The 225,493-nt window shown below is 42.5% G+C and overlaps 1 protein-coding gene across 1 annotated transcript; it reads left to right on the forward strand.

Moving 5' to 3' along the window:
- The first annotated feature begins 19,294 nt into the window (after positions 1-19,294).
- Positions 19,295-205,885, forward strand: LOC134047615 (multiple epidermal growth factor-like domains protein 6). Its single transcript, XM_062498891.1, has 38 exons — positions 19,295-19,371; positions 31,425-31,559; positions 32,190-32,299; positions 33,736-33,840; positions 121,485-121,607; positions 140,770-140,892; positions 146,797-146,922; positions 151,181-151,303; positions 153,933-154,055; positions 156,591-156,728; positions 159,012-159,134; positions 160,011-160,133; positions 161,101-161,253; positions 163,489-163,620; positions 166,177-166,305; positions 167,064-167,192; positions 168,312-168,446; positions 169,418-169,552; positions 170,059-170,184; positions 170,505-170,636; positions 171,489-171,617; positions 173,412-173,543; positions 176,483-176,611; positions 182,399-182,527; positions 187,632-187,760; positions 189,392-189,520; positions 190,025-190,150; positions 191,106-191,234; positions 191,428-191,556; positions 192,653-192,784; positions 197,718-197,846; positions 198,705-198,830; positions 199,253-199,381; positions 201,494-201,622; positions 201,900-202,028; positions 202,688-202,813; positions 205,292-205,420; positions 205,806-205,885. The coding sequence occupies exons 1-38, from the start codon at positions 19,295-19,297 to the stop codon at positions 205,883-205,885; spliced, it is 4,770 nt and encodes a 1,589-aa protein (XP_062354875.1).
- Positions 205,886-225,493: the final 19,608 nt, after the last annotated feature.

Consider the following 225,493-nt stretch of genomic DNA (forward strand, 5'->3'; position numbering starts at 1 on the left):
TTTGCCACATTTTAGGATTCTGATTCCTATTCATCAGCAAGAAGCTTATCCAAGCTTTTTTAGGAACCTCCATGTGGATTGAGGGCTGTGTGACCTTTAACTTAATTTTTCTATGACAATAAGTACCACAAAAGTAAATGGCTGGAGTACATTTGTGACAGTATTTGCACAAACAAATCCAGCAAATCCTTCTGGGGTTCTTAGTAACCTCTCAAATGCTGAATAATAAATAAGCCCTTTGAAGTGAGTACATAATCCTTTTAGGGGGTTTTTCAATGAAATATGACTTCATGTTTTAGACGTGGCAGGGAAGCCTCTGTATGCGAATCACCTTGTGCTGATGAGGTTTTACTTTTTAATGAGGGGAGAAATGCTGACTGAAGTGCAGCCATGTTCTACATTAAAAAGGAGCGGTATATTTGTTAGCCAAATTTAACACCTTGTAACAAGAACATCCAGTGACAGAAATATTTCTTGCAAGTGCAGCCTGGTGGGAAAATGCTGAGGTGTTCTGGCTCTCAATGTGCACAGCACAGTTCTACTTTCTGTGGGTATGGGCGCTGCCAGGATGGGTCCTAAAACTATTCAGGTGTGGTCCCAATGTTCATTTTACATTATTTTAATCCATTGCAGTCTAGGAATGGCACTGGCACCTGAACTTCTCAGAGGCTGGAGCCAAGTGGGAGTTGGTCTCCCTTCCTGCCTTGAGTTGCATGAGAGGAGGTTTAAGCTCAGTATAAGGGAAAATTTCTTCATGGAAAGGGTTGCCAGGCAGTGGAGCAGGATGCCCAGAGCAGTGATGGAGCCAGCATCCCTGGAAATGTTTGAAAACTGTGTGGATGTGGCACTCAGGACAGGGTTTAGTGGTGAACACGGTGCTGGTGCTGGGTTAGCACTGGACTTGATGACCTCAGAGGTCTCTTCCAACCTTAAAGAGTCCATGGCTTTATGATCCCTGGCTGGAAGAAACTTCTCCAGTCCATCTGGTGCTTCTCTCTGACACAAGGGGTTTTTTACACAGGTGATCTCTCTCTACTATTCAGGCAGAGTCAGTTTGAGATTTTTTCCTTCCTCTTCTTTCTTCTCTCCTTGTTCGATGATCTTTAGTCACAAATTATTTAAATTTCTCTTCTATTTACACTCCAATATGCCTCAGCAGCATCAGCCTGTGTTGGGTAACCCTGAGAACTTTGGTTTATGTGCCCGTTCAGTGACATTTCGGACTTAATGCAGGGCCAGGACCCTGGATGTTATTCCTGCGGGGAACAGGAGCTTCACAGACGCCCTTCAGTCACATATTCCAGTTCCAGAGGAGAAGGGAAGGTGGGACCAGGCGCTTTCCTGGGATCCCCCTCTCCCGGTGCCTTTTCGGGATGCGACCGCCAGGTGACACCAGATCCCTGATGCTGGGGACATCCCGGCAATTCCCGCTTTTCCAGGACATTCGCACTTTTCCGGCGATTCCCTCATGTCCCGAGCATCCCTGCTTTTCGGGGCATTCCCACATCACTCGACCTTCTCGCACCTCCCAGCCATTCCCACACCTCGCATTCCCGTATCTCTCGGCCATTCCCGCTTTTCCGAGCATCCCCGCACCTCCCGGGCATTCCCATATCACCCGATATTCCCGCACCTCCCGGCCATCCCCGCATCACCCGACTATTCCCGCACTTCCCGACTATTCCCGCACCTCCCGAGTATTCCAGCTTTTCTTGGGCATTCCAGCTTTTCCAAGCATCCCGCACCTCCCGTGCATTTCCACGTCTCATGGCCATTCCCTCACCTCCCGGGCATTCCCACATATCCCGAGCATCCCTGCACCTCCCGGGCATTCCCGCATCTCTCGACTATTCCCGCACCTCCCGGGCATTCCCGCATATCCCAGACAAGGCAGACTGGGAGAGCTGGGTTTGGCCAGAGAGGGAACGCTGGGCTGAGCACGGAGAGCTTTGGCTACACTTTTGTCTCCTTTTTGTCTGGACAAACGAAGCCCTGGGAAGGTAAAACCACTTCGGTTTCTATTTCAGACTTAATAAAATGAATATTCCCCCAGAAGGTGACTACAGAGATTGAGCTAAACTCCAAATATTAAACTTGCTGAAAAAACCCCCAAAACCCTCAAATCGTGGTTAGAGTTCCATAAGCCAGCACATTTGTTTTGTGGAGGTCCCTGGAAGTGCTGGCTCCTGAAAATCTCCTGGTCTGAAGGATCTGTGTGAGGGGAGCTTTGTGAGAGCTTCTTTCAACCCTTCTGCCCTTCATATTCCAGGACACCTTTGTGGAAAGCCTTTTGTTCCCATCCTCCTATCCCTGGCTTCCTTGTTTATTTGTTCCACAGAATTCCTTCAGAAATCCGTGCAGCTGGGATGGATTCTGCTCCTCAGGTGTTTCTATCTGCCCTGAGCTGTTGTTGGTTTCCTGCTCCTCTCTCCACACACCTCCTGCTCCTGTGCCATTCCAGGTGTTTGAGGAACATCTGGAATTTTGCAGGGCCTACAGGACTTGGCTACTGAAAGAAACGGTGTTTCCTCCTCCACAAAGCAGTAAATACTACACTGACATTCTTCTTCAACTCTTCTGCTCCCTTCAGTGAGAGTAGAATCTGTTCAAGGAAAAGTTACCTGTCACGCTTTATTTCAAAGGGGTCTTTTTTTTTTTTTTTATTCACCAGTTTTATCTCAGAGCCAAAAAAGAAATGGAAAATAGAAAATAGGAAAATAAAGGACCCTTGCCCAGTTTGCGGCAATTTCCTCACTGAGCTCAGAGATGTTCATTATATCACAAAACATAAAACTGTGTTTGATAATGTTCAACAAAGCTTCCCATGATCTGATGCATTGGCGTGGCCCTCAGGATAACTGCTCTGAGCATCCCATCTCTGCTTCACTTTGGACATGTCACAAGTTGCCTTTTCCTCCCCTGGGAATGAGGGATGATGGTTTTCTTCTCCCAACGTGTGGTTTATTTAAACTATAGAAATGTAATCTTTCACTGTGTATTTTTAACAACTGATTTTATTTCAGTGGACATCCCTTGACATTAATAGAATGGAAAAATATTTGCTGTGACTTTTTAATTTTTTTTTTTTTATGCCTATGAATTGTTGATAATATTCAGGAAAACTTTTCCAGAATTTTTAGGCATCCTTTGCTGGAGGTTTGTAAAATGTTTTGAGATCTGCAGGATGAACACTCAAAAGTGCCAAGTGAGATGATTAACAGCGGATGTTTCTTACCTTGAAAATATTCAGAGTTTCATTGGAAACAAGAATAAAGTGTTTGTACCCAGCTGATGGAAACTGGGGGCTTAAAAAAAGAGAAAATTTAATTTCCTTCTTCCCTTCTCTGCAGCTCTCATCCTTCTTTTCCTTGACCTGCTGTTCTCAGGGTGCTGATGAGTTGCTTATTTTCAGTGCAAATTTCATTCACACAGCCCAAAGCCTGCACTGGAAGTGAAGCACTTTGGCTCAGGTAGCCTCATTATTTTTCTCCTGGCACAAGGGGGGATTTGAAAAGCTTAAATGAAACCAACAGGTACCTGTCTCACCTGCACTTGTTAGAAATGCTTACTTGGTACTGAGTTTGTGTACTTGGGCTTGTACAAAAATATTGATGGCAAATTGGTTTCAAACTTTTTGCAACAGGGTTCCTGTGGCATCATAGGATTATTTATGTCTCAGAATTTTGCCCCTTAATGTCCAGGCTTTATTTCACAACTAAAAATGCATCTGTTATCTCTGCTAAATGGGCTTTTTACCACTGCACAGCTCCACAATCACTGGGAACTGCTCAAACTGGAGGCCTCAGTCAGGGCCCTAAAAGGAGAGGAAAGTGGAAATTTGTGTAAATGGAATTCTTCAGGGCAGCTCCAAATGGGGCTTGGGGTCACTCGCTTTTCTCAGGAACAGCTTTTATAGGAGATGCTTGTGGAGGGAAAATCCTGGCAATCTTAAAAGAATTGGAAACGTGTTTTTCTTTTCAATGGACATCTGTTGTGCTAAAGACAAAACAGGATTAGAAAATAGTGATGGCTCTGTGGCTCCAGATTATCTTCACTGCTTGTCCATCCCCAGAACAAACGAGATTTGTCCAAAGTCTTGCTGAGCATTAGTTAAGTGTTGATGTAAGTACAACAGTCTGAAGTGTTCTTGGAGAAATCCCATCACAACTCAGGGAAACGTGAGCCAAAGGCAGAGCATCCCCAGCATCCTGGAGTTTACTCTGCTAGAGGGGAGCTCCAAATTCTTAGGAGAAATTATAAATGCTCCTGGAATGCAACTTCTGCAGCTTTAGTTTGTCATCTCTGAGCACATGGGCTCTGGTTGATTGGCAATGAAAAGCGAGTCCAATGTGTTGGACAAGGTCAAAGCATTTTAAGGCAGCAATTTCTTTCCTTGGAAACATGAGGCAGAGATGTTTCACCAGCAAAGTGGAGGTCGGGATGATTCAGGGTCAGACTTTAAAGTGTCAGCCTTGAAAGAGTGATAAACAGAGAATTTTCCACTGTTCAACTGGTTTTACAGCTGATTACTCCGCAGTGAGCACAGGTAGTCAGTCATAAAAAACCCTGCTACTTTTACACCTGAGGGGAGGGGAACGTGCTGGAAGTTTCTTTGAACACCCAATTTTTTTGGTATGCTGTAAACATGTCAGGAAAGCTCTTTGCAGGGTGAGATTTTCCCTCTGGGTTCTACGAGTTGAAAACTGGCTGGGCTAGGTAGTGACAGTCTTCTTAGAGCTTCAGCACAAGTTGGACATGATCCTTATTCCAGATTAGAAGATAAGATTGTGTGCATTTTGTTTGTTAGAAGCAGGACATTCACGGAGTGAGAATAATTCATATTTCCTAAGCATACCACATTTCTTTAATGTGCCTTTTCTACAGGCAAAATGTGTCTGTGTCCTGTCCGTCATCTGTCCAAGAAATGGGAAAATGAGTGACAGAAACTATTTGTTAAAAATGGTTTAAATTGTTCCACAAATGCTACAGGAAAGAAACATTCTTTATGTAGTTACACTGTGAACTATGCTAGAAGTGAAATATACTGGGGGAGAAAATGTGGTCAGTGGGCTTAAACGTGTTAAAGGGCTTTTATTTACATGGATGATTCACTTTGCCAGCTCTGATTTATAGATCTGTGGATTCTGGCTAAATAGCCATTTGAATAGCATTTTCCCCTCATAACCACATACTAGAGCTGGAGTTTGCTCAGCAGAACTGTCACCCCCTAGCTCCAAAGACCAGATCTTTCTCAGCATCCTGATCTGTCTAGGGCTTAATGGGAAGAAATTTGTTTTACATATCTGGGGATAATAAAACAAAATCACTGCAGAAGGGAACAGGTGGAAACATTCATGTTCTCTGATGTTTAGACTTGTATATCACAACAGCTAGTGATTTCTAGAGACTGATGGTTTATTATTGGTTTATTTCTCATAATTAGGCTGTCTGTGTGCTCACACGGACTTTGTGAGTCACATCTCAGCTCATTATCTTGGGAAACAGACCTATTATTTTTGAAAGCCATCCAGTCAATAAATTAGCTTGGAAGAAATGATAGTCCAAAACACCTTTTCAATAGATTGCTGTCATGCTTGGTTCCTATCAAAGAGAAGGCTGGATTTTTTGTCATGACATATGGATTAACTGAGCCTTTCCTGCTGTGAGAAAACAAAAGGCAATTGGTGATGCATGGAGCAAAAAAGATCTTAAAACAGAGACATCAACAAAGAAACACGACAGCATGAAAAGACAGAGTACAGTCTGCTGTCCACATTTACAAAGTCATCCTGCCTGTAGCTGCAACATGCAGCTTTTGCCTGGTTTTGCCTCAAACAAGGTGACAGTGTTCCTTCACTCCAGCATCTCAAACCCTGCACCCCAGACAGGAGGGGGGAGATGTTAACCAGAGTTTTTTGGCCATGATGGTGCTTTCATGCTTACTGTCAAGCCACAAGAAGCTCACCCAGAGTGAGCAAGGAATAATTCTCCAGGCACAACTCCTTTCTTTTCTCTGGCTTCCATTTGCTCTTCCAAACTGGGGCCATATGGAAATTTCAGTGGGATACAACAGAACGTACTGACTGCCGTATTTCCCCCACATTATTTATGCATGAATATGGCTTTTACCTGATATAATTGTTTTCCTTGTGTTTTATGCAGTTCTGATGTATTTAAATAGCTCATTACATAATGTTTAATGGGACTTTGTAATTGCCAATTACATCTTGATGCTGGATGTAGATACAGTGCAGAGATTTAACACAGCTGGTTCTCATCTGCTGTGAGACAAAGGCTCTGTGCTGGATCAGCTCACATCCTCACCAGATCATAAAATCACAGAATATCCTGAGTTGGAAGGGACTCACCAGGATCATCCAGTCCAATTCCTGGCCCTGCACAGGCACCCCAACAATCCCACCCTGTGCATCCCTGAGAACAGTGTCCAAAAACTGGAGCTCCCAGGGGCTGTGCTGACTCCCTGGGGAGCCTGGTCAGTGTCCCACCACCCTCTGGGAGAAGAAACTTTTCCTAAAACCCAACCTAAACCTACCCTGGCACAGCCTCATGCCAGATCCTGAGGCTCAGGGGTTGTTATACTGTGGGTGAGGGAAAGCCCTTGTTTGACAGGAGGATTTTCTTCCTGAGTGCAGCTTCAGGAATTTTGTACTTCCTGATGTGATATTTAAAATTGAATCAAGTGAATCTTGATTATTATCTTGTCTTCTTGCTCAGGTGTTCTGAACTGATATTTGGTTTTTACCCCTTAAGGATCTGAGCATTTCTGTTTCAGTGTCTTTAGTAATAAATGCTTAGAATTTTCTTGGTTTTCAGAGAGGCGGGTATTTTATCTACTATCTCTTTAAAAGTGTGTCACTTCTCTGAAATTCGGGCTATTTGTGTGAAAAATTAATTCATCTATTGTGCAGTTGCTGTCTTTTTGACTATTGCTTTTAAGTGTGATTGATTCTTAAAGAACAGCTAATAGAGCTCTTTGCCCACTATCCTCTTGTCATTGCTGGAGATAGAAAGAACCCTTTCAGTGAGAGAAACTATTGATTTTATTACACCTTGTACAGACTGCCATCAAAACAGAACCAGGGAGCTTGATCCTTCCCTTTCTAATCCCTGCTTTACATTGGTAATTCCTCTGGCTCGTTTCTGTGAGAAATGAGAGAGGCTCACACGACCTCTGCAGATGGAAGGCTTGGAGCTGCCATCCCTTAAAACATTGTCCCTTAACATTACTCAGAAAAAAAGCATAAGGACTGTGGGGCTTGCACAGAAACCCTCAGAAGGCAGAAGAAAATGGTCACGTCTCTACTTTACCCACAGAGCCTTTAATTATTGATGAGCTCTACCTGCTTACATAACTCCCATAATATAAACAGACCTGCACATCACACGGATTAATGGGTTTGTCCTTAGGCTACCTTGGCAAGGCAGGGAGAACTTAAAGGGAAATTTGAAATTAAGGCACAACCCCCCCTGTGCCTGAAGACATGGAGGTGAAATACAAGTGCTTTAATGCTGGCAGTGCAGTGAGAATTGCCAGCCCAAAGCTCACAATGGCCATGATTTTGATCGTGATGTTTCCCTGATGCTTTAACAATCTGTTCCAGCTTGTGTTCAGAACTGTCTCTGTCAGAGCAGGGCTTTGCCTGCCCCTTGCTGACACCCCTCTGTGCAGCCTGAGATAACCTCTCCAGAAGTCATGGAGCCAGTATTTATCCTCAACAGGAATTATGCTGGAGGACACAGGTCTCTATACTTGCCCAACAGTTCAAAAGAAAATAGCTTCCTTCAGTGTTTCCTGTACTTCTGCCAGCCTTCACCTTTGGAGGCACCTGAGAAAGGTGAAATTAGGATGAGGAATTGCTTATTTCAGGAAAAATGCTGAGAGGAAGAGGAAGTCTAGACAGGGATGGAGATGGGTGAAGGTGCTTAGAGAAGGAGCAGAAGAAGGCACTGAGCTGAAAAAGAGATAACTTGGCCTTGACCCCTCATCTAAAGATTGCTAAATTATCAGTGATCACTCAACATAAAGATCAGGTCAAGCCCAGACTGCAGAACGTAAACAGACAGGAATTTGTTCATAGTCAGGATTTAAGGCTAGAGGAAAGTGAGATTTAGGACACACCTTTGTCCCTTATGTTTTCCTATGGGATAATTTACATGGCTTCCTTGTGGTGATGCTGTGGATCCATTTCTCCTCTGCTCCACGTTTAGAAACTGCAGCTCTACTTTAGGGGCTAAACAGCCTGAAGTTATCTTTCTTCACAATTTGACAACTCTTCTCATGACTCATTTCAGGTCACCTATGAGCTTTGGGAGCAAGAAAACAAACCTAATTCCTATGAACTTTTAATTCCTAAGCTGTCAAATTCGGGTTCCCATGCTGTGTTTGCTGACCTTTCAGTAAGTAAAACCAAGCCTTAAGAAGGACAGAATGGTTTATCAGTAAATAATGTCTATCTGAATGATACCACTGCTGTGCTCAACACTTAAACAGACAAAATACAAAAAACACCTTCATTTTAAAGATTTTGTCTGCAACAGCCAAAATATATCCCAGCAGTTGGGAAGCAAATCCCATTTTCACTGAATATAATGTACACAATAAGAGAAACTGCTTTCAACCCGGGTTTCAGTACATGGATGCAATTCCCAATAACAGGAGCAGTGATCTCTGGGGCTGCTGCTTAGCTCAACACACACGGAGTGCTGTGGCAGGGGAGGAGCACCTCAGCTACAGAGGCATCCCCCTTCATCCACGGGGCATTCCCTTTATCCATATCATGCCCACACCAAGCTCTGCCTGTCAATTTTTATATTGCCCTGGCCCAAATTATCAGCTATAACACTAATTGATGTTAAGTGAATGTTGTCTACCACACCAGCTTTATGAAATTAAATGTTTCTGTCAAATATTCCTCTCACGAGTTCAGTACCAAAGTGGGGGAAATGCTGTTGCACAAAATGTTCTGCAGTTGTTTAGATCCGCAAAATCAGTTTTGTAATTGCTGATCTATCCCCATCCACAGCTTTTTTTTTTTTTTCCCTGCATGCATTATTGCTGGGGATAAATAAAATTTAGGAAGCAACTTGCTGATGTGATAAAGATGTGATAGAAGCCTCTGACAGGCCTGCAATGATAACCTTGAGCAGTAAATATGTGGTTAAAAAGGTGTTTCTACGCTGAAAATAAAGTTGGCATGTATTATTTTCTAATTCTAATTAAATTATGAAAACTGATAAATTCCCAATGTTAGGAACACTGCAAACAAGCTCAGCCAGCAGGTTTGGACTGCCTTGGCACCTCTGCAGTCACCCATGCTATCACGATATGGGTGCATGCAAATTTACCTTTGCAAGTTGCAGCTGGGTTTTGCATCTATTCAGCCTCTGAGTGTTCTTCTGTGATCTAAAAGACAAACACATTTCTCTGCTTAGAGAAAACATAATGGCATGCTCTAATGTTAGGGTTAGTTGTCTATTTTTTGGTTATTATTTAGATTAGCATAAGGCTGAGCATCCCCAAGCAAGGTGCAGGATTCTCTTGCGCTCAGACAAAAACCAAAAGGATTATTCCCATTTCAAGGAGAAAAAGTCTTAATTCTTGGTGGCCACTGAAAGTTAGTTAAATTTGCCTCCTCCAAAGCTATTTCCTACAGCTACTTGAGGCATAGCCCTGTTTTGAGCACAGGAGTTACTCAAAGAAGATCAATGTTGTTCTGGTACCTGAGGCTGTAGCACACTTTGGTTATGTTGATAGTTTCAAAATTAAACAGCTGAAACCCAGCAAGGTGTGAAGGCTTGAAAGACACTGCCTGGTGACCAAATCCAGTTCTCTGTTATCACATAAAAACATATTTTAGAATTCTTTTAATGAATTTGCAAATTTCCTCCACACTATGTCCTGATTTTACTGCTATTGCTGGCACTGGGTTGTGGCATAGACACTCACTGCTCAAACACCTGTGTGGCTGCTTTGGGCAGGCTTGTTCTCATGCCAGCCTTGTTTTTTACTGCCAACATGCCTGGGAGTCCCTGAAATTTATGCTGTCCCCCCCCCCCCTTTCCACAGTGTGCTTTAAGAGAGCACTCCCATAGCAATCCCTCTTTCCTCCCTCACCTTCATCCTGCTAGTTTAAACAAGCCTTAGTTTTCCTCTAAACTGATCAAATTCCTTCTCTTTTCCCGGCTGTTTGGCTCATCCGAATAGTCCTGATCCATGTCTGCATTGTGCTGAATTCTCTTCTCCAGCTCCTGAATAGTCAAAAGTGGATGAGGTAGCTCAAAACCCCCCCCAGTAGGAGGAATTATTCTTAGTCCCGAGGTGTGTCATCCTCCTTTTCATGGCTTTAGATTCCATCCATGTTGTCCATAGACATCAACCTCAAAGGAATCTTGTATTTCAAGCAGGAGATTCTCATCCTCATCAGCAAACTCCACAAAGCTGGGCCTATCTCTTATGCCAAGGGCAAAGATATTGCTATTTTTTATCTTGAGACTCATCACTGGAAGTTCATGAATGACATTCCCACAACTGAACAATTCCCCTTTTTACACAACTCACCATTATATCCTCCTTAGCTTTTCCTGCACAGAGAACTGCTTGAGGTTAAACAAGCAATTTTCCACATCTAAGAAATGCTTTGCTGAAGTCTGTATAGATCAGAATTTGCATCTAAAAAGTCAATAATAGAAGAAAAATGTTGTGTTAGTTTGGCAAGGTTTAGCTTCATAAACTTTTCAGAATTTTACAGCATTTCTATTAATCTTTAATCACAGGTAACTTCAGAAATATTTTTGATTTTTGCACAAATTAGGAGGTCAAGTCTAAAAAGCCTGTAACTGCTGACATTGCCTTTTCCCCCTGTATATCTAGGTGCTTAATTTATTATTGTCTTGATACTTGAATTAATAAAACATGCTCGGTTTGCAGTACTCAGCCCAGCCAATGCTGATTTTCTTGGAGGGCAGGCTGCTTTTTGGACTGCTGTATTTGTTTTTCGCATAATTCTTTACAGCAACTTGGGTTTCTCAGACGCTTCCTGTGTAAGCCTTTGTAGGAAATGTGTTTCTCCACGAGTTAATCACAGAATTATGAGTTGGGGATTCCATCCCAACACCATTAATTGTTGCTGGATGTGGCCATGGTGCTGTAGATAAAAGAGCCACGCAGGCATGTGTGAAATATTTAATTGCCACTTGCTTGCTGCAGCCCTGTGCTCGCTGCTTCCTGGAGCATGGGCAGCACAATTCCCACATGCACCATGATTTTATTTGCATTTAGCAACAAATACTGCTGATGCTAATATCTGCCTCCCTGAAGAATTTTAAGAGAAAGCTTATTAAACCATTTTCGGTTCATCAGCTCCCTGTGGACAGCAGTGTTTAAATCCTGCTGTAGAATATGTAAATATCCATCTCTGTGTGTATGGCAGTATGGGGTTAACTCTGTGGATTAAAAGAGCTGTTCCAGGGCATGTAGAATTCCTTGAGAATAAAGGAAATTAAATACCTTTTCATGTATCACAGTTATTACAGTGACAAGAATATTCTATGCTTCTTAGATACCCAGGATGAGGAAAACAGGATCTATGTACTGCTAACTTTTTAAAAGTTCATTTATTCTTTTAGGAAAACTTGGTCATTAGAATGTGACTATTTCTTTTTCTTTTACATCATGGACCCTGATGAGTACTTTTGGAATACATCTTTTAGCAAGGGGCATTCCAGAGAAGCTGTGGCTGCCCCATCTCTAGAAGTGCTCAAGGCCAGGTTGGATGGGGTTTGGAGCAACCTGGAATAGTGGAAAGTGTGGAATTGGGTGATCTTTAAGGTCCCTTTCAACCCAAACTATTCTGTCATTACCTCTTCTCACATGCTTGGTCTCAGACTAAAGCCAAACTAACTGGTGGTGTTTAAACCATATGTGCAGGCACCTGAGCTTGACCCATTTTGGTTAGGAATTAATCTGGATAAATTTTGGGGGTTGCAGATCACACTGGTCATTCTTGTCTATGGGAAACAGACCCAGCAGGAAGGAAAGAAAAACATCCCTTCTTTTCCTATAAAATATAACAAAGTTATCTTAATATTAAAACATCTGTTTAATCTAAAAGCATCTGAAAATCTGGGTCAGGTCTTGCAATTGCTGTTCACTCCAAATACATTGCAGTCTGTGAGTGTCAATAGGGGAAAAAGAAACAAACACAAAATTTTAGATTTCTTTTCTTCTTAGATTTCAGTATCACCATTCCCATGAAATTCTCCAGTTTTCTGTTAATAGTTGAGAAATAGATTTATAGTAGGTGAACTGACAGGAGGGAAAAGTGCAGACAAATGCTCCTTTATGCTATGGATAAAGCACCTTTCAAAGGCAATAAAAACATCAAGAATAAGGGGAAAAAAATCTCCTTTTTCATTTCATCCTTCCCTCCAAGCCGCTACATTAATTAGCTCTCTGACCGATTACTCAGTCAAGGACTTAAAAGATCAATGGTGACAGTAGCCAGGCAGGTAATTTGGAAGAAAAACCAGTAAAGTAATGCTCTAATGTCTTCGGGAGAATGAAGTGTGGTCTAGTTGTGTCAGCAGAACAGACAGAGAGGGAAGCTCCACACAGGAGCACACTATTGAGTTTCAGTTCTGTGACAAATCACCTGGAAGTGTATTCCTGGGATTTCATTAGCTCCTAATTGGAAGCAAACAAACAAAGCATTTGTTCCTTTGAATTTTAATATTTTAAGTCCCAGTGATGTGCTCTGTATTAGACAAAGGAGGAAGCTCAGGCAGCTCAAATCTGAGATCCACGAGCAATTCCAAAGGGACAGGGGAACCCTGAGGAGAATCCAACTTCTGAGCCCTTTTTTTCTTTGATTTATTTTGTGACTGCATTTTCAGTGATGTAGATGAGAGTTACCAGCTTGAACATCTAAAACCCAAATTTTGAGGGGGCTGCCTACCCCGGAGGATAAATTAGAATGATTGAAGTATCAGTGCTGGTTGAGGCTGGAGTTGTGCAGGCTGAGGTTGCTGGAGTGTTGTTACTGCCTGGTTTGTGTGATTGACTTCATCCCTTTCGTGCTGCCCTGGCTCTCACTGAGCCGTGCTGTGAACCAACTGAAAAATTCATCAGGGGCAGCAAACCTTTTTTATCACATATTTTAATGGGGTTTTTTGTTGTTTTGTTGGTTTTCTTCATTAATTTGTTTCAATTCTCTTAGAAATTTCTTGGAAATTTCCTGTCCTCTGGATGGATCAGGAATTTTTATAAATCAGATTGTGTTGCTTACCTCTGATTGGCCAAGTCTCCAAGGGCTCTCGTATGTCCTCACTTGATGAGCCTTTAAACACTCCTATCATAAATATCCCAAATTTCATTTCTCTGAATGCACAAACATGAAGATACTCTGATAAATTTTTGAATGAGTTGCTTGTTCAGCTGCTTGCAGGTGGTTCTTTTTGTGGCCAAAAGAAGATGACTGTGAAAAATAAAATTAAAAACCAAATAAAACAGTTCCTCCTAGAAATTATTTAGTAATGCTGCGCTCTGTCAAAAAAAAAAAATTGGATTGCTTTAAAGTTTCTAAACCCTAATTCTTTCCTTTGTGTTGAGATGAGGCTGGAATAGCTGCATTAAATTTAGAGTTACATCTGGCTCTCACCTGTGTAGGTCAGAGAAGATGTGACTTGCCCCCTAATGTGTGATTTTAATTTGAATGTACACAAGCACACCAGATTAGCCACTCATTGGAGTGTCGTTATCCCAAATCCAGAAATAGATGAAAGCACTCCCAGTTGGTATTGCCTGCCAACATAAAACTTATTTTAGGATTATATTGTCAAGAGCCTGCTCTTACCAGAGTTTTGGTTAACTAATGCTAAAGAGAAAAGCTCAGGAATGAGATCAGTGGTCTTTATAGAAGTAATTGTGGATGTGGGTAAAGTTTTATTTTCCCAATCAGATGTAATAGGTCCCTACAGAAATATCCTCCTGACTTGAATATCAATGGGCTTCTCCTAATCATGTCAAAAAGAAATACTTTGTTTGAACATTTCTGCTGTTTGGAGAGACTGAGTGGAGTGAGTGGACACATTATTGTCCCCCAAACCTACCTGAAGGGAGGTCCTAGTGAGCTGGGGGTCAGGCGTGTCCCAGTGACAGGACAAGAGGAAAAGGTCTTATGTTTTGCCAGGGGAGGTTTAGAGTTGATATTAGGGAAAATTTCTTCATGGAAAGGGTTGTAAGCATTGGAAGGAACTTCCCAGGGCAGTGGTGGGGTCATTGTCCCTGGAAGTGTTCAAAAAGCATGAGGATGGGGCACTTGAGGACATGGTTTAGTGGTGAATGGAGTGGTGGTTCACAGTTGATTTTGATGATCTTAAAGGACTTTTCCAACCTTACCAACTCAGTGATTCTATGATTCTACTGCTCTGGAGCTGACTTGTTCAGACCTCCCTTCCAACTCCTCTAGCCCTGTCCTCTTAAGGAACACGAACCAAAACCTAAATTCCTGTTACACTGGGAGAGTGCAGCTGGTGATTTGGGTTGGCAAGGAGGAGGAGGAGGCTGGGGAAGGAGCAGGGTGCTGACGGGAAATTGCCACAGAATGCAAACCTGTTGAACAAACATCCCCTGCCCCTCACCATCCCCTGCCCCTCACCATCCCCTGTGGTGGCACTGCTGAGCAGTGTCCCAGTCCCCAGTCCCCAGTCCCCAGCAGTTTGCTCAGACCCAGTGAGTTTCTCCTTACTCTTGGTGTCTGTGGATGGATCTGCTGCTCCCAAGTAATGGGAGACAGGGTCAGAGGGCAGAAATGCTCAGAAAGATAGAAATGAAGCAGGAATTTCAATTCAAAGCTAATGGATGGGGTTCGCAGGCTGCTATTAGCAGAAATTATCACTGTGTTAATGTACTCCAGGCAGCATTTTTTACAGTTGAATATGGTGTTATTTTCCTAGTTATCCATTCCCTGACAAGTGGTTATAATCAAAGCTGTCTGAGAGCACTATTATCAGAAACTTACTATTATGTGCTGGAGGAAAAAAAATAACAGGACGCTGCAGTGCCAGAAAACTATTGTAGGTTTGAAAGATCTACAGCAACACCAAGTATTTATTTATGTACTGCTTTTACCTCCTGTGGAAGAAAATAATTTTAACTTAATTTTCTTGTCTTCCCCAACTACTTCAGAAAATGCACCTCCCAAAATAAGTCCATAATTCCGATTAACAACACGGGCTAGATCCTCAGTTGCTGTAAATTAGCATTCCCTCATTCCTTGCAGTGGAGCAAAGCCAATTCCTTGCAACAGAGAAAGCTTCCTGTGCCCTTGGCATGCTGCTTTACATCTTTAAGGGTATTAACAAACCTTCTTTAATGTTGCATTGTAAAGAATTTGCTCTGGCCAGAACAAACTTAAAAAAAAAAAAAAGGATAAATCTGGCATCATGGTCCTCAAAGTCTTCAAAATTATCTTGTAAACAAAATGAATCCTTTCAATATATTCTGTTGATGAATTAAATCAATGAAACTGCTACTGCTCTGTCATGTGATCTGGCTTCAGAGAACTTTATTTTCTTCTCAATTTTCAGGTTGGCCATATACTTAATAAGATTGCTGCAATTCTGGCACAGCTCTGAGAAGAAGAACCTCCAGTGAGACAGCGCAGAAAGGAAGCAATTAACAACAAATGTTTATATCTATATAGTTGACTACAAAACACAAGGAAAAAAATCCCCTACCATTGAGGTTTATGGATATGAACAGGCAATGAAAATTTCTGCACTTTTAATTTAATAAATCCTCAATAATGATCAGATGAATTTGAGCATCTGAGTAATCATTTCTGAAAACATTCTCTGTTTTAGGCTGCTCTGCCATGCTTGGTGCTGATGAAAATGATGGTCCAAGGCTAGGTTTAGTGAAGAAAAATGCAGAATTCCCGAGGATACACTGATAGACACTTTACATCTGAAACAGGTACTATCCCTTCAACTTGTTCCTCCCAGATGTCCCCTCCTCAGCTTCCCCTCTTTTTCATCTTACACCTGGGAATTGAACAGAGTCAAAAAAGGGTCTTGGAACAATCCTAAATCAGGGATACTGCGAAGACAAATGGTAAATGTCTGTTACCCCAGCTGCTAAGTTAATTACTGTAATGGGAAACATCTTGACAGAAGCATTGCATATGGTTATTAGCAATTAACCCACCACTCCAAAAATCACAATTCTGCTAATAACAGAACAGAGCTCAGCCTTCCTAATTACAATCTCTGCACGAAAATTTCTTTATATCAGAAGGGACTGTTAAATCCTGTAACTAGCTACAATTTAAAAAGACTGGCATTGGGGATACTAAGAATTAGACAGAAAAATGAAAATAGAACAGGATGGTGTGACACTGACTCAAAGTTTTGGGCAACACTCGTTTATGCTTGGGGATACACAACAACTGTCACAGCCTGTTTGTAGGAAATCACACATCAAAATCAAAATGCTAATGAGGGGGGAAATATTCTTTAGAGTGGAGAGGATAGGATGGAACATTGTGAGAGATACCAAATCTTTTACAGAATTCATGATCTGGACAGTGTTGTAAATAATGCGCTGAATTTGGATTGCACTGGAATCTGACAGAACAATTTTTCTGACCAAGAGAGGAGAATAATGCAATTTCCAACCCTTAGAAGGTCCTTCAGAACTATATGGAGGGCACAAGCTGGTTTTCTTTCCCTAACCACTTGTACTCTAGGCAATTGTATCCCATTATAACTGCACAAAGCCACCAAGGGGAACCGGCACTTTACCTGCTCAGTTCAAAAGCTGGTTTAGCTGAGCAAGACGCAATTTAATTTACTCCTTTTTCCAGTCAGGAAGGGAGCTCTGGTCAACTTGTCCAGTGACTGCTTTGGTAGTGGGCAGGGTGTTGTTTTTAGATGCTGAGGTCAAAGATGCAGAACTTATAGCAAATGAATTTAAGGACAGCAGGAATGTGCCTGGATTCGTTATAGCAAGGATGTGGAATATAAAGAACTCACTAATGCTGTTTCCAGTGCCTTTTTTACCAGAGCCCAGTGTAAGAGCTGGAATAGATGAGTCAGCTTCTACCTCTGTGTCAGGTCTGCAGGTTTAACTGACTTGGGATCCCGGCAGGTCAATTATCTCAGGAGGCTTTGAAACTCCTTCCACCAATGCTGCAACTCTACCCATGGGAATCGTCCCATTAAGATCAACAGCTCTGCAGGATATTCTCAATTAAAACACAGCCAAGGAGAAAACATTAGATAATATTTGTAAGAAGAACACGTTGCACTGACTGGGTTGGCTTTGGAGTTCAGGACCATGTCAAGGACACAGCAGCTAAAGCCTCCTGCCCAGAAAGAAGGGATTTTTTTTACTCCAGTTTGGCTGCAGCTGCATTTTGCTGTGTGGTCCCCAGGCAAAGGTCTCATCTATGAAGTGGCCTTCACTCTGCATTTCTGTACCTCCCAATTTGCATGTTGCTGGTCCATTACTCTTAACAAGTGGGTATGATAAATGTTGTATATGGTTTGTAATGATCACATGCAGCTTTGAAGAACAATGTTGAATAGTTTAAGTTCCTTAAGATGGAAAAAACTAGAGTGTTTTTTAAGACTAATTTACCTCTCCTGTGGTAACGACTGACGAATGAGATCCTTTCTATTTTGCCGTGATGTGATCCTGAAAATAATCCAGGCTGGAATGACATCACAAGACATAATGAACACTCAGCCTTGACATAATGAATGTCTATTATTTTATGAAGAAAGATTTTCTGGGGTTTAAGAAATAAAATGATTAAAAACCATGTGCTCTGTCGGAGGTAATGAGATTAGCTCAACACAAGGTCCTGTGGAGCTAAAACTACTCCAGACACAAGACTCAGCCATTCATTGGAAATTTCAGGGTACAATTATTCCGTTCTAGGGCCAGATAAGGGCTGTGTGCTTTCTTCCCCATGAAAAAGAAACAAGTTGATAAAATCTCAAAGGGATCATGTCCATTCAAGCTTCAAAGCAATGAACAATATAAAATCAGTTTTCTTGCTATGAATGGTAAATGTTTACCTACTCAGCAAAGGCCTTGGAAAATAAAAACCATACAGGAAACCACTTGTAAAGTGTGTGTAAAATGAGAAGCGACTGTATCGTGTTACAGGGCTGAAAGGGAGATGAATTAATGCTCTGTAAAACAGAGGCTGACTCCTGACTGGTGAGGATGCTGGTGTAGCCATCCAGTTGTGTCTGTCACAAATTTGTGCAGGAGAATACTTTAGAGCAAGTGGAGACCATGGCCATGCAATGGGAGTGGAAGAGAATCACTGTTTTAGCACTGGCTGGCTCAGGGCCCATTTGCTACTGACAGCCCGGTGCCTGGCTAGTCACAGCTCTCTGGAGAGAGGGAAACCGTGGTGTAATGGACACGGAGACCTGCATTAGATCATAAAACGCTTAAGGTGTGTTTTTGTCTTTTTTTTTTTTTTTTTTTTTTGTTTGCTACTATGCACAGTTCCCTTTCCAGGTCAGTTGTTCTCCCTTCTCTCAGCTGTAAAGTGGAAAGAGTTGTGTTTTGACAGCAGTAAAGGTCTGGAGAGATCATAAAGATGAGAGGATGGTCTAGAGGACGGCAGGAAGCTCTGGGATTTAAAAAGCACTCCTCAGTTCCCAGTTTTATGTTCTTGCTGTCACTAACTCTCAGCAGTAGCGGTGTTACCCCTCCCTCAAGATGTTAAAGGCGTTTATTTTCACGGTTACCTCTCGGAAGCACTCAGCTATGATTGCAGTGGGCATCCTGCACAGAACAAAGAAGGACCAGAGGAAATAAAGAGCAGCCAAGATACGTCTCTATCAGCGCAGCAGAACGCGTTTGGCATCCCGGCAGCGAAGGGAGAACAGAGCGGCTGGGGCTGGAGGATGAACATCCCTGCGTACGGACACGGCAAACAACCCCCCGCCCATCTCCTCCGCTTATCTCCCCCTGCAGCCGATCCCAGCGGGGATGCGAGCAGGAGCAGCTCCCTCAGCAGGCGGGAATACAGCGACATTCCCGAGGGGAGCTCCCGGGACCCGGCAGCGCGGTGCGCTCCCCGCTGCGGGCGGGGCGGGCGCGGCTCTGCCCGGCGGGGCGGGGACGGGGACGGGGACGGGGCCGGGCAGCGAGGCCGTGCCGCCGCTTTAAATGATTTGGGGACGGCCACCTTCGCAGCTGTTGTTGCTGCTGCTTCAGCCGGCGCTCCGTCCTCCGTCCCCCGGCAGCGCCATGCGAGCCGGCCCGGCGCTGCTCTCCGTGCTGCTGGGCTGCGCTCTGGCCGCGGAGCCGCGGCTGCAGCGGGGCATGTGAGTGCTCGGGGCTCGGCGGGGACGGCGCGGCCGGGACGCGCCGCCCGTGGCCCTGCAGGGAGGGTCCCGCGCCCCCTCGGGCCCCCCGGGGGCGGCAGGCAAAGTTTGGGTGGGTGCGCTGTGACTCCGCGCGTCCCGCGGCCGCAGAGCTGTCCTGGATGGAGCTCCCGGCCGGGACGGAGCGCTCCGCTTGGCTTCGCCGCGGGAGGCGAAAGCAGCTCCGGGGCTGCTCTGCCTTCGCCTTCAGCCGGCGGAGCCTGGGGAGCTGACTTCGAGCGGGGCAAAGATGGGGGTAGCAGCTGGGAATCCGTGCGGAAGGGAAGGGAAGGGCAGGGCGGGGAGCGCGGAGCATCCTCCCGGCCGGGAGTGCGCACAAAGAGCGGGGCCGCACGCGTGCGGCTGCTGCGCTGCCGGGGAACTTTGTGCGAGGGGCTCTGCGCGGCACGAACAACAAATGCCTTTTGTTGGGAATGCGGTGGAACGCTTGGGTCCGGAGGTTGTTCTCTGGTCGCGCTCTAAAGCGGAGCAGCCGGCCGCTTGCGTACAATCTGTGGTTAAAGTTTTCGCGTGTTGAAATGGAATGTTGCTGGAAACTGTTTCGTGCCTTGTGTACCTTTCTCGTCTTGTGTTTTAAGCAGTGTTGTGCCCCCCCGGCTCCCCTCTCTCGAAGCAAGCTGACAATAGCCTTTTCAAATGTCTGCGTATACCCTAATTTCTAACCTCTCTTATCTTCCTGGGGTTTATCTTCATCAACTTCATCCCACTCTTTCATAATTAATGTCTTGTATTTGCTTTCAGTTGAGTTCTTTCTTCTGTCTGAAAATTGAAATTTCTAAGCCTATTGCTCACTGGCTTTCTGTGCAATACATATTTACACGATATTTACCAGAAGTGCTTTTAAGGTGGTTTATATTACTCCATTTTGCTGGAGCACGAAGTATCCATCACAGTGCTTAGAGAAGTTAAGCTCGTTCTGTGGCAAGCATTTTCCCTTGTTAAAAGTGCTCTGTGTTTCTTTCAGGCATGCTTTGTGCTCTCTTTCTGAGCAATTACTCTATCAGGAGGAGGACTAGCACTGGCCTACATTAATCTGTTTGCGTTTGACATCAGCAATAACTGTGATTCTGCACTTTTGAAGCTGGAGGTGCTGTTAACTGTGAATTGCTTCCAAACAGTTTTTGGTTGCTTTTACTTTTTAAAGATTGCACCACTGAAAGAATCGAGGAAACATTCCCTTCTGGAAATGATGCTGTGTGAGGATGTTGCTGCTGGGCTGGAGTCACTGAGAACAGCAGTGCACTGTCAGCCAGCAGCAATCAGGAACAGCCACCCAAACCCCCAGACCTGTGTCAGAGCCTTGCGAGCTTTTCCCAAGAGTCATATTCCTGAAATTTCTGCCGTTCTTCCTGCTTTTCCCAAGCTTGGCCAAGTATTAATCCAAACTTTCTTGCTATTTAGGGACTTTACCTTTGGTGGAAGCAGAAATGCAAGATGTCACCACCCTTTAGGTGTAAATCTGCCAGCTTTCACCAAGAAACAGTGAAATGTCCAGCAGGGTTCTTCTTGTGAATCACCTTTTTGTAACAATTCTGGTTTGTTCTTTAGACGTTGGTCATCTGCACTCAATGAAAGCAGAACAGCAAATGTATCTCTCGGAACATACCATGCTGAGTGTGTTCCTTGCTGTTGTTTTGATTGAGATCTTATGTGGCTGAGGCTGTACAGGATATTCTTCATAATTGTTTTCGTTCTGTTGCTAACTTGAGCGTTTGCTCCTAGCTAGAAATGCGAGGGGTCTGTGTGGATGTTGGTGTTCTGCTTCCAAGCCCCCTGAGGAGATTTAATGTAGAACAGATTACAGGATGATGAGATACTTCTATCAACTGCTTTTCCATACAATTAGCCCTTGATGATCCTCTAATAGAACTTCAGAGAGCTCTGGAATGACCAGAGAACAGATAGGCCGTTTTCACTGTAAAGCATATTTGGGCCTCTAAATGAGGAATTAACCACATCTCATGATAAAAAGCACATTTTTAACACTTTGTAGTGAGCTGTCTAGCCCAAGACTGGGGTGTGTAACACAGTGCAAGTGTGATGTGTGGTTATCTAGCTTTGTGTTCGTGTTCAGCACTGGGCTTCACAGAAATCCAGAGGCAGTCGTGGGACAGTGCAGAAATGGGAACTAAGAAGAGGATTTGATTTGCTGACAGAGGTGGTAAATGCTCTCCTAGAGAACCATTCCCCTGGGAGTTTGAGCAGTGCAGATGTCTGCTCGTAGTTAGTGATGTAGGAAGAGCAGAGGCAGGAGTGGTTTTGAGGTATGTGCTGGGAGCCCCCTTTGTGCAATAGGTATCACCTTTCAGAGTCAGGACTGGGACAGGGCTCGAGAATGGATTCTTCTGTTCCCAGGTGAGATGAGTGAGGACTTCTTTGAAAGAGACAGGAGAAGAGTTTTGTTCCTGTCAGCATTAAGCCCCTTGACTTACTCAGTGGATTTGCAGGTCCAGGATGACATCTAAAGGGCCTGGCTTGCTTTTAGAGGATCCAGTCTCAATCTTGCAATAAAACTGTTTTGCTTAGGGTTTTTCTTCACTGCTCACATGTTGTATCTGCATATTTTCACTTTATCCATAAGCAATCTGGCCTCATTCCAAGAACACCTGGATGCCGAGCTGGATTCCTGGCTCAGTTACTGTTTTCCAGCTTCTTCAATTCTATGGGGCACTATCAGTTTTCTTGTGCTCCTCCTGATAAATCACATTCCCAAAAGTGAAATCTAGCATCCACATGTCATCTGTAATTGCAAACCTGGAGTAAACTTGGCCCTTCAGCTGTACCAGCTGTTGGGTACAGTGACACAGGTCTGGTTTTGCACCACTGCAAACAGATGTGGCTGTGGACATTATTTGCAAGTGACATAAATAAAAACTCTTTAAGGTTTAATTAAAAAAAGGAAAAGTCCACTTTTTTTTTTTTGATGGAATGCATTTCAAGAATTAACTGCTGTTGTGCAAAGCATTTCCACATGAGGAGATGCCTCCAAGTTGTGATTGTTACAGCAGAACAAATTGCATGTCAGTTTGAATATATTTGGAATGCAATGCAGAAAATAAAATGAGAAATGCTTCTAGAAAATATATGGAGATACAACTTAAACTTGGAGCCTGGAATTTTGTTATAATACTGTCCAAATGATGTGAAAAGTAGATTGTGTAATCATTTCTTGGTGAGAAATTGTCTCAATGTATTGGCTGTTTAGCCAATGTACTTTATTTTCACCTCCAGTGATGTCAATTTGCAGGTGTGAGGAAAGCTTGTCTTCCTAGCATTAAATAAGGTCTTAAAGTGCGTTCACTTTTTTGAGCTGAACTGAATAATGTAGTGGAATCTACTTCCATTTCCTTGGATGGGTTATCTTACACTTGGGGGTTTTCTAGTTAAAAAAATTTGCAGGTTTTCCTGGTGAAAATAAGGACCTGGTTTGCTAGTGGTGCATTTAAATTCGTACCATATTTTAATTTGTATTACATTTGTACATCAAATGAGATTAAATATCTCTCCTTAAACCTTGGTTGATGTGATGCAGGCAACTGAGAGAGTCATTGACAAATTTTGATTTAGGCTGCTGAATTTCGCCTAACTTGTTTTCAGCTGAAACCTCGAGCCCTTCTTCCCATTCCTGTCTGCTCAAAATCCATAGGCTTGCAGTAAACCCTCACTGCTCCTGAACTGCAGCTACTCCGGCCTTTGAGGCTTGGATAATGTGATTTTATTTAAGTTTATGGTGGTTTCACCCCCTCATTTCTCCATCCCTGTCTCCCCAGTCCTTTAATTTGCAGTTGAAGGCTGAGGTGTTTCTCATCTTTGTGAATGTGAACGTCACTTTCACAAAAATTGTCTTTTTAGCCTGTGCACTACAGGATGTTGCCACCAGATAGAGCTCATGCTGGTCAGCATTACAGCACAGAATCCCATTTTTCAAGACTTTGCACTTAAAGCTTCTGTTTCACAGTTCCTAGAGGAATATTAATTTTGAATTTGGTCTTTTAACAGATGGAAAAGTGCTCTTTTCCTCTTTCTGCCCCAGTATATTCACTGTCAGGATGCTTAAAGATAATGAATGAGTGTAATGGTGGTACTGTACTTTTCCTGATTTATGACATTTTCTTGGTCTTCAGGAGAAAAATGAGATCAAGATCAAGACTTTCTCCTAAACTCTGACATAGCTATAAGATGGGATAATAAAATCTGATTGCCTGAAGTGGTTGTATTTATCAAAGATGAACTGTAAATATTTTCCAGTTTTAGAAATTCCTGGGTTTATATCAGAGACCTCATAAAATGGTTCTAAATCTCACAAGAGGTTTAGAAATTTCCTGCTCATAATCACAGTAGCTTACACATACTGCATGATTGTTAAATATGCACATTTAAGGTAAGAAAGTGAAGGGGAACACCCTTCCACTTTTAATGGGATTTGTCTTCTCACATTACTCTCCAAAAATACACTCTAGGAGGAAAAAATGTGTCAGGTTTCTTTAGGTGTAATTGTTATGGAATGCTTCTATAGTTTATTTATTTATGCAATGGTTTAATACGTGCTTGAAATGTGTTTTTGCAGTTTCTTGGGAAAATTGCCTGGTTTTTGCTTCGACTTTTCTTCTGCATTGTTTATATCCAGCATTGCCTGTTTTTCCTAGTTCCAGGAATGCCGTGATCTAGGTATGACAGGCTGTGGAGTATTTTTAATAAATTTGAAGAAACCCCCTGGTGAGGAGGGATGAGATGATCCGTGGTGGCAGACCTGGTCTGGAGGTGATTTTTCAGCAGAACTTTGATGGAAGTGATGCTTTGGCTCACAGAGGGTTAACAGCCCACATTGCAGACTTGTGTTATTCACCAATTAAATACCTTCTCTCTTTGAACACAGTTAATAGATTTCCTTCCTGTGAAATTCAAGCCTGTTATTGCTTACGTTCCCTCTCAAATCTATTGCTTTTAATTTATTTCTGAGGAGAAAGAAATTTCCTTTCATTACTGCGAAATCAAAGCATTCTAAAATGATGTACTGAACATGTGTAGTTTGTGCTTTGGATTCCAGACTAGCCTTGGTTTAAAACTAATCATTAATTGTTCTGGAGGGAAACTTGATATTCCTGCCTTTGGTGTGAGATGATGTGGGCTTTAATGTGTACACTGAGCTCCATTTCTGTGCCTTTGACCTGCAGATGAATATTTGTGTGTGGAGAGGGGAATGTTGTTTAAGTCAGAGTGCTGACACTTGTTTTTGTGTTCTTTAGTAGAAGCACCTTGCTGTCTTCCCTTTAAGTCAGAGCCAAACTTGGCACAGAATCTTCTTCAGAAGAGAATGCCATGCCCAGACCATGTTTTTATGCATACAACCCAATTGAATATTGAAAATTTAGCATAATATCTGAGGATGTGCCTGTGAAGAGGCTTTATAGGGTGCTCTGTAGTGTTTTTTAACAAAGAAATCCCCATAAATTATGAAACAATTGGGTGTTTTGGGCCTGGTCTTTCTCAGGTTGGAATATTCTTCCATAGGAAATGAGTTTTTAAACACCTGTACCTCCAGGAGACTCTTCAGTGGTTCCCTTCTGTTTTATTGTAGGGAATGGCTGGTGCTCTCCCTGTCTGACCAGTTCATCAATGGTGAAAACCACAGCTGTATAAGCATAATATCTCTCCTCTTTCTATTGCTTCCATCTTATGATTGAGTCAAAGTCTGTCCATCTCTTCTGTAGAATAATACTGGGAGCTGTGGGTTGTTTAGAACCTCAGCATAAGTTTTTAATCCAAAATATATAAATTGAGATTTTTCCCCTTTCTAGTTTGCCACTGCTGAACACTAATCCACTAATGCATGCATGTTAGTTTTTCTGTGGTTAAAAATCAATTAAATATTTAGCTTAACCAAGTTTTCTTAATGTTCAAGCAAACAAATGAAAACCCCAAACCAAACAAAAGCCCTCAAAAAACAGACACTGGTATCACTGGTATCAAGCTAAGGATTTGTAGGGGAATAAAAGACTTGGAATAATTTAACACTTAAATGTTGGCATGTAGGGATTTTTTTTTACATATATTGCATACATTAGATACAATCCTGTTTGTTTCAGTTTGACTGGAAGTTATATATTACATGTTAATTAAAAAGTAAGCTGTAAAAAAAAAAAGTTCTGCTTTGAAACTGTTAAAATCTGGCAACCACCAAAAAAGCAACCAACAATTGCTAGATATGGTTGCTGAAATAGAACTGAGGATTTAAATACCTTCTAACTCATTTAATTGTCAAACAGCGTGGCACTTGCTGTAAACCAGAGTGAGCTTTCTCTCCATATGACAAAGTGGTGTGACACTTGGAATGATTTCTATGTTAATATTTTAAGATCAGGTCCCTTTGTGCCTTCCTGCCAAAAGAAGCTCAGGTGTGTGCACCTGGCAGATTTACTGGGGGGACCTGAGTGACACACTCCTCTGCAGGGGACTGGAAATGGCAGTGGGTGTAGTTAATGTGAAATTACACCTAGAGGTGCCTGCTGCTACTCGGGGCTTTCCTCTCTGGTTTCACACCTTTACATCCTCAGTTTAGTCTGGATTTTGGACCCTTATCTGCTTGTCTTAACAATGAGTGCATGCCAACTATTTCTTAGCCTCCTTTATGTGATATCCCATATGATTTTCTAATTGAGAGAGAGATCCTCGGGACACTGGTCCTTAAGTGTGTAACGCTGAGTGTTGGTCCTGCTTGGGGCTTTGCAGACCTGGTCACTAGGAGTGATGCTGGTGCTCTCCTGGATGTAGTAGACGAAATTATAAAACTGCATGTTTCTGCAGATTGAACCTACATGACACCAAAAGAAAAATATAAATCACTCCTTGATTTTTAAAATGGGGGGAAAAAAAGTGGCTCTACCAGTCATGGTTAAATGATCTGGATGTGCATGTTTATCTTCTGCTTTTCTTGCCAACTGAAATAGATTGTTCTGTCCTGGGAGAGGGAGGAGGTTGGTTAAGTAGAAGGTAAACGACAGGCGCTGCACTTTGATAGCAGCAAGAACTAAAAATCTTATTGTTTTTATAATAGCTGAGTGTGTAATTAATCATCTCCTATTGATTTGCTCTTCATCTGGATGCAGGGCACAAAGGCTGAAGGAACTCTCGTGTTATTTAGCTGCCCCATCTAATCAAAGAGAGGATGTGAGTACGACACAGCAGTGCATTAGTAACCTGTGGGACGAGGGGAGCCTGTGGTGGACCTTCATCCGCAGAGCCAGGGAGCAGCAGCGATAATGAGACCTAATCTAAATGAGCTTGGTGCTTACAATCCATGTCCCAGAGGGGCTATAAACATCACAAATATTGATACAGGATCAGGAGAGAGCAGGGATTGATTAGTGGTCAAGGGAGCAGGATGTCCTAATTGTCTCTGGTAGTGCTGATTAATTTTATCAGGGAAATGAGCCTTAAAATAGATTAAGGGTAGAAAGGGGAGCTTGGCAGCTGAAAAAAATAAAAGCCTTTTCTGTCATCGTGGCCCTTGTGAATTACTAAGCAATATGTATTGAGAGACAAAATTTATGTATATAAGCAAATATATGTAACTTGTTCTTTGGACCTTTTGTTTCTGTGGCCTATTTCCTGATTTGACTTTTCTTTTTCTGTGTTCAAATGACATTTTTTTCTCCTTTCCAATTGAGATAGTATGGATTAAAAACTTTTAATCAACATCTCTTTTGCAAACAACATCATGCTGCTGGCTGTCTCTCCTCTACAGTTTCTTCAGGGTGCCACCTTGTATTTCCAGAGGTCTTTTTTTATAGGACAATGGTGATGTTTTGCTGGGATGTTGGAGGTGTGAGGGGATTCAGACATTAATCTGAAAAGTTTCTAACCAAATCCTTTGTAGCAATGTACAGCTATTTTCAGATCAACATCAGTGTATCTCTAATGCAAAAACAGTTATCATCACAGCAGTGGAGAGTTCAGCCCTGACTGTAGTCTTGGTTCCCTTAAGAAAACTTGTGTTTGATCTTTTCAAACTAAAACTGAATAAGCAGACTGTGGTTTTCTAAACTTTTAGTTACAGCATAAGGGGAAGGAACATCAACCAATTAGTGTTTTGAAAATACAGAATTCCAGCAAGTCACTCCTTGTGACAGGTTTCATCTATTGACTGATTTATGGGAAGATCAATAGTGTTCAGGCTGCAAATTCGTCAGCTGAGGCAAAGCAGGCTGCAACATCTCATTTTCAGGGAGTTGTTAACAACCATCTGACTTAGTGTAGAAGGTGGTGTCATTCACAGAGTCTCTGTGGAAAGACCTGAAATCCAACAGCCAAATTCATATTTGTTAATGTTTTGATTTAAAGTTTGTGCTGTTGAAAGAAATCTTTAGGGATGTCTTGATGTGTGTTTGCTCTCTTGCTACTGTTAAATCTACCTACCTTTGGCTTCTTGTGTTGAGCTGGGAAAAAGTAGATGGGTGGAATGAGAGATTTACTTTAGCATTCCAGGTGTTGGGCAAAAAATAAAAACAAAAAAACAAAACCCTATCACAGAGATATGATGGGCCTTTACAAGTGGAAGTGTCCAGGGCCAGGTTGGACAGGGCTTGGAGAACCTGGGATAGTGGAAGGTGTCCCTGCCCATGGTGGGGGTTTGGAACTGATCTTTAAGGTCCTTTCCAACTCAGACCGTTCTGTGACTTTGTGGTAGATGTATTCCTTTTCTCTTTAAAATTCCAAACGCAGGAATGAGCTACATCCTGCCTGGAGATGCTTTTAATTTTCTCTGAACGTTTTCCATTGTGCTGTGGTTCACAGGCACCACAGCCATATGATTAGCCCAGGCTGCTCTTGCTCCGTGTTGGTCTAATTATCTGTTCATTAGCATCTCAAGTCTTGAGCTGGAAGTGTGTAGGGTGTCTTTGTTTAAAGGGCAGTCTCCTAATGCAAATATTAAGAGAGATTTCTGCCTTGCCTGAGTCAGACTGACAAGCTAATAATAGCCTTGGTGTTAGCCTTGGCTAGCACAGAGCACCAGTGCAAAAAGGTTTTAAGGGACCAGTGTATCAATCAAATCATGGCCTATAATATGCTTTTGAGTCTTTTGCATGTTTTAACACTTAAACTCCCACTAAGAAAAATCTTCAGAATGCAAAGGGCACGGCAGTAAAATAGGAGCTGGTCTCTAATACACCACTACATCCACCTGGGGCTTCAGCTTAGTCCTGGATGGCCTCTTATTAGCAGAGTCCCACGGTGCTAAATTGTACCTTCACTAGCTGTAGCCTTGTTCCAGAAGCTGCTCTGAAGTTTAGAGGCAAGGTATCAAGTGAGTCAGATGGCTTAAAAACTGCTGTGTTGACTGTGTGTGTGGGGAGCTGTGAAGGTGCTGAATTGTTGGAGAGGGCATGTTTGATTCCCAGCTTTGCCAGCACAGGATTACATGTTATGCAATTGCTGCAATTTAATTATAGTGTTTCAGCAGTTTTGATATCTGCCTTTAAATTATCCCAAGGGCATCAAGGAGGAATGGCTTACTTTGAATAAATCTTCATAAACATATGACTGCTGCTGGCTTGTTTTGTTCTGTGAGCGTCATTTGTTCCCATTAACTATATCCTAGAAGTCAATACAGCTATTCCTGGAGACATGGCAATATCACATGAGGAGGAACTTGTGGGATGGGCTCAGTGTGTCATTACAACAATTGTCAGCTCCTCTCTTTTATTTATGGAAGAGCGATGCATATGAATGTACCTTTATCTGGAAAGTTTTAGGCAATTCTAATAAAAGGAGATATGCATGAATTATCAGAACATGATGTTCTATTCACTGGAGGGAGAATCATTTTAAAAAGCCTGCTAAGTGAGGCATGGTTGCTAAGTAAGGCAGGGGTTTTATTAGACCAACTGACGTAATGGAAAGCAAAAAAAAAAAAAAAAAATCAGGCAAGAGTTTGGGCGCACAAAGATCTTCTTTGGATGGGAAACAAATGGCAGACTTTGTGCTAAGGATGGCTTGGGAACAATGGTTCTGAACTTCAGGCTAAATATGTTAAATAGGGAGGTAATTCTGGAGGGAAGGAGTAGCTGGGACACAAGGGAAGGATTGCTAAGTAATGGAGATGGCATGGGGAGAAGTAATGGAGATGGCATGGGGAGTGTGGGGGAAGGATGGTTTCTTGAGGAATTTAAGGCAATCTGAAATTGGGCTGTGGCCATCTCCTATTCTGCTCTGAGTGTTGGCACCAGGGCAGAGGTGAGGAATGGGAAATACAGAGCAATACTGAGCCTGGACTGTGCATTAGAGGAGGAAGGACATGGAGGGATGTCCACTGGCAGTGTGGTTTAGGAGGATAGAGATCATTACTCTAATTGCTCTAAAGCCTGGGAGGAGCAGATATTCCAGTTTAGGAAAGTAACTTTGTCAAGGTGAGGTGTTGCAGTAGAAACAGATTCTTTACTTTTTTTTATTTTCCATGGTGATACAGGACAACCAGAACTTACAGCTATGGGATTTCTTCTCCTAACTTCCTTTACATGGGCTAACTGAATTCCTGAGGGCTGTTTGGACTGTGTTTGAATCTGCTCTGTTCCTCCTCCTGAAGTGTCCTTGTTGGGCAAAGTTTCTCTTCACCCTGAGGTGATGTCCCAGGTATTCCCTTGGGAGCTGTGGTGCCTTTGGGAGGCCTGGCTGGATGTCCCATTCTCCATGGGGCAGTGACACTGTTCTGCACTGGGACTAATTGTGGATTTGCTCCAGGCAGGGCTTCTGTCAAGTGTTCAGCTCAGCAGTAAAACTGATCATGATTACAGTATTTTCTTGTTCTGCACAGGCTTAATTTAATGATATTTGTAAACTACTTGATGATCTGTGAATGAAAGATGTTCTTTCTTTAGCAAGGCTACTTTGTGTGGTGTTCAGGCTTAACAGGGAGCCTTGGAGATAAAAAGTACCATAAATCCTGAATGAGATATTAGCAATATCCAGTGTAAGTGATGATGACCAGCTGCCAGGCAGCTCTTGGGCTAGAACTGTTCTCTTATTAGTGCCACCCCCAGGTTTTCTGGCACAGGGTCTCTACCAGTGAGGAGTGACAGAGAAAACAAGTGTGACAGGCTGTTAGCTGGTCACTCTCCAGCTTGGAGAGGGCTCAGACTGAAATTTGGGGAAGGACTTGTCTGCTGAATAGTGATGTTGCCAGGGTGGGTATAGAAGGTTCCCTGTTCCCCCCTGTGTTCGAGTTAGAGGCTTGTGCTTGCAAAGCCTCACCAGGCTGTCTTGGGGAATTGGTGATTGAATTATTGCACTAATGATCTCTACACTACTCCAAAAATAAAAAAAAAAAATCAGTGAATTAATTTCATTTGTGTCACAAGAGGTTCCTGCCTTAAAAGATGACAGAATTCCTCATACTTTATGGTTTTAGTTAGACCCTGAATTTTTGATGCTGTTGTTTTCCGTCGTGCAGAATTTCCTGATTTATACCAGGGCGAAGAAATCGGGATAAGGCAGACAAAATCTTTGCAAAACCATCAGCATGTAACCTTTTTTTTGACCCTCCATACCTCCTGCATTCCTGCTATTTTTGTAACTCTGGCTAGGTAGCAGGATGAAGATCACATATCATCCTCCAAAGCAGCGCTTTTATTTTGGTCTTGTTATTTTAGGAATAATCAGCAGAGCACAAGGATACTTCCTCTTATGAATTTCGTGTGTTTCCCTGAGGGGACTGATAGCAAGGGGGGCTCCTACAGAATACACGATTTCCCTAGAAGTGCTTTAGATAAATCTCATCTGCCCTTGAATCTGTGCTAAATCTTTCATTGACTTGTGTGGAGCCTGAATTTCAGTACATTGTTCTCATGCTGCCTTCTAAGGCTGGGAGCTGCAGTGTGTTCAAACACCAGTAAAAATTCCGTTTCAAACTGTTACACGCAGCACAGTCTCATGTATATTTCTCTGGATGTCTAAATTTGGTGTTGGAAATAAAAATGATCTTTTTCTTTTCCCCCCAGGCCGAACGTGTGCCCAGTGTTGGAGCTGGCACTGGTGGGACACCAGGAGCCCTGCATTCAGTCCTTTAATCGAATGGTCAAGATGTGGAAACAAGGCTGCACGAAGAGGAGGTGGTGTGTGAGCTATGAGAGAAGGTAATCTATTACCTAGTGTTATAAATGGGTTTTGTTGCTAATCTTTCTGCAGGTTCTTCAACTTCTTTGAATTTTTCGTCTGAAATGTGTGGCTATGGACATGGAGTCCTCCTGAGATTTGACTTGAAATCTGTTATTACTGAGTAGAAAATGTGACTTTTTGATGTGTTTCGGGTTGCTCATGAGCTTTGTGGCTGGCTTTAGATTCAGAATTTTACACTGTCTGAAAATGTTCCTGTCTTGTTCTTGTTCAGGTGAAGCCCAGCTGTCAAGTCATTGACTTTGAAAAATTGAACCTCTTTCTATTTCTGTCACATGCTTAGAACTGATGGGACATCTGACTGCCCCAACAGCTAAACCCAAAATGGATTGGGAAAAAAAAAAAATTACTCACCTTTGGCTAGCCTGAATACAAATTCTTCAAAATAATATGTGGACATAGCATATCAGAGCTATTGGATGTTATCAGGATGCAGTTTGCTATATTTGCTTCCTTTTTAACGAGAATTCCTGATGGAGGCTGAAAAAATGTCTCATAAATATGAGATATGAGTGCAGTGTGCTGCTGGGGAGGTGGGAGCGAGTGGAATTGGAGTTGTGATTGCTCTCTTAAACTTCCTTCCCCCACAGGTCTGGGTACTACACGGTTTACAAGCAGGTGTACAGGATGGAGCACCAGACTGTCTATAAGTGCTGCCCGGGCTGGGCCCAGCAGGACAATGAACCTGGCTGTCTGCACTGTGAGTTGGGACAAAAACTGTGACAAACCAAGAGGTGACATCCCCAGACCTTGCCTTCCTACTGAATCCTCACTTCTGGATACGTAGATTTGGTTTCTTGTGGCTTACAACTGGGATTTCCCCAGTGATGGGGGAATAAACGTCTTTTAAAAATACAAAAAGCACTCACGTAAGAGTAGCAAATAGCTCTAATTTTAAACCACATGGTGAAACAGTTTGATTCAACAGTCTAAACTCTTAACTGAAGATGTTGCAGCATTTTTGTGCCAGCCTGGCTTTGACAGGTCAACCAAATTTATTACTCTTACCCAAATTCTGCAGAGAAATCTGCTGTGAGGCACTTGTTTCTTGGGTGTAGCACTTGCTGTGGAGTCTGACTGGTTTTGGCAGTTTTGCTTCTGCTGTTGCCATTGAAGCAGTTGTATTTCTACCCTGTGGTTCTCCATCTGATGAGGACCCGTTTCTGTCACTAATTTCTAATCATAATTGGATGTTTTCCTAAAAGATGGAATTTAATTTAAATGATAAGGCAGCACTTCAGCCACTGTTAACAAGACATCAGTAGAAGATGGCAACCTACTCAGTGTTTATTTTGTTACTGTTTAGTCAGTAATTGCATTTTCTGTATGAAAGTTAGCATCTGTTCTTATTTATTTTTTAATCTTCATACCAACTTCAGGGCTGAATTCAGAGAGCTTGCTTTTATGGTTGTCTCTTTGTAGTTAAAAAACAAAAACAAGCCTGAGAGGTATTCCTGTTAGTTTCAGCCTGAATCTACATATTTAGTGTGCACCTGTTTAGTTGTAAGAAGTCAAAAATATGTTTACAATCTGTGTTTTAATCTCTGGTGTAAAGGAGTTTAAGGTACGTGAGCACCAGTGGCAAAATGAAATTTTCTTCTTGAAAGAGCAATGCAGACTTGCTTTGAATTCTTTAAGGCACCAAAGTGCTTGGATTACTCTGTTGTATTTGATACTCTTTGCAAGTTTGGCTCAAGCAAGTGGAATTTAAGTTACTGTAAATAAAACTGTTCTGTGTTAGAGGAAGGGAAGAATTGTAATTCCCTCCACATATATAATATCTCCCAGTGCATCAGTGGTTTTTAACCATTCCTGCATTATTGTCTGGTAGTTTTTCATATTTTATTTTGGATTCAGGCAGTGCTTTGAGTTCTGTCTTCTGCCTCTGACACACCTTCAAGTTAAACTGCAATATTTAAGTTTTATTTTTATTAAATTTCTTCATACTAACAAGGTAGTTATACCTATGGTACCAAGTACTGCTGCATTCCAACCTTTGCACTTAAATAAAAATCTGGATTTCTTCTTATTTGGAAAGTCATGTTGCAACAGGACTATGTCAGAAAGGCAGGTCTGGAGGATCCTTGGCACAAAATCAGCTAAAATACCCTGTCCCATTCTGTTTGTGTGCTCTAGTGCTCTGCACTGCTGGCACTTGCTTCAATGGAGGGAAATGTTCTGAAGAAGGATCCCAGGTGTGCCAGTGCCCTGCAGGATTCCAGGGGCCTCGCTGCCAGTATGGTGAGTCCAGTGGAAACTCTCTCAAGTACACCTCGTGTTCAGCTAAAATGAATCTTCAACAAAGAAGATTAAAACAAAAATATTTTATTAATGTTGACTTAAAATTAAAAATGCCTTTGCTGCACTTTTAAGTGGTTATTTGATCATTCCCTGATTTTCCAGATTTTTTTTTTGTTTTTTTTTTTGTGTTGAACTTTAACAAAGCAAGATGAAAATCGAATTTGAGTGCTATCAGATGAGTGTCTGTGGTGGACAATATCACTGAATATCAGCAGTGATGTCCAGTGGAATATCTGTCCATTGCTTCTCAACTTCAGTGTCCCTGTGGTGTTCTTACTGAATTTCTCAGCCTTGCTTTTACCTTTGTGAGAGGAAATTCTGAGCCAAAGCAGGTGGGCAGTAGGTGAAGAATGCAGCAAATCAATCGCTCTGTTTTTGTCATGTGTTTTATTTTTTTAGTGCATCTCAAAATAGGGAGGTTTTATAGCTCACTACCAAATATTTAATAGTATTCCTGGAATAATATATACACCAATCTTTCATTTCACTGCATTCTAGCATACTGTAGACGGAATTCTGTGTGACTTAGACTCTATCACCCACTCTCAGTGAGAATCTTTTTTGTCTCACACACCGGCTCACAATTTGATAAACCTACAATGGGTTGTCTTGTAATTTAACACACTGTGTAAAGCTCTCCAAAATTACAAAACTGCATCCATTTGGCTTCTTAAGGGAGGGAAGAAAGTCATTCCTTCAGAGTAGGCTGTGATTGGGACAAAGGATTTCTTTTGTATTAGGCAAATGATAATTTCCTTTTCAACTGAAGCATATTGTGCTTTGTTCAAAGGAAGGCAGATTTTTGAAGTGTTCCTTTTTTTTCCTCAATTTTAAATTCTAATATGTTCATGTCCTCACCTGGCTTGTCTGTCAGGCAGTGTGAGTGAGAAGGACTACAACAATAAATAAAATGCAGAGCTGTTTACAATGGAGCTGGTGCTGCCTGCAGACAATATTAGCTCAGTGAAGCTGTGATTGGGTATTTCTTTACTGCCCACAGAAACAAGTTTGTGTGGGTGAGTTGAGATGAGCCAGAGTGACAGCAGGGCAGGTTGGTTGTGATTAACTTGCAGAGGAGCTGCTGTTTCAAGGTAAGCAGGATCACAGTCTCCAAGAAGGCTTTATAATAAGCTTTTACCAAATTGTATGTATCTCAGCAAATTATAAATTGTCTTTGCCATTATAAATTGTCTTTTGAGACTCCTTTTTCTTGGAAATACCTATGGAACTGAGGCATTCCCAGCAGGCAGATTGTGTGGGTGCAGTGTGTGGATAGCACAGGTCAGATTTTCAAGCAGAAATGAGATTGTGCAGTCTCTATTTCACAGGTTGGTGACTGCAGCCCCTGTAAAAACAATGAGAGGTATCCTGCAGTCCTTGCTCTTTGCACTTGGGTGGAACTTTTATCTTTGGTCGTTTGTCTGCTTTCTATTGATTCCTGAGGTTTGAATGGAATTCCAGTAGTCATCATTTTCAGGTTTATACAGCAGCTGCTATCGCAGCCTGGCAGGAGGAAGTTTATAAATTGAATTCTGAAGGGAAAAAACCTTCTTTCAGGAAGAATGCTATGGACCATTCACCTGCCTAACAAAAGCGAGGTAATTTAGAGTGTAAGGCCTCTTAACTGTTGCAGGTGCCTCCAGTCAGGTTCTTCTGAGGTTTGTATCATATTTGTGCAAGCAAGAGGAAGAAGAAATGTACTGTGGGACTAACAGCCATAGCCTGTAGTTTTCCTGGCTGATGTTAGAATATTGCTCTTACAGTAGCTTGGATTTAGTGTGGCTGCATTCATCAATATATTCCGGGCTTAATGATCATTAAGCTTAGTCTGTCCCCTCCTCCCTACTTGTCTGTGTGACCTTGCTGTTAATGGGACTGGTTTCTTTCCCTAACCCCGAGGAAAAAGGGAATCTCTTCCACCAGCATCTTTTCCTCGGAGGATTCAGTGGAAGGGAGGGATGCCAGGGAAGCCAGTTTGGCTTTGGAGCACGTGCTGTAAAGGTCAGTGTCAAAGCTGGCGCTGAGATGTGATGGTGCTGTGTCACAGGGGACATGTCCTTGTGCCTGGGGACTGTCCCCAGCTGCCAGCAGTGTCCAGGTGCCCCTCTCAGGGGGAGGGAGGCTCCAGCTGGGTGTGAGACCTCGAGCTGCTGGCAGAAAGCTGCCCCTCAGGTTTTCTTGCTTGTAATCTTGGCTTCTGTCGCTTCTGGTATTGTGGCCTCCTGTCAGACTCCTGACAGAGGAGGAACCACAGGCATTTCATAGCTGCACCTCAGCTCATTGGAGCAAAATTGCTTCATGTCTCCCAATTTATACCTGCCCCTCTCCAACCTTTTTGCTTTTCTCCTCTGCTTCTGTCATCAATGTTGACAGCTGATTCTAAAGTTTCACCTGTGCTGCTGCTCCTGTGATCTCCTTGCTGAGTGCTGTGAACTACAAAGAATAGACAATAAATTAGTATAAAAATATTACTAAATTTATTTACTCTAAGAAGTAAATGGGAATGTGCATCTCAAGAATCTTCTAATCATTCTTTTTGTGGAGTTTTTATTTGCCATTCAGTTGGGGAGTAGGTTGAAAAATGACAAAAATTAAGTTTTGTCCTGAAGAAAGTTTGTGATGGATTCTCCAGAATGACTGGAGACAGCCCAGTGCCTTCCAGTGATCTCAGCAGAGATGATTATTCACAATTGGCATGATAGCAACTAATGACTTTTTAAAGGAATCATGGGATGTTCTTGTAGCCTGGGACAAGATTTATTCCTGATGAGATGCTGAAAGGGTCAGGGCTCCTGTAACAAATTTGATGTAATTGTGTTTAAAAATGTGTTACTGCATCTCTTGTACACGTCACTCCATAGTTTTATTATTTTACCCACACAAGCAGCAATGAAAACTTAGGAGAAAGATTTATGAGTGAAATGGTCGAGTTCTTCATACAGCCATTGCAGGGACTGGGTAACAGATTGAGCTGTCTCTTGCATTGTCTGCTGCAATTTGTCTTGTAATAATAGACTTATATCAATTACAATGTAAACTTGCAAGCTGGATTTCTTTCTGTTTTTTTAAACTTGTTTGGAAATTGTGATCCCCGTTTTGCCCAGTGTAAGGGAGGGAAAACATGTAACAAAAAAGAGAGAAGGCAAAAGCCAGTGCAAAGAATAAATTCTGCTGCAGTGCTGGTGTCATTGATATTCACTAGTTGTCCTGGTAACCTTGTTCAAGGCCTGGTAACCACCTGAGCTGGACATGGAAGTAAACTAATTTCATTTACCTTGTTTAATTCAGCCTTGGGACTTTTACTTGGACATGCAGCCAGTGAAAACATTCCAAATTCTACAAAAAAGGGTGCATTTATTTATTCCTCGTGTATATAGAGTTGCTCAATGGAAAATGAGGGGTTAGTTTTAACTCTTAACGTGTTTTGTCATCAAATCTCAAGTTGTTGCTGGCTTTACTGAGTGCCTCCTGATGGGTTTTAAAACATAAAGTAAAAGAACAGAGTGAGAATTGAACAGGCGTTGTAATGTCTTGACTGATACAGAACCCGAGCATGGTTAATGTTTTGCAAGAGGCTCCCATAATTAAGAAAAATGGAGTTGTACTTATTCTGTGTGAGACAATGGGTGTAACTGGAAGATGTTTACATGTAATTGAGGAATGACCAGGGAAGACTTGTCAGGAAAGTCATCTCATAGTGACATGGTGTTTGTCCTCTTAGGAGATGTTTATCCTCCTTAAAGAAAGCTGAATACAATATTCCAGTATTTCACAGGTAAGGTGTCAATAGATTCAATTTTTACACTAGTGTTTGCTGTCACACAAGTGGAATTTTAAGTTCTTTTGCAGTGCCTGCTGCAGATCATGGAAGACTGCAGTAAGTGCTTTCCAGGGAGGCAGTGTGCTCTGCTGAGTGCAGTGCTCACCTGATAAAAGCTTTCTTTTTCACCAGCCACTGACCTTGGATATTTAGTGCAGTAACTTTTAGCAAATTACCCCACTCTGCCTGGGCTTTGTTGTACATGAAATGTTGATAATGGTGGCTCATTCCTTTGTCAGGTGCTTTGAGACCCAAGTAATTAAGTGTAAGATAATAGCATTGGAATGTGTATATAAAGGCAAAATGCACACTGCACGGGTAGCTAAATGAAATGCTTATGAGGGAGATATTCATCAGTTCATTGACTAGCTGTCAATCTCTGCCTTCACTCTGGTCACACACTATTAAGATATTGAGCTGTATAAAGATTCTGGTAAACAAAAATGTCAGCACCTCCTAGACCAGGTAGATCAGAGTTTACATTATAGAACTGCTTAAAACAAAGGCAGGGGTTTTTTTAAGCCATTGATTAAAATGGCAGGAATTCTGATATATCTTCTTGCAAATAAAAATACACTTTTCCTTCACTGTGTGAAAGAATTTTCTTCCATTTTCCTCTAGGAAATATTTCTTCCTGCAAAAAGCTGTTTGATTCAACTTCTGATTAATGTCCTGCCTGCCACCCTGGTTTCTTGTAGAGGTGAAGTTTTTCTTCTTTGAGGCTGAAGACTTACACAAGCCTTACAGAGCAGTGTAAATCCATGAACCAGTGCTACAAATTCTCCTTCTTTAAAACAGCAAATGGCAAGCTGAAAGCTCCCATGGATCTGTTGCCCATAGGGATGTCTTCAGTTTTCTTTCCCACTGAAACTAAAAAAATGTTTAAATATTTTTGGAAGTAAATTAGTTCTGATGTCTGGGCCCTCATTGTGCCAGGGGTTTTGGCATTTTGATTTCATATTTTGGCTACAATTCCTCTGAAGTTTGACCCAAGAAAACCTTTTTAACTTAAAAGTTTGCCATTAGCCCATAGGGAGAGTGGAAGAGAATGGGGCAAAAAATAATTTATGCTCAGTTTGCTCTAGTTTAGTGCATGTAATATCTTAAAGATACCAGGTTTTGGGGTGGTTTTTTTTTCTGTTTTAGCACAGTCATTTTCCTGCTCTAAGTGACTCAGTCTCATTAGTGAAATGCCAGCCTGTCATGGCAAGGGAAGCAGAGATGACTGATGAGGCTGCTCAGGGTAGAAAAGTACCTGTCCTCTGGCTGCAGGAAGCCTTGTGATCACCCTCTGTCCTAGTGGGACCCTCGGTTCTGTTCTTTGCTCCTTTTTGACTCCCGGGAGCAGTGGTCCATCAATCCTGTGGAGAATTTTTGGCTACCACGCTCTACCTGTGATGGAGAAGTGCTGGCAGGCAGCACATGGGAAGCTGGAGATGCTTCCTGAAGGAGTCCCAGTGAGCTCTCGACAGCTTGAGAGCATCCTGTGGGCTGGCAATGTGCTGCACTCACTGGTTCCTGCACTGGGACTGTGGTAATGAGCCCTTTTTTAGCACTTGTCAGAGTCATAACAGTGCTGTGTACTTAGAGCATCCAAAACCCTTCCAAGGAGTAAAATTTGAAAACACGAGTGTGTTTAGAACAGCCAGCAGAGCTAACAAGGCGTGTTGACGTGTTCCATCTCATCAGAAGCTCAGAGCAGACTGTGGCACTTCCTTTCTGTCTGTCCTGTGTAGAGCACACAGGAAACACGAGCAGTGTGAGGCAGTTTCAGGTGATGGTGCTTACCTGTCCTCACTTTGTACAGGTGAGGTTCGTTGTGGCCAGCAAGCAATGCTTGGTCTTATGTTAAAGATGTAGCCACTGCTCTAAACTCAGCCAGTTCGAGAGCAAATTGGTTTAATTCAGTGAAACAATTGGCAGTGTAAGTTTTAAACCTTAATATTAGCTGGTCATATTGCAAATGTAGAAGCCCTTTGATGTGATCTGAAAGCCCAGTAAATATTTATCTTTTTTGCTATAATTCTTTTCTACACCGACAAGTTCAGATATTTAAAGCTGTTTTAGGTGATTTTAATTCAGTGTTAAAGTGTTCTGCTGCCCAGCATGCATTTGAAAAGTACCCCTTACATGACTTGAGGTGGTTTTGGATTTAAAGCCTGACTTCAGTTGTCTGGACAACTCTGCCCTTGCTAAAACCAGTGTAAAATAAGGATGACCTTGTGATATTTCCCCTCTCAGTACCTCGTTTCACATGGAAACATTGCTGTTTTCACTGCCTTAGCCCCCTCAGCCTGCATCTCCTCCGTTCCCAGGTGTTGTCTGGAGCTCACTGCCATCAGGTGAGCTCGCAGCACATTCAGCTCTGTGTAATCCTCAGGGTGTCCCCAGCCTCTGTCAGTCCGGGGCTGGCAGGGCTGAACTGGTGTCCTGCTGTCCCTGCTGCCTTCACTTGGATGCTTCTCCTGCAATTCTCTTCTTGCTGACCTCGGAGCTGCTGCCACAGCCTCTTGTTGCCCCAGGTGGGGCAGCGAAGGCTCACAGCATCTGCACAGCCAGTTTGGGCCCTTCCAGAGGCACAGGGAGAAGGGGGAAAACCTCATGTCTTCTTTCAGTTTGTAAGCAGTTTATCTGATTTAGCGAAAATTTAGATGCAATAAAGTCTTCAGTTGCAGCCTTTTAGCTGATTCTGGCCTCACTGGAGAGATAGTCCTTCAGCACTCCAGTGACCTAATTGCCTTGAAATCCTGAGAAACAAAAAGGCACTGCTTGATTTTTATCTTTTTTTATTAACCTCTAAACCTTAAGCCCATAAATTTCGCATTAGATTTTTAATTTTTTGTAATGAGAAGAGAAAATATTTTGAGTATTAAGAAAAAAATCTGTTTCTAATCTATAATGTCATCCCCATCATGTAGGTCTGTCAAAACACTCATCTCCTGACAGGGTTTGGTCTCATGGTGACACACCTTTCTGTAATCTGTCTCCTGTATTCTGGTGACATCTGACAGGTATCCTGACACTTAAAACATAATGGGATTTGTATATTTAAATTATAGACCTGTATAACTACAAATCAATAGGAATGTAACATTGGACCTCAATACAAAGTGTCACAAGTCTGGAGCTGATTAGAAACCCATGAGAAAGATGAGTTTGGATGTTCTTTTGGGCAGAGATTTGCAGAAGACAAATGTAGTGCACAGACCACTGCAGGAGGTATCTGTAATCTCTCCAGGAAAAAAATTATGGTTGAGATAAAATGACATTATCTGTTCTGGTGATAGATAACAGTTGATTCAGAGATTAATCCCGGTTGTGAGCAAGGCAGGATTCAAAAAACCTGAGAGCATGGCTTCCTCCAAACTTTCCATTCTTTCTTCTTTGCTTCACTCCTCACACCCACCTGCTCTTTGCCAATACTGGCCATAGAAACACCTTTCATCACCAGTAAGACACGAAGCTCTCCAGATGAAAAGCCCTTTAAAGCAGCCACTTAAAAGCTTGTGAGGAATAAAAGCTTTGCCGTTCTAAAACAGGAAGGGTAAAAATGCTGATTGAAAAATCATGCCTGGCTCTCTCCTAGGTATGACAGGATATAATCATCAGCCCATCCTGCTGAAAGGCTCTGCAGTGCCTGGGCTCCACAGCCATTAGCAGGAAGCGACAGGTAGACAGACAGCAGAGCTGGAGCTGCAAACAAATAATGTCAGGAGTAAATGAACCTCGCAATAACCACTCGAGAGAGAATTCACCCCTGTTGTCTTTGCCACAAAAGGCTGTTTACTCTGTGCTTGCTGGGAAAGGGAAAAGTAAAAAATCACGGGGGAAGAGCTGCTGGCTGGCTGCTGGCATTTCTCTGCTGCTGGTTACAAGTCACAGCAAAGCTGAGTGCCATGCAGGGGTGCTGTGCAGGTACATTCTTCCCCCCCACACACTAACAAAAGGTGAATGAGCAGACTTGGAGTCTCTAGAAACATCTGGGTTCTATTTCGTGACACCTGCATGGCCTCTGTGTGGCTGGGGGCAGATTTATTTGGGTTTCCAGCTTGCTTCAGGGATTCGAGCTGGATCACAATGAATTTGATCAGGTAATGCTGATGAATTTAATTAGCCCAAGGTGCCATGGCAAAACTCTGGCAGCACCCAGTTCATGCAGTGCTTATATAGCTCTGGATGCAACCCCTGTATTAATAAAACATCTAGAGAACATGGAATTTGAACTGATTTGGCAGGATATCCAGCAGATTGTTATGTCTTTAAGAATATTTTCGTTGTGTTTTTGGTAGCTTTTCAGAGTGAAGCTGGAGATGGTTGCTGAGTATTTCTGTCTGCAGAGAGCTCTGCCCTTTTCCAGCCTTCCCATGCTCTGAGTTAGAGGTCAAACACTTGTGTTGCACTTTCCTTCCCATCCTCAAAAATCTTTGGACTGACGTGTGTTTCCAACGAGGTACAAATAGCAGGAGAACCCCTGACAAACAAAGCTTGGCTGGCTGTCGTTTTTCTACTTCAGTGGCATTAGTGCAGTGTGTCACTGCTGATTGCTGCTCCTGCCATGAGATGTTCTTGAGGCATTGTAACTGCAACGTCTCCTGTGAAAGGGAGGGAGAGGAGCTGCCTTGAGCAGCACTGCAAGGACTATGACTGACAAAGTCAAATTTGGCTAGTTAATTATTTTTGCTGACCTAAACCCTTTAAAGCACAGATATGGGCAGATTTGCACTGTAAAAGGGGAAAAAGGGATACCTCTAGGAATGTGTGGGTTTAGCTGTTTGGTCAGGACTGTGTCATTTGGAAGGAAGAACAAATTTTTACCTTCCACTGGACCAGGTTGCTCCAAGCCCTGTCCTTGAACACTCTCAGGAAGGGGGATCCACAACTTCTCTGGTCTGGTACCTCTAAATCTATTTTAAGCCAGGAACAATGGCCTTTAAAAATTATTTTAGCATCAAAGGAAAGCCTGTGGTGCCTGTCCTGGTTCCTTTCCAGCCCTTGTCTGCAGTTCTCTCAAGCTGGGTCTGGGTATGTGCTTTATGCCAGAGGCTGTGTTTCAAGGCTTAGGAGTAGATGTGTTAATGTGTATCCTGTCACTTTTCCTACAGAAAAAGGAAGCAGACTCCTTCCATCCTGTGCCTTGTGTCTCCTTGGGTGTCCTCTCAGTGCTTTTAAGGAAACAGCTATTTGTTATCAGCCATCATCCACCTAGAAATTTGTTTTCTCAGGTGTAATGACTGCACAGAATTCTTCAGCATAAATACTATTTTACAGTCATTTAACAGCATTTTCAGTGCCGATGTTTATTTCATCTAAAGGGGGCAAAAGAGTTAATTACATTGTCGAGAAAGGGAGGCAGAATCTTGCCAGCAACCACGAGGCACTGCTGCTCACTTCGATAGAACTGAACTCACAGTAGTGGCAGCTGGATTTAATTATAAGTTTGCAACCCTGTGGTTTCAGCAGCAGCTGCTGAAGAATGGATAATGCAAGTAGCCTTCGAAGCCATTCACATTAGAGATAAAACCTTGTCATTCACCGAGACAGCTGACTGAACAAGTATTAAAATGAATAAAGATTTCCCCAGGGAGGTTGCAGGATGAGGTTTGTTTTTTTGTCTCTCTGGCTCTTGCTCAGATTTGTCAGGCGTGCAGGGTTTTACCCTGCTTCCACCCCAAAATAAAAGACTACTCACAAATAAAAGTCTTAGATTATCTAATCTAAGCACTGGTTGTGTGATTAACCTCAACAAGTTAGGAAGGAAATATTGCTAACTGGATTTTTTTTTTTGTATTTCTGTAGCAACCTTAAGAAAGGACTATCCCTGCCTGCAACAGGGATGTGCTAAAGATACCTTTAAAATTCACTTTATTTGTCATTTTATTCCATGGTATGTCAGTAATAGACTACAGTAACTGAAATGCTATGGAAACGTATGTGACTACTGAACTTACATTTTCATTATTTTGTTGTTGATGTATTTCAGCTTTTATAAAATGGAAAGCTAAAAGTTTCAAAGTGAGTTTGAGCCTTGTAAAACTAAAACTAATAGCTAGAATCTCCACAGGCAAATTAAAATATTCTCCAAGCCAGGCTGGAACAAGAACTTGATCTAAATGATTCTTCCAGCATCATTGGCCAGTTGCTTCCTGAAATGATTTTGCATGTTCTCTTAAGTTTTGAGGTGACTTGGAGTATTGGAAGCCCTTTTCTGTTTTTTCTACCATAAGATTTAGTATCCTCTGAAAGCAGGTCCTGTTTGAGATAGATTTTGTTGGTCACATAAAAAGCTAAGAAGGTTGGGTAAATTCCACATTTGACTGTTTCAAAATTGAGTCTTTCCTAAGTGTCCTCTTAGGTGCTTCCTTTTTTCCCCAATAATAATGAAAGCACCGACTTACTCTCCTTAAAGGAAGTGCAGCTTTTATTTGTCTAGGCAGATATTTAATTTCTGCTTTGTCACATCTCATGTGGAAAAAGAGGCAGCTATGGATGAAGTGGTCCCTGGAGGCACTGGCCCTGTGTTTCTTCTTTCTTTTGTTTTTGAATGTCTTTATAATTATTTTTTGTTTTCCCTCTTCATTTTTTTCCATTCTTGCTACTTTCCAAAGCTCAAGTTGTGACTTTAAACTTAAAGTTCTTAAACTTTAGATCCAGTTATTTCAAAACTGTTTTCTGCTTCTTCAGATACTTTGTAATAATCTAAGTATTCCAGAAGCTGAAAAGGCCAAATCTATTTTGTGGGCACTTGGAATGAAAGTGGCTGCTCCTGTTTTTCAGACGTTTGAGAGAATCTCATGGTGGTACTGAAGTGGGGGAATTGGTGTCTGTGCTATCCTTTTAACGAAAACTTATTTCTTACTGTTTCCTTTTTTGTAAAATCTAATTGCTTTTGCTTCACCAAGAATTCACAGGCAATTGCTTTTCTCAATGCTATCCATACTGCAAGGGGAGCTTTTGTGTGCAGGGTTGCTGACCTGAATCTGTTTTTTTCTCTCTGATTTCACTGTCTGGGAGCTCAGAGAGCTGACAGGAGTTAGGGGAGGCAGTGCTGATCTGCTGGATGTCTGACATCGTTTCCTTCACACGTGAGTACTGGAAATCCTGTTAGGATTAACATAATGTAACATGAGGGGAGAAAGAGCCCATTCCACGGAAATCTTTATGGCTGTATTTTCACTTGTCTGTCCATCTCTTCTTGCTACACCTGCTCCAGTCTGAGATGCACCTGCAGTGTGACTTTTATCCTTCCCCACTGACCCTTTGCAGCTCTCACTGAGTCCTCTAGATATGTGCTGTATTTTGTTTTAAATAATCTAGAAGCTGTAAATGTAACTTTCTTGGTGGTTGGGGAAAAAAAAGGTAGCTCAACATGATGTTAAACTTCCTGAATATTTCCTCATTTTGGATCTCGGTATCCTATGGAACATAGTCGTGAAATTGTGTGCAAATCTTGTTTAACTGAATATCCTTGTTTGTTGTGCTGCTGCTATAAATAGGGGCTGTTTATGTAAGTGATGTTTGCCAAGCTGAATCTGCAGTGCATCCTTTCTGGGTCCTTGTACAGCCAAATAAATCAAGAGTTCAGATAAATCCTCTCTTCCCCAATTTCTGTGTTTTGTGGTTAAAATCTTTTTTCATGCACTGGAAGGTGGTACTGTATGAATAAACCTGGGAACTGAATTTGGAATTATTTTCACACACAGTCTCCACTTGTAATAATCCTTTGGTTTTATGTGGTGTGGGAAGCAACAGGAGGGAGAATGTGCTAACAGAGTAGATAAGAGAGAGATGTTCATCAGAGGGCAGACTTAATAACTGTGAAATAAGTGAATACATTACAATGCTTGCTAAATTCTTTGCATGGAGAGCAAATTCATCTGTGGCATGACTGTGCAATTATACATTGATTGCAGCAGAGTTCTGCTTCACATCTCTAGAGAATTTTGCCACAATTTGTATCACGTTCCACCTTCGTTCCAGCCAAGTAAACTTGAGACAGAAGAAAATTGCACAATACATGGGGAAAAATGGAAAAGGAGAAACTGTAGGTGTAGCTCTGAGCGTTGTTCTCGTCATCATCTTTGTGTTGCAGAGAGCTTTGTGTGAGGATCCATTTATCCTGGCAGTTGTTCATTATCCTGCCAGCCCCTTGGCATTATCATTCATCCTGACAAGCACATAATAAAGCCAGGAGTTTCAGATCTGATGAACAACTGTATCTGTGAATAAATACTTCAGGATTTTTGGGTTGGGCAGCTAATTCAGTTTCGCTGAAAACATTCTCTTGGTTTTGTCTCATTCTACGTGGAAATGGGATGGCGAATATTGGGTTCACCAAAACCTGAAATGCCATCATTCCTCGCATGGACTATGGACAGCTTGCTGGAAGTGAAGGATAAAGCTAACTAGCAATTTAGGCAAATGTTTGAAAAGTAGCATAACTCATTAAAATATCACAGAAAGTTAGTTATCCATTCAGAGCAGTTCAAACTGAGGTTTGGATGGTACCTGTCTTGTCTCATTTTTCTCAAACTTCCTGTGTATTCTTAGATAAGTATTTGTAATGTAAGGGTGCTGTCTTTATTAAAAAAACAAACCAAACCAAAAAACAACAACAACAACAACAACAACATCAACAACAAAAAAACAAGAAAAAAACTTAAAAAGAACCAAAAAAACCCAAAAGGTGGCATGCTACAAGCATGTTGTTGTAAAAGCCTGGTCAGGTAATTTGTGAGCTCAGCACTTCAGAATTGTTACTGCATCCCAGAAATGGTTCTTTTCACTTCCTCAAGTTTTAATATAAGGAAGACTGCCTAAAGAAAAACAATTTAGCTACCCCAAAATATCCAGACACCCATATTTGTGAAGTTTCAGGTGTACCTAAACATTAAGAAAAGGGAGATGCACTGGTTCAGTGGGGGAAGAATGCCTGGGAGAAGAACTGAGTGAGGTTAAATCTTCTCTGACATGGTCTTGGTTAACCAGCATTTTTTTAACCATTCTCTTAGTGCAAGTTCTTCTTATTAATTGATTTATTGCTCTCATGGCCTCTTCATAAATGTTCATTTACATAAGCTTTCAAAAATGCAAATTCAATGCCAATATATTTTTCTTTTATTTTTAATAGACATACCAATGCATCAAGATGAAAGTGTGTATAGCAACAGCACATTCTATCTTATAAATATCGAAATAGATTTAAAATATGCTCTCTGAGTAGCACTGTACCTTGGAATTCAGAAGCAGAATATGCCTGCAGTTCATCCCTGGCTGGCTGCACTGCAGTTTGTTCTGTCTGTACCATGCTCTGGATAGAATGCTGTGAGTCTTGTTTGCCCTTTACCCTGACACGGGTACTTAGTAACTATCACCTGATTTATTTTACTGGGCTTGTTCCCATCCAATATCAAATTTCCTGACTTAGGAGTTTTAAGCAGGCCATATTTTTTGCTCTGTTGGGAGGCCCATATTTCTGTCACCATTTCAAAGGTTTTCTGTGTGGTCATTATTAACCTTGTTCAGTGCTAACAGCAAACCTGTGAGATGTTTAACTAGTGATGGTGAAGATCTCTCGCCTGAATAACACACTGGCTTGACAGATGTGCCAGTCTCTTCCTAATGATACTCTGATGGCTGTGTATTAGTGGCTACCTTCCTTTTCCCTCTGCCTCCACTCAGAATTGGGACTGAAGCATGAGATGAATTTTTGTGTTTGGACTCGGTTGTTTATTAATTCTTATCTAAAGTACAGTGAGTGCTACAGCACTTCCAGCTAACAAGCTAAAAGCAAAAAAAATGGAGGTGTATCTCATTTGTTACAAGGTCTTTTAAGGCCTAACTATCCAGTTAAGAGCTAACATCTATATTATTTGTACTTTTGACCCAATAACCGAACACTTGTGACCCGTAGTGTGGCACCTTCTATCCAACCAAAAGCTACTACCTAAAACCAAGAAGGAAAAGGAAGAAGAAGGAAGAAGCCAATGCCCAAAACTTCTATCTTCTCCCATACCTATTATTGTATTCTAAAATCCCAAATTCCAAACCCTTCACCGTGGGAAATTGCACACTTCTATTCAAACTACACACCTGTGATTCTAACTCCATCACTCACATTTGGAAGCTTTCTCTAAGGCCTCCAGTATAAAGCAGTGTTCTTTTGAGGGTGGGTGCCAGAAAGCTCAAAACTCCAGGCTTCAGGCTTCCAGCAGCTGTGGGCTAAATTAATTGGTGACTTGCAAAGCTTTGCTGCCCTGAAGCTGGAGGACAAAGGGTGTGGGGGTTGTACTCATCCTGAAACGACATCAGTGTCCATGTCTTAGAGTGTACACAGTCCTGGGGAAAAGAAAATCAATTTGGCCTTGCTGTTTGAGGGCAGAGTGACTGGAGGTTCCTCTCGTGCTGCTGTGTCATCCCACTTGAGGGACAGAGAGGTCCTGCTTTATCCAGCACTTTCCTCAAGTCCCCTTCCTGCAATTCAGGCTCATGTTTCATCCACTGCAGTGTTGTTTCTCGCTTTCCTTTGGTTAGTGCTGCAGGATGTCAGTGTGAGGATCAGGGTGGCTGGCTCTGTGTGGTAGTCCCTGGGATGAGGGTGGTGCAGTCTCCTGGGAAGTGTTTCTTGTGTTTTACTGCACTGGAGTGTGAATGGAGCTGGTGAAGAGCTTCTGCAGAGCTTTGTGAAGCACCTGGTCTGCTCCCCAAGTCAGGAGGGACTTGTTGCCTTGCTGTAGGTCTTAAATATTATCCCCAGCCCTTGGGATGGAAGTGATGGCTTTAGGTTGTACCCTACACTGCCAGACATGCGTGTTCCTCAAGGGCTCTTGCCCAGCCCAGCAGGAGATGTTTATGTTGGCTTAAGACTCTCACATCCTCTCCCTGAAGGTTTGGTATGGCAGGCGTTTTGCCAGGTTTAAACTCTGCATCAGGCTTATTTTACTTTTCTAGAGAAAATGAACTCTTAACCCCACTACCACGGGTCTGTCCTTGGCTTGTTCTGTGTCTGGGGCAAGCACCTTTTAGGCTTTCTCATCTTGCCCATCTGTGAAGTACATATTAGAAATGTGGATGGTTTATTAATCTTAATAATTGCAAAGCCTTTTGAAGCCCTTGTAGAGAATTTCATCTGTATGGAGAAACACTCATTAAAGCCTATTCAGGTCACAGTGAAGGAAGTGAGACTTTGTGGTTTAAAAAAACACTCATTTCAAAATTCTCTTTAAAGTATTGCAGCATCTACATTAAAACTGAGGAGGGCTATTGATTTAATGCACACAATATGATATTGTGCTGTTAGGTTTTTCTTTCAGTAGAAATTTGCTATTGATTGTTTTCACTTTGACCAGATAGAAATGAATAGTGAAGTAAGTTTTCAAAAGTTGCCAATATGAAAAAAAAAAAAAATCTGAACAGTTTCTTGCCATTTTTGATGTAGTGTATTTGTAATGATCTCATTCTTTCTCATACTTAAGGAAATCGTTGTCTCCATTTTCTTGAGTATAGATTTAAGCTTAAAATGCAAGTTTGTATAAATGGCAGTACTTCATGACTTGCTGTTACAATTCATAGGCAGGAAAATGTGAATGTTGCAGATATTTGAAGGGACTTTGGCTGAAATTACCCTGACTTAGACTCTTTTCAGCCCTGCTGGCTTTGAGGGAGGGATATGAGGCAGCAGAAGACTTGATGCACCATTAACCACTCTAAAATAGAGGACCTTCTTGACTTAGGTATTTGCAGCTCAGACTGAAATCACTGAGAGGTTGAAATGTGAAACAATGCAAGTTCAGGTTGAAACGAACTGTCCCAGCAGAATTTGGGAGAGAGCAGGGGCAAAGTGTTAAAATACCACTTTATATACAATGGCTTTGTCTGGCAGAGTCCCTCCTGACTGCATACACCCTAAGCGTGTTTGGAAGCTTCATTATTGGTTAAAGATGTGCTGTCACCATGGAGTAAATGAGAAATCATAATCTCCTGCTGGAAGTGATGGGAGACCTCACAGACTTGAGGCGTGGCTGAATCTCTCTGTCCGAGGACTCCAAGCTGGTGCCAGTCAGCATGGCAGAATAAAAGTACATCCTAGTTCAGGTGGAGAGGATAAGGAACAGCCAGAAGAGAGGAGAGGAGTTCTAACTTCAGTTGATAGGAGTGTTAGGTGATGTGGAGTGGCAGTTCTGCAATTACGTGGATCTGGGACTATGCAAGCAGAGGGAATAGTCCTGGAGCCAGAGAAGAAATTGAGGAATAGGTGCCAGAAGAATGGATGATTGTTTCATTTTTAATTCTTATTATTTATACCATTAATTTTTTATAGATTTTTTTCTGATGCCTGAAAGTTAGTGGTTTGTGCTATAAACTGAGGTTCTGGTCTTGGCAGTGAAATGCAGCTAGAGGATTTTGGCCGGTCGGCTTGCTTAACTCTGCCCATCTGTCATCAGCATCCTCTGCTCTGTGGCAGAGAGAAACGGGGAGTTTGACTTCAGAGATGCTTGTTATGCCTGGCATGTCACTGCTCGTGACAGATCTGATGTACTCATGTAGCAATTAATGGTGGTGCAGCTTTTCTTTTGGCACCATGCTTCGTGAGTTTTCATCATCCTGCACTTAGTTTGCAGTGAACAAAACACTGAATATTGGAGACGACGAAGGCTGAGGTTGCAGATGCCTTTGCAAATAGAAAAGATGTGCTGTGGTTTAGGCCTGGCTGTGCATCAAGATTTCTGTTTTGAACTTGTTTTCAAGATCAGAGAGATGTTTTGTCTTCATCTCGCCCTGATTTGGAGCAGAGCAACAAAATTCAATTGTTCAAGTGGACCTGAAGATCTCCCTTATTCTGCTTCAGGTCGAGAGCACCTGCACCTTCATCAGAGCCCTGCCCTGGAGCTGCTGAGTAAATCTGCAGTGATCACCATGACTCCTTTTAGAGTCCTCCCTGAAATGAGGAGCCCTTCAGCCACACAGCATCCCTGGTTCTGTGCAAGCCTTGCAGCTTGGCTGGTGCCAGCACAGCATCCCAAAAACATCCCAGTGCTGTGACTGAAGGAAAGCCCTGGGGCTTTGGGGTCCATAACCCCTCCAGGTGGGCTCTCAGGGTTGTTGCAGACCATCTCCAGCTGCTCTCTGAGCAGCTTTGCTCTGCACGAGCATGCGCCTCCTCCATGTCACACCAGAGCTGGGCTCCAGCTCGTGTTTGCTGTGAGATACTTACTTTATTGAATGATCTAAAAATTAAACAAGCTTGTTTTTCTTGGAAAGGTCTCAATAGCCTTCATTGTAAATTTAATTCTGCTGGTGTTTCTGGAAGATCTGATTGGCACAATCCACTGTATTGGGCCTCTTCTCAGAGATGGTCAGCAGGATGGGGTTAGGACAACATTAAAATTTCCTCAGCTGAGAACGTGACTTCTTCTATTCTAATGTAAGACTAGTAAAATAAAACACTAAGTTTAAACTACTTTGCCTCAGAATGAAACTCAGTATAAATATTTAGGCGAAAAATGAAATGTTTTACAGCAAGATACAGTATTCAGCCTCTACTCACATAAAAGAAGGTAATAAAACAAAGATAATCTTTATCTTCACCAAATGAAAAAAAATCCACAACGCTGATCTCACTTAAGCCTGTATAAATAATTACTCTGAATTAATTTTGGGTTTATGTTTATTCTGCAATGTGGTTGTCTGACAGCTGTTTATATGCAGTTGTAGCTTTATAGCCTAATTCTGCTGCTGCTGATGTGAATGTCAAACTCAGCTTCCTTCAGTGGGAGGACAATTAGATCCATCTGAAGAGTAAAACTACGAGTTCTTACTTTATAAAAGTAAATTGTTACAAAGCCCCTTCCTGTCTGTGTTTTCAGTGACTAGAATGTGTTTTCCATATTCAAACTGTAACAAGTTAAAACGTGCATTATTATCTGTGCTGGTTCTAGTGACTATTACAACATCTTTCCAGAGTGTTTTACAGGCATAATATTTCAGGATTTTGCTTATTGTAGTCTTTAAACTGAAAAATGGCTTTCTAGAGCTGAGCTGTCCAAGTCCAGCTTGGCAGCTGCTCTGCTGCAGACTTGGACCCATCCCACTTCACATCTTGTCAATGGAGTTATTCCATATTGTATTACAGATTTCTTATATAAATAACTCCACATCTCAAAGGGACTGAAACAACAGTTCTGGGCTGTGACTTTTCTGATCTTTTATGCCTTTGCTGGCAGTGATGTGTGTGTGGGTCCTGACTCAGCTACTGAACTCTTCTGCCTGCTTTTTTTTTTTTCCCCCTTCTTTTCCATTATTAATACCAGAGGATCCCTTAGGCACCTCAGCCTAGGTCTGCACACCCCATTTGCTGGCCAGTTTTGGTCTTCCAGCCTGGAAGGCCTGGATCATCTATGCTTTAGTAAAAGAATTACAGTAAATCTTTCATATGGGAAAAGAGCTGCTCGGAGCTTGGACTTTCTTATTTTATTCCCTTTGCCCGTATTATGTGTGACAACTAAAGTACCCAGTCATAATCATTTCAAGCCATCATTATTTAGATTATTTTTCCCAAAGGCTATGTAATTCTTTCTGTTTCTCTGCTGTTGACAGGGATGGAAGGGACAGATTTTCGTTGTGGCTTAGTTGCTTTACCATTTGCATACCAACAAAAAGCATTTACTAAAAATCACCTTTCACTACAATAATTTAGCATACAAAAATAAGTATCTTTAAAATACCTTGAAAAGCTATTTCTCTCCAGAAGACTTTAAAAGTTAATTTTAATTATCAGTGCAGCAGGACAGTATTTTCACAGTGAGTATCCTTTGTAGAAGAAATATTTTTTTCAATGCCTTCTTTTGTGGATGGGGAGGTGGGCCTCAAGATCTATTTGTACCCTCTCAAAAAAAGGGTTTTACTAAGTATATCTGCAGAAAGGTGATGGTGCCTGTCATTGAATTGAGTGGTTGATTGACTGATTGATGTCTGTGATATTTAAAATACATAGGAGGATATGCCTGTTTTTAAATAAGTATTTCTGGTTTCAATAAAGAAGGAACGAGCTGCTTTTGGATGCCGTGAGAAATTCCAAACAGTTCCTTGATTTTCTTTTTCCCAGCTACCAGTGTTGCAATGTGGGAATCCAGGTTTATTCCAGTTTCCATGATAGTCCAAGGCACTTTAGTAAAGTCAGAATTGTTTGTTCATATATCTGGTGTGGAGAGAGGTCGTCTCTTAATGAATATGTAATTTTTGAGTGGTGTGTGTGCATGTCTATGCACAAATGTTATCAAAGGGTAAGGAAAATTAAGATTAATTCTGTAAATCTGTAGGGTTTTTTAGCCAATCTTAAAGGTAATAATGCTGTTTTCCTGCTTTGCTTAGAAATGTTGTTGACATACACATACACATACAAATAAACTCCAGGTTCACTGTCCCTGAATAGCCTGGGCATTGTGGATACACACAAAGATATTCTTTAAGGGGAGCCTCTTCCTGGCTTTCCTTACAAATGCTCACAAGAAGAGCAGAACCTTCCCAAGACATGTTTTTTCTGAGGATCTGTGTCTCAGCTGAAAGTCCTTTAGGACTAAAGCTTCTGCACTAGCCTGGATATTGAAATCTCAGCACCATTAGCTGGAGTGTCCCAATTACTTTAATTGACACAGACATATTTGAGGAGAGAGGCTGTTTCCACGGTTACCAGGATTTGAATTACAGCATAACTTTTTAAAAAGAAAAAAAAATGATAGAAAAAGCCACCTTCCCTCTAAAACTCTAGTCCTATTAAAAGTCAAAGAAATTGTAGTAAGAGCGGAGTAGGCTCGTCCCAGCCCTAGTAAATATGGTCCTAAGCAAAATTATTCAATGGCTTATCTAATGCTGCAGCCACTTTGATTTGATTTATTCAAAAAGTACCAGTGTTATGACTAAATGCTCTTAAAGGATCAGTTTCTGGATCTTAGCTGCAGCCACTGGGGAATATTGTGAAACACTTTCTTCAGTGTCAGGTCCATGTGCATGTCTGGCACTGAAAGAAAACACATCTTCTCTCATCACCCCTTTTCAGGAGAAATGTGTTACAGTCAATAGAAATGAGAGCTGAGCCTTCAGCTCTGTTCTATATTAATGTTAAAAATGTTCATCTTATTATAAGTTGGCCTAATTCTAGAAATATCGTGTCTTCCAAGCACTTTAAAATAATTCTTAAAAGTCCTCCCTGCTCTGTGATGCAACTTCTAGTTCCACTGCTGCATTCCAACATCTGTTTCACTTTAGTGGGAATTTCAAACACTTACCCTCAATGTGCTGTGTGAAAATTTGAGAGTGTGATTTTATCCAGATTCTGAGGGCCTAACACTGGAAATGGCAGCAGGGCAGGCATGGGTTTTAGGGTGTCCTGAAAGAGGGAAGAAGTACAGGAAAATTTAGTGCCTAAAGTTGTCCTTCTGCCCCACTGCTGCCACTGTATTGTGAATATTGTAATACGGAGCAAGGCTGTGCTGTGACATCTGGAGCAACTTGTCAGGTTGGTGGCTTTCTTTGAGCCACCTTCCACTCTGCCCTGCAGTCCCTTCTGTCCTCCCCAGGCTCACTCTCAGGCATGGAAACCTGCAGGACTTGGCAATGGTGGCTGTAAATGAGGACAAAGCACTGGAAGGATGGAGGGAGAAGGCAGCAGGGGGAAAATCTATAAAATATACATTATTCTTTTCTTCTGGCAGCCAGTTTTGCTTTTAGCTTTGGAGATGAGCGCTGGGAATTGGCTCAGCCAGTGCTGGAGCTGAACACTTGCTGTTGTCTCCCCTTCTGTTGTCCTGTGGACTAAGTTGTGCTCAAAAGTTCAGGGGATCATTTTGTTCATAATTCTGTATATAGACCATCTATAATGGTCTAATGCAGAAAGTCTCTCTGCGTGTAAGTTCAGCCAATTAACTTTCTGTGAACTCTCCTGCTAATTTTTCCTCTATTTCCATCACTGTAAATCAGGAACAGCATTACTGGCTCCAGTCTGAAGTCTCTTTATGCAATTGAAAGTGGAGAGTTTGAAAAGCAGCCTCCAAAAGGTTTAGTGGCAGAAATTCTCTTAAGAGAAGCAGCTTTTAGTCCTCCTGCGCTGATGCTACGTCAAGCAGTAGCCTGTGTGGAACAAGGACAGGTACCCAGTTAATTTAGACCTCAGAGTCTCCTGGGGATCTGGTACCTCCCACTGGCTCAGCTTTCTGGTTGAGCAGGTCCAGTACCATTTAAAACCCATTTTAAAGGATGCTCTGGCACACCTGCATTCCCCAGATCCCTTGCTTGTCTGCAGCACAAAGCAGCAGAAGGCACTGAGAGCCTCAGCCTGGTGAAAACATATTGATAAGCATTTGGACATGGAGCCAGAGGAGTTCTATAGCTGTGATGAGTTTAAATAAAGTTCAGTGAGGCACACTGGACTCTCAGATCATCAGTTATCTGTGTGGATGGGACTGCAGCTGTTACAGGCATGCTGTCCAGGCTCTGGAATACTCTGCTAAGGAACCATTGTCAAGGCAGGTTCATAATCAATTTTTTTATTTGACTGAAACCAATTTTTTTTCTTATTGGACCAGACTGCAAGATCTGTGGATCTTATCCAGCAGATTTATTAATTTCAAGCCATTCTGGATTATGTCAGCTTTATTGAACTATAACCATTAAAGAAAATAAAAGGCTGTTCTCAGAGCCCAAGATCTTTTCATTAAAGAATTGAAAAATGGATGAAAAGGGCTTGGGATGGATTTCCCTTCTAGTCCATGGTTCAGGTGTTTGCAAGAAATGATTTATGGGTGAATCCAGATTTCTGACTGTGTTTGGCCAGGAGAAGTGGCAACAACACCCTCTGAACAGCATAATGAAAATAAGGCATTTAATTTTTCAGTATTTTCATTAAGCAAAGCCTGCCAGTTCTAGCCATATGTGCCATTACTGTTTTAATCATACAAATGATACATACACAGAAATGATACACAACTCACGCACTTGGAATTACTGAGTGTTCTCTATGCCACTTCTGTGAAAAATAGCCTTTTATTATGATCTTTTATAGCTCTGAATAGAGAACTGCATTCCTTAGTGTTGAACTAGGGTTTTTAGTGGCTGTGACTTGTAGCAGGAGGGTTGTGTTGAGGACCAGACACATGATGAGTAGAAAATCTGTGGAGAGAAAGCTGACAAAGACTCATTTTCTTTGTGAAACCAAATCTACCAATAATATCTTCTACTGGGCGTGTTTTTCTTAATTTTAAAATTCACTCTCCTCTTTCATTCTATGCAGAATTGAACACTTGGAATAAAGGAATTGTAGATAAGGGGCAGTTCCTTTGACTGCATAGGTACAGTGTTCTCCCAGTGCCTTTGTTCTGGGACCAGTACTGGTTTCTGTATGTTGGGCTGGGACCCAGTGCAAGCTCCAGCAGCAGGGAGGTGATTCTGGATGTGTCTGGAAGGGTGGTGGATGCAAAGTGACTATGGCAGCCTTATGGAAAGGCCAGGTAGGTGCAGAAACACTTGGTAGTCTCATAGGGGCTGGCACAAATCCCATCTCTGGAACCATCCCATGCAGAGCTCATGTGGTTGTGACTTAAATTGCAGAGAGACGAAAGGGAAAAAAAAAAAACAAAAACACAGAGTGAAGTTGCAGCTTTTATTTTTTCCAAAGAATTCTGTCTGTCTGGAGATCTTATTGCAAGAACTTGAAAAATGGTAAATTCACAATGAAGTGCTTTGTTTGACAGTTTATTTAAGTATTGTCTCTTTGTAGTAGATGGTTGTGTGTAACACACGTGTGTGTTCACCTCACAGGCATGCTGTTGGAGTTTCTTATCAAATCCATGGAGGCTGTTCAGTCACCCTTGAGACACCTCCCCATGCCTGGCCATGATTTCCTAATTCCAGTTATGCAAAAACCATTTTGGGGACATGGAGTGGGAACGCAAACTTTTGTTTTATTCTAACTCATTGAAGAATTGCTTTAACACACTTTTCATCATTTATCTCCTCATTTATATTCAGCTGCTGTTCTGGGATTTGCCAGACTCAAAGGTTTTTCATTTTACTATTTCTGTCCTTGTTTAAAGGAAAAAAAGATGTAGTAGCTGGTTGCACTTAATAATTGTCTGGGGGTGAATCCATGGCTCCCTTAAAATTGATAGAAGAGCACTCATTGACTGTAATTAAACTGAGATTTCCTTTTGAAATCTGTTTTTAATTATGAAAACAAACCTTTTTTTCCTTTGCCTTCTCCTCTCTACTCCATGTTGCATCCCTGCTCACTTGCAAGGTGTTCAAATGCTCTTAGTTGCAATTTGTAGTAACAAGAAACTTTATTTCTTTTGAATGATCAACTTGTGGGACAGACAAGGATCATCCAGTCCAATCCCTGGTCCTGTACAGACACCCCAACAATCCCATACCTGAGAGTGTTACCCAAAAACTCCTGGAGCTCTGGCAGCCTCAGGGCTGTGCCCATTCCCTGGGGAGCAGTGGCCACCATCTTCTGGGGAAAGAAACTTTTCTGAAATCCACCCAAACCTGCCCTGACACAGCTCCAGACACTCCTCTGGGTCCAGTCCCTGGTCCCAAGCGAGAAGAGGTCAGTGCCTTTCCCTTCCCCTTCTCAGGAAGTTGTAGGTTCCTCCAGACCCTTCACTGTTTTCATAGCCCTGCATGCTCAGCTTTACTTAGTAATTCTTGTACCTTTTGAAGAGGAGACATTGCCCTTCAAGAACAGTTTTTGTTGCTGGCAGCAAGCAGAACGTGCTCGATGTCTGTTAAATGTCTGTAGGTTGCCTGTTCATCCCTGGAGTTGTTCCTGAGAGGAGCTGCAAGTCCCGACTGAAGGTATTAGAGTGCATGGAAGCCTTTAAGATCTCACCCCGAATGTCTCACTGGGCACTCAATTGTCCTACTGAAATTAAAAATTAATTTAGCACATGCTGGAAGTTCTGAAGCAGTTGGCGGAGTTGAAGCCTGTTGTAGAAATATCCTGCTCTGCTTCCCCAGCAAAAGCCTTTTGATACCTTCTTTGAAGAGCTGATTCTGTCTGCAGTGGCCACCAGGTATTTGCAGAAACCTGCGAGCAGTGTTTCCTAAATCTGCGCACTGTAAATAAACCCAGTGGCTGCTTTAGCCAGCGTTGTTTTGTGGCAAGCCCTGGGTTTGTGGGGCCTTTGTGAAGAGGGAATTGGATGTACAAGTTCCTCCATTGTTAGGTAACCTCAGCAACCAGCTCCTCTGACAGTGAACATGAAAGGGGCTCGTGTCTCTAGACATTGCCTTGCTGCAGTTGCGTTTCTATAACAACTTGAGGAATCATTAATAAATTTGAAACACAGCTTCTCCCCCAAAGCGTTTCTTGCAGCAGAATGGGGGCTCGTGCTGGATTTCAAAGAGAACATCATGTCTACAATTTATTTTCAGAGTAAAATATATTTCTTTTTGAATCAGAATTGAGGCGATACACTGAATTAAAAAATCCCTGATGGCTCTAAAATTTGTCCAGTGGGTAGCTTGCTTAAACAAGTAATTATTTCTAACATTCTGTAAATTATTAACTCCTTTAAGATGTGAACACATTTATCAGTTGAACTCTTCTTGTAGTGTTTTCCCTTCCTATGTTATTTTTCCACTTCTCTTGTATCTGGAGATTCAAAAATAACTGAAGATCTTGCAGGTTTATTCCCACTTATTTTTAGATTTTGGTAGTGCTCACCTCTTTGGATTTTTCAAAGACTGCTTCTGAGAAAATTCATTAATGATGCTTTTTTGAGATACGTATTTCATGGGATTATAAAAAGCAGCTTCTGAGCCCATTTCTTACAACCAATTTGTTCTTGGGGCCGTCAGTTAATTTGTCTGTTCCTCAGTTTCTGAAATAAAACTGAGCTTATCTTGTAATGAGGTGTTTGACAACTGTTACATAGCTAACGAGAATGAGAAAGTGTGGTCACAGAAAGAGCTTTAGAAACTTTGCTAACCTTGTGCAAAATATATTACTTTTTACCAAAGGTTGTACCTCTGTGGCTGCCATCCTTGGGAGTGAAAAAAGAAAAAAAAAGCCAGCATGTAGACAACTGTTTTCTAGGTTTTATTTGTTGCATTGCCACCTGTAATCTCCCCAGAAATATTGCAATAAGCTAAGTGCTCAAAGAATTTATGCATATTGCAGCATCTCCTTGTTTGTGGTTTGACCTAATAATGCTACATCTGTTCACTGGTTATCATTTACAGAGGGACCTGATTTAGGGCTCTAATAAATATTAGCCAGTGCTCATACAACATGACTTCCAGTTAAAGTTATTCTTCCAATTTAATTTTTGAGATAGTAGATCTCATTGCAGGTGCATAGGCATCCCCAGTAATGGCAAAACATCCTTGGTGCAAATGGAATGTTCTGAAGAGCCTGTAATTATGACAGAGGCTTGATCAATATTTATTTTCTGGAAGATCTACTGTGGCTTTCTTGGTGGAGGGCTGGTGAAGTGATTTACCTTCCGTTGAAATGCGCCGAGCGCCACGTCGTAAAACCAGATAAGACAGTTAATCTAAAAGTCCATTGTGGAATAACAAATGTTATTATTATGGCCTGTGCAGAACAGCCCAGTGTGTTCCTAGAGAGCAGCCTGGATGATTCATGTGGTCCTTGTTTCCATTCCAGCTGTCCGGGATGAGTAATGGTGTGCTGGCCAGAACATGAGATTTTCACAGCTCCTCCTCTTCGTGCAGATCTGGTGTTCCACACCAGCTCTGTCTGCTGTTAGCTGAATGTCTCGAATCTCCACTTTCAGAGGACAAAAATACACAGGCGTTGCTGAGTAGAGTTGAGAGGAACTCTGCTAATTCTTCTCTTAGTTCATTCGGGCTCGTTAGTGAAATGAGCTCAGGATGAAGAGCCCAGCTCAGTCCAGTTGCATCTCTGTTGAATATAAAACACTGACTTGGAGCCGTCTCTTGTTTGCCCTATAATTTTCAGCCATTGACTCTGTTCTATGATGCCCTCAGGAGGTTATTAAGAAAGTAACTCATTATGGGAATCCAAAGTGTAGCGATAATCACTCGCCATAAACTGCGTAATGGAAGAATTTTATAGATTGTTAAAGCTCATTTTAACATTCTTTATTTCATCTTCTGCTTTGGGCTAATGCAAAGACATTGCAGACAAAGAAGGGATGATTGCTGCTGGATTTGTGATCTTGGATCAGGGTGGATAGGAGTCAATGAACAGAAGCAGATGGTTCCTATTGGGCAAACAGGGTCAGGGAAATCAAATTAGTGTGTATTTGTACTCATTTTTTTGCAAGTAGTAAGAGCACTAGTTGTGATTTCAAGGTCTCTAGTGTGCTTTCACCAGATGCTTTCAATGAGAAATTCTTTCTTTTTCTGGCAGTAGGATTAATGCACAGTGCCTGCCCAGCCACACTCTGTGTACTCCACAGTTAAAAACATTGCAAGAATAGAAACTATTGGTAATAAAGCCATTTTAGCATAAGTAAGTGCACTGTCCCTCATTGTGATATGAAAAGGCTTGAGGTGGTTCACTAGAAAATACAATACTTGTGTATAAACATGCAAAGAACTGCCAAACACAAAGGCTGGGTGGGGGCCAGAAGGAGAAAGAGAGGATGTTCCTTGTGATTTGGGGAAAAAAGTGACAAAATACAGCAGTCATCACACCCTACTGAAAGATGTGATTTTGTAGATTTACTTCTTGTTGAACTGGTAGGGATAAAAAGTATTTTATTTTTTTATGGTGTTTCACTTAAACGTCATTACTGTGGATTTCAGTTACGGGTGAGGTCCTGAGACTGACAAAAATACAAAAGAATTTTGCTTCTCACTGCTCAGAATTGCACCTTAAATGTAAAAGACAGTAGACAAATAGAAAACCAATGAGAATTTAGGATATTTATTGGGTTGGGTTGTGGTTTTTTTCGTATCCGCGGCCTAAGCTTAGCAGAGCTTCGTAGTAACAAAGTTGTTACAGAGGTTTTTGATTTAGCTTTGTTCAGGGAGAGTTGAGTCCCTGGTCCTGCAAGGTGAGAGACAGTGTAAGACAATATGCAAGGAGAGTTGTTTGCTTTTATTTTTATCATATGGGTAATGTAGCCTGACATCTTGATTGATGGGGCAGAGCTGTTGGGCACCTTGGAAGGAAGGAAAGGCGAGAAAATAAATACTTGATGTCGCAGAGATGAAGGAGCAGCAGAAAAAAGCGTGCTGAGATCTGGCTGCAAACGCCACTTATCCGGGCTGGGGGTTTCCCAAGTTTGTATGGATATGAGCAAGGCAAATTTCAATACTTGGACTCAAAACAAAGAAACAAAAAAAGTGATGTGCAGAGTTGGAGGTCACCTCCCAGGACAGCAAGGAGGTGCCTGGTAAGGAAAAGAAAATGTAGCAGGAGTTTTTGTTCTCTCCAGATAATACCTAGACTGAAAACATGGCAGCTCTGTTCTCCCCACTGCAGTTAAATCCTCAAAGGAGTTGGAGTCTCATTAAAACATCAAAACAATTTGTTAATTAGATTGTCCATTCAAAAGTGCATGCAAGGAAATAATTGGAATACCTGGAATTTGAGTTTCCATGGAAGAGCAGATTTAGAATTTTTTGTCTGAGTAAGAGCAAGCAGTAAACTAGCTGCTGTTTTGAGCAAAACCATGGGAGAAGTAGGAAAATACAGATGGAGTTGATAAACCAGTTCTCAAGCAGTTCATTTAAGTGGTAAAGTTACCCCAGGGACTGGATGGGTCTTAGTTTTCCTGCACTGTCAAGTGCACACTGCCTCTTGTTACCTGCAGTAGGGTCTGTCCTCACATTATTTTTCTACTTTTAATATTTAATTATTTAGTTTCTAACAATTGTTTTGAGCTTCATTTTTTCTCCTACCTTGTCAGTCTGAGAAAATCAATCAAATTCCTGCTAGTGACCAGAACTATTAATCTTCCCAGCTTCACCGTGGAAGATTTTTTTGTATCTTTTTTTTCTGAAGCCCAAACATGTTTAGTTTCAGACCTGTGTGGCTGACACATTCCCTCTCCATAAGGATTCTTTATTTTGGGAGTCCACTGAGACTTCCAAATAAATTGAGTTGACCTGTGCAGCTCTGTGTTTGCCTGCTGCCTGACCCTCCCCTTGTACAGCCAGCAGACAGATTGGAGTGAATATGATTATGCAGGCAAGCAAATCCTCTGGTTATAATTGCTTTTAATTGCTGATGCTTGACACTGCAAAGTGCCAATTCTTTCACTCTCTTTTTGTCTTTTTTTTTTTCCCCAGAAATATTTTTTCTACAGGAACTTTGGTTTGAAATGGAGATCTGGGTTGTTCAGTGACTAGATCCTGGCTGCTATAATTCGTATCTAATTACAGATTTTGACTTCATGTCTAACACCCTGTTTATGCAGAAACAAATGCACCTTTTCTCTGGCTCAGGTGAAATTAGTATCAGTGTTTTGTTATTCTGCCCTGTGATCATGCCCCCTGAACCAGGAGCTTTCCCTTTCATGTGCTGTTGGTAGGAAATTTGTCTCTGTCAGCAGCATTCCCTTGCTCTGCATACCCAAGGATGTGTCTCTGTTTTATCAGGTGCCTCAGAACTAGCCTGTGTAGTGGGGGAAGTCTCAGAGGAGGAATTTGTCCAGCCATTTGGGTCAGGAGTCTCTTCCCTGGGAAGGATTTTCAATCCAGCTATCACAACATTAATGCAAACACTTGCAAACTGGAAGCTGTAGTGTGCTGGAGACAAGGGGGATGTTTATTAATGTTTATTAATATACTTTGCCTGTGCAAGCTGTAGATAACAAACAACAATAATGATGCTGTGTCTGATACACAGCTGCCAGTAAACTGCCTTTTTTTTTTTTTTTGTTTAAAAAAGATAATCTAGATAACTCCTCACAAAAAAAAAAAAAAAGCCACAGGTATTTTCAGTTTAAAATTTATGTATGTCCCATCATCCTTAGATTTGAATCACTAGTTAAATACCTGTAATTTGGTTGTTTTTTTTTTTGTCTGTGTCACTCCTGCTAGTGGTACTTTCAGGACAGTTTTTATATCTGAAACTTAGGAAACAGTCATTTTAATGAAAAAACTAGTTCTTTGCTATAATAAGATACAGTTTTGTTCTTTCTCTGCCTAGACAGTGCTGAATTATTTTTCCTTTCAAGCAGCCTCCTCTGAAGTAGAAGAAAATGTTAAGCACTTCAGATAGCTAGAGCAAAGGCAGAGGTTGGATGGAAATCTCTGCCTTGCTGCTGCCACCAGTGCTGACAGTGGTTCTGATATTTCCCTGGCACTTTGTTTACTGGATGAAAATATTTCATCACTGATATCTTGTTTTCCTGTTAGTCACAAAGAGGAGAATTGGACTTCATCCCTTTTAATCATGGTTAGTAGAACTAATACAAGGAGAGTCATGCAGTGTTGCTGAGAAGGCTGTTAAAGCTAGAACTTATTTTTTTGAAGAAAAATGAACTTACATATGTGAAAATAAAACTTTTTTCTCACCTTATCTTAATGTTTAATCACAGGCATTGCAGCTCCCATTTTCCCTGCCTGGTGCTTAAGGTTTTGATATGATAGCTCACACTGTTCTACAAACTTGAAAGCTCAAGGAAATGCCTGTAAGCACATATTAATGATAGAGTTTTTCTGGATTAAATCGTTCCAAAAGAGGAGATAAGTTTGAACTGCTAAATCTTCCCAGTTTCTCTCTGGTGCAATGTTTTTTATGCCTCAGAGAGAGGGAAGGGGGGGAGATGTGGCTTCATTTGAACTAAAATGGCTATCTAGGAAAACAGGGGTTGGAGTTTTCATGTGAAGAGGAGCAGACTGTTTTACTGAAATAACTTGAGTGTTACAGGGCACAAAGTTTGAAGACTTAACTACTTCAATGCTGAATTTACAATGCTAATTTAACTGTGTATGTTTTTGTCCTAAGCGTTGTCTTGAGTGTGTTTTAAGCATTTGAATCAAGAAAGTGTTCACAAGGACCTTACCATCATCCTTCAGAGTGAGTGCATTCTCCTAACTACCACCAAGAGAGCCCCATCAGCAACATTCAGAATGGGCACAGCACAAATCCCAGGGATGGTTAAAGCCCTGACTCTGCTGGTTCCACATTTTATTTTATATAAGCGTGATTGTTGTGAGAGGAGAAACAGAACCATGTGGAACAGCAGCTCTGGATCCTTCCATGTGTCCCAGAATGGGAGTAGGGATGTTGCCTTCCAAGCTGTTGGACCACCAAACATGCCTCAGGAGTGCTGTCCCTGGTGGAAATGTTTCCCAGCAGGGAGCTGCCTTTGTTCCCACTTCAGGCTTCCAATTTGTGTAAATTGAGGTTATTTTCAGCCTGGTGAGGTATTAGCTGTAATCTGGGTAAAAGTCACTTAACTTTGGAACCAGTATTGGGAGTACAGGATTTATTTGACTGGGAACCATTGCTATGTTCAGCATTTGTAGAATAAAATAAACCTAACAAATGCTGGTTATCTTTATTCCTTGCCACTCTGTTACAAACAGTGGTGCTCTCAGCACTACAGGTATTCAAAAGTTCAAAGGCTGTTTCACATTAAACAGCCTTATTCTCTGAAAATGTATTCTTGTACCATTACTGGAATCTCAGACCTCCCTGCTTGGCCATAAGTCCTCTAAGCTTCCATCACCTCTTTGCAACGATGCTTTTAATGAGACTCTGCAGTTCACATCTGGCTTTTACTACTGTGGATATGTGACAGAATACAAAGGGTTCCTTGTTTAAAAATGAAGTCCTGAGGCTCATAAGAAAGCAGTAGAAGTTGAAAGTGACTGTAAACAAAATCCATTTTAAATGGATTCAAGTCTGTAAGAGTGTTTCTTGTATATCAAAGGCCTTAATTTCTTGTTTATGGTAGGTAAAAAAATGTACACAGCGTTGCTCAGTATTGTTTTGTCCTTATTTCCACTGTATTAATGCTTGGTTACTTTAGGGCAGCATCTATATTCCATAAATCTCTTTATCCCCAAAGAGCCAGTGGATATACATTTTCTCTTCAGGGAGGTACCTCTGTGTTTACAGAGCACCAGGTATTGGTGTCCTTTAGTGACAGATGATGGATAATATTTGCAGTGGGAGCAGTACAACCTCCAGGAATAGGGCTGAAGCTCCCAGGCACTGCCAGTGAGGAGGAAGAGAGGGGCAGCTCCAGGAGAGGCTGATGGATCCAAGCAGTTGGAAGAGCCCTTGCTACTCCTGCAAGCCAAAACCTCACATGTTTTGGAAAAGGGCAGAGAGCAGGAGTTGGAGGGAGCAGCTTTCCATCTGAGAGCAACATCTGGGATGGCAGCACTGCTGCTCAGGAGATGGGAAGATGCTACAAGCTCTAATGCTGCTCAGCAGAAGGTGCCTGCACAAATCCCCTCTTGCCAAGTGCAGAAATACATCAGCTCCAGGCATGGCAATTTTTATAACTCGCTGGTAACCTTGCAGAGTTCTGCTGTGTCTGGGGCAGTCAGGAAGCCTGGCGTGGCTGTAGCATTTCTTTGTGTGCTCTGTGTTGAAGAGCTCTTTTGGCTTTGCTGTGTTGTTGTTTTTCACCTCCTACCACTCCTTTCTGGTTTGTTTGAACTAGTTCAGGATGGGGATAGTTTCTCACTGCTGTGTGCTCTCAGCTGTGTTAACTTGGAATTTCCTTCAGACTCTTTTTTTTTTTTTTTTTTAGCTAATTTTGTCAATCTGTTCCTGGTACCTGAGCTAACATAACACAAAGTGTGTGGGAAGTGCTGGAAATGGCAATTTGCTGTGCCATGTAGGCACATTGCTTGCTTTTGTACCAGTTCTTACAGTTGAGACCTCTAAATGATATCTAAATGATGCCATGTTTTTGCTGGTTTCAATACAATCTGATTAAGATAAAGTCAGGTCGTGTCTCTTTGTGCTTTCCTTTGGTCTCTAATTGGACTCACTTCTCATCATTACTTACTTCATACAAAGAAATAAAAAGTGATTGGAATTAATGGCATGTGTAAAGCCATGAGAATATGGTATTAAACTAATGATACTTCAGGGAAAATAGAAAATTTGTTATTGTGAAGTTGTGTACAAACCTACAGAGAGTATGCTGAAAAACACAAATGAGAAAGCTAATCCCAACCCAAGGTTTGGAGAAAATAACTTTTTGAAAAATTATTTTAAGGAATACTGTTGTTAACCTCCTCAAGGATTTCATAAAGAAGGTTCATCTCTGGAGCTGATAAGCTCTGGTAGCTGATCTGTGAGATTAAGTAATGAGGGGGGAAAAAACAACCTCTTGATTGGGCCACATACATACACTAATTTTGCTTAAGATAATTTGTGAAGCTGGAAAACGAAAAAAAAAAAACAGTGCAGGGGAGAAAATGCTGTGACAAAGTCTATTCTCCACAGATGGTTTTAGTTAAAAGGTGGCCTCCAGAGCTTTTCTGGCACCGTTGTGGGTGCCAGGAGTCCTGGGTCTCTCTTGGCTCGCTCTGCTCAACTGAAGCCTTTGCTTTGTTTGCGGTGTGGGGCTGATAAGGGCCACATCTGTGAACATCTGTGAGGGAGCTGAAGGGATTTCTGGGGCAGGTACAGTGCACTGCACCTGCACAGACTGCAGAATTCATCTTCAGCACAACAAACTGCTCTGCCAGGGATTCAGGGCAGGGTGATGAAGAAATAATTTGTCGACAGACTTGAACGAAGCCTGAACGAGTGAGCCTCGTTGCAAAATTCCCCTGCTTGTTCTTCACCTGCAGACCACTGATGGGCACAGTTTGTAGGTCGGGGTGTGAGTTTTGCTTGGCAGCTCGTTCCTGGTGTGCTTGGCTGGGCTGTGGCCCTGCCATCCAACACTGCTGCCAGCCTGACCTTGGCAGGACTGGCCATCTCCAACCCAGCTCCATCTGTGAGAGAAAGCTCTGGGAAGCCTCTCTGTGCCCACAAATGCTTACTCTGCTCATCCCCACTTTTCTGGTATTTAACAGATGAGGTCCTGCAATTTTGTTTTCTTGGAAGTGACATCGTATTTCCTTTTTATTCCGGATTTACTTCTTGTATTTCTTGCCAGGAAAGGAAATTCAGAAGACGTGGTTTCCTAGAGCCAAAGCAATCCCTGTGGTTTGGCATCTGACTCTGTTCCAAAGCAAGAAAGGTCTACCCTCCCCTTTGGGTTTGGTCAGAATATTACAAGATCTTTCAATCCAGACAGAGAGAAACATTGTAAGAACAGCTAATTTGAGCAGATTTTTACAAATGCGTCTTGCCCTATTTTTCTGGTGCAAGTATGGATTTTATTACGTGAATTTTTTTTGGGTAATAAATGTCAGAGACCTCCAGTATGCATTAAATTTTGTATTTCACTGGTGTATTTATCAGGCAGCATGAGGTACCAAGGAAACATTTCCATCGTTTGTGGTATCTCTGTTCCTGTTTTGCCATATTCTGTAGCACTGGTGTTCTCTGGAACTTTGGCAGTGCATACAGTTTGTACAAAATGTGAGTGAGGTTAGTGTAATCTGTCCTTAAAATTCAAGATAAGGAGTTTCAGCACCTCCAAGCCCTGAATAGTTGCTTTTGTAGCACGCAGCATGATGAGAAATGGAGCTGAGCAGTTGAATGCAGGAAAGATCACCAAGGTCTAAGGGAAACAAATACAAGAAAAAATACTGTGCTGAACAAGCAGAAGCCTTTGCATTGAACAGGCACTGGAAACTTTATCTTCTGGGGGCAGATTGTGTGATCTTTGGTTATCTGCTCCAGAAGCAGAGAATACTTTGTCCAGGAAGGTTTCTTGTCCCTCCGTTCAGTCTCTCATTATGTGGCCTGAATTTTGCCTGTTTAACCTTTCACGCTCACACAAGGTTAGAGCTTCGAGGATATTTTCTGCTGCTCCCACAAAAGCTGCAGCATGAGGGAGGTGCAGAATGCAGCTTCATCTGCTGCAGCTCCTCGGTTCATCCAAAGTGCCGCAGAGGCACCAGAACGGTGGGGCCCGGTGCCAAATTGGCTTTGTCTGCCTCTCCTCTCTCAGGGCTGAGTTACAGGCAGCAATACACTCTTGGTTTTCAAATGACACACCCTGAGCACCCCATCTGTAAGCATGTGGCAGCTCTGTTGTATAAACCAGGCCATAAGTGAGAGAAACCGAGGCACAGTCTTGTTCAGTGTTTGTGGATGTATGACTTGGTGAGAAGAGCAATAATGGAGCCAAATTTCCCTGTCTGAAGTTATTTTTGTGACTCCTATATGCTGGTCTATGCAGGGTTTAACCCTTGCCATCAGGGGTATCTTTTTTGATGGTAGCCTGCTCCCTTTTTTGAAGGACAGGTGGCTCCTGGAGCTTGGCTCTTCGGAAATGCTGGCACCGAAACCATCTGGGATCTTATTTTGGGGTGTGTGAGCTTGACATCTTTGAAAATGAGACTTTTGGGTTGTAAAATGTTGCTCGCAGCCTTCAAGGTCAAGTCATAGAATGGGTCAGGCTGTAAGGGACCACAGTGGGTCACTGGTCCCAGCTCCCCGCCCAGGCAGGGTTATCCCAGAGCACAGGGCACAGGAATTGTGGCCAGATGGCTCTGGAATATCTACAGCGAGGGATACTCCACACCCTCTCTGGGCAAACTGTTTTATTCACTTCCAGAAAAGTGGTTTTTCATTTGCTGGCGCTGTGGCAGTGGTAAATAATCAAGTGTTCAGTGCTTTGGTTGGAGTCAAGTGCAGTGGGGCATAAATGAGACCTTAAACCAAACCTGTCCAAAGCTAAAAGCTGAAATACAGGTCCTCCCCCTCCAGATGAATGACACCACAAATTGAACAAACCTGCAGCGTGCATCCAGGTCAGGGCTTCTTCACCCCTTCTGTCTTCAGTGTGAGTCAAATACTCTGCAGTCTTTCCATTGCTACTTTGGGAATAAATCAGGCTCTAATTGCCCCGGGAATGAAAAGTTGACCTCTTGACTGATTATTTTTCTTTTACTGAATTAATTTCTTTTTGTGTTTGAACAGAGAAGAGACTTTGGATGCCACTAAAGTTGACCCAGTTAAATAAGGCAAACTGATATTTTAAAATAACACTGATGATGCTTCTCTTACACTGGGTTTTTGATGTCCCCTGTAGGAACATTGTGGCAGCACTGAGAGTGGTAATCAGTAGAGTCTTCCCATTAACCCCTAACCAAGGTCACACAAAAATAAATACAATAGAATATATAATAAATAAATGAGTTTTTTTCATGAAGTTCTTAATAAGGATGAGCTATATTTTCAGATACTTTTATGTGCTTCTATAGCAGCTTGATAGAACTGTTGGCTACAAAGAACCTGAAATATTTTTATCTGTTCCAGCCAACTAACAATTTTCCAAAACTAAAGCATCCTAGATTGTTGGGGGTTTTTTGTTGAATCCTGACAGCATGAAAAACTTTGGTGCTAATGCATGAATTGTTTTTGTAAATGTATAAAATTTTGAGTAATTATAACTGAACATTAGAAAAACACTCAAGATGAAATATTTTATGAATAACAGACCTCTATTGTGACTGTGTGACATGTTAATACTTAGGTAATATTGTTTTCAATGAGAATTCCAGGAGGCTGGGACCCATGCATGCCTTTTATGAATTTTTATATCCAAGGAGGATTTAGAGGTCACCCACTTCCTTGGAATGTCTTCTCTTTAGCTAAATCACAAGCATTGTTCTTTGTAAAGATCAGGAGCAGTAATGAGATGCTGCCTTCTTTCCAAAGAAATATGGAGCCTAGAAAGAAACTCTATGGGGAAACCAAATGCAACCATCTAATATTTTATGAAGAATTATTTTTCCTCCAGGGTTACTATTTCATGTTTTTTATTCTAATAGATCTTGTTAAACAATGAGGCAGGTAACTCTGTCCCTACTTTTAATGACTGCTTTCAAAAAAGTGCAGCTGTTCATCAAGTTAACTGCTTAATTATAGTTCCCTAGGCCATTTACAAATACGCCTAGAAACAGTCTATCAGAATAGAGATTAATTGAAGTATTTTTGTTGTCTGGGGAAAATTTGAAGTAATTTTGTTGTCTAGAGAGGCTTTCAGAAAGTTTTCTCAATTTTCCCCTGGTTTTATGAGTGAACTCACAGGTGTGGTGTCAGGGACTTGTGTTGGGGTTGTCATGTGTGACAATTTTTTCTCCAGCTCCAGACAGTCTGTCACTGTTTCTAAAACTATACCTTTGTTGAGGAGCTGCTCCAAAGTCTGTATCTCACATTTTCAATCAACTCATGGCTGTGTGTTAGCTTCCTGCTGTGACTCAGAGGACCAAAAGAGCTTCCACTTCACTCATCAACAGGCTCTGATAATAAGGCAGAATGAAGAGACAGTGATTTTTCTTTGAACACCTAGCAAAAGTTGCTTCATTAAACCATCATCAGCACAAAAAATGCCTGTTCAAATAGGCAGTGCCTACCTGCTAAGAGGTTGGCATCCTGAACAACGTTTTATATTTGATGTATATTCTGCTTTTCATCAGCGCCTGTGGGCTTTATGAAGTGTTTATGAACTTCTTTGCTTCTCTCCTTGTGAAAGTGCATTAACCTGCAGGCTGGAGTTCCTCAGTCATTCCATCACATGCCAGTAGCCAGAGAGAAAACTGAAAGAGAACTTAAAATATATTTTTCTTCTCTTTTGGTAGTGTATGAAAGTCCTGATTGTGCTCGGGCTCCTGCTTTGCAGAGCAGTGTAAAGCTGCATAACAGAAAGATAATTTGTTTCCCAGGTACAATAATAAATATAAACTTAACAATAACAGGTGGAGGCAGCAGATTGAGAGAGCACAAGTTAATGATGATGTGGCTATAATTAAAGTATTAGCAGTGGTTATTTTACAACAGCTGCTTTGTTGTCTGGAACAACCTATCCAGCTAAAGTAACAATGATATAGGTGAGAATGTAGATTCTAATAAAAAAGCCTCCAAAAGGCATTGCCATCTTGTCATTAATGCCAACTCATCCTACAATTTCTATGCACTGATTTATAACAATTACTGGACCTCTTCAAAATCTGGTCCAGAAGACGGATCTTATCAGAGTTGCACAGCATTTAATGTTGTAGTAAGATGGGGATTTATTTCTCACCCATGTCACTTTCGGCATGTAATTTTTAAAAATTATTTATAAAACATTAAATATTTTTTCTTTGGAGAGAATTTTTTTTAAGGCTTTTATAATTATTTAAGAATTTTCCATTCTCAGCCACATTCTTAAAGTCTATAATTTTAAAAATTGATGGAGAGACCAGGGGAGTTCCCCTGTCTGTGGAGCCCTCACGAACAACAAGTGAAGGTGATGCTGAAAGACAGACATCCACTTCATTTCTTGAAAAGCTTGGAGATATGAGGCCTGATGGGGAAGAAAACCAAGCTCAATAATACAGTGAGAAATGTCTCTACAAGTACATTCCAGCATCTCAGTTTTGGCCAGAGCTATGTCACTTAAGAGGGGCTGTTTTCCTTTGAAGTAAATCAGCCAAAGAAAGTTAAGGTTGTTGTGGCCATAAAAACAGGAGCAGCTCTGAGGGAAGTTCCCCTTTTGACAGAGACTGGATTTTCCTTCTGGTCATGCAAAAGCCACAGTAATGTATTAGTTCAGATTTTGAAAGGTAGCAGGGCTAGGCAGCTCAGGATGAGGAGCACAGGACATAGGGGAGGTGAGTTCTGTGGTGCTCCTCCACTGCTGTGCTTCTGTCTGAAAATAGCTGGTATAAAGTTATGACATATAACAGGTTTGTTATTGTAGTCCTTGCCCTCACTAAGGTCAGTCTGAGAAGCTGATACCTTGCCATTAAGAAGGTAAGGGATCTTTCAGTGTGAAAAGCACAGAATGTTGTAAAAGCTGGGAGTCTGTTCCCACCAGGAGGGAAATGCTTCTCTCCTCAACCCATGGATTTGTGTGTAATAAATGATTGGAACAAACATATCGTGAGTAACTGAAATATTCATCATATCCCATCCTAAAGTAGTGACAACTACCAACCTGTGCTGGTGGAAGGTGTCCCTGCCCATGGCAGGGTGTTGGAGTGAGAGATGATCCTTAAGATTCCTCCCATCCCCAGCTGTGCTCTGATTCCACGATAATTCCTGGAGCAGTGTAGGGGAGGTAGAGCTGTAATATACCCACTCCTTAGATTTTGCTGTGCTTCCAAGCAGTGCTGCCACAGGGATCTGCTGCAGGTGAGCTGGAGAAGCTCCAGGCATCAGTGTGAGCCAGCAGAGTCAGCAAGTGCTCATTAATCATCCTGACCTGCTCGGTCCTTGCAGCCCTTCTGTGGTTTCCAGGGCTCTCTGAGCTGCACCTTGTCCCTCTGCAAACAGAATTAAAGAAGCAGCTGTTCACAGAGAGCAATTTCCTGGGAGAAGAAGTATCTTAAGTGTGGAAATGCAATTTTTTTTCAGCACACAGTAGAAAAATAGTGTATTCAGGTCAACAATTCACTGGGAGAAATTTCTTGAGAAGGCAGTCTCCTTGGCTTTGAGTGATGCAGCTTTGCAACCACTGCATTCTGCAGTGTAAGCTTGCAAGACCTCAAATGTGTTGGTTTTGCTCAGCACATCACATGTATTAATAATTAAAGTTGGATTTCAAGGGACAACTGGGCTTTGATATGCAGCTCCTCTGCCTCCTCCCTCTTCTGTTCATTAGGGACCTTTGGAGTGAGAGGAAAAGGGAGAGATTTTCATTCCAGTTTTGCTTTGCATAGTGAAAGGGCAGTTTTTGAACTGCAGTAACAAATTTGTTTTTTCATTGGTCTTGCTGATTGGATTAGCAGTACTGCTGGCTTTATTACCCCTGATTAAAGTCAGGGCACTGGGGATCTGACAAATGAATTCTGTCTGTAGTTCACCCAGCACACACTGTTTAATCCTGTTGATTGCAAGGCTTACCAAAATTGTTTAGTCACAAAGCTAGCTCTGTAAGTCAGCAAGGAGAAAAAAGGTAAATAAAAGATGACTCAGGAGGAAATGTGTTTGCAAGTTATATAGACTTATATAAGCTCTACTGAAAGTCCAGAAAATCAGAGTGTTAAAAAGTTAGAGCTCTGGGAGACCTTCCAGTCCTCTGGTCCATGCCTGTACTGATGCTGGATTATTTTCTGTGCTGTACATCTTTTAAACATTACAGGAGGGAGATGATGTCTGAGTAGTCTGCTCATGGAAATTACTCAGTGCTAAAAACAAAAATAAGAGCAGTACATATTTCACTGCTTTCTGTGTTCCTTGGACCTCAGATCTCCTAAATGTAGAGGAATGATTACATTATTTTGCTTCCATAAACATTTTTTTTCCCGTAAGACTGAATACAGTAATGACTCTTTACTAACAGTGTTAGTGGTAGAAAAATTACTAAGCTCCTGTTTTTGGTTATAATTACCTGTGGGATTTGTGGTTTCCATTGTTCCCTAAATGCTTTGTCTGCAGCCCTTAATTTCTGCCACAGTTTTCAGGCTGCAGCCCTGCTTGGCTCCCACCTTGTGCTGTCAAGCAATTAGGCAGAATGAAGCCAGATTTTGTGGTGATCCTTCTGCACTGCCAAGGTTTTTGCAGTGCACTGTTCAGCCTGGCCTCCTAGTCCCTGCTCCTGGCTTCTCCTGCTCTTTCACTGCAAGAGAGTTTGGTTTGGGTGGAGTTTTTCAGAGTTTTGTTCTGCCAGCCTTTGGGAATCGTGAGGAGGAAAGACAGGTCCAAGCAGGGGCAGAAGAATAAAAGCTGCACAGAGCAGTTGGATGCTGAGAGTGCAAGTTGTACAGCAGGGATGATGTATTCTGTGACCTCTTAAGAAAAAGCCTAGTCTTAAAATAGTTTGCCAGAGCCTAGAGGGAAATGATGAGCTTCACCTTAAAAAGTGAAGTTTGGAGTCCCTGTCATTCTGCAAGTGAAGGTCATGACTGGTCATTCCTGCATGGAGCGTGTTTGTGCTCTCCTGCAGTGAAAACTGGGAGGTGCATGTGAGCTTTTAAAGGCTTGGTTGTTGACCCCGCTCAGGATTGAGAGTTGGTCTTGACTTTTCAGTGTTGCTGCTTAATTCAGTACAGTAACATTGGAAATCTGTTGGAAAATACTAAATTAATTTTGACTGTAAATGGAAGTTATGTAAATGAGATGTGATAAATCAAAGTTTTGGTTTTTTTTTTAAAGGATGTAATTTGTACTGAATAATCTTGGAGTGAGCTTTGTGGATTTGGAAGCCGAATATTACAATTTCAATGTGGCAGAAATATGTTTTGGTGGGAATTAATTCCTGAGTAACAGAATTATGTTTGTCTACTCAGCCTCTCTTCTCTCCAAGGCTTATCCTCCTTCCCAGTTTTACATTTGGATAAAGTCCGAATGAGAAAACTCTGGATTGCACTGCAGATCCCCAAGTAACTCAGGGAACCCAGTTCTGCTGCAATCCTTCCCTAGCTCTCTGCTGGAACAGGTCATGGGAAGTCTCTGAGTACACAAATAGAGGGATGATGTGTTTGTCTCTCTAATCCTCTGACTTTTGGTGAGAAAAGATTTGCAGATTCACAGAATCATTAAGGTTAACAAAGACATTAAAAAAAATCACTGATTCCAACCTTATGTATTTATAATTTGCTGTGCGGCTTGGCCAGATGTGCAGAACCAAAATCCCACTATGGACCAAAAAATCCAGGAGAGTTTTTAAGCACAGCAGTTTCTCTTGGTGTTTGGATTTGTGTCATGCTGTGGGGACAGGCTCTTCTGCCCCTCTCTGTGTCCTCTCCAGGTGAGAGCTGTGGCAAAGCTGGTAGGAATGAGCTGCCTCTGCTTCCTCAGCAGCTCCTGCCTGCTTAATAATCCTGCAAAAACAAAGCAGGAGAGCTGGGAGCATCTCTGCTCCTGTTGAGGTGGGTGGTGGAGTTTCCCAGCAAGGTTGTTTTCACCCCTGCTTTGTCATCCTTTTCCCATTGCTTCTCCCTGTCATGTTTGGGGGCTTGGCTTCTGTATTTTTGTTAATAAATTGAAAATACACAGTGACTTTCAAATCTTGTTAAATGATGTTTGGGTTGCCTCATAAAACAAGATAATTGTGCAATCACAAAATGGTTTAAACATCTGATTTGGATTAGAAACAAAAATGCTGTGTAATTGCTCTCTGAAACTTGTAACTCACATGAAATGGGTGTTATCAGGCAGATGCTCTTTTATTCACTCAGAATCTCTGGCTCCTAAGTGCCAGGATAAGTGAAACATGCTCAATTAGCTCAGTAGGCTGTGGCTAATCCTCTGCCCAGCCTCTGGCTCCCAGGTACAGCTCTGCTGTGGCTCCTGACAGTCTCCTCAGGCACCTGATGGTGTTACACCAGTGCACCGAGCTCGGGGTGCAGGACAGAAAAAAGGTAAGTTGGGGAACACACCTCCTACAACTGCCCCCTGAAAATGAGAATTTTTAAATGGTATAGCTGTGTAAAACCACTCACACCTTGCTAGGGAGCTGCTTAGCTGGAAACCTCTCAACAAGACTATAAAGATTTTTAAAATCTGAATTCTTTCAGGAGTTAAACCCAGCTTAATTTGTTTGCTGTCCCAAAATTTAAACCATGCATTTTTGTGCATGCTTTCCCTTAGCTTTCGGACCTGTTTGCACGTTCTAAAATAAATTAAGTAACATTTCCTAGGGAAGGGCTGCAAACTTGCCAAGTGAATGCCACCTCTTCCACCAATCTGAGAGCAAATCCCAAAGAAACTTTAGCCTTTAAGTAGGATGTGAGGGGGCTGTTGTCAGGTCTGAATGGGTCATCCTGATAAAGTACAGTTCCAGCAGTCCTGAAATCTCTCTTCTGAGAGACTCTCAAGTGCTTGGGAGTTCTTGGTGGAGTAGGAAGTTAGAGACAACTGGGAAAAAAAAAAATCTTTGCTAACCAGAGTGTGTTTTGGCATTTCCTGCATGTTAGTGGCTTTCCCTTGTGCTGTTACATGTCCTCTTGTTGCCAGGCCTTCAAGTCTTTCTTTAAGCCCAAGCTGAGGCAGAAATTGCTTTTTAAGGTAGTGTGAGCAGGGATTGTTTCTCTCAAAGGCCAAACCCTGGATGTAAAAGGATAGTGGTAGGTTTTAAATCCAAAACTCGGTTCTTATTGCCCTTCAATGATGTGTTAACCAGCTAAGAATGGGATGTTTAATTTGTCTGGATAAATTTCCCTTGAGGATTCAAATTCAAAAACTCATCTCCCAGCTCCCTGTTGCTGATTGCTGGCAGATTTTTCCTTCTATCATTTTGTCACTAATATAAGAAGAAATTAATATCCTCAAACGTAAACTTTTTATTGCATGGATGGGACCACATTCTTTCAAGTTAATTTTCTTAGTGGTACCTCAGCTCCTAAAGGCATCATGCATGAGTCTAAAAAAGAGAATTGCAGAAATGGTGACTGAGGTTTGCATTACTCACCATTCTGAATAAAACACAGGCCTGAGCTGCAGAGGCACTGAAACAGCACAAAGGGTGCATGTAGACATCTCTGTCTTCTGCAGAGAAGCTTCCAGGAATCCTCCAGGAGAGCTGTAAAATCCTGTTGCTGAATTAATTAATTGCTAGGAAAGGGAAGTTTAAGTCATAAAAGCAAATTAAAACCATAGCCAGCATACCATGAAGCACCTTCTAATTTTATCAGAAACACTGATCATACTTAGAAGCATTTATGGGATCGTTTTTCAAGTAAAATTATGACAAACAGAAAATAGAAGCCATGTGCAAGCAGGACTTCCAAACTAATTTTAGGAGAATATAACAATGAGCAAATCCCAAGGTGCAGCATGAGACTGTAAAGGGATTGTAACTTGTGTAGTTGACAGTCTGAGAATCCATGTGCAGTCATCCTGAAATATTGTTAAATTAACTTAAAGTTGCCTCATGACAAAAATTGATTTTTTTTCCTCCTTATCAGACTTATCTTTCCTACAGGAGAAAAAAAGCCACTATCATATTTGTTGCATTTAAAGTGTGCCTAGGCACTTTGAAATCTAGTTCTGGATTAAAATGACTTAGGGTTGGACACAGCTTTGTTTCTGGTCAAAACTGAATTTGCCAGCTGAAATTTTGATGGCTTTTTAGGGGTCTGCTCTGACTGTGCTGGACAGATCTACTGAGGACAGCTGGGGCTGTGCTGTGCAGGAATGTTGGACTCCTGGTTCTCTTTAACCTGCACAGGATCTCTGACACAGACAGGAGATCATGGAAATACGGCATTGCCTTGCAGGACCTGTTTAATTTAAAAAAAAATCTAAAAATAACCTGTGTGCACTTGTACTGGGCTAATGGGGGAATTTAGCCTTTCCAGCAAATTTGGCAGTGGAATTAGGCCAAATCTTAGAAATGCTCTGTCTAGTGCAGTGTCACAGCTGCAGGGCACTGGAGGTGGGAGCTGCAGGGTCTGTCCCTTGGCACCAGGGCTGGGGCTGGCTTGCTTTAACATTCCTCACTGCCACAAGGTGAATTTCCTGGATGTGAATCCCACCTCTGGAATCAGGCTGTGAAACAGGAAAGTGGTTATGAATATGGTGGTTATATGAATCTGTAGCAGCTGGAGGACTGAGATAATTTTGCAGCTGATTTTTCTGAGGTTTTTAGTGCCTGATGGATTGCCTTAGAAAGAACTTAGAATGTAAAGTTTAGTTTAAGCCACTCTGCTGGTTCCTTTAACACGTTGTCTTCCTCTGGGGTGGAAGAGGAGCAACTGAATTTGAGCACAGAGCTTGATGTACTTAAGTTCATGTAAGTTGTTCTGAGGTTTGTGCAGTAAACTGTAAATTACATATCAGTATTTAAAACTCTTCCATCCAGAAGCTTTTCCTATCTTGTTAATAAGAGTAGGAAGGATTCAGGAAGTAATTTTGATAGTCATATTGTGTGCTGTGATAAGGCAGTTGCACTAATGAGGGCTGACTGAGATTCACTGATCTTGGAAAAGGTTGAGTTGGTAATTATTTCATCAGAGAGAAGATGAAACCACTTTGGGAAAAATGGTTGGTGTGGTGAGAGCTGCATTCATGGGATCACATTTTGGAGGACTTCAGCATCCTTCCTGGAGGATGGAGGGGGTTGGAAATGTGCTAAGTGGGAGAAGGGAAGGACAAGCAGCTGATATTTGCTAAAGTAAAGAGTAATAGAAATTAAATAGGTTGAAAAATAGAAATGGGTTGTAGGGCCTGGCAGGACTTGAAAGCACAAACTGTGTTTGGGGTTTCTGACACTTGGGAGGAGCAGGGAGAGCTCTGAATGCACACAGTGTGCAGGTGTCTGGCAGCAGCCAGGGAAGGTGTGGAATTTGAGATTTCACTGTAGGTAAAACAATAAATGGAGTGCTTCAGCAAGGAGACTTAGAGCAGCACGGGCAAGACTGAAATGAGGGAATGTGCCATGGTACCAAGGCTCTGCTCACTGGGGCAGCTGAATTCTCCTCCCCTGGGAGCCCAGAGAGGCCTCTCAAACTCTCCCTTTCCTGCTAAAATGGAAAGATTTGTATTTCCTTACCTCACAGCAGTTGACAGTAAATGGAGAGATTCTCATGAAATAACACAAACCTAGGACTGGAAGAAAGTCCTGAGCCACTGACAGAATTTCCAGCTAGAGTGAGCAGATGTGTCTTATTAATCCCTCTATAAACTTGTTAAGCAATTGCTTTAAAAACCTTATGTTCTGGTATCTGTGTCTTCCTTTCAGATCTTAGTGTCATTAAATATTTTTTTTCATTGCTGTTGCTGGTAAGCCATCTGGCAGTGGACACAGATTTTTAGTTTTTCAAAGGTTTTCTTCAATTTCTCCTGTTGGTTTTGGGGTTCCTGGTTCAGTACCAGCTGCAGCTGCAAAGAAATGAAGAATTGAGGGACTCAACCACTATTAACGCTTTTATTTTATGACCAATGTGTGGGCAACACTCGTTTGAACCACAGGTTGAACTTTGACTGTCGAGATGGAAAGTTTGCATTTTCATATGTGTTTAGTAAAACACATAGTTCAGAGCACAAAATATTTATAGATCTCGGACTTGTTGAGTCAAGTCCCTGCATTTTTTTTTTTTTTTTAAAGAAATAAAGTCAGATAACTCTGGCAAGGGCAGCAATAGGAGAGGTGAATCACAGGATATCAGGCTGGAAGGAGACCTCAAGAACATGGTGATCCAACCTTTCATGGCAAAAACAAGCAAAATGCTCTGGTGATGATTAACAGGAATATCAAATGTGAGCAACTACAACGTTAAACAGGAAGGAAGAAAAAGCGATGTAGAACAAGGATGAAATTATGTTTGAAGATGGTATTTTGGTTGCTATGACATTTCATTTCAAGGACGTTCTGCTGTAGGTGAAATGCAAAATATTTTTAAAAATGCAGGCGGAACTCTGGATACTTTTGCACAACATGTATGGACACGTACAATTTTTCATGGTGTGTTTTGCTGTCTATTTGCATGTAACTAAACCACAGCACATCAGTTCTGGTTTTCAGGAAAAAATCAGAAATTTCAGATTTGTGGCATTAATGAAACACTCCTTGGTACTATCTCACTTTGTTGTATCTTAAATCCAATCCTGTCTTTCTAAGGAAAAGGGAGAGCTGTGGTTGAAGACCTTAGGCTACATTTCAGCCCCATACAGGCTTGAGTGCTGTTCTTTCTCCTCCTTTTCTCTTTCTGGTTCAAGAGGAAGCAGAAATGGCTGCTGGCCTCATCTCATTTCTCACCTCATCTTTTAACTGGATATTTTATGTAAGTTCATTTTTACTTGTGCTGGTGAAGGTCACACTCCTCTCTGATGTCATTAACTGCGTGGCACTTCTGACCAGCCTTCATTTCTGTAATGAATCTCAAAAAATGCCAGCTGGAATGTGGGATGAAGTCCTTTTGCTGTCCTTCTGTGTTTGCATGTTTGTTTTGTGGGGACTGTAATTACTGTCTCTGCTTTCTTTGTTTACAAGGTCAAGGTATGACCCGTTTCCACCTTGCCTTTCTGGTTGGAATTGCAGCTCCAGCAGTTAAGGTTGATATTAGATATATCTGCTTCCCCTTCAACAGCTTTGAGAGCAGAGATGCCAGCTGAACAGATATCAAGTTCTGTTGATGCCACTCTTTCTTCAGGCCACTTTGAGTCACTCCCCAGACAAACATTTCCATCCCAATGATTTGTATGTGGTTTCTATCAGCGTAGCAAATTTCTGCTTGTATTTGTATTCTATTTTGATGCATTTAATTGAGGAAGAATTTGCTATAAGTGTAATTCTACACCAAAAAAAAAAAGAGTATTTTTGTGCTTCAGGCTGCATCAGTTTGTTAAGCATCCTGTCTGCCATTTGGACTTTGGATCCTCTCATCCAAACTAACTTGCAGACTGACACCAGACTTCCAAGAAAGTCTTGGTGTGAGCCATGCTGCCTCTACCCTGGAGCTGTGAATTGTACAGCTGCGCTGATCCTCTGTATTTACAAAATGATCAATGTGAAAGAAGAGACATCCCTGTGGCAGCTGCTGCTGTTCTGGGTTCCTGGCCAGGATGGCAGCAGAAGAGCACATCAGCATCCTTGGTGCCATACGGCTTGAGACTGTTGTGTCGCACACCATGTGCAAGATGAGAGAGAATAATTTCAGCTGAGTATTTAGGGAAGGCTGCTGGGTATTTTAGGTGCCTCTGTGTCCTCATCTTGACCCTTTCTCTGCAGTGTGTCTGCTTAGTTAAATCTTGTCAGCATGAAGGTTTGCGACACAAGCCCTTCCTATATCGATAAATTAGTCTTGTGAGAATATTACTCCAGTGATTGATTTTACCCTGTGTCTCCCTCTCACCATCTCTCCTTCCTGTTGTGAGCAGGCTTTACATCCCGACATCCCCTTGAAGTGTCTTCACAAATGACTGAATTAACTTTCTTTTGTGAGCCTTATCCTGTGTGTTAGACGAGGCTGATGTTGGTGAAGCTGCTTTCTAGTTAAGCACTCGCATTTAATATCAAATGCCCCTTTTTAAATGCAAACAAAACATATTCTGCCAAAACAAAAACAAAGGCTGTTAAGGAAAGACCAGGCACACAGGGCTTGCCTGCTGTTCAGAAGTTACTTTTTATTTTTTTTTTTCCACTGTGAACTCCTGTCAAAGCCTAGAATCCATGAAAGTAAAAAAGAGCCTTGATTCACTTCTCATGCCCTTGGGGAATATAGATGGCAAAAAAAAGATTTAAAATTCTGATCCAGCTGCTTCAGAAACATGGCATCCAAGATAAATCATTCTCACTCCACAGCAGCAAGAGAACTTTTGCACTGAAGTTATTCCTTTTGAACTTGGGAGGGGTGTGCAACACCAGTGTCTCGAGCCACTGGCACCGAGCAAACGCCGTCGCCTTCCTGGCTCGGGCTCGTCACAGCAGCTGTCAGCCTGCTGCCTGTCCTCTGCTATTGATCACTTGACTGGAAAACGAGAAGATCATTAAGAGTCTGCAATTTAATAGGGCATTGTTTAAAAAACAAGGCAAGGGCCTAGATGGAAAGGGTTCCTGGTGGAAATCACCTGGAGATTGGATGTTTCACTTAACTGCAGATTTGCCTCATAAATCTTAACAGTTCTGTTCCGTACTGAGTGAATTTAGTGTCAGCAAATTTTAAAACTCTGTCTGAAGTGTCTAATGAATTTATAAGCCACTAGAGAAGATAGGATGCTTTGCTTGCAGCATGGAGCTTAATTTGATATTCAAGGTCAGCACATCAAACTTCTTAATCAGGGCCATAACGAGGAGAACATTCCTGCTCATGAAAAGGAGCAACAAATAGGATCAGTGCAAAAAGGAGCATTTACACAGCTGATTAGCATGTTCTTGTTTTAGTCTCCTGTCAGAGTAGAACCAAAATTCTTGCATGCTCTTTTGTTTAACTGGTGCATTAAAATGCAAAAAAAGTTTCCAAGGGATTGGTAAATGGCTCTGAAACCACACCATCCCACTTTATTAGCAAGGTGACAGTGTTCTGGTGCCCTACATTTCAAATGGAAAATCTGAAGCCTTCCAGTCTTAATGTATTAAATGCTCTCTTAAACTGGGCTGCAGTAGAAGCAGAGCACAGGGAAGGAACTTTGAGGAGAGCTCTGCAAAGGAGCTGGGAGCTGCTTTGGGGAATTAGTGAAGGTATTCTGTTTATATTAGCAAATGAAGATAAGAACTCCTCAGTTCTTTCACAGCAGAGTTAAAATCTCAGTCCTTAGGGCACTCTTTTCGATAGAAAAACACTCTGATGCTTTAATAATTTTATTTGTACAGCTGATAACAGGAATTGCTTCTGTCTTCACAAGCTGATGTCCAAGAGTTGAAGCAATAGTGTTCAAGTATAGCTGCTTTCTCTGAGTGCTTCAGGCATTTGACCTTCACTTTGCCCTTCAGCTGGGTGTTTTTGGCTCTGCATCTGCAGACAGCACAAGCGGAATGTCCAGAATTATTTCAGGCTGAGATACTGTCAATATGTCATAAACTACAGCCCTACTGGGGAGTTTTAAAATTCCTTCCAACACATAATGGATATATCTGTTTAAACACTTCTTAAAATTCTGAGGAGACAGACAAATCCGGCAGAAAATCAATAGGGTGTTGCTAGTGGCTCTATTATTTATTAATTTCAGCCCCATCCAGGACTGCTAGGTGAATACCAAAGGCCAGGATTATTTTTTTTTTTTAGTACATTATGAAGATAATATCGTTTGGGGGTGGGAGGATAATTTGAAAGTCTTTTATCAGATAAATACCTCCAGAGGGTCCATCAACTCAACTCCATTCCTTTTGAAGTCTGGGGTTCATTTTAGAGTAAAACCTGGGTATATACATTAATATTTCCATGGATTTCTGTAGAGTTACTTTTCTTCACAGTGTTTTATTTTCTCTGAAATTAGAATATGTAACCTTTGGTGTGATCCTTGTGTCCATGGTGTTCTGTAATCTTTCTAGGAAATGAAGTGAAAAGTCTGATATATAGAAATACTTCCTTTCCCTCACTGGGCTATCTAGTGTGCCTTATAAATAAAGATTTAAGAAAAGCTGCTGCAGTAAGTATATTTATATTGACAATAAATCTATTTTATCACAGAACAAGCTATTATTGCTCATCGTGGGTGTCCACTATAAATTGGTAATAGCTTGGGGCAGCTTCTCCATGGCAAATTGTGATTATGAAGGTATTAAAGCCAGGCACTCTGTTCAGAGAAACTAAGTGGTGATGTCTCCATCTGACTTGCAGATCTATTTCCTGCAGGTATTAATGGTCCAGCCTTCTGATGGAAGAAGCAGAAATAGGTTCTGTTTTCTGACTAGCTCCTGGAAATGGAGCTTTTCTAGGGCTAAGCAAATCCACCCATCCTTCTTGGGAAAGCTCTGTTAGCAGGATCTTTCAAGGCCAGTAATACATTCGGCATAAAGAAAAAAATTGATAATGCTTTTAGATTCAAAATGAAATTGCTATGCTGTTGAAAACCAGTGTGAGGAAGCCAATAAACTGATCCAGGTAAACCTAAAGATCTCCTGGGAGTGGGACAATGTCCTGGACCATTCAAAAAAGTACTGAACCATTCAATAAAGTACAGGTAGGAGGGAAGTGTATTCCTTTGCTGCAAAAATGTACCATTGTAGGGAAAGATGTGGCAGGTTTTGTGGTTTTATCTTTCTTTTTCAAATGCAAACTGCAAATCTGAATTCTGTGCAGAGCCTGGTCAGCAGTACACAAGGCTAGGAAGGGAAACTAAGTCTAGAAGTAAAAACTGATTCTTCTGATGTATTCCTAAAATAATAGAAAATTCCTATTCCTGAGGTAGGATGGAATGGCACTTTTCAGGACCATGGTGGACAACTGGAAGTGCCCATCTGGGGGGAATTTAGGGCAGCTGGATCAGTCTGGGTAACCAGCCCAAATTTTTGGCTGCTGTGGGCCAGCCGTGCCACGTTAGTCCTTAGAGACTTTTGTTTTCAGACTGCTGTTGCGTTTTCATTTCATTCTCTTCCCTTTCCATAATCAAGTGGACCACTCTTGGAGTCCCTTTTTCTGGCCACCACCCCGTTCCCTGCTCCAGTCTGCAGCAGCTTACTGAGCCTCCTCCCAGCTGTGAGAGTGCTTCCCAAGTCCCACAGACCTGGCTGATATCCTGCACAGTGCCCAACTTCCATCTCCCTGGTTAAATGGATCAAAGGATGGAAGTGGATCAAAGGTGACTGAAATGAGCTCCAGGTGAATGGATGTGGCTTGTGGCTGCTGTTCACCCCCAGAGCTGTGGGATTCCCTTGGCCTCTGCTGTATTTAATGCAATGGTGGGTGCCTGTTGCTGTTCACAAAGTGGTGATTACTTATCACACTGAATTTCTAAAATGCTTCTCTGAGAACTTTCCAGTGGGAGGAGGGAAAGGATCAGCTTTCAGAGCAGGTTTCACATCCCTGGAACCAGCTGGGATTCAGAACTTCCAGTTCATTCTCACCCTGTGTTAGGGAATCTTGTGGCAGCTACAGAAGTGGTAACCTCCTTTTTAGCAGTAATAAGGCTGTTAACTAATGGTTTCTACAACTGGAATTATCCTCCTGTAGCCACCTTAGATCCTTTGTCTTACACCACCCTTTTCCTTCTGCGTATTGAGAATGAAAACAACTTTTTAGAAAGTTTTTCTGTCGTTAAAATAGACTGAACCATTTTATAGTAAAATCATAGCACAAATTTTTAATATTGCAGTTTAGAAGAAAACTTCTTAGGAGGTTTTAATATTATATTATTTCAATATTATTTAATTCCTGTTGTTGGGAATGTGCCATTCCCATTTTGGCTTCCATGCATGATCTGTTATTTGTAATGGGGGTATAAATTCTGTTTGGACAGTTTTATGTGCACTGTAGGTTCTGTGACCTAAGATATAGAAATAGTTCAAACTATCTAAAACTGGTGGAATCTGGTCCAGAACTGTGGATTCAAGTCAACAGTAAAAATGGTTTTATTCTCATTTTAATAAAAAGCACATGTGATAGCAGCTTTTAGTAACCTCTTTGGAGTTTGAATCTCAGAGTTGTTTCCTAGTAAAATGAATCTAAGTACTTAACTATCTATTCATGTGTTTGTATGCATAAAATCCCTTTTAAATCATGTATGGATTAAGTCAAGTTCAGTCAAGGAAGAATCTTGGCCAAACACAGTAAATCATGAAGTCACACATGAAAATTAAGCTTTAATCCACTTAGCAGGTTCTCTGTACAAGAGCTGTGAACCATTTTATGCACTGAGTGATGGGGTGTGGATGTAGGACTCCTGTGGGAAATTTATGAGGGATATTTAGAAGGTATGTGCTGCAGAGGCAGGAAATGTCATTCGAGTATTTCTTTGTGGTTTTTAACAGCAATATGCATTTTTGGGGGGTTTTCATGGGTATTTTTTTGCTTTTTTTATGAATTCTATAGGTGGTTTCTCTTTGCCAAGTAGACTGTGTAGCTAAGTCTACAGCAGCTTATTGGTTCATTTGGAATTCCAATTTGCAATAGAAAGTAATTTCTTAATGTCAGATTTGAATTAGCATATTTTTCTGTAATATATTTGAACATGCAAATATTGAATTCTAGTTTATGGTATCAGAATACTTGTTAAATACACTTTTATCTTCACCTTCACTAGAAAAGTCATTGTTACCTGAAATATATTGCTTTTGTTGGAGACAGATATTTTTCATTTTCAATAATTTATTACGTATAAATCTTTGCTTATAACTTCATGAAGCCTTCAGGCTGGAGGCATTGTTGAAGAAGAGTTATAGAAGGCAATAATTTTTTATATGTTCCTAATAAATGGAACTAGGCCAGGTAAGGGTATAAAAAAGTCAATCTGCAAGAAGCAAAGACGTGAAGCCAGTGGATTGCATTTGTGTTCTCATCTGAATAAGAAGTAGTGGAAATGCTACAGAGAGATCAAGTAAGGTTTGCTGTGCATGTGGGTACATAAAAAACTCCGAGAAAGGCAAATTCTTATTCTGGTTGTTATTTCTTTCTTCCAAGGAGCCCACGAAGGGGGGTATGTCAGGTGGTTGTGTCCCAGTGCAGTTTGGTTTTCTTGGGTTTCAGATCCAGAACAACCCCTCAGATCTAAATTTGCAGCTGAATTGTGGATGCCATTTTTCACCAAATACACTTGAAATGATTTATGTCTTCACTGTGTGAAGCTGGTTTTCCTCACATAAACCCTTGCACAGGGACAGTTTTTGTGTTCGACCTCACCGTGTGATGCCAGTGCCATCATTAAACCTGAACAGTTACTGCTGAGTGACACGGACAGAGCAGCCAGGCTCGTGGAGCTGGGAGGTATAAAATACAAATCAGATTCCATGTCCGTGTATTTGTGTATTAAATAACCCAAGGAGGACACCAACAAAAATTCCCCCCTCAAGACTCCTCCTCCTGCAACACGGGCATCTTCTTGGCTGCTTCTTCCCACCACTTACTATCCTAAAAAAATTACAGGTGTACTCTGACACTGCCTTGGTGCCCTCACAGCAGCAGGTGAGAGCCTGCAGTGCCTGTGCAGCTGTGCCAGATGTAAAATCAGCATCTCAGGGAGTGCACAAACTCACCTGAACCATGGTGCTTGTGTAAATATCCTGGGGGAATAGCATCAGCCAGTGCCCTCCCCTTGCCTGGCCTGGGGAAGAGACTCAGCTCCTGTAAATCCATCCTCCTGGCTGCATTTGTCAGGGTTCACTCACTGTTGTTGACAGCACTCGAGGACACATCCACTGCTGGCACTGTGACTGTCCCATTTGTGCCTCCTGTGGTCCAGTGGCAGCTTCTGCTTGGCATCTGCACAGCAACAGAGATCCTGGTTTGTTCTTAATGGGAATGCAAGGAGTTGGAAAATTCAGAATTCTTACCAGTGGAAATGATGGTTTTCAGGTTATTGGATACCCTGCGAAAGATATGTTTGTGTTTGTGCTAAAGAGGGCACAATTAGGGTCAGCCTTGGCTCAAACACAACTGGGAGCTGTGGGAGAGTTTGAAGCTCCTGGTGTTCAGGCATGGAAACAACACAGTGAAAGAATGAAAATAAAACTCCATCTGGATTATTTTTTAGGAAAACAAAATTGCTAACTCTTCCAGATCTAACAACTCTTAGACAGAAACAGGCTGAGTAGGAGTGTGACCTTCCCCAGTGTGAGGATGTCTCTTGCCCCTCTGTGTCTCCCCAAGTCAGGGCTTTGCTGTTGGGAGCAATGCTCAGCCTGAGACACTACCTGAAGAGAAAGATTAATGTGTCAGTGCTGGCTTAAGTTGTCAAGCACGTAATATTTCTTTTTTTTCCAGAAAAGTAATTACTAGTGAAGTAAAGGATGGGTTTAGGCATCCAGAAGTTTGAAATGACGTGAAGTATTTGGTGCTACTGTTCTAAGAGGTGATTTATCCTGGTGGGTCCAGAAGGCTGGGGCAATGAAAATATTTCTGGATACTTTTACTGCTTACCATGCATAAAATCCCTGAAAGAGAAGTATCTGAAACATCCTGAAGAGTAATACTGGAAAGAAACCCAGGATGTGTGGTTCCTTGCAGTTTGTATTCATCATCTCCATCTCATTGTTTTCTTTTTGTTACCTGGAAAATTCCAGTATACTATGAATAATATTTACTGCTAAAACACCCCAACACTTCCACTGTGTTTTTAAATCTACAATCTGCAGACCTGTAAATGAAGTGAATGCAAGATTATTTGGCTGATTACCCATTTTCACAATGATAGGTTTCCTTGTTGCATGTGAAAACTAGATGATGTTTAAGTCACAACTGAACCTTGGCAGCCTTTGAATTTGGATGTGCAGAGCTTTCCTTGAGGTAATATCAGAGGCTCGTAGCTCAGAGCAGTAATTGATGGGACTGATCTGCCAGTGAACCCTGCGAGGTGGAAGAGGAATAGCAATGACTTGCAGGAGCTGCAGTAATGAGCCAGGCTGTGTTTTACTCTGCTCTCCTAGGTGTGGGCAGCTGCAGGTTGCACAGACCAACTCTGTGCTGCACAGCAAAGGGCATCCTCATCTAACCCCAGGATTTTAGTTTTCTTTCCTTTCAAATAGATCTATAAACAGAGAGATTTTATGGGAGGTATGAATTCTCTTGTATATGCATTGTGCTAAAAAGGGAATTATTTTCTTTTCATAGAACTTCCTTCTGAGCAAAATCCCTGTGGTATTTGGAGTGTTGCTTTTGTGTTGTTTTATACCAAGTTACAGGATGGTTTATTGTATGCAACAAAACAGGTTACTTAACTTACACAGGTGTTTAAAAGAAAGAGGAGTTTCCTTCTGCTACATAGTCCTTAAACTAATAAAGTATGACCTGTTATGTATGGTTTAGTATTACTACACTTATTTCTGAATTTGGCCATAGTATTTCTTCTACTGAAAGAACTCTCTGCAGATAGCTGGCTTCAAACAAGGGCTGCAAAATGTCAGACTCATAATCTCTTATTTTGTTCCCTGTATTTCAGATTTCAAATTATCCTTTTGCTTACTTCTTGGTATAAAACACTTCACTTGAAAAGCACCAGGAACTGCCGAGCTGTTTCTGGGGACCCTGCTGCTCCAGGAGGTGCCTGCCAGCAGGGCTCACCTGAGCAATGCTGATGTTTAGCTGATGGTTCATGGTTTCAGTCTGGTGAATGTGGAGCTATGGTGGGATATTTCAGAAGAGAACACCAAGTCTCACAGACCACGTTTGAGGTGTTATCTCGTGGCTTTTTCAATTCTTACCAGTGAAAGTGCATGTGAAAGTATGATGTGAAAGCAGAAAATTGAGGGGGATTGATGAGGTTGGTAGCAGTTACTCTCTGCATGTTGTGTAACACACCAGCGATGGTTTGCACAGAGCTTTGGCAATATGAGAAAAGTGGGTGTTTAATTCTTGATTTCCTTGGTTTTTTTCCCCATTCTCTGCATGCAACTCCAGCCCTGGCAGCACTGCTAAGTTTGAATTTGTTTGTTTGCTAGAGCTAAGGGGAGGGGAAGGTGAGTTTGTGCTGGTGAAGATCAATGGCAGCACTTTCATTGACTTCCATGGGGTGAGAAAACAGCACCCAGGAATCAGGGATGGGGGAAGGAGTGATGGGCCATTACTGTTTGGATCTGAGGGGAGGTGGGAGTTAAAAGGGTCATGAAGTTTATGCATTATTGACAGAATACCCATAATGACTCCTTAGGAGCTATTACACAGTGATATGTGAAGGCCTTAGTTGGGGATGGTTTAATTTATGAATCATTTCTGTGATGGATTGCCTGCTCTGTCAGCCTGGCTGCTGCACTAACTCGGGGTTCTTAATTCACTATGGAAGATTTTATGCAAAGTAATTGCTGTACAACACCGCTCTTCAGAATGAAATAACGTGGCTTGTACCCCCCCCCCCCACTCCTGCTGGTGGAAGCTTTTGTTCACATTCTGAGCAATGCCCCGTTTGTGAAGTATCATCTAGAAAAGCTTTGCAAGGGAGCAGCTCTGCTGAAGAAAGGAGTTCCTGAAATGTCCAGGTTTTTTGCACTTAGAGGTTTAATCTTTCAGGTTTGGCTTCACTTCTGTCTAATGAAGCTAATTCCAGCGAAAGAAACATATTGAAATTCTTGCTTCACATATCCTCCTGGGGAATTCAGGTCTTGGTTCTGCAATATCGGGGGTGAAATTTAAAAAGGTGTTTCTATTATTTTTGTGGTTTTCCTGGATCATAATCTTTCTCTGCCTTTCTCTTCTTACTGCAAAATGAAGTTGCTGATGTGTCCTGATTTTAGAGAAAATGAAAAATTATTTTTTCAAGCAACACAAACTGAGGGACTCAGTTTTACCGTGTGTGGAGCCCTAAAAAAGTACAAATGAGTTCTGAAGAATTAGACAAATTCTGTTCCCACCTGCAACACTTGGATTCTGTGACCCATACACAAGTTTTGTCTTGACAAATCTCAAAAGAATACGAGCAGAGTTTAAATGGATGGAGCACCCCTCCTTCAAGGAAGGGCTGTTCAGCCTGGAAAAGAGAAGTTTTAGGGTGACCTCATTGTGGCCTTCCAGTACCTGAAGGGGCTACAGGAAAGATGGAGAGAAACAATTTACATGGGCCTGAAGTGACAGGGAATGGCTTCAAAATGAAGGAAGGCAGGGTTAGATGGGATGTTGGGAAGGAGTTGTTCCCTGGCAGGGTGGGCAGTCCCTGGCACAGGGTGCCCAGAGCAGCTGGGGCTGCCCCTGGATCCCTGGCAGTGTCCCAGGCCAGGCTGGACACAGGGGCTGGAGCAGCCTGGGACAGTGGGAGGTGTCCCTGCCATGGCAGGGGTGGAATGGGATGAGCTTTATAGTCCCTCCCAGCCCAGGCTATTTTATGGTTTTATAAATCTTGTTTTCACTCCCAGTGTGCTCATTCCCCAGTGTGAGCCATCCAGGACATTTCCCAGTGTGAACCAGCCAGGATGCTGCCCCAGGTCAGGCTGTGACCATCCAGGGCACTCTGAGGTCCCTCCTTCCTGCCCTGGTTCCACCTGTGAGCCCTTCCCAGCTCCCTGCCTTTCCTGGAGGGCAGGGCAGCAGGGTGAGGTTCAATTCCTGCTCTCCAAGGAGGAGCTCGTCTTCTACACACAATTCAGGGGTGTTGGAGTCAGCCCCAGAATAAGAAGCTTGTTAATATGGTACATGCTTAATTTATTCTGCTCCTCAGGGGGTGAGTGGCGAGTCATTACCGAGCAAGAGCACAAACACAGAAATCCAAGCCATGGTTTTGATAGTTATTTTAAAAATCTTAATTCCTTCATTCTGCTTTCCTAATTCAAAGCAGGGATGGAATTGTGCTATATTCTTCTGGGAAACACAAAAACGGATTCCTCTGGGGGAAAAAAAAATCAAATTTGAATATAAAAATAACTCCAGTGATCCTTTTTCTTTCCATTAATATGTCCTATTTTTGAAGTCTAGAGATGAAATCTGGTAAGATTTTTTTTTTCTTTTCCTTTCAAATAAATGGATGAATAACTTAAAAGTGCAGTCCCAGAAATCTTGTAAGAGGGTACAAGCTCTTCTGCCTTGGACAAGATTGATGAGGTTAGCCTGACTGGCAAGTGTGCAGTTTACATGCTAATAGCAAGTAGGTTGTCTTGCAGGGGAAAAATACATTGCAAAGTAAGTGTGGAATGTTTATTAGTCCCAGTAAAGTGCAACAGAGACAGTACAGATGATGTAAGAGGAATGCTGTGCAGGAAATATCGGTCACAAGATCAGGCATGTGTGTTTCTTGGCCAAAAACCCCTTTGTTTTACAACGGGTCTGCGAGGCCTCGGTGCAGACAGACATCACCCTCATCATCCTCACCCCATGCTGGGTGCAGACACTGCCCAAGCAGCCCCATGGCTCCAGAAATCAAGGGTGGGTAAGACCTCGTAAGCAAACTCTAAGGCGACCCATACTTGGTTTCAGGGGCTGTGGGCGCTCGTCTCCGCTGCTCACCCCAGAATTTCTGCTGCTCCCCTGCTCCCAGCAAAGTCTGGGACAAGGCAAAGTTGAATGGAGAGTGGTAAGAGCCTTCTGTCTGCACTGGGAGATGAGATGTCAAGCTTCACTTTCACTGGTGGAGAGGGAAAGCAGAGAGGGTTTGAAATCTCATCGTCGTTCTCATCATGTGAGTTGTAAATTTGAGGGAGATTTTAAGGCACAGTGAGTGGGAACAAAATGACATTTATCCTGTCCTGATAATTCACAGATGGTGCTGTTTTGTGGAAAGCACTTTGGTGTCTTTGGCTGCAGCTTCTTTGTTTCCTTCTCCATTTTATGTAACCTACTACTTACTAAAAACCACTGTGGTTTAATTTATATTAATGTAATTTTAGAATGTGAAAGGGGGGTGACTTTTTTTTTCAGTGCTGCACCTACTTTTTGTCTAAATTTTCTTCTTGAAGAAGAGAAAATTCAATTAGTTTCCCTTTCCTTGGTTTTATACAAGAAACTTATCAAAAAATATCCTGTGGTAACAACTGGTTGTCTTAACTTTCCAGTACCCAAACTTAATTTTTTAAGTTTGTTGGGCAAGCCATTTGAGTTTTCATTCAGCACCGCTAAAGATTTACTGACATTCTTATTTGCCAAATTAGAATGGTAATTTCCAACAAACTGTTGTGGTGTTATCAGCTGCAGATAAACCAAAGGAAAAGCTGGCAGGAAGCAGGAGGAGTCTGTGATGCCTGGTATTGAAAAAGGTTATTTTTCCCAGTGAATGTGGTTCTTATTCTTGTTAGTATTTCTCCTGCTTGTGGATCTGATCACATGTATTTGCCTGTGCAGGTGCAGCTCTCTGCACTAATTGTCCCAATATATCTTGTGTTTTGAGTCCCTTGGAGCAGGTGACAAACGTGGACCAAGGAATCAGCACTTTGCTAGAGAAAATCCACTCCATGTCTTTGGGTTTTGCTTTTGCCTCTGGGTACAGACAGAAAAATATAAATCAAGGAATGATGGACTTTTATATGATCAGTTGTTGACAATAATCTCAAGCAAAACAAGCCACCTGCTCTAAATGTGCTCGAAAATTCAGTTACCAGTGGCTTTCCAAGCTCAAACACTTAGAAAATAAAGAAATAAGGAAAGCCTTAAACTGATGCTTCACTATAGAAAACAGAAAGCTCAAAAATTGGAGAACTCTAGCAAGAGTTTTAAAAATTAAAGAAATAAAATCAGATCCCTGCATGCCATTTATCCACATCCTTCCTCATTTGCATACTGGCAATCAAAATAACCTGCTCCCCAATCCTCTAATAGGCTTTTCCAGACTTTTTTTTTTTTGTCTTCATTGCCCTATTTCCTCCTGACATGTGGCACAGGTTATTGACTTTTTTCTTACCTCATACTTAAGGTGTAATAGTTTTCAAAGACATGCTTTGAATATAAAACATATAAAATATATATAAATAAAATATATATATATAATTTTATATATATAAAATATAAAATTTTGGGTAGTATATTTTTGAAGCTGATTTACTGTTTTTCTTTTATTAGCTTAAGGTTTAGAAGCTTTGGACAGATTTTAAAGTGTTTGATCTTTTTTTTTTTCTTTTCCTGTGAAAATGACAGTTCATGGCAATCAGTGAGCTTAATCTTTCTGGGCTTTCTGCAAAATAAATATTTCTTTATGTGAAAATATAGTTCCACATTTTAAACGGGCCATTTCAGGAAAGGCCATACTTTTAAAAGTTTTGAGACAATGGTAATGATGAAAGATAATCCTTAAAAGAATAATCTAAACTTCATTCTCTCCTTTTTCTCAGTGCAGATTTTATAATTTGTGTGGAGAGAGCCAGTGTAATATCTGGGATTTGTAAATCAAAGCAGCAGGTCGGGCATGCTCAGAAGTGTGAATGATGTTGATCATTGAAAGGGCTTATAAGAAAAGAAAATATTCTTATTTACAGAGGTTTCATTCTTCTTTTGTCTGTGGACATCCCTCTATTCTCTATTTAGAGCACACAGCTGCTTTCCAGTTCCAGAGGTTTCATTTTGGGTTGCAGCTGATCCTGCTCTGGGTGCAGCTTTAGTGACTCCAGAGCTCTTCCCAAACCTGGCACTGCCCCATATTCCAGCCACAGGGCAGGAGCTGCAGGGACAGGCTTGGGCAGTCCCAAGCAGAACATCTGAAAGTTCACTGCTTCAAATTCAGCAAGGGAAAACTACTCTTTTTCTACTTAAAAATCAATTTTCTTCCAGTTCCTTGCTGTGCTTCAGCACCTCATCTGCTGGGGCTTGTCCTTGACTGTCCTGGGCTTTCCTGCTGCAACTGGAACATTTCTTTGCTTACATATTGAGCCCCCTTTCCCCTCCTTTTACACTTCTCCTTTTTTGTTTTCTGCATGCTCCGTCCTCCCTGAATGTTCTTGTTATCCCTCACCCAGGATGGAAGGACCAGAGGAGTTGCTCACTGTGACAAGGCAACGCCTCACATCTTTTGGGTGTGGATAAATGACATTACATCCAGGGCTGTTGGTATCTATGGAATCTAAGGAACATGGCTAATCTGGGACACATCTAGAAGTGGCAGACGTATTACTCTCTCTTAAAAAATTTTGACTGTGCTGGAAAATTATTTGTAAGAATGAATCCCATTCCCTTTTCCCAGTGAAAATGGGGAGAGTCTCTGTCTTGCCTCTTTGGAAAGCATTTAACCATTCAATTAGCAAGTTCATCTGGAAGCATGTGGAAAAAGACACAAGAATCCTCCTGGGCATTCTGGATGAATACCAGTGTATTAATTAAAATCTACCTAAATATGTCAGTACTGTGCAGTTAGAGCCATATCACGGGGCCATCCTTTATCATAAGTTCCACTGTACACAGGCAGCGTTAGGCGTTTATCTTCTAAAAAGCACTTTATTTCTGGGATATGTGTATGAAATTCTGGAAGGCTTCTGGGTTTATAAAAATGTCTCATTACTGTGAAGAACCACATTGTCATTCCAGCAGGGAGATCTGCTGGGATACCCCACGCTGGGCCCTGGAAAGGCAGGGTCTGTTTGGGTTTGTCCCTCTGGTCTCCCTCCTTTGTTTAAACTATGAAACAACACAGTGTAAACACACGGCTGAAATAGCCAAACCCAAATGTAATCTATTCATTTTGTTGCTTTGGGCTTAGATTTTTTAAAATGCTCTGGAGTACATGTTCCCAGGCTCCTCGGACTTTGTTCTGAATCAGCAAATCTGCCCTTTCTCCTCCCTCACTGCAGTGATCTGTTCCACCAGGCTCAGGTCTTCTTGTCACCTCATCTGTTTCCCCTTCACTTTCTCATACTTTCTCCTGTTCTTTTTAATTATCCTCCCTTTTTCTCTGGAGAACTTCCTACTCAGCTTCTAAAAAATGGCTATTTTGGGACCCCAAATCCATGTGAACTTACAGCTAGAACAGATGCTCGTGCTTCGGAGTCCATATTTCCCCTGACCACTATTATGAAAAAAACTAATAGATACTAAAACCCAGGATTTCCCTACTGGCTACTGGCAGGAATCCAGGAGAAGGATTTTTTGGGGGAAAAATTAGCAGCTACTGAAGGCTCATGCTAAATTCCAAGGGTGGGAGACCTCATGTAATACTCTCAGTTGTGGCTTACAGTAGGTAGGAGGGTGTCATTTAGGGTGAAATTGGGTGCTGCGCTGGAAAATATTTAAAGCTTGCTGGATTTTATATTAATTTAGTATTAATATGTGCTGAAGGTATTTAAAAGATGTATGGACCTGGCACGTAGGGACATGGTTTAGTGGTGGGCTTGGCAGTGTTGGGTTAAAGTTTGGACTTGATGAACTGAGAGGTGTTTTCCAACCCAAAAAGTGATGATTCTGTGGAAATTCAGTGGATCCTATGGGCAGGAGAATCAGTCACCAGGACACACACTCAGCCACCAGTGCCTGTACTTAGTGCCATCCCTTTGCTCCTTTTCCCCTTTGGTGCAGGGGATGGGCAGCAGGGCTCAGGTACAGGTGTTTCACCTGTTAAGGATGGTGCTGCCTTGTCCCCTCTCTCTTTAAGCCCTTTGTGCCTCCTGTGCTGCTTTATAAAGTTCATAAAGTTTTCCCATTCCATTTGCTGTTGCTAGGTGCTGGATTTTTTTTTTTTTCCATTGTGCTTGTTATGAAGAAGCCTTCAGCAGGCTAAGAATATTTTATAAGGTTAGAAAATGGTGTTAAATGTTAATTAGCAGTTGCATAATCCCAGGTGGCATCCTTTCACATGCACTCGTCAATTTTTAATGAGTGTCACTCGTGCACATCAAACTCAAAATTAGCTTTCTTTCCCAAGTACTCTGTTTGATTTTCACACTCGCTTCCCCTCCCCTTCTCCTTTGATGTTACTGACACAATATATCATGCTGGCATTTGCTTTGGTTTCATCTCCAATGCATATTGTCATGTAGCTAGTTAGTTATCTGCAACATAGACACACGCTCCTACCCGCAGGAGCGCCCTTCAGAGAGGCACAGGATGAAGCTTGACTTTTATTTTTCCCTTCTTAGGCGTAGCCTCTTGTAACTGCAATAAGGAAAACCTTTTGCAAAAGCATTTCAGGTTTTGATCTGAGGATTCGGAGTGCTGGAACTGCTCTCTGAGCTTAGCTGGGGGTGCCCCTCACTGATCTGCATTGCATCTGGGGGTAGATCATCCAAATTAAAATTTTTGAGCAAAAACCTCTGTGTATCCTGTGCTGCTAGACAAGCGTGACTGCTCAGAGGTGGAAGGGAGATTTTTATCCCAAAACCACCCCCAGCCCTGAGCGGGGGGGTGTGGTTTCTCAAAGGGGTCAGGAATGGCAGTGCCCAAGCCCAGTGCAGGTTTGCAGGTGAGATAACCTGGTTGTCGCTGCTCTCACAGGCAGCTGAGCAAGCTGGGGCAGTGCTGCCCAAACAGCTGGGCTGGGAGGAGGTGCACACCTGGTCAGGGGTGCAGATCAAAGGGCAGCCAGGCTGAGATGATCCCAGCTCCTCTGAGTCCATCTCTGGGCTTTCTCAGTGTAGCAGAGCTGGAAACTCAAATCTGTTTGGTGGCTTCACGGTAAATAATGGGCCAGCAGAACAGAAGCCCAGATAACTGAATTTTCGCTGCTGATCATTTCCATTAGTCTTCTTGCTTGTTAAAAGCAAAACTCCATCCCCCTCTCCTTCCTGCAACAGCACAGCTTGGCCCTTAGCTTCTGATTTGATCATGGAAGTAATTTCACTTTGGTCTGCATTTTGCTTTGATTTTTATTTGTTAAGGAAAGAGTTCTTCTAAGCATCGGGATGATTTTGTTTTGTTAAATGGAGTTGTTAGCTCACTTGGCAGGAGGCTCTGTACAGACTTTGCTTTGATTTCCCCTAAGAATACCATGTGTTTGTAAAATATTGGCTTCTTGACACCACAGTGCCAGTGACCTCTCTTTCCAATGAGCAAACTCAGCTTTAAATTATTTTTATTAATCAAGATTTTATCTCTTACCAGAGATTGACAGTTTTCCAAAATCTTTTTGACAGCTACTGATACATGCAAGAGGTGAACCAGAATTAATGATCAAGGGTTAGGGGGGCCTGATTCCTGCTGTTACTTCCCAAAACATAAATGGGGAGAAAGCTTGCTGATTCTTCTGTGCTTGCACCAGCACAAATGAGATTAGAACCCAGTTGTGTATCCAGGAAAATGAAAATGTCACGGCAATGACTTGTGTCCAACTTGTGGAATAAACAGATCAAGCAGGAGTAATTGCATTTCTCCTTCCCCTGCTCTGCACACAGATACTTTGCACTGTCCTTTGATGATGTCAACAGAAAATATAGATGATAATAAATATTTCCACACCCTTTGCTAGTTTGCAAGAGTAATGTAGCCACTTAGAGAGAGAAGAAAGTGGCAAGATATTACACAAGGTGTTGAAGTGCCAAAATACCAGTGTATTTTCTGACAGCTTAAAACTTAAAATGTGGGGTTTGCTGTTTGAGGGGTTTTTTAAAATTTACTGTAGCAAGGAGGAAAAAAATGCTGTTTGGTTTTTCTGGTTTAGGTTTTTGGTGTGATTTTTATTTATCCTAGCAGCACAGAGATGCCCCAGTCCTGGACAGACCCCAGTGCTGGCACTGTCCAAGGAGGCAGCAGGGATAAATCAGATGCTGCCACTCTGCCAAGTCCCTCAACACTGTCCTCCATTGCAGGCAAAGATACAAAATACTCAGATGAGCCCACTGAAACATATTGTGCTTTCATCTTAGAGCTCTTACTGCACACAAGTCTTAAAAGATGCCTCTAATATCAGTTAACCTGCTTTTGATTCTTTGTGACAAAAGGAAAGCTGTTGTGATAGGAATCTAGCATGGAACTTACAGCTGCTCTAGACCCATCTGGAAACTCAAATGCAGTGGATGACTCGAGGACAGAAATGATCACTGAGTTTTTTCCCCAGTCTGGATCAGAAATGGAATGTTGGAAATGTAATGGGGTAATTTGCTGTCGTGGGATTTGGAACCCCAGTGGAGTTTCTTAAAAGCTCTGACCAGGGAACAGTGTTTCTTAGGATTGATTTTGGGTTTGTTTTGACTCTCTCTGTCACCCTTCAGGTTTTCATCCTTTCTTTTCAAGAGCTTTGGACTGTCCACTGAAGCTTTGAAGAGCTAGGTACCATAAAAGAGGATGTGGTTTTCAGGCTATTTTTTTTTTGGCACACTATCAGACAAATTATCAGCTGCTTCTGGGAGATCTTCAGTCATTTCATGTGCATTTGTGACCAGGCATGCACTGCCAGGCATTTGCCTCCTGAAAGCAGCTTATTCTTCTGTGTCTGCTAAGCCTTGTGCATCAGCCTTAAAATGCTGCCTGAAGAGCCTGGGAGAAAGCAGCAGAAAGGTGCTCTCAGTGCATTACTTCATGTCCTGTTTCCTGACTCATAATTAGGTATTTTTCAACACACATGCTATAATAAGTGAAACCTGTTCGTTTGGAGGGCAGGGTTTTTTCTTTTCTCCCCCTCCTTGCTTTGAAATTATGATTTACTTAATGTAAGATACTCTGCTTTCCAAGAGACAGAAAATTGGTTACTTCTGCCAATATTTGGAGTTACAAACCATTGCTTAAACTTTATGATGGCATTAATCCCAGTGTATAGATTGTTACTGTGGTTAAGGACTGTCTTATCAGCTTTAACAGCCCTTGGAGTTGCTTCAGGCCATTAAGCAACAAATTGTCTGTGAGAAATAATTTGTTGCATTTCTCCTACCTTGTTTTATAATGAAAGGTATTATATTTAATGTTATGCTTGCCTGGGTTCAGTTGTCCCCCCCAGACAATGCCACCAGCTCTTCAGTCTGTGTAACTGGCCAGTTATTCCCTCTCTTGGGAATATACCCTGGAGAAGGTGACAGGGATTTTAAAGTATTTTGGAATAATGGCACAGTTTGCTTGTTGGAATTCTGTGTCCAGCAATCCCATGAAATCTCTGTTCTTGTGATTGAGTTTGGTTTTTATGACAGGTAAATGCAGACTTTTGATCATCCATTGGCATGTCAGTATTGAGTTTTATGAATGCACATGCTGGCTTACAGAAAGTTGTGACAGAAGAAGGATGTCAAAAGACAGAATTACTGCAGAAATCTAATTATGGAATAAGGTTATTAAATAAAATTAGAGATGTGATAAAACTAGAGCATGGCTCTGTTTTGAAGACTATGGAGATAGTTCGTGTCATGATCTCACTTGCATTGTGCTAAATCCTATTAAATCAGACTCTAATTGACTCTGAGCTTGTTCTTGGTGGGTTTTGTTCTCCATGTTTACAGCTTGTTTTTCCAAAGAGAGGAATAAGGGCTTTGTCAGCCTTCATAAGTTTTCATTGTAGTTTAAAGGAGGAAGAAGCAAAGGCACAAATTCTCAAGGTACAAGAGGATGAACAGAATTTGCTTAGCAGCAGCAGTATTGACTCCCTGTGTTAGCTTTTGACAGCAAGGTCCCTCCTGCACATAAAAACCATTCCTGTCTCCGTCCAGGCACTGGTGGAGCAAACACACTTCTCTTTAGCCAGGCCTCACTCCGTTTTTCTCCATTCATTCTGTTGGTTCATTAGAAGGAATTCAGTTTCTCTGGAAATGGGCTGAGAAATGCCCCAGGTGCATCTGTGAGGAAAGGCTGGGAGTAATGAACAATTACACTGCCTTGCACCAAGAATCCACCTGCAGCTGGGAGATCACAGGGGTGGAAAATGCTGTGAGAAAAGGTAGGAAATGTGTTTGATGCTTCTTTCCTTCTTCCTGGACTGTCTCCTAGTCTGGCTCACTTTGAAAGAAAGGCTGGCTTCCAGCTCTGCTCCAGACAGGTGTTAGCATTTCACAGTTGCTGATTTGGGCAGGGTGATTTAAAAATCTGTTGAAAGCCTCTCCTTCTGCCTTAGACCTGAGGAGGGAGCAGGTCCAAGGACAGTGCTGTAGGGAAAGCTGTGCATGACTGAACTCCATTGATTTTGATGGAGAACTCCATTGATTGTGATGGAGCCACAGTGACTGACACCATCCAAGGAATCTGCCTGAAGGGAGAGGTGGATTGGTTGGTTTTTTTGGTTTTTTTCCCCCCTTATTACTTAGAGAATTGTGAGGGTTTTACATTTTGGTTCGCTCAGAAATGTGTAAATTTGTTGAATGCTTTTGGTGACAGAGGGAGCAATAAGGATGTAATTTGGCTCTGTGGAACTTCCAGGCAGGAAGGTGAAAAACAGAGGGGTTTGATTTTCCTTTTAGGGGAATGTAAATCAGAAATAAGCACTGAAATCAGTGAGCTACACAAATGTAAAAAATGGAGAAAGCAAAAAGCAAGTCTGTCCCATTAGCATTTTACTTGTGAACTCAATGCATCTGATAAAAAATCATTTAGAAATAATAAACATGCCATTTTTGCAGTCACATTTCAGAGCAGAACCACACTTTGAGGGCTATAATTGTGACCTACATTTTGAATTATTTGATAAGGCTGACCCCCCGTGATGATCTCAAATTAAAATCTTATAAATTACCACTTTCTGGCAAATAGGCTTGCTGTTATCATTTCACTCTGACATTTATTCTTTGCTATGGGTCACTGCTTTATTACTGTAAGAGCTTTTGGCCAAGTGCTGTTCCCAAAGCATAGAAAAGACGTTAAAGGTTAATTTCTTGCAAACTGTGAGAAAATGTTATGTCTCATTCATTTAGACTTGCATTACTGAATTTGCATTCTTTTTATAGTATGTGTATTAGTATGGAGCTAAAATCCCTCACAGCAAATCAACCAATAAATTGCACTGAATTGCAGTGCAGTAATGAATTGCTTGTCATTTGGTTTCTAACAACAATAACAAGAAGGTTTTTTATGCTCTTGGCCAGACAATTGACATATTCTCTGGTGGTGTAACTCTGGAGTCTTTGGAGCTCTGCCTGCAGAGTGCTTGGCCCAAAAGCTGCAAGTGCCATAAAAGTCAAATGACATGTCTTCATCTGAGCGTGCTTGGGGCTGTAGCCTTGCTGTAAAAAATTATGATGATGAGAGCCCGTGTTTGGTCCCCTTGTTCACTGCGTATTCAAATGGACAGGCAAAGCCCCTAGAAATTAACAGCTGTACCTCAAAGGTAAAACCACTCCTGGTCGGCCAACACAAGAGCAGATGGGCTAATTCCCCCCAAGAAGAGTCCTGTGAAGTGTTTGTCCTGCATGTAAACAAGATTCATTTGGGATTTGACAGGGGGACTGTGTATGGAGGACTCGCTGGGATTTATCAGACCTGCCTTTTGGGTGGTGACAAGGCCAGAAGGCAGCAGGAGTGATCTGAATGTGCAATTGCTTTCTGAATACAGTGTGTACTTTGTGAGGGTTTCTTTTTAAGGTATTAAGTTCTCCATTCCCAGTGGGAAATGCTGTGCAGGGAGCTGTTAATTGTCTCCACACTCAGCTGGTACCAAGGAGGAGCTGAATGACTCTGATACCTTTGTGTTGCCTCTGCCAGCACTTCCCTGGGGGATTGAAATTGTCCTTGGAAAACACGGGGTACAGCACGGGGGTGATGACAGTGAAGGCACCCACACACACCTGTATCCTTCCATGTTACTCAGAGCAGTTCGGCTGTGCAGAGGAGGAGGGAGGGAAGCACTGACACAGCTTTTTACCAGACAGAAATGATTAAAAAAACGAATCATGGTTCTACACCGACCGCTGGGAGCTCCCTGAAGAAGTAGGTTAATAAAGTTGTGGCCTGATTAAGTCACAGATCTTTTTTGTCTCCTTGCCCAATGAAGTCTGACACCTCCCAGCCTTCGGTGTGGCACCGACCCCTTGTGCAGGACAGGTGAGGTGTTTTAAACACTGAGTCAGATTTTGCCTTGGTTGTTGACTTGTGTTAGCCAGTTTATTGTTTACTAGTTGGGTTTGCATGCAGTTTCTGCTCAGCATCAGGAAACATCTGTGGGATCTCTCCCAAGGCTTTTGTCATTACTGCACCATCTAGTCCTAATTCTCCCCAATTATTTTGGCAATCATTCCGTCTCCCTCTGCTGCCAAGTTTGGAGGCTTCAGTGAAAGCAAATTAAATGTGTAACTTGCGTGTAAGGAAAACCTATAGATCATAAAGGCACTGCTTCCCTTTGCACTGCGTGCCTCACGGTGCAGTCAGGGCAGGATGAGCTGTGTCAGGATCATGCAAGGTTTGCTTCGTGCCAGCTCCGAGTTACTCATAATTGTAGGTTCTCAGGGAGGCTCTCCCTGTGCCTGACACCAGTGGGCTGTTTTTTCTTGTTGCCCACTCCAGACTTGATCCTGGTGGTGCTGGGGTTGACTTTCAGTGAGTTCAGTACCAGAAATCGAATTAGTGCCTCATTCCTGGCACTGAATGAGATTCACACTCAGGATAAAACCTGTGAGATGTTCTCTCTCAACTTGTATTGTGCTGTGTTGATACCAACAGGGAGTACATACACAATATGTGCTCGCATTCTACTCTCTCATGGCTTCACTGGGGTTAAGATAGGAATTTGAGCTTTATGTGTGTCCCTATTTAAACATAAAATAAATCTGACCTTCTGAGATGTTATTTTCTTCAGTGTGTAAGCATATTGTGTCTGTGCCATCATTGTGACTTGGAGTTTTGAGTTAAGCTCTCTGATAGCTGTCAGTGAAGGATGTAGAGCCATGGTTATGAAATTCAATAAGCCACTGATATGATTATAATAGCCTCAGCAAATAGCTGTGCCACTCAGCCCTCACAGAGCTCATTTTTTCATTCTCATTCTTACCTAAAGAAGTGCTAATGAGAACATTTTGGAGTGACTTCTATAACTTTTCTCTGCATTCTTGTATGAGAGTTGGAGGTTTAGTTTGGATTTGTAAGACAGCTTTTTTTTTATGAGGCTTTTTTTCTTTATTAATGGAGGAACATCAAGGACTGCAAGGATAAAAGTGATAGAAACATGTTGGAGATGAAAATAGATCAGTATTTGGCACTTCATGTTGCTTAATTAGGAAAACATTTAGTTCTTTTTAATTTAATTATTTGGTTGATGTAAAGAGCTGTAAGGATTTTGCCATTAAAGATCTCATTGTACATCAATATTCCCATTGATTTTGGCATAGATTGAGATCATGCACATTTTTTCCAATGTATTCCTGGTGCAGAGCCACAAGATGTTCTATATGTGCCAGTCTGATTGACAAAGGGGTCACCTGGTGGGACCCTCTGACTCGAGGAGATCCAGCTCATGTGGGTCAGGTATTTCCTTGAACTGTCTTAAGAGCTCAGCAGCTGAGAAAGGAAATACATTTGGTGGTGGATCTTCCAGTCCTACTGCCACACTACAAACTGTGTTAAAGAATAATCAAAGAAAGTGCCCTAAGTTTACAATTTATTCACTTTGATGACAAAATTATCAGTGCATGCTGAGTTGCCTGTGTCAATTGTGTCAACTCTAAATTTGGAGCTTGGTCTGTTTAAGTACCAATAACAATCCTTTTTTTTTAACCTTAGTGGTAATTAAATTTGTCTGATTTAATTCTGATTGTTTTAAAGCTTTAAAAAGTTTTAAAGCTTTTTAATGCAAATTAGCCAATTCTTTTATTGCTAAGGGGATACACAGTTGTCTTACATCTGGAAGAAGTTGAGTTTTCTCATCTTCTTGGAGTCCTCAGCCCAAACTTGCCATAAGAGAAAAACTGTTTGGATTTAATTTTTAAAACAAATAATGAATGGAAAACCCCATTCATCTCCTTTAATAAGTAAAAAAAAAAAAAAAACTGATAAAGGATACAGATTGAAAACTGGTTTGTCATGAAATGTGTGATGGGAGCAAATTATTTTTTTTGGAAATGAAACGTAATTGAGACCTTAAGCCAGGAGGAAGAGGGTTTCTGTGTGCTGCAGAAGTCAGGCTGGTGACAATTGTCAGTTGAGTGAATTAAGGAGAATAATGAGTGTCTCCCCTCACTGTGTTCTGCTGCCTTGCTCTCCAGCTGCTCTCAGCCCCCCACTGGTGATGTTCATTACCTGTTTCCTTGATAGGAGGCCATATGAATTTGTCCTCTAGGTAAACACATTTCGATTTTAAAGGGTGCAGAAGTTGTGTCAAGGTACAGCTAAATTCTCAGCATGCCTTCCCAGCTCTTGGTGTAGTTTGTGGCTCCTTGATTTGGTCTGTGTTTGTCTGCAGTAGAATTAAAACCAGACAAGTGAGGCACTGGAAAAGAAGGGAATATCCTGCAGTGGCATGAGCTGGCCAGATGATGCAACAGGTTTTTTCCTGCTGTAAATCCTGATATCGTATGAATTGAAATTAGAAGGGAGATTTCAATTTACATGTTAAGTAGTGAGGATATAATGTGTAACTTCAAAATAAAAAGGCAGAAACACAGTATTAAATGTAAGTGTTCAGTGTTAAAGCTCCTGAGATGTTTGCCTAGGTTATTATTCTTCTAAGTTTAAATACACAGTAGTACTTTTAGAAAATCACTTGTACAGACATGCTATTTCTCTTGGGGTAATGATGATTTACCACCTTTTATTTTATCTTTTGGATGTCCAGGACAGTAGCATTGGCACACTGAAACTAAACCACATTTCTTATAACCTGTTTCATTCTCTTTAACAGCATTTGACAAGACAAAGAGCAGTACATTTCGAAACTACAAAATACCCATATGTCCTGAGGAGAATATTATGAAACTAATGAGGCACATTTCAATAACTTCAGTCACGTACTCAGAGGAGGCAGAAGCGATGTATTGACTAGTGAAGTACTTATATAAGGGGGAAAATGGCACTTAACCATGTTGCAAGGACTTTACGATCATTTTATGGAGATTTCTGGACCCTGAGATTTAATAATCTTTTTGATTTGTCACTCCAGTGGAATGACTGTGCTCATGAATTTACTCCAAATAAAATTTTCTAATCATCCTTAGGAAAATTAGAAATATATGGCAGATTAAGGAACCAGCCATTCATCTGCTGGGTTAAACGTACTAACATGAACTTAACAAGCAATGTCGTCTTTTAACACATGCAAAGGACCAAATTATCTGCTGAAAGACTGACATTATGTAAATGTAACATTTGCTGGACCTCTAAACCCTGTGATTAAATTACTGTCTAAATTATTCTGCAATATGAATGTCGCCTACAAAAAGAAAAGCTGTAAAAGAGATGGCTGTGACATCTTCAGGGTTTGCAGTATTTCCATAATGAGTGTTTGAGATGAAGGGTTTGTATGTATAGCTCAAAATCTTAATGAAATGAGGAGAAAGAAAGGGGAGGATGTGACGTGAGGAAAAGTTACTCTGCAAAGAGGTAAATTTATCCTGGGGTTTCCACAAGAATTAGTTGGCAGAAGAAGCATGGCTCAATTAAGAGGGGAATTTAATCCACAAATCATAACTTGTCACTGGAGAGACGCTTCCCCCACCTTCCTCTGGGGATGTGTTGGGTGATCAGTGGCAGGTAATCTGTTTTCACTTAGTACTGTGAGAGTGACACTTCTGTACAACAGCAAAAAATAAAAAAGGAAAGAGTGTGCTGAGACTCTGGTATTGCAAGTAATTATGGCCCTGAAAGGCTGCGTGCAAATTGTTCCCTGCAAAAATCCAGAACAACCCATCAGTTAACTTGCACTGTATCATTAACTCACGTAAATTGCCTTGACTCCTATTTCACTCATTCAAAAAATTAAGATCTGGCAGAGCAAATGTGCTTCAGCAAATGGAGGAATTGAATGTTCTGTTAATTGGCTACTTGGGAAGCTGTGACAGCAACAGAGAGGGGCTGCACTTCAGCCCCTGGCACCTCTGAGGTGAAATTACTGACAGCCCTTTTTGGGTTACCTGGCGCCAGAGTCCGCTGTGATGAGAGCCAACAGTCCCCTGAAAACCCATAAAGGCCAGGGGTTTGCTCCTTCAGCATCTCCATGGAACCCCAGGAGTCCAGCACAGATAGAAAGCTGCAAAACTGAGATGCTCAGAGAAAGCCCTTGATTCCCACCTTCACTGGCAGCTAAGGATTTCTGTAAAGCTCAGCTTTATTTCTTTGGTGTGGCTTCTGCTCTTTGGTTGGGACCTCGTTTTTCACCCTCCCTGTGCCTCTTTCTCAGGGGAGGATTTGGGGAGGACAGGGGAGGGTGTGGGAGGGAAGGGCAGCTCTGACACCTTGCGGGGGTAAGCTCCTGCTCCACTCTAGTTGGTAAATATCTAACAAGAAATAAAAGTAGACAAATACATGCTCATTTAGCTGAGGTGGGCTGTTACATTGCTGGGTTTGGAGTCCTTGGTTTGAGCTTGCACTAAGGAAGGCTGACAAGGCAGTGGGGGGAGAAAAGACAGAATGTTAACAAATCAGTATCAAGCAGACACTGGTTTTGTGTGTTTACAGGTTTTGCCAATCAACTGAAACATCCAGAACTGACTCCACAAAAGTGTCCTGCAGTTCGCAAGACACCTTGTTTTATCTGTACTGCTAGCTTTCCTTCCCTCCCTCTCTTCCTTCAAATAGTCACTGCAAATTTTGTTTTACCCCATAACACTATCCCCTTCCTATGGAGATTTTTTTAAGTATTTATTCACAGATCTTTATTAGAAAAGACAGTCAGCATGAGCAGTGCTGGTGAATGTCAGTGACTCAGCAGATTGAACATCTTTTTCACATAGATTTTCATATCACTTTACGTTTCTGATCAGTTTTGCCTCAAGGTCTGTTGTTATCCTAAGGGAAGCTGCTCCAGATCTCCATCATCCTTAGTGATATTTTATACTTGAGAAGGCAGGTTCCAACACATGGATATCCCTCCTTGTTTTCTCAACAGCTTGATGGGACTTCTTGATTCTTTTAATGAATATTTGTGGTTGTAATGAACAGAAAATGTAGTGTGATCATTTTATCTGCAATGTGTGCATGTTACCTTTTCTCAGACAGCAGCAAAGTTTCCTCTCAGTGCTGTTTTCATGAGAGCCTTGTTCCCTTCTTGTCTCGTGTGCCAAGTCCTGTAAGAGCAGCAGCAGTTCTGTGTTTCAGACAGGACATTTTCATTCAGATTCTGGGGAAGTCAGGTGTCTTTCTGGATTAGTTCATGTTCCCACGAGCCAGGCAGTCGTGCTGCTATTTCCAGATGAAACAAATCTCTCTCATTTCCACAGACCAGAAAACTCACCTCTTCTCCCCATTGCCTCTATGTGACTTTGTACAGTGAAATCAAGATGGAAAAGGGTTTAATTTGTGTGATTGTGTGGTGATGGTACCTGTTGCAATGTAAACTGCCTCTTAAATGGTGTCTGATAGTTTATTTCTTTTGCTAGATGAAATTTGTTTTTTTTTTTTTTCCCCACAAAAGAAGCCTGCAGTTGTCCTTCTGGTTTCCCTTCATCCAAACCTTCCTGGTATGTGGGAAGAAAAGCAGAAAAAAAAGAATAATAAATGTAATAATAATCATAATCAAAGAAGAAACCATCTAAACTGACACACCTTCTCAAACTATTTACAGATTCAACCAAAATGACATCTTAATGTTCAAATTTTCTTTTTATGTATGTCTCCTCTTCACTGGCCCTTAATAATGTAGCCTGGCCAGCACACAAATGGGAGAATGCTCTGCAGAGGGACTTACTGTTTGTAGCTTTTCTTCTTTTGAAGTGGAAATACAATTTTCTGTTCAACTGTACTAAAGTTACCTGCAGGATTTTCTTCACATTTTGTTTAAAAAGGAAATATTTTGAGTTTTCCTCTCTCTGTTCCCTGTTGCTGTTTTGTCAGTGCCCCATAAATACATCTGAAAACAGCCCCTGGTCTGAGCAGTTCAGTTTGTAATTGAAAATGTGAGGAAAATAGGGAAGCACAGAAATCAGTGGCATGTGTACTCCTTGATTTTTTAGTTTATTCATATTCCGAAGAAAATGAGTTGGAAAGGTGAATAGCTGAGTTTAAATGCTTTGGGGGCAAGGGCTAGTCCTGTATTCGATTATCTCTGAAATATATATTGCTTTTATTTATCCCATAGTCCCTGGTACCTGGGAATTTTGGTCACATCTGGCACAAACATAAGCAGCGCTTCAATTTCTTACCATCCACCTTAAATTACCCCAGGTTTACACTTGTGTAACTATAGACTGAACTTTTTCATTAATTTTTCAGCATTAAAAAGAAAAAGTAGGCTAAACTTCAGCTGTTGTAGATGAAGTATTTAGAATAATTTCCCAAAGCCCTTCATAAATGTGACATTGATTCATTGATATACAGACCATTAGCAGTTAGTCTCCTCTGTTCATCTATCATTTCAATTATCTCCAGTCTTCCTCAGGGTCTTTGACAAATGGGAGACAATTTGCATTTTGTACATTAATGACCTTGGTGGAATTTGTAATTTTATTCCCCCCATTTTATAATTATACTTTATCATTGGAGGGGAAAACCCCACAAAACTACAGTGGTCCAGTTTTTAATTTAATTGGAAGCATGGGACTGCCAAAGTGAGGGGAAAGGAAGAAATAAGGAAAACGAAAAGTTTAAACGTATTTTGCACCTTGTGAAGAACTTCCACCTGGAGATGAAGCAGACTGTTGTAAGTTGAGCTTGAGGTCTGTTTTACAGGGGAATGTTGCCTCTCTGGGTCGCAGGCTTAGGGGAGCAGTTCAGAACACAGCCTAAATCTTGGCCTAAGGAGATTTGTTGGTCTTCTCCCAAAGCAAGTGATTTCTTCCTGGAAAAGCTGTCTTTTGGTTCCTTTGGTAGTGCCCAAAAGGAATTTCAGAAAGTGACCCCTAAAAAGAGAAAGATGTAAAGGAAAAGGAGCTGTGTTTTAAGATGTGCATTTCAGAGGTCTATGGTGTGGCTGGATGCTCAAGGATCTTAAAAATTTCCATTAGTAATTTTGGGTTGGCTAATACTGACAAATTATCCTTCTTAGCTTTATGTTCTGCAGAAGTTTGCACATTGATCCAAAGTATTAATTTCCTCTTCTCCCATCTTTGACCTCTGGTCTTTTGCCCTAGTGGTGTAATAACCAGGTTTTAGCATTACCTGGGTTGGCCACCGTTCACACCTTTCCCATGTTTAAAAAAATAAATGTGGAGAAATACTCACACATTATCTGCACTTTTCACTGTTTGTTAATGGTCATAATGCAGGTATCCTGGAGAAGAGATACAGGCATTTAGTAAAATTGGGAGGTATAACTATCCAGTAAAATTAATAATTTTACACTCCTGGGTGGGCAAAAGAGGCGGTGCAGTGTGGGCAGAAAAGTGAAATTAATAACTAAAGTATCCCGTAATTAAGAAATAGTTTATGGTCTTGCTGCATTCATTCCTTCAGCAAAAAACTTCAGAACAGCCAGCTCGCAGGGTTTTGGGGTGGTTTGCTGCTTTTTGAGTAACCCAGGGATGCACATGCAGAGGCTTCATTCCACGTGGGGAAGGCGATGTCTGCCTTCTCCAGGAATATCCTCCAGGTGTTGAAGTCCCCGTTGCCAGCAGTAACGGCAGCATGGGATCTGAGATACCAGAGGCTTTGCCTTTCCCTTTCCCTTTGAACACGAAATCACTGCAGGCTCTCAGACAGCATTAGGTGGTAACTGTTGGCAACAGCGGCGACGTCGGGAGCCACGTCTGTTTCTGGCTGCATTTCCAGAGCCATCCATAACGTTGTGGTGGATGTACTTTGCTCATAGATCACACTTTCCCTTTGTGCGTCACAGTGAATTTGGCTGCCTCTTCCATGCAAAAAAAGTAATTAGCCTGGGTTGAATGTGAGGAATTTATTTTTTGATTGGAACTGAAGGGTGAAATTCCGAACGCGGAAACCTGAGCTGTGAACTGGCATCGACCTGCGGCCGCGGCACTGCCGCAGTCCTGCCTTGGTGCTCAGGTTTGGGGGGTGTTTTGTTCATACAGCTGGAAAGATCTTGGTTTTAATCAGTGCTCAGGCCAGGCTGTTCAGCCTTGGATTCCTCTGATGTGCGTTGTATGACTGTTTTTTCCGCCAGCTGAAGAGCTGGCAGTGCTGGGTTTGAAGAGCTTTGGTTAAATGGGATGCTCTGAGTGGTCTGTAGAGTTAGCTAAAGATCAAGGTAAACATATTTATTGATTTACTTCCTCACTCTTCTGAAAACAGGACTCAGACTCCAAACAATACACGTGTCTGTGGAATATGCTCATCTTTGCCTACGTTATGTGTGCTGCACACAAGTGTGTGCTGGATATGTATTTATTTTTACACAACCTTCTGGCTCTGTGTGAGTTTTTCTCTCCCTAGTAGTATTTACCCTTTGCTGTCTGTTTTTAATTTTTTGAACATTTTCAATAGATCTTTAAAACTTCAAGTTTATTTCTAGTGCATGTTCTGTTTAAGAGATTTAAATTTAATACTTTGACCTTACTGTTGCTCAAAAAAAACAGAGTTTGTTATCCTAAACCAAAGAATCATATAGGAGTGTGGTGTGATGTAATTTTTTACTATGGTACACATTTTGTTAATAGTGAGGAACATGAAAATATGTGTCAGCTGCTTGCAGAGAGAGAGGTAGAGGAACACATGTTTTAAGGTGTAAAATGATCATATATAAAAAGACCAAATCATGTAGTAACTTTGAAGTTTTAAATTATTTAAGCTGACGAGATGCTGATGTCTCACTGAGAACATAAATGCAAATTTCTCTTTGGTTATACCCCCTGAAAAAATAGGGTACGGCTTTCCATCAAGACCAGATGCCTGACATCCAGAGAGATTTAAAAGGCAAATTTAGTTTGTGTTGGGAACCAGACTGTGAAGTTTGGGTTACATGAAACTGACTCTTCCTGCTCTGGTACTAATTAATTTCAGCCATGCAGAATTAACAATTTCAGCCCTCTAATTCCTGCCTGTGATCACCTTTGACACTGGTCTGTTGGAGAAACCTTGGGATCCCATATTTTTATACGCAGAATTCCCAGGGTGTGAGGCTGAGCCTGCACCCCGTGCTCTGGCAGCAGCCACACGTGGTGAGCACGTGTGTGGGCAGGAGCAGGAAGGTCCCAGGTTCAGATGCTGGTGTCAGGCTAAGGGAACTGGCTGCCAGATTGTTCCTTTTGCAGAGTGTCTGCCTTACCCCACCACACTGAGCCTGATTTATTTGTTTTAGGGGGGCATTCTGTGCTGTTCTGTTCTGCTGGGGGAGGCCCTGAGAAATCACAGCTGTGCTCTGCTCCTCATTGCTAATTTAACTAGAAAGAGACAATCCTATTTCTTCAGTTCTGTGCTTTGACCTTGTCACTGGTGAAATCTGCATGAAAGTTAGTGGTTTATACATCCCTCTTTTTTCAAGCTCGTGTAAATCCATATTCAAGTTTAAATGCCCTGGTTGAATTCCTCAGTGGGAGTTCCCTTGCAGTCGAAGGATGCTCACCTGACTGCTGTTTCTGGTGAGCAGGATTCAGAGGTCTCTGCAATATTTAGTTCCTGTTCAGCAGCAAATGCCATCTCTGCCTTTTCAAGGGACTCCCTTTCAGCAGGGACAGGAAGCAGTAATCACAGTAAGCAAGAGTTAATGAGCACCCATTGGTGTCAGAGAAGTTGGAAGAATTCATAAGACAAATCAGGCAATGGAGTCTCTGGGAATAATCACTTCCCTTGTGTTTCTTTGCAAATTAAATTGATGAAGATTTAATATATATTTTTTTTTTTCCTTCCCATGGGTTGCTTTGCCCTTGATACACAAGATCAGTTACTGGAGGACACAGCGACTGTGCCTACACTTCTGCCTGTGTAAACTGAATAACCAGTTCTCATTTGTGTCTCTTGTAAGCGAGGGACCTGGTTGTGTGGTTGTATTTCAGCCACACAGGGAATGATGACAGAAATGTTATTTTCTGTTGTAGGAAGTGGAGTGAGTTTACATTTAAAGTTAGCATGGGTTTTTAGTCAGGGCAGTGAGTAATTCTGCCCACAGAACTGCTAGAAAGATCTAGAAATGGAAAACAAAAGATAGGAGAGAGTATTCAGGAGGATATGGAAAGGAAGAGGAATTTAACCCATTTCAGGCCATAGTACAGGCTGTTTGATCTAATTCCAGGCTAGAGCTGAGGATGATGAGTAAAGTTTCATATTAGACTGGCAAGGACAACTATTAAGAAAAATAAGAAAAGAAAATCGGAGCTTCCATTTAAATTTCCATAATGAATTCTGATTCTAAACTAGAAGCACACATCATCCTTTCTCTGCTGAGAAATTTTTTATATTCATTTCTGTTCGTAATGGTTTGGGAAAAGAAAAGAGAAAAAAGAAAAAAAGGTTTTCATTATTCATGTGAAAAATGAACTCATTTGCTCACATGCTTAGTGCTGGGGTTAATTATATTATGAAAAAGCACAGTTTGTAAGGAACTGGCTTATTACAATAGGAATGCCTTGAAATTTAAGCTGCCTAATTTGTCAGCTTGCTCAGACCCCATATTATTGTAACACTCAGCCTGTTTTTAGGTTAAGCAGCAACTTCTGAGCTTGGGGCTCTGGTCCCGCACTGGAGCCTGTGGGCAGGAGATGGGTTTGACAAATTTTGTTGTGGGGGTTCCCCCGTGGCAGCACCATCACTCATCACCTGCAGTCTGGGCCACTGCTGCACCCATGGCATCAGGGACTGCTTTGGACCAGGGAGACCTGCTCTGATGTGGATTGAAGCACCAAAACTGGCTGTGGAGTGCTTCAGGTGTCCCTTTCCCACAAGGACACTCCTGGATTTGAGACACTTATTCCACAAAAGGAGGCATTCTCTTGCTCAGATTGATGAGTTCTTCTGGGGACAGAGTAAAGATAGGGACAAAGCTGGAATAAACACTTACTTTATTCTACACTTAAAACAGGACTCTTCTTTGTTGTCTTCTCTGCAGCTGGAAGCTAAAGCTGTGATTTGTGTCCTTTCCCTGCATGTTTGGAAGCTGATTTCCAGATGAGCTCTTCTTGCAGCTCTTGGTTCCCTGTTCCTGCATCCTGCTGGCTCGAGCTCATCCTCTCACACTCCTGCTGTCACAAACTCAGATTGCTGCTGTACACAGATTTTCTGGTAATATTATAGCAGAGCTTGTCAACACCCCACATGGCACGTGGTATGCCACCACTAAATTGGTAGAATCTGACCCATCCTTCCAGGTTTTACCTGGAACAAGCATTTATTTCTGTTTGAAATTGTTCGTTCACCTTTCATCCTGGGGAGCCTCAAAGGCATCACCAACATGCACATCTGTCTTTATCTCTGGTTTTGTTATTGCTGTCTTGGATCATTGCTGTGCTCTTCATCAGACCTGACATCATAAATCCCTTAAAAGTGCAGGTTGAGCAGAGTACACAAAGTGCTGCCTTTGCTTCCTTGCTGTTCCTTTTTTTGATGCCAGTGCTGTGGTCTCTGAGCTTGTGTTTGGTCCTGAGGATGTTGGCACTAGCTAACCCATGGGTATCTTCAGGTTATTCACACTTTTATATGACACTAGCTGTCACTCTCCAGCTGTCTTGGCCTGAAAACCACCATACGTTTACATAGCCTTGATTTTTTCTTTTGTTCTCATGGAGATCTGTCAAAATTATTGTAAATGTTAAGCTTTCAGAAATTACCCAGCACATGAGGTTTTTTTTCTATATCCTTTTCAATTCAGTTCTGCTGACCTGATTTATAGATGTTTACAGGAAGCTGGGGAAAGGGCAGAAGTTAATGTAAATTTTCTTGAGATCAAGATAGGAGAGTTGGGGATAATGGAAAATATTAGCAAAGAGCCAGCCTTAGTTCATGACCAAGTAGTTTACTAACTTCCTCCCCCAGGAAAGCAGAAGGCAGCAGGGTGCAAGGACGCCTGGAGTTCAAGGTGCATTTTGTGAACTCTCCTTTGGGCACCAGGACTTGGCTTGGCTGGAGTGAGCTCTGGGGTTTGTGCTTGGGGTTTAGCTCTTGAAACATCAATCCAGTTGCTAAGAGTCCTGAGGCCTCACTGATAGTCACTGCCTTGGAAATGATGTTTGAAGAGTGTTTACCTGCCTGCAAAAATACTGAGGGCTTGCATTGTGAAATCAGACCTGGAAAGTTCAAAGCCTTTCTGTTTGTATGTGTGCATAACCAGCACTTGTTGGTGCTGTAAAGTCATGTACACTGCAAAGAGACTGCATTTCTAGGGCAAAAGCACTTCTAGACAAAAGCAAGGGCTTTTAAGGATATCACTGCAGAGCTCTGAATTCTTTCTAAAAGGGTTAAATTTTGTGACATAAAAAGTCAAAGCAGAAAGAAACTCATCTCGACAGAGCTCTGATGTAGGGAAGGTGCTGTACAGCCAGCCAGGCTTTCTTTTATGTTTTGCTCATAAGCATCATAGCAGGGAAAGGCAAACACTTGTCTAATTTGATAAAATATCTTTAATTGCAGCAGCAGTACTTGAGGTTTGGGCTGGCTGCATCAGCTCTGTTTGTAATCACAGCTCCAGCCGCACTCCACAATCAGCGCCAATTGCTGCCAATTAGCATCCGCTAGGCTGGTGTTGCTTTATTCAGATGTTCTGGGGTGTTTGGTTGCATTATTCATACCTTGCCTGGGAAAACATAGTTTAAAAATGGGCACCATTACAGGATTGCATTGTACTGTGGTAGACCTTCTCCCAGCTCCACCTCTTGGTTTCGTTCTAGTTAGTGAACAGAGGAAAAACTTGGGTGTGATCTAGGTCCTGTGTTTCACTTCTAGGAAATAGTTCCTCCTTGATAGAGAATTTTAAAAGAGAGATTTAAAGAAATCAAAGCTGGTGGTTTTTTTCATGGATTAGTTTGTTTTTGGAAGTCTTTGTTGCAAAATGTCATCAATGTGCAGGACATTAGGAATAAAAAGAAGGAAAATTTTAAAAAGCGAGTAGGCATGTATATGGTTATGGAGGACTGCCATGACCAGGGACAGAGATTTTAAAAGGGCTTTTAAGTGCCAGTTTCAGAACTGAGTGTGGTCTGTGGTGTAGGAGAGCTTGGGGTGGAAGGGGCCACCTCTGTACCTGCAGCAGGTTCAGAGTGTTCTCTGTAGTGGCACAAGATGAGCTGCAGCTCCCGTCTAACACAGCAAAATGTGCCAGCATCTTGGGCTTTAAGAGCTTGTAGTTTCACCTATTTATACTTTGAGCTTATATTTTCCCCCTAAAGGGTTTTATTCTGACTTCAAAGGAGTTGTTCTAATGCGACCAAGTGCAAATGATTGATGAATGTGTTTGTTTTATTTTCTTCAGATGATGATTTTAATAAGGAGAAATGAATGCCGGCTAAGTATGTTTAACAAGAAGCTTTGTTTGCTTTTGGTTCTGCATCTAAGTTGAATTAAATGAAACTTTTTATTGCCACTGTAAGAAAAGAAAGCAAACCATGGCAGAGCCCCACATCCCTGGGGAGCAGAGACCGTGCACATACTCGTTACGTGGCGGATGCTCTCCTCATATGGGAATGTGGCATGGGGATAAAGAGGAACGAGTGCAGCAGTAATTTCTTTAATTAAAAAAAATAAATTAATGGAAAAAAGAAGTGATAACTTGTGGAAGCACAAGGACCACAGCTGCCAGCACAAGCAGTGGCAGCGATGGGTGTTAGCTGGGAGGTGACGCTCCAGGAGCCTGTGCCAAACTCTCCGATAAGTTTGCTCCGCTAATCAGGCGCTTGTTAATAATGACTCAGATTTACGATACTTCATAACAGCCCAAGAAGAAATATTCATCCTGGTATTGACTTTGTGGGGGAAGAAAACCTAATAAAGCATTGAGAGTGCTTAATCAATACCCGGGCAGGGCAGCGCTGACTATCAGAACGAGCAGCTTTGTTTGCTATTCAGGCGGATAATTTATGGTTAGTGCTGGAAGTGATGTATGTAATTTATGTTTTAGAGACAATTACTGCTCAAAGACAACTGCTGCAAAGCTTTTTGCAGGAAACCAAGGAAAAGACAAATGCAGTCTTTGGGGTGCAAGTGTTGTGCCTGGCAGCCTGTCCAGTGTATTTGTTCATGGCATTATATTTATGTGTAATGTTGATATATGTGCATGTGTGCTTGTGTGAGCTACGTTGCATTGTAGCAGTGAGTGGCCTTTAAAGTTCAAATCACATGGTTTTGGTTGCAGACCATCCACGCTGTAATTAAAGAAAAAAAAACAAAACAAAACAAACTGTGTAAAGCTTAAGGAGGTATTTAATTTTTGGATCTTGATAATTTTTTGAAAATTCATTCAAATTATTTATACTAATTTATGAGAAATTGTCAAATGGGCATTGTGATTTGCAGGCATTTGCCCATAATACCTCTTTATAAAAGAAAATTGTAAGATAGTTGCAGTTTTACACCTTTGTATGACAGGCACTCAGATATATTAAAGTCCACATATAGGAGCATTTCATGTGCACATGATAAACTATATTTAGACTTTGATCTGAATCATTATGAGGGCTTGTTTTGGTTTATTTTGCCCAACAGCATTTGTGTTTTCTGAATTAGGAATTTCCATCTCTAAATTGCTATAAAAGTCAATATATGCTGCCAGTGCCTGTTAGAGAGAGGAATCAAACTGCTTTCTTAAAGATATTTAATATTTAGATTCCTGAAATCAGCCTATCTTCATCACAGTCTTCAGGAGAAGGTCCCAAATGTTATTAATGAAATGTTGTCTACCCTCTAAATAAATCTGTTGTGGTTGCTGTGACCCCCTGATTGGAGCAGGGTGTGTTACCCTAACACTTTTAAACTAATCAAAATCACCTCTTCACTCTGTGCTGGTGGGCTTTGTTCAGGCAGGATTGCAATAACAATGGGAATGATTTTACAGATTTTATTCCACTTCAGTGATTTATTACGAGTCCAGGGAGCTCTGACACGCTCTGGAGTCAGTGGCTCACGGGTCAGAGCATGGGTTAGCCCCAGAGCTGGGCACCCAAGTGGCAACTTTGCATGTGGCTGCCTTAAATAAATAAAGTTTCTGCTCATATGCAGCTGATAAATACAGCTTAAATAAATAAAATTGGAAAACGGGTTTTAATTATGGGTGGCACTTATGAGATTCCTTTTGTTGTCTTAAAAATTAGTCTTTATATTAGTGACTATGGCATAAACTTGTAGTATGGGGGAAATAAAAATACCTTAGCCTGTAGGCAGTGAGTTAACTGCTGTGTTCCACTGATCTAAACATACAAACTGTTGCCAAAATTAGATGGTGTTTCACTTCATGGTTTTCCTGCTGCAGAGCTGAGCCCCTGCTCTGTGCAGGTGCTTTCTCCTTCCCCAGCTCTGCCCAGTCCTGTGCTCAGGGCAGGTTTAATCCCTCACTGGAATTTAGAGATGCTGAATTGAACTCCAGGTGGAGACCCTGCAGAGCTTCAGCCCTCACCAATAGCTCAGCAGAGAGGAGACTTCTGCCTCAGTGCCAGTACGTGTTTCTGCCTTTCACACTGATTTTTCTTCATCTGCTTTCTACTTTTGAGAGCTAGTGATAGAGCAGGTCACTGCTGTTAGATTTCAAGCTGGAAATACCAGTGGAAAACACTTAGTAAATTGTCTGTTTTTACAATAAAGCCTTCATTTATTTGTAGGAAATCTGAAATCACCTATATTTTCATAAAAAATGGAGAAAGGTTGTTTTCCCTGGAGCTGAGGGTGTGTGACATTTTCAGATGGAATAGCATTAACAAGAACAGAGAAGTGAAGGGGTTGGAATTGTCCTTCTCCATTTAGCATGTAGCTCCTAGGCAGGTTTAACTGGGCAAAGGTGGTCTGCTTCATGAAAAAAATGTATGTTCCATTCCATATCAAGTATTTCATAAGATTTTTGGAGAAAAGACATCTTTTCACATAGTTCTGTTCTGTAATGCCCCAAATGCAGGGAGTGTAGGACGTGGGCACATATCAACAATCCACATTTTAACATATGACTGGATTTAAAATATATTGTGGAATATTTTTTCCCCTCACATGTATGCTAGGCAGATCATATATAAAGTTAATAACAAGTTAATCTAGATGCAAGGTGTTTTCAATTATTTTTCCCATGGCAAGATTGAAGGCTCACATCCAGTATGTCCCATGGATAATGTTTTTGTGTTGCAACATTGGCTCTATAAATAAATGTGAAACATTGCAGTAGCAAACATCACATTTTTATTTATTTATTTATTTTTTGAATTGCCTACAGCATGTCATTACAGATGGATTGATAGGCTTGATAACATTGAACTTTTGTCAGACCTAACGTGGCAGACTTGTTACGTGTCAGAAATTTGCTGTCATTTTTCTCACTATTCAAAAGGCAAAATATATTTGCAACCTTGAGTGACATTGAATATGGAAAGCAGACAGAAATTTATCATTTGACAGAATTGTTTTTGTTGAGTTTATTTTAACTTCCTCCCCCCCCTTTTTTTTTTTTTTTTCAGAGGCAAAGCTGTAATCAGATTTTAAAATCCTGACTTCTGTGTTTAAGGAATGTGGAAGAGCTGATTGTGGCTTGTAAAAGTTCTGTGACCCAGCCTTTTACATATGTAAAACACATTTTTTATTACTTCACATTCAGATAATTTATTTTTGTGCTTCTTTGGACTGAGGCAACATCTGACCTTTTTTATGGAGTTGCAGCTAACAGCTTGGCAGGGAGCAGGCAGTGAGGAAGGTCTTGAGCAGGAGACAGGACAGCAAAGGATGCAGATGCTTAGAGAGCAAATTTTCATGGCATTAGAGCTAAAACTGATGAGATTTATTCCTACTCAGTGTATTCCTTCAAATGTGATTGCTCTCTAATAATGTTGTATCAAAAATGTTTTTGGTGTCTTAACTTAGAAATTAAATCATAGTTTATTTTATGATGATTAGCTTTAAATAAGATGTTTGTTTTAAAGACACATGGAGGTGGAAAGCCAGTTTTTTTCGACTACAACAGAAGAAGTGGTGGGTTTCTGGCGTAAAAAGCAGCAAAGAAATGCATGAAAACATTTAATCAAAAGACAAAGACAAATATTAAGGCAGAGACAAGGAAATCCTGGACAGAGCATTAAGAAGGTAGGGTTAGAAGACAGAGGAAATGAGGTTTTCAGTCATACAGCACCAATAGCTGGGCCACAACATTTTATGCTGAGCAAGGAAGGAAAATAATTTTAATTGCTAACAGGAATATTGCAATCAAAGGATAAACTTCCTATATATTAACATGCAACAGCACTGTGCACTTCCGAATGGATGATACCCTGGTGAAATCAAGGGGATAACGATGAGCTCCTCAGCTGGAAAGGTTTTGTTCCAATATTTTGGTTCAAAATACAGACGCTGTTGCTAATAAATCGAGCTGTATACCCTAAACCACCTCACCTCAGTTGATATTTCATGCCAGGAGGTCACGTAGCATTGTGGGTGCTAAAGAATAAAGCAATTCCCTTAATTTTGTTAAAAAAATAAAAATAAAAAGAGCAAGGAGATTTTTATTAGTTTTCAATCCTGCTAGTATAAATAGAAGTGGAAGCTGTGGAGATGGGTTATCATGTGGCTCATTCGTGTTTGTCACCACGAGGCACATCGAGATGCCTGGGAGCTGGGGGGAGTAAATCCCTCGGAAGGGGCGCGTGCATCGCCGAGCGCTCGCGTGCCTCCCGCCAGTGCTTGGAGGAACACATCCAAAATCTGTCTCCTGTCATATGTTCTCCCTGCTTCTTGCCGAGGAGAAGCGAGCAGACGCATGTTCTTATTTTGGTGCCGTTTGTTTTTGGAGAGGAGGGAAGAGGGGGAGTGTTTTTCTCGGGGAGAAGTTTCTGTTTAAAATCGCGTTGCCATGAAATCGAGAAGAGCCTCGCTTGCTTCACGCGAGTTAGGATTTGGTTTGTTGTGTAGCTCTGAGATAACTGAATTTTATTTTATTTCTTTATAGCCTGCCAGTGTTTTCCAGTATCACTGAGGACAAAGTAATTATCATTTTGTCGGTCATTGTGTTGAATCTAAAGCTGTAGAGAAATGGGATGGTTTTAGTGGGTTTGTGCCTCTTCAGCTGTACTTCAGCAAATGTTGGTGTTTCAAGATACACTTTTCTTTTAGCTTTTTAATAGTCTGAAGCCTCCTCAAAAAATTCTTTTAACCTGTGGCTTTTAGCCAGGATCAGAAATGAACCAGTCAAGCAAAGCTTGAGCTCATCGAAGAACTAACAAACCTTGGTAAATCTTAGTCTTTAACACCAAAAGGTTGCAGTTGAAAGGCTCTCACCTCTCTTGCCTGAATGTGAAATTCTTTTTATTATTATTTTTCTTTAAAAACTAATTAAATAGTTTTTTTAAAGGCCTCATTTCCCCCTTGGGAGCAAGGAGTGCCACTAATACGAAGTAGCTGCCCGTGGTTTTTGCAGTCATGATGATGCTTGCCTTCTGCTGCTTAATCCTCTTCCTCCTGACTTTCCTGCTCACTGAAAGCAATGTGAGTTCCCTCCCGGTGCCAAAGGTCTGTCACATCTGTCCCCTGCTTCCTTAGCCTGGGCTTTGAGGAGGCAGGGTTCCCCCTCAGCCCTGGCTGTCCCACCAAGGCAGACCAAGACATTTGCCCAAAAATTGAAGCTAAGCCTCCCCAGACCCGTTATTCTCACACAGGTCCATCCCTGCTTGCCTTGCACTGCTGGACTGGGTGTGTGTGGTACATGAACACTTCAAAGCGAGTGACAGGGAATTTACCAAGTTCAGTGTGCATGGAATCAGTGCAGCAAATACCTGCTGGGCTTGTTACATTTTCCATATCCTTGAAAAAAAATTTCTATTTTGGAAATCACCTCCATACCGTCTGTTGTCTCTGCTCCTGCTCTGCAGAGCAGCACTGCTGGCCTGATGGTTTCTATCATATTTCTTTGGAATTTCTGATGTAGGGTATTTAAGTAGATATGTAAGTGAATGACTTTGCTATTGATTTTTTTTTGTCTGCCACTGGCTGTCCATTTACTTATTTTTTTTTTATTTAGTTCTTTAATGTTCTTCATTTGTAATGTGTAAAGTTCTCTTTTGCATGCAGGAAAACACCAGCTTACAAGGTGAATGAGTCAGGTGTGTAGATAACAGCACCTGACAGAAAGAAGGGCCATAACTGATTTAAAATCCTGCCATCTTTCAGAGCTTTCTCATCTGTTACTGCTTCTAGAAGCAACCTAATACCCAAGTGAGGCTACTGCAAATTACTGTACAGAGGTTGTTCCAGAGGTGGAAGTTGGCAAGCTGGGTAGAGCCTGCAGCCAGAGCCAGGTGGGCTCTGCACTCACTTTGTGCAGAAGGACAGGAGGAAAACCCCACCCTTGCAACATGTACAATCAGAATCTTATTTTAGGTTGAAAATACCTTTAAGACCATTGAGTCCAACCATTAACCCAGCAGTGCCAAGCCCACCACTAAATCATGTCCCCAGGTGCCACATCCACTAATGGTTGGGCTCGAGGGTCTTAGAGGGGTTTCCCAGTTATAATGATTCTTTGATATATGTGTTTTAAATCCCTCTAGGAATGGTGACTCCACCACTTCCCTGGACACCCTGTTCCAGTGTTTTGCAGTCCTTTCAATAAAAAAATGTTTTGTAATATTCAATCTAAGCCTCCCCTGGCACAACCTGGTTGGGTGGAGGGGCTCAGCAGCGTAGCTGGGAGTGGCTGCTCCTGGGGTTGCTTCAGGGCCCTGAGCTGTTTCTCTCAGAAATTTTCTCATTTTTTCATCAGTCAGACGTGACTGTCCTCAGATCTTTAGGTGCTGTGGTCAGTGCCCACTCTTCACTGGCTGCTTGTGCTTTCTCCTGGCAGATGTCAACGAGTGCACCACGGAGAATGGGGGCTGCCACGACCGCTGCTGCAACACCGTCGGCAGCTACCACTGCAAGTGTCCAGCTGGCCAGAAGCTGGGGGAAGATGGAAAATCCTGTGCAGGTAATCCTTTGTGCCATGTCTCACTGCTATTAAGGAATCAGCAGACTTAGGAAGGGGAAGGAAACGATGGCTTTTATGTGGAGCCAGCTAAAGAGAGTGTGCTCAGAGTTGTCGAGAGTGCAGGTCTTCTTATGCCTGGATTATGAAGATGTAACTGTAAGAACACTTCAAAGGGTTGGGGTTTTGTTTTATTTTGTTGAAAAAAAATGTTATCACTTAACCTGGATTGGCTGTGCCATGTTCTGATTATGGGATTTCCATCATCAGTTTAAAAACTTGAAGAAAGTGTGTACGCTTGGTAATATTTCATCTGTCTCTAAAGCAAAATGGTTCTTATCAGAAAATACACATACATTTTCACATTTCAATCACAATTCCACAGCTAGAGATTAACTGAATAAAAAAGGATTTAAAACCACATGCTATGTAAACCCATTTGTCTTCTTCCTAAGGGAAATTTAAGTCTAGTTAGTGCATGATAGGGTAAAATTCATTCTTATGCAAAAACTTATGTTAGAACACATAATGAATTACGGTCAGACTTCCTAAAGGTGCACTGGCAAACAGAGTGGGTGTAAACAAGCCCAGATGATGTGCTGGTCTACAGTCACTCCATTTTGTGGATCATCAGGGCTGCAGGAGGTCAGGTGTTAGGTACCCGAGGTGTGCTGTGCTTCAGGCCAGAGCAGTTCCTTCTTCCTGAGCTCTCCCTGACACAGGTAACAGGGATGTGCTGCCACATGGTCTGGTGTGCTCTGCTGTGTGCCTGGATTGCAACTCCCCTGCATTTCAGTGCTGCAGGAAATGCATCAGATTTATATTTTTTAATCTCAGGGCAGTTTTTCATGAACTGTATTATTACCTTTTCACAAGCAACTGTGTTCTCTAGGTTTTCCCATTACATAGTATCTCACAAATTCCTTCCTTCCAAGATTTCATTTTACCATTGTCCAGCTCCTTTTTAAGGTTTGTATAAAGCACTGTATTTCTTGCCTGTGGTTGTATGATTTATTCTAACTTTATAATTTATTTGGCTGCACTCCTTTTTTCACTAAAAGATGTGGAATTATTTTCTATGGCAACCTATCAGTTGAGATCCAGTTTGACAGTGTAAATAAGCTGTAGATGGTTATTTTATTTTGATTGAAATATTTCATTATGGTCCTCCATGTTTTCATTTTGGCCTTTGGAGATTTCAACCCAGGAATATCATTTATGATTCACAGATCTCTGCTACTTCACCTCTCTTACCTCTTCTGGGGATTGACTGGCAATATGCCCAAGAGCCAGTGCACAAGCCTGTGCTTTGATGACTACTTACTGCTTACAGTGCATAAAAGTTGCCCAAACCCCAAGGTTTTTTGAAAGCAGGAGTCCTACTCATCATAATCCTTAGCATGTAAGAGTCATTTTTCCTTTAGACTTGTATTTTAATAAGTTAAATTAATGTTCCTTCTGCACAATTCAATTCTTACAATATACTTTAAACTCTAGCATTTGGACAGTCTTTAAAAACTCAAACAGATCTTAAGGTATTTGATTTTTGTATTATGTTTTGTCTGACCAGGAATTGCAGGGGAATATATTATTAGCTGTTTTGAAGCCATTTTTTTTTTTCCCAATCTTCAGGCAAAAATGGAAAAATACAATGAACTGGAAAGACTCAGATCATAGAACAGAGCGTACATGGTGGTGCCACTAAATACACCTGAACTTTTGCAGAGGTGGCAGTGACAGTGAGAATTTGGCTGTACTGACCTGAAAGAAGGCCAATTTCAGCCACCTTCTGGCCATCAGGTGTAACAATAGGGGTAACTTAGTGGTTGGTTACTACATGAGGGAGAAGTGAACTCCCAGACAAAACTCTGTGAGCTGCTGTGAGATCTTCCAGGGTGTGAAGTGGGGTTTTATTGATGCCTCTGCATTGCTCAAAGGAGTAATTTTTGCAAATAGGAGTAAAACAGCTCCTCACTCAGGTTAACCATTGGTTTTGGAGGAATAAAGTTTATTGTTCTGGGTTGTTCCATTCTTTCTGCCTTTATAGCATCATTGTGCTTTATGTTACCCCTTAGTCTAAACTCGGGCATTAAATAGATGTGCACTATTGTTCTGCTGCCATTATTTTTCTCATGGTTGGTTTTATTTCACTGGTGCCTGCAGTGATCGATCAGTGTACAGGGTTTTTTTAATAAGCCAAGGTACAAATAAGGTGTATTGTTAGAAAAGCAGCATGGAAGTAGCACAGACTTTATCCAGCGAGTCATTATTGCTGGAAAGATTGATTGTGTTTTTCAGAAACAAAATAGAGCATCCTTCTGACAAAAGGGAGAGATGTCAGGAAAGAGCTGTTGTGTTTTTAAAAATACGTTTTTAGCCACTTGTAGCTGTTTAATGCTAAGGAAGGGAAAGTGGATAAAAATTCACTAACCAGCAATGTGCTGAAGTGCACTGCTGTTTTGATCAAACATTGCTGGGCATTTGTGAGCAAGTTTTTTTGGAGGCCCAAAGGCCTAATTTCACAGTTTGAACAAGTTGACAGTGATCAACATCTCCACCTTCTAGGGTGTCAGAGGTGTGTGCAAGACACAAGGCACATGAATATGCACAAGACAACAGCATAAAATAGGTGAGATAATCTTAAAATAGTTATTGCTATCAGCTTTGATTAAACCTTCTCCTTCTTGAGTGATTCTGTGGCTGGTTGGACCCAGATAGAGAAGGGAATTGAGCAGCACAGCCTGGGACACCCCATGCTGTGGGGTCTGTCCCCATTCCAAAGGCTGTAGGGATATTCCCTTGCTATTTGTAGGTTCTTTTCTGGCTGTTTGGGGGTTCTTATGGCAGGATATGTCATTCAGAGTTACGGAGTTTGTAAAATCTTACTTGGCTTTGGTGAGGGACACTCATACTGAGAGGCAAGATGTGGTGAGCTGAAGGCCTGTGCATCTCCATAGAAATGCCAGTCAGAGCAGTGACCTGATTAGCCTTTCAAAGCTAATTATCTCCATGTTGTACTGCAGCTTTCACTCTCCAGCCTTCGTGCTCAGAACTTCAGTTTGCTTCTCTGACAGTGAAATATTTCCTGGCAGTCCTCGCGTAGGCATTTCAGATTGACAGAAAGCTCCTGCTTCCCTCCTGCTCCTCGTGTGCCTGATGGAAATGAATGATGAGACGGGATTTGGCTTTAAATCACTGCACAAATAATGTGACAAATTAATACTTGACATTTACTAGTGTAGGACTGTCAGGCTGATGCTGTGCCCTGTGCATCCGTGTGGTGTTCCTGGGGCAGCCTGGGCAGGGGCTGTGTCTGGATTTGCTCAGAAAGATGTGACCTGGTCTGAGGAAGGGAGAGGAAATGGATGTGTGTCCAATACCTCCTTGTTTGTGGAGCAGAGGTACCACTGTGTCAGCGAGATAGGCTGTGAAATACAGAGATATCCTCATTTCATATTTTATTCTGATGTGAAACAGCTCTACTCGAGCATTGCAAAAATGCAGAAATGGTATTTTCTGAACATAAATACCATTTAAAATGATATTTTAAATGGTAATTTTAAAGCTCAGTTGTTGGCACAAGTCCAGATCTGTAAGATGCTGAGGCTACAGCTACAAAAGCATGTTTTCACACATGAATAAGCTGCAGAAGTCAAGTAGAAAAAGGTCATGACCTTATGTTAACCTTCTTTGGTAAACTGTCCTTTCTTATTTCTATTATTGTGCTCTCATCTGTCACGGCAACTGAAGGAACTTAGAGACCAGTGAAGTCCTGTGATTAAGTGTTGATGAAAAGGAGCTCCTATTTTGTTGATTAGAGTGCTATTGCAATCACTGTAAGCACGTCCCTGGGGGTTTCGGTCAAAGCTCAGGTCTCTGGCAGCTCTCCTGACCTTTGCCAGGGGGAATTTGGGAGCAGCTGCCTCCAGAGCCAGAGTGTGACTGTGCAGGGCCACCACTGGTTACCCCAGTAAAGAAGAGTCACCAGGGTCACTGCTGGAGCCTGATCCCAGGGCAGGGGGACTCTCCAAACACGGTGTGCTGCCTCGGAAGAGTTAATGGTGGGCTAAAGGGAATACTGAAGGACATGTCTGAGAGCAGGAAAGTGTTTATTTCAGTTAATAAGGTCTGATATATAAGTTATTCTTGTCAGATTCTGGTTTTGTTTAACAGAACAAATGTCAATTCTGCATTTGGGCTGCTTTCCCTGCCCAAAAAAATCAGTGTACAGGTGTCTGCCATGTTCCGTGATAAAAAACTGGAGGACATAATACCATGCACTTCGAGGGAAATGCCAAGGCATTTTTATTATATTTATTTCATTTTTATTAGATCAGGAGAAGTGAGTCTACTGGAAGGATTCAGGATGCTTTTGCATTATCTTAGCTCTAAAAGTTGCATTTGATCCCACGCACAGTGTTGACAGGCCATGACACTGAGGTACTTATTGCCAGGAACACTTCAACAGAAGGAGAACAAGGAGAATATATTTTACAAAATTCAAACAGTAGCAGTTCTTTTTCCAGGTGCAACAAGTACCACACCAAGTGAACTCAAATCTTACAGCACTCAAGTGAAGGCACCCTTAGATGAGGTGAAGCCACCCAACCCTCTTCATCTTTCTCTATTTCAAGACCTCGTCTTGAGACAAGGAAATAAATCCAGTTGCAGGAATTGTATCACAATTATCTCATTATCTGTAACTGAATTACTCTGTCCACCAAATGTCTGCCTCCTGGAGTGAGGGGAATGGACAAGTCCACCTCATCATCACCTTTGCAGACCCTGGGTGAACCATCTTGATAACTGAGGCATTTCAGGGTATTGGAATTTTACAGCAATTCTAAAAAGAAGAGAAAAAGACTAGGCAAAAGAAAAAGACTTGTGAGAGGAGAGAAGGTAAAACCTAATTTCTTATTTTTCCAAACCTGTTTTTGGTGGCTCTCAGGTATCCTGGGATTCCAGCTTGGGTTTTTAGAGCTAAGTCAGATAATTTCAAGTATTTATGTTTCAAAGTATAAAAAATCCCCACAGTAATCTGCCAAGGGGGGGGGGGGGGAGTTGAAGAGTAAATATTTTCTTCTCCGTTAGTTTGCAGATCTAGAATACCAGTAAATGTCTTATGTTTGAAGTGAATTCAACAAGAAACAATACCTGTTTTTACATCTGAATATTAATTATGATTGCTCCTACCTGTAAAATCATTATTTGTAGTCATGAGTAAAAAGCTTACTTAACTTCTTTTGATTTTAGATCCCAGTTGGTAATAAAACAAACATTAAAAAAAAAGGCTCCCCTACTTCTCTTATAGAGGGAACTGTATTAACTGAGATTAAGGATTAACTGTGCATTATAAACACTATTTGGCATTGTGCACTCTGGCTTCTGTGGTTTTCTGGAGACTGTTGGATTCGGGCAGGGGGACTGGGTGATTTTTGTGCATGGCTGCAGAGAAGCTCCAGGCAGAAGCTGCTGGAGATGTTCTACATTTGCAAACTTGATGGGGAATCTGATTTTATTTCCACTCCCAAGTCGTTCTTTTGGAATTCTTGGTTTCAGGCATTTCTCTGAGAAGAAATGACAGCTGGAGGTTGTTCCTCTGACCTCCTTCGTGCTCTCCCATGCCCTGTTGGATCCGGCTGGGATCAATAGCTCCGTGGAGCTGTTACGCTCTCCCAGGAAAATTGTGTCATCTGTCTGCATTTGTCCGATCCTGGTAGTTCTACAGAAAAAAAAAAAAAAAACAGCTCTCCAAATAAGTAGCAAAAAATGGCAACAATATTCCTAGTGAGGGTAACAGTGACTTCAGCTCATTGGACTTTTTAAATGAATGACCCGAGTGCTGATTCCTGGCATTCCGGAGCCGGCAGGAACCTGAGCTGAATGTCAGGGGCTCATTCCAGACTGGCAGTGGCTTGGTCTGGGCAGTCCCCTTGCTTTTTTTGTGAGCCCTCCCCAGCAAAAAAGCCACTCAGCTACACAAACATTCTCAATCTCATTAAAATACATCAAATACTAAACTCAGCAAATCCCAGCTTTTTTTGTCTGTTTCTGTTCAGTCAGGGAAGGGACACGTTGCTTGAACAGACACTGCCCACCTGGTTCAGAGCATTTCTCTGGTTGGTCAGGGTCAAGAAGAGCTTCTGATGCTCTGATAACTGATTTATTATTGAATTTTAATTGCCCTGGTTTAGTTTCTTCCCGATTCCTGCCTGGCTGTTGCTGAAGTCTCCCTATTCCTCCCTCACACACCGAACAAAGGCGGCTGTGAGCTGAACCACCCAGTTTCTCACATCTGCCATCCCTTCGGGGTAGACAGGCTCACAGTTATGACAGCTCCCTCCAAAGTGAGCTCTGCCATTGAAGGCTGAGCTCATTTATCCTGGCTACGTGTTTTCATCGATGGGAGCTGAGAACGGGCTGAGGCAGTTCACAGTCACTTTTTAAGTAGAAGTTTTATGCACACCAGTTGGGTCAAGGGTATTATTATACTAATCCAAGGCTCCAAAGCAACAGTTGGAGGAGCCCTACCCAAAAACCCCTGACTTCTGGGGAAGACTGGAACCACTTACATTTCAAGAATTCAGTGATTATTTCCAGATAATCTTGGTAAATCTCCTTTTCTCCATGGAGCTTGTTTTTTGGTGCCTAGATTTTTGCCTTGGAACGCTTAATTCAGCTGCAACGTTTTAATAACAGCCTTTTGCATAAACAAACCGTGGAACCGGCAGTTTAATTTTCAGGTTATGTCAGGATTACACAGGGTTAGGTGTAGTGCAGCTTGTTGCCGTGTCATACATTCAACCTGTGCCGTGTTCCAAGGCAGCAGCATCTTTTAAAAAGCACAGAATTGCTCGTACCCCACGGAAAACTGGCACCTTTTCTCTTTGCGTTTCAGTTATCAGATGAATTATTGATCACTGATCTGAAGGGGAAAGCTCGTTTCTGGGTGTCACAGGTAGCAGCAAACGCAGAGCCCCATCCCCACGGCAGCTGTCGGTGCCGTCCATATGGCACCGGCGGCTCTCCGTGCGTCACAGCTGATTATAGACCCGGCACATGGATTGCTTCCCCAGCCTTCCAGCTACCTTGTCTTCCTCCAGCTCCGCCAGCTGGAAGCAAATACACAGCAGGAACCTCAACTTGGCATTATCCTTGGAAAGGAGTGTTCGTGGGGCGTGCAAGGACAGTGACTGTCACCCTCTCCGTGAGTGACTCCAGGTCTTGTAGTTGTGAGTTTGCCCTCATAGCGAAGTTGGGTATGGGCAAAAAAAAAAAAAAAAAAAAAAAAAATCGGCCTGAAGAGTTTTCTTTGTCCAAACCACTTGGTGCATAAAGCTGTATTGATCAGCTTTTGGTAGTGAAAACATTTAAAGTTCAGAAATACTGCAGTATTTGCCAAATTACTCAGGGACTTAATGCTTTTAATTAACAGAGGAGCTGTGAAGAGTTAGATGAAAAGCATTATAGAACTATATGAAAAGGCTCTTATTGTCCAGATGAAAGATAATATTTGGAAATAATGTGGCAAAAAAGACAGACTGCAGTACAAATATGTTTTGAGCTATTTCTTAGATTCTGAATAGTTTATATTAGCTAGTTTTTTGCATTTATGACTACATCTGAAAGGCAGGTTATGGAGAGTGTTAACATTCCAGTGGGCTGATTGACAATAATTAGTTTATTTTGAAGGAAGGGAAAGAAGCACAGTATTGTTGGAGCTGACTAATGTGAATTAAAAGCCAGGTAATTTTTTCTGCAATTACAGAGATACAATGATTGCTGTTGTCAGAGAAGAAAATCCACTCGTACTTTTAAGAATCATTGTGTAGGAAGAGCTTTGCAAGCCTGAAATTGAAGCTCTGGTCATGATCTGCAAAATTACACTTAGTAGTAATTTTATGCAGAAGTAAGACTTTTGAATACTTAAATTATAGCTTGTTTGTAGCAAGGTATTTACCAGCAAATACAGGCATCTTATAAACAGCACATGAGTCATCTTGGTGTTCATTTCGAGCACATGGAAAATGCAAATTGCAGCTGAATTATTCTTGTGTGGAGAGGCGAGGCTTGGAAAAACCTTAAATTTGTACTTTAAATGGAAATTGTGAGAGGAAAAATGTGCACATTTGCCTTTCAGAGGAGGGTGTGCAGGGTGGCTACAGCTTTTTCTATAGCTTTGCCTACAGGCTGCATAAACAAGAACTAACGGCAGATAGGGATGGGAAAGAGCACAGCTTCTGAGAGGTGTTAGTGTTCCTCTTTGGGAGAATTTAATACTGTTCTTAACCAGGACAGCTAACAGGACTCCCTTTTTTTTTTTTTTTCTTTTTTTTTTTCTTATTGAAATTCCTGTGGATTTTATGAGCCATCTGATATAAACTTAAAAAGCTTTAAAACAATTCGTGATAAAATCTAAAGCAAACAGAAACCCATCAGCTTCTCTGTTCAAAGCCTTGGCCCAAAGGAAGCGATCCAGACATGACTGTCAGTGAGATAGCAACTGCTGGGAGAGCTACACTGCTTTATTAAAAGATCAGTAGTTTGATCAACATCATATTGGATTACTCAAACTTCAATTACAGGAGTACCTGAGGGCTTTAGCTGGGATATATTAGAAGGCCAACTTGAAGTAAACCTGCTGTTGTTGCACGCTGGCTCTGTGAAAGACCTACCTGAGAAGCCTGTGAACAGTTCCTGTCCCAAAAGGGATTCAGTGTCAGCCAAGGAGTTAAAAAACTACTAATAAAAATGGAGCAATCGACTGATTAATTTGATGTGAATTTTAATCTCAGGAAGGGAAAGAAAAAAGGAAGTAAAATAAATTCTCCTGTGCCTGGTGACATTATTTATACATAGGCAGGGTGAGAGAGCTGGGGTGGTTCAGCCTGGAGAAGTGTCTGGGGAGACCTCAGAGCCCCTAAAGTCTCCAAGAGAGCTGGAGAGGAAATTTCAACAAAAGCATGAAGTGATAAGAGAGAGGGAAATGGCTTCAAAATGACAGAGGGCAGGTTTAGATCAGATACTGAGAAGAAATTCTTCCCTGTGAGGATTGTGAGGCACTGGCACAGGTTTACCAGAGAATTCGTCGCCTGTACCTGGGAGAGTTCAAGAGTCAGGTTGGGCAGGGCTTGTAGCAGCCTGGGCTAGTGAAAGGTGTCCCTGCCCATGGCAGGGGAATTAGAACTGGTTGATCTTCAAGGTCCCTTCCCACCCAAACCATTCTGTGGTTCATGATGCTCTGGAAGTTGGCATGGATAGGTTTTGGATATGTTAAAAATCACTTCTCTCTTCCCCTGGTAGAATCTGCAGAGTGATTTATGTCATAAAGAAAGCAGAGCAAGACAATCTGTGTAAAATGCTGTCCTTTGCTGGCTGGCAGTTTATTGTCTTAGACTGTCCTGGAGCTGGGATGGCTCCAGTGGGGGATCCATGCTTGTGGTGGCACCTGGAGAGGCACCCCATGGACTGATGGCTGTAGAGCAGTGCCAGGAGCCAGCTGTGACAGAGGGAGAGGAGGTTGAGCTGTGATGTCAGTTTTGGACTGGCAGAGGTGGAGCGTGGTGGCTGAATGGTTCCTGTGCCCTCCCTGTTCTGGTCCTTGTCACAAATCACATCTGCATTTCCAGCCAGCACAGCTCATGTACTGTAAGCTGGAAACATCCGATTACGAAGGTGTTTGCATCATTATAATTCTCTTGTGCGTGTTTTACCTGCTGTGTGTGGAAAACACATTTCTCTACATTCTGCTCTAGTAGAGACACAGAGCTCAGCAAGTGTGCATTAATATTGCTGCTAGCAAAATCCAGGTGCTCTCATCACATCAGGCATTTCTCTTTTTATTCCATAACTACTCTTGGAAACTGCCATATCCTGCCGAGAGAAGATGCTGATGGCCCAACACATAAACCTCCTTAATACAGCTCAGAACTGAGTCCACACAAGGAGTTTGGGCAGTATCATGCTGTCACTTATTAAGTGCAGCTCCTTGTAGAGATCCTCTCCTCCTTTGCCACCCTCCCACCTCACAGCAGGACCCAACTGGGTTGTGCTGAGGAGCTGTATTTAAAAATTGATAGACCCATAACAAATATTCTGTCTGCTGTTCCACCCCACATCAGAAAATCTTGCAGGAGCATTGCAGTAGCTGCTAATCCTGGTGATCTCAAAGTCTTTCTCCTAAGCAGAAATCACCTAAAATTTTGATTGTTGCCTTTAAAACACTCCCTTCCAACTTCCCTGTTTGCAACCAGTACTTTTACCTCTTTCCTACTGGAAACAGTGACGTTAATGAAGCTGGGTTTTTTCGGTGTGTAAACATTTTTTTAGGAGCCTAAGTTACCCTTTTATCTGGTTTGTCGTTCATCAGCTTGTACTCCCTTGCTATTTCGTGTGGTCATTCACTTATCCTGCTGGCACAGTTCTGTGCTGAGAGTTCGTGTCCACATGTGTGGGTTTCATGTTGATGGGAGTTGGAGTCGTCAAGGGGGTGCAGTTGCCAAAATATCTATTAGTCTAACCCCACTGTGGAGGCTGGTAACCCTATCACTCTTCCTTTTTGGCTTTTCTTTGCTGAGATGCTGTGTACTACACTGGAATCCCCCCCCAAAAAATCATTATCTTTTGTTTTAAATATTTAGAGTGGAGAAAAACATGTAGAACTGCTTTGTGAAAAGATGAAAAATGTATTTGTGGAAACATCACAGTGTTGTCTGAGGACTGCCCATGAAATTGTGACGTTCCTTGCTTTAATCCTATAGCCTGGTTTTCTTGTTGTCTGGTTTCAATAATTGCTTAAAATGTATATATATGTGTGTATATATATATATGTGTGTGTGTGTGTCTCTGTGTGTGTATATTTAATGAAGAATTCCTTGAAACTCTAATTAGGGCTGCTTGACTCCAAAGCAGTTTACATATCACAGGCTTACACAGCTATCAAACAGATGCTTCTTCTTTTTTTTTTTTTCATTCAGCTGACATTTTCATTTTCTCTGCATATTTTGAGCTCTGAGCAGTGATGTGTTTTGACTCCTGAGGGTAGAGATGATATCAAAATGAGGATTAGAAATGAAGCTTTACCTGTCAATTAAGTTGTTAAGCTTGTCCTCCACAGTGTCTACACTTTGATATGGCCTGTTTATTGGATTTGAAATAGTTTTCATTCTTGACTTCGTTTAAATTGAATGGACAGTTCTAATTATAATCTTCAGGGTTTTCATCTGCAACATATGGTTTGCATTTAGAGCTGTGGATGAGGGGCTCTTGGATGTTTATTGAGCTAAACCACTGTTAAACATCTCGTGAGAGAGTGGCATGTCAGGCATTGAGAGTAAGCAGAAATAGGCAGTACAAATATTGGCCAGTTTTCTCTTTTCACATCACTCTGTCCAGGAGATCTCATGGGAGACAGCTGAGAAATGAACCATGGTGGCAGGGTCCAGGCACTGGTGAGGAACCAGTCACCACTTCAGGTGGCTGCCGTGTGTGTCTTACCTTGAAAGCAATATTAAAAGCAAGCAAGCAAGAAGGAAGTCCTAGAACATCTTTGATATATTCCTCCCCCATCCTGAGTTCAAATTCAATGAATTCAAATTACCAGGATGGTTATTAGGTCAATGCTGTTCTTTCCAACCACCTGTGGCTCCCACTAACAGGGTCTAACAGGGTTCCATGATATCTCATGGCAGTTTCTTCATCTAATTATTTTCCACCAAGGCCAGTGACAGACCAGGAAATGAAATCCAGGTCTCTTAGACTTGATGGGGTAGGTTGTCCCTCGTAGTGCTCACAGAAGTCTTTTCCCCAAAAGCAGGTTGTGGGGCAGCTCCTGCCATTCCTGCTCCATGATCTGTCAAAAATGCCATACCTTGGACATGCCTCTGTCCTTTTCCCTTGAAAATAGGCATCAGGAGAGGCATCTCATTTCATATCTGGAGATAAATATTTGTTACCTAACACAAGGTCCCATTGATGACTCTGCTGTTCAACGTTTCACTGAGCTGTGATTTCCATCCTCTGGTGTTTTCTGTGTAGAGAGAGAGAAACCTGAGGGAGAGAAGTGAAACACAGCTGGAAGTTCTTAAAACTACCTGGGAAAACATCTGAGGTGTAGGCCAAGGCACCAGCTACAGGGTAGAAGATGCCTCTCCTTGATGGACCAAATCTCCAGGGAGGTCTGGAGGAAGGACTGACAGACAATGAACCTGGTACAAAAAGCTGTGGTGGTTTAACGCCATTATTTACCTTCCCCGTTTTCAGGGGCAGGTAAATAACCAGGTTATTTGTGGAGCCTCTTTCCATGCCTTCAAAATGGGTGCTGGTAAAAGTTGCTTTGTCCTTAATGCCAGGTGAAGAAATGTAGTAGAAAACTGACTGCTCCAACAGGGGTCCTTCTGGTCCTCCTTTGTTGTGAAATCGATTTGCAGGGGCTAAATTGGGTGAGGAATCATTAACCTTGCCTTTTAACCAGTCTCTTACCAGCCATGATGTGCTCCTTTTGGTTTGCCGAAGCCATTCCTGAATGAATCCTGTTGGAGCAGCTTTGCCTGGGACACCTGGGAGTGAGGAACGTGAGGAAGCTGCAGCTGCAGTCCAGGGGCTGACCTGGCTGGCTCGGAGCTGGAGCTGACAATGGATGCTCATCTAATCCATGGCAGGGGCCAGCCAAGGGCAGAGCAAATAGCTGAGGAGCAAAAATAAAAGCCTGGGAGCACTAACAGTTCAAAATGACCCAGCTGGCTCTGCAGGAGCACATTTATCTGTGCTGAAAGCTGTTACGTGGAGGTGGTTTAACACCAGGTTCTGGGAAACCGCTCGAAGGAACTTGTAGCATATTTGTGGTGTTTTGTGAGGCATTAAAAAAAAAAAAAAAAGGCCTAGACCAGGAGTTCTGCAGTTTAAAACCTCCCAGCCACCCGAAATTCCTCTTCTCAATCTTTGCTGCTCACTTTGGTTCAATGAAAAAGAAATAAGTTTTTTATTAATATGAACTGATTTTTTTTAATGTTATGCTTTGTTTTGGACCAAGCTTTAAACTTGTATTTTCCTTTCCTAGAGTCAATACCAATGTAAAACTTCTTTCATTGTGAAAAAGATAGCCAAATATTTTTCTAGCATCAGGAGTTTCAAACGTCCTCCAATCAAAGTTTCAAACTCTGAAAATCATTTTGGTGTTAATAAAAGAGGAGAGATTCTTTTCAAAACTTCTGCTGCAAGAGCAAATTATGTCATGCTTAGTAGCAAGTGCATTTTTGAGGGGATTCACACAGGTTGTCAAATTTTGGACATTTCCAAGCTTGAGACTTGAGCAGTTCTGTGATTAAAAGGAAACTGTGAGATGATTCTCTTACAAATTTACCTACTTACAGTAATAACAGGGACTTATTTTAAGTTCTACTTTATGGAATAATTTCTGACTTTTGGGATCAGTTTAAGAATGTCTGGGAACCAAGCCTGTTTCCCTTCCTTCCCATGAGTACATAAATTATTTAATTGAGAAACACACTAAATAATGTGCAAAATCCACCATGTAATTAGTGGGGAAAGACCATATGATATTTTCACTTTGTAACTTTTGTGAGGTTTAAACACCCTTTGGAATATAGAAAAGGGAGTAGTAACAGTGTAGTTACAAATAACAGAAGGCAAAGCACTGTCATGCATCTTTGTTGATTTAAAATACCACATTAAATAGCAAACAATCAGAGTTTTCTTATCAGATGTATGAAATGATCTGTTGCTGAAGAGACTGGGGGAGCTGGTTGGGGCAAGGGAGGGAAGAGCCAGATTGTTGGAATTTATTTCAAAATCTGTGTTGGAGTTGAACAGTTTATCCACTTGTGATAATTTTAAATAGAGCCAATTAAGGTTTCTTGCTATGGTACTTTCCTTAAGATCCAGTCTTACCTCTTTCTCTATCACCATCATTCCTGACTGATCCTTGCAATATTTTGTGGGGTCCAGTGACCTCCCTGGGTAAAGAGGCGTCAAACCCTGATTTTACTGAATTTTAAAATAATGCTGCAAAGACTAGACCGTGCTTCTTCTTTCTGTTCAGGATTTTAAAAATAGTTAGTCACTGTAATTACTTTTAAGTATAATCTGACTTTAAAACTGTCAGCATAAACCATTCTCTTAAGTAAATACAAGTAGGGGTTTGTGTTTCCCTGCTTCTGCTGGTCTCATCCTTTCCTGCAGCATGCTGGGGGATTGTGGTGCCTGGAAAGAGGAAACGTTTGTGTGTCATTCATTCCTGTTTTATGTAGTATTTCTTAGGCATTTAGTAAAAAGGGTGTAGTTATGCTTCTGTGCAAGTCACTTGGGTCAGATCTACAGAGGGTGTGGGGGGGGTTTGGGTCCCTGTGTGCCGGTGCCAGCAAGGACCCAGAAAGGGTTCTCACATCAGCTCCCATCTGCACAGAAATCTTTCCATCCATATGAGGTCTCTGGTGTTTGTGGGGTGGATGATGCTCACAACCACTTGGTCTCTGCCTCTCTGTGTTGTTCTCTGCTTGACAAAGTGAAGAGATTTTGCCCAAAAACTAATTAATAAATAAATAATCCCAAAATCATACGATCATTAAACCATGTCCTCAAGTGCCACATCCACACTTCCAGAGATGGTGACATTTCCATCACTGCCCCAGCTTTTAAACTGTTCCAATGCTTTACAGCCCCTTCCAGGACAACATTTTTCTTAATATCTGTTCTAAGGGGTGAGGTTGGTACTGTCCAGTTCTGGGTTTTTTTCACTAAGAAGTTTTTTGTCTGCTTATCTCTCAGAAAATGCTGACTCTGAACAGTTCTCAATCTGCAAATTTTAATAGTCAAGGGAGGGAAAGCCTGCTCATTTGTCACCTTTAAGAAATGCCACTGGCTGGGGGAAGCTCCTTTAGAGACAAACTTTGCTGTCACCCTGTGTCACGTGGAGCTCTTGGCAGTGTCTTCCTCAGTGAGAATTCCATCCTTGGGATACTTTTGGCACATCATCCCTCCTCCATTCAGGATTCTCAGAATGGAGGCTTGTTATCCTCCCTTTTTTTTTTGTTTTGTTTTGTTTTGTTTTGTTTTTGTTGTTGTTGCTGGGTGGTTTTTGTTTGTTTTTTTGGTTTGGTTTGGTTTTTTTGTTCAGGTCTGTACCTTGTTTGCATTTCTTAGTGGTCTAAGAAGCAAAGCTTTCTGTTAGTAGAAAATTGATCTGGCAGGATCTTGCTTTCTTCCTTTATAAAAACCATGATTGCAGGTTCACTAATTATACATGTTTATTACTGCTCTCTGTATTTTTGAGGAACTGATTGATCATAGCTGTTCCTGAGCATTTTGATAATGATATGAAAAAAGCTGCTGATGTGACAATCCTGAATTCCAAAGGAGCAGTCACAGAGCTCTGTACTGAAGTAGGTTTTGGTCAGGGCAAATGGGCTTTTGTCAGTGTGGTTCATCAGATCGATTAGGGACCAACCTCCCTGGTGATTTGCAGGGCCCTAGGTCAGGGGTGTGGAGGATTTCACAATCTGAAACTTCAGCTGTAGAATCTGCCCTTGGAAAGTGGGTTGAGCATTTGTATATCACATCATCTTTTATTGTGTTCAGAATTCGAGGTGTGGGTATGGAGGAAGGGTCAGTCCAAGTGCACAGCCCTAAGGAGCATGAAGAATTAAAAAAGATGTATAACATGGTGGCTAGATTATTTTACATATTGGAAACACACAGACTTTAGTTTGTGTGACTGAGTGTTAGGTAATTCCTGATGAAAGGTGAATAAACAAGGACACAGGAAGGTACCTTCAGTGGGGAATTCCCCTGAAAAGCATCTCTGAAATCTTCTGAAGGTGAGAAGGAGAATATCCACACTCCACCTCTGCTTTGTTCACCCTGCAGTGTAATCTCCTTGGCAAGACAGCCTGGGGACAGCACACAGCTCTCATTTTCCCTCTTGTCTCCATGGATTGCTCTCCCTCTGTCTTGTGGGGATGCAGTTGCTTTCATCACAGTCTGATTTGTGATAAGCAAGCCATAAGGGGCTTGAAATTCAGGTTATTCAGATAAGCATCCTAAGTTGTAACCATAGAAAGTTGAACAGGAGGTGTTTCAGTTTGATCTGTGCTGGAAACTAATCCAAATTTAATCACAGACAGATACAATCTTCCATAATCCTGTGATGTTCTAGAATTGCAGTGGAAGGTATTTATATTTCAAGAATACTTTTAAATATTTGTATACATCTGCTCTTCTAGAATCATTTCATCTTTCTATAGCTAATTCCAAGCAGAGGAAGAATAATGGCCACTTGTGTACCTACAACAGCAGATGTGTCCTTTACTAGTACAGCAATTTGAACACAAAAGTCCAAATAGTTTAGACTTCTAAAACTTTCAAATGCAGTTCAGGCCTTTAGATCAGTGTCTGCTTTGCAGACTGCTCCCCAGACAAAATAATTAGGGAATTTTTCTGCTGTAACTGGGGGCAAAGCTGTTTCCTGGCCTTGAGATGGAGGAGACATGGAAAGGCGACTGCGCCTTGCATTTCTCTTGATTTTATCTGTAGGACGTGAAGGAATCTTTCAGCATATAATCCTTAAAATATCGATCTTGAAGAGGAAGTCTGGGGCTGGAAGGGATCATCTGTCATCGGATTTGCTGTTGATGTGGCGTCGTGGGGCTGCCTTTTCAGCTCCTGGGTCTCGCCTCCACTTGCTGCAGGGAGACTCAGGCTAGGGCTGCGTCTAGCTCATGTACACAAGTGGTTCAGGATCTTTTATTTTGCATTGAACTGTGTTCCCTTTCAGCAATATCACTGCTTTATGGCCCTCTGGGATGTGCCAGCACGAGGGAAACGCCACTGAGGGTAGAGCTGCTGCTGGGTGCTAGAGCTCCCCCATAAACCAAGTCACTCCTTTGAATTTCCAAATGGAGACTAACAAATATCGCTAACTCCCAGCTTGCTTTTATTAGCTGGACTATTTTTTATCCTTTCTAAGTGCCAATATCCAAACTTAAACTGTGTTTGGTATATGAGAGAAATTCTCCAGCTGATCGTAGCCTATAAAATTAAAATATTGAAGCTCCCAGAGTTTGAGTTTATTGAGGTATAAATACTAGAACGTGGTGTACTATGTGGTTCAGCTGCTTCCTTGTTCTATTTTTGTCTTTTTGCTTATTTTATTTCTCTGACAATCCATACAAAGAGTTTCCTGGGTTTGATTTTGTCCTAGCATTTTTCAGCAGTCTGGTTCTTAGCAGTATGGAGTTCAACAAGGTGAATAACATTTTCTGTTTACTGTTTACATTTTAAAAAGCAAAATTTCTGTTTAAAAAAAAAAGTATATTCCAGATGTCCCCGGGCAGTAAGATATGTATGTAGTATACAGTCTAATAAAACAACAAATACGGCAGAAGGATCAAAAACTGGTGCATGTTAGCAAATGGTCTGAATTTAAACACTAGTCAACACCAGGACTTCATTTTAGCTGAGGGAAATTCACCTGTGAAGTATTAAAATTTAACTTTATAAATACATTTCCTCAGGAGCGGGATGTTGTGCATTTCCAAGTCCTCTTTAAAACTTCCTCTTTTCAGTTAATTTTCATTAGATTTTCTAAAACAGAATAAACATAAAAGCATTTAAAAAATATGTAAAGCATGAAAGTTAAATGCAAAACAGAGCCACAGCAAAGATATGAAAGCCAGACCCCTTGTTGCTCAAGTGCAGTATAGGGGGGAAATTCCTTCACTGGGGGCTCGCTTCCCCACAGGAGCAGTTGTGATTTACGTCCCATTAGATGATTTCAGAACATGATCTAAAGAGCAATTAAATCAGGAGGAGGCTTCACTGTTGAAAGGGGGGTTCTTTAGAGATGTCTGGTGCAGGAGGGAGGCTTGACTTGGGGAAGAAAATATCTTTGGTATTTGGGATAATCTGGGACCAGCATCGCCGCTGGGGAAGATGGTGGGAGGAGGAGTTGTTATCCCCGGGGACTGCTAAGGAAAGGACAGACAAAATCTAGGCAAACATCTGCCAGGTGAATTTTTTTTCAGGGAATGGCCTAATTGACCCTTATTTCCAGTGACCCCTGTGCTGATTTTTAAGGTAATGGTGTCAACATGTCAATCAAATGCTATTTATAGTAGCTCAGCGTTGCTGAAGAGGTGCAAAAACTGCTTATGTGGTACTTCTGGAAATTCAGTTTTATGATTCTGTCTTAGACCTTCACCTGTTTACTTAAACTCTTCTTGATCTTTGTCCATCATTGTCCATCATTTGCAGATGAAACTTAACAGCAGTGTTCTCAAGCTGGTTTAATGCTTGTTTCCCTCTTCATTTGTATGTAATCCTCTAAAATCCCCTGAAACATGGAATGCTACCTGCTTAGCTTTGGAAAACATATCAGCAGGAGCTCATATAATTTTTCTGGGAGGTCATCTGAGAAGATACAATGGAAAGTTTAGGTGTGCACAGGGGAAAAACAAGGGGCTTTCCTCCCTGGAAGTGTTCAAGGCCAGGCTAGATGGAGCTTGGAGCAACCTGGGATGGTGGAAGGTGCCCCTGCACGTGGCCAGGGGGGTGGAATGAGTTGAGCTTTAGGGTCATGTCCAACCCAAACCATTCTCTGACTCTACGGCAAGAGACACAGAATTGTGGCACAAATTCCTCACTCTTCTAGAATTTTCTCTTTAGACTCTCCGTGCTTTGCACAGTTGAAAATGTAATGGTGATGGAGAATGTATCTGTTTTCCATTCATATCAGTGGTACCTGCTTGTACCCCCAAGAACAAATAGGATTAAAGGCCTGATGCAAAAGGAAGTCTTCATACAGCAAGTTTTTATAAAAGCCAAAGGCTTGACCAGCAGTTCCTACAGACTCAGTTGTGTTATCTAACCCTAATTCTTCCCCTGTATTTTTCTCTTGGCTTCAATGAAGGAGCCGTGTCACAAATCACTCTAATTAACAAGGACTTCAGAAGCAGAGACTACAGAGGCAGTGCCTGCAGGAACTTGGAAAAATACCATAAAATTCCACTTTTCTTTGCTGCCAAAATGAAGTAAACAACCCCCCAGCCCGAGCGCCCTGGCTGCATTATGGATGAGCCGTGCAGTAGAGCCAGGGTCTGCCTGTGCTGGGCTCTCCTGTAACCCTTCCTCACCGTCTCCCTTCCTCCTGCAGATGTGGATGAGTGTGAGGTGCTGAACGGGGGCTGCCAGCAGGGCTGTGTCAACACCCAAGGCTCCTTCCAGTGCCAGTGCCGGGCGGGATTTCGGCTCCACGCCGATGGGCGCACCTGCATCGGTAAGGAACCCTTCCCACCCTCCCAGCACTGGCTTTTCTCTCAGTGCAAACCTTTCTAGACTTCTCCAGTCTGAGTTTTGACTAAATGTCGTTACCCATTCTGGTTCAAGCAGCCTGTGAAGATTCAGGTGTTGCCAAACTTACTCTATTTTGCTTTGTTGTTTTTTGGGTTTTTTTTTAATGGTGTCTCATGTTGGTGGAAATTCTTTTGCAGCAGGCATTAAAAAGCCTAGGGGGTTTTCATATTAAATTACAACATTTTTTTGGATTCTGAGTGCTTTTTCTTTGTGGCACATCTCTCTGCATGTTCCAGCACTGCCCTGGGACTTGGTGATTTTAGAAGTTTTTTCCAGGCTAAATTATTTTGATTTACAGGATGGTGTTTCCCTGTGTATGCTCATGTCAATGAGAGCACCATGGAGCTCAGCCATGACACAAGGCCTGTTTATGTGGCGAGAATTAGCAGCTCTGCCATTACAATAAACCCTGTGTTTCTTAGGTTGGACTCTAAAGCCTGAATGAGGAATACCAGAGTTAATTCTGCGTGTTGTTAAAAGCAATAATATAAAATACACAGTTCTTTTATTGTATTTAAAACAGTACAAAAGTCAAAATTTTGAATTCTGCAGTTAGGATTAAAATGTTCTCTCATCTGGGAAGAAGAAAAGGGCACCTTTTGTTTAAATTTTTAAACCTGATTTCAGCTAATATGGGAAGAACAGTCAAGTGCAGTCCGACCACGTCTGCAGAATAAGTTCACTCACAGTTTGGGCATTGTCTCAGTTCCTGCACAAAGTCCCTTGGTTGTGCTTAACTTCAGCCAGAGTCATTCCTTCATCAGTCATTCCTGGAATTATCACAGCAATACATTCACTGATGCAACCAGGACTCAGGAGGTACCAGTGCTCAAGCTGTGGGAATAATGGATTTTTTTATTTTAAAACTTACCCATCTAGCTTGCTTTCTTTTTTTTTATTTTTTTATTTTTTATCTCATACAGAGACTTTCAGTGTTTTGGTAATTAACTGCAATTAAAAATATGATGAAGTCTCAGTCTTGATTATCTTAGTTGGTGAAGGACTGGACAAGGAAACACTATAGTTAGAGGGAAAAAATAATATAAGAGCAGAGTGGTTCATAATTAACTAGAAGCAATTGTGGTGTTCTGTGAATTAAAAGAGAAATTAATCTCGCTCAGATCAGATCTGACCAGGGAAGACCCAGAAGTGAAAGATGTGTTGTTTGAGCTGCATTACTCCCTCTGAATAGTCTAATTTGTAGTGGAGAGGGAGTTTTATCTGAAAAGGGACTAAGGTAACTTTGGGGGGAAGAGAAAGAGATCTTTGTGATATAGGCAAAAAGTAAGTGCTAATTGCAATTAAATGAATTTACTTGTGTAATGTGCAAAAGTTTCTGTGGACATAAAATATTTAGGTTTCCTCTTGCCTCAAATAATCAGAAAGATCAGTTTAGCTGTGAACAATACCAGATAACAAGTTTTAATTTCATAAATGTAAATATTCTCAAGAAGTTATTCAAAATACTTCATACTGTGATCGGCTTTGTTTGCATTATCTCAGAAATTATCAAGGAGAAACAAAAATAAATCCTAAGATGAGAGACAGGAGTTTCAGAGAGCTCTGCTATCCTGATAATGGATGTACATGATACTGAGGGAGGATATTGAGTCCTGTTCCAGCTGTTTAGACAAGACACCAAAATAAATGGATATAATAAGCTCTCATGCAATTGAGAACGAGACAGTTACTAATTGATGAGGACAGGGAGAAGCATTTCATATAAATCAGGAGTGCCCAGGATCAGGATTTAGGCAGTAGCCGCTTGTTGGGCATGGAGAGTTTGCCCCTTGTGTAGCACCAGGTTGTACATCCAGCTTTCATTGCTCATCTGATGAGAGGCAAACCACTAATGCACCTCTCCTTTGACCTGGTGCAGCTAAGCAGGACATCCAGCATTTCAAACAGCCTTGGATTAGCAATGGTATTTCTTCCATGAATACTTCGGAGGATGTAAAGATCTCTCCTGCATGCTGAGAATGAAAAGGGACCACATTCTGGCACTGAGCTGTTTATGGAAGGTGATTATCTCGGCTGCAGAAATAAGAAACAAGAGTCCCTTTAGACAGGCTTTTCAGAGGAGCCCAGCCCAGATTGCTGCTACGTTCATTCTTTCCACGTCTCCCTTTTCTTTTTTGGCAGCCCTGGGTTTGTGGGAACAAAAGTGCCAAAAATCATTTGAGGGGAAGCAGATTTTACAGCCTGGATGGCTTGGAAATCTCCCATACATAAGGAAGTGGATCTATCATCTTAAAAGATATTCAGCCTATATCTGAGGACTCAAAAACCTGGGATAAGATACTTTCTCATGTGATTCATGGAATATTACTGAACTTCTGCCACAAGTTTCCCAGTAAATCTGGTCTTCCTGCCACCTCATCTCAAGGTGTTTGGGATCCTGACTAGTTGCTGGTGGTCCATGCCTTCCACTGCCAGTATGAGCCTTAAAATCCATGGAGAGAGGAAATCTGCTTTTGTCATCCTTCCTGCTCTTGCTGGAGACTTCTGCTTATACTCTAAGGCAGAGTGACCTACTCATACTCTGCTCAGACCCAAAGAATCTCCAGAGTGAGTTGCCTTGTTCAGTGATGACCATTGTGTGAAAGTAAGCTACTGAATTCCTGAATCCTTTGATGTTATCCAATAATTCGTGCCGTGATAAAATCCCATCACTTTTAATGCTTCTTTTCTTCCTTCAGCTTTTTGGTCCCACAAATCTTGCTCAGCATTGAATTAATTTTTAAATACATGTGCCAGACCAAATATTCACTGCAACCCTGTCCAATTTTGTTTTGTTTTGTTTGTAATGCCTTGATTATGTTATTGCAATAAATTTGATTTCACTGGAGTTTAACCAGCTGGTGTCTGAAAAGCTGAAACCTAGAAAGAACGTGTTTATTGTAGTATGGGGCTGTGGGTTTGGATTGTTGTAGATTCATTGTCTGCAGTGGAATTTATTCCTGTTTGAACTCCTAGAAGTGAAAACAGGGCACAGCCGTTAGACCCTGATTCATCTCTGGTGCCAGCTGTTACCTTTGAAGTCTGTGTTATGTGGAGAAGCTGTTGAGATGCAGGTTTTTTTATGGACATTTTAGCACACTAAGGCTCTTAATAGAGAAAGTAACAAAGAAAATATCTCTACAACTCTATAATCGATGTTTTCTGACATAAATATAAGCCCTGTACATCTGAAGTTACATTTCTCATCATTGCCAAGGTTGGATTTAAGGTGTTGGAAAACAGGGTGGAAGAGATTGCATGTTCTAACCCCATGGTTGCTATGTATGTATCCAACTATGGCTTCAGACCCAGCTCTTTTTAAAAATATCACCTTTATTATAAAAAATTAATGAGAAATGTGTATTTCTTAACTATTGTCAGATTGGGGGCCTACAAGAGAGCTTTTGGGACCTTTCAAAGGTCATGTTGTGAAAGAACAAAGGAGAATGGCTTTGAATTGGTGGAAAGCAGGATTAGATGGGATACTGGGAAGGAATTGTTCCCTGGGAGGGGGGGCAGGCCCTGGCACAGGGTGCCCAGAGAAGCTGTGGCTGCCCCTGAATCCCTGGCAGTGCCCAAGGCTTGATGGGCTTGGAAGTGGAAGGTGACCCTGCCTATGGCAGGGGGTGGAATTGAGATGGTTTTTAAGATGAACCCAAACCATTCTGTGATTGTGTGATCCTTGTGTTTTTCACCTGGTGTTTCCCTCCACTGCTGCTCTTCCCAAATGCCCCTTCCCTCTCTTGGCATCACCTGGTGTCATCATCAGCTTGTCTGGAATCCACATCAGGGCTGGGTTTCTGCCAAATTTCAGGAGCAAATCTTTGAAAGCAAATGTCAGGCCATATTTCTGCCTGTGGAGGTGCTCAGACCTCCAGCCACACGCCCCTTGGTGACAGATGGAGTCAGACCCATGAGGTACCAAGGCTCTCCCTTTCCCTGATCAGAGACATGTTGCTGGCCTGGCAATGACAAGATCATCCATCCTGTCCTGTCCCTGGAGGCTCTTCTCCTTCAGTCTGGCACCTCCTCTCACAAATCCACTTTGGTGCCTCAGCAGCAGCCGTGACAAACCTGCCCTGGCTGCTCCAGAGCCACCCGTGGCTGCTGGCAGAGCCCCACACCAAATTGGGATGCACGGTCCCTCCAGCACAGCATTTCACACCTGTCCCCTCCCACCTTCAAATCCTCCAAAATTTCTGCCACAACAGCCTGCTGCTTATCTCCCCTTGCATCCAAATTGGCTCATGCCCAGGAACTGAGGGAGAAAATGGCACTTTTAAAAGCAGACATGTATATTCTGTCACTTGGATTTAAGATGTTTTTCATCTTCTGAAATATTTTCATCTTATTTGAATATTCTTGCTGAAAAACAGGTCTTTGGATACAAATGTGCAGGGAGCTGGAAGCTCAGAGTGTATGGGGTCTGCTGTCTCCTGTGTAGACATGAGGCTGCTTTCAGGTTCTGTCTCTGACAGGGCAGGAGGTTCGTGGGCACAGGTGGAGATCAGGGTCAGGTGTCTGTGCAGTGAGGTGCCTCCTGCCTCCTGCTGTGTGTGCAGCCAGGAGAATGTAAGAATTTGCTTTTCTTTTCACCTTTTTAACACATACTTGACTGCACAAACTCAGTGTTTGCTAATTGGTGGCATAGGGTGAAACGAATCCTGTAGCAGGTTTTTCAGCTAACATTTACTCATGTCTATTACAGATAAATGAAGACGTATGAATATTGCTAAAATAAATGTGAAAAAAATAAATATCAAAGCACTTTGCTGATTTAATTTGGTTCAGAGTTTGGTGCATTATGTGAAGGACCAAATAGTTTTTCCAGTTACTCACAGAGAACACAGAATCCCAGAATATTTGGGTTGGAAGGGATCTTAAAGCTCATCCAGTCCCACCCTCTTCCACTATCCCAGGTTGCTCCAAGTCCTATCCAGTCTGGCCTAGGACACTTACAGGGATCCAGGGTCAGCCACAGCTTCTCTGGGCACCCTGTGCCAGGGCCTGCCCACCCTCAGAGTCAAGAATTTCTTCCTAATATCTGATTTAAATCTCTCCATACTACATCCCTGCTGTGGAAATACATTGTGATGCAGCCATGTACACACACTTCCATCAGCACAGCACAGTAGCAGCATCAAACCATCACCCTTATTTTTACATGCAGCATGTGAATAGGTGTGAGTGTGTGTTAACATGTTTTGTCAGGAGGAGAAATGCTTCTCCAGAGGCCAGGGATATGCGTTGAACAAAAAAGAATATTAATTTGCTTGGGTGAAAGAAGCAGTATCGTTAAAGATGTACAGAGTTGTAAAGATGTGAAGATGCCCTCTGTTCCTGTGGTTTACTGCGTAAGTCTGTTCTGCAAACTTGTGGCTTCTGCTTTTTGAATTTTTTTATTTATGAGACTGAGGAAATCAGCCTGAAAGACAATTACTAGTTTTAATCAATGAAAGCAAGGAAAGAAAAAGATAATCAATGGGCAAGTGCCAGCAGGGCTGCTCTTTTTTCCCCTTCCTTGCCTCGGTGGATTGGCAGTGCTTTGGTGCTGTCAGATCAAAGGGTGCTGTGCTTCAGTCAGCATTACAGCCCTTAGATCTCACCTGCTTCTCTCTGCAATCAGGATTTCACTGCTGTGGGACACTGTGCCAGCCAAGCTCCGTGAGCACAAGGGAGTTCAATCACTCAGGGGTGGGGACAGATGCTTTTCTAAAACCTGTGCAGCGAGGTTTGCCTGGTTTTGCTGTCATTTATGTATTTAAAATAGGAAATGGGTTCTCCCAGGTTGTTGACATGCATTCCTTCACTGCTTCCTTGGCACCAGCTGTCAATTCCTGCAGCATTAACAACGGGGGCTGTGAGCAGGACTGTGTTCAGCTCAGTGAGGACCACTACAGATGCCAGTGCCAGCCAGGCTACCAGCTGAAGACAGATGCCAAGTCCTGTGAAGGTGAGTACTGTGCTACCTGCCTGAAGACAGATAGTAAAGGCAATTCAAAGACCCCAGAATGGTGTTTTTGGTCGCTGTGTTCATTCCTATTTCCCCCTGTGTGCCAAAAGCAGCTTTAGGAATTGCTTATTAACAGGATTTTTAAATGGCACGTGTTTGAGGTGTGAAGTTCACTTTGAATCACAACTTTGAACAAGATTTTGGCCTCGTAGATCCCTGGCTGTTCCTTGCACAGTGATGGTGATGACATAGGTTAGGAACTTAATCATGATTTAATTCTAGCATTTTATTGCTCATCAAGTTGTATACAGAGTTGGCCTGCATTGCATGTTTTATTCTACAAAAGGTCTTCTTTTTATCTCCTTTTGGCTTATCACAATCTGATTCATTCTTTCTCTCCTTCAGGTTTCTAAGCACTCTCTTCAGCAGAACAACAATGTTACCTTTGGGTTTGATTGTTGCTTTTCTTTTCTGGTATATCTTAAAATATTCAACAGTTTCGAAGGCAACCTCCCCCATTCCCCAGCACAAGCACACACACACACACACACACACCCCCTTGAACATGCCAGAGAAAGATGGGGCCAAATTTATGGATTTATTGAGCTGAAATTCCTGTCACAAAACCGTTTCCATATGGCTCCTCTTCTGCTCGGAGATTTTACACTCTGTGGATGAAGTGTAAGTAAACCCTGCTGTTCAGATGGCTCCCAGCTCCTGCTGGGTGCAGGGAACTCTTCCCCTTTGGGTTTGGGTCTCCCCAGATCCTGTCCTGAGCAGGGGCTGCACCTCAGGGAGCACCCACAGCCTGGTGGCCTCTCTGTCCCTCATGGGGTGGCCACGATTTGTCCCTCAGACTATCAGAAAGAGCCAGAAAAGGGAGTTTAAAGAGAAGGAGGTGTCAGACACTGTTCTCCATCCTGTTTCCAAGCATCTTGAGGTGTGTTTGGCCAGCTGGCCGTGCAGAGCCCGCACAGGAATTTTGGGTGTGTGTTATGGAGTGGTGGGACAGAGGTTGGGTCACAGGGGTCTGGGTGTGGCGATGCCAGGTGGGGTGGGAGGCGTCCTGGACTGGTCAGAGCACAGTTCAAGCTTCCATGGTCTGAAGTGCTTCAGAGCACTTCATGCTCTGTCTCAGCTGGGACCCCTACAGGGGGAGGTTTTGCCCCCATGGTTCACCCCCTCACATGGTGGGGCTGAAGAGAGTTAGCCACTCACAAAAGCAGTGGTTTGTCACCAGCCTGAAATTACTGAACACTGGAGAGGGGCAGGGTCAGCGCTGTCTGTGGGTGGGGCATTACCTGGGTGCCTGCTTATCCCTGGGTGCTCAGAGTGTTGGAATCAAAAGAAATATGTGCAGCCCTCCCCCAGAAGGGCAGTTGTGCTGGGGGGAAGGAGGATCTGTCTTGCAAGCAGAGGTCAGCTTCCAAAATGAACACTGCATAGGATGCTTTCCCCACAATAAATACCTTAGTGAATGAATGCCTGGGAGAGAAAAGTGCTAGGTAGGTCCATGGACAGCATTTTAGCAGGAGCAAATGAGAGCGAAGTGCTCATGAATGCATTTGGGTTGTCAGTTCAGAGATATTTTAAGTAGAAGAGGTGGGAGGAGGTGAGTCTGGCTGGTATTTTATTTTCCAGCCAAAGTTTGGCTGCTGGAGTCATGGTTTGGATGGAGAAAGCACAATGTCATAAGAGTGTTTGCCACAGCAGGTGCAGGTGTTGTGCAGGGTGGATTCATCCCTGTGGACTCCTTGGGCATTATTATTGCACCCACAGACCTGGAAATCTTAGAAAAACACTCAAGCCTGGCAATATTGCTCTTTACCCCTTTATATTTTCTCCAGTGGGAAGTCATGGTTGCTGTGAACAAGAAAATTCATTTGATAAGGCCCAAAACTCTATTGTTTAGCTGCTCTAGAGGTCGTGGTAGATAGGACTGGAGACCCTGTTGTTTCCAGCCTTAACAGTGAAGGATTGGAAGGTCTGCCCCATCCCTGGAAGTGTCCAAGTCCAGGCTGGATGGGGCTTGGAGCAAGCTGGGATAGTGAAAGGAGTCCCTGCCCATGGCAGAGAGTGGAGCTGGCTGAGCTTTAAGGTCCCTTCCAACCCAAACATTCTGGGATTCTGTGTCCTGAGGCACCTGGAAAATGAAACCATGCCAGTAAATTTTTCACCATAGTGGTTAACAGCTTGGAGTAAAGCTTTGTAGGATGGAGTCTGTTTTCTACTAAAGTTATTAAATGAACCAGTAAGAGGCAAATGTGTGAAAAGGAACACTAATGAGTTATTTTTGGCTTTTTCTGAAACCTGTTTCTAACAGGAACACACATATCACTGGAAAGGAAGTCAGTCACTGATTGTCTTATGTCCTGGAGATCTTTCCTTTGCAAACTTACCTCATCCAAGGATTTCCAAGGCTGCTACCTTTACCTGAATTACTATGTTTTACTAACATCTACCATGTAATTTGTTGTTTGCCTGTTGTCATGTCATAGAGCATTACAAGCTTTACTCCGTGCTGTAATCATTCTCAAATTAAAGCTTTAGCTGCTCTGAAAACCTTCATAATATGCAGGTTTAACAGATGCTGTTTGATAGTGATTTCATTTAATTTACCCAAATAGAAAAGGAATCGGCAAATAATTCAATATTTCATATCAGCAAGGAATGAGTTCTTGCTTGGAGCTAAATCCTTTGTAGACTGCAAATTGTTGAGCTGCAGAGCCAAGTTGTCAGCCTTGGAAGTGTCATGCACGATGAAGAGCTGCTGTTCCTTGGAAACCTATTTGCAACCTATCGTGTCAGAAGTCCAATTTCAGTTCTACATCCCTAACCATGCTTTTATTTTATTTCTTTTTTTTATTATTATTTTTTTAATACTGTCAAATCAAACTCAGCCTTGCAGACTGGAATGGTTTTGTGTGGTGTATGTTCCCGAGGTGGCGGGAGGTGACATGAGGGAGTTTGAGGGTGTTCTGTGGCAGCTTCCTCCTTTACCAAACAGTGGCACAAAATGCCACTTGGCTGCACAGAAAAGGGACAGAAAAAAGCCCTGCCCCATATTTAAATCCACATGAAGTAGAGGTTTTTCTCTCCTATTCCCTTCTTCTGTGTAGCCAGTGGAAGAGCAAAGAAGCCAAGGCCAGAGCAAAACTCCTTCAGCCCTTCCCCAGGGTTCTTCAAACCCTGACTCCAGTGTTGAACTGATGTGTGAAAAAGAGCATTAATGAGTGACTTTCCTCTGGGGCTCTGAGAAAATTTGCCTTTTACAGAGCAGGGGAAGAAAATGTTAGGCTGGAGGCAAGTGAGGAATATTGGTCATCTGTCTCAAATCAGTAATTAGTAAAAGGCTTAAACTGAATTAGAGATGTAAGGAAACAGGTAAAGCTTTTAAGGAATTTTACTCAAAGCTAAGCAGAGCTGTAGAGGACACATTTTCAAGGTGTCCTCCAAATTTACTTGTGGCACGTTATTCAACAGAATTGTGGTGTAATGAATGCTCCAAAGCAAAACCTCAAACTGGTGCAGAATGTCAGATCTTAACCCAAGTCAGACCTCTGTGAACAGTCGTGGTAGGTCTGTTTAGGGGTGTGCCAAGTCTCTATTTGGGCAGTATGCTTCCAGCAGGTACATGTTGCAGAAATAAACCCATAAAATACAGTGAAATCGTTGAGATGGAGGCTTCTGTAGGCACTTGATAAAAGTTTTTCTAAGTACTTGCCACTTAGAGCAGCTTATCCTTGAAAAGGTATGTTATTGTTCAAGAAGAGGAAAAAGCCTTGATGTACAACATAAATGGCATATGTTTATAGACTGAAAGATGTCTTTGGGGGCTCTTCAGTGTTTATTTCCTCTCGAGCCTTTTAAATATCCATTGTTTTGTGGTGAACTCCATCATTGTGTGTGTTTATAGATTCACACATACTAGAGTGCTAATTGCTGCTGTTTAGAGAACTCTTGAAATCTGTTCAGGTACAGCAAAATAACAGTAAAATATACTGTTTTGTCCTACTTCCAATGTAATACAAGCTTGGTTTCCTGCTGTTTAAAGCCTCGTTGCTGCTCTGTGAAAAATGTTGTCCAGCAACAAAGAGCATCCAGAAAAACATCAGCTTTACTCACCAGATGCTGTCACATTTTTTTCCCAGTCTAATCTCTTACAGCTATTTCGTCATTAGTTGTAACAATGGCAGGTAAGACCATTTTCAGGCAAAAAGTGACCTTTCAGTTGACAGTGTGCTCTAATTGGTTTCAGTGATAGACCCCTGCACAAGTGGGAATGGAGGATGCTCACAAATCTGTCAGAATGAGAGAGGAATTGCAAAATGCAAGTGTCATCCAGGGTATTCTCTTTCTGCAGACGAAAAGTCCTGTTTAGGTAAGAAACTCTGGGCTCTTTATTGTGAAGAAAGTTATTAATCAGTGCTCTGGCTTACTGAGCTGGGAGTGGGAAGGAATATGTTGTACAAATACATGTGTGCATTTTGGAAGAGCATTTCTTTCTGTGATATTCACATCATCCCATAGTCTTGAAGGACATTTTTAGTGAAGAAAATTCCTCTGTGATCTCCGAAGTCATGCTTTCTAGCAACTGGGTTTGTAATGCTGTAGTGTTATTCTTGTAGGGTCCCTTTAAAATAATGTCCCAGATACAGCTCCTGCAAAATTGGTTCAAGTAAAAGTCTGAACCAGGTCACTGAAAAATCTATTTAGAATTCAAAGGGCTTTTTAGCTGGAGAACTGTTTCCATATTAATGGAGAAATTACTGTGAAGGAAGAAGTCATGATGTGTAAGATTTCCAAAGAGAGGAGCTTAAAAAGTTGAATTCTAAAGTCCTGTGTTTAGTCTGGGGTTGTCAGAAGAATCTGTAGCATTTCTGACTCAAAATTTGGGAGAGTTAAAGACCAGAATACCTGCTTTTAGCTTTCAGTGAAACTCTTAGGATATAGCTTAGCAGTTTTATGAAATAAAAAAGCATTTGTGGACTTAATGGTGCAAAGATTTTTAACAGCCAAGTCAGGATCATCGTGTGTGTGTGTGTATATATACACACACACTAATTTTACAATCCTCCTTTGAAAACTTGTCTGAAATCTTGCCAATATTTAAATTATTTTCCATATAAAAGGTGCTGGGTGCCTTTCAAAATATTTACTTCCTACCCTGAGTATTTTACTCAGTTGCCTGTAAGCCCTTCTGTGAGTAGAATGGCAGATCTTAGTGATTCTCTCTTACTGCAATTACTGATGAGTAATTATTGAAAATAAGAACTATTTCCAAGTAGTGTAGGCACTTCACTGATGATGAGTGGATGGAAACAACAGTGGGTTTAGCAGTAGGGTCAGCCTGTTGTTCGTTTTATTTCAGATACACATTGACATTTCCCTTGATGTATGTATAAACTGAATCACTGAGTTAACTTGCAGTGTTATATATTGGAACAAATTTTCTTCCCAGCCTCATGGCAACAATCTTTTGAATCATTAAGCAATGTGTTTTACCAGGGATATACAATTATTGGGGTTTTTTTTTTCTCTTAGAAGTTACTCAATGCCTTTTGCAAAATTCAAGCTGTTTGGCTCTCTGGAAACTGAGCTGGAAGGAGACAGAGGGCAGCTGAGGTGTTGTACTTCAGCTATTAGCTGTATGACAGGAAGAAACCTGTGCAGGATGGTCACTGTGGTTCAACTATTTTTCTATTTAAAAAGAAGAACGGAAAAGAGCATTTACAGCGTTGGCCAGCACAGTGTACTCGCAAACTGACGATTAGAGAAAAAGGAGAAATAACCCATTTTATTCTAAGCAGCAGCTGCTCCCATGGCTGCTTCAGAGAAGCTGTCATTTGTTCTGAAATTTTCATGAGCCAGTGTGTGTGGTGTTTGCACTGCCTGGGGCCTCTCTTTGCAAGGAGCCTGATTGCATCCATCAAACTCCTTGTGCTCGAGTGCAGGGGCCACGAGCACAGCACTGGGTGCAGCACATGTGGAGGGACAAAACTGTCAGAAAGTGATTTTCTGGGGCAAAAAGTGAAGAGCTGCACATCGGATTGCTTCCTGCCATTTTTAAGTCATGGAGCCAGTGTTGGTGCAATAAATAATCTGTATTTTGTCAGAATGGGAAGGAACAGGAGATGGATCAGGGGTTTGCCGTGTGTGATACCAGTGTTTGCACAGAGGTCAGTGTTCTGTGCAGCTGTATTTAGTGTAAATTTTTATGGATTTTCTTTTGGTTTTTAACTAATTACTCCTTAAAAGTACTTTCATGTTCCAGTGAGATTTTAGGAAGATGGACACCTTTGGGGGCATTTAACTCCAAAGTAAATACAGACCAGCGAGCGTGAAGCTGAGGAGCAGCCTGCTTGACAGAGGACTGGGGGGAAGAGCAGCCTCTCCCCTTAAGGCTCTGCACCTTTTCCTTTCCTCACAGGGGTGCTGAAGCTGCTGTGGTTGCAGCAGGTGCCTCCCCACTGCACTGCTGCAGAAGCAGCTGCAGGATTCAGGGATGATCTGTCCCCACTGGCCCTGCTGAAACCCAATCACCACTTAATCCAGATAATTTGACATCCAAAAAATAATCAACTATTTCCTGTTCCATTAATTAAACTATAATGGCTTGGAGGGCATGAGTCCTCTAATTCCAAAATTTTGGAAGTTTCTTCTGAGTTCCTCACACGAGATCTTCTTTTGCCATTGCTCTTTGATCTTCTTTTGCCATTGCTCTTTTTACAGGAATAATAAATAAGCTGCTTTGACTGATACTGCAAATATAGTGTTTGATACTGTAAATGTTCACAATGAGAAGTTCAAGGTCAATGGTGCTCAGAAAAAAGATTGTTCTGGAGAATAATGTGAGTATAATGTTCCTGGGTTCATTGGGTGCTGTCCTTTGTAGACCGACACCAGGATAATCCTTGCAGCAGATATTTGGAAATGCAGCCATGCCTACGTAGAGCAGCATTATTTTTTCATTTCAATATCCATCTGAAAGAGTTTCTCTGTACTTACAGACGTTGATGAGTGTGCAGAGGGCAGAGCCAGGTGTGCCCATCGCTGTGTGAACACCCCGGGCTCCTTCAGCTGTGCCTGCAGCCCTGGCTTTGAGCTGGGGGCGGACGGGCGGCAGTGCTACCGTAAGTGACCCTGCTCAGCCCTGCTCTGAGCCTCTTCTCTCTGCTCCCTGCTAGGCCTCCCCGGGATTAGCATTCCCACCAGAAAAATTGTGTGCAAAAGCTCAAGCTTAATACTGTTTTCTTCCTCTGCTGCTGCTGCTGGGATTGCAGGGTGGCGCGTTCCTAAGCCTGTGTTCACAGACCTTAATTACTGCCTTTCAAAGAGCAAATAGCCCTGTTGGTTTGTCTTCAGAGTCTGGTGAATTCTGCTGCAGAGCTACCAGAATGCTGCTGTTCTGTGAAATGTATTCATTCCTGCCCTCCTCCTCCTCCTCCCAGCTTTCTTACAGAACTGCTGCAAGAGAAAACCAACATGATGTTCTGCTCTTGTCTTTACCTGTCTGGGTTTGCTTATGTTTCTCCTGAGATTATTGACACTGTTAAGAGGATGCTTTTTTTTTAAAAAGGCAGCAAAAAAGAAAGATTCAGGATGAAAATATAGTTGAACAACTCAAACTTCCCAAACTACAGCAAGCCTTGTTGTCTTTCCTCACATACTTACCTCTCTTGCCAGCGGGGTTTCTTAATCAACACAGCTTTTCTGGAGAGGGGGACTGACTCCCAGTGCTGTTAGCTGATAGGTGATCCTAGCCTGCCCTTGAGGGCAAATTTAGATTAATAAAGGAGGTGATGTGGAAGAGTTGGGGTTATTATGGACCTAACATAAGCTCCCTGGAATGCAGACAAAAGCATGACCTGTTTTAGCAAAGAGGTGGGCAAAGATCATTCAATCTAATAATACTGTGCAAGAGCTTTCAGCAGAGCTTCCTTAGGAAAATATGCTGCATGCCAGAGAATGAGTGCTTTATTTAAGAATGTGTGTGTAAGAAATAGTTATTAAGAATGAAATCCAGTTTCAAGGCATTAACATACATTAAAAACAAAACCCAATTATGTGGGAGACATCCTGGAGATTTATTTCATAGGTGATGGGGAACTATGAGTGGTGCAATGGCAGAGGAGATGTGATTAATATATAGATATGAAATCTTGTGTCACAGGCATAAAAAAGAGGTTTAAACCACTTAGATTTCATTGTGCTTTTCTGATAATATTTTTTCTGGATGTTCAGTAGATCTCAGGGGATGGTGATTCTCTGTGCCTCATGTACAATATTGCAGAGCAAACAATAAAAATAAAAACATTCTGCATATATTTATGATCAGGATTATCCCAGTGTTTGAGCAATTTACAATCTTTGTTTATTCTTTCATTTCCCTAGTGGCTGGGGAAGAGCTGGTATTTCAGTTTTACTGATGAAGAACTGAGACAAAGTAAATGATGAAGATAGTATATAAAGTCAGATTCTGCATTTAATCTCTGGGTTTGCTAAATCCCAGTTTAACATACTGGACAGGAGACATGATTTTTCTCCCTGGTGCAAATATCAGACTATGCATGAGATGTAGATATATTTATTCTCTTAATTTATACCCTCTTCCAGCTGGAATTACATTTCTTGGTGACAAGCAGGTTGCTCTCTGGGAGCACAAAAAGGGGTAGGACCAGAGCCCACCAACACAGATGTGTCTGGGGAGATTCTGTGCCAGGTCTGATGGCCACCACTCCAAGCTGGGGTGTTTCTGGAAGTACAGGGGCTCCTTTAGGAAGGGTGTTTCTCAGTTCCCCTACATAGTAGGAGAAATTATTTCCTCTCTAAATAGCTCTGTAACATGACAAGCTGGCTAATCCTCCATGAAAAACTTTATAACTGACTCTGTGGTTTCTTTTCATCCTGGAAAGCTCATCTGATGGAGTATTTGGGTGGGAATGAGGTGGCCAGGTATTCCCTTTTTTATTGAGGGCTCCCATTGGAAGTAGCCAGGATGTTCTGAGGACTGTCTAGTGCAGCCACACAAGGAGGACGTGGAAGTCTGTCAGGGCAAAGGGGAATGGCAGCCATACTGCACCACCCTGTCTTAGCTGTAAAAGTCTCAGCAGAGCTGCTGTGTGCCCCTGGAAGGGGCATCCAAGGACCAAAACCTGGAGATTGTTTTGCATTGTGGTTGTGTGTTCATTTCACCAGCTGAAGAAGTCTCAAAGCCTTTGTGTCTAGGAGATATTTCAGGATCCAGCTATTTGCCATTCCCGTGCAAAACTCAAAGCTGCTCTTTAGGAAGTGTGTCAGGCTGGGTTCAGGCACCAGCTGGGCTCCTCAGATGGTTCTGTCCCTTCTCTGGGGCAAGCACTGTGCCCAAAAAAAGCTTAAACCTGAGGGAAGGCTCCTGTAGCAGGTGGCTGCTGGAATACTGAAGTAACTTCACGTGGCTGAATTTGAGAGCATCCCTGGTTGTGACAGAGACCAACACCTGGAGCTCAGTGGCTCCGCAGCCTGCTCTTCCAGGCAGGAGGTGTGAGCTGATGATACTCACTGCTCCAGCACCCATGACTGCTGTTTTTACAGCGGGCTGATCCTCCAGCGACTTCCCCCCCCCCCTCCCCCCCCCCCACCCTGGGCTTGCTTTCTAACATCCTTTTGATTTCTTTTTCCGCAAGGCATCGAGATGGAAATCGTGGACAGCTGCCGGGATGGGAACGGCGGCTGCTCGCACCGCTGCGAGCACACGGCGGCGGGACCGCGCTGCTCCTGCGGCCGCGGCCAGCGCCTCGGCGGGGACGGCAAAACCTGCTCAGGTAACCGTGCCCGGAGCCGGCAGCGGGTGTGCAAGGGCCCGGGGAGCCTGCAGGAGAGCTGTCGCTCGGGGGAAGCATCCCCGCGCCTTCCCTCCCCTCCTGCAGGTGTTAATTAACAGCGCTGCTCCCGCTTGCCTGGCTGCGGGAGCTCGCCGGGCTGAGTCACCGACTCGGTGGAAGCGACACTGGCACCACGGCCGTGTCTCACCGTGGGCAGCACAAGCATCGCAGACCTGACCTTGTTCCCCTTCCCTTCTCGGCTGGTGGCTGTGGCTGGGAGCAGCAGCGCAACTGCTCCCGAGTGCTTCATGCACAAACTCCACCTTGTGATCCAGAAGGGTTTCCATTGGATTTCCTCAGCGATGAGGTTGCACTTCTGCCTGTGAGAAGTCTCACTTGGGAGGTGAAAGCAACAGAGTTGGATTTGGGTTTATTTTGAGACAAGAGCTTAAAAATTCATTCATGTTTTAAGCAATTCTACTATGAGATTTTTTTGTGTGTGAGCGTGTGTGTGTGTGCGCGTTCATTTTGTGTTTTGTTTATGGCTTTTGACATACAAACTGTATCTCATATCTCATTCTGCTTTGGGCTTGCTGTCACTATGCCATTACAATTTTTAAGAATAGCCAGGAGAAGGGAGGAGTGGAAAAAGGAGCAGGCACCACAAAGCAGTGTAGTGAGATATGAGATGGTGAGAAGAGGAGAGAGTGGGAGCATTGATGAGTGTGAGAGGCATTACAGACAAAAGGAGTCTTACAAGGAAAAAAAAGCCAAGTGCAGGAGAGAGGAGGAGCAGGGGAGGAGGGAAACTCTGAGGGCTGCAAGGACAGGTAGTGATGGAGCTTAAAAAGCAAGACAGAAAAAGTCTGGGAGGCAGATTTGGAGCCAGAGCCTCGCAGGGGTGGGTGGGTTACACAGGCTTGTTTGTACAGCTGACAGGAGGCAAGGCAGCCTCCTGCCCGCATCCCAGCTCAGTGACCTGCTGCTGGGGTTTTCGGAGGGAAGCAGATACTCCAGACACAGCAAGGGAAGGGGGAGAACACAGAGGAAGGCTGAGAACATGAAGAGTTGCTCTTAACAGCAAAAATCTCCTTTTTGTTGCATGCAGATTTTGCATTCCTACACAAACAGGGTGCTGTTGCTGGAACCCAGAGCAAGGCATCACCTGATGTAGTGCAGAGGAGTTCAGCTTGTGACATTTCTGGAAAACACTGCCTTCAAATAACCTGCATTAATCATTTTCACACTGACCTCCTCACCTCAATTGATTAATTACATTTTCTTTCTCCCGTCCGTGTTTCCTCATAAAGTTGGTGCTCCTTCCAAGGTTAATTGAGACACTGACCTTTCCCATCTGCAGCTGCTCAGCCAGGCCACGTTCAGAAGCATTTTGCAGACTCAGCATTGACAAGGTGGCCCTTGGATGGCCACTGACCTGCTCAGCAGCCTGACAGCAGCCAGGAGCCTGCAGTGCACAGATAACAGCTCAGCTCTCCTATCTAACAGTGGTGTCAATGATACCAATTTCTGAGTGGGCACAGAGCAGGAGGAGGCAACAGGAAATCAGTTACCAAAAACTACAATTGAACTTTCCAGGCTGCTGCTGTCCAGCAAGTGCCTGGTTGGATCAGAGCATTGTTAGTTTGCATTGAATAAGGTTGAATGTAAAGAAGTCTAAATGGTCAAATGTAAGTCACTGTTAAACAGAATGTTTTTGAGGGCTGGTGGGTCCTTGCTGTTGTCTCTGATTTTCATAGAACCATAGAATATTCTGAGTTGTAAGGGACACACAAGGATCATTGAGTCCCATTCCTGGCCCTGCACAGACACCCCAACAATCCCACCCTGTGCATCCCTGAGAGTGTTATCCAAACCTTCAGGAGCTCTGGCAGCCTCAGGGCTGTGCCCATTCCCTGGGGAGCCTGGGCAGTGCCCAGCACCCTCTGGGGAAAGAACCTTTCCTGATATCCACCCCAAACCTTCCTGACACAGCTCCAGCCGTTCCCTCGGGTCTGTCCTTGGTCACCTGCAAGACCAGCTGGTGTTTTGTAAATCCCCTCATGGCAGCTCAGACTTGTAGAGGAGATGCCTTTCCCAGGATGTGGAGGGTCCTGGCTGCTATGGGAGAAGGTAGAAGGCAGCTGCTGACAGGTTTTAGGATTCAGACAGTGTTTATGTGGTTGAAGGAGGGTGTAAAGAAGTGAGTGCTACAGCACAATAGCTATGAGCAGAGCTGTGGCAGAAGCTCAGACTGTCTCTGAACGTGCTGCCCTTTTCTTGCAGAGGTCGATGAGTGTGAGACTGGAGAGTCCTGCTGCTCCCAGTTCTGCATCAACTACGCAGGGGGCTACGAGTGTGCCTGCAAGGCAGGGTTCCAGCTCAGCGCTGACGGCTGCTCCTGCGATGGTGAGCACGGACTCAGGGGATGGGATGGGATGGGCTGGGCTGGAGGGCACCTCAAAACCATCTCATTCCACCCCTGCGATGGGTAGGGACACCTTCCACTATCCCAGGTTGCTTCAAGCTCTGTCCAGGCTGGCCTGGAACATATCCAGGGATGGGGCAGCCACAGCTTCTCTGGACAGCCAGGGCCTTACCACCCTCACAGGAAAGAATTCCCTCCTAATATCCAACCTAAACCTTCCCTCTGTTAATCTAAAGCCATTCCCACTTGTCCTGCATCATTCCATGCCCTTGTCAAAAGTCTTTTTGTACGAGTGGCAGAGTCTAACTAATCACAGCCCAGGGTAGAAGAAATGCTGTCAAAGCCCTTTGCAGGGCTTTGTGAGCACTGCCCTAATGAGAGTCACTGACCCCGTGCCAGCTTTGCTGATAAGGTTTTACAAACTCGTAATTTCCACTTTGTGAGGCTGCAATGCAGGAATAACCCACCATCCAGTGTGGGGAAGTGGGGATGTGGGAGATGAGCCTGCATAGAGAAACTTTCCCTCCTCTCTCCATGGACACTGTATATTGGATGTGTGCTAAAACACTCCTTCCACAAAAGAAGAGCCCTCAAAATAACTGAAAGATCAGCTGATCTTAACAGCTTAAAGCATCTATTTTCACTTGAGACAAGAACATCAGTGAAATAATCTGCTCCCTGTAGCCCTGAAATGTTTTCTTACCTCCAATACCAGAGAGAAACCAAGAGCCCCAAAACACATAAGAAAAATTGTTTTCTTACGTATAGAATAATTTGTCAGATGCAGCTGGGCACAGCATGGGCTCTCCAAGCAGAAGTGTTTGTTCCTATTCACCATTTATGTCTGGATTTTCTAGATGTGGATGAATGTCATCTGGATAATGGCAACTGTGACCATTTCTGTGTGAATTCCCTGGGGTCGTACGAGTGTGCCTGTAAGGAGGGTTACAGGCTTGGGGATAGCAGATGGGCCTGTGTGGGTGAGTTCTTCTCAAAACTTGAGGGCCATTAAACACTTCCCACTGATTTAAAAAGTGATTTTGGAATGGGGATTTTCACAGATCCAGGGATTTTGGGAGCCCAACTTGAGCCATCTCTGAACGTGGCCAGGGTAGGGCTACGTGCAGTGTGTGGATCCAAGTTCATCCTCCAGTAATGGGTTTTGCCAAAGATTAATGGCAGATGAACACTTAAATCCCCTGGACATGTTTGAAAACCTAAAGCTCCTGGTTTAGAAATAAATACTATTTTGACACTTTTCTTGCACTATTTGATGAAGTTTAACATCCTGTGGGAAAAAAAAGAAAGGTAGCCAGATTCTTCTTTGATCAACCATGGCAAGTTTTCCATTAGTCATTGACGTTATTCTGGATTTTTGCCAGTGTAACCAATCCAGAGTTTAGAAGAGCAACTCAATTTTATAACCAAGTTTAGCAACTGCTAAACCTTAAGCCAGAGTTTGATATTCTAACCAACACCAAAAAGAAAGCCAACTGATTTCCCGTCATTTTAAGGCTCAGATTTTAATGTTTCTGAAAATAAATTGCACGGCCAGGCTCACTTTCTATTTGTCATCTCCAAAACGAGCAAGAGTAATGACCTTCATTAACTAAAAATAATCTCAAACTTCAAGCGAGGAAAATGAATCTCCTCATTTAATTTTGATTCTATGGGAGCAGAGTTTTTTTTCTAGAGGAAAAAAAAAGGAAAGATGGGGCAGAGAGGGTGTCTCCCCTTTTCTCTTTTTTTTTTTTTTCTTTTTTTATTTTTTTGGATAGCAGAAACTCTGTAAGTACAGATGAGAAAATGCCTGGGTTGGGACTGCTGGGCAGAGGTGTGACTGGAGCATCTAATGGCATCATTATAGTAAAAAAAGATGTAAATGAGAGGCTGGGGAGGCAGGCTAGGTGATGATGGTGTGTGATGGGTGTGTTTGTCCTGCCCTAGGTGTGGAGGAGGTGGATGCAGAGGACGCAGCAGGGCTGGCTGTGGCCCCAGGGCTGCAGTTCCGAGGGCCCCCCCAGCTGCTCCACTACACACTGGGATCCCTGGCTGAGGATGGAGACCCCCGAGGAGAGCTCACCCTGGTGCACAGGGTTGGTGAGTGACCAGCAGGGCCCTGAGCCAGCACAGCAGACTGGGGAAGTCATCCCAGGGATGGGATTTGGGGCTGGGCTGGCAGGGCTCAGCATCAAGGAGGAGGGATGAGCGCTAATCCTGCATCCTGCCCATCTCCGTGATGTGGTCCATCCCAAATGGGACATGATTGAGGAGCCAGGAGGCTGCCTGGATCCTTTGGGAAGGAGGCAGGAGAAAAGGGAGCAGCACAAGAAGCAGTGGTTGGGAGGTTGCTTGGAAAACAGGGTGTCTGCACAGAGCCCCAGGGCTAGAGCTCATTGTGCCAGGGGTGAGAGGATGGCATGGCTTACTGCAGTGCCCTAAATCCCTGGGGAAACAAAACACTCCCTCCTTGAGCTGGGAGCGTGGGTCCCTGTTTACAAACCCTCATATAACGATTGGAGGATTTTTGTTTAAGATGTAAAAAACAATCCTCTGAAGATTCAGGTTTCCCTCGACGCTCTGGGAAAAGCACCAACCCATCCACGTACTGCGCAGCTCAAGTGGTGACAAACAGCACAGGAGCACCCACTGTCACAGGAGTGGGTGCAGAGCAGCTTTGCATGATTCAGGCTTTCCACCTGAAGGTGGAAACCTCACAATTTTAAGAGTATTATGAGGTGAATCCCTGTTTTTGCTGAGTGCTGGTGGATCACCAGGGAGGATTTCTTGTTTTTTCCTGTGTGTGTCCTGTGATTTTTATATAAACTCTATCATTACCAATCTGAGGACTGTGTTCTACAGGCAAAACTTGGGAGCTGGTCTTGACTTTAATAAAAAATTAATTTATTTTTATGAACAAAACTCTTTAAGACCCTCCCAAATCCTGCAGCGTCCGGCCGGACTCAACGACACCGATAACCAACTGGGAAACTGATAAATGAGATAACCACAGGCAAAATTATCAGGCCTAGAAACCACAATCAAATATTTATTGACCAGTTTTTGCATGTTTTATTTATATTTAGCAACAGAAATTTGGGTGTTATCAGTTACAGCTGAGCAGCTGCATTTTTTCTAAGGCTCAGGCTTTGCAGCATGTGGTGGATTGTATGAAAAGGTGATGGAGAAAAGGAACTTTAAATGGTTTAATAAGTTCTTTTACTTCCCAAATAGCAATTTATTCCTTTTATTTTCAGACATGTTTTTATGCTGCTATCTAAATTATAAAAAATTACTTGCTTTAACAGTAAGCTGGTGCAAGTAATTAAATATTTTGTGTAACTTGAATGACTTTTTAAGGTGGAAGCATGATGTTTTTAATGGTGGTCTGTATTCTTCTCCTGAAGTATGAATTTGTACACTGTTCCAAGTGGGAGCACTGGGATTCTCAGTGTCCCTGAAAGCTTGGGCATTTATTCAGCTACAGAAAAGGGAACAGTTGGGTGCTCAGACCTAGAGGAAATCTGGCCTCACACAGAAAACTGTTGGTGAAATGCAACCAGCCTGTGACTTACTGTAGGCTGAAATAAGATGCCAGCTCATTTTCAGGTGCTGTTAAAAGTCCCCTTCCAAAAAGCCTCCAGCCACAGCCATAAAGCCTGGAAGGCTCTGTACTGTGTGCATGGGATCTTCAATGCCACTGAAGTATTTTATCAGATAGTCACTTTATTTTGCATTCCTGTCTCTATAGACCCCACAAAGAGAACATGAGGGTGCAAGACATGAAAGGAGGGTGGGGAAAGAAAAGGAAAAAATGCATTCTCATATCAGGTTTCCTATATAAAACTCTCCATATCCATGAAGAGACTTGATAAATACGTATTTTGCTTTGTTTTCCTAGAACTCTCAAATTACGTGGTTGAAAATATCACTGAACTGTATTTAAGTAGCACTACCTCCACTTACTGCAATAAAACAACAGGGATAGCCTAGCAAGAGGATAAGCAAAGTCCCAGTAAATTATTCTAGTTTTATACAATGTTATCAAGCATTAGCTGCAAATTCACTTTTTCTGAAGGCAAAACTCCTGCTTTTAAAAAGTAGCTTGAAGTGCTCTTTGCTGGAGAATTGCAGCATTTAGGAGAGCAAATTCCAGCTGAATACCCAGCTTTTCTTTTACTTGGAGTCCAAAATGTGAAGAGGGGCATTCAGGAATGTCCATTTTGCCTTTTGTGCTGAACCAGCGGGGTTTGCAACCCAGCGACAGGTAAGAGCTTGTGGGAGCTTGTTTTTCTCTGGCTGCTCACTTAGCCCTGTGTGGTTTTTTGCTGTCAGTGTGCCTGGGTGACACGTTTGGCCAGGACTGCAGCCTGAGGTGTGAGGATTGTCTGCACGGGGGCCGCTGCAACAGCGAGCGCAGCGGCTGCGTCTGCCCTCCCGGCTGGGCTGGTGTCATCTGCAATGAGAGTGAGTACAGGGGGCTTGGAGGGGCTCTGCAGGTGGGGAATGGGAGTCACCTCTTGTGCTTTTCGTCTGTGAAGCTCCCGAAGGAGCACAGCTAAATTTGATTCTCATAATCAAATTTATTGTGCTGGGGCACATTAGAGAGGAACTGTAAGTGATGCCGCAGCACACAGAGGTCCCTGCACTCCAGTGAAGGTCAGGACAGAATCATCTCCCTCCTAAATATTTGGTTGTTGTTCATTCCAATTCATTCTGCTGCTAGAAGCTGCTGAAGTTTGCTGGCCCTGATTTGTTCCACAGCCTACCTTGGTGACTTCCAGAAGTCTGTCCCAGAAATTGTTGTGACGGTGTGGGTGGACATGTATGCTAAACTTGAGTTTTTCCATTGTAGCACACCATGACATTGCCTTTTAAATTTTTTTCTTGTGTTTTCCATTTCTTTTTTTCTTATAATTCTTTTTATTATCACTTTCTTGGAACAGTTAATTTTTCATATTGGAAATGGTATTTTTCAGAATTCTGTTGCCAAGTCAGTGCCCTTTATAATAGCTTTCCACTCTCCTTGCTCCTGTTTCCTGGCAGAAGATCTTTCTGATTCACAAGTATGTGTCAAAACCCATTGGAAAGAGAGTGGTGATTTCTTGATGTGCTGTTCTTCATCTGCAGTTTGGCAAAACTTGTCTGCTGCTTGTCTGAGACATCATAGAGTAGATTTCCTGTTTGAGATGGGTCCCTCCATTTCGTGGTGCGTGACATGATGGCCCATCATTCTCAGAAAGTCTTTGCTGTCACTGGTGAGACAAAAAGTCGATGAAAGTTTATTACTTGACATCAGTAGACAGCACTCTTCAGGTTAATTGCCATCAAGATTGTTTAGGGGACGTCATCACATGGACAGATATGTAGAAAAATCAAGCATGTGATTGAAACCAACAGTCTGCCCGTGATTATTCTGGGAGGCTGATGGTGGAGTTGGCTTGTAAACACTGGGGGCAGCCAAGAGAATAGGAATGGGGAGGATTAAAATGATAATTTCCATTCTGTCTAAGACAGTTCAAGCTATCAGGTGAGGGTATTGTTACTTCTATCCCTGGTGTGCTGGTAGTTTAGGGTAGATTATAAAAATTTCAAGGCAGTATCCAAATTCTTTAGTTAATTTCATAAGTAACAGCATTTATGGTGTATATTTGCACTAGATATCTATGCATGTAGTTTAATGGAATTCACCTCTGGAATTTAAAGAACTTTAATAGGACTGTGTTATTGAGCTAAACCTGCTGTCTGATGAAATCAGCAGGGACAGTGATAAATACAATATCTAATCTGTATGAATTAGTCATACGTGATTGCTTTCACACTTTTCTCTTTCATTTTTTAATATACAGAACAATTCATGGGTTTAGGGGTAAGCAGGTCTAGGGTAAGCTAAAAAACAGTGGAGAAAACTGGAACTAAATTTCTCTAATAATGCACCAAAGAAGTCGAATAGAAATTGATGTGAAATGTCAACTTTCTTAATGTACATTGATAAAATGTCAGTGAAGTCAGATGACTCCAGCAACTGCATTCACTCAGCCAGCTCAGGATGCAAACAGCAGAGCAAGGCTTCATCTCACAGTTTGTTTTTGCTGTTGTAGATCCATTGCTGCCGTGATTACCTGGGGAGTTTCAGAAACTGGATTTGAAAAACAAGATATTATTTTTGTAATAGCGTTTGGGAAAGAAAAAAGAATGTTTAAAATATTTTTCTCCAAGTATCCAAAGCTACCTTCTGATGTTTAAGCTTCGGACTTGGCAGGCAGTGGTTTTGGAGCCTGTGCTTTGTGGGGAGGGGAGCATGGGCAGGGGAAGGTCGGATACATGACAGTACCTCCCAAAGCTTGGTTAATTTGAGATGTCCTAGTACATATCTGGTGAACATGCTTTATGGAAGAGTATAAATTTGTTTAGAGCCTGCTCAACTAAAAGGACTCTCTCCTTGCTCAGTTTTCACAGAATCACAGAATCAGTTAGGCTGGAAAAGACCTTTCAGATGGAGTCTAACCTGTGACCCAACACCACCTTCTCAACCAGACCATGGCACTGAGTGCCACATCTAGTCTTTCCCTAAACTCTCCAGGGACGGTGACTCCACTACTTACCAGGGCAGCCCATTCCAATGCTCAGTCACCCTTTCTGTGAGGAAATTCCTCCTGATGTCCAACGTGAACGTCCCCTGGTGCAAATTAAGGCTGTGTCCTCTTGTCCTATTGCTGTTTGCCTGGGAAAGAATATCAACTCCCACCTGGCTACACGCTCCTCTCAGGGAGTTGTAGGGAGTGATGAGGTCTTCCTTGAGTTTTCCAGGCTGAACACCCCCAGCTCCCCCAGTCACTCCTCACAGGACTTGTGTCTCAGACCCTTCATCATCCTTGCTGCCGTTCTCGATGACCAAAGCCTTGTGTCTCAGACCCTTCATCATCCTTGCTGCCGTTCTCGATGACCAAAGCCTTGTTTTGCATTTTTCCAGCAGAGGGGAAGGATGTCTCAGTGTGTTCACGCTCCCTGCTCTCTCCACAGCCTGTGCCCCTGGGACGTTTGGCAGGGGATGTGCCGGTGTCTGCCAGTGCCAGAATGGAGGCTCGTGTGACCCCAGCACGGGGCAGTGCCACTGCCCTCCCGGAGTGCTGGGCCGGCTCTGTGAGGACGGTATGGCTCCAGCTCTGCTTCAGCCTCTCCCCTTCTCCCCCCTTGTACTGGTTTGAAAGCAAAACCAGTAACAGACTCCAAGTCAGAAATACAATTTAATAGAGAAAAAAAAATAAAATACATGCAATAGTACAAAATTAAAACCACTGACAGAGTTAGAATACAACCTGACACCCCGCTGGTTAGGGTGGTGGTAGCAGTCCAGATGAAGCGGTCTTGAAGCAGTGATCCGGTAGAAAGGTCTGGGAGCTCTTGTCCTCTGGAAGCCAATGGTAAGGGCTCCCTTGGTGTTCCAAATCTGAGTTTTTATCTAGGTAAGAAATGCTTGGCTCCTCCCCCTGGGTGGAGCATCTCCCAATGGGATGATGTAATTTTATCAGTCATGCAGTGGGACTCCATGGCCCATTAACAGAAGATATCTTCCTGGAGGAAGGATGGGTTGTGGAAAAGATAAATAACACTACCCCACCTATTTTTAACAGCAGCCCATTAGCAGAGGGTATCTCCCACAGAGATAAGGATCACTGCCTCACCTGGTTTCAACAGACATTGATAGAATACATTCTTTTGGGCATGTCTTTACATTGTAACTTAGGACACCCCTCTTGCTCCATTATTTAAATAAGAGCAGAACAGAGGGTGAGAAAAAACAGTGACTGGTGAGGCTGCTCAGAGCCCCAGCACAGCCACAAACTACCTTGGTGTTGGAACTTTGACCCATAGCCGCTGATGCCTTCCTGTGTTTGTGCACTCCAAAGGTTGCCCCAAAGGTTTCTTTGGGAAGAACTGTAACAAACCATGCAACTGTGCCAACAAGGGCCACTGTCACAGACTGTATGGAGCCTGCCTGTGTGACCCCGGGCTCTACGGCCGCTTCTGCCACCTCAGTAAGTCCCTGGCATTTTTCAGATCTCTTTAGGGTATGCACAATGTAAGTCTGTAAAAGATCCCACTTCATGTAAAGGGGGCAGACAGAAAGGAAGAATGACTTCTTGCACAGTCAGGCAGCGCAAGGACAAGGAGAAATGGATTTACTAAACAGTAGAGATTTAGCTTAGACACTAGAAAAATGTTCTTTGCTGTGAGGGTGGTGAGGCCCGGGCACAGAGAAGCTGTGGCTGCCCCATCCCTGGGAGTGTCCAAGACCAAGCTGGATGGAGCTTTGGGCAGCCTGGGATAGTGGAAGGTGTCACTGTCGGGGGCTGGAATGAGTGGGCTTTATGGAACCTTGCAACCCAAACCATTTTATGTTAAAATGAGCAAGACTTCGGGTTCTGCAGAGGCTGGGAGTAGCAGGAGGACAGGACTTTTGAGATGTGCCATGAAGCCCCAGAAGCTTCATTATTCTTTTTCTCTAGTGATTAATCTTTGCCGTAAGGACTGAGATTTACTGATGATTAAAGGTGAGGATAATAGGTGGGGTGGGCAGGTTAACCTTAGGGTTACTGCTGAGGTTGGAAGCTGGCTGGAGCTGGTTGTTGACTGCTGATGAGTTGGAGTGGGAGCTGGGGAGCAGTGCTGGCTGGGACAGCATGAGTATCAGACAGTAGACAGAATAAAAAGAATTAAAACAAAAACTTCACAAAATAGATGATGGAGTTTCTTTGTACTTACAGGTTTTGTTTTTAAAATCTGTGCAAGACCAGAAATCTTTTGTGTTTTGTTTTATTTTGTTTTGGGTTTTATTATGAAAGCTTTTGTCTTGGAGTGCACCCAACTTTCTTTTCATTTGGAAAATCAGTCGAGTTTGCTTTGAAATGTTTCTGGTTCTTGCATTCACCACGTATTGCTTGACACGAAATGAATGACCTAACACAGGAATCATGTAAACTCTACTTTTACCCACCCACACATGAACAGGTGCTGCTGTAGGAACAGGGGATGTACTTGCTGAAAGCAAAACAGAGCTTTTGCTTCTTGCAGCACTTGCATTCTGCAGCAGTTTGCAATTTCAACCAGATCTTGCATAATTACAGAGCTGATGCTTCCTTTTCTTGTGGCTGCAGCCTGTCCCAGGTGGGCGTTTGGCGCGGGCTGCTCGGAGGAATGTCAGTGTGTGAAGGAGCACACGCTGGAGTGCAGCCCCAGGAATGGCTCCTGCACCTGCCAGCCTGGCTACCACGGCAAAAAGTGCCAGAAAGGTACCACACATAGCCAGCTGCCCCACGTCTGCTTCTGCCTTTGTCCCAGTAACACCTTGTTCTTCTCTCCCTCTGCTTTGTTTGGCTGCCACTCATATATTCATATCCTGCTGATGGTTTTGTGGGGTTTTAACCCTGCTAGGGTTATCGAGGGGAATAGAGCTTAAGAATTGGAGGAGTTATAGCCTGGTCAAATGACAACAGAAATCCAGAACCCAAATCCTAATACAACCTTAAATAATTAAAATCATGAGAGTTTTCATTTATGTGCTTTTTTGACACAGTCAGAGAATAAGTGGCAAAATCTGTGTTTTATGGCAGTGGGTTGATTTGTAAACAGGTTCAGTAATGCTGCTTTGCCTTCAGATTTGCAGGTCTTTGAATTCAACTTACTCTTTGTGGTTTTGGGGGGTAGTTCAAAGAGAATTGTATCCCATATTCATGTTTGCATGTCTCAGTAGCCCTTTCCAGACAGCAGTGGAGTAACACAATAAAGATTCTGCCTTCATATTTTTCTCTGGCCAGGCAGGACTGTGTTTGATTTATGGCAGTAGTTCTGGTGGGTTGGGTGGAGAACAGTAATGACAGTATTTAATATTTTTATCATTCTTGGTGATGGGGTCAGTTCTGACAGGGAGCCTGCCTTGCCCAGCATTGGCTGTGCACCAAGAGACAGAGCAGCAGAATTTAGACATATAAGATAATTCCATTACATATTTAATTGAATACATCCTCAAGTATTCTAATTGAATAAATCTTTAAGCATTCTGCCACTGTGTTTCTGGGTTATATTTAGGCAGTAAACTCTTTGAAGTGCAAGCATTTATTAAGCATTTACACTTAGGTAACAACACCTCTGAAATGTACATTATAATATATTCTGTGCAAGTTTCTGCCAATTTATTTTCTGATTCTTGTTCACTTTTCTTAACTTTTTCTTATACATGTTCTGTATCTGCTTCTATTTCCAGAGTGCACCCCGGGGTTTTATGGGGCTGGTTGCAAACTGAGGTGCAGCTGTCCTCCTGATGTTCTGTGTGATCCTGAGACAGGAGCCTGCAAACACCCGTGTCCAGCTGGGTTTCATGGAGAAAAATGCCATTTGTGTAGGTACTCACTGCGTCTTTCCCTGGGAGATACACTTGGGGTGGGAAAGCTTATTCAGGAAGCTTGGGTTCAGATACAGAAGTTGCAGACAAATGTACATTTGTTGTTGATATGAGTTGGCAGTTCCCCACTGAAACCAGACTGATATTTGGAGCCTGGCAAAGGCTGTCTCTATCTCTCTCTCTCTCTCTCTCTCTCTCTCTCTTTTTCTCTCTCTCTCTCTTTTTCTCTCTCTCTCTCCCCCCACTCCTGCAAAGGTGAAGGCACAAGGCTGAGACTGGTTACCCCAGCTAACATTTATCCAGGTAACAACAGTTGCTTTTAACGCTTCAGGCACAGATTTTGCAGGGCTCTGCTGCTGTTGATTTCAGACCACCAGTTGCTCAGACACAAATGCTAACCTTGATCACTTCTACCAGCACAGCTCAGTTTAAAATTGGTGGCCGTGGTGCCTCCTAATGTCTTCAAAATGCTCCTAACCATGACTTTGGGGTTTTTTGTCCAGCTTGTCAGCCTGGCAGCTTTGGGATGGGCTGCAGGCAGAGGTGCAGCTGTGGAGGAGCCCCGTGTGATCCGAAGACAGGGCAGTGTGTTTGCCCCGCTGGGAAGACTGGTGCTGCATGTGAGCAAGGTGTGTGAGGTGCTGTACCAAGGTACGGAGTGCCTGGCTTTGGGAGATGTGATAAGAAGTAGAATTTTGCTGTTTTCCAAACCAATAAACAGACAACCTACGATGGAAACTGGGAGAGAGCCTTAGGTTTCTCTTAAGCTGTGTTCTTGTGTACTACAGTTTAACAGCAGGGCTGACAGGGATGTAGTTCTGTAGATAAAATATAACAGTCCAGCTCAGTTTTGCTATTATTTTTAAATTCTTCAGGTTAACAGCAGAAATCTGCAACTGTCCTGAAACAGAAAATGGCACTTTTTACACCTCATGTGCTTTTTCTCCAGATTGCCCAGATGGCCAGTGGGGACCAGACTGCCAGAACTCCTGCGAGCCCTGCGCCAATGGGGGACAGTGCAACAGGGAAACTGGAGCCTGTGACTGTCCCCCTGGCTACACTGGGCCATCCTGCTCTGCCAGTAAGTCCTTGCCTCAGCCTTCCCCACCAAAAGAAAGTCAGATTGAAAATTCAGATTATAGTTTGATTTCTGCCTTCTTATTCTTTAGTGAGATAAAACACACTGATCTGAGATTAAGTGCCCTTCATCTCCAGGAATTCCCCAGGTTGGATTTGACATTATTTTTGGGAGGGAGGTTGCAGATAAAGACACGTGATCAGCTAAGATGCATCCCAAATGGATGTTATCATTAGACCTAATTTATGGCAAGCTGTTTGTGGAAATACAGTGTTTAACAGCCATGGTGCTGGTGGTGTAATCCTGGCTGTTTGGCAAGAGGTGTGAGCAGCTGGCCCACATGGCATCAATCTTGAGTTATGTTTGCAGCAGCATTCCTTGGTGTAGATCATTTAGGATTAAATAGTACTGAAGATGAGGGAGCAGTATCAGTGCTGTCCCTGCAGCCATACATTCAGGAACTGTTTGGTGCTGCTTTGCAGCCTCTGGGTGTTAAAAGGCTGCTTGAGCACGGCTGTGGAGCTGCACAGAGGCTCTCAGGACAGCTCTGCTTAGTGCAAGACCTTGGTGGTGGCACATTTTTAATTCTTGTTAGTCACAAAATGGCTTTTGGGGAAGGTTTTCCTCCACTGCCTGACGCAGAGGAGTACCCAAAATCACTCAAGCTGTTCCCACGTTCCAGGACTCAGCCCCAGACACCCCGGCTGCAGATCCCAGATATCTCTGTGTCGCTGTTTTGATTCCTGGACTAAGCTAAAGCCTGTTTTAGGGGTGAGCTGTCACTGTCTGCTTGGGAAGATGAGTCTGTGGCTGGGCTGTGAGCTGGGTGAGGTCACAGCCTGTCTCTGTTTGCAGCCTGCCCCTATGGGCACTATGGGCTGAGCTGCCTGTCGCTGTGCAGCTGTGGCAGCAGTGCTCAGTGTCACTATGTCACTGGAGAGTGCTCCTGTCCCCTGGGCTGGACTGGCCACGACTGCACACACCATAAATCAAGGCACTCCAGGTCTACCCGGGATGCACGTGGAGGAACCAGCTCTGTTTGCTCTTAGTTTATTACAGTTTTTTAATAGAGTTTTGCTAATCTTACTGCTTCTGAAATGGCGTGTTTGTGGGCTTGCACAGCCTGGGTGGTTATAATCCTTAATTATCCAGGTTCAAAGCATGAAATAGATGGCTGATGAAGCGCAAAGTATTGATATAAGCTCTTATTTAAACACTATGGATCCCTTTGCCCAATGCCATCTGTCCCGTCAGCATTTTGACTGACAGACAGTTTTGTTTTTCATTTTCACTTCAGATTAGTTTTGAGATTAATTCTCCATTTCTCATTTTGTTTGGGGGAGAATTATTCAACAAGTGAGTGGCATGTAGAGTCGTGTGTCTAAAGGTCACTTTTTAACTTGGGAATATAAATGCTGTGAAAAATTCTGTTCTCTGGAAGAGCAGAGCATCCTTCTGTTGACTTTAGCATCGCTCTCCATATTGGTGGCTGTGTGAGAGTGTAGATTTGCCCTTTTTGGATGGCACCATATAAATGTGAAGCCATCCTGCTTGATTCCTCCCTTTTCCTGTGACACATCTCTTCTGTTTGATTCATTGTGATGCCTCTTGCAAAAAGCCAACAGAAGACAAACCTTTCTAAACTTGGTCTTAAGCACAAAGAATCATTTAATTGGCAGTGTTGACAGCAGCAAGTTTTACACCTGACTTCTTGGGCTTTGTACTGAAGAAAATGCTGGGAAAATCTGAAGTTTCCACCCGTATACATATTTTAAAAATCAAACCAGTTGGTAGGTTGTAGAGCCACTGAGATGGCTTTTCACGACTCCCTGGGCCGTCTAGAGAATTGAGAGACCATGACAAAGAAAAGCTTTTATTTCTGTTCAGCATAAGATCTGAGAAAAATTGTTTTGCAGTTTTATGTCGGTAAGGCAGCTTCCAGCTATTGCAGACCAGGCATTAAACAGATTCCTAACTCCAAAACCAGGTTTCTGTTGCCCTAATTGGCACTTTCATCTTCATCCTTCACTTGAAAGAAAGGAGATGCTGTGGTACATTGTTGTAATTGTGTCAGTGCTGTGTGATTTTAGGATGAAAGCAGTAAGTTGCTTTAGAAAAACATTGTGAGATTTCCTTTGTGTCCATGCTGCATTTCCCAGTATTTTGGGGAAAGCATGGAGGGTGCTCCCAAATCTGTCTGGTTAAACCAGTAATTATTCTAGTTATGCAGATTTTCTTTGAGTGAGTCAATAGCTGATACTTTTATTTCCATGAAATTATAGATTTGTGACCAATGGGTGTGGATTCACAGATGCACAGTTGGAATAGACCTTTAAGATCATCGAGTCCAACCCATGCCCTAACACCTCAACTAAACCATGGCACTGAGCACCATAGTCAGTCTTCTTTTAAACACATCCAGGGATGGTGATGCCACCACCTTCTCGGGCAGATGATTCCAGTACTTGATCACTCTTCATGTAAAAAACTTTTTCCTAGCATCTAACCTAAACTTCCCTTAGCCTGTCTTATGAATTATTAGTTTTATGACTATGAATGGTCAGTTTTATGTGCATGGGATAATATGTGCATGGGATAATATTTGCCCATGTCCAGCTGAAACAGACCAGCAAAAAAGGTCTTTATTCCCGCAATTTGCGCTTACGCTGCAGCTGGGAGTTTAGTCCCGTACCACGTTGAGTATTCTGGTGTTCTGTCACAAGGAAGTGCATCAGGGTTTGGGGGTGGTGCTGGATGTGACCCCGTTTCCCTTGGCAGCCTGCAGCAGCGGTCGCTGGGGCCGGGGCTGCGCCAACTCCTGCGCCTGCGACGGCGGCGACGGCGGCTGCGACCCCGCCACGGGCACCTGCTCCTGCCAGCCGGGATTCACCGGGCAGCACTGCCAGCTCAGTAAGTGCCCAGCTCCCCAGCACGTGGAACTCCCAAAACCCAGCTCTGGAAGTTGTGTTTTCCTGGTCATTCCTTGCAGGAGCGCTCCCAGGCTGTTCCGCCCCCGCTCTGCCTGGCACTGCGCTCTCGCGTTTCACCTGGGTTAGATGCTTTCCCTGATTTGATTTCCAGAAAAGGTGTTTTCAGCCTTGCTTTGGACGCAGCAGCTATTTTTAATGTTAGCGTCTCGTGAGAGGGATAGGATTAATGTATATTTGAGTTGTGGCCTAAGAGTTTCCGTATTGGTTTTATTCATTCAGTTTTAGGGCAGCACTTACCCTTCGTAAATCTCTATTTCAGGTCAGGTATATAGAAATACTTCCCATGGACATAACAGAAGAAGAACCAGGAGTTTTTGGAGTGCTGTATTTATTAACGACAGAAATGTGTAATGGTCTTATCAGAGACCCATGACCCTTACCTTAACATTCACTTCTAACTGAGGTCAGTAGCAGATGCTTCAAGCATATGAAAACAGGCTCAGAGTCAATTCCTCATATGTCTTCCCAGGTATCATCAATTTCTCATTCAGGAGCTTCTTGAGACAGAAGCAATATCTCTAAATTTAATACTACTTCTTTTTTTTTTCAATTAATGTGCCTATTTTCTTTTTCATTTCATGCAAGCATTTGGAATCTACTTCATCTTATGGCAGTAAGTTGCGTAGTTAAGCTGCTATTACTATTATTATTGATTATATTGATGTTGTTAAATAAAATAAACATTTTATCTACTAGTTTAACAATCTTACAGTAGCACAGATGTAGCTACCAGAGTCTCAGTAGCGTGGGCAGGATTAACCGCTGATGTCACACAGAAATGTCAAAACAATTAATCTGGAACCGTGACCTAAGACAAGAAAGCCTGGAAAGTTGATCTTGCAGCCCTTGTTGCTGTTGGCACAGAGGGAATGGAAGGACAGTGTGTGGGGGGGACCAGCTCCCAGAGAAGGAGCTGCCTGCTCTGCTTCTCTTTCTTTCTTGAGCTCTCTCAAAATAGCATCTCTGCAGAGAGAGAGAGAGTGGCCAAATAGCTGCTTGTAATCCTCGCTGGATTCAGTGGGAATCAGTGGGAAGCCATCACCACTGACAAAACATCTATCAGTCCCAGAAGTTCTTTCCGTGGGCTTTCTGTTCTATTCAGTCTGCTTTTTACCCTCTTTTTTTTGTGTGTGTGTGTGTATGTGTGTGTATATATACATGTATGTATGTTTTTAAAATTGCACATATATATGTGTGTGCACACAAACAAGATTGTGAAAACCATAATTCTCCCAATAATTTCATGCTGCCTTGGAGGTGAAATCTTCACTATCCCTGGATATTTCCTCTGCTCCCCAGGCATCCCTACCCTCTCCCTGCAGGTTAGGCTCCTTCCCCTGGCAGGAGCTCAGGTTCTCTGTCAGGGTGGCTGGATCCTGACACTCATCACAGCAGCCTGTGCCTGCTGGACCAGGGACAGATTCCCTGTGCTGTGGACTGTGAAATCATTTGTGAAGTGCTCTGACCCTTTGCCATCACCTTGAAAAGCCTCAGCTCTGGGCTAAACACCGTGGGCCTGAAGGGAGCTCTGCTGAGAGCCCTGCACCTCTTGCTTCACTGCAACACCATTTCCCTTGCACAGATCCTCTGACTGAAATCTCACCTGAAAAGGAAACATGGAGAAGCTTTTAAGGCACAAGTGCACCTCTGTGTATTTATTTGTTAAACAGTGATATGCAGCTTTGGGAAGAGGAAGGGATTTCACCTGTAATTGCAAAGAAATAGATACTAACATACTCATATTTTAAAATCATCCCATTTTTTGACTCTTTGAAAGCAAAGAAATACTTAAGGTACCTTGCTCATCTCCCATCTTCCATCCCAAGTCCTCTGTAAGACACATAGTTGGCAGAGTCCCTGAGCTGCAGGAGCACCTGAATTCATGCCAGCTCCAATCACTGCCCACCCATGGCACCAAACAAACAACACCAAAACCACCCCCCTATTCCAGACAGCAGCCATCTTTGAGAACTCTCGTTTTCTGTTCTCTCTGATTCCTTCCAGATTGCCTGGAAATCACTTTGTTGCTGTAAATGCTAAAATCATAGGTTTCTAGAAGAGGTCTGGCAGTAATCTCCATAATTCATTTAGAGGGATGTTCACAAGACCTTCAAACATGAGTAGAGGCCCTGTAATATTGTATTTAGCCAAGTCTATCTCTGTCTTTCAGCCTGTCCAAAATATCCAATGTGAATTAGGCAACTGGCCCTGTTCTTAATTGATTTTCCTATAATCCTGGAAGAAATTATTTTCATTCTCATATGTTTTCTTTCTTCTAATGGCGAGTACCATGCAAATATTTTAGAACTCCTCACATTAACTGCTCTGGAAATGTAATTGTTAATCTGTCCCCCAGACGTAATGTTTTCACTTGAATTTTTCAAAGCAGAGCATGAAAGTAAAGTGTGCAGCATTCAATTTGGAGCTTTGTGAAGGCAACCAACACATTTCATATTTTCTCTAGATTTCTGGGGAAAGAGGATTTGCAGGAAAACAGAGGAGCTTCTCTCCTCTCAGTTGATAAAGTCCCAGAGGAGATGTGCCCATAAGCAACTCCAGACCGGTGGGCAAAGTGTCATCATGCAAAACCTGTGAATCTCAGGCTTTGCAATAGAAGATGTTCGTTTTCTGTGCAGAATTTAGTCTTTCAACACTACAATTTTTCTAAAACAGATCTTAAATGTAGCCCAACTTACCTAGACCTCAAGGGAAACACTCAAATCTTAGTTTTAAGCCGTTACCTTTATGCCTTGATTTTTTGGGAAATGGTCAGATTTCCCACATGTGTACAAATTCCCCATTGATCCCTGATCTGCTCTGGCATTAACTCATCAGGTGGTTGTGATTCCTGTGCTGCAGGGTGTCCCGAGGGGAGCTTTGGCCCAGGCTGTGAGTCCAGCTGTCAGTGCCAGAATGGAGCTGCCTGTGACCACGTCAGTGGAGCCTGCACCTGCACGGCGGGCTGGACAGGAACCTTTTGTGAAAGAGGTACTGCTGCTCCCCCTGGTCCCTTTAGGATTCATGGAGAATTTGCTTTGGTTTATATTCAGAGAGCAGGTTTTGCATTCAACAGCATTGGATCTAAATGAACTTTGTTGGAAGCTGATACCAAAATGTGAACTCCCCTCCTAACTCAGCAGAGCATGGTGCTGGGTGCCAAGTGTTGGGCACGTGTTTTCACATGGTTGAAATGAGATATATCTTAAGACTTCTGCTGTATCACATCTTCATGAAGATTCTTTTCAATCAGAGTCCTACTGTTTGAGCACTGAGCAGGGAGATGCTTGTTCAGCCTTATGCTTGCTTGTTTCTGGTGCCTCCCTGAAGTGATTTCGAGAAAAACATGGATGTGTGCATCATCCCTGTAGAACTCTTTTAGAACAGATTCACTTCTAACTTAAATAAATCCAATTCTATTCTATCCAGTCTTCTGTTACCTAGTCATTTGGTAAAGCGTTGGAAAAGCTGGACTGGATTCTTTAGCTGCATTATGGTGAGTCAGTCTGTGGCATTATCACAGGAGGTTGCTGTCGTGCAGCATCATTTTGCAGATTTTTTTTTCCATAAAAAATACAAGAGAAACAACACAGGACCATTCAGGCACTGTGAAAGTTAAGTGTAGGTGATTGAAGATTCTGCAAATTATGGTACTTCAACCAAAGTCACAACTATTTTGCATAGAGAGAAGCGTTATCGGCCAGTTTCAGCGGCGAGGATGGAAAGAAGTGGCCGCACTCACAGGCAGCTGCTGCCCTCTCATGGGAAGGAGGATGCTCCACAGCCTGACCAGGAATGTGGCAAGGCTCCCGCTGGTTGGAGTGGATATTGCTTGGTGTTTCCCTCTCACTCTTACCAGGGACTATTATACAAAATAAATATTCTTGCCAAGGTTCTGCTGCAAATTGCACCTCGTAATTCATGGTATCTCCACCATGTCCCTTTTTAATATAATTTAGCTGAAATCTGTTTTACTAAATCTACTAATTTTTTTTTAATTATAGTATTTTTCTTGGGGGAAAAGAACAAGGCAGTTATCTGTGTTGTTGTATAAATCTCTTCATTCCAGCAGGAATTATGATGGGAACCAAGAGGCTAAACATCCTTTGTCAGAATAGGTGTGAGGAATATGGAGAGTACTGGGTGATTCTGTTGGTGGAAAAAAAAAGAACAAATCTCAGCTTCCAAATCAGTCATGTCGGACATCTTTATCTTTCTCTGATTCCTGAAAGAAGATAGTGGAGGGGAGCATGAAACGTAGCGCTTTGTAAAACACCGTTTTCCACGTGTTTTCTCTCAAGAAGGCAGAGTGTTTGCTCTCAGCTGACCTGGGTTACCTCTTAACTTAGGAAGTTTTAACCAGAACAGTTTGGCAGCTTCCAAAAGACACCGAGGGAGGAAAACATGTGGGTGGTTTGCCCTTGGTAGAACCTTCTTGGCACCTTTTCTCAGAGGAGCTGCAGTGCTTCTGTTTCGAGTGACTGGGAGACTGGCAGGGTTTCCTTCTGGCAGGGATGTGCTTTTTGCTGTCCTCTTGGCAATCCACCCACGTTGGCCAGGCTCTGTGCCTTGCAGGCAGAAATTCACATCGAGCCCTGGTGCTGCAGAGTTGACTTGGACTTCAGACATCCTGCTGATGCCTCAGCCCGTGGCTGGGAAGGACTTCTCCATCATCACAGAAATGTTGAAACTGAGACTTTTACAGCCTTCTAAGTTCAAAGTCCTAGGAGGCAACAGCCCCTTACAAAATCTGATTTTGATTGATATTAATAATTAATAGCATCCCAGCACAGCAAGGGTGTTTGAACTTGCAGTTGTTGCTTTTGGTATTGTGCATTGTGGCAGCACAGGATCTGGATTCAAGCTGAGGCTGCAGAAATCCCAAAACTTGCCTTCAGATTTTTGCTTTTCAGATGGGGAAAGTTTCTTCCCATTTTGGTGGGAAGCTGCTGTTTCTTTTCATTAATTTGCTGCCCTCAGTATGAATTAAGGCTTGGTAGGTTTAGGTACCAGCCCCTGCTACAAAACACCACTTCAGTGACCTTTTCCAAGCTTATTTGCCACAAATTTCCATCATCTCTTATTAGTATTTATTAGAATTGCTAATGTAATCTTTGTCCTTGCTGAGTCTTAATCTATCTATATCATCTGTCAGTAACACAGGTAACAACCAAAACCACACCATCATCATCACCATCACCCACCAGCACAGGACAGTTTCCAAGCTCACCCATAGCAGGAGACACTTTTGCTTCAGGGCAGCTGTTTCATGAGACCTTGCAGTGAATTATTCAGGAGCTGACTGAACTTCTGTGCTCTGAGCCACAGGATGCTGACAAAAGACCTCACACTCTTCAAAGTACTTTTGTCTGTCCATCAGCATCTCAGTTCTGCTCTGCCCTGAGTCACCTTTGATCAGCTGCTCTTCATCTGGTACCTCTCAGTGGTACTGCTGCCTCTGCAGTTGTGCTGTGGTCATATATAATAATGATGGGGAAGAATAAAGCTATCAAGACACTCTCTGAAAGAAAATTAGACGTTTCTTGAAAGTCATGCCTGCTCCATCTTTAAGCCCTGATCAGTGATCAGCTTTGTGAAAATGAATCTTTTGAATCTTGTGACTCTTTCAAAGGAGTTTCAAAAGCAGCAAAACTGTTTCAGTTGCAGAGAAGGTAACGATTGCAAATAAGGCTGAAAACAAAATAATCTACAAAGAAATTATTTCATTCTGCGAGAGCAATCTAGGAAAGGCTTCCTTGAATTTTCTTGAAAGCAGCAAGTGATACAAGTGGAACACTGATGAAATAATCTATGTTTCTTCACAAGGTCTTGCATTACCAAAGGAAAATTAATCATTTTTGGTGGATGCTGCTAGCAGTGCTACCAGCCAGCTTCCATATCTGAGTGGAGAATGTTACATGCTTGGGCAGGAGGTGCCAGAGGGACCCAGGGAGTTCTGTCTGTTCCTCAACTGAAGCAGCAGTCAATGCCTCTGCATTCCTGGGCTCTCCAAGGGCAAGGTTCACAGCAACGGTGGCTTTGTAAGTCCTTTCTGTCCTGTTTGAGCACAGACATCATAAATATCATCTTCTCCAGAAAAGATGCTTCTGTGTTCACCCGCTGCTGCAGGGCTGGGGTTATAATGCAATTCCAGCTAAACAGGCAAGGAAAAAAAAAATCCAAACCCCAAGAACAGTCATTACTGTGATAAATATATCAATGTTTCTCTAACTAAATGTAAGAATCTGCCATGCAGGAAAGCCTGAGCCATGGGCTCCTGACAAGCCCAGAGGAATCCAGGTGTGCCTGATTCCCCAGCCATACTCACAGCTCTGTTACAGATGTGCCAAGTGAGCTGGAACATCCTGCTCTGCACCAGAGCTGCTCCACTCCTGTTAGGGAAGGCAGTTGTTGTAAGTGATTTAATTCTGTCAAGTGCTGAGCATCTGCTGCTCCCACTTTAAAGGCTGCAGTTGCCTTCCCTGCACTGTAATTTTAATTCCCTTCCCTGCTGCTCTCTGGTATATGTTGTATGACCCAAGGCTTGTGTCCAGTTTTGGGATCAGGCCAGCAGAAGAATTATCCGGTTCATTGATTCATCTGTCTGGATATCCCAAAATGCCAGACAATTAGTGCACAAACTGGAGGCAGCAGGAGTCTCAGAGCATTTTTACAATATATTTATTAATTGGTACATTAATAACAACAACATATCACCCTTGTGGAGCACAGAACTTGGCTTTTGCATCTGAACTGCTGTTCATTAGCACTGCCAGAAGATGGACAGACTGGACCCTTCCCTTGGGATTTCAGCAGTTAATCATTACCATAAGAGAGCCCAGCAAGATTGCTGCTCTGCTGAGATAAAAGGGGGAAATGAGTACGGTGCATGTCGAGGAATAGCTGACAAGACTGTGCAGTCCCTGTGTTAAAGAAGAACTTTGTCAGCTTTTGAAGTCACTGAGGGTTCAGCAGAAGGAGCCCATCCTTGTGCTGTGCCATATCTGCTACTGAAGCAGAGTAAATGGGGAATAAAAGATTAAACCTCACCCTGGTGGCTCTTCCTTGCACGTTTGTATCAGCTCTCTTCTGGTTAGCACCGAGCAGAGGCTGATGGATCCTCTGTTGTCATGAAGCCCTTTGCTTGTTTTCCTGAGGCAGCACAAACCTGGGAAGGGCAGCAGGTTTCCCTCTTGTACGCCAGGGAAGAAGCTGCAGCCTGGACAGGACAGAGGGAAGAGCAGCCTTTTTGATTCTGAGTGGATGAGACAACCATGTGTAGTCACAGGCTGAGCAGCAGAGAAGCCAAAGCAGATGTTCAGTGTTTTACACTGTCACTGGATGACGGTCCAGGTTTTCCTAAAGCTACGGATACAGAATTCCCTCCACTCGTAACCAAAGCAACCAGCAGTGCACATGGCTGGAGAGCTGAATTTGCATCTGTGGAAGAGGCAGTGTGATAGACAGACACAAAAAGCCTGGGCATGAAGAAGCCCCAGGGCAAAAAAAGGGACAGAAGAGTCCAACAGTGGAAGATGCACACTGAGAACTCACTGGAAATGTTCAAGGCCAGGTTGGATGGGGTTTGCAGCAGCCTGCTTTGGTGGAAGGTGTCCTGGCCATGGCAGGGGTGCCGATGGCAGATGATTTTAAGGTCCCTTTCAACCTAAACCATTCTTTGATAACACCAGTGTTACTCTGATCTGGCAGAGAGCTGTGAATTAGTGTAGAGGGTTTTTGGTCAGTGTAGATGATGGTAATCGTTCTAAAGTTCCCATGACATTCCCATCATTCCGATTCCATGGTAGAAGTGAGAGGATTGGATTTTAAATATAAGTTTATATTGAACAAGGAGGACAAATATATAAGTTTTACTGATCTACTGCTTTTTTTCACGAGCACAGTCACTCCTGAGGTTGATTGAGGGATTCTGTTAAAATAATAGTGTACAGTTGTGTATCTATAGATTTGTTATTATTTAGAGTAACATGATATACTGTATTGTGTGATGTAATATATGCACTTATATAATCTAAACACACACAGAGGTTAAATTTAGGCTACACAGAGAATATATTTTTAAACTCTGTATAGCAGCCTTAGTGTTCTTCTAATGCAGCATTTGGGGTATGATGTGGCCCACTGACAAGCACTGGTCCTTATTTTCACTGCTGCGAGCACTGCTACAGATAAAAATTAAATCCATAGGGCTGCTCTTCCTTGCTCCAGGTTCAGTTCCAGATGTAGGTACAGAGCTCCTTTGCTCCCTGGGGTTGTTTTGCTACGTTTAATTTGTCTTGCTTTTCTCTGCTCATTCACTTTGCCAGTTTTTCATTTCAGCACTGAAATACACCACTGTGGCTTAGGTTCACTGTTAAAGAATCTTTAGAAAAGTGTCAGGACAGTAAATGGGAGCAGAAGTTTTGCATTTTCAAAGGGGGGAGGTCAGCAGGGATGGCCCTGGAGTCTTGTATTATGTTGAATTATTCCCTCTGTCCATTACAGAGGCACAAGGAGCAGCTTGTGTGAACCCAGCTCCATTCTCTCACTTGTTTTATAGCTTTTCAATATTCTCAGCCCTGCTTTCCTGTGCAGAAATCTGTTGCTTGTGTAAAAGGATCACATTTTTTCAAGATGCACGTAACAGAACTGGACAGGCTTAACCCTTGATGTGACTACGGTTCTTAAGCATCTGTGAAAAGACGAGATGGAGTTCATGCAGAAAAAAAAAAAAAAGAAGCAGGAACTATGCTAAAGAGGAATGTTTTGTATTTCCAGCTTGTCCAGACGGATTCTTTGGGATTGACTGCCACCAGGTGTGCAAGTGCAAGAATGCTGCTGGCTGTGACCACGTGCTGGGCTCCTGCCACTGCCTCCCAGGATGGCTGGGGGAGAACTGCGAGCAGCGTATGTACACCCCTGCCCCCAAAATCCCCCTGGGAAGGGGGATAATGCCCTGACAGGGCACACTTTCACACAGGTCACCTTCTTTCCCAAAGATGCCAAAAAAGGGAACAATTTTTGATGGCTGTGAAAAATCATCAGCTCTTTTTAATTTTTTTTTTTAACTCATCAAACATTATAAGCATCAGGTTTTAAATAGCAGGGCTGTCTCCTGCCATATGACAACTCCCTGCTTTTTTATTTTTGTGTGACATTAAGAGATTGTGTTGTGTATCTGTTTCTGTTGTATCTCATGTAATTATCAATTATAAAGTGTCAGGTTACAAATGCACAAGGTGGGAAAATCAGAGCTGGGGCTATATTGTTATTTGAGCATGACAAAATCGTTTTTAAAATAATTATTAGAAAAGTTACTTGGTTTAAAATAAATGTCAGGTATGGATTACGCCACAATCTTTAAGCTAACGAGGTGTTTGTGTGTATACATATATAAAATTGGCTATTCTGAGAAATTTTTCATTGCATTTCATGGGAAATTAAGCTATTTTCTTTAGCTGCATGGAATTACATATGGAGATCACTGAGCCCATTTGCAAAGTTTAGCAAATAAGTGGTTTTTAAGATTTTCAGGTTTTAGCTTCTCAACTTTCTTGTTTTCCTTTAGGATGATGTCATGGTCTAAGCTTCCTTTTGAAAATATGAGTGCTGTCTGCAGGACTGGGGAGTAGAGCTGGGCTCCAGGGCAGCTTCACAACGAGCCAGCTCTGTTGTTCTGAAAGGGACACTTCTTTAATCCATAGGTCATGGCTTTCTGTAATAGAAAAGTGATTTAATTTAGAAAAGAGAGAGGAATGTGGCTTTATTGAGACAATGCTGTTCTCCATTCATACACTATTTTATCATCAGCCCTGTTTGAGGGCAGTGCTTGCCCTTCATGGTATTTTCCCCTCATTTTCCCCCACTACTCAACACACCCCATCTTCTGCGGAGTCTTCTCCCACAGAATCCCCTGCTCTTTTGTTTACAGGTGGGTCAGTTCTGCTGAATCTTCCCAATTTCAGATATTTTTCCTAACATCCCACCACTGCAGTTTTTTTCTTCCTCATGCCCTCCCACAGGAACACTTTTCTCTGCACCTCCCACCACCTGAAGATGCTGATGGTAGCACAGCCTTTGAGTGTAGATTAATGGAGTGAGCACAGAACAAAAGCAGACCAGAGTCACTTACCCATGCCACAGATAAGCAGATACAATATTTGCTTCTTGCTCACAGCCCGTTTTTCCTGTCGAGCCACAGCATTGGCAATGTGTTACCTTGCCCCTTCCCCAGTCCTTAGCATTAGGGATGGGAAGTTTTGCTACATATTTCATTGAATTCAATTAAGAAATGCAGCTCCTTCTCCATGGCCTCTGGTGCCCTGCTCCACTCACATTAGGGAAAATACCTTATTTATTATCTTGTGCTAGAGCCATTAGAGCTTTGTGCTGGGTTGATTTATTCCTCCTGCTGGTGAAGGTGCCAAAGCCCCGAGGCTTCTGAGAGAGAGAGAGAGAGAGAGAGGTCAGTTAACAGTGCAGGGTGCCTCCTCCTGTTCTCTTGGCTAAGTGAGGGATCTTCATTTTGATTTTACAACTGGACCTCATCCACGCTGCTCCAAAGCTGCTCAGATCAAGGCAGCTATGGGTGGGAGACAGCTCAGCACTCCCCATGCTCCCAGGGTGTTTAATATTCACCTTGCCTGCTCATGGGACCCGCCAGCTCCAGCAGCTGGAAGGACAGCACTCGTGTGGAAGTAATCAGATTGCAGGCAATGTGCTGGAGGATATTGAGGAATAATTTTGGTATCATGGGATTTGAATTGATCCTAAGCCAGCCATGCAGTGAGTTTTATACTCTGCTATCTAATTACAGGCAATACGGACAGTGATGCCTTTTGTTGAAGCTGCCTAATGCTTTCCATTACCAGACTGTGGGTTTCAGTTGTTTGAAAATGGATTATGTTAATCTGGGGTGAAATCTGCCAAGCAAGCTCTGCCTCAGCTTCAGTTTGTGCCTCAGAGATTTTATTTGGGGATTTTTTTTCAGTGTCCACCTGAGGTATTTTAGGTTTCCAAGAAAGAGGCTTAGGAAAAGTATGTTGCCTATTCTCTTTTTTTGGTTTGGTTTGCTTTGCTTTAATGAACTGTTTCACTGAGTGCTGTGGTATCTCAATGACACAGACGTGAGGACCTGGCATTTGGCATTTCTTTGTGATAGAGATGCAACCTTCCTTTCTGGATACTCCAACCCTGGAAGTGTTAAAGGCCTTGGATGGAAGGAGCAACCTAATCTAGTAGTAGCATCCCTGTTCATGACGGGGGGTTGGAAATTAATGAAATTTAGGGCCCCTTCCAGCCCAAACCATTCCGATCCACTGTAAATTCATCCAAAGTTTGCAAACTTAAAAAAACCCAACCAAACCCTCCAAAAATCTCATGTTGCATATGGTCTGTAGCATATATACACAATTCAACATCTGAATGTTGCCTTAATTCTGTCAGTACTAAACAAGCCTCTTTCTGGAGCTGTTGGAGCTCAGCAGAATCTTCACTGAAGTGGCTCCTTGTGGTTAAAAAGAGACCACACTGGTTTGAGAAATAAATGACTACAGAAAAATTTGCTCGGCCAGAGGCACTGGTAGCAGGGGTTTGACATTTCATGGTGTGTGAGCACTTGAATTTGCAAATTCCCTGTTCTTTTAAAGATAAACCTTCATTTTGTGGAGAATAATCCACAGAAGTCACTTGAAATCAAAGCTACTGGCGACTCTATAGAACATGAGAGCCTGTCATTTTCCTGTGCTCCTGGGCACTTTTGATGGCTGTTGACTTCTAGCCTAGAAGAAAAGTCTCCAGTTTCATGTGTTCCTAACTCTGCATGCAAAAAGACATTTTCAAGACTGCAAACAAATAAATCCTCTTCTTGCAGAGGAAAGACACCAAGACAAACATTTTGAACCAGGAAGAAATCTATTAATTTAAACCTTTGGATTAAGTTATAGCTTTTCTCTCATCATGAAGAAGGAAAAGGCCCAGGAATATTTGTATGTTCAGATGTGGAACTCCATTAAATAGCTCCAGTATATCACTTTTTTCCTAATCTTCAGAAAAGTACTTTGAAAATCAGGATTGTCCCACCATGAAGCAAAAAAAAAACCAAAATTGTGTCTACCCAATAGAATAGTTAAAATTTATTTCTCCAGAAATTTCTGCTTTATGACCAGAATTTTCACTGAAACACTCTATTGTCTTTTTGCTAAGTGTAACAAGCTTTGCACACATACTCCAAAAACCTCACACAAACCACTGGTAACCAGTCAGGGGATCTGGTGATGACCTGGTTTTTCCTTTTGGCTTGGTAGTGCTATAGTTCTGCTCTGTATTGTGGAAATATTTAGTTCTGCTCCCAAAAACTGAGCCAGAGCTCTGTAGATGTGCTGAACTTTTCACTTGGCAACCAAGCTTCATTTGCAGAACAAACTTTTAGCTGTGATGGGACTGAGCTCCTGCTCTTTCTTGTGGTTTCAACGTGGATGGGGTCCAAGTGATGACAAGAGCGAGCAGTGTGGAAAAGAAGTCCAGAGAGAAATGGTGTCTGAGAACCAGTCTGGGAAGCTGGAAGCCCTCAGATGGGGAGAAAAGGGCTGAGAATGGGTCAGAGACTGTCAACCAAGTTCACCTTCAAGATCAAGGTGGTTTCACACCTCCCTTCTGTCCCTAGGGACTTGCCCTCCCACACAGCACTGCATCATGTTCACCAACACCCCGAAAGGCAGAGAGGTTTGGTGAAAATTCACTGTTTGGCTGTGAAACATGGAAGATGTCACATTCAGTGTGTGCAGGACACTCCCCTGAATCAGGGATCCAGGCTTTTTTGCCTCTCCAGTGTATGCCAGAAGTGCTGCAGGGATGAGAAGCTCTGACAGGAGCCCCTGCAATGCAGAACAAAAACTGTTCAAGGAGGCGATCCAGATCCATCAACCCCCTTTGTATTATTTTGGATGCTATCAGAAGAAAACAGGGTAGCAGAACTGTCTTGTTTTCCACCATTCAAAGCTATCCAAATCTCCAGTGCAATGGAGACCGAAGGAATTTTATCACTGCCATTTTTCACAGGCAGCAGCACTGAAAGCAGAGTGTTTGCTTGCGAGATGACTATGTTAAGTTTTCACCTGGGAGCCAGCTGCTTAACCAAACTCATTGAAAATATCACCCCTCTCTGACCAAAGAATGAGAGTCTGGGTGAGCAGAGGCACCCAGCTGTGAAAAATGAACACTGAAAACAATGAAGTTGTCAGTTCTTTTACCAGGATGCAAATAAATACCAGTGCTGTCAGGCTGGCAGTTCTGCTGGACCATTAGTTTAGCACAAAGACGTTCTGCAGAGCAGGGGATGACAGCTGATCCATCACCCCCAGTGATCCAGCCCTTTGATAGAAACCTCTTCAGAATGGGCTGCAATACATATTTTTAACCCACATTATTATGTTAGGCTTCCATAAGACACATTATCTCTAAACTGCAAGTGTTACAGAGCAGTTTCAGTTTATGCGACCTTAGTTTGCAGTGTACTTTTTTAAAGTACCTTTTGCAGTTTCCTTATTGGCTGCTATTGTGGACCTAGCAGTGCTGAGTTAACAGTCGAACTTGATGATCTTAAAGGTATTTTCAAATGTAAATTATTCTATTATTGTTTCTACGAGTCAGACATGGTTAGTATGTGGGGTTTCATATATATATATCTATATTCATAGATATATATATCTATATTTCCAGGGATGGTGGAGTCACCATTCCTTGAAGTGTTCAAAAAATGAGTTGACATAGCAGTTTTTGATTTAAGGTTCATCATGGTATTTGGTCAAAGGTTGGGCTGAAGATCTTGAAGATCTTTTCCAACCTTAATGATTCTATGAATCTAAATGGACTTAGGCACCCTTATGATGTGAAAACTGTCATTGGAGCACAGTTCCAGCCTGATTTCCTTGGCACTACATTGTGTCTCTCGCTTGCTCTGTGCTTCCTTGGATGCTTCCTGATGGGGTTTTATGGAATTCTGTTGTTGCAGCCTGCCAGGGGAACAGCTACGGGCCAGGGTGCAGGAGCACTTGTCACTGTCACAACAGAGCTCTCTGTCACCACATAACCGGGACGTGCCTTTGTAGCCCAGGCTGGAAAGGAGCCACCTGCCAAGAAGGTACAGTTGGAAATTCCAACCCCTGCCTATGGATTACAGGAGGGAAAAATAAAACCTGTGCTTGGGGAAAGCTCACTGGTATTTTAGCTCTCAGCTCATTGCCCTGTGTTGTCATTGGGTTTGGATCTGCAGTGACGTACATTGGTCCATTAAATTAATCCATGACACTGTGTTGTAGAATTCCAGTGTGCACAGGGCAGAGGGGTGAAACAGCCATAAACTGGAAAGAGAGCTGATATTGAAGGCTGATGAAGGGAGAAAAGGTCCATAAAACTCCCAATTATGATGCTGAAATGAAGCTCTGTTCCTTTTCTATGGGCTGCTTTACTGTCCCATGCACCAGACTGATCCTCAGTATTACCTTGTGCTAACCGAGACAGTGCCTAAATCCAGAACATGTGAAAGGCATTGAGCCTTCCAGCCTTGGCAATCAGACCCATACGTGAGGCTCAAACACAAGCCCAGCTCCACAGAGCCTTAAGAAGAGGCTGGCAAAGAAAGGCTGCACTGCACATCCTAATGCATGCATCCCAGGCAGTAGGAAAAGTCTGTCCATCCCTATTGCAGAAGTTCCTTGTTCTGTGCCTTCCCCACAAGGTCCCTGAGGTGTCAGCAGTACCATGGAGCTGGGAATGCTGCGGTGGATGCTCCTGGGTGAGCATGGATTTGAAGTCAGCACCTCCACTCAGACTCTGCCCTTCAGCTTCCCAAGAGGATTGTTAGGAAAAAGGGATGAATGCTGACAGGGGTAGAGTGATATTTAAATTTAGCATATTCACCTTTTGAAACCTGCTATGAAGAGGCCTTTCCATGAAGTATTCAAAAATTGGGAAGGCATCGAACTGTTTTTGATGACATGTATGGGGTGACCTAAATTTTTGTTTTGTCTGAAGGCCACAAGTACAAAACCAAAATGAAAGTTACACAAGATGTTTCAAACACGCCTTTTCTCTTTAAACACATGTTTCGGGATTTCTTTTCTCTTTGAAATGAGGAGGTAGAATAATTGTGTGAGGCTATCCTCTGGTATCTGTGCTTTTCCAAAGTGAGAGCTTGCCTCTGTTTCCATCTGTAAGAGCTGTCACTCTGGCACGTGGCAGAGGTATGTGGTTTTTTTTGCCAAAAAATTAGGTTCTATCCATAGAAACTGGTTGTGATAGGAATTAATAGACTTGCTTAATTAAAATTAGGTAAATGGTGAAAAGTCATCAGCCAGCTGTGGGCAGTAGGATCAGTTAGAGAAGGAGCTATGATTCTAATAGGACTGTACAAAGAAATTCTGAGAACAGGGAAATCAAGTACTGCACTCCTCAGTGTCAAGAAAGCTGGAAGGAAACAGAAATTGGGTTTTGTAGGTACAAACAGAAAGTCTCAAAGTTATTTGGTGAGTCACTAACTTATTTCATCACCTACTTTGTTCCAAGACCAGTTATACAATGGACAGAGTAATTCCCTATTGGTTGTGTCCCCATTTCTGCTTGGTTGTACCTTCCACAGCATCTCCAAGGGCCAGCAGCTCCCAGGGCCAGATGCTTCCATCTTACAGGAGGGCTGTAAGGTGGGAGAGGTGGTGTTAAGCCTTTGTCCTTCTGCATTTCCTGATGGAAGGTTTTCCCTGCCTCCCCTCACAGCCTGTCCCCCAGGGTGGTACGGAGCAAACTGCCTGCAGCGCTGCCTCTGCCACGGCCAGGCCACCTGTGACCCTGTGAGCGGCCAGTGCCAGTGTCCCCAGGGCTGGACAGGGACAGCCTGTGAGCTGGGTGAGTCTCACTACCTTCTCCACCCCTCCAGCATCTCGGGTCAGTCACTCTGGAAGGAAGTTCAGTTGTGCTGAGGTCTGGTTTGAGTCAACCCAGAGGAAAAAGGAGACATAAGGATGGAAAACACCAGGTGGGGAGAAGTTAAAAAACCTGGGGTTATTTAGTCAGAAATGAAAAGCTGAGGGGGGACATGGTATTGGTACTTGGAAATACCCATGGTGGTGGAAACGTGCTTGGCAGGGGAGAGGAATAAGCTATTCTTTGTCCGTTGGAAACTGAGAAGATAGGTAATGAGCTCCATTGAAGGAGAAAGAAAGAAAGAAATCCTGAAAGAGGAAAATGGTGTGTTTCTAGAGAATTTTGCCAAAGGGGGCTTCAAAATTTCCTTCACTGAAGGTTTTTAGGCCCAGTTTAGGTGGTTCCTCATACCACAGAGGCATGAAGGAGTTCCTGCTGGGGTTGCTCCAGCCTGGCTCCCCATCAGCCTCCCCCATCCCATTTCAGAGTGTGGGGCCGGGCAGTTTGGAGAGGGCTGTGAGCAGAACTGCAGCTGCCACCACGGGGTGTGTGACCAGCCCTCAGGGAAGTGCCTCTGCCGCGCCGGCTGGACCGGGGACCACTGTGATGTTGGTAAGGGCAGCTCCTTGTGCAAATCCTTCATGTTAACCATCAGCCATTTCTGCCAGTTTTCTATTTTCTATCTTAAATATCCAGTATTCTGAAGGCCAGTCAGAATTTATGCCCTCTCACCCCATCTCAGAACCACAGACAGGTCTCTGCCCAGCCATGCCCTTGTCCAAATCATTTTATCTCGTCCTACCTCTGCTTCCTGCCTTCTAAGAAAACGAAGGTATTGCTCTACCTTGTACACACAAGGAAGGACATGTGAAAGGGAGGGAGTTTTAAGAATTTTCCAGGTCAGCCACCTGCTGCTGAGTTTCTGTAGGTCATTGAGGAGAGCTCAGCAAACTGGATTGTGATGGTTCACATAGTTTAGATCTGGCACATGAGCCAGATTTGACATAGCTGTCTGACATACTTAGGAGCCATCTGAATCCCTGAAATGGGGATTGAATCGCATACACAGGTGACTTGAAACATGCTTTCAGCTCAGCCACTGAGGTGCTGTGCTTTTAGCAAGCCACAAGCAGCTTTCTGAGGTCTCCTGAGGTGCTGAGGACTCACAGAGCCTCAGCCACCAGTCAAGCCTTCTCAGTGCCCACCTCCCTTTCTCTTTGGTCATTTTGCAGGGATCTGGGAGCCTCTGGGCACGGTTCCCACTGCTCCAACAGCTGCCCCTGTGTGCATAGTTGTATCAAAGCAAACAGCATCACCCTCTCCATGGACCCCATCTGGATTTGCACTCCAGGCTGTGAATCAGTCTTTGAAAACTTTCCTGTGCACACTCATTAGCAGCCAACATTAAAAACTTCTAATTTTTTATCTTCACTGATATTTTCTGGCCACGCACTCTGCTGAATCTTCTCGTGAGCAGCAGCCCAGGCAAAGAGGATCCAAGCTAATGGCCAGTGGAGGCTGCTCCCAGGCCAGGAGGTAGAACGTGGCTCTCTCTGCTTGCCCCCAGCCTGCCCCCCAGGATTTTTCGGCACACTCTGCGAGGAGCGGTGTGACTGCACCCACGGCTGGTCCTGCCACCCCCGGACTGGAGCGTGTCACTGCGAGAGGGGGTGGCGAGGGAGGCACTGTGACAAACGTGAGTGAGGGCCGGCAGCTGGCCTTGGGCCGCGCGTTCCCCCCAGCCCCGAGCTCTGGGATCTCTGGGCCGTGGCCGGATATTTTCACGGCCTCGTTCCGCGGGGTCGGGCTGGAGGTGCTCTCGGGGATGGGTGTGCGGAGGGGGTGGCTTTGGCCCTGCTGGCCCTGACGGGGTTGGTGTCCCCCTGCAGCCTGCCTGCCGGGCCGCTATGGCGCGGGCTGTGCCCGGCGGTGCCGCTGTCCCCCAGGAAGGCCTTGCCACCACCTGACGGGCGCCTGCGGATGTCCCCCGGGATTCACCGGCCACGGCTGCGACAAGAGTGAGTTTGTGATCGCGGCGGGAATGCTTCCCTCGTTAATGAATCAATGCATTGATTTCTTGAATTGAAATGTGGTGATGTGATGCCTGAAGAGTGGGGAGATGGCAACCGGACGAGAGGGAAGATGGCCAAGGGCTGCTTGTCTCTCGCCCAAGTGGTTTGGCCAGCTCTGAGCTCTGTGCCAGCGCAGTTCAGGCTGCTGGGCTTTGCCCTCTCTTGTTTGCAGCTCTTGGACTGGCAGGGAGCAGCCAGAGGCTGAACTGGGCCCAACTAGGCTGAGGATGTGGCAGTGGAGCCCAGCCCTGCCCACAGCCAGTGCTGTGCTGTCAGTGAAGCAGCAGCTCAGCTTTTGTTGTCCCTGTGCAAGGCTATCTATTCCTGCTCTCAGAGCTCACGGAAAGAACATTTTCTGGCTTTTCTTAGCATGGAGTCTGGTCCCCCAGAGGCAATTTGGAACAGGCTCCTGCTCTGACCCCAGCTGCAACACCCTGATTTTGTTCCTCCCTACAAAACTTTGCCTGAGCCCTGTTTTAGCCAAAGGAGAACCAGCAATGAATAAGAATTGAAAGGATTGACATCGGTGTCCCATATCCTCCACCAGAGAACTCTAAATGCTGACCCACAACCAGAGCAACTTAGTGGAAATGAGATGTAAGAATTAAATGTGGAAGGTCCAAAACCTGCAGGCAATGTGGCTGTCAGCAGGCAGAACGAAAGCTGTGGAGATGTTGATGTTGCAGCAGCTTTGCAAGTTTAAACTCTCTGCAAAAGGTAGAATGTCTTTATCCACACGCCTGGTCCCTTGGGAATTATACTGTTATTTTAGTCAATTTTACCTGACATTTCCCTATGATTTTTTTTCTGGTGACAAGAAAATTGTATCTGGCCCTTGACAGTTGGGCACAAATTGACTGAACAAAACAAAATCAAGCAGTCAAGTAACCCCCAAGTAAATGTAATAAATCCAACATCCCGCAGGAGAGCGTCATTCCGTAGGCAGGGATTTTATTTAATAAATCTCAGCCCGCTCTTTGTTTGAGGGCTATATTTACCAAGACAAATTAAATTTATTGGTTTGCATTTCTTCTTCCCAAAGCTTGTCCACCAGGCACGTATGGGCAGGACTGTCATGGAGTGTGCCAGTGCTCTGCTGAGAATCAGGAATGTCACCCTGTCACTGGCCACTGCTCCTGCAGCCCAGGCTACCACGGGGCCCACTGCCACCTCCGTGAGTATTTTTGGGGGTTGCTGCCTTTCTGAATAGAGAACTGTGTTTTGTAGGAGCTTCTGCTGGTGTTCGGGGTTTATCTGTGTCAGTACAGTGGTGACTGAGAGAAGTAGAGTTTAATTATAGTATAAAAGTTGCAGCATTACAAATAGATATAGTACAAGAAGTAAGCATAGGGTAGGTTAATACACACTGAAAAAAGTAGTTGTATTATTGCAAGGAATTCATTTTTAAAACCATTTTCTATTTAAAAAATTGTTAATAATGTTAGTTCAAAAATGTAACTAATTCAATCCTTCACATTAATTTTTAAAACCATCAGATTTAGCAGCTAAATTCTTTCCAATCTCATGCCACGCTAAAGAATGTAAAGATCATTCTCTGCATTGCATTTCTCAGCTACACCTGGATATTGTGCAGCTCTGTCATTTCTAAATACCAAGTCCAAAATACTTCCCGAAATCTCTGCGTGCTCAAGTAAGGACAAATGGTTATGAGAAAACAACAAGCTGAAATTGGCAATAAATCCAAGTGATTCATAAAGTCCTTTCAGTTGCAAAGCCTTCTGAGGAACAATCAAATTAAACCAACTGTTACTCTGGATTGAAAAATGGTGACTAGTGTAGAGGACAAAATGCCAACTGGCCCAATGCTCCATCATAAAAAATATTCCCAGATCCACATGGCTCATGCTGGTATTTTAGGACATCTGTAAAGTTGTTTCTGGTGGAATGTGGCAACTGATAAGAAACATATACCAAAGCAGCCAATAAAGGAGACAGTTAATTACCTTTTTATTTACAACTTTAATTTTGGTTTTACTCTATGGCTTGTAATAGTCTCATTTAGAGGAGAAAAAAATGGGGAGTAAAAAAAAAAGCTGTTGTCTTTCTTGCTCAGTTTTTCTCTCTTTGGCGAGTGCTGATTTCCCTTTCTTGGGAATCCAGCACAGCTCTGTTTGGTTTGATTGCTTTTTGGGGTGACAATTTGGATACAAAAGCCAGCTGTGACATGTGCAGCTCTAGTAAGGGTTAAACCACTGTTTTATTCCTTGAGCAGAAGTAGGAGAAAGATTCACTTTAGAGATGGGCCTTTGTATTGCCATCACATCATGACAAGTTATTCTTTAAAATATAAATTATAAATAAAATACAAAGGATTGATTCTGTCCTCATTTGTGCATCAGGTTTTGCTGTAAGTGAGATCGAAATCTGGCCTTCAGCACTGGGGCTGGAGCCATCTGGATCCATTATGCATTAGATTATAATAAATGTTATAGCAGAGCAGTAGTGGAGATCAACTATTTAACAGGATCATTTTAAAAGACTTAATCATGGTCAGCCTATTACCTTTATGTAGCAATTTCTCAGTAGTCATTAGCTGTGTGTGTAGCACTAAATCTCTCATTACAGTAAGTGTCCTCAAACTTACTTAGATACCGCAGGTTTTATTTCAGAATTTTAAAATTTAAAGCATTAACAATTACACCAAAGTTCTGATAGAAAAGATACAAAAAGATTCATTGCAGAATAAAATCTGTGTTTTGCTGCATTCAGGGGGGGTGATTTTTGCCTTGGATTTCTGTGTAGCTGGGATTAAACCTAAAGAGTATGAGATTTGAGATTTTATGGTGTTTTGTACTCTGAGATTCCAAAAATATACAGCAAATTCTTAAACACAGGTTTGTTAGATGTTTATTGCAGAAATAATGCAATTATGGAAATGACAGAAAAATACTCATCTATGTTGGTGTTGTTCCTGTTGTCTCCTGTGCCACTCGTAGACAGACACACAAAAAAGAAGGAAAACAGTTAATTGTGAGTTCTTTTAAGTTTAGGTCAGTGGCAGGAGAGATTCTGGGCCTGATTCTGCAGAGACTGACTGAGAAGCAAGGATAGTTTGCGTGACTTTGGTGGGAATACTCCAAGTTCCTGCTGTCCTCACTGCAGGGAAAGCTGGGGCTGCTCCAGGGTGAAGAAGCTCTCGATAAAATATTAAAACCAGCACAGGGAGCCGCTCCCAAACGGGCTCTGGTCCAGTCAACATGTGGTTGGATGCTGCTGGAAACAGTTTCTGGCAACTGCTGCTGTATTTATAGCACAGTGAAAAAAAGGTTCAAGAAAGTATCTATAAAAGGTGTAGTTGGCTGGGAAGTCAAATTTCCAGGAGCCAAGAGCAACGGGACTTTCATGTTCTCAAATTTTGGAGTGAGGAGCTGAAAAATTCTCTTGGCAGGGTCCAGAGGAAGCAGACAAACTAGCAGTAAGGTTCCCATCACTTGTCCATAACTTGGTGGATGGGCAGATCTACTTGTTAGGAGTAAAAAGCAGTAAGTGGTGGTGAAATGATGTAAAAAAAAATAAAGGATCGTATGTTTCTGTGACATTGACTGGACTGGGAGCACCCGGAGCCAGAGTGATCTCACCAGCTTCACTTTCAAGCTGTAGGTGACAGGATGTGTCACAAGGGATTATTTGACAACGAGATTTAATAGATTGGTCAGAAAAGCCTCAGTGTGTGCAATTGCTATGGAAAGATTTAGGAGCTCTTGGTCATGACAAACCCACTCAAAGAAGAAGGAAAACCAGGAAATGAGGTGGAAATCTGGCTGCCACTCTTTTGTTCACAGAAAAAAAAAACAAACCATAAGTCAGAAGCACAGGAAACTGTTAAATTAGAAAATGTCTTTATGAGATAACTGGTGGTGCAAGAATAACACCAGCCCTCTTTGCAAAGGCAGAGCCTACTGAAATGGTGGGACATGGTGCAAATTGCCCTCGTTATCTGCATCAAAATTCTTCTGCAAAGTACTAACAGATGAGGTGGCCTTGTTACTGAGTATGTGCATATTGCAGCAGCTGAACATGCCCTGTGTGTGCTGCCCCTTCTCGAGCCAAAATACAGGAAATACTGCAAGGACAAAGAATTTGGTAGGGAGGGAATTACTGCATCCCGTTCAGTAATGGAACGACTACTGCTAGCCTTGAGCTAAAAAATAGCTCTGAAAGCTTTGCAGCATCTTTTGGAGTCTGGAAAACAGAATTAAAAAGGAGAAAATCCAAATGATGATGAAACGGAAAAGAAGGAGGAAAAGGGAAACTCACAAAACTTACATAGAGTAATTAAATCATTGAATCTAGATTAGTCCTTAACTTTGAGTCTTGGTGGCAGTGAAGGGGGTGTTGCAGGGCTCACTCCTTCATGCCAGGGCTTGCACGTGAAGCAGATTTTGCGTCTTGGCAGATGGAAGAACTGATGACAGAGCATTCATTGAGAAGAATCTGTGTTTGAGAGGGGCTGGGGAGAGTATCTGTGTGTTATAAAAGCGTGTATCTGTTTAGTCTTGATGATCTGCTATCCTGGTTTGAGCAGAAGCCGATGTTCAGTTTTATTTTAAAAGGCACCCCTTCAAAGCTTCCCCATAAGCTCTCCCTCAGTATTGAATAGTTCAGAAAAGCCAGAGATTTCTCCAGCCACTCAGGCCATGCTTTCATGCCTTTAGGAAAGACAAACTACATGAAGTTATTTATGCACAGATTGCAAGGGATCTGTTGCTTGGAGACGCAAGCAAATGTATTTTCAACCAGGTTTCTAAAGTAGCCACAGACCTTCTTTCTGCCAGGGAAGAGAAGGAAGGGGTGAGCAAAGAAATGACATTTAGAGGTAGTAGCACAAGTGGAGCTGTTGGATGATCATGCTGCTCAAGCACCAGCTACTCCTTCTCCATGTACACTGGAAAATTAGGAGAATAACCTGCATCTCCAGAGTTCAGAGGTGGCACACTGGAGGTTCACTGGTGCCCATGCCCAGCAGCTCTACACAGCTCTTCCCCTCAGTTCTAACCTCCATCTCTCTGAAGATCATCCCAAAGACATAAACTAAGCATGGCAAATGCATTTAACATCTTCCTGATCTTTTGTTCAAGTCTCCTTGAACATTAGCTGTCCAAAAGAAACCAGAAATCCTCATTATCACCTGGAAAACCTCTTCATAGACAATTTGTTGCCCTGTAACACTGGCTCAGCAATCCATCCAGGTGTAATGATTCTTGTGGTTCTTACAAAATACAGCTGCATTTTTTTTCCTTCAGAGAATTTTCTGGCTTTGCATTGAAATAGTGTTCCTCCCATATCTATCTTCTGAGAAGTTGTCTTCTGAAATTCTGTGTTGCTGTCATGTGCACATTTTCATGGTGTTCTATCCACAGGGTTAGAAGGGAACTTAAAGCCCATCCAGTGCCACCCCCTGCCATGGGCAGAGACCCTTCCACTGTCCCAGGTTGCTCCAACCCCCGTCCAACCTGGCCTTGGACACTTGCAGGGATGGGGAATCCACAGCTTCTCAGGGCAACCACTAACAATGCCAGCTCCAGTTTGCAAGGAAGGAGTAGATTATAGAGGAAACACACTTTCCAAGTTAGATATTTTTAGAAGATGTGACCTACCCCATATCCACAAAACAGCTGCTAAAAGAGGCAGAAATGGCTCACAGCTTCTCACTGACTTGGGCAAACCACGTGGCTGCTGCCTAAAGGAAGAGGGAGAATAGCCCCATCTCTCCTTCTCTGTAGGAGGGAAAGAGACAATATGTTCATTTGGAACAGAAATCCCAGGAGGAAAACCTCTGTTGAATGACACTTGCTGTTCCTGCTACCGTCACATGGGGGGGAATGGGAGAGCACAGAGCCAGGAGCAGCAGCACTCAGTCCAGCTCTCCAGGATTTGACATTACAATCAGTGCTGTCCCAAAGGCATGTTGTGCAAAGCAGCCATCTGCTCCTCAGTGCCTACTACTACTGCCCCTCTGGAAGTGAATAATATTAGAAAATGAAAATAAAACTTTGATTGAAAGCAACAAAGTGCTTAAGACATGAAGTGCAACAGGCCCAGTAGCAACCTAATCTAATTGCTGGGTACTTCTTCTTTTAAAACAGGGTGTCCAAACGGTACTTATGGTTCAAACTGCCAAAATCCCTGTAAATGCATGAATGGAGGCCACTGTGACCCTGCATCAGGAACGTGTGATTGCGCTCCCGGTTTCATTGGAGCCAACTGCAGCAAAAGTAAGCCAACATTCATGTTCTGCTTCTGTCAAAACACAACAGACAGAATCATTTGCATAAGAGCTTGTCAGAAGAAAAACAGACAGATCCTAGCTTCCTCTTCCTTGAATTGTAAATCAGGATTCCAGCTTTGTAAAAAACCTCTTGCAAAATATTTTCCCTCACTCCTGCATGCATAGAAGCAAGGATACATCCCCCAGGATTACAACCTGCTTGCCCAAATTTATTTCTAGGGCCAGCTCAGTGTGAATTGCTCAAGTTCCTTCTTCCTGTCCAAAATTTGGAGGTTGAGAAATTATCTCAATATTTTGCTTCACACTATGGTGCCATTAGTTTCAATAAATGGGAAAAAGATCAAGTTTTGTCATGGCAAAACTGGTAAAGGCTCCATGGCAACATCACTGTTACTTCTCTGTTTCAGAGCTAAACGATGTGGCTGAATTTCTGTGCTGCTTCCAAAGCTCTGGTCTCTGTGAAATTCTCTTCAACTTATTCACAGAATAGCAATGTTTGAATGTTTATCTGCCCAGAGCTTTGATCTTCAGTGTTGGGCAGCATCAGCATTAAGGAAGGCAAGATGTTTTAAGCTGGGAGGATGAGCAACTGATATTTCAGTTGTACACTTACTCTTCTGATAGGAAAGACAGTAAATATTCCATGTAAAATCGTGGATTATATCTATAATCACAAGTAGTCTCAGAAGGTAAAGCAGTCATGTCTTTGGGTGGGTTTTGGGTTCATAGTTGATGCTTTGAAGTGCATTAGGTGAAATAAAAACAAAGCCAGCTCTTCCCCCAAGATTGTGGCTGTTAAAAATGAAAACTGCTGGGTGTTTAACAAATCCTGTTTTCCCTTCAGCTTGCCCTGAGACCCGGTATGGGAAGGACTGTGCCCAGTTCTGTGCCTGTGGCAAAGGCCAGTGTGACCCACGGACTGGCGAGTGCACCTGTGCCCCTGGCCACACAGGACCTGCCTGTCAGCAAGGTAACAAAGCAGAACCCAGGTCACCTCGCCAGTGGGTGACACATTTAAAATACCCAGCAAATAAACTCAGTGCCAAACATTGTTCATAGCCACGTTCCCCAGGGCCCTTGCTGATAACGCTGCAGTTTGGGGTGTTCAGCCTCTGTCCCTCCCCACTCCATCACCCAGCCTAATCCTGCCCACCCCTCCCTGCCACCCTTGTGCCAGGACACTGGTTCTCCAGGAAGCTGAGGGGATATGTCAGGGCAGAGTGGTAAAACTCATGATAATAATCATGGAGTAGTGTCATACCACCCTAGGGAGACCCTAATCACTTGGGATACATGTGGGGAGTATGTGTTTGTATTTATTCCCTGTCACCTTCATCCTTTTCTTGGGGTGCTAATTTTTGGGTTTTTTCAAACTTTGTTAATTCTCTGTAGTGTGTCCCCAGGGACAATATGGCCCCAACTGCCACCTGACGTGTACCTGTCAGAATGGTGGCATCTGTGACCACGTGGATGGCAACTGCATCTGTGGGCTCGGCTGGACAGGAAGATCCTGTGAGAAAGGTGATTTCCTGCTTCCATGGCAGTGCATCTGTACACTCCAGCTGGGGTTTACAGTGTCCCCACACACCCACAGAGAAGTGTCAGAACTGCCTCTGGTTAGAGCTTCAGGTCTTTTTTCAAAAACAGTTTCCTTCTGAGTCCTGCTCATGACTTCCCTTATTTCTTCTTCACTCCATTATTTCTTCTCTGGTCCAAGTTTTGTGTTCTTTTTGTTCATAGGAAAGTTGGGTTTTGTTTTCTTCCATGTGATCCTCAGAAGCCTATGTCTTCCTCCTCACTGGTTATGTTGTTCTCTTTCATTTGTCTCTGGACTGGAATTGAACTTCCCATGTATTGACTTCCCAGATGTTGACATCTGTCCAAAGCAATTGAGATTGTCCTGCTCTCTCATCTTTACATCTCCATGACAGCTGTCCCTTGTGCAAGACAAAGCACACTAACAGAATAAGCTCATATCCTACTCCAGAATCTCTCCTGTCAGCCCAGTCTTCCCACAACTGTCCTGTCCACCTCCCAGAAACCATTCTGTATTTCCGTGTTCCTATTTTTCTCTGTAGGTAAGAGATATCTGTGTAGTTATGATTTAAATGTTCAGGAAACCGTTAAGTTTACTGGTATGAAATACAAGAAAGTAGTTGAGTACACATTCAAAACAAATGTCACCATTAAATCATAACTTCCATGGTTCAAGCTGCCCAACACCCTCCCAGGCTCTCGTTTACAGCACTTCTGTCCCTGACACCTGTAGAATTTTCACTTCAAACTCCATATGAATCTGTACCAAGGACTGGTTGTTACAGGGAAGTGTCCCTATATAAAAATGTCATTAAATTACTTTTTAGCAGCATTCTGAGCTGTAGTTCTTTCATTCTGCATCTGAAGAGACTCAGGGCCCCACCATGTATCTGTGTGCAGAGGAGGAGCAGGGAGGAAGGGAAAGATGCAGCTACTCACAGTGTGAACCCTGTGAGGATGCAGTGGGCAGTGAATGTTCTCTGTGGACAGGCTCTAAAACATTTGCAGTGAACCAAAAGGTCACCTGTGTTCATCTCCATTTGTCTGTTCTGGAGAGCTCTGGGGCTGCCAAGCCTCAGAAGGCTGGTGCTCCATGTCCCCACATGGAGTAGTGGATTATGGGTGTATCTCACAGATAAAACATCTCTGGAGTGGAGTACAGGGGGCAGACATGCACTCACTGTAGAAGGGACTGTGTGTTGTATCATTAGAGAGAACTTCATTATTTGTCATTTGACAGAGGGAGTAAAATTATTGGAAAATTGAGTCTTGATCTCCACAGCAGTGTGAGTTTGAGTGTGTTGTGACTGGAAATCAAAGACAGCTAATCAGGCATCCTTTTAATAGAGATTAGATATGATGTTCCTGGAAGATCCTGTCTGGCATTTGCTGAGTTCTCAATCTGATTATTTGGACGGTCACGCTCATTTAAGTTCGTCTGCCCAGATCCAAATTATCCCAGCAGTGGGAAGTTAACTTATTCAGAGATGATGCTGAGGTTAATTATATTGGCACAGTCCCTTCTGCATGACTTGGCTTGGTAATTTGAGACGTGTTTAGTTCTGTAAAAGCAGATAGCTCATTATACATGGACAGACTGTTGCTATGTGCGAAAAAGATCCTCCTGGTTTTGTTAGGAATTCAAATAGTGTGATCTCCAATGGTAACACAGAGGAGGAAAAGCATCATGTTTTCTTTCACACTTTTTAAGTGCCTAAAGAAAATATTGCTGTAGATACAGGAAAAAAAATAAAAAAGAGAGCAAATCCAATTTATGCCATTCACTACAAGGCTTTACAACACATGGTGCAGGTTCGACATCAGGTCTGTGAAGAGACAAGTTGAAAAAGGCAGATTGTTAAACTATGAGGAAATTGATGTTCAAACATCTATATAACATAAAAGATTTCTCACCAAAGTATGTAAATGCATCGTGGTTGTGCAGAAATGCTATGTCTTCATAACAAATATTCTTGGGTCTGCAAGTCATTCCCTGGGCATCATATCTGGGCAATGCAATCTATCACATACGAGCTTTTCTGGGCGAGGGCACTGATTGTTTGTTTGTCTATTTGTCTGTCCATGTCCTGCTAGCAGAATGTCTCCCAGGAAAGTATGGTGCTGGCTGCTCCTTGGACTGCCCGTGCCAGCACAATGGCACCTGTGACAGGTTCACAGGGTGCTGCAGATGTCCCGAGGGTTTTTACGGCCACTCCTGTGAGCACAGTAAGTGGAGCCACTCGGGGTAATTGTCACAAGTTTCGGGATTCAGAGTAGTCAAGAAACACCTCACGAGTTAAAACTTTGGGATGTCCCAGATCATCCAGATCCTTCCAGATCTTGCATGTCTCTTATGCTGTGTGGTGCAAGTTTAAAAGCCTATGACATTATTAAAGATGAATGTAATTTTTTGTTGGCTGTCAGGGACTGTCACAGAGAATACAGAAGATTTTAATGCTGTGTGTGATTTTCTCCATGAACCTTCCTCATTTTAATTTTTCAGGGTGCCCCCTTGGATTTTATGGACTGAGCTGTCTTCAGGCCTGTGCCTGTAAAAATGGAGCAACCTGTGATGCAGTTACAGGACAGTGTCTTTGTCCTTTGGGTTACCATGGTGTCCACTGTGAAAAAGGTACTGGTACACTTCTGATGGGAAAGAAAAAAAAGAAAAGAAAAAAAAAAGCAGAACTCAAAAAACCTCATATAATTACTGAAATATTTGTTGGGAGCCACTTCTTCCGTATTTTCAGCTTAATGAATATCCTGAAACACTGAATTTGGGGCAGATTTCCTGTTATACAGCTGGGTGTTCCCATTCCCTTATAAATTAACTAATCTGGTTCCAATTAATACAGTGAAAGTCCTGGTCTCCATGATGTCTTGCAGCAATGAGTTCCACATGCCATTTATTTTAAATAAGTCCCTTTTACTGATTCTAAATTTGCTTCTAAAACTCCAAATAAGATTATTAAAGGTGCATGTCAGACCTGTTGAGTGTTATGGAGAAGCCTTCTAGAGAGTTCTAATTAAAAATAAAAATAAGTGCCAGCTACATTTCTGGGACATATTTACAGATATGTTTGAGAAGTTAGATTAGACAACCCCAACAGAAGGAGAGCTTATATAAATATTGTGCCCATTTCACTATGTTTGATTCTTCATTAAACTTGGCATTTACACTAACTTCAGCAGAGAGTTTATGAGCTTTCCTCTGAGACATCCTGGGAAAACTCTGGGTTTAATGTACATCTTGCCACTCAGTGTGCATCTAAAGGGTTCTCTTGCTGTCAGGCTGTGACAGGGGCTGGTTTGGTGAGAGGTGCCAGCATCAGTGTGACTGTGGAGATGCTCCTTGTGATCCAGAGACTGGGAAGTGCCTTTGCCCACCTGGGAAGACTGGAGACAAGTGTGACATTGGTAAGGGCAATATTTTTAAGGGCTGGGCAGTGTATAGTTAAACCACTCTGACCTGTTGGTTTCAGAATAACTGTGAAAGGACATTTACTGGTGTTCAAGAACACATTGTTTGTAGAAAATTGCTCTTTTGGGTTATCGACACCTTTATCAGCAAGCTTGTACCTCTTGATTTAATCTCTATTTGAATTGATATACTGATAGAAAAACTGTTTATGGGTCAGTGGTAAAATGTCATTTGCCTTGAATTTTGGAGAACACAGGCTGGGGAAGAACAGACCAAGAAGTTTTGCAAATGCAGTGAGGGAGACTCCAGAGGGTGCAGTTGGGCACCAAAGGCTCCAATTGCTGTGAGTTTGTCACACTGACATTTGTGACCCTTTTCAGACCAATGCAAAAATGTGTCCAGCTCTGGATTAGCTTCACCTGGAAGCAGGATGGAATCCCCACAGATGATGTAGTGGAGCTGCAGCAGCTGTGCTTGGCCCTGGCCTTCAGCAGCAGCCCAGGAACTTTTAACCCAAATGTAATTCCCTCCTTTGTAGCACAGGCACTTGGGCTGTGTGTTGGCCCACAGGAGCAGAATTATTCTGTAACAAGGATATAAAAATAGGTGAGAAATTTTTCCTGTAGGGAAAACTAGTCCCACTGCTGTACCCTGATGGGGCTGGGTGTAGAGTGGAGAGGCAGAAGTAACATTCCTGAGCCAGTCTCTCGTCACAGCTGTGACTCTGATCAGAGTTCAGGGCCAGATTGGACAGGGCTTGGAGCAACCTGGTCTGGTGAAAAGTGTCCCATGCCCATGGTTGAAACCAGATGAGTTTAAAGGTCCCTTCTAACCCAGGCTATTCTAGGATTCAGTGATTATCATAGAGCAGTTCTAGGGCAAGCACTGAAGTAGAAGGAATTGCAGTGACTTAACTGAGTGTCAGAAAACATTTGTGATCTCATCCATGTGCTACTGTGGAGCTTCACCAGGAACCAAAATCCTTCTGAGCCCTTGGAAAAGAGGAGAAGAATTATTTCTCCTGTTGTTCTAGGGTCGGGCAGAAATAGATTTAAGCAGGCTGCAATTAATAAAAATTGCTGTGAGTTTAAGCATTAGTGCAGCTTGCAAAATGATTTGATTCCCTCTGTGCAGTGTCCTGCAGTCAGGAAATGAAGCTCCCAATCTGCTGGAACATGAACCACCCTCACTGCCCATACAGCACTGGGTCCATGGGCCTTTCCAGTGAAATTTTAGGCAGAAGTGGAACGCAAGGGGGAAGCTCAGCACCAAAAATGGCAACCGAGGTTTTCCTCCTTGAAAACTCTGCGAGTCATTTTTATTTTTGTTGAATCAGCTAGGGTAGCCCCCATCCATGAAAAGCTGTTATGGGGTAGGTTTTATTTGCATTTTTATTTTCAATTAGGCTCAGTTCATCTGTGATATAACTGTGAGCAGCTGTGACTGTGCAGCAGCCATAAAGATAAAAGGCCTGATTTTAATTTGAACTCTGGTAAAGCACCCATTAAACAGGCAAAATGTTAATTAAAAAAAAAAAAAGAGAGAGAGAATATAACAGACTTTTATGGGCGTTCTTTTTCTGTAGTAAATTAACATTGCAGACTTTCAAACAGATGTCTTAAATACACATTGTTATTAACATGAAAATGTGGTATTACATAAATTAAAATCAGGTCCAGAGGTGTTTGGGGAGACCTTTTCTCATAACATTTCCTAATTGAAAAGGCCAAGCTCGGAGCGCATGGGGCGAGTTCTCCCACGTGCTGGGGCTGCAGCTGATGCAGGGCTCAGCAGGACTTCATTTACCCTAGGGTGCTCGTGGGAGAAGGGCAATTCCCTGGTTACAGGGTTTTTCAGCTAGGTGAGGGAGTGAGGGCCATTGTTTGCTGTGTGTTTCACACCCTGCCTTGTGACCCTGCTGCTCACTTTCCTTTCCTGCCTGTCCTCTGATAAATAAAAATTTGCAGTGAGGATTTACCAGCCTAGGTATGAAATATATTTGCATTTGGAAGTGAGGGGTTTTTTTGTGAGTTTTATTTGCCAGGAGGCAGCAGAACCATGCAATCAGAGTGATACATGAATATCTATAAAATGGATTAATTCTCAGTGTCACATTCTGTGAGGGACGGCTCTTGGCCAGCACGCACTGACAGGAGAGACAGGCAGGAGATAGTGTGGATCCAGGATGCTGACAGCAACTTTCCTGAGCAGATCCCAAGATGTTCTCTGTTGGGCTGTCAACCCCTGTTTTTACACCAGTAATGATTTCCATTCTGGGAACCTCTTCAGGACAGCTGGGCTGCAGCTTGGGCAGAGCATGTGGCAGACGAAACTTGACGGCTGCCATGCTTTCCCAAACGTCGTGTTTTAATGTGAGCAGATGAAGGTGTCTGAGCAGCTTCCTGATCCCACAGAAGGTGGGGGGACTACCAGGAGCGCCCTAAACCCTCTCCCAAACCCTCCTGTCCTTGCAGGGTGCAGGCCAGACAGGTATGGCCCCGGCTGCTCCCTGCGGTGCCAGTGTGCCAGCAGATCCCGCTGCAACCCGCACAACGGGAACTGCGCCTGCCCAAACTCCTGGATGGGGCCAACCTGCACAGAAGGTAACCAGCCTGGGGGCTGCAGCCTTTCCTGCTGGGATAAAACACGTGTGGCCCACGCTGGTGTTTGGTTTGGATGGGAGTGTCAATTCACTGGGCTGTTTGGATAATTTCTCTTCTTAATGAAGCAGAGTACAGGGGGAAAGTTTCTTCTCACTTGTAATCTAATCACAATTCTGCCTTCAGTTTAGGAAAAACTTCTGGTACCTTCTGATTTGGAGGTTTGCCTGCTCTCTGCCTCTGTGAGGAGGCCGCTGTAACTCCCTCCTCTACCTTCTTTTCAAGGCTACCATTTATTGAATTACTTAAGTGTAAATTGTATAATCTATATAATATTCCAGTATTAGTTTATATGGACCTGAAACTGTGTTTCTACTTAATTCTCTAGGTGGCCCTCCTAAGCTTCCTTTTTATGAAGAACAAGCTCAAGAAAGAGGGAGTATTTTTCCAACAGCTCTACAACAGTAACATTTGAACTAATAAATGAACTGTTTTATATGCACAGACGGTATTTGAATTTGGATATGAAAACAGTTATTCAATTCAGCTTGAACTGTACTGAAGTATTCACACTTCTTATGGAAGACTACAGAGGCCATTTAGTAGCTGGATCCTTTTAAAAAGTTGAATCTGTTTCATGTGCTCATTCCTAGCCTCTTGTCCCTCCATTAATCTACTCTGGACATTCTTTCTGATACTAATATAACTCATTGCTTGGAAGCCTGGACATGTTTTTAATCAGACCAGCTCCAAAGAGTATCAGGATAAGCAGCGTGTAACACATCACCATGGAATGAGCCACACTCTATATCAGGGACTTTCTAAACCCACTTGACAACCAGCACCAAGTTTGAAGAGTGTTCCACAGATTATTTCTCTACAGATTCACTGAAAAATCACATTGCACATAAACTAGTGGGATCCATCAAGTTAATTCCTCTTTGAATAACATTGTGTGTTCTAGAGAAGCATGCAATCAAGTTCTGAACTTGCCGCTGAAGAAGAATCCGCCATGATCCAACAAGAGTCCTCAATACATTGTTAATTTATTTAAGAGCATCTTTTGCATTTCTGGTGTGGTTTGTCTGATTAGAAGGTCTCTGTCTGAATCTGTCTTCCAGAGAGTGTGGTGTTATCTGCCAGACTCTCCTGGCATTCTGTGTTCTCACATCTTATAAGATGAATTTCTCAGTGGGTTGTCAAGCCAAACTGTGTAGCACTTCTCATCAAACAGTATCTGCTAATGCAGAAAAGGTTTCATCTTGAATGGAGAAGTCAGATAGCAAGCAAGGAGAGATGCTTAAAGATAATATATTTGGGGTTTGTGCTTTGGTGGCCACCTCTTAGAACAGAGACTTTTTGGTGCTATTTTGTCTGTTTAGACAGGTTTTCCTTTGATATAGAACCACATCATTATAAAGAAATTTATGTTCTGTATTTTAATATTCTGAGTTAATCTGAGACTAAAACATTTCAGAGTGCCTCTATGCCTCTCTTTAGTTTAGGAGTTACAAAATCTGTGTAATAACCACCTGAGTCTGACAAAATCTGTGTAATAACCACCTGAGTCTGACTGTATCAAAAATGCACTTAAGAAGGGGCATCAGGTCTGTAGTGGGCACAGAGTATGGGCAGTTCCAGCTCTTGTTCTGACACTCCATTCACCACCAGAACAAACTGCAGAGCAAGAGCAGGTTTTTGTTTTGCAAGAGACAAAATGACAATAATTGATGGTAACTTGGGATTTTTGAAGAGGTTTGTTGTTGTAGTAAGTGATGAGTTGGTGAAGCAGGATCTGGGAGGTTGGATGGGAAGGCGAGGTAACAGTTTTCCCCCATGGTTCACCCCATGTCTTAAATACATCTGCAGTCAATGACTGTCCAGGCCAGAGCAAGTATCACTTGCTCCCCTGCGAGCTTATTTCAAATTGTGATCTATGGGAGGCAACACAGGCTTAGGAGTTGTTTCCCAAGCTTCATGGGAGTTTTGTTGTTATTCATCACTTTGTAGGTATTGAAAGTAAAGGTATTTGTGAATGTGTCAAAGTTAATTAAATAACTGTGCTTTCAGCCAGAAAATCACTGGAGCTGATGCTGATCCCTTTTAATTTCTTTTGTGGAGCTCAGTGAATGTCACTGAAAAGTTCATTCAATGTAAATGTGGCAAAATTATGGTCCCAGAAGTGTGTGACTCTCAGCAAGGCAGTGACATTTTAAATGTTCTTTTGGAGATGTGATCACCTGGGTCTGATCTGACAGTTATGTGAATTTGGGGCAATTTCACTGAACAGGAACCTGTGAGGTAAATCTCCTGTGAGACAATGGGGGATAATCTTAGCAACTGCTGGAGAAAAACAATTCAAGTTGAGCAGTTGACATAGTTTGATCTTGGCTCTGTATTTGCTGCAGAGCCAACCTATAGCAGTAGTGCAAATGTCACACTGTTCTCAAGATTTTTTCTAGAATCATTGAATGAGTAAAGCTGTAAAAAGCCTCTGAAGGTCTGAGCTTCCCTTTAAAGCTTGGTCAACTTCAGAGACAAATGGATCTGAGATTCATCATTCAAGTCAAATTTCAGAGATTCATCCTACCTAGTTTTGAATATCTCCAAGGATGGAGATCCCACCACCTCTTTGAACCTGTCCTAGTGGAGATTTCATTATCTTCCTTCTTTTTTCCTGGTTTCTTACCAAAATTTCTTGAGTTTTATCTTTGGTTCACTGCTTCTCATCCTTTCAGTGTGGATCTCTGAGGAGCCTTTGGCTTCTTCCTCTCCCCCATAGCCCCCATGGAGTAGTTGGCTACAGCCTTGGTCTTCTCTTCTGAAGAAACCCCATTACCTGACCCTCCACTGGCCACATTCCAGTACATCAGACTTTCCAGTTCATTCCAGCTGCCCAGAGACTGGTGTGGTTACTCAGCAGCTAGTGCATAAAATCCTTTACATGGCTGTCAAACAGCAGAATGTATCAAATGTACTGTTTTTCTCTTATTTTTGTAGCTTGACGTGTGATTTGAGCAGCTAATCAAAGGGGAAACCTTTTTCAAGCCATATTATTGACACCTGTGTATACTTGTTTACATTTTCCACAGTACCTTGATAATAGAATTGTAAATATGTAGTATAGGGAAATAAAAGATTTTTGTATCAAATGTCTTTCTAAAGGATGTCACAATTTTAGGTACATGATGGAATACATTTTAAGTGACTGATACTGAGCCTGTGCCAATGAATTAAGAGGCCCAAGTAGGTCTGCTTTGGGAAATATTTCAGCAGAGTTTTTTTTAATAAAAAAATGCCAATTCATACAAACCACTCCATATGTAATAGACCTTTTCATTCAAAATGCTTCTTGGCTTCTTCATGTTATTACCTTGGGAAAAGAAGTTCACTTCAGTGCCATCAAACAGAGCATTCTGATTTGTGGCTCTTCATGGCTTCTTGTTCCAAAACAAAGTACAGTGATATACAGGTAAAAATCAGAATTTAAGATTTCAGAAATATTAAAAGAAGAATTTTGATTGGGGTACTTGGAGTGTCTTATCTTGGTTCTTATTTTTTTCATAAGGAAGAGAAAATGTTTACAGGATTTTGCTTTCTCAAAGAGCCACACTTTACATTATTAACTGTTAATTAAGGAAGTTTACTTGCTTCCTATATTATTGTTCTGATTCTGTTCCTTACTACAGTTTAACACATTTACCTAATTCCTTGCCTACAAAGTAGTCTTTATTAGACAGGATGGAATTTTTTAATGGAAAACTGACTAAATCAGCTTTTCCAGAGATTAATTTTGTGGCAAGTGAGTGTAGTTGCTACTAAATTAACACAGCTCTGTTTATTTGCTTCATCAGATTCCAGTGAAAGTGTCAGGCTGATACAGTCCTGACCACAGCACTGGGGCTTGTTGGAAATGGAAGTGAAAAATGCAGTGAAAATAGGGTTTATAGTTAAATTGATGTCCATCTTCCTCTTGCTGGCTCCCCATTTCCCAGGAGGCTGAAGTTACTTACACTTCCTTGAAGAGAGTGTTCTGTGTATTCCTCTGTAACACACTTGCACGTGCAGATAACTCCTTTTAGAAAGACATTGGAATTATTTCAGCCATGCAGTTCCTGTGCCAAATCCCCCTCTCTTACCTTGTGTGTTCCAGATAACTTCAGTTTGAGTGGGAAGGAGTTGAGTGTAACTCAGTGGGCCCAGCAGAATCTTGCTTGCTGCAAATTCATGAAACCAGAACAACATGTTTTAAGTTAGACCTCACTAACACTATCCTCATAGGAAAACAATCAGAATTTTAAAAATTCCCCGCTTCCCCTGCCAAAAATTATTATTCTACTTTTATCCTTTTTATGTTGAAGAACCATAGCTATTAAAGTTTGCCCAGATTCCTTGCCAACTATATTATTTTGATTGGCTGCAGGTTTCTGTTTGTGTAAGTAATACCCAGCATAGTGTCAGGAGTTGCCAACGGGACAAACATGGAAATAATACCTTCATGTCCTTCCCAGAAGAGGCAAAGACACATTTGGGAGCCATCGTGGCTTCATTGTGCAGATCAAACAGTGACTCTGTTAGAATTTCGCTTCTTACCAGAGCAAAGTAAAGCTCAGGAGCAACCTTTGAGAGTGCTGGTGGACCAAGAAACCTCCATCCTCGCATGCTTGTGTTAATATTTTTATATTTAGGCTAGAAACCTTCTCAGTCCCCAGTTTTAGGAAGACTTTTCCTTCAGGTTGCCCTGTGGCTGACAGCAGCTCTGTGCATGGGCTGCAACTGTGCCCAGTTTTTAATACTTTTGCAAGGTCACAGCTTTAAATTCTGACACTGTGTAAAGCAATTTCCAGCAGTAAACACCAAATCTCAGCCTTGCAGAGCATAAATTGTTCATTCTGTTCTTTTTATTGCTTTTAATAAGCACTTGCATAGCAATATTATGTCTCTGTGAATTTGTAACCCCTCTTCAAGGGATGTGTGGGATGTATCTCAGATTTGTACTGTACTTTCTGTTGTAGATATGTTGTAGCGAAAGGATGCTGACTTTTTTTTATATAAACATGTCATTAAAACTTGGTCTCGTTTTTCCCTTATTGCTAGTCTTGCAGCAACAAGCTTATTTTGTGGATGAGACTTTATTCTACTGAACTAATTCACATTCAGAGCAAACAGGCTGAAATCACACCTGCTTTTAGTAGTTTTTATGGAATAAATAATGGCCTGTGCCCAAATGGGTTTGTATATGATCCCTGACCAGGGCAACCTGGCCACTGACTGAGCCTGACAAATAGAGCTTTCTGGCAGTCAGACTCCAGAGTATTAGAAATATTCAAAACACAACATAAATCTTGCTGGAAGAGGATGGTTATGAAGTGTAACATTTCGGGAAGACTTGGGCACGGAGCACTTTGAAGGCATTTGAAAGCACACACCTGCAGCCTCCCATCAGCCTGCTTGGGCACTTCCCAGAGCCCAGTTCTGCCAACAAATTGCCTGGTTCGCCTTCAGGGTATTGTCTTCTCACATTGGCAGGAGCTGAAGGAACACGTGTGCCTGCTTAGTGCCAAATAATGCAGTAGGAGTGTGCTGGTTAATTGGAAGTAGCAAGCTAAATTGAATTCAAAATGTGTAACAAAGGGGGAACGGTAGATCAAGCTGTCAGAGAAAAAGTGGACAGCTCTGGCTTGCTGCTTTCTGGGAGAGCAGGCTTGGATTCCTTTTGAAATTTCAGGGCAAACGTTTTGAATTGAGCTGTGTAATACTGCAGGGTTCTGTCTTGCGTGATTTACTTCACTCTTCCTTCAGTTTTCAACAAGGAACAGAATAATTAAGTTCATTTGGTTTGTCATCTTTTTGACATATGTTCTAAAAATAATTCTATAATCCTTGTGCCTTAACCAGTAATTGCTTTATTAGAAGCCATATTTAAACTGTTTGAAGAAGCTGTTGATGTTATTGCTATTAACCTCTCAGATTGCTGTTAAAAGCTGATCAAAAACTAGATATGGAACATTAAACCAGAATATTCTCAATCTCTGCAGAATTAGCATTGATGTATGTTTTAAACCTTTTAAACATGTCTCTGCAGCACTTGAAATGTTCATAAATCATGGAATGGTTTGGGTTGGAAGGGACCTTAAATTCCTAAAATCTATTTCCAGCTAGATGTGGGGCAGCCACAATTTCTCTGGGCACCCTTTGCCAGTGCCTCACCACCCTCACAGTAAAGGGTTTTTTCCCTGATATCTGAGATATGCAGGACCAGAGTGACCTTGTGACTGCATCCAGGGAGCACTGTTCCCTGGGATGGTCCCTCAGAACCTTCAGAAATCATTATCCCAATCTGCAGCTAGCACTCATTATCTCTTCTTTTAGTCAGCACTAGAAGTTCACAGGGTGCTCATAGAATATTCTGTATGCACGCAATAAAAACAACCATCCAAAGCCCGTGAATGATTTAAAAACGACTTTAAAGTGCTATGTGATAAGCCACTGCTTTGTTGATTCCTTCAAGTATGGTAGTTAAAAAAAAAAAAAAGAAAAACAACACAACTCAGTTGTTGTGTTGTTTTATATATGAATAAAGATGTCAGCAAGTAGTCATCTAACTGTCCGTGCCATTTGGCAGTATCTAGCTTCCTTTTCAGAAATAGCCCAATAAATCTTTATCTTTTACTAAGCTGATGACAGCAAAACATCTTGAGAAGCTGCATGTGGTGTAGATATTATAGTTAGTGCTTAAATGCTTCATGCCATCATCTACTGGGCGTTTTTTCCTGTCCAGATGTAACATCGTGGTTTAAGGCACGTGCTCACTTCTCCCTCTAGTGATTCCAAGAGCCTAATGATAATTCATTAATTAAGGTCTGTTATCCACGACCACCATGTTGGTCCACAGTAACTGAGATCCACCTGCTCAGGTGACCTCACTGACCTCTTACCAGAAGTAGCACAGAAGTAGCAGCTTTGCCATTTGGAGAAGGTTCTGTACTTTGTGTTTTCTTTCTGCCTACAAGTCCTTGGTTCATCCAGAAGCCCAGGGGTTGTGTCAGCTCTGTCCCCTGCTCTGGAGGTGGCCGTGGAGGATTCCCAGCAGGAGCAGCACTGTGAACTGGGCTTATGTTGGCTGGGTAAGTGGAGCCACATTTGGGGTGGAAATGCTCCATGTCCCACTGATTCTGCCCTCTTCCCATTAAAACCAGCCTGTCTTTACTTTGTTTTGGTAAGTCTTAAAGTGCCATAAATTACTTACAAAGTAACTTACTGAAAATTCCCTAATTTTTGCAGCTGGAGGAGGCTTTTTTCAACCAGAAATCCAGTTTTTAAATGATTTATATCTCCTCTAAGAACCACATTAAGATTTCTTGCTGTACATCATAATCAAAGAGCAAAATCAGTGCAAGTAGGGGCTGTGGGGTAATTCCTGCCTGTCCATTTGCTGTTTTTCCCTTTTCCCTGACATTTCAGCTGTAGTAGCTGTTGTGGATCTTGGCCTTGCATTACCAGGCACAGGGGAAGGCTGCTCTTAATTATTACTTTACATTAAGGGTATATATGAAATACCACGGAGCAAATAGCATCACGTTAAATATGGGCTGTATCCCTGGGTAATGAGGGGTGGGAATGCTGCAGGAACAGCAGCCATGGATGGCATCACTCTGCTCTGCTCAAGCCTTTTGTGGAGCCCTTCATCCTCTCAAAAATAAGAGGTTTGAACAGGCAGCTTGAAGGACTATTAGAGCTGCTCACGGTCGTAGTTAGCGTCTTAAAATATTTTACAAGAACCAGTGAATTTGATCAGAAAATAGTTATTTTTGGCTGCCAATGTGGCAAAACCACTTAAAATACAAACTCAAGAATGTGTTGAAAGGAGTCAGTTTGCCAGCACAGCTATTGTTGTAGCAAAGTCTCTCCTCTGATCCAACGGGAATCATCTCCTCAAGTTTTATTACTTAAAAAGTTTACATGGATGTCAGGCACCTGGAAATCTTCATGTCTTTGAAAAGAGCGGTGGTAGGGGCTGGGTGAGTTTGGTTTCTTGTGAACTCTTTAAGCTGTGGGGTGTTAGCTGGGGTTTTCTTCCCTTGGGAAGCTTTGAGGATTGGTTTGGTCATTCAGTGTCACTGCTTTGATGATGTGCTCTCTACAAGGGACAAAAAAATGTGTGATTTGATGCATAAGTATTTGAATTTGCAGTGGATTTTCTCTTATTTTTGATTTCTAGCTTAAAAATAACAATAATTTTTAAAAGTGCCTTGGCTTTTTTTGCCTTTAAAAAAAAAAGTAAAGATCCCAAACCACCACAGAAGGGTCTTCTAGAGAGACAGGGCTGCCTCCTTCCTTTGAGAAAAATCCAAAAATGCCTGCAAGCATTCAGGAAAGAATGATTTCAGCAGCAGAATTCCATTTTAATGCATATCTCAGTGAGGGCATGTGCAAACAGAAAGCCCCTGGACCCTTCAGGAGCTGGAGAAGGGATGGATCTGCAGCCCTTGTTATCTCGAGTACCTTGGTGCTGCAGCATCACATGCCAAGGCAGGGGAGATGTGAAAAGCATCATGGCCACTAAATTAATGTTTTACTTTGAGTGGGCATGAAGGAAGATGTTGAAAACTGGGTTTTTTCCTGCATCTGCTGCCAGCAAAACAAAGCCCCACACAAGAGGGTTTGAAGGTCCCTGTGGGAAAAAATGCCATTTCCAACTCCACCAGAGTGCCTTGTCCAAGTTGCCCTGAAGGAATCTCTGCCAGAAATACCTGTTAACAATAAGGACCTGTTAATGTTTCACAATTATTTTCCCAAGTATTTAATTGCTGCACCAGTCCCCAGCACCAGAAACTGGCAGATATTAAATACACAGTAACTGTGGAAACCTCTGGTCAGTCTGCATGTGCCAAGACCAAGATAGAGCTGCACATCTGCAGGTCTGGTGAGGACACTGTGTGCAGTCAAGAATAAAAATCTGGGGCTCTGTCAGTCATAACTACAACTTTTCCAAAGAAAATCAGTGTGATTTTCATCTTTTGTGTAAAGAAGCTAAGACGCAAATTACTCATGGCAGGCACATCCCAACTTTTCTGCACAGAGGCTGCCCTGGGGAATGAAGGGGAGTAGTGTTAGTGGCCAGTCAGGAGGGGTTGTTGGTAATTCCCCATCCCCACGAAAGTCTTGCTTTGTCAGTGGCTTCTGACCAGATAAAAACTGTTCACCACACACAAGTGTGATCTTCCTGCCTCAAGGTGTATTTACAGAGGTCTTGCTTGGCTTCCCCTTGTGGATGCCAAAGCTGACCAGGCTGACTTAGAACTGAAAAACCCCACAAATTGCAGCTTCTCTGCCTAATATCAAGGCAATATTGAAGCTTAGTTTGATAGGTTATCCTCCCCAAGTGAGGAAACTGCAGCACTGGCACAACATCTTCAATATTTCTGTCTCACTCTGCAGAATCTTAAAGACAAGGCTGTACCTTGATGAATGTCAGAAAGGGACATTGGCTTTTGAAGTGGTACTGAGAGCCTGTCTTCATTCTTGAGTCTTGATACACCTTTTCAGCTTGTAAATTTACCTATCTGCCTACATTTCATCTGCCTGATAGGGTTTATAAGCTACTTGACAGCAGACCTTCCCAATTCCTGATGAGTTGATCACTGACACGGGACCCTTGGAGCAGTTCCAGCAATGCTGCTGGATTCTCCTGTGTTGTGACATCCATTGCTTGCAAAAGATATTCAGGGACTGCCAAGACACAGACTGATTCATTTTGCTTGGGTTTTCCAGAGGAATAGGTGGATTCAAACCTGCTGGGAGTCAAGGGGAAGCTGGACTGGAGTCTCCTACACCCTGGTAAGAGCTCCAGTCATTGGGTGGTTTGATAACCAGAACACTCCCTATGGCCATCTTCCCACAGGCTTACAAATATAGCTGGAAGTTTTGTTTATTTTTAACTGGAATGAGCATATTGGTAATTTGCATGATTTTTTTTTGGCCTCCAAAAATGTTTGAGCGACTCAGTAGGTGGCACCCTTTCTATTCCTTTATTTTCCACCAAATGTCAAAAATAAGTTGGAGCTGGAGCCTGTGAGTATGTGTGTGAAACAAGTTCAGTAAAAATGTAAATGCATATTTGTCTCCTTAATTGAATATAGTATATTGTGAAATCATTACTGTCAGGGCACACTTGGGTTTATACAAACGCTTAAGTAAAGAAAATATATAAAGCTAGATTGACTTGAACAATTTGAATGTGATAGTGGACATCTGTGTTCAATAACATCACTTTGGTAAGCAGTGTTTAATATTTCATGTCAAAGCAAGGAGAGTAATAGAACAGGGTATTTTCAGAATTCTTAGATTGCTGAAGTTTATGGCATGGCATAATATATAATCTGTCCTTTGTCAAGCTCACCAGAAAGAGCCCTACTGCAGCTGAAGACATAAAGTGCTCTAATATATATGTTTCTAGACCTCTCCCTGCTTGAGGAATTAATCTTGGAAGGTGCTGAGTGCCCTGAAGTGCCAGTGAAGTCTGTGGGATTGGAAGTTTCTTGCAGCTCGGAGAACAGGGATCCTTACAGGGGCTAATCATTCTCCTCCGGTCCTGGCCAGGAAAACCCTTCAGAGCTCTTTAACTTTCGGTGTGTGAGGAGTCCTCCTAAAACTGGCATCAGGAACGCTGCTGGGACAGTGTCCAGAGGTCTTTCCTCCACCATCTGATAAAATGAGAGCTGCTCCCTAGCCTTAGGAATTCAAAATTTGATGGCAAAGGGGTGAAAATGAGAAAGTTCCTTGCCCAGGGGCAGGTCTGCCACCGAGGGCTGATCTCAGAGTGCCCCAAAGCAGATCAGAGCCTTATCTGCTGGGTTTTCGGGGGTGGAGGAGGAGGAAAGGGGCACCCCCTCATTCCAAGTGAAGTCCAAGCACAAGTACATCACCAGCTCGGGGACTCTGTTTGGCTGCAGAAAGTTCAAAGGAGGAGAAACATTTTCAAGTATCCTCCAACTTTCTTATTAATGAGCAATTACACTGATGTTCTTGGATGAATTTCCACAGAGTAATTCATCTACAAACAAATCTTTCTTTTGCATTTCTCCCTCTCCCCCCCCCTCCCCCCCCAAAACCCCAGTCTTTTGTATTTCGTTTTTAGGTGAAATTCTGTAGTGAAAGGGGCCAAAAGAAACATGCTTTCCTGAGCCTCATGCTGAATGTCTGTCTGGATAGTTTCATTTTAACTGCAGCTTGGGAAAAAAAATGTAAACATGGTGTGAGTATCGTTTTTAAGCTGAAACTGTTTTTCCCCCGTGTTCAAATAGCATTATAAATGTTTGCTCAAAAGAGGCATATTTATTCATCTAGCCTCTGAGAGAGCACTGTGTGCATAGGTAGCAATAAAAATGTGTTAAGGGCTGAGAGAGATTCCCCTGGTAAATGGCTTTTCTCTTGACCTCCTCTTAAGCATCTTAGCGGGGCTCTGCTGCTGCCTCTCTGAGGAAGTATGTTTGCACTGGGGAGGAAGAATTTCTAAAGTTGCAGAGTGTTACAAACAGTGAGCAAATAACTGTGGGGGTTTGGATGTTTGGTGTTTTTTTTATAATGTTGGGAAAAAACCCTTATGAAAAAGACATGGGATGCAAAGCAGTCACACACATTGAAAGTTCTTCCCAGCATGCTATACAATTTCTTGCAAGGAAGATGATCTATGCAATTGTTATTCTCTATATTTTTTCTGAATAATTTCTCAACATATATATATATATATATATATATATATATATATATATATATATATTTTTTGGTGTGAATATTCACCACTCCTGTGTTTGATAGCTGATTTTACCTGCAAGGGTTGTTTAGTATGGAGAAAAGGAGGATCAGGGGGATCTTATCACTTTTGACAACGCCCTGACAGGAGTTTGAACCCAGGTAGGGAGTGGTCTTTGCTTCCAGGTAAGGAGTGATATAACAAGAAGAAATTTGCCTCGAGTTGTGTCCAGGAGAGGTTTTGGTTGGATAGTAGGGAAAATGTCTGCCCTGAAAGGCTGCTCAGGCATTGCAACAGGCTGTGCAGGGCAGTGGTGGAGTCACCACACCTGGAATTGCTCAGATAACATGTAAATGTTGTGCTTGGGGTCATGGCCTGTGGTGGGTTTAGCAGTGCTGGGTTAATGCTTGGACTCAATCGCCTTAGAGGGTTTTCCAGATTAAATGATGCTCTGATTCTGTTCATATTCAGACATAGATCAGAGACTCAGCATCATGTTGCTTCTCTGGCACACAAGGTTACTGTCCCCTAAGTACAAGCCCAAGTACTTCTGTGTGCAGAAATAATTTCCAGTGACTCTTTCACATGAGACCATGGAATTGCTTTTCTGTGAATTTGGTTCACTCAAATGTTTGTGGAAAGGAAATGCAAAATGAGGGAGCGCAGCAGAAAGAAACTCATCAGGCAGTTTGTATGAATAAGGGCAAGGCTCCCTGCTTTGCTCACCCAGCTCTCTCTCTCATCCAATTAAATGTGCACTTGGCAGTTGTCAGACTGAATAACTTGACTCACCACAGAAACTGGAGATGGAAAACACCTGCTCAGACCATCCCTGTCCAGTGTAGAGCCCTTTCCCTGCAGGACATGGGTCATCCCAAAATCCTGCCGCTGACACTCAGTACGCAGCCTCAACTGGCAACATCCTCTCGGGAGCTGCACTCCATAAATCAGGGGCAAGCCCAGCAAATCAGCAAGGAAGAGCAGTTACCAAGGCTGTGTCGCCCTGTTTTCGGTTTTCTTATGTTCTGGGGAATCAGTGGCATGTCAGAAATTATTCTCTTACCCAAGCACTGACCAGTATCTCCACAGTGCTGTATCTTGCCAAGCAGGAACATAAGCAAACACTCAGGTCTGCACTGGGGACTTGAGCAATCACCCTGCACAGCCAACATTCCTCCCAGCTGTTTATGTGTCCGTCACGGGGTCGCTGCTGTTGTTATCGATAGCTGATGTTGCTGCTGCAGCACTGTGTCATTTTATCATTCCTGGGCGGGAGGATGAGTTAAACGACGAATCTGCACATATTTGTCACGATGGGAGCCTCCAGATCGCCGTGTTCCTATGGAAACCTGGCCCTGGTTTAGCTGAACTGGCCCCATCGTGGGTGCTGAGCACTCAGAACAGGAAAAAAAAGCTGGCGCTGGGCTCCACTTGGAAATCTGCTCCCAGATGTATGGATGTTTGTTTATTTTTGCATTTAAGAGATCTTGAAAACTGCACCAAGATGCAAAATAGCACGGAAGAAAGAGTCTTTGCAAAGTCTAATCCTCACTGATTGGCATAAAGCGGGTATGTATTGTTTCCATAAATTTTGGGTAAGATTAAATTACAAGAGGCCTAAAAGGAAAGATTAAAAAAAAAAAAAGCCTAACTTGGCCAAGATTGTTAGTTTAGAATATGTGTAGTGCCAAAACAATACAAGTTTCACAATTTCATCACATATACCCATTTCTTAACCCATTCTGGCTTCATCAAACTCAACAGAAGTTGGTGACTCCAGCAGACTACGATGGACTTCACACTGGGCTGATGATGTCCTGCTCCTGGTTATGGCCTGTTGACCTCAATCAGGTAATATTGGACTTTGTAGGGTTATTTCTGCCTTACCTGGTGAGTATTTTGAGTACAGGTTCCTTAGGTGCTAATCAGAAAGGATGCACCCTCCCCTCTGCTAGACGTGGGTTGGAAGCAAGCTCTGCTGTAAGGCTGCTGCTTCACTTTCCAAAAACGCCCAGTGTTATTGTGTGTGCCTTGCCAGGCCTCGAGATGAAGTTTTTCCATGTGGTCTTGAGATATCTGTAACATATGGTGACATTTTCAAATCCTCACCATGCTTGAGAGTCTGTGCTGTAATGTCACTGCCACGCTGCAGGGATGCTGGGGAAATGGCTGGCGGAGCAAAGATTAAATTGCACTGGCCAAATTTTAACAAGTTATCACAGCGGCCCTGGGAAAACTTCAGCCATGTGGTTCTCTGAAGACTTTGAGGTATTGTTAATTAAATGACTGCTGTGTTTTTACCTCCCATAAAAAAACTTTGCCTCCCATAAAAGATTTTTAGCTTGAGAATGTATCAGGCAGAACTCCTGCCCAGTGTCTGCCTTATATTGCTGCTGGGGATGTGCAAGCCACACAGCTCCAGCGCCAGCACCCCAACCCAACTGTGTCTAGCTGGAAGGGCCCCGAAACTCTAGCCCTGCCTCCCTTTTGGTCACAAGGAAGACAGTGGCAGTAATTTTATGGCTGATGAATGCACCAGGGGAGATGGGAAGGGCATGAAAACATTCAGATTGCCATGAGTGAGAAGCAACACAACATCCACATTGCGTCTCTTGTTCTTGGCATTGCAACAATGCATAGTTTTCTGTTGTCTCTGGAACCACTCAGGCCTTTAATGAATGGAGTACCAGTGATTGGAAACGGTCCTTTTAAGCGGATGTTTCCATTAATTTGCTTTCCTCCTTAAACCTTATAATGTTTTTTTTCAAGTGTCAGCAGAAGGGCTGAAGCATCTCTTGATCTTGCAGATTGTGTGTCCATGTGGACCAGTCCAGGCACTACGTGGAATTTCCAACACAATATCCACTTGTTCTCAGAGCTCTCAATGTTTTGATTAGTTCATTTCACTGGTACTAAAAAGGGAAGACATCCAAGGTCTACATTTTTAAAAGTGATCGCAGACAGCAGTTCTGTTCACAAACATGGTATACGTACAGCTGATTTTCAGAAAAGGAGGTCACCTCCTTCTCCATGGCTTCAGGCAAAGTTATGGTAGTTTGATGTCTCCAAAGAACTGAAAAAAATAATGGTCACTCTTTAAAATATCAGTCAAATGTTTAGAGTTGATTAGAACCCTTCAGCTAAAACAAATCTTTAGAATGTTAGTCAACACCAAAACCCTGTGAAAAATAAGATTAATTTAGACCATCCCTTACACTGTCTCCCCTTCTTACTCTGTGATTTACCCAAATCATAAGAAATCTGCTGGTTTGAACATCCCAGTGGTCAGGAGAGCTCACGTATGTGAGAACTGGGATTACAATCTTCAGCTGAACATGTCTGAGCAGTGATTTAGTCTTGAATTTCCCACACCCAAAGGCCCAAATTCCAGGATATTAACAAGATAGAAGAAGTTGTCAGGCATCTATCTTGTTCTGTTGGAGAGAAAACCGTGGAAAAAGAGAGAAAGGGAGAGAAAAAGCCCTTGGCTTCATCCTAGTGTGGAAACCTTTTCCCATCTCAATTTAGCTTAAAAAAAGAGCCAAGACTAACAGCCAATCCTTAGTAAAATAGGACCCCATTCAGAAAACTGTTTAATCCCATGCTTAAGTGTACCTATGGATATGGGTTCTGTTCAAACTTGCATGTTTTGCTGGATTTGGATGGATTTAGATGGAAACTAGAAGATCTGGAGAAGTAAGTCTGTATTAGGATGGTTGTTGAGGCCCTGGCACAGGCTGCCCAGAGAAGTTGTAGTTGCCGCATCCTTGGCAATGTTCAAGGCCAGGTTGGATGGGGCTAGGAGCAATCTGGGATGGTGGAAGGTGTCCCTGCCCATGGCGGGGGGTTGGAACGAGATGGTCTTTAAAGGCCCTCCCATAATTCAAACCATTCCAGGACACTGTGATAAAAGAGGGATATCCTGGATCTGATTTACTTTCGCACCACTTCAGCAGAGAAGCCCCACGTTCCCATGCTCCCAGATGTGCTGGATGTGTTTTGGTGAGCTCACAGAAATGCAGGGCTGGCTGGGACCTGGGAGGTCACTCAGCCAAGCTGCTGCACTGAGGCCAAGACCATCCCTGACGTGTGTTTGCCTGTAGTTATTGCAAACCTCTTCCCAGGGGACTCGCTGACTTCCCTCTTTGCATTTAGGGATTCACAACGTCTGTGGTTGGGAAGCGCTGCCTGATGTCCAAGCCACACCACTTCTGCCACAAATCCTGTGGGATGCAGAGCTGTCCAGGCCCTTTCCATAACCCCCTGGAGCTGTGCCCCTCTCCCAGGCTTCTGTCTCATCCCACTGTTGGGACCCAACAATTCCTGTTGACTATTCTCACAGCTACGTATCAAATGACCCTGAGCTCTTTCCTCCAGGTCATTTTTCTAGGCTTTGTCAGATTGTGTTGACTGGGGACTCTCAAAATCCTCCCCAAATCCCTGAAGTCCAACATGGGGAGGACCTGCAAATCCCAGTGGCCGTTCAGGGTGACCCATTTTCTGGGGGTTCTCACACTGATATAATGGCATTTTTGTTAGCACAAGAAATATGCTGGGATTCAGGCATGACTCTGCCCCACAGGATCATAGAGTGATTTAATATTTTAAACTATTAAATCTGGCTTTTAACAGTTTCTGCAGGGTGCAAGGGGACTTACAAGATAGCACTGTATTATTCACTACCATGGGCCACCTTCTGAATATTATAAACCTTAATTTACTTTTTTTATAATCTGAATGGACTTTTTAAGTATATCTAAGGGAATTGGAGTGAGGAGAAACATTGCTTAATTCAGCCATTGCATCCTTACAGCCAGATTGGAAACATGGAAACCATATGTGAGCTTTTAGCTAATAAAATAAAATGCCAAAATGTGGTGGCTGAAGCTATTGCACCCAAAATATAATTGCACATATGCTCATTTACTCACTTATAATCAAAACATTAAAAATAAAAAAAAAAAATCTTTGATACTCAGACTAGGTGTAAGTGTTGGACTAAGTTATTTTACAAAATCATTTTACATGGAAAGAATGTGCACAAGTTTTTCTAATGGCAATATGAAAAGCAAACTGTATAAATACAGCCACACACAGCAGCAATTGATAATGTTTCACCTGAACACAAAAATGTCCTCAAAATCCTTTAGCAAGCCAAATTTATATACATTTTTCTATAATCTTACTTTTAGATGGCTCTAGACTACGTATTAATGGTAAATGTGTGTTTTATGCTGAGTGTTGGTTTTTTTAGTGGAGCATTCATTTTTTCATTACTATGAGTCCTGAAGAGATATTTAGCCTTGCCAAAGGTGCCAGAACTGAAATCATCTCTTTGCTTTAACACTTCATCCCTCATGTTGTGACTGTCTCTAAAACATTAGTTTTAGCTGGTTTTCGCCTTTCTTCAGTCCAAGTTTTACTGTCCCAGAACTGATTGGAAGCCTCAGGGAGATGTTGAAAGTGGTCTGTTTAAAAATAAGTCAGAGAAGACCCTGCTTCTCATGCAGAGGTTAAGGATCATATAATCCTTTTCCTCCTCCCATTTTTTGCTCTGGTATCATTTGCCTGAATCCAAGGGACCTCAGCTCAGTTTGGGCAGCAGAAAGGGGATTTGCAGCATGTGGTCCCTTGGGAGATGTTTGCTGAAGCCATGGAGGGATGGGCAAAGAACATTGGTGGCATCAATCTTGGACGCTGAGGTGTAGTGCAGGGCTGAACCACTGATGGGGCCACAATAAATTCCCTTTTCCTGTGGATTAGCTGTCAAGAGTGGGAAGCAGGAGGAGCAGCACTGTTCTCTCTGACCAATAGACTGCACTAAAACATTTCTGAGCATAAACCTCAACCCAGTGTGCAGCGAGGTGCCGTTGTCTGGCTGGAAATAACAGGAGCAGCTCTTTAACTTTGGCAGCAGTGACCTTCCTGGTGCTGCCCTCAGCAAGGGCAGCCTCCGTGCCTGATCCCAAGGCCAACACAAAGTTCCTAGAAATTAGCCAAAGTGACTGAAAAAATGAGTGACCCTGGTGAAGATTTTGATGTTTCAGTCGCCACCACTTTATTTTTCTAGAAACACGAGAGAAGGGGGTAAAAACTATCATGTGCCTTCTAAAAGGATGAGAGAGGAAAATTAATTAGTAGGGAAGCAATTGGATGGGAATGTGGGTTAAGTGGCTGCCTCTGCCACTGGCTTCTTTCACAACCACGGCCAACATCCATAATTCTTCCCCTCTCCAACCTCCATGTCCCTTCTGCCCCCATCCTCCATCTGTACAGCAGTTCCCATCTGTAAAGTGTTTCCATTGTTTGTCTCAAGGGCTTGATGGCTTTTGACTCTGTGCAGCACGTTGCACAATGGCCTCTGGATGTGATTTTATAAACAGCAAATATAAATAGAAGACTTTTAGGAGAGACTAATGAAAAAACTTTAGGAATAATCTGTTTAGAGTGAATTTGAAAGTGAAAAGCTGACATGCAGATGCAGTGCTGGGATATCTTTAAGTCGGGCCAGCCAAGAAATTGGCCCTTGTTTATTTTCTTATGTGATAAGTTCGATAGCAAAAATGTTGGCTTTTTTTTTTTATAATTATAAAATCAGATGGAGCAGCCAAAGGAATGAGTGAAGTCAGATCAAAGATGATAAATTGAGTTTGATGAGATGAAGACTTTACCTATTTCAAATACCCAACTAGAAGTCTAATTTTGCAGAAAATTCCTTCTTAAAAAAAAAAAAAAAAGAGAGAGAGGAAGGAAAAAAATCACAAGAGAAATGAAAAGAAAAACATGCCATAGCCAATAAGTTGTGAAAAACTCTGGAGACTGGCACTTTCAGATGCTTGGCAGGTTTTTAAGCCAATTTTTATTTAGTCCACTATAACTGTTGGAGGGTCTGTGATTCCCAACTGTTTCACATCAGAGAATGAAAACAACTATAGCCCAGCCAAGACCACATTGGTGACTGCCAGCCCCTTTATGTGCCAAACATGAAAGCAACAAGTCCAGATGCTTTGATCCCAGCATTTTTGGATTTAGCCCAGAATGTTTTTAACTCATGTTAGGACAACATACATTATAACTGGAAATCAATCAATAGCACTGTGACCTTCAAACGCAGTAAATGTTTGGAGTTAGTTTCTGAGCGTGTAATCTAAATTGGGGATTGGAAGTTGGAAGCAATCCTAACCTAACAGAAAAAAAAAGTGTATAGTTTTAAAATCTGGAGTTGCAAGGAAGCAACAAATGAAGGTTTAATTGTCTAGGGAAAGATTATCAGGCACTGGAGATGCATCTGATGAGGAGGAGGGAGGACTGGAAAAGCCCAAAGAGCAAAGCAATGCCATCCAGCCAAGCACAGTGGAGAAACAACAAATGGGAATATGGGATAAATAAATATGGAAATATAAATATAAATATAAATATAAATATAAATATAAATATAAATATAAATATAAATATAAATATAAATATAAATATAAATATAACTTGCTCTGGACATGGTTGGTCTTCACACTGAGGGTCTACAGGGCACGGTGGCACAAAAGGGCAAGGAGATGCCTCTGGGGAACAGTCATGGAAACCATCCATGCGTCCCAGGAAAATTTACGCCCAGTATCTGCATCCTGGACATTTCACATGAATCCTGAGTGACAGCTCCACACTGGGGGACTCCTTTGACAAAGTTTGTAGCAAGGAAAAAAAAAAATAAAGAACAGATTTATTGCAAATATAGCTGTTTTACAGGCCAGGCTTTAGCCTGTCTTATAGACAAACACATGATCCCTTTAACCTTCACACTGCTGCTACATCAGTGGACCAACACCTGATGTGCACTGATTTAAATCAAGTTCTGACCTCTACAGGGAAGAAGTGGCTTCAAAAGGTAATTAAAATAATTTAATCTCTTTTTTTATTCTTCTGCAATATGACTTAATTGTATTGCCACTAAATACCAGTCTAGACAAGGTCTTGTTAAAAGTTTTAAAATCCCTGAGCAGTTTTACCTATTAGTGATGGTGAGTAGCTGTTGGCATGTGGACCAAGCTCACAAAAAGCTCTCTTATAGTAGTGTTCCCATAAAATAGGAATAAAAAAAACACCCAAAAAGACAAAATTAGGAGGAAAAAAGCATTCTTCAGGTAGAAAAGCAAGCTACTTTTAGCAAATATGAAATCTGTGATAATGCAAATCACAAATTTTCAAACAGCTGTGTCAATAAAATACCAACCCCATGCCCAGCCTGGTTGTCACCCGCAGTTGTGAGGACACAGGGACAGTGGCAATGGCAAAAAGGTGTCAATCCTTGTAGTGTAATGCAGGAAAAG

The sequence above is a fragment of the Cinclus cinclus genome, chromosome 10, assembly GCF_963662255.1.
Source record: "Cinclus cinclus chromosome 10, bCinCin1.1, whole genome shotgun sequence".
Lineage (NCBI taxonomy): Eukaryota > Metazoa > Chordata > Aves > Passeriformes > Cinclidae > Cinclus > Cinclus cinclus.

Excerpts from the sequence above, each read along its gene's own strand:
- LOC134047615 (XM_062498891.1), top strand. The coding sequence starts at position 19,295 with ATGCGAGCCGGCCCGGCGCTGCTCTCCGTGCTGCTGGGCTGCGCTCTG. Across the intron at positions 156,729-159,011 it reads GGACGGCAAAACCTGCTCAG|AGGTCGATGAGTGTGAGACT; the intron begins GTAACCGTGCCC and ends CTTTTCTTGCAG. Across the intron at positions 198,831-199,252 it reads AGGACCTGCCTGTCAGCAAG|TGTGTCCCCAGGGACAATAT; the intron begins GTAACAAAGCAG and ends AATTCTCTGTAG.